This window comes from Podarcis pityusensis (assembly GCF_964106645.2).
Source record: "Podarcis pityusensis genome assembly, chromosome: 14".
NCBI classification, from domain to species: Eukaryota; Metazoa; Chordata; class Lepidosauria; order Squamata; family Lacertidae; genus Podarcis; species Podarcis pityusensis.
In genome coordinates, this window is record NC_138039.1 from 5,855,255 (window position 1) to 6,141,108 (window position 285,854).

General features: G+C 47.0%; 5 protein-coding genes and 1 long non-coding RNA gene across 13 annotated transcripts; 2 read left to right on the top strand and 4 right to left on the bottom strand.

Moving 5' to 3' along the window:
- The first annotated feature begins 4,250 nt into the window (after positions 1–4,250).
- MPRIP (myosin phosphatase Rho interacting protein) lies at positions 4,251–160,235 on the top strand. Of its 7 annotated transcripts, none has more exons than XM_080980897.1 (25): positions 4,251–5,667; positions 31,278–31,355; positions 33,383–33,448; positions 80,251–80,402; positions 87,204–87,288; positions 100,712–100,922; positions 103,659–104,178; positions 114,944–115,085; positions 116,110–116,223; positions 124,725–124,781; positions 126,886–126,954; positions 127,216–127,305; positions 128,445–128,554; positions 135,460–136,051; positions 137,514–137,630; positions 140,816–144,625; positions 147,066–147,213; positions 147,355–147,472; positions 147,927–148,086; positions 149,282–149,401; positions 149,564–149,650; positions 150,424–150,586; positions 151,162–151,247; positions 152,676–152,741; positions 155,322–160,235. In XM_080980897.1, exons 1-24 carry the CDS (start codon positions 5,548–5,550, stop codon positions 152,706–152,708), a joined length of 7,248 nt encoding a protein of 2,415 aa, XP_080837023.1. In that variant the 5' UTR covers positions 4,251–5,547; the 3' UTR covers positions 152,709–152,741; positions 155,322–160,235. The 7 variants fall into 7 exon arrangements, with proteins under 7 accessions (XP_080837023.1, XP_080837022.1, XP_080837025.1 ...); XM_080980899.1 differs by lacking the exon at positions 152,676–152,741 and adding an exon at positions 131,513–131,551 and having other exon boundaries at positions 4,252–5,667; positions 103,659–103,818; XM_080980896.1 differs by lacking the exon at positions 152,676–152,741.
- PLD6 (phospholipase D family member 6) lies at positions 156,244–166,812 on the bottom strand. Its single transcript, XM_080981278.1, has 2 exons — positions 165,659–166,812; positions 156,244–163,616 (listed from the first exon to the last, which is right to left on the bottom strand). The coding sequence occupies exons 1-2, from the start codon at positions 166,101–166,103 to the stop codon at positions 163,327–163,329; spliced, it is 735 nt and encodes a 244-aa protein (XP_080837404.1). The 5' UTR covers positions 166,104–166,812; the 3' UTR covers positions 156,244–163,326.
- A 1,225-nt stretch (positions 166,813–168,037) lies between these two features.
- FLCN (folliculin) lies at positions 168,038–191,706 on the bottom strand. The gene is made up of 12 exons (XM_080981077.1): positions 191,552–191,706; positions 190,049–190,319; positions 187,281–187,427; positions 185,102–185,323; positions 180,893–181,053; positions 180,223–180,314; positions 178,029–178,219; positions 175,902–176,015; positions 175,365–175,488; positions 172,249–172,380; positions 170,625–170,730; positions 168,038–170,021 (listed from the first exon to the last, which is right to left on the bottom strand). Exons 2-12 carry the CDS (start codon positions 190,295–190,297, stop codon positions 169,820–169,822), a joined length of 1,740 nt encoding a protein of 579 aa, XP_080837203.1. The 5' UTR covers positions 190,298–190,319; positions 191,552–191,706; the 3' UTR covers positions 168,038–169,819.
- Positions 191,707–198,322: 6,616 nt separating this feature from the next.
- On the bottom strand, positions 198,323–214,438 carry COPS3 (COP9 signalosome subunit 3). The gene is made up of 12 exons (XM_080981164.1): positions 214,281–214,438; positions 207,013–207,142; positions 206,636–206,748; positions 206,491–206,540; positions 205,329–205,421; positions 203,974–204,153; positions 202,691–202,831; positions 201,893–202,066; positions 201,515–201,601; positions 200,558–200,671; positions 199,334–199,414; positions 198,323–198,632 (listed from the first exon to the last, which is right to left on the bottom strand). Exons 1-12 carry the CDS (start codon positions 214,333–214,335, stop codon positions 198,579–198,581), a joined length of 1,272 nt encoding a protein of 423 aa, XP_080837290.1. The 5' UTR covers positions 214,336–214,438; the 3' UTR covers positions 198,323–198,578.
- A 3,760-nt stretch (positions 214,439–218,198) lies between these two features.
- Positions 218,199–226,323, top strand: NT5M (5',3'-nucleotidase, mitochondrial). Of its 2 annotated transcripts, XM_080981223.1 has the most exons (5): positions 218,209–219,248; positions 221,419–221,519; positions 222,269–222,329; positions 223,290–223,404; positions 224,572–224,847. In XM_080981223.1, the coding sequence occupies exons 1-5, from the start codon at positions 218,940–218,942 to the stop codon at positions 224,712–224,714; spliced, it is 729 nt and encodes a 242-aa protein (XP_080837349.1). In that variant the 5' UTR covers positions 218,209–218,939; the 3' UTR covers positions 224,715–224,847. The 2 variants fall into 2 exon arrangements, with proteins under 2 accessions (XP_080837348.1, XP_080837349.1); XM_080981222.1 differs by lacking the exon at positions 223,290–223,404 and having other exon boundaries at positions 218,199–219,248; positions 224,572–226,323.
- Positions 226,324–265,532: 39,209 nt separating this feature from the next.
- On the bottom strand, positions 265,533–282,803 carry LOC308463151. Its single transcript, XR_013979491.1, has 3 exons — positions 282,704–282,803; positions 269,207–269,393; positions 265,533–265,672 (listed from the first exon to the last, which is right to left on the bottom strand). It is a non-coding gene; the product is annotated as an uncharacterized lncRNA (long non-coding RNA).
- Between the last annotated feature and the right edge of the window lie 3,051 nt (positions 282,804–285,854).

Genomic DNA, 285,854 nt, shown 5'->3' on the forward strand with positions numbered 1-285,854 from the left:
TAAATTTAGCCAGGGAGGAATAGGAAAGAGAATAAGAAAAGCTGTCTGAGGGAGTGGGGGGGGGGGGAGATGTCTTTTACTTTCACCTGTGAAACGTTGGAAGGGTGTGGGAAATACCTCTGAGCATGTACAAAGTGTCTTCCCATTTCCCCACTGACTAATCACAACTCATGAACATGCACCTGGGCTGTGTAGGCAACATACATTTAAGCACACCCACCCCACACAAAAGAATCCTGGGAACGTTAATTTATTCCCTCCCAGAGCTACAATTCCCAGCACCCTTCACAAATTGTATTTCCCAGGATTCTTGGGCATGTGCTTTAAATGTATGGATGCACTCCTGGCTTTAGGGCAAATGCTTCCAGGAGAGCAGGTTTCATTTATTCTTCTTCCTCCTCCTCCTCCTCCTTCCTTCCATCCTCTCCGTCTCTCCGATTATATATACTTTCGAAATTAAGCCCTGGGTGGATCTTGGTGCTTTGCCACACGGTTAAAACAATCCACTAAACTAAAGCAAACAGGAGGTTCCAGGCTGAGGGTGTTTGTAATGTAGGAGGGAGTCATAATAGCGCAGAGCAAACTCAGGGCAGGGAGCGGCCGTCCCAGGAAGGAATTTTTGCAGAGCCCTCCTCTCAAGAAAGCACCTTGGACCTTAAGGCTGAAACGCTCTCGCGGGGTGGTTAATGAGCCAAGGGGCCAAGCGAGCACAAAGGGTGCCTTTCAAATTCGCAGCGTTGGCCCCCCGCCAGAGCCACCACCCTTGGGAGCAGGCAGAGGGAACTGGATGAAAGGGAGCTGAAAAAAAAAGACCAAAAAAACCACCCCTCCATGTTCTGCACCTGCTGTCCTGGCAGCAAAATGGGCCTCTCTCTTTGCACCATTATGAAAGGAATCTAGCAAGGCCTCCGCTAAGTCACCCTCCAAAATTTCACAGCAATTGTATAAGGAGAAGTCTAGTTTCAATGTACAGTGGTACCTCGGGTTACAGATGCTTCAGGTTACAGACTCTGCTAACCCAGAAATATTACCTCGGGTTAAGAACTTTGCTTCAGGTTGAAAACAGAAATCGTGCTCCAGCGGCGCGGCAGCAGCAGGAGGCCCCATTAGCTAAAGTGGTGCTTCAGGTTAAGAACAGTTTCAGGTTAAGAACGGACCTCCGGAACGAATTAAGTACTTAACCCAAGGTACCACTGTACTTTTTTGGAAAGCAGCTATGAGATTTTCTTTTTCATGAAAGAGTGGCATAGATTATACAGTGGTACCTCGGGTTACATACGCTTCAGGTTACGTACACTTCAGGTTACAGTCTCCGCTAACCCAGAAATACTACCTCAGATTAAGAACTTTGCTTCAGGATGAGAACAGAAATCATCCAGCAGCGGCGCGGCAGCAGCAGGAGGCCCCATTAGCTAAAGTGGTGCTTCAGGTTAAGAACAGTTTCAGGTTAAGAACGGACCTCCGGAACGAATTAAGTTCTTAACCCGAGGTACCACTCTATATATGTAAAGAAATAAAGGCTACGTACATGTTACGCCTTTAAAGCTCACTTGAATCACATTTCATCCCCTCAAAGAATTCTGGGTGCTATAGTTTGCTCAGGCTTGCTGGGAAGGGGAACTCTGTGAGGGGTAAACTACAGTTCCCAGAATTCTTTGAGGGAAAGAGTGTGCTTTAAAGCTATGGTATGCACATAGAGAGAAGAAAGGTGAGGGAAATGATAGCAATGAGTGCCTTGGCAGTTAAGCTTGGCTGAAGTGTATATAGCATATGCATCGATTTATGGGGTAGCTCAGCTGGCAGAGCATGAGATTCTTCATCTCAGGGTCTTGAGTTCGAGCCCCACGTTGGGCAAAGATTCTTGCATGGCAGAGGGTTGGACTAGATGGCCCTTGGGGTCCCTTCCAAGTCTATGATTATATGAAAGGGGGCCTGTAGCCCTCCAGAAGAGGCTGCACTCCAACTCCCATCAGCCCCAGGTAGCATGGCCAATGGGCAGGGGATGATGGGAGATGGAGTCAATCAATATCTGCATACTGCAGGCATGGCCAAACCCGGCCCTCCAGCTGTTTTGGGACTACAACTCCCATCATCCCTAGCTAACAGGACCAGTGGTCAGAGATGATGGGAACTGTAGTCCCAAAACAGCTGGAGGGCCAAGTTTGGCCATGCCTGGCATACTGTATATTAGTTGAATGTAGCCCTCCAGGCTTCTCTGCCCAGCGCTCAGACCTCTCCCCAGGCACACCCTCTTAATGGCACGCATTGCACACTCCTGGAGTATTTTGGTCTGGCTGGGATGTGCCCTTGGACTCAGACAAGGCTTCCTGCTTGCTTGCTTGGAGGATAGAAAGGGGAAATTTGCATTCTATTCATTGCTCCTCCCGCTCTTGCCTCTGGCCCCGCCTATCCCTGGAAGGCTGCCTAGCAGAGAATGTGGCCCTCAGGCTGGAAAAGGGGAACAGGGACGAGCGTTGTTTATAAATAGAAATTTCTAACTCTAATATATTTGTGCGTTTCAGAAACGGAAATGATAAGCAAAACGCAGCGGCTGAAATCTTGCATTTTTACAGTACAATCCAGGGCACATATACTAGGGAAGCAATCTGATGACGCCAAGGTTGCAGGTTCGATCCCCATATGGAACAGCTGCATATTCCTGCATTCCAGGGGGTTGGACTAGATGACCCTGAGGGTCCCTTCCAGCGCTGCGATTCTATGATTCCATTGTGCTCAGTGGGGCTCACACCCCTATTAAGCCTGCTTAGGATCACTGTAGGGCTACTGAACTGGATGGACTTGGTACAGAACGGCTCCCTAAAATGTTCAAGTCCATAAACGCTTTTCTTGGTGGCACTGACTTCTGCATAAACACGTATTGCAGATAACATCCAAGGGGAGAGAACACATTTTTTAATCAGCATTATTAGGACATTTGACAGTCTGTTGGTTAACACTGCGCTTGATAAATAACAACACAAACGTTTGAACACATCTTAATTAAAAAATAATAAATAATATTTTTCCATCTTGCAAAGCAGCCAACGCTTCCAATCATTTCTGGGTTTTTTGTTTGTTGTTTAAAAATCATTTATATGCACACCCCTTTGATTTAAGCAGCATGGAGTTTCTTCTTCCAGAGAAAACTCGGGATAATTTTATACAAAGCTGGAGCATCCATTTGCCTCTCTGACCAAGTGACACACCTTGGTCTTGTCAATGTAATAACTGTTTTTGTAAGTTTGAAATTGCTGTAGTATAACCGGACTGGGGGACCTGCTGGTGAAAAAAAGGTATTATTCTTATTTATTATTATTCAGCACGTGACACAAGCACAGGGAACTGTGATACTTCTGTTTCTCCTGCCTTTCTTCCAGGCATCTACCTGTACAGCGGGGATTATTTCCCCAAGGGCGCTTGGGGCGAAGCCGTGACGAAAGAGCCACCCTTCCCCGCAGATGCCGGGCGCGCTTCGTCCTCCGTGGCACTTTCCGACGTGCAAACCACATCCCGTGTTCCCTCGGGATGCGAGCGGCCTTGAACTCCAGCGGGCTTCCTGCCAAACAACTGCGCTGCTTTTTATTTGCTTTGAAGCAAGCAACCAAACAACGGGCGGTTCGGGCGAGACTGAGCCGGGAAACCAGGCAGCGTGGCGTTTGCGCAAAGGTGGGCGCCAGAAGCGCGCTTTGCAAACGCGGACGGCTTTCCCGATTTCACTGCAAAGGAAGAAACCGCCGTTTGCAAGACGAAAGGAACAATGAAGGAGGCCCTTTTCCTTTGCAAAAAGGGCTTTCAATCTCCAAATCATGCTGCTGCTTTTTCATGGGGGTGGGCGGGGGAAGGACCGGCGTCCGGGAAGCGCAAATCAATCCACCACCGGTGCCAAACGCACGCGTCCACCAAACCTGATTTAAAGGGGGGTGGGGAGGAAACAGCCCAGCCTCCAATCCCACCCTCACCTCCGCTTTTGGGTTGCATGCATTTTGAACATTGCGCACCAAACACCCCCCCCGTCCCTTTCCTCTCTCTGGATTGGGCAGCGTCTCCTTTTGTTAGCAACCACTCGCAGCCTGCCATTGGATATCCCTCCACGTCAATTAAATGGGAAGAGGAGGAGGAGTAGGAGTGCCCCCTCCCCCTAAACCCGGAGAGCGCGTGAGGATTCCCTCCCCCGCTCCCCGCCCCCCTTTAAATTCCTCCTTTTTTTTTTTTGCTTGCAAACATTTGGTGCAAAGAGGGGGAAAGGGGGAAAAAAAGCTGGGGGAAAGAGAGACGAGAGAGCGCGGGGGCTGGGTGGCTTTTGCATGCAAAATGCCCCCCTGCAAGCCATAAAGCAGCAGCAGCAGAAGAAGAATACAGGAGAAGAAAGGGGCGAGAGGAATCCAGGCGTTTCCTTCCCCCCTCCCCTCCCTCCCCCTTGGATGGGCAGCCCGAGAGCGGGAGGAAGCGGCGGCGGCTGGAGCGGCGAGAAGGCCTTTTGCAAGGCGCCGGGAGGACCGGGCTCCGTTCCGGATTGGTGCTGAGGCCCGGCAGGATTGCCCCCTCCCCCGTTGCTTCGCCGCCTCCCGGCGTTGGGGAGAAGTTGGATTATTTGGCGAGGGAGACGGGCGCCCTCCTCGTCTCGCTCTTTTTTCCTGGGCTCAGCTGCTGTTTCGGGGTTTGGTTTTTTTTTTTTTGCAAAGGCTAACTTAAAAGGGGGAGAAATCACATTACATTCTGGATTTATCCCTCTGGATTAATTCCTCCTCCGGGCGGTGGGGATGAAGCGGCGGCGGCAGCAGCAACATGGATCCCCTCTGGAAACGGCGGCCGGCCCTTTGCAAGCGCGCTTCGGGATCCTGCGCGGAAATTGCGCCTGAGGACGCCGACCAGGAAAGGAGCAAGTCTGCGCGCAAAGCTCTCAGCATCCCTCCTTCGAAAGCGCACCGCTGCTCCTCGCTCCTCTCCTCCGGGATCTGCCCACTTTCTGCTCCGTCGAAGGCCGACCTGCCCTGACAGCTGGGATTTTCTTTTTTTCTCCTCCATCCGCTTTTCTCTCTCGCTCCCTCTTTTTTCTGGCAACCTCCTGGAGCCTCAGAGATCCAGATTTGGGGAGCTGTTTGGTTTTCAAGCCCCGATCTGCTTTATCTTGCCTGCTCCGGGGCCACATAATTTTTTCCCCCTTCTTACCATTTCCTCCACGCCAGTTTTTGTTGTTGTTTCGTTTGCCTCGGGCGAAAAAATAAATAAAATCGGGATGTTCTTGCACGCCAGATTCTCTGTAGCTCCGGATTGCTCGCGAGGAGGTGTTTGTGGCCTAGCAGGCAGATGAAAGGGATTTGGCCCTGGTCAGTTTCCACTCTTGGTTTTTAAAAGGATCCTGCTTTTTTTATACATAGAGAAATATTTATACAAAGGAGAACGAAGCTTGCACATTGTGTGTTTTTGGGTCCCTCCCCTTTATTCCTCTTTTAAAATAGTGGACGAAAGTTGGGGAAAGGAGAAGCTCTGATTTCTGGCCTCGTTCTCGTCCTCCTGTTTTCCTTTCTTCCCTGGGTAGGCAACGCCATGTCTGCTAAAGATAATCCCTGCAGGAAATTTCAAGCTAACATTTTTAACAAGAGCAAATGCCAGAATTGTTTTAAGCCTCGCGAGTCGCACTTGCTCAACGATGAAGATCTGAACCAGGTGAGACGTGGGTTGAGAGAGGGCGTTTTGGTGTCAGGGGGTGGAGGATTCTAAGCGCAATATTTGCAGTTATTCCTGTACTTGAAGGTGGCTCCTACTGAGTGCTGCTGCTGCTGCTGCTGCACACATTGTTAAACGACAGCAGTGGAACAGGCCTTGCCTGCCTGCCTGCCTGTTTATAATACTGAAGTAGTGGAAGAGGGAGGATGTAATTTGAAAAGGCCACTGGCCACAGTTGCTTTATTCTTTTGCAAACAGGAAAAGAATGTATCTCTGTGTTCTTTCCTCCCCTTTTGACTTTGACCAGAAGTGTGACCTCATAACCGTGACACACGCACAACAGAACCACTTTGTGATGTCAACACTTTCTGAATCATTTATGGGGAAAAAAAAGAGATTATATTTTTTTATTTTCGGGGAGTGGAATCAAAACGGGTTTCTCTTCTCTTCCTAATCTATTAATCTTTCTGACTGGAATTGTTAGCCTGCAGAAGGGAATTTTAACATCTACGCGCCACCCATGCAAGGCCTCTGGATTGCTAACCAGGACACCAGCTCTTGCTGCAAACATTTCTCTCCCCCCCCCCCCCCCCGTCACCTTGAGGGTTAGAACCTTAAAATGTTTCCAAAAGCCTGTCTCCACCATATCAAAGGCAGGCAGAGCCGGGCGTCTGGGAGCGGCTATTTTTTAAAAAATTTTTTAGGTAAACCCTTTGTAAATTTGCCCTTGCAATTTATTTATTTTTAAAAGTCGTGTAGGTGTAAATGGCAGAATCTGGGACCATTGAATTCAAGTGCGGTGCAGAAGCATGTCTTTAAAACACACCCTCCTCCTGTTCAGGCTGCTGTTGATAAACACGATATTCTGTATATGCACCCCATAAGTAGTGGCGGGAGGGGTGTGGGGGAGGCATATCCCTCCCTGGGCTGATGATCAAACAATCGGTTGCTTCTGTTCCCACCCTCCCCCTCCTCATTCCACACTACTTCTGACATCCATGGTTACAATCCTATTATGGAAATGAGATCAGTCATATTGCAGAGCTGGGAGGGGGAGGGGGGCACAGAGAGAGAGAGAGAGAGAGATAATGTAATCTGGAAGCTAATATGGAAAAAATGTATTTCTCTGAGCAGCGTTGTACAAGTGCATAACTGATCAGAAGTGTTTGCACAAAGCCTGGAGGGGCTGAGGGTTTGGCCAGCGGTTCTTCAAGCAACAGCAGCTGCTTTCTGGTTCTTTGCAAGTTCTGCTTTTCTCTCCTTCTTGCTGTTTAGTGTGAATCATGGAGCAAATTTGTGATGTGGCTAATTTCTCTCTCTCCATCCATTAAAAAACAAACAAACAGAAGAAAGCCTGACAGATAAATAACTCTGCATTTGTTTGCTGAAAAGGGGTATAGTTTCACTCTCTTGTTCAAGGGAAGGAGTTTTACTTATATATTTATATCAAACTTATTTGTCACCTATTTTGTAAACAAAGTGTAACTCAAAAGCATTTCATGACAATAAACACATTAGATCCAGCATAAGACAGAGGGTGGGGAATCAAATGGGAACATTTTTTTAAAGGCAGGATTTAAACAACCTGCCTGCTTAAGTTCCTTGAGAGCCAGTGTGGTGTCGTGGTTAGACTAGACTAGGACCTGGGGGAGACCTGGGTTCGAATCCTCACCTGGTCATGAAGCTCCCTGGGTGACCTCAGAAGCCAGTCACTGGGGAAGAAGTTGGGCTATGGATGTGTTCAGTAAGTAAATACACACGTACCCTGACTACTTCTTAAGATTAGGGTGTTGCTTGGTAAGGTAGCAAGCCTGGCCTGGGCCGCTCAGGTGAGATGATGATGGTGACGACAATGAATTTACCGTATTTTTTGCACCATAACACTCACTTTTTTCCTCCTAGAAAGTAAGGGGAAATGTCTGTGCGTGTTATGGAGGGAATGCCTACGGGTGGCATGCCTACGGATTTTCCTCCTCTAAAAACTACGTGCGTGTTACGGTCGGGTGCGTGTTATAGAGCGAAAAATACGGTAATTTGCATGCTGCCTTGTACCTGCAGGTCTCAGGGCGGTTATGGTCACGCTGTTTCTGGAACTGCACCCCTTTGAATTTTGGGTTGGGGGCCTGCCACGTGGTTGAACGCATCTCTCTGCACCTCTCAATTGAAAAACCACCAAAGTAATGGACGTAGAATAAGAAGATCGTGTGTGTGTGTGTGTGTATGTGCACACGCACCAATCTGTTGGGTCCGGTGGGTGTGTTTGCACACCTGTCATGCCAGCCCTTCCCACACGCCAGCCATGCACACGTTCTGCTCTAGTGCGTTGACTACAATGGAATGCTTCTTTCCTGCCTCATTTCAGCAAGGCTGGGTGGGTGGCCCTGCGGGTGCCAAGAAAAAGCCTCCACGGGCAGCTGTGCACCCTGGGGGGGCGTGTTGGTGAGTGCCAAGTGCCCTTTAAACTGCTGCGTTTGGTGCAGGTTTATATATATGGGGGGGGAGCATTCAAGCGTGTGAACTGACCCCCCCCAGACAGCCGATTCTGAAGTGGTACAGCCCTGACATAAGCGAGCCACCTCAACATCATCTGTCAAGTGTGAAAAGTAGGCCGTTTATGTGTTTTTCTGGATGGTTTTTTAAAAAAACCAGTTTCTGCATTTTTGTGAATGCGCTTCGCTCAACTGAGAGCTCCTTAGGGACCCAGCTGGTTTGTTTCTGTTGCGTTCAGTGCCTGTTTCGTTTTGCTGATGATTACAGGACAAGGGTTTGGTTTGGGTTGGGGGAAAACACACCCACCTAACGCATCGTAATTTACCATGCTACCTTGTTTTGAATCAGGACAATGTTCATCCTGTAGTCTGATGCCACAGTTAGCTGCAATATCAGCAAGTCTAGGTGTCTCTGGGGAGCCCCACAAACAGGGTGTGAAAGCAGCCGCCCCCTTTCTTCCTGCGTGGGGAGTGGGACCCAGTGTCTTCCAGTTGCACTGGGGCTACCGACTTCCATCAGCCCCAGTCAGCATAGGCCCGATGGTCAGGCCTGGTGGAAGCTGGAGCTCTGCAGCTCTTGAAGACCACAGGTTTCCCAGCTTGGGGCTGAATAAGCAAAACAGAGCCTCCCATTTTCCCAGGAGGGTGTTATGTGTGAATGCCATGTGCTGGGAAGAAAGTTTTGCTGGCTGCGTTTCCATGGGGCATCTGGGTGGAAAAAGAAGGCTGGAACAGATGGGATAGCTCAGTTGGCAGAGCGTGATGCTCTTAATCTCAGGGATGTGGGTTCAAGCCCCTCGTTGTGCAAAAGATTCCTGCACTACATGGGGTCAGACTAGATGGCCCTCATGGTTCCTTCCAATTCTACAAGTCTGTGATTCTATCTTGGGTCTGTCTACTGAGGCGATTCCCTGTGAACCTGAATGCAGATTTGCTTTTAAAATTCCAAGTGGCCCACATAAAAGATCAGGAAATGATGGTTTGGGAGCAATTTAGTATAGAGTTCACGTTCTATTCTTTCCTGCCCTGATTTCAGCCCGTAAATCCACTTTTGTAAGTTGGCACTGACTGTGGGTGGCTGCTTCTGATGACCATGGGCCTCCTTGTTCCCCTTTGTCAATCTGCAGGGAGTGTTTCTCCTGGTATCAAATTGGGAGCTGATCTCTAGAAATACCTGGCTGTGTGACAGGGCAGGTTATCCCTTCCCTGGTCAGAGGCTACAGACAACGTGCTCCTCACTGGTTGTAAGCTCAACTCTACAGCAAGGAGCCGCTGCTTGCTTGCCTTCCTGCACTAAATGGGCTGAGAGTTCTCTTGCATATTCCATTGCATAATCTCTGTGTGGGTTGCAGAAGATGGGCAGGTGTTTCTGAACCTTGGTTGTTTAACCATAGCAACAGCTGAAAGGACCTTAACCTAGGGTTACCAGACGTCCCCGGTTCCCAGGGACAGTCCCCAGATTTTCAAATCTGTCCCTGGACAAATTCTATCCCCGGAATGTCCCCAGATTTGCAAATCTGTCCCCGGAGCCAGCCTGGTAGTGCAGTTGGCTCTGGCTGGCTCCGGGCTGTTGACTGCCACTGCCGCCGCCACTGCCAAGGGGGAACCGGGGACGTCCGGTGGTACAGATCTCCTGCCCCCTTTGTTTTGACTGATGGGGGAGGCTTGGGAGTTGTGGGCGGGTGGCCGTTGCCCAGGAGGGGTACAAGGTGCACTGTTTTTCTGTGGGCAAGGTGCAAAGCCCTTCTTTTGCACCCTGTGGAACATAAATGCACAGAGTTTTTTAAAAACTGGGCAACAGCGCGCCACCTGCCCATGATTCCTGAGCCTCCCCCGATCTCCTGCCCCCTTCCCCCTTTGGTTTGACAGATTGGGGGAGGCTTGGGAGTCGTGGGAGGGCAGCCATTGCCCAGTTTTTTAAAAACCGTGCATTTATGTTTCAGAGGGTGCGAAAGAAGGGCTTTGCACCTTTATACAATATGCATGTGTGCTTGGGCCCAGGGTCTTTTGCCTCACCATCCCCACTACTAACTCTCTGTTGCTACTCAGCTTCAAAAAAGGAAAAAAAAAGTGTCCCCGGATTCATTGAAAAAAACTGGTAACCATACCTTAACCTCTAAAGTTGAGCTGCTGAAATCAGTCTCATAGAGTTGGAAGGGGTTCCGAGGGTCATCTAGTCCAACCCCCTGCAATGCTTAGGAGAAAACTAGGAGCGAAAGCGGACACTCTCTTCCTCTGATCATGAGTCTTTCCACTAGTAGGAGGTTGAAGGAACCTTTTGGTCTAACCCTAGGTGTGTTTTTGATTGCATTTATATCGTGCCTTTTTCTCCAATAAGATCAGAGTGGTGCACATAGTTCTCCCCATGTTATCCTTACAACAACCCTGTGAGGTAGGTTAGGCTGAGAGACACAGGGATTGCCCCCCCCCCCAGGTCACCTAGCTAGCTTCGTGGCCAAGAAGGGATTTGAACCCTGGTCTCCCAACCCTCTGACGGCTGCAAAAGGCTTGCAGACCCAGTTCGGATCCTGCAGACAAATGCTTTGATTGAGCAGGTGGTTAATCTCAAAATTCTCCTCCTTAATCCGAAATTTGCGGCTCTCTACCCAGACTCCACCTGCACACCATGCATTTAAAAGCATGGCTCCCCTCCCTCCCCAAAAAAGAACCCTGCAGTTTACCTGCAAAGAGCTACAATTCCCAGCACCCTTAAGAAACTACAGTTCTCACAATACTTGGTGGGGAGTCATGTGCTTTAAATTTGTGATGTGGGTGTGTGACCAGAAATTCTCGTTTGCCCCGGGCTCTGGATGGTGGATGAAATAGGAAAAAAATATATATCTCAAAACGAAACATGTGGAGATTCTGCAAGTTTGAAGTATACTCATCTCTGGACTTGGCAAGTAGAGATTTTGTGACCTGCCAGGTCAAATGCAGTCTGCTCGTGGCATGATGGTAAACCGTCTGGGGGTTTTGCCTGATCGTCAAATGCTTTGCAGGCTGCTGTTCAGTTTGGTTTGGCTGCAAAGTTTTTTACATTTTGCTCCTTTGCTTCTTTGACTAAACCAGGGGTCAGCAACCTAAGGCCCATGGGCCGGAAGCAGCCCACGGAGGTCGTTTGACTGGCCCACGAGCCACCCCCAAACCAAGCCGCCCGCTGTGCTAAACCGGTGCAGCGCGGTGCGGGAACTCACTTCCGCAGTGCCAGAAATCGCGTCTGCGCAGACGCCAAAAATTGCAGGTGGGCACACTCAGGCACACGCGTAATCCGGCCCATGGAGGGATCTCTGCGGGACCAATCCTGCCCAGGCAAGATAAACCTTGCTGACCCCTGGACTAAGCCCTGCCTCTCACCTGCTTATTTGAAGAATTGAGCTACCAGTCGGACATCTATGTTGTCTGATGGAAGCAGGGGTGTTTGGAGGGGGTCAGATCACATGGTGACGGGAGCAAGTCAGCAGTAAATCACACAGAGCAAGATAGAGTTAACTCTTTGTTAGCAGAAAAAGGTTTGACATGAGGGTCAGGGCTAATGAGTGCAGCAACTCATCTCCAAAAGGCATTGCCCCCCCCCGAAGCAGTTGCTGAAAGTCTCTGCCTCCTCACAGCTGCCTAAGTCCCTTCCTCTTCAGGGTTTCCCCCAAGCAATCTGAGATTGCGCTTGCATGAAGCTAACTCCTCCGCAGCCCTTTTCATGCCTCTTCTGGTTCTGGGAGACAAGTGGGGAGGGGAGCTTGTTGCATGAAGGGGAGACACCCATACCTCTTCACCATCCAGACTCCTCTCTGCCTCTTGGCCTCCCTCCTCTCCGTCTTCAGCTTCTGCCTCTGAGTCTGGACTGCTCTCTGCCACAGACTCCTCCCGCTCACTAAGCCCTGTTCCCTCTTCAGCTTCCAACACCTCCTCTTCCCATTCTTCTCCCTCTGACCACTTGTTGTCATCCCACCACCAAATGCCTTGGTACTCAAACAACTTGGAACCCAAACACTGCAACCCCGGAAGTAAGTGTTCTGGTTTGTGAACATTTTTCGGAAGCCGAACGTGCTCCGTTTTGAGTGTTACGCTTCCGATTTGAGTGTTACCCTGAGGCCTGTCTGTTTTTGTATTCATTCTGCGTTTTCGTTACTGTGTGGAACCCAGTTCAGCTACTGATTGATTGATTGTGTGACTGCAGTACATTGTTTATCGCTTTCATTTTATGGATCAGTGGTCTCGTTAGATAGTAAAATTCATGTTAAATTGCTGTTTTGGGGGTTGCTTTTAAAAGTCTGGAACGGATTAATCCATTTTGCATTACTTTCTATGGGAAAGCGCACCTTGATTTTGGAACGCTTTGGTTTTGGAACAGATTAAGTTTGAGAACCAAGGTACCAATGTATAGGAGGTTTGTGAGTCCCGCCTTTAAGCAGAGGGGTGTGTGATTGGTGAGTTGCAAATTGCACTGTCATGACTTAATCGGCACTTTTATTTATTTACTAGGGTTTGCGTCCAGGCTTGCTCCACTCTCTAACCTCCCTGCCATTAACCCACATTAACCCACTTCCATGCCACAGCCATTGAGGTTTTGCATCGCACCAACCCCTATCCCGACTTCATGCAAATCCAGGATTGTGATGCAGTGCTGCTCATCCTCCAGTGGGGGCTGTGTGACGACAGCCTTCCATTTTTATGCATATAGGAAGATACATGTAATTTTATGTCCTTCGTTACAGGGCCCCTGGAGCACATTACTATAATTAAAAAGCATAAACCATTCAGAAGGATTAAAAACACAACACGCGGTTCAATAAAACCTTTCCCCCTTAAATACTTGTTTGTACAAAAAAAGGGGCTATTATACACTTCAAAGAAGTGTAAGCATTTACAAATACGAGTTTAAGCTCTAATGAAAGCCACAAATATAAAAATGTTTTGATATGGAAACAGAAATAAAAACCTAAATTAATGTCGCAGTGTAGGGAGAAAAACCTCAAGGTTTGATTTCATCTTGAAATTTGTTATCTGAAAAATTAATAAACAAAGACCATTTTCCCAGGCTATGTGTTCGTCTTCTTAAATGGCTTCCAGAAAAAATAAGCTGGTTTAATCAGCAATATAGTGTACCATGTTTTTCTTAACTGCTCTGCGATTGCAATGGTTTGTCCAGTTCCAGATTCTGTGATCTGTATAATCATTGCAGACAATTTCTATTTTTACATATCCCATAATAATTCCCCATCCCTGGCTGTTGACCGTATGGCCTGGCGCTGATGGAAGTTGGGAGCCCAAGGACATTGGGAGGCCCCATACATTGGCAACACAGGCATATCGCGGGCACCAGGTTGGGGAAAGGTGGCGTGTTCTTGCTGGGCCAGCGATCTGGCGAGCTCCATCCTTGGGTGCCAGGAGGAAAAGCGTTATGGGAGAGATTTGCTTGTGCTCCTCGAATTCTGGAGGAAGCACCAGCATGTGGCAAGCTTCCAGATGTGTATTGGTGCCCTTTCCTGCAAGGTCGGATCCTGCCAGAAAAGTAGTGCCACTGCAATGCGAGCTTCTTGTGTTTGGGTATTTTTTTGCAAAAGAGGATTGGCAGCATTTGCATACAATTTGAAACTCAACAGCTGACAGCCTTTGATGTGTTCAAAGAGTTAGCGGTAAGATCAGATTGAACCCCAAGGGTTGGGCTTTGCTAAATCACACACTCTGTATTTCCTGTAGCTTGAGACCACAGAACTTGATAAGGCTTTTTCTTCTCCGTTTCCTTAAAATATGCTTTTGCTGCAAGGAAAGGAAGCCCCGTAAGAAACCCGGGAGACCTGCCCCGGTTGCCAAGCTCAAGGTGTTATACAGTCATACCTGGGGTTACAGTCGCTTCAGGTTGCGTTTTTTCGAGTTGCGGACCACCGAAACCCGGAAGTACTGGAATGGGTTACAGTGGTACCTCGGGTTAAGTACTTAATTCGTTCCGGAGGTCTGTACTTAACCTGAAACTGTTCTTAACCTGAAGCACCACTTTAGCTAATGGGGCCTCCTGCTGCCGCTGCGCCGCCGGAGCACGATTTCTGTTCTCATCCTGAAGCAAAGTTCTTAACCTGAAGCACTATTTCTGGGTTAGCAGAGTCTGTAACCTGAAGCGTATGTAACCTGAAGCGTCTGTAACCCGAGGTACCACTGTACTTCCAGATTTTGGCGGTCGCGCATGTGCAGAAGCGCTAAATCGCACTTTGCACATGCGCAGAAGTGCCGAATCGCGACCCGTGCGTGCGCAGATGCACCACTGTGGGTTGCGAATGCTGCGGGTTGTGAACATGCATCCCACAGGGATCACGTTTGCAACCTGAGCATCCACTGTAAAGCTCTGAGCAGTTTACCTGCAAGATCACTTTGCCCCATATTTGTCTGCTTTGATCTGCAGAGGTGGCCCTGTGCCACTAAATACTTGTTCCGTGTTTGCAAGACATCAATCTTTTAGTGTGGCAGCAGCTACACTTTGGAACTCCCTGCCTGTTGACATCAGGTGCCTTCGCTGCACTCTCTTTGGTTCCAGCTGAAAACATTTTCGTTTAGGCAAGGCTCTGAATCTCAGGGTTGTGGGTTCGAATCCCGTGTTGGGCGAAATATTCCTGGGGGATTGGACTAGATGATCGCCGTGGTTCCTTTCAACTCTACAGTCCTATGATTCTAAGTCTCCCTTGAAATGTAGAATGTTGATGTATGTTTTAATGTTCTCAGTTCATCACTGATTTTGATTTTTCTCAGTGTTTTAAATACAGTGGTACCTCGGGTTACATACGCTTCAGGTTACAGACTCCTCTAACCCAGAAATAGTGCTTCAGGTTAAGAACTTTGCTTCAGGATGAGAACAAAAATCGTGTTCTGGTGGCGCGGCGGCAGCGGGAGGTCCCATTAGCTAAAGTGGTGCTTCAGGTTAAGAACAGTTTCAGGTTAAGAACAGACCCCCCAGAACGAATTAAGTACTTAACCTGAGGTACCACTGTAGTTGTTTTCAACTGTTTTTACTGATTTTTTTTTTCTAAACCACATTGAGGGTTTGGTGTGAGTTTTTTTTTATTTACAATCAAGTGGTGCACGAATCTTATGAAATAAAACAAATAAAAATAAATTGTAGAGTTGGGAGGGACCATGAGGGTCACGTAGTCTAGCCGCCTGCGATGCAGGAATTTTTTGCCCCCCAAAAAAGCACACAAAACACCAAATATTATTGCTGTTACCACTACTAAAATAAAACAATCACCAGCCTTTCTGCTCCAAAGTGTCATTATGTCATTTTACCCTTGCAAGCATCTTCTGAAGGATGTTAGGCAAGGAGAAAATGACCAGTTCAAAGCCACATTCCTGAGTGAGTCGGAACTTGAACTCAGATCTTCCCAGGCCAAGTCTGCCGCTCTGCGGGATGCTGTGTGTGTGTGTGTGTGTGTGTGTGTGTACACGCAAGAGAGTCTCAGTGGCTTTAGTCATTCCTGTATTTCAACTTTCCCCAAGTTGATGTCCTCCAGAAGTTGAATTTCCTTTCACGCCAGCCCCTGGCCAGCATGACTAGTGGTCAGGATTCAGGGGGTTGTAGCCCAGCAAAATTTGAAGGCCACAGGTTAACCTGGGCCCGAGATAAGCAAAAGCAAGCTCTGTTGGAAGAAACGGGTGTGTTTTGGTGTGCTAGCAACTTCATAATGCATAGGATTCTATAGTCCAGTTTTGTTTTGTTTTGGCGTTTTCCCCCATCTCAAAAGAGCCACACAACAGGTTTATTTTAATTATCGCTGGAATACTTGAACGTGCTTTTTTTTTTCTTTGATGTGTAATCTTGTGTTGGTGCAAGAGGCTGATAATGATTGATAGTAATTTTTACCCTGCTGTTTCTGTTCATAAACACTCGGAGGGAGCTTGAACAAGCAGCAGCAGGGCAGGTTAGAAATGCGGGGAGAAAATGGTAGCAGAACAATAAAATCCCAGTGTTTCACAACTCAAGGGCAGAGCAGGTTTTAAAAATAGCCGACCATCAAATGTTAAGAGTGTCGCCGGAATTTTTTTAAATGCATAAAAGCTGGCCCCCATGGAAAGAGTACTCAAAATCTTGCTGACACCACCGAAAAGACCAGAGATTTGAACCCGAGGCCTTCTGCACGTAAGGCGGGTGGATGTTGTGCCACTGAACTGCGGCCCTTTCTCCACAGGTGCTGGCCTGCCTTAGAGGGGTGGTTGCAAGCATTTGCACGCACACAAATAGTTTACGTGAAGCACGGAAGTGTTGCATGCATGCTAAGTTGTTGCTGTGTCCACTTCTGAGTTTTGCACTTGTGATGACATGGGAAAATCTGAGGGCAGTGAAGATGATCAGACTGGGTGGGCCGTGGGCCGTGGGCAGTGCCGGATTTACGTATATATAAGCTAAACAAGCTATAGCTTAGGGCCTGCCAACTCTCTTGGGCCTCCCCAAAAAATAAAGGGAAAAAACCCCCTGGATGTACATTTCCAAAATATAAGATAAAAAGCAAATAAAATAAAACCTACATACAGCAACAGTGTTTTGTGTTGTGTAGGCTTCTATGATGTAAGTCATGGGCCCGGCCTGCTCCCTCAAATATCACTGGTTTGCTCCTTTCTATATACAGTCATATCTCTTGTTACGTTTGCTTCATGATACGTTTTTTCATGTTGCATCCCGCGGCGACCCGGAAGTACCAGAAAGGGTTACTTCCGGGTTTCACCACTTGTGCATGCGTAGACGCACAAAATGACATCATGCGCAGAAGCGGTGAATTGCGACCCGCGCGTGCGCAGATGTGGGTTGCGTTCCTTTCAGGTTGCGAACAGGGCTCCGGAATGGATCCCGTTCGCAACCGGAGGTACCACTGTATAGGGTGCCTACAATCTTCATGGACTGGTTGCATGGCAACATGTGCAAATGGCTTTAGATACCTATTAGGTCCGATGCGGGTGGCGCTGTGGGTTAAACCACAGAGCCTAGGACTTGCTGATCAGAAGGTTGGCGGTTTGAATCCCCGCGACGGGGTAAGCTCCTTTTGTTCGGTCCCAGCTCCTGCCAACCTAGCAATTTGAAAGCACATCAAAGTGCAAGTAGATAAACAGGTACCGCTCCGGCGGGAAGGTAAACGGTGTTTCCGTGCGCTGCTCTGGTTCGCCAGAAGTGCTTAGTCATGCTGGCCACATGCCCTGGAAGCTGTACGCTGGCTCCCTCGGCCAATAAAGCGAGATGAGCGCCGCAACTCCAGTCATCCACAACTGGACCTAATGGTCAGGGGTCCCTTTACCTTTTTAGGTCCATAAATTACCATATAGCAGGCATGGCCAAACTTGGCCCTCTGGCTGTTTTGGGACTACAATTCCCATCATCCCTGACCACTGGCCCTGTTAGCTAGGGTTGATGGGAGTTGTAGTCCCAAAACAGCTGGAGGGCCAAGTTTGGCCATGCCTGCCATTTAGCATAAATTCAACACAAAAAACAGCGACAATTTGTTGTTGACAAAGGACAGCTAGACATATAAAGGGCCCCATTACCTTCAGTAGCTTAGGGCCACATCAAACCTCAGTCTGGCCCTGGCCATGGGCCTGATCCAGCAGGCTCTTCTTACGTGGTCAAATTCTCTTTCCGCAAAAGATGCTTTGTAGCAGAGTTGCGTCTCCGGTTGTGGAGTTTCCTTTGCATCCAGCGAACTGTCTCTTGAGATTCCTGCATTTCAGGGGGTTGGACTAGACGACCCTCAGGGGTCCCATTCGACTGCAATTCTATGAGTCTGTGAGCTGCAGAGGTTGGACATAGCTTGTTATATTTAGAAGAGAAGACTGGGGGACTGGACAAGTTAGAACAGACACCCCCTATGGCTTTAAGGTTCAAGGGCAAAGCTCGCTGGTTAATCAGACCCTTAGGAAATTTCAGGAAACAAGATCCAATTTCTTGCTCTCCCTCCTGAAACCTTCAGTACAATAAAAGATGTAGATGGTTGATAATTGTGATCCAAGCAGTCTGAGGCAGTGGATTTGGACCCCCCAAAATTCTGAATAATCCACACTGAAGTGTAGAACAGGCAGCCCCAAACTTGGCCCTCCAGATGTTTTGGGACTACAACTCCCATCACCCCTAGCTAACAGGACCAGTGGTCAGGGATGATGGGAATTGTAGTCCCAAAACAGCTGGAGGGCCGAGTTTGGGGATGCCTGGGTTAGAATTTTCCAAAATACCCAAAAGGTTATCACGCAGAAAATGCGAATTCTGTGCTTATGTATGGTCGGAGGCATCAGTGCTTTTGAATACCATTTGCTGGAAGCTACAGGAGGGGAGATTGCCGTTGCTAAAAACATTGTATTTCATCTATGTTTTTAATTTGTGTAAGCCGCCTTGATTCTCCCGTCTGGGACATAAATAAATTTAAGAAGAATAATACAATAAATTGAAAAACGTGTTCGTCATTGGGCTGTTGGCACCAATCCTGTCTGTGGCTTGTGAGCAGGCCTCTCCAACGGATAAGAGACTCCTTCTGTCCTCATGAGGACTACCACCACGGTTGAGGCTGTGTGTAACCCTCCCCCTTCCACGGAGTGGGGGTCACTGCACAGGATGTCAGTGTGGGAAGCAGTAGCTTGTGGGTCCTAAATTTAAATATTTTCCAAGAATCCCTCTTTGAGTTCACAGGGCATTTTTGATGATAATGGAAGAAGGAGATAAAAGTGAGTCACAGGATAAATAACGGCGGACTTCCAGACAAAGAGAGCTCGGCAGACAAAACTTTGACCGCACTGTAAATGGAGGATTATTCTGTGCAAACTGTAAACAGAGTTTCGCAATTCATAATGGAGTCCTTACAAAGGCGCTTTTGTTGGGAAAGGGTGTTTTTTATGGAATAATAGGTAATGCAATGGGTTTCCCAACAAAAGAGACATGTTGCCCAGGTCTGGAGTGACAGTTCAGAGCTGTGGCTTTGCAGAATCTGCCATTCTCCCCGGCCTCAACTTTCCCATCTGCGGGATGGGCGTAATAATGCTGGCCCACCTTACAGGGCTGCCGCAAATTCGGAGATATTGAGCATGGTAGGAGAGGCTGTTGCCTGGTGGTGGAAAGGATGTTTTGCAGGCGTAGGGTCTCTGGGTCACCCGCAGCATCACTGGGGAAAGACTCATATCTGATACCCTGGCGATAGGGCTGCCAGTCAGTGGAGGGGATGAATGGCCGAATGGTCTTCCTATGAGATGTCTGAGAGACATTTGCTAGGAAGGAACTATCATGTGACCTTGATCTTGGAACCTTTGCACAGATCTGATTCACACATGCTGTTGTCTGGTTACCTGGAGTCAGAGCTGGTGTAGGTTTCCTTTTGGTCAGCCTTGTGGGCGAGGTGGGAATGTTGACCCCAGAGGCAGGGGAACGAAGGGCGGCAGGGAGAGGCAAGCTGTTGGGAGCCCACCACTGTCCAAAACAGAGGTCTGCAAACTTTTTCAGCAGGGGGCTGGTCCACTGTCCCTCAGCTCTTGTGAGGGGCCGGACTATTTTTTTTTTTGGGGGGGGGGAGAACGAATTCCCATGCCCCCACAAGTAACCCAGAGGTGCATTTTAAATAAAAGGACACATTCTACTCATGTAAAAACACGCTGATTCCCGGACCATCTGCGGGCCGGATTTAGAAGGCGATTGGATCTGGCCCCTGGGCCTTAGTTTGCCTACCCATTGTCCATAACTTCAATCTCTTGGGGAACGATTTTCCAGTTCTGGCTGTGGACTCCACTCACCCAGAATGAGCATTGTATCCTCTTGAGGGAGGAGGGTTGAGTATAGAAGGGCATCCTTTTCCAGCTGAGCCTTCCTGGATCAGCAGTGTCTATCTGAGTTCTAGTACCTACGGGACTGTCTCTCCTGGTATGCCCCACGGAGGACCTTAAGGTCCACAAATGACAACACTTTGGAGGTCCCAAGTCGCAAAGTGGTTAGATTGGTCTCAACTAGGGCCAGGGCCTTTTCAGTACTGGCTCCGACTTGGTGGAACGCTCTGTCACAAGAGACTAAGGCCCTGCGGGACTTGACATCTTTCCGCAGGGCCTGCAAGACAGAGCTGTTCCGCCTGGCCTTTGGTTTGGACTCAGTCTGACCCTTATGTTTCCCTCCCCTTATGGTTTTGGTCTATGGTCTACTATTAAAATGAGGCTTCATTTTAAATTGTATTTTAACCCATATTTTAAATAGTTTCTTTTCCCCTCCCCTATTATGTTTTTACTGTGATTTTACTGGTGTTAGCCGCCCTGAGTCTGGCTCTGGCCAGGGAGGGCGGGGTATAAATAAAAATTCATTATTATTATTATTATTATTGCAGCATTTTTCACTTCTGGTCTGGTTCTGACTTCAGGCCTGGTCTTAGCTGCTCTTTCCAAGCTCACAACTCTCTCCAAACACCTTCCCATGACCCGGTTCCTGACACCCTTTTATATCTGGGTGCAGAATTCTAGGATCATAATTCTAGGCGAATAACGGTTATGCTCCCAGTTTCGTTTTAGATAAATATTTCCTGAAAAGAAGCCCTGGGTGACTGTCCTCACTCGCTCAAATTCTTCAGCTGGTGGCCAGTGGAAAAATCCAGCTGTGTTTGGGTAATTATTAGGATTAAACAGGGCAAAGACTTTCTGCAAAATGTCAAGCGAGCTTCTGCCGTAACCCTGTTCCACCAGGCCTACGCAGGCAGCCCAGAATACATCTTTCCACAATGCTTAATTGATGTAACTTTTCTGTATGGTTTTATGCAGTGCTGTTTTTCCAGGAAAAAAGAGGTCCCGGAACTCACCATGAAATTCTCCCTTGTCCTCTTAGAATGGCAACGGCGCTTGCCGGAGAGTTGCCAGAGCTGAGTTCTGGCTGGGGAAAAAATAAAGCCCTGGTTTTCTGCAGATTGTATAAAATGATGTGTGTTCTGGAGAAGGTGGAAAGCTGGAAGATTTGGGACACACAGAAGAAAGTCCCTCTTCCTGCAGTGCAGCGTTAAACTGTGGAACTCGCTGCCCCATGGCCGTCAACCTGGGCGGCTTTAAAAGAGGATTAGGCCAATTCATGGAGGGCTGTCCATGGCTACAGTCGAAGGCAGCGATGCTTCTGAATGGCAGATGCAGGAACCATAGGAGGAGAGAGGGCTCTTGGGTTCAAATCCTGCTTGGCGGCTTCCAAAGAGGCATCTGGTTGGCCACTGTGAGAACAAGGATGTGGCCCCCTTCTGTTCAGGACCCCCTTGTCCGTGGAAGTGGAAGGAACCCCGGGATACTCTGGAACACACTTAGAAACCCTCTTGAGTCTAAGGCCTCTCCTCCCACTCTTCTGCTCCTTCTTTGCCCCCCAGCCAGGAATTTTTCCTGGTGAGTAATGTGAACTTCTGCAGCATGTTTTGACGGGTCAGCCGCGCAGCTCCCGGCGAATTCCTCCTCCTCCTAAAAAACATTTTCTCATGATACCCTTGTTTCCTAATCCCTTTGGCATCGCGGTTAGGGACTGCGCCAGGTGTTGTTTTTTAAATTTTGGCTGCGTTTCGGGAAGGCAGCGAGACGGGGCTTAAATTGGATCAAGCCTCCGTCGGGAGGGATTCTGAGCGGGACGGGATGATGGAGTCCCAGAGTTTTCTGCTTCGTGATGAGCTGTTTATAAATAAGCGCTGACGTTTGGGTCATCTGTCAGGATGGTGGCACAGTTCCTGCAGGGGCTGACATTACCTCCCTGGCACGTCTGACAAGCCAGGCCTGTGAAATGTCGCTCGCCTAGGGTGAACCGGGAATGGCCTCCAAGTGAGCATAGAGACGTTTTCTTGGGGTAAACTAACCATGGGGTTTCTCTCTTTCCGTAAACAACTTAAAATGCCATTCATGGGTGGACGGACTCCTAAGACCTTTGGAGGCAAAATCACCAGTCTGGTGGCACCTTTTAAAAGTCAGGATTTTTGTGTGGCATAACCTTTTGAACATGTATAGCAGACTTGTACAAAGTTTGGGGCCATTATTGTCTCTTCCAGCGGGCCAGAGGCAGCTCCTTAAGGTCTTTCTGGCGGTGGGAGAGGAGAGATATTCCTTTCCTTAGCTACCTGATCTTTTTAGCTAGAGGTGCTAAGAACTGAACCCGCGGTTTTCTGCATCCGAAGCAGGGCTGGGTGATACCTGGTTTCCAACTTTGCGATACATCGTCAGCTAAACATCGCGATAGACCAATATATCCCAATGTCTGAAATAAGGATGGAGCTATTCTGGGATAAAATAATAATAATAATAATAATTTATTATTTATACCCCGCCCATCTGGCTGGGCCTCCCCAGCCACTCTGGGCGGCTTCCAAAAAAATATTAATATACCGTAATGCATCAAACATTAAAAGCTTCCCTAAACAGGGCTGCCTTCAGATGTCTTCTAAAAGTCTGGTAGTTGTTCTTCTCTTTGACATCTGGTGGAAGAGCATTCCACAGGGTGGGTGCCACCACCGAGAAGGCCCTCTGCCTGGTTCCCTGTAACTTGGCTTCTCGCAGGGAGGGAACCACCAGAAGGCCCTCAGAGCTGGACCTCAGTGTCCGGGCAGAACGATGGGGGTGGAGACGCTCCTTCAGGTATACTGGGCTGAGGCCGTTTAGGGCTTTAAAGGTCAGCACCAACACTTTGAATTGTGCTCGGAAATGTACTAGGAGCCATTGTAGGTCTTTCAAGACCGGTGTTATATGGTCTCGGCGGCCGCTCCCAGTCACCAGTCTAGCTACCGCGTTCTAGAAACAAAGTGTTTCTAGTTTTCAACACCAATCTAGGTTATTTCTTCCTTCCATGCTTTACTGAGACCTAGCCAGATACCTAACTATGAGCCAGTGTTGTATAGTTTAGGAGTTAGCAGGACTTGAGCCTTGTGGGCTCAAACTAAGTTTTCTTTTGTCCACTGATGGGATTTAGAAGCCAAATGGTGGCTCAGGAAGTGGAGCCAGTTACCTGCTGCCTTGCATGAGCAAAGACTGGGGTAAACGGCATATAAAAGGTAAAGGACCCCTGACAGTTAAGTCCAGTCGCAGACGACTCTGGGGTTGCGGTGCTCATCTCGCTTTATTGGCTGAGGGAGCCGGCGTACAGCTTCCGGGTCATGTGGCCAGCATGACTAAGCCGCTTCTGGCAAAACCAGAGCAGTGCACGGAAACACCGTTTACCTTCCGGCGAGAGCGGTATCTATTTATCTATTTGTACTTTTGATGTGCTTTCAAACTGCTAGGTTGGCAGGAGCTGGGACCGAACAACGGGAGCTCACCCCGTCGTGGGGATTCGAACCGCCGACCTTCCGATCGGCAAGTCCAAGGCTCAGTGGTTTAGACCACAGCACCACCCGTGTCCCATATGCATATGCAGGTGTACAAATCTACACCTGAGTTGCTTTGGGTGGCGGCTTCCGTCAGCCTTATTGGGGAACCAAATTGGGCCAATCATGCTCTCTCGGCCCAGCCTTCCTCACAGGGTCGTCGTGAAGATAAAGGAGGTGAGGGAGCCCCTTTCTAGCTCCTTGAGAGTTGTGATGGGGCACACATGTGAGGAATAAGCATTGTTTGCTTGTTTGGGTATCACCGCCAATGTGCAATAGGCTTTCTCACTATACAAGGAGACAGGTCTCTGCCCCAAGGATCCTTCAGTCTAAAAATAGACCCCCGAAAAGGAAAAGGAAGTGAATGCAAGGTTAAACCAGGGAAGGATAATGCACGTTCCTAAATAATAAGAGAGCAAATGATGAGGTTAAATTGTCCCCTTCTTCCTTGGCAGGGAGATGGCGGAGAGTCTCAGGTTTCACTGATTCCTTGGGTGGATGTGACCCATTTCTCGTAGATGCCTGGGATGTGTCAGGGCAGCTCTCTGACAGCCTCATGTAAACCCGACAGCCGGCTTCCTGCCCTGCCTGTTTCCTATCGTAACTGTTCCAGCCGGCTTTGAGGAGGCCAGACCCAAACAGCCAAGAGGAGTGAAGCTGCAGGAATGCGCAGAGCGGCAGGGAGTGGAGTTTCGTTAGTTGCTGGCTCAAAAACTCCAACTTGTGCTGCTGTTTGCATAGGCCTCTTGCTGCAGCAACCCTTCCTTCTAATAGCGAACTCAGGGAGTGGGCGCCAACAGCAGTGTTTGAAATTAGCCAGGCGCCAGGAGCATTTTGCACCTGGATTTCAACCATTTGTGACCAGGTGAAGTTGCCAGGGTGGCTCCTGACATCTCTCTCCACCATCTGGAGGTGCATGCCTGGGGATCCGTGGATCTGGACTGTTTTCACACACTAGTACCCTGTCCTGTAGAATTCTATCAGTTATGTTTTATCTGCAAAATCAGAACGAATTTCAGGAAACAAATTACTTTTTCTGTGCAGTCTAGGCAAGAGAAGTTAACAATGTTATACCACAGTACCTTGGAAGTAGAACGCCTTGCGAGTTGAACGTTTTGGCTCTCGAAAGCCGAAAACCCGGAAGTGAGTGATCTGGTATGCAAATGTTCTTTGGAACCCGAACGTCCGACGCGGGTTCCTATTGGTTGCAGGAGCTTCCTGCAGCCAATTGGAGCCACTCCTTGGTTTCTGAACGTTTTGGAAGTCGGAGGGACTTCCGGAACATATTCCGTTTGACTTCCGAGGTACGACTGTAGTGAATGATTGCCCTTATCTTCACTTTCCCCATCCCAGTTCCCTGCTCACAGTTGTGAAGAATGTTCTTATGTTATGAATGGTCCGTGTCACCATTAAGAAAAAGAGATCGGAATAGGCCCATATACACGTGGACTGTCCGTGGATCAAGTAACTTTTCGTTTTTAAGTTCTCAAGAGTTCTTCACTTAGCTCAATAACTAGCCAGGTGTTTAAATCAATCACAATCAGTCCATCATTTGAAAAATAAGACTTTAGAGTCATCTTGCCCCCAAAATGGCAGCTGGACGTTCTGTTTTGGTGACTGCACCCTGGTTTACGGAGCCATTTGGCCCCTAGCTTATATATCGGGGATGCGGGTGGCGTTGTGGGTCTAGGACTTGCCAGTCAGAAGGTCGGCGGTTCGAATCCCCACAACGCGGTGAGCTCCCGTTGCTCTGTCCCTGCTCCTGCCAACCTAGCAGTTCGAAAGCACGTCAAAGTGCAAGTAGATAAATAGGTACCGCTCCGTCGGGAAGGTAAACGGCGTTTCCGTGCGCTGCTCTGGTTTGCCAGAAGCGGCTTAGTCATGCTGGCCACATGACCCAGAAGCTGTACGCCGGCTCCCTCTACCAATAAAGCGAGATGAGCACCGCAACCCCAGAGTCGTCCCTGACTGGACCTAATGGTCAGGGGTCCCTTTACCTTTATATACCTGAGTTTCTAACCCTGCTTGGGAATTAACCCATGTGGTTTGGCGAGGGATGTTTTCCTAGCGTCACAGAATTGTAGAGTTGGCGGAGGAACCAGAAGGGCCATGCAGGAATCTTTCGCCCAAAGTGGAGCTTGAGGCCAAGAGTCTCGCGTTGCACCGACGGAGGAGCTGCCTGGTGTCGTTTTTGCAAAGGAGCTGAAGGATGTAGCCTCCTCTGAGCAGGCACGGAGGGAGTGACAGGTGCGTAAGTGTGCAGAGTTCAGGAGAGGGCGAGGCCGCTTTGAGCCACAGAGGAGGGAGATTGCAAGCAGGAGGGTGTGTGTGCATGGGGGAGTGGATCCCTGGGTGTGGATCCCAGGAGCCTCGCGGAGGAAGAAGGTGCATCATCAGCCGAGAGGGAAAGGAGAGAGGGCAGAGGATCCAAAGGAACTTGGAAGCGGAGAGCCATGAACCGAGGAAAAAGTGCCCGTGCCAGGAAGGCGTTTGAGGAGTTGGGAGCAGAAGGCAAGGTCCGTCTGAGCCTCGCAGGCCTGCCTGGGCAGGGGATGGGACGCCGGGGCTTAAATGGTTAACCTAGAGAGGTGTGGTTCAGTAATGTCTGGGGTGAAAGTTTTAGCCAGCATGGGTACATGGCCAGAAGCAAAGAGGGATCGGTTTGAGGGAGAGCCTTCATTAATTCCCATGCCCTCCTCGCTTTGGAGGGACTGCGCTGAGGAATAATAAATCATACGATGTTGGTCAGGGGGTTTCCGGGGTGCTTTGATCGTTTGCTGTGATCCAGTCTGACTCTGCACCCGTGTGTTGTTCTGCAATCTGGATTCCTTTCCGTAGGCCTGTTCGGAGTTGTTCCCTGTTGTTTTCTTGAAATCAGTACAGTTCGTTAGAGGGAAACATAGCTTTGGAACCAGGAGGCAAATTGCAGCCAGGGATCGGTTTAAAGCTGTAGCTGCAAGTTTTAGTTAGGTGGTAGGTTCACTCTACCCAAAGTGGCTTAATGGATTAGGAAGGTTTGTTGTTGTGAACTGTCCTGAGATCTACAAATGAAGGGCGCTATACAAATGTTAATATTATTAATAACAAAATAATAATCATAAATGAGTAATTAATAATAAATAGGTCCTCAGTCAGTTGGGCAGAGCTCAGTTGGTAGAGCATGAGATAATTGATCTTAGGGTTGTGAGTTCAAGCCCCATGTTGGGCAAAATAGATTCCTGCATTGCAGAGGGTTGGACTAGATGGATCCCTTCCAACTCTACAATTCTGTGACTTAAAAAAAATACGATATGTTCCTTTAGCAGGAGGGGAGGGTGCCTTTTTCAAAATGTTGTGGCGAGTTTTCTTCTCCCCCTTATTTCCTCCAGAGCGTCTCGTTTTATCATCAATTCGTATGTCTGTTCAGGTTTATTTGACTTGATTCTCCTGTTTCTCTTTTCTGCAAATCTGTTCTGATTAACCAGAGCTGCCTGCCGTCTGATCAAAGAGACTTGCGACTTCTAACTGCAGTTCTCAATTATTTTAATCAATCAAAACTCGTGTGGCCTACAAGTTTTCTTTAATTTGAAGATAGCCATGGGACCTGTGAGCACAACTGACTATCCTCTGGTTTTAGGACTGCAGTATTCTGAACTGTGTGTTTTCTTTGCATCAGAGTTAGTACCTTGGTGCTGAGGTTCAGGGGCCTGGGCTTGGGGAGAGGAGGGACTTGGGTTCGAATGTGAACCCAGCTGCTTTATGTGGGTGGCTTTTATCTTTCAGCCCCACTTCCCTGAAGGGAAAGAATAGGACGGAGTAGGCAACCTAAGGCCCATGGGCCACAGGCGACCCACAGGGGTCGTTTAACCGGCCCACGAGCCGCCCCCAGTCCCGGTGCGCTGCGCTAAACTGGCGCAGTGCAGGGACTTGCTTCTGCAGTGCCAGAAATCACGTCTGCGCATGCTCAGACACCAAAAATCACATCTGCGCAGATGCAGGCGCAGAAAATCGCGGCCGCGCACCCGCGATCCGGCCCAAGGAGGGATCTCCGCTGGAGTGAACTAGCCCAGGCGAGGTAAACCTTGCCGACCCCTGGAATAGGGTGACCCCCCCCCCACCCCACCCTATACCACCCCCCAGATTTTTTGTGAGGGCAGGATAAATATGGGGAAGATGAAGTTAAAAGCTTAAACTGGATTTTTAGCTTACATGGGTTTGAACCCTGCGACTTTGCACAGCAGACCAAACAATCCTGCAAATACCTTCACCCCGATTTGTACGCTTCTGTTTTCCTTCTGCCAGCCGTGAGGAGGGGCAGTTTGCTACGAAAGGAGGGGGATCGCTCTGGGCCCTTTATCCTTGGCTCTCTTCTCTTGGAGATTTCCCCCCAGGCCTTGCCCCATCCCCTTTCCCGCAATGCCCCTCACAGTGCATGAGGCCTAGCAACTTGCTTTCTTATAACACAATTGCTTGGGACTCTGGATGTTGCACACTCCTGCTGTTTGATGGCAACATTCTGGAAGCACAGTTCCTGTTAGACTGTAAAATAAATTAAATGTTGTGGAGTGAAGAGCTGCGGAACCAGATCTGCCTTGCAAATCTGAAGGAGAATTGCGAGTGAGAGGCAAAATATTTTTTTCTGCCAGTTGGTAGTGAATGACAGTTGCGTATTTGTATGTGTGTTGTGTGTGTGGACTCCCTTGGGATGTGGTGGGCTCTCCTTCCTTGGGAGGTTTTGAAGCAGAGATTGGATGGCCTTCTGTCATGAATGCTTCAGTCCAGTATATCTGAAGGAGCGTCTCCACTCCCATCGTTCTGCCCGGACACTGAGGTCCAGCTCCGAGGGCCTTCTGGTGGTTCCCTCACCGCGAGAATTGAGGTTACAGGGAACCAGGCAGAGGGCCTTCTTGGTGGTGGCACCCGCCCTGTGGAACGCCCTCCCATCAGATGTCAAGGAAATAAACAACTATCAGACTTTTAGAAGACATCTGAAGGCAGCCCTGTTTAGGGAAGCTTTTAATGTTTGATGGACTATTGTATTTTAATATTTTGTTGGAAGCCACCCAAGTGGTTGTGGAAACCCAGTCAGACGGGCAGGGTATAAATAAATTATTATTATTATTATTACTACTACTACTATTATTATTATATGAGATCCCTGCATGGCAGGGGGTTGGATGGATGACCCTCGAGGTCCCTTGTGATCTTGTGGTGTGAATGTGGCCTAGTGGTGAGGAACCTCTGATCCGTGGGCTGAATGTGGCCCTCCAGGACCCTCTGCCTGGCCCTCTCCAGGCCACACCTGCTTCTTGGCCGCACGCTCCTCACATATTTTTGCCATGCTGGACTGTGTCCTCGAACTTCTGATACTGCCTCTTCCTCACCTGGGTGGAGGTCAGAGGGGAAAGTTTGTGCGTGTGTGTGTGCACAAATGAGTCAACTGTACAAAGGTAGAATTTGCATTCATGGCTCCAACCACTCCTGCTGCTGTCATGTGCTTCCTGGAAGGAAATGTGTCCCTGGCACTGAAAAGGGTTCCTCATCCATGCGCATTTAAGGCCGATTCGCACATGCTTGCTCCATCCGTGTGTGTTTGGTGTACAGAGTGGGGCTTTGCAATCCCAGGGCCACAGGCAGATCTCTCCCTTCCCTTCACATCTCCTCAAGACACACCGGTCGTTCAATTTAGTCAGTCCACACATTCATTTAAGACAGGGGTGCCCAAGCTTTTTTCAAAGAGGGCCAGATTTGATGAAGTGAACATGTGTGAGGGCCGACCAAAGACCAAAGTTATTGAGCTTTTTTTAGGATTTTACCATAGGACATATATTGTCATGGGGATTAAATCAACCAGCAGGCCGGATTAGGCCCCCCCAAAACAGACTTTGGACATGCCTGATTTAAGAAATGCAGCGATGTCTGTGGATGTGTGAATCGGGCCCGGAGTGTGTTGGATCAGGGGAAAGGCAGGAACCAAGATGAGCATTGTATATTTCGAAAGAAAGATGGAGCAGGTTTTATTTACCAACATTTCTTTCAAGGCCCTCTTATGGCTGTCAAATGTGGCTTTACCCTATTTCCCACAAGTGAGACCCGCAACAAAATGTTGCAGCGTGGAGGATTTCTTTGCAAGGTGCCAGCCAGCCATGCTCTTTCAGGAGACTCCATTTCATTTGTGCGCTCCCATTTTCAGCACCGCCTCCCAGCAGTCGTTTTGGGTGTTCACTGAGCTTGAGCAATCCTTATCAGACTGTTTTTTGGAGGGAGGGCTCCCCCTTACATTTCCCTCCCCTGTCACAATATTTTTTTTGCCTTTTTTGGGGAAACTTCAGTGTTTCCTATCAGCCCTCAGCCAACCATGTGATGCTAGGAGAGTTAAGAAATATGTTTTTAAAATTGCCCGTGATTTTCTTGTTTTATACATTTAGGATGCAAACACTTTCTCCATGTATCTATATATGGAGAGACAGATTGTGTGCGTGTGCATTTTTTAAATGTTGTGAAATCTTCTACTTGCACAGCAGGTATGTTGAGGTGTTGCTAAATCCTCTCTGAAGTTCATGTTTGCTTTTAATAAATAAATAAAAATCCAGATTTTATTTTGATGGTTCACAGTTCCGAAAAGAGAGTATCCTGGTTATTTTTCTTCTTGGTTTCAGATTTCCAAATCTTAAAGACTGCAAGCGTTTATGACGTCTTCCTTGAGTTTCTGGTTTCTGTTTATTAATGTGGAATTATTTTAGGCTTCCTTTGCAGGCTCACTTTAGTATGGGGAGGAAAATTGCGTGCCATGGGGATTGTTGAAAGGGAAAAGGAGAGTGAACTTAGCTCTTGTACCTCGAGAACATAAGAACATAAAAAGAGGCTTCTGAATCAGGCCATCTAGTCCAGTATCCTGTTCTCACAGTGGCCAAGGGGAAACCTACAATCAGGATTTGAACACAAGAGCAACTCTCCTGTGGTTTCCAGCAACTGATATCCGGGAGAATTCCTCCCTCTGGCCACAGACACAGAGCATAGCCATGGATGGCCGTCTCCGCCATGAATTTGTCCAATCCTCTTTCAAAGCCATCTGAGTTAGTGGCCATCACTTCTTCCAGTGGCAGGGAGTTCCATAGTTTAGCTCTGCCCTGGGCGAAGGAGGACTTTATTGTACCTGTTCTGCATCTTCCAGTATTCAGCTTCATTAGACGTCCACAAGTTCTAGCGCAGTGTTTCCCAAACTTGGGTCCCCTGTTCTTTTCGACTACAATTTCCATCATCCCTGACCACTGGTCTTGCTCTCTAGGGATGATGGGAGTTGTAGTCCAGAAACAGCTGGAGACCAAAATTTGGGAAGCGCCGTAGACTGAACAATCTACACACTTCCTCTTGGCCATCTGTAATTTTATAAACTCCTCTCATTTTTCTAGACTAACTCCTTTTCTCTAAACTAACAAGTCCCAAATGTTGCGGCCTTTCCTCATGGGAGAGTCGTTCCACCCTCTCGATCATTTTGGTGTCACGTTATCTGAACCTTTTCCCAACTTTACAGTATCCCTTCTGGGGTGAGGCGACCAGAACCCCACATGGTATTCCAAAGGAGGCCCCACCTGATATCCCTTTAATGGGAGATTCCGCCAGCCATTGAACTTGGGGCCCTCTGCATGCAAATCCCATGCCCTGGCAATGAGCGATGGACCATATATAGAGTTTTGCGGTGGTTTCTTCTGTCCTGCAAATAGCCAGGGCTCTGTGCCAGCTGTCATTTGCGTCACTGAGTACAATGCCCCCCCAGTTGTACCTTTCTTAGAAAACAAACAAGGCTGATTATTTATTGTTGTTGTTTCCACTTCTTTTCCAGGCCAAGCCCATTTATGGTGGATGGCTTTTGCTGGCGCCAGAAGGCACTGATTTTGACAATCCCGTGCACCGCTCTCGGGTAAGGATGGGGGTCCCTCTGCTGAGTCGGGGGGGGCGTTTAAGGATAGTCACAGCCCAGGTGGCCTGGTGCCGGGTGAACTGAGTGCTGCAGGAGTGAAGGAGAAGCGTAGGATAGGACCTTAGCCACATAATTCAGTTCTCCCCTAGCAAAAGCAAAACCCACAGCCCCCAAGTTTCTAGTCCTTATGACTGCTCAGTTGTTTGAAAAACAAGAAATCTCAGAGGTAGCGGAATAAGATTTCCAGGAGTCACGGGCCACAATGTCAGGGTAGCGAAAACTGGAATATATTATGCAAAATGAGGAGGGAGGAGAGTATGCAAATCTGCTCGGTTTTGCCTAAATTAAACAGGGAATGTGGTGCAGTTTTGCTTGGGTGCAGAGTTATAGTGGCTTAAAGGTAAAGGGACCCCTGACAATTGGGTCCAGTCGTGGACGACTCTGGAGTTGCACGCTCATCTCGCTCTATAGGCCGAGGGAGCCGGTGTTTGTCTGCAGACAGCTTCCGGGTCATGTGGCCAGCATGACTAAGCCACTTCTGGCGAACCAGAGCAGCGCACGGAAACGCCGTTTACCTTCCCACTGGAGTGGTACCTATTTATCTACTTGCCCTTTGAGGTGCTTTCGAACTGCTAGGTTGGCAGGAGCTGGGACTGAGCAATGGGCGCTCACCCCGTCACGGGGATTCGAACTGCCAATCTTCTGACCGGCAAGCCCTAGACTCTGTGGTTTAACCCACAGCGCCACCCGCGTCCCTTAGGTGCGGTTAAAAAGAAAAGGGAAAAATTAAGAGCATTGACAACTTCCCTGTCTTGCATTTCCCAACAAAAGTCTTGGTTGTCCCTCACTTCCTCTGAGTTTTCAGAGCTGTCAGGGATGGCAAGGACCCTAGGTGGGAGGAATTCAAGCTGCCCTCTCGCCTGCGCAGGGAAGTGAACAGGGAGTGGGTGGCGAATCAGTCTCTTTCTTCGCACAAGGATTGGGAGACACTTAAGAAGCGGCGAAAGAGATTCTCACTGCATTTTGAGTGTTTGCAGAGTGCACCAGAGGTCTCGGGGAAGGACCAGGTCAGCGATCGCCACAAATAGCGGCTGACTCCTCCGGCCGACCCACATTTGTGAATCTGTGGGTGGAGGGCAGAGTGCCTCTCCTCCAAGCATCACTTCCCTCTCTGCTGGTAACCTAGACATCTGGATTAAGCCCTGACTAAGCCGGCATGAGCCTTTCTCTTTGCTCCTGGCTTCTAAGGCTATATCCGCACCACACATTTAAAGCAGTATGATGCCACTTTAAACAGTGATCATTCCCCCCTCCCCAAGAATCTGGTAGTTTGTGAAGGCTGCTGAAAGTTGACCCTCGTTCCCCTCGCTGCGCTACAGTTCCCAGAGGGGTTATCAGCTAGACTGGTCACCAGCTAGACTGGTGGCCGGGGGTGGCTGTCGAGACCACATAACACCGGTCTTGAAAGACCTACATTGGCTCCCAGTACGTTTCCGAGCACAATTCAAAGTTTTGGTGCTGACCTTGAAAGCCCTAAACGGCCTCGGTCCAGCATACTTGAAGGAGCGTCTCCGTTCCCATCGTTCTGCCCGGACGCTGAGGTCCAGCGCCGAGGGCCTTCTGCTGGTTCCCTCATTGTGAGAAGCAAAGCTACAGGGAACCTGGCAGAGGGCCTTCTCAGTAGTGGCACCCACCCCGTGGAACGCCCTCCCATCAGATGTCAAGGAGACAAACAACTACCTGACATTTAGAAGACATCTGAAGGCAGCCCTGTTCAGGGAATTTTTTAATGTGTGACATTTTGATGTATGTTTTGATCTTTGTTGGAAGCCTCCCAGAGTGGCTGGGGAAACCCTGCCAGATGGGCAGGGTACAAATAAATTATTATTATTACTATTTATTATTATTATCCTCTCTTCCTGTGGAACTCTGGGAATTGTGGCTCTGCGAGGGGAAGAGGGCAGGTATCCCTCTCAGTCCAAAGTTTCATGTGTTCCCTTGTCACACCTCCTTTTCCTCTCTCCTAGAAATGGCAGCGCCGGTTCTTCATCCTCTACGAGCACGGCCTCCTGCGTTACGCCCTGGACGAGATGGTGAGTGGCTGGTGTCCTTGGCGGGTAAAGTGAAAGCTGCCATGTTCTTGTGCCTCTCCTCCTTTAGTGCGTTTGCTGTGGGCCGGCACCCCGAGAGACTTAGGGAAGCGAATTTGAGTTGGCCGCAGGTGTTGCCGTTTTCCGTACAGCCATGGTGCGTTCTGGGTTGCGCGTGCTCCCAATTCTCCTTCGCTGAGGTGCCGCGCTTGGGATATGGGCAGGCCTCCCTGGCCGTCCTGCACTTTGTGAGCTGGATCCGTCCCCCCCCCCACTTGCTTCTTCCTTAACTGTTGTGGCCGGCTGTTCAGAGGAGAGCCTCTTGACTCTGGGCTCTGGGTGACACCTTCATATCCCAATGTGGCTTGACAGGTCTCGGTTCTTTTTTAGCTTTGTTTTCTTTAAGTAGTGGGTGCAGCCGGCCACATGTGGTGTTGGTGTTGTGTTTCCTGCTCTCCTTTAGGGATTTGGTGTTTATTCTGCCGTTCTGGGAGTGTCTGGGCAGCATGCTCTACTCTGCCTCGTAAGCCTGGGCTTAATTTAAATGGTTGAGTCACGCAGTGGTCACTGGGTCTTCTGCTACACCAGGTGGCTGCTTACAATTTACGCCTCCGCAAGTGGTTGTGTTTGGGGTCACAACCCCCACCAGCCCCAGCCAGTTGCTTATAACGTTATACAGTGGTACCTTGGTTCTCAAACGCCTTGGTACTCAAAACAACTTGGAACTCAAACCCTGCAAACCTGGAAGTAAGCATTCCAGTTTGCAAACTTTTTTTGGAAGCTGAACGTGCTCCGTTTTGAGTGCCACACTTCCGTTTTGAGCATTACGCTGAGGTCTGTCTGTTTCTGCTATTTATTTTGCGTTTTTGTTTTTGCGGCTCTTTTTCTTTTGCTTTTGTGACTGTGTGGAACCCAGTTCAGCTACTGATTGATTGTGTGACTGCAGTACATTGTTTATTGCTTTCATTTTATGGATCAATGGTCTCGTTAGATAGTAAAATTCATGTTGAATGGCTGTTTTAGGGGTTGTTTTTAAAAGTCTGGAACGGATTAATCCATTTTGCATTACTTTCTATGGGAAAGTGCACCTTGGTTTTAGAATGCTTTAGTTTTGGAACAGACTTCTGGAACGGATTAAGTTTGAGAACCAAGGTACCGCTGTATAGCAAAGCATAGATAACTCAGTGGGTTGGAGCGTGGTGCTGAAAAAGTCGGGGTTGCAGGTTTTTTTTTTTTTTAAATAATATTTATTGCTTTTAAACCTTACAAAAAGAAGAAAAGAAAAGAAAAAAAAAGAAAGAGAAAAGCAGAAGAGAAAACAATACAGTACAATATATAAACAATACACAACACAACATTAACATTAACACTTTAAACAAAACAAAAGCAAAAACAGTTCAAAAAACACACATCATACCATCTCAATATCCTCTCTTTCATTCCCTTGTTTCATCGACCTCCTCTCACCTTCCTTTTTGTATTCCATTTCTATTAATTGTTTCAGCAAATCCTTTCCATCTTTCTCTATTTTCTGTCAGGTAATTATCTTAACATATTTTAACCTTATTTTCCATTAATACTATAATACTTATTTATGCTTAATTCCTTAAAACATTTCTACTAAAGCCGTATAATTCCCTTCCAACATTTTTCTAACACTCATTAATTTTACAGTATTTCCATATATAAATTTTAAACTTTTTCCAATATTCTTCCACCGTCTCTTCTCCCTGGTCTCGGGTTCTGCCAGTCATTTCCGTCAATTCCATATAGCCCATCAACCTCGTGATCTTCTGTCGGAGGCTCTTAACTCTTTTCCAGGTCCCTTCTGCAAGTCTTCTTCATATTTCAGGGTTGCAGGTTTGATCCTGGTATGAGACAGCTGAATTTTCCTGCCTTGCAAGGGGCAGGACTGGATGATTCTCAGGGTTCCTTCCAACTATGATTCTGTGATCATATTTGCTCATCTGCATGCCCATGAAACGTGACGGCATCACATCACATGCCAATGGGAGTTGCAGCCCCAAACAGCTGAGCCGCCGTTTATTTTAAGCACTAGGAGGCCGCCAAGGCTTCCCCCAAAGCATTCTGGGAGCTGTAGTTTGTTAAGGTTACAGGGAAGCAGGGAGAGGGCCTTGTCGGTGGTGGCACCCATCCTTTGGAACTCCCTCCCCTAAGATGTCAAGGAGATAAGTAACTGTACAACCTTTAGAAGACCTCTGAAGGCAGGTCTGTAAAGGGAAGTTATGAATGCTTTTATTATGTTTCTGTATCTGCTAGAAGCCACCCTGAGTGGCTGTGGCAACCCAGTCAGATGGGTGGGCTACAAATAATAAAATAGGGCTACCATACATCCAGATTTTCCCGGACATTACCGGGATTTCAAAGGTGGAATTGATGTCTGGGGTAAATTCTAGTCAATTGAAAAATTGTGGGGGGTTTTGTCATTTTTGGGGGGGGAGGGAAGCTCAATAACTCAGGGGTTTGTATGTAAAAAAAAGCTTAGCTATTTGGGGGTCTTCCTAAAAAAAATGCTCAACAACTTTCAGGGTGTCCTGGCTTTTACTATCTGAAGTATGGCAATCTTAAATAAAATAATAATAATAATGATAATAATAATAATAATAATAATAATTGTTGTTGTTGTTGTCATTGGTGCTGAGAGTTTATAGGAGGCCTCTATTCACCTCCCAGAACAGCAACTCCCAGAGTTTCTTGTGAAAAGGGATTGATTGCTAAGCCACAGCTGCCAACATGCTACGTGCAAATGCACAACTTGTGGACATTACTGGGATCACACAGTTCCACCATTAAAAGAAAAAAAACCCCACCTGTTCATTTTGTTTGTTCGCTGGCAATCTGGAATCAGCCATTCTCTCTCTCCTGCCCCACTGAGAAGTAATAACATTAGTTTGGGGCCGGGGAACCACGTGCATTTTAGCCTCCCATTTTTTAAAAAATGGCATATTATTATTATGCTTTTATTTTACTATTCCTGGAACAGCTTGCTTGGCAGGCAGAAGTTCAACAGCACAGGAACATGGGTGGGGGAACTCCCTGTTATTTGACTTTCCAAGGAAAGCGACACCTGTTGGATTTCAGCCTGCTTAACAGACCAGGAGCCTTGCCAGGAAAGACAGGAGAATCTTGTTCTATGTTTGCAACGTAAACTTAATATCAGGTTCAGGGTGGGGTGGGGTTGTTGCTTTTGTTTCTTCCTATCCTATGTATTTTTGTGTTTCTGCATTGTAAACTGCCCTGTTATCTGTGGATGAAGGGCAGTATAGAAATACAGTGGTACCTCTGGATGTGAACGCGATCCGTTCCGGAGCCCCGTTCGCATCCTGAAGCGAACATAAGACACGACTGTGCGTGTCGCATTTCGCCGCTTCCGCGCATGCGTGTGACATCATTTTGAGTGTCTGCGCATGCGTGAGCGGCAAAACCCAGAAGTAACACGTTCTGTTACTTCCGGGTCGCCGTGGATCGCAACCCGAAAATATTTAAGCTGAAGCGTATTCATCCTGAGGTATGGCTGTAATCATAGTAATAGTAATAATAAAAATAATAATGGACCATGTGAGCAGCACCTAAAGCAAAGGATGATAAGGCTATACAGTGGTACCTCAGGTTACAGACGCTTCAGGTTACATACGCTTCAGGTTACAGACTCCGCTAACCCAGAAATAGTGCTTCAGGTTAAGAACTTTGCTTCAGGATAAGAACAGAAATCGTGCTTCAGCAGCGCGGCGGCAGCAGGAGGCCCCATTAGCTAAAGTGGTTAATAACAGTTTCAGGTTAAGAACAGACCTCCGGAACGAATTAAGTACTTAACCTGAGGTACCACTGTATCTGAAGAAGCACCTCCGTGTTTCTTGGATATGTTGTTTCTATAAATATAAAATAATTTAAAAGGGTTTCTAATAACTCAAGAAGAGAATGCACCAGGTTGGCATGTGCTGAGATTTGGTCCCCTTTTCCACGGATGCCCTATATTGGAAGTTTTATTGCCGTGTGGGATTGGGGACCACAAAGCTGTCAATTTGGATTACTTCCCTCAGCCGTTCCACCTGTGCTGTGCGGAAAATAACCTTGGCCGGCCCTGCAGGGCTGCTTGGAAGGATTGCTGAGCCGATGCCTGTGGAGTGAATATGCTAAACATTCTGAGCAATAATGATGCCATTGTTTTGTCTTAAAAAAATAACCACATCTGCTCTGCTGGGGTTGGGAGGACTCTGACCTAGGCAGGCAGAGACGCTTTGTTCTTTTGTCAGGCAATCTGTTGAGCCACAGGTAATTCTTGTTATTACCTTGCGGTAAGTCAGGCTAGTAACTTTTGGAGACTTATTTGCAAGGCTGCGGTAACGAAGGGATGCCACACCCTTTTGGCTGCTTTGGAGCAAGCGCAGGGATGTGCTGGGAGACAAGACCTTCCCTCCGTTTCCCTCACAAGTTCTCAGGTCTGTTTGTTTGTTTCCCTGCCTTTAAGGAGCCGCATTTTGGCTCCGTATGAAAAAGAACTCTCAGATCTGCAAATTGGGGCTCTGGAACTTCATCCAGATCCTTTTAATCATCCGGGTTTGAGCGCCGTACATTTCTCTCCCCTGTCTCCAGGCAACCTGGCTGCTTTCACTAGGATAATATTTCCTGAAATGACAATGGGGAGACAGCTGAGGATGGGGTCTGGGAGGAAGAAGGAGCGGGGCAGAAATCCCTTGGAAGGCCCAGGAGCCAAGAAAGCATGAAATCAGCAGGACAGGGGAAAAACAGGATCATTTCCATTTTGTTTGTTATCTTTCTGTGCCTCTTTTCACTAACTCAAGTCACAAAGCGGCTTGTATGCGGTAAATAACAACATAGCAGAACATCACAATTACGACATAAATTCTGTAAAATAGTTAACAAATCATCGGTAAAACAGTTACAAAGCAGCCACCTTCTGTTGATTGATGAAGCAACTTAAAAAATAGACTAAACAGCACAGAAAAGTCATATTATGACCCCACAAAAGGGTTGGTGGCGTCAGAGAATCTAATTTGGGACGGTCCAACTTTTCATACCAAGTGGGCCGCAAGAGAAATTTGAACCCAGAACCCAGGGGGCACACACTGAATTAACTTTCCACATTGTCATTTAAAATATTTGCAATTTACATTTAATATTTTTAATATACACAGTTAATGCAAATAATAGATTTAATGTATTCACACAAATAATAGATTTAATATATTCAATTATGAAACAAATTAAATAAACAGATACATGCGCTTTTGTTAACAACACACGACACCGAAAAAATACATTTTAAAGACTTTATGGTGTTTTTTTATTGAATGTAGCCGAGGGCCGACTGTGGGTTGGACCAGCCTGATGGAACTGATAATGTACTTTCTGTTTTCAAAGACAAAGGGCAGATCTACACTCTACATTTAAAGCACACCCAATGAACATTGAAAGCACATGGTCCTTGTGACCCCTACCATCTCTACAGTTCTGTGTCTTCTTCCAGAGAACCCTGGGAACTGTAGTTTTCTCCCACAGAGCTGCAGTTGCCAGCCCCCTTAACAATCTGCAGTTCCCGGAGTGGGGGGGGAGTCACCCGCTTTAAATGTGCATTGGATGACCTTTAAATGTAATATAATAAAAATAGGAATAATAGTAATAATTTATTATTTAGACCCTGCCCATCTGGCTGGGCTTCCAACAAAATACAGTGGTACCTCTGGTTGCGAACAGGATCCGTTCTGGATCCCCGTTCGCAACAAGAGCAGAACGCAACCTGCGTCTGTGCGCGCGCAGGTCACGATTCACCACTTCTGTACATGCGCGTGACATCATTTTGAGCGTCTGCGCATGCGCAAGCATCAAAACCCGGAAGTACCGGAAAGGGTTACCGTCGGATGCAGCCTGAAAAGATTTAACCTGAAGCAAACGTAACAAGAGGTATGACTGTATTAAAATACAGTAATGCATCAAACATTAAAAGCTTCCCTAAACAGGGCTGCCTTCAGATGTCTTCTAAAAGTCTGGTCGTCGTTTTTGTCTTTGGCATGTGGTGGGAGGGCGTTCCACAGGGCGGGTGCCACCACCAAGAAGGCCCTCTGCCTGGTTCCCTGTAACTTGGCTTCTTGCAGTGAGGGAACCGCCGGAAGGCCCTCAGCGCTGGACCTCAGTGTCCGGGCAGAAGGTGTGAATCTGCCCCACACGATGGGGGTTCAACCACGGAGTGAAGATGGCGCCTAAGGGGCCACGCCCACCGCCCCACCACTCCGCCTGGTTCAAGTTCTTACTGCTTATCCTTGTTTGCTGTCAACTCCTGCTTCGCATATGGAAAAAAGCTCCACTTTCGGAGCGGAATTGACTAGGAAAAGAACAGGGGGGAGGTGAATTTACTGGCACAAAGTTCTTGGTGGCCCAGGGGAGTAGGCTTGCCTCACCTTTGCAGTTCTGGAAAACAGCTTTGCGCGTAAGACGAAGGGCAGGGGAGGTCGAGCTGCAAACTTCCCCCCTACTTCCTGAGGTTGGACAGAATTCAAAGGAGGACAACCAGTGACTAGAATCAGGGCAGTGCAAATCAATTCCTGTGTCATTTTTTAAAATTATTATTAGTATTTCTGGGATTGTTGACTTTATTTATTTAGTGCATTTATATCATGGGACGTGGGTGGTGCTGTGGGTTAAACCACAGAGCCTAGGACTTACCAATCGGAAGGTCGGCGGTTCGAATCCCCACAACTGGGTGAGCTCCCGTTGCTCGGTCCCTGCTCCTGCCAACCTAGCAGTTTGAAAGCACGAAGTGCAAGTAGATAAATAGGTACCTCTCCGGCGGGAAGGTAAACGGCGTTTCCGTGCGCTGCTCTGGTTTGCCAGAAGCGGCTCAGTCCTGCTGGCCACATGACCCGGAAGCTGTACGCCGGCTCCCTCGGCCAATAAAGCGAGATGAGCGCCGCAACCCCAGAGTCGTCTGCGACTGGATCTAACGGTCAGGGGTCCCTTTACCTTTATCCTGCTTTTCTTCCAAGTTGAGATCTGTGGTGGCTTAACAACATTTAAAAGCATTGTTTAAAAATGCAAAGTCATAAAAAAGCAAACTGGCGAAAAGCAATAGTTAGAATACATTGAGACGGATTAAGAACTGGCATTAAGCAACACAGCTGCTCCTGCTCCTTAGATTCCAACAGCCTGAATAGGAAAGCAAAGAGGGAGCCCGTCTGACCTCACCTGGGAGGGAATCTCTCCTTCTGGGGGCAGCCACAGAAAAGGCCCACACCTACCTGCCCCCCTGTTCCCCAGAAACAGTATTTCTGTCTTTCCGGGAGTCAATCTCAATCCATTTGCTGCCATCCATGTCCCCAACCACAAAAAAAATCAATTTTTATTTTTTTAAAAAAAGACCTTTTGTGTTTAGGAAAATGTGCTGGAAAGTTTGTGATGAATGAAAGATGAACTGTTAGGCATACGCACCGCAAACAAATAGGGGTGAAAGCTATTTTCTTCCCCCCACCGCAAAGAAGTCGAAAGAGATGCTTAATAAATGCAGGATGCGGTCTGACTTCCCTGTAAGTTTTGTGGAATCAGATCGGGATGGTTTGCTCAATAAACAGGCCGCCTGGAAGAGCCCATCTTGGCTCAGTGCAGAGATTAGTCGATCTTAAGGCACGTGGAATAGCTTATCTGCGGGGCTGGGGTTGTGTATGTCAGGAGAAAGGTGCTTCTGAATGTGGTTCATTAGAAATTGGAGAGAGGGGTGGAATTAACTGGGAGGGAGGGGTGTTGACTGGGCGTTATCTCTACAGAAAGCATCTTTGGCTCGATGCAGAGGCAATTGGGTTTGCAGAACTGACAGTCCTGAACCAGCCCCCCCAAATCCGATTCCACACCTGCTCTGAAGAACAGAGAGACCTTCATTCCCCGCCTGGGGGGCCTAAATTTACTCATGCATGCTCCAAAAAAATGACATCACTCTGAACGTCGGCGCGGATGGTTCTGGAAAGAGATGGATGAGCCGCGGAGCCAAGCCCTGGGACGGGCTGATCTCTCCTCTCCTCCAACATTCCTGGGAGAGGAAGGGAGTTATGGCAGGGGCCAGATAATTCTTCGTGAGTTTATAAAGGGGGGGGGAGAGGTTAAAAAAAAATCACTGTAGAACTTAACACCCCCCTCCCCAGTTTACCCAATTCTGCACCGTTTCCACAAGATGTCGTGATGGACACCAACTTCAAAAGGGGGTTGGGGGGGGAATTCATGGAAAACAAAGCTTTAAATGGCCATTAGTTATGGCGGCTTTGATGCTACTCCTCTGACGGAGGCAGTATACCTTGGAATTCAGCTGCTGTGGATCACAGGTGGGGGGGGGAGCTGCTCTTGAACTCGGGACATGCTTGCAGGGGCATTTGGTTGGCCACGGTGATTACAGGATGCTGGGATTGGTGGGCTTTGGGCCTCATCCAGTAGGGCTCTTAGGTTCTTAGCGAAAACCGTTGCCTGAAAATGGTTCCCCACCCCTGCTGCAACAGGGCAGGAATCTTCTTGCTCTTGTTTTCTACCCATATGCAGAACCATGATGGCTAGCTGAGGAGTCTGGTAATTTTTCTTTAATTGGGCGATCGCTGTAATATGCATTACATTCGCTCACTCGTGCCCTTCCTGCGTACTGTTTCTCGTAGGTAGGAAAGGACACGTCTACGTTTATCCTCAGGCATGAATTCCTTGGCTGGTGGATAACTAGGTCGGAAGGTTCATCTGCGCTGCTAGTTAGCCATGATGTTTGCATTCTGTAGCTGTGTTGGGTTATCTCCACAAACAGAGGAAAGAGGCTTAAGAGGAAAAGAAGAAGAAGAAGAAGAAAACTTCCCTTGCCCTCTCCCCCAGGAAATGAGACCTTCGGCCTCGTTGGCAGAGGTGGGGGGGGGGAATTGTTTTGTTTTTCCTTGTGAACAAAATCTTGCCCTTCTGCCCCTGGGAGGCATTTATTCCCAGAGGAAGTAGGCTACAGTCAAAGCTCCAGCTTTGCTGTAAAAACAGGGAGGAGATGATTGTGGTAATTGGATCCCAAATGTAGTTAGTCTGGGCTAGGAAGAAATTAGCCCATTACCCATCCATGGTGCAGTTCAGGGCAAAGGCAAACAGTAGACAACACAGAAACCTGGGTGGTGGCTACTTGGTCTCTGGTTCTGGCTAGTCATTTTTTTCCTGTTTTATGAAGTAGGGTGGAGCGATGGAGCCCTGCCTTGGCAGATGTGTCTTGAGGCTGCGGATTGGGGTCACGTGCCAGCCGTTGGGGGGCCTGTAGGCAAAAGTGGGGAGCAGATCAACAGTTGTTCACCCAAGTTTATAAGAGGCATAGTTTTTGCTTGCCGGCTTAAGAAGAAGAGGATGGTCTGGGAAAAGCTCCGAGGGCCAGATGGAGAGATCTGGAGGGGCCGTATTTGGGTCCCTTTGCGTGAGGTTGTCTTCTTGAACACAAGAGGATTGTTGAGTCCCCCGATGGAGAAGGGATTGTTCCCGACTCAGACTGCAGCTGCTCGAGAAAGCAAAGTTGGTTTCAGTGCTGCAGGGCGGAAGATTTTCAGGAAATTAATCCAGCGCAAAAAAAAAATATTCCGCGCAGGAAACTTTCTGTTTCATAAGCTCGTTAGCAAACAATGAATGGGTGCCAGCTGCAAGCACAAGGTTCAGGTGAGCTTGGCAATTCTGAAGCTTTTCGCTTTGTTTGCTAAATACGAGCAAAATAAAGGCGCTAGGTTAGGTGACTTTTCAGGGCGGCCTCTGCCAGCCTAGGCCCTTCCCGAAGTTTGGGCCTTACAGATCCCATCAGCCCTGAAAATTTTCCAGTGCAGATGAGCCTATTTTGCATTGGGTAAATTTAATGGGAATTTCCCCCGGGAAAACTTTCCCAATTAAAAAATTTCCAGAAAACCCACAGCACGATTGGCTGATTTGTGTCAAGTGCTTCCCTGTTCGGTTTTGGCAACTTGCCCTCAACACCTCCTTTCTCTCTCCTTGTGCGTTCTGGGCGCACGGTGGAAATGCTCAGGCATCAAACTGTGTGCACAAGCTCATCACATTGGGCAGCCTCTGCACAGCTGCAGTTTTGAGAGACTTTGGTGCCACTGGGTTCATGTGCCTGTGAAGGCTTGGTCTTTTACAAGGCAGGTAGCTTCCTCCTCTCTTCACCACCCCCTGAAAGACATGAATGCAAAAGTGCTATTTGCAGTGGGTTTAGGGCTACATGCACAAATTGGAATGAGCCTGACTAAAGAAGCCTTTGGCTCGGGTGCTGTCGTGGCATGAGCCAGGAAAAAGGCTGCAAAAGTCCAGGCTTGGTGTTGGGTCCAAACCAGAGAGGATAGTTTAAGACAAACTCTGCTCAGATTCTTCTTCTTTTTTAATACTTAAAGCACTATTTATTTCTATCGTGCATTATAACTCAGGAAACTTTAAGCAAGCAAGGAAAGTACAGTCATACCTCGGGTTGAATGTGCTTCAGGTTGAGCGCTTTGGGGTTGCGCTCCGCGGCAACCCGGAAGTAACGGAGCTCGTTACTTCTGGGTTTTGCTGCTTGCGCATGCGCAGATGCTCGAAATGATATCACGCGCATGCGCGGAAGTGGCAAAACGCAACCCATAGACGCGCCGTCGTGTCTTACGTTCCATTCAGGATGCGAACGGGGCTCTGGAACGGATCCCGTTCACATCCCGAGGTACCACTGTATACCTAAATCAACCAATGCAAAGTAATTTCTAATCACTTAATGATTTCAAATGCCTTTCATGCTTGGATATTAGTGTTTGTTGTAAAGAAAAGTTCTCATATATCTGTTCGTTGAGTGTACATGGTTAGGATTGCTCTGTACATCCCTCTTTAATTTTTAATTTTATTATGACAAAGTAATAATCATAAATAAATAAGAATAAAAATGTGCACCCCATCACCAAACCAAGCCATTGTAACTATTCAACCTCCCAAAATTTCAGCGCCTCTTGTGATGGTTTGACTCCTTTCCTTTTTAACAGTACAAATTCTACAAACACCCTCAAAACCATTTCTCCTGCATATACCCCATCTTACCTTAACGGCACATGTTTCAGATTCTAACTAAGCCAGCTTTGAACCACGGGGAAGAAAGCCGGCTGGTTTAACTGACCAGGGTTTGCCGTTAAGCAACAGTCTCAAGTCAGTATTACCTGGAAAGGAAGCCAAAAGATGTGCAAGACCTGCTCCCAGCTGCACGGGGAGGGTGAGCTTGCTGTAAGTATGAGGCTTTCCTTGGAGTTGTGCAAAGGGTGAGAAACCAGGCATGGGGAAAACATCAGGCCTAGAGGGGCTGTGTTGTCGTTCCGGGGGCATTCTGCCCTATGGGATTTGAACTCAGATCTTTGTTAGCTGACTTCACGCCTCTTGGGCCTCGGTCACCATATGGGGTTTGTTTGTTTGTTTTCTTAAAGTTAAAGGGACCCCTGACCATTAGGTCCAGTCGTGGCCAACTCTGGGGTTGCGGCGCTCATCTCGCTTTATTGGCCAAGGGAGCCGGCGTACAGCTTCCGGGTCATGTGGCCAGCATGACTAAGCCGCTTCTGGCAAAACCAGAGCAGCGCACGGAAATGCTGTTTACCTTCCCGCTGGTGTGGTACCTATTTATCTACTTGGACTTTGTGCTTTCGAACTGCTAGATGGGCAGGAGCAGGGACGGAGCAACGGGAGCTGACCCTGTCGCGGGGATTCGAACCGCCGACCTTCTGATTGGCAAGCCCTAGGCTCTGTGGTTTAGACCACAGCGCCACCCGTGTCCCCGACCATATGGGGGTTTTGTGTGTGTCACGTAAAATCAACTTGCGTTGTCGTGTGTGAGATGTTGAGTTGCAAATAACTGGCAAAACGCGGGTGCAAGCACAGATTGTGAACTCCTGCACTCTAGAGATGCCCATCTCCTGGGCTCTTCCAGAATTGCATGCAATTGGCTCCCAGTACGTTTCCGAGCACAATTCAAAGTGTTGGTGCTGACCTTTAAAGCCCTAAATGGCCTCGGTCCAGTATACCTGAAGGAGCATCTCCACCCCCATCGTTCTGCCCGGACGCTGAGGTCCAGCTCCAAGGGCCTTCTGGTGGTTCCCTCACTGCGAGAAGCAAAGCTACAGGGAACCAGGCAGAGGGGCTTCTCGGTAGTGGCACCTGCCCTGTGGAACGCCCTCCCACCAGATATCAAAGAGAAAAACAACTACCAAACTTTTAGAAGACATCTGAAGGCAGCCGTTTTTAGGGAAGCTTTTAATGTTTGATGTATTACTGTATTTTAATATTTGGTTGGAAGCCGCCCAGAGTGGCTGGGGAAGCCCAGCCAGATGGGCAGGGTATACATAATAAATTATTATTATTATTATTATTATTATTATTATTATTATCATCATCTGGAGACAATAAGTGTTGCCTGCTAAGCATGAATTTCACGTGCGCCAAACGCTTAGGGAAGTGAGCAACTGCTGTAAAAACCCCATCCAGTTTGGTATTGATTTGGGACTTAAAAGGACCTTCGTGAGGGTTCTCGGCCTCCTTATAGCTTCTCTCCCCCTGCTTCCGTCTTCTTCCGTTAAATGAGACGCATTGATCTGAACGTGTTGTCTGGGGATGTCTTGAGCGCCGCTGACCTCCCGTGGCCGCCATCCTGCTGCCGAGGTCACATCTGCCACGGAGCTGGAGGCCAGCTGCTCAAGAAAGCGTTGGCCTCTGCCTGGACTGCGCAGGGTGTGGCCCAACCCACTCCTTTTCACAGCCACTGGATGTTCCCATCGTGCCAATTCCTGCTCCTGGCCCAGCTGCCCCTTCCCATTCCCCTTCCCCTTTCTTTCTTTTCATTTGCAGACCCCTGAAGGGTGCAAAGCCGCCTGGAAAAGGCCTTCTGGTAGAGCAGAGGCTTGAGTGGGCGCCGCAGCTCTTGGGAGTTGTAGTTTGAGACATCTGGAAGGGGGCATCAGGTGGGGGGGAAGGCTGGGCTGCAAAGCCGTCTTGCAGTTCCCCATCGATCTTACGAGAATCAGAGGCAGGAGCAGAGGGCGCACCCGGTGGCACTTCAGGATTTGAACTCGGGTCTCTCATGACTGATGCGCCGGGCCTCGGTTGGTCACCATGTGGGCTGTTTTGTCTATTTTTGGAAGCAGGGGGTGTTGATTTCATATAAAGTAAACCCTAATGTTTTCCCATTGCTGGGTCACATCCACACCATCTATATCTTTAAAGTGAATGGCTTCGCCACAAAGAATCCTGGGAACTGTAGTTTGTTACCGGTGCTGGGAATTGTAGTTTTCTGAGGGGTAAACTAGTTTCTTTTTAAAATAAATAAATAACCTTTTCACAATGCAGTAAGATAAAATAAACTAATCTAAATAAAAAAGGAAAGAAAAATAAAATAAAATACAGATTCAGAGGGGTAAACTACACTTTCCAGAATTCTTTGGTGGAAGCAATGGGCTTTAAATGTAGGTGCAGCTGTGACCTTGATTGTAAACGGAATCTGAAATATTTTCCTTTAAGCTTGAATTTGTTTTATTCTGGATTGTTTTAGTTGAAATTTTAATGTGTTGTAAACCGCTTTGAGATTTTTTATTAAGTACAGAAACTAAATTAATAATTTCATTGTAAAATAATGTCACCTAGACATTCTGTTGTGTTGACTGTGACCTAGGTTTAAAGTGCCATTTGGCGATTAGCTTATATATCTGAGTTTCTAACACTGGGACTCAGGCTCCTATTGTGGGGGGGTGAGTATTCTTTTGTTTTCCTTTGTTTTCCTTTATTATGTATTATCTGTTTTCCTTTTGTATTTTTATGTTGCGAACCACCCTGTGATCTTTGGATGAAGGGTGGCATGCAAGTTTAATAAATACATAGAAAACAAATGAAGCGCAATAGAATTGTCAAGAATTGTCACTAGAAAATTTTCTGATGCCCTGCAGAGTGATGTAATTTAGCATGTTTGTTTCCCCTGCTTTTAGTAAGCAAAGCTAAAAACCTAGACCAGGCATAGGCAAACTCGGCCCTCCAGATGTTTTGAGACTACAATTCCCATCACCCCTGACCACTGGCCCTGTTTGCTAGGGATCATGGGAGTTGTAGTCCCAAAACATCTGGAGGGCCGAGTTTCCCCAAGCCTGACCTAGACGTTGCCAAACTGGTCTAATATTGTATATTCCACTGTTGCTAATGGACTTGCCACATAGTTTTCCTTTTCCTTTTCTTTGTGTGTGGGAAAACAACGAGCTGGAAATCTTTTCCTGAAAATTTTTTTTCTTCTCTTTGCCAAACTCAGCGGCACGAACAGCAGTGTTTGCCTTACGTAGCTGCACATCCCTTTTGCAGCTTGCATCTTAATATATAAAGGTAAAGGGACCCCTGACCATTAGGTCCAGTCGTGACTGACTCTGGGGTTGCGGCGCTCATCTCGTTTACAGGCCGAGGGAGCTGGCGTACAGCTTCCGGGTCATGTGGCCAGCATGACTAAGCCGCTTCTGGCGAACCAGAGCAGCGCACAGAAACACCATTTACCTTCCCGCCGGAGTGGTACCTATTTATCTACTTGCACTTTGACGTGCTTTGGAACTGCTAGGTTGGCAGGAGCAGGGACCGGGCAACAGGAGCTCACCCCGTCAAGGGGATTCGAACCGCCGACTTCTGATTGGCAAGTCCTAGGCTCTGTGGTTTAACCCACAGCGCCTCCCATCTAAATAGATACCTAGTGGAAATTTTGCGCTTCTGGCTGGAGCCTCAGGTGAGCGAAGTTTGTTCAGGCAGGCATCTTGCTCTCTAGAAGGCAGATCTAGACGGAGCTGGTTATACAAAGGCTGTATTCTCTTACCCCGCCTCCAGTTTTCTGCAGCTGTGGTTGGAGGCAGGGGTGTGGGGGGGGGGGGAGAGATGGGGAATCTGTCGCCCAGCAGAGCATCCTGTTCCCATGGTAAGCAGCCAGGGAGATTTAGGCCTGCTCATTTTTCATTGCATTCTGCAAACCTGCATAAAAGACTCGGGATGATGTAAAGGAGGCTGCGATGATGAGACGGTTTTTTCCACATATGGCTAGAGAAGCAGCTGGGAATCGGCGCTTTCAGATTAATTCCTGGGAGAGAGGAGGGGGAGTAGAGAAAGATGGTGGATGATTTATCCCGGTCCCTCCCCCCTTTGCAAAAGAGGAAAGATATATATTGCCTGGGAAAGGATCTCTGCAGAAGATTGTGTGAGCACATGGTGTGTCGGTTCTTCCCTTTGTTTCCATTTTTCTCACCAAGATTGTGTTGCCGCTCTTGGTTCTGTTCTGTTCCCCCCCCCCCAACCCCCTTCCAAGGATTCAGTTGCTTCCCCCAACCTCAGATTCAGATGGTTCAGATGTCTCCCTGACCTCCCAGCTCTTAGTAGCACAGCTTGTAACGGCCATGGGGTTAAAGTAACACTTGCTCTTTATGCCTGTCTTCCTTGAGCGGCCGCCGGGACCACATAACACTGGTCCTTAGAGACCTACATTGGCTCCCAGTACGTTTCCAAGCACAATTCAAAGTGTTGGTGCTGACCTTTAAAGCCCTAAACGGCCTTGGTCCTGTGTACCTGAAGGAGCGTCTCCACCCCCATCATTCAGCCCGGACACTGAGGTCCTTCTCTGAGGGCCTTCTGGCAGTTCCCTCATTGCGAGAAGCCGAGTTACAGGGAACCAGGCAGAGGGCCTTCTCGGTGGTGGCACCCGCCCTGTGGAACGCCCTCCCTTCAGATGTGAAGGAAATAAGCAGCAATCTTCTCTTTAAAAGACGTCTGAAGGCAGCCCTGTTTAGGGAAGTTTTTAATATTTAATGCTGTATTGTTTTTAACACATGATTGGAAGCCGCCCAGAGTGACTGGGGAAACTCAGCCAAATGGGCGGGGTATAAATAATAAATTATTATTATTATTATTATTATTATTACTACTACTACTACTATTACTATTATTATTATTATTATTATTGAGGTCTAGAAACCTGCTGGCTTGTTTTTAAAGCACGGGATTCCCAAGGTGTCCAAAACAGTGCCTGGTCCCAGTTGACCGTCCATGTCCTGAGCCCGTATGGAATTGCAGGACCCCTGAGGCATCATTAAGGCTGCCAGAGCAACCAAACGCAGCATGTTGATAACAAGGAACCCAGTGTTTTGTTTTTTGATGATGTTCTGGGGGCTGCATGCCAGGGGCAAGCGCATCCAGATTCAAAAGCAAAGCAGATTTTTAGGGGTTGACTCTTCCCTTTGCACAGGAGGGGCTCCCCCAAATGGCCAACTTTATTTATAATTTGTTCTTATCTGCTCCCCCTAAGCTCGCACGGAGGTTAGACTGTCCCGTCTTCCTGGAAAATCTGTTCCAATGTCTTTGCAGGGATGTTGTGCAACAGCGAGCCTTCATCCTGATTTGCTTATGTGGTGTTTCTATTTTTTAAAAAATTGTTTAATCATTTTTTGATGCAAACAACCGCAAAAGACACATACAATAACAATAATAACACAATTTGACAATTCTGATTTGAATACACTGATATACCTACGACTACACCTTTTTAAACAATATTTTCCCACCTCTCTCTCCTCCCCCTACTTCCCACCACTATCCGCCTTATCGCTTAAATACTCGTTCCAGATTTCTTCATATTTATCCATTCTTATTTTGCATCAACATGCAATTCGTTTGTATGTAGTTAATTTGTCCATATTATCAATCCATGTGCTCAATGGAATCTTTTTGCGGCTCTTCCAATTCATCAAAACAAGTTTTTTTGCTTCTAATATAGCACGGTACATCCATTTCTTTTGACCTCTTGAAATCCCCCACGTTTTCAGAATATAATTTAGAATTAAATTCAATTCCCCTAAATAACAATTTCTTTTTATTACTCTTGCTATATCTTCTCTGTTAATTTTTCTTTCTTTTTTAATATTAATATTAATTTTTATTAGCTTTCAAATTTTAACAAATCCATCCAAATTATTTAAATTTAATACCTTTTTTTCCAAAGTAATTAGGTTTCCCACTCCTGTTGCAAACATATGTTCATTAAATTGCTGATGTTACCGCTTCATCCTTCTCCTTTGATCTCAACCTTCTACTAGTTTTCATCCATTTTCATAGCCGGCCGATTCTGTTACCTTGCAAACAGCACCATTTGTTCCAAAATTCCCCGTTAATTTTTCATCCCACGCTTCGTGAACCCCGTCCCTTTCCTAAGCGCAAAAAGTATGGGGGTGGTTTTGCCCTGGTGGGTCTGTCTGTCTTTTCCCCCCTTACACTGGCGACTTGCAACCAGAAGGGCCGGAGGGGAGCCTGGCTGGGGTGGAATGGAACTGGCTGGGGTTCTTTCTGGCAAGAGTTAAGAAAGCCGGTGTAACACTTGGGTTGAAATGTAAATAAGTAGGAGAGGCAGGCAGGGCAGAGGCCAGCTTCGAAGAGAGAGGCTTGGCAGTCGAAAAAAGAACCACATCTGGATTTGCACGGTTCTGTTTCTGTAGTTGTTCACGTTTAGCCTGGTCCAGAGGCAAACAGAGCTGCTCTGTTAAATATCTAAAAGCTTGAATCGGTTTAAGGCAGCCTTCCCCATCCCCAGATGTTTTGGAACACAACTCTGCTAGGGCAGATGGGAGTTGTAGTCCAAAACAGCTGGATGAGGCGCCAGCTGGACCTTTTGCAGACTGCTGGATCAGGGAGCTGCTGTTGTTGTTTTTTTTACTTTCCAGGGCTCAGAATTAAAGGCACGCCTCCTTATTCTTGAATCAAAGAATCGTGGAGGTGGAAGGGACCCTCAAGACTCATCTAGTCTAACCCCCTGCAAGGCCAGGGATCTTTTGCCCAACATTGGGCTCGAACCCACAACCATGAGATCAAGGAGTCCCATGCTCTCAAGAGTTCTGTGTAACACCAGTAATCTGCATATTGTCTGGTGAACCTTGACGGCAGTTTACTAACCTTGTGGATAGGTCCCAAAATGGCTTCCTGGTTTTTAAATTTTATGTTCGTTTGCTTTCTTTATGGTAGGGTGGGATATTTAAAGAGACACTGAAATGACTCCCATCATCCCACACTCTCTCTCAGTTATTTCATAGAGCATGTCGTCACAGCTATTTACGGAAAAATTGCCATTCACCCTTTATAGTTCTTTGCCATTAAGCTTCGGTGGCTCTCCCCCTTTTTTCTTTTTTTAAAGAAATCGTGATTTATTTTATTTTGCCAGCACCGCTTTTATATCAGAGCTGTTTACTTAATCCTGGAGCCGAAAATGAACCGTTTGGCAGGAACCGCGAACAGCTGTTTAACCCTTTCGGCTCATCCCAAGTGTCAGCCGAATTGTTCCCAAATTGTGTGTTTAAAAACTTTGAAAGAAAGGGAAAAAATACCCTGGGAAAAAAGTACCGGTAACCACAAGCAGATTTCCCCCTTGTGAGTTGAATCCTATTAACTGCTTCCAGATTTTGCTTCCTTTCGGTTTCTGATTAGCATAAAAACTTTGCCTCCGATCCAATATCCGCTTCCACCTCCCCCCCCCACACCACACCCCCATAGCTCATTGACATTTTAAAAAGGGAGCGAAACAGAAAGGCTTAATTTATAATGACTGTGAAAACGTGTGTTTGTGTGTACATACAGTAATTCCCATAACAGGCTGCCTGGAATGTAGAAGCCCCAGCCAGCTGCTGCTGAGTTCATGATTCAGAATTTAAATGTCCGGGACCTGTTTTTGTAGACTCCTTGGGGCTTGTCCAACTTGCTTGCTTGGATTATCCTTTCCTCTGGACCTCCTTCTGTATTCTGAGCATCACACACTAGTCTTTTCAGCAAGTTTTGGCCATGAGAGAGCTGACTTTGCATTTCCCAAACAGCTTTAGGATGAAAGTAGAAATCTGCTGCTGAATTTGCCTGTGTCCATTCACGGGATGGACTCCAAAAGGACAGGTCTTCTAGATCAGCCTTTCTCAACCTGTGGGTCCCTAGATGTTGTTGAACTACAACTCCCATCACCCTAGCTAGCAAGGCCAGAGCTCAGGGATGATGGGAGTTGTAGTCCAACAACATCTGGAGACCCACAGGTTGAGAACCGCTGTCTAGGGTCTTCCGCCTTGGTGATTTTGCTACCTCTGCTTCTCAGCCTCCCCTTGCTGTTTGGCATGCGAGTTCCTCTCTTCTTGCAGGTTTAACAGAATTGTGAGAGTCAGAAGGCACCTTTCCAGGTCATCTAGTCAAACCCCTTACTCAGCGTAGCAGCTGCAGTGTAGTACAGTGGTACCTTGGTTCTCAAACTTAATCCGTTCCGCAAGTTCGTTCCAAAACCAAAGCATTCCAAAACCAAGGTGCTCTTTCTCACAGAAAATGCAAAATGGATTAATCCGTTCCAGACTTTTGAAAGCAATCCCTAAAACAGCAATTTAACATGAATTTTACTATCTAATGAGACCATTGATCCATAAAATGAAAGCAGTAATCAATGTACTATACTATACTATAAAATAAAAAAGACAGATGATAAAAATAAAAATTATTATTTTTACTTGCCTGCACTGATGATAGTCATTGTTTGGATGGGGGGCTTTTATCCATTTTCACAGTCACACAATCAATCAATCAATCAATCAATCAGTAGTTGAACTGGGTTCCACACAGTCACAAAAAAACAGATTAACCTAAAAAGCCTCAAAAATAAAAACGCAAAATAAATAGCAAAAACAAAAGCGCCAAACTTAATCCCTTCCGGAAGTCCGTTTGACTTCCGAAATGTTTGAAAGCCAAGACGCAGCTTCTGATTGGTGAAGGTGCCCCAGAAACAATAGCCGACAGCCGCGTTGGACATTCGGCTTCTGAAAAACGTTCGGAAACTGGAACGCATTTGAGAACCAAGGTGTTTGAGAACCAAGGTACCACTGTACATGTCTGCAGCATCCCTGACATGTGACTGTCCAGCCTCTGCTTAAGCACCGCCAAAAAAGATGCCTAATTTGGTAAGTTGCATTTGAGGGGGGACAATGCGGCTTTGTATGCAGAGGGTTTCAGGTTTATTCCCAAGCACCTCCAGTTCAAAAGGGTCATGAAGCAGATGATGAGAAATGCCTTTCCCTTCCTGAGACCCCAATGAGCGGCTCCCAGTTAGAGGAAGAGTACTGGGCTAGATGAACAAATACTTTGACCTAATATAAATCAATTTCCTCTGTTCTAATCTGGACAGGTTGGACCCAGTGTTCGAAATTAGCCAGGCGCCAGGTGCATTTTGCACTTGGATTTCGGCTGCTTGCGACCAAGATTCCTCAATATTCTGGGACTGTCTCTCTCCACCATCTGGTGGTGCATGCCTGGGGATCCTTGCATCTGGACTGTTTTCACACACTAACACCCCGTCCTGTAGAATTGTATCAGTTATATTTTATCTGCACAATCAGAATGAATTTCAAGAACCAAAATGCCTTTTCTGTGCAGCCTGAGCAGGAGCGCTGAACAATGTCATAGTTAAATATTGTCACTTGTCTTCACTTACCCCATCCCAGTGCCCTGCTCACTGTGAATAATGTTCTTACGTTATGAATGGTCCATGTCACCATTAAGAAAAAGAGGTAGGAATAGGCCCATATATAGGCTAGTTCAGCCTCCTCCTATTGTTGTGAATCGCCCTAAGATCTGTGGATGAAGGGCAGCATACAATTAGAAAGAGAGAGAGAGAGAGAGAGAGAGAGAGAGAGAGAGAGAGAAAGAAAGAAAGAAAGAAAGAAAGAAAGAAAGAAAGAAAGAACTGTCCCTAGATCAAGTGACTTTTCTTCTTTATGTTCTCAGAGCTCTTAAACTAGCTCAGGGTTGTCATCTGAACTAGCCAAATGTTTAACTGAGAATCGATCACGGTCAGTCCATCATTTGAAAAAATAAGACTTCAGAGCCGACTTGCCCTGAAATGGCAACAAGGCATTCTGTTTTGGCAACCGTAAGCTTGGTTTATAAGGAGCCATTTGGCCCCTAGCTTATATCTGAGTTTCCAACACTGCCATCGTTCTTTTTCTACCCTGGAAATTTTGGAGCTGTCATTGCAGTGGGAGTTTGGCAGGTGACGTGGTGCTAGCAGTCTCTTAACTGATAATTCTTTGCACGCTCGTCAAAACTGCAGTTGACAGGATTCTTTTTAGGGAAAGTCAAGACTGTGAAATTTGCTGGCACCTGGTATAAGTTTGCAGCATACATTCCCCCCCCCCCCCCGATTTCTTGCTGCCTCTCCCCCACACCACATGTCACAAGCCTCCATGTACTGGTTTGGTGCAAAATTACCCTCGGTCACGTACGTTCCTTTTTTTGTCCTTGCAACAGGTAATTTGCCTTTTCTGTTTTCTGAACCACAGCATGCCATTTAGAGGCCTAGTCTGAAATTGCAGGCAATTGGTTCATTATACAGAAAAGGCTCCTTTGGTTAATAAAGATTGCAGTGGAGATGCAGGAACGCCATTTATCTAAGTTTTCCCCGCTTAAGAGAGTGGCTTTGATCTTTTTCTTTGGGCAGGGCTTCCAAACAATAGTCGTTTTGTGTATTGCCCTTTTCTGTGCTTCTGTGGTTGTTGTTCCCTTCAGCCTTCCCTTTCCCCTCTCCCTCTTTCCATGGCCAGTAACATCTTATTATCTTATTGCCGCAGTTCTTGGATATATGTTAGAACAGCACGCTTGAGGATGAGGCCTGGAGCTTGACTTCTTAGAACCTTGAAATCCACGCATTTGCCTTTGAGCATGTACAGAGTGCTTTCTCCTTAACCCAGTGGGGGTTTTTGGTTTTGCTTTTGGGGGTGCTTCTTCGCAACTGCTTTTCAGGGTAAATAAAATTTAAATTGGGAACTGGGGACCTAAGAGCCAAATAAGCTGGGGGAAAGAAAACGTCTTAGCCACAAAGCCACATTCCAGTGCCAGAGATAAAACTGGTGGAGAAACAGGAGAGACATTTACCTTTCGTACTGTACTCTGCATTCAGGCCACACTAAAGCGAGTGCCAAGTGTGCAACAGACCTTGTTGCAGTTCAGTGACACATTCCAGCCACAAAAAAGCGCTTTGGGTGATGGGAGTGGGATGCTGTTGCTTGGGAGAGTTTGGAGGGCCAGGTGTAAAAAGCTCAGAGGGCCACATTCAATTTCCATTCGGACCTGGCTTCCCCCACCAACCCTGGCCTGAATGGTGCTGGAGTTATTAGATTAGGCACGCTTATGCATTCGACATCGTGTATGGAAGCAAGTACAGTGGTACCTCAGGTTGCATACGCTTCAGGTTATGACTCCGCTAACCCAGAAATAGTGCTTCAGTTTAAGAACTTTGCTTCAGGATGAGAACAGAAATCGGGCTCCGGCGGCGTGGCAGCAGCAGGAGGCCCCATTAGCTAAAGTGGTGCTTCAGGTTAAGAACAGTTTCAGGTTAAGAACGGACCTCCGGAACAAATTAAGTACTTAACCCGAGGTACCACTGTAGCTGTTCCTCCTGCCTGTTTCCTGTTTTCGAAAGGAAGTGCGTAATTAATTAAAACGAAGGCATCCTCTTCGCTTGGATTCTCTCCGTGGCGCTTAATCAGCTCCTTTGCTGGCTCTTTTGTGTGTCTGTGACTCTTCCCAGCTCAGCTGCCCTGCACTAATCCCCTAAAAGCTTGGGCTAGGGTAATGAAAAGCGGAGTTACGTAAATAAAACTGTTCATAGTGGCGGATCAGATGGGAGGAGCGAAACAGGCTGGGCTCCGAGCACATTTTTAAAAGGAAGACGCACAGCCTGTGTCCTCCAATCCACTGGCCATTAAGGCAACAGAGAAGGCTACAAGGTTCGTCCTTTTAGACTGGGATTGTCTACTCCAGCGTTTCACAAACTTGGGTGGACTACAACTCCCATCATCCCTGAGCACTGGTCCTGCTAGCTAGGGATGATGGAAGTTGTAGTCCAACAACAGCTGGAGACCTTGGTTTGAGAAAGACTGGTCTGCTCTGACTTGCAGTGGCTCTTTGGCAGGTTTGGGGAAGTGGGGTCCTCCAGTTGTTGCTCCCACAGTCATCCTTGGCCGTTAGCCATGCTTGCTGAGGCTGCTGGGAACTGTAGTTCAACAACATCTGCATAGCCAAAGGTCCCCCACATCCAGGCACACCAACTCCTAGGGGCTGAGGCAGTCCCCCCCCCCCCATATTTTTTGGAGAGGGCCAAGACTCCTCTATATTCTGGCCTCTACCCCCTGGCTCCTTCTGGCATTGTGTGCATTGACGTGTGGTGTCACACACATGGCCTTGCCCCAAAATGGCAACTAGACATTTTGTTTTGGTGGCTGTAACATTTGGTTTGCAATGACAAACCTAGGCAGCATCTTAAAAAGCAGTGACATCACCTTACCGACAAAGGTCCGTATAGTCAAAGCTATGGTTTTCCCAGTAGTGATGTATGGAAGTGAGAGCTGGACCATAAAGAAGGCTGAGCGCTGAAGAATTGATGCTCTTGAATTATGGTGCTGGAGGAGACTCTTGAGAGTCCCATGGACTGCAAGAAGATCAAACCGATCCATTCTGAAGGAAATCAGCCCTGAGTGCTCACTGGAAGGACAGATCCTGAAGCTGAGGCTCCAATACTTTGGCCACCTCATGAGAAGAGAAGACTCCCCGGAAAAGACCCTGATGCTGGGAAAGATGGAGGGCACAAGGAAAAGGGGACGACAGAGGACGAGATGGTTGGACAGTGTTCTCGAAGCTACAAACATGAGTCTGACCAAACTGCGGGCAGCAGTGGAAGACAGGAGTGCCTGGCGTGCTCTGGCCCATGGGGTCATGAAGAGTCGGACACAACGACTAAACAACAACAACCTTGGTTTAAGGAGCCATTTGGCAGCTATCTTCTATATCTTAATTTCTAACACTGCCTTGCAGTTCAAACTCGGCATCCTATAGAACCAGTGAGATGGCCAGAGACAACTAGCACTTCTGGAAAAATAACAATTTATGTGGTCTAAAGCATGCCTATGACCTACACACACACAGCTCTGCCCTACCTAAACAGACTTGTCAATAATTCTGCCAAAGTTACTAGTCCACAAGGATTTTTTGCTACCCTTTCGTGGGCCTGAAAGAAACTTCTGAGTCTTTTTTTTTTTTTTTTTTTGCTTTGTTGCAAGAGTTGCTTCTTATTTTCCCACAGCTAACTCAAGTGGGTGGCAATTTCCAGATGGCATCTGCTTTGCTTCAGAGCTGCATTTGTGGCCTCCATTTTAACGGCGTCTATTTTTACTCCCAACTGCAGAAATAAACGGTCTCTTAGCAACTTCCTTTCCTGTCTCATCTCTTCCTCCACGCCTCCCCCCTCTACCCCTCCGGTCCCACCTCCCAAATTATTGTTCGTCTCAAGGATTCGTTTTTCCAACATCCTGCCTGTCCTTTTTGGAGAGGAGTGGGTGGGGTGTTGTGCATGCATCTGTTTGCTGGGGGGGGGGCGCGATAGAAAAAGGGGGTCTGGCCTCTCAAATTGTCCGTAGGCTCTGGGAAGGCCTTACGGGTCTCAGCTGTTCCAAAAGTTGGCGGTGGTGGCCGGGGGGGGGGGGTAGAGTGTGGTTTGGAGCTGGGAAAATAAGAAGTAAATATTCAATTAGGCAGGCATCCAGTGTTCCCAAACAAGATTGGAGGATGGACGGAAAGGAGGGGGGTGGGTGGAAAGGGACACAGAGAGAGCCTTGCTTGCAAACTCCTGAATGCCTGAGAAAAACAGCAGCGCCCCAAGGCAAGATCTGAGGTTGCTTGCTTCCCACAGACTCCCAAGGCCTCTGCTGACCAGGAAGGGCCAGAGGCCTCTGCGGAGCCCTGGATTCCCACATCAAATGCTAATAATGGGAAGCGAAGACTCCCTTTAGCATCCAGAGCATAAGGCGAGGAATGAAGAGAGCTCCCTCCTCATCTCCTTCTCCCGCCCTGAGCGTTCGTCATCTTCTCTGAAGGGAATACAGTGGTACCTCGGGTTAAGAACTTAATTCGTTCTGGAGGTCCGTTCTTAACCTGAAACTGTTCTTAACCTGAAGCACCACTTTAGCTAATGGGGCCTCTTGCTGCTGCCACGTGATTTCTGTTCTCATCCTGAAGCAAAGTTCTTAACCTGAGGTACTATTTCTGGGTTAGCAGAGTCTGTAATCTGAAGCGTCTGTAACCTGAAGCATCTGTAACCCGAGGTAATAATAATAAATAATAAATTTTATTTATACCCCGCCCTCCCCAGCCAAGACCGGGCTCAGGGTAGCTAACACCAAATATAAAAACAATTGATATAAATACAGCTTAAAAAACAAGATTAAAATACAACATAAAAACATTAAAGGTACCACTGTTACCTTTAATGGTACCACTGTACGTTTGTCAAGCAAGACAAAAAAACCAACACTACGCACCCACCCCCTTCCCCAAGTCTCTCTTTTTTTCTGGCGGTGCAGGAAAGATAAATCTCTGCTTTGCTTTCCTTTCTGCCCCAGTTTGGGAAGCAAAGGTTGACGCCGTTCTTCATCTTTTCCTCTTCCGATCTCCTTCCCTTCCACCTCTTGGCAATAGCAGAGGTACCCACAGGTTTAATTTAATTGCTGCAGAGCAGGGATTTTGGAAGGTTTTCTCATCTCCCTGGTTCCCGCCAAATAATAATAATAATAATAATAATAATAATAATAATAATAATTTATTTATACCCCGCCCATCTGGCTGGGCTTCCCCAGCCACTCTGGGCAGCTTCCAACAAAATATTAAAATACAGTAAGCAATCAAACATTAAAAACTTCCCTAAACAGGGCTGCCTTCAGATGTTTTGAATGGCCAGCTCCCAGGGCGGCCGCAGATTGAAACATCTGGAGTAGGGTTGCTAGGTGAGGAGCACTCCAGATCCTGAAATTTCAGGGGCCAAACCCGAGACCTAGGAGCGGGCCCTGGTGATGTCACAGGGAATGGCCCCTGATGATGTCATGGGGATGGCCCCTTGTGATTCTTCCTCTGTGTTCCCTCCCACCACCGATCCCTGGAGACGGAGGTTAATTGGGAGAGAAGTGGAGGACTGCGGCAGGAGGACCTTATCTCTGCTAAGTATATAAGCAGATGTGTTACATAACAATAGTTTTGAGGATCTGATCAAAGACTTTGAAATTACAGAAAGTAGGAGAAACATTTTCAAATATAAAGTGGAAGTAAACAATATTTTCCATCCTCCCGTAGGTTTTTCTTCATTTCGAAAAATAAAATTACAGCTTATCACTGTTTATATTTTGAATTAGATGTTTACGGGGGCACCAAAATCTTTAAAGTGCTTAAGGCCGCTAAAGGTCTTAATCCTACCCCGAGGGACCCCATCTCTTGAGAGTCTATGCAGTAATTTGCAGGTGGCTCGTGCTGAGCTGAAACTTGCAAACAGCACATAGAGTCATCTTGAGAACAGAAATGAAGATTTAAAGGAGCTCCTGCCTACCTGGAGGATCAAACCCTCCCCCTGCCACCTGGAAGGGGCAAGGCAAACCTGAGGACTTCAGGTCAACTCTGGAGGTCTGGCAACCCTAATCTGGAGGGCACCAGGTTGGCAAAGGCTGCTCTAGGGCAATGGTGTTAGGGACTCCCTAGAATAGAATCATAGAATCATAGAGTTGGAAGAGACCACAAGGGCCATCGAGTCCAACCCCCTGCCAAGCAGGAAACACCATCAGAGCACTCCTGACATATGGTTGTCAAGCCTCTGCTTAAAGACCTCCAAAGAAGGAGACTCCACCACACTCCTTGGCAGCAAATTCCACTGTCGAACAGCTCTTACTGTCCGGAAGTTCTTCCTAATGTTTAGGTGGAATCTTCTTTCTTGTAGTTTGGATCCATTGCTCCGTGTCCGCTTCTCTGGAGCAGCAGAAAACAACCGTTCTCCCTCCTCTATGTGACATCCTTTTATATATTTGAACATGGCTATCATATCACCCCTTAACCTCCTCTTCTCCAGGCTAAACATGCCCAGCTCCCTTAGCCGTTCCTCATAAGGCATCGTTTCCAGGCCTTTGACCATTTTGGTTGCCCTCCTCTGGACACGTTCCAGTTTGTCAGTGTCCTTCTTGAACTGTGGTCCCTGTTGTTGTACTCCTCTTCCATCAGCCCCAGCCATCATGACCAATGGTCAGAGACGATGAGAGCCAAAGCCCAACAACATCAGACTGAAGGGATAGCTCAGTAAGTAGAGCACGAGACTCTTAATCTCGGGGTCGTGGGTTTGAGCCCCACATTGGTAAAAGATTCCTGCACCGCAGGGGCTTGGACTAGATGACCCTTGCGGTCCCTTCCTCATGAAGGAAAAGGAGAATTTTAAAAAGCTGCACCTCATTTTTCAGCTTTTGGTGTTTTGCAGAAGAGAAAAGAAGAAGCAAAGCCCGAGTTCTGAGGGCAAGATATAATTAGTATGGTTTCCTTCCGTCCGTTGGCGGTGATTTGTGCGTGAAACAGATGTCTTTGAGGAAGCCCCATTTTTTTTAAAAAAAAGCTGTACTTGTGCAATAGTTGCTCATGTTAACTGTCAATGCTGTTGGGTTCTTAATAGTGGGCAGTACGGATGGGGGAGATATTCCGTCCGGTTTGCATTTACGAAAACAATATACAAAGCACATCCTTTGAAATTTGCACGTCTCTGGGTTTCGCGATGCAGCGCCCCTGCGAAAATGCATGCATTAGGTGGAAGTGTTTATAAAAATCCATACACCACTGGAAATATACATGGGAGCATTATATGAGGGGGAAATGATTTGTAAAAAAAGAAAAGAAAAGGCAAAATTGGAAGCAAAAATGTGTTTATTAGGGGAATGGTGAATTTTCTGGAGGACTAAAACACACACAGAGAAGCTGATAGAGAAATGTGATGACATGAAGATTGGAAAAATTAGAAACTGGAGAGAAGGCAAAATTAAGGGATCCATCTATCCTTCGTTGGCCTTCGGACTGGTTTTGCTTCTCCCCCATTAAGGGATCTGCCAAGGCCAGAGCGACTCAGTTCCTCCTCATCTGCCATCTCCACAGTATTTATCATTTATTTATTAAACTTGCTAGTCACTTTCCTTGCAAAAGCAACTCAAAATGCAGCTTACAGCAGCATACAAACATGTCAAAACCAGAATTTTTAAAAAGTTTTTGCTGATAATCTTATTGTTTTATCTTTTTTGTAAGCCGTTTTGAGGGTTTTGTGTGTGTGTGTGTGTGTGTGTGTGTGTGTATAAAACTAGTCAAGCAGTAAACAGATTTTATGAAATAAATAAGTATCTGAGACACAGCCATATTTTTTTAAAGGCAGCATTGAATCATCCCCCTCAAGGAGGCCATGGATGAGAGCCAAAGGCCTGGCGGAAAATATATTTTTTCTGCCTGGCACCAGATATGCAATGATGGTACCAGGCGGACCTCCCCGGAGAGGGCATTTCACAAGCCAACTCTGAAGCAGCCGTTCTCGTGCTGCCACCTTCCGGGCTTCCCATAGAGAGGGCACATGAAGAAGGGCCTCAGATGACAAATGCTAGGTTTGGTTCAGTTCCTATGGGGAGAGGCAGTCCTTGAGGGATTGGCAGGCAGCTGCCGAGGAAGGCAGGAGCAGCAGCAGGAGTGGCTTTCAAAATTCACCAAGCACATTTTGCACCTGGCTATCGGCAACTTGCGACCAAGTGAAGATGCCCAGGTGCCAGAACGGTGCCTGACGTCTCCACCATCTGGAGGTGCATGCCTGGGGATCCTTGGATCTGGACCGGTTTCACCCACTAATAGCAACACCTCCTGTAGAATTCTATCCGTTATATTTTATCTGCACAATCAGAATGAATTTCAAGAACCAAAACGTTGTCTTGAGAAATACAGCTTTCAAGCTCCCTGGCTGCAAGATGGCAACTAGACGCTCCATTATGGCGCCTGTTTTGGCAGCTATCTTCTATATCTGAGCTTATCTAACACTGAGCTGCGTGAGTAAGCAGATTTCTCCCCTTGCTCTCCTGCTTCTGGGCGCAGAGGTGTGGATTGGGGCTGGAACAAGAGAGTAAGTGTTTGGGCAGTTGCAATGGTGGCAGAGAAAGTGGAATATCACATGGTGTGGGGACCCATGTAGGGTTTCCTGGCTTGGCTGAGGCTGATGGAATTGTAGTCCAAAACATCTCCACTAGGTTGATGGAGACTGGCTTAGATGGTCCTCATTCCTGCTTTTCTTTTCGTCACATCTGTTTTATTACGTTGCGTTTGGCAACAGATTGCACATCGCAGTCAAGCAGAGCGTTAATTGTGTTGTCTGGGCATTCCTGTTGTCTGCCTCAGAGACAATTGCCTTGTGTGCTGTTCTGTTTGCTGGTTTGGTCTGTCTGTCTGTCTGTCTTTCTCTTTCTCTTTCTCTCTCTTTATCTCCTCATTGGCCAAGCTTGCCCAGGGAAGCGAAAATAGAGCTGTTGATTTGAGTGATAGGGAGAAGGGGTGGGTGGGAAATCTTATTCACAGTCACATTTGGCATATGATGGTTTGTTTCCAAAATGCACTTGGGGCATGCATGAAAAGTTTGCTGGCTGGGAGGAATCAGTCTCCCTAGCACCAGTTTGATTTTTACTTTTGCACTGAACTGGAAAACAGATGCTGGGCACCTGCAGAACTGCCTCAGGGTGGCAGGTGCGTTGTAGTAGATTTATTGTCATAGAATTGTAAAGTTGGAAGGGAGCTGAAAGTTCATCAAGTCCAACCCTTGCAGTTCTTCTTGTTAGGAATATAAGAAGCTGGCACTCCAATATATGATTAACTCCTATATATGATTACAGCAGCGAGATTGTTCCATGCACAAAGATGGAAAGATACTGCCTTACCCACTGTAGACGAATGGCGGATAAAACCTATTGGACTTATCTGAGATGGCAAAGTTAACGTGTTTAATTGGAAAAAAAATCACTACTGGCATTATTAAGGATTGGACTTTTTGCATATCAGGATTTGAAGACTGAAAAAATTGCTAGTTTACAGAAGACAGAATGGTTAATTCACTCACTTAATGAGTGAATACTATAGCTAGCTGCAAGACAGAGAAACACAAGTTTTTTTTAATCTTTTCTCTCTCTTTTGCTTTCTCTCTCTTTCTGTCTTTTTCTTTTCTTCTTTCTGCCTCTGTTCCGTTTTAGATTAAGTAGCTATTTTATTTCAGTGTATTATAAAAATATGCTTTTTAACTGATATGAGCTTTTATATATCGTTGAATAAATATCAATATATATTTACTGGTCTCATCAGGCTACTGGTCCATTTAGCAGCTGTTCTCCAGGGTTGAAGCTGGGGCTTATAGCATCCTAAGCATGGCCTCAGGTGGAGCTGTGGTCCAAACCAGAGAGCCTAGGGCTTGCCGATCAGAAGCTCGGCTGTTCGAATCCCTGCGATGGGGTGAGCTCCCGTTGTTTGGTTCCAGCTCCTGCCCACCTAGCAGTTCGAAAGCACGTCAAAGTGCAAGTAGATAAATAGGTACCACTCTGGCAGGAAGGTAAACGGCGTTTCCGTGCGCTGCTCTGGTTTCGCCAGAAGTGGCTTAGTTCTGCTGGCGATATGACCCAGAAAAACTGTCTGCGGACAAACGCCGGCTCCCTCGGCCAGTAAAGCGAGATGAGCACCACAACCCCGGAGTCGTCCACGACTGGACCTAACGGTCAGGGGTCCCTTTACCTTTAAGTATGGCCTCTGCCACTGAGTCTCTCAACCCCATCTCCCTTACATCCTTCTCTCTCCCCCACCCCTTCTCCCTTGAATAGTTAGCCTGTTTGGTATTTTTCTGTACCATGGTTATGTAAACCTTGCCTAAGGGCCTTGAAACGAAACATTTGTTGGGGGCACTAATCCCATTTGAAAACAGCTGCCTGGGACGTCTCCCTCTAAGGCTCGGAGGAGACACGGCGCTTCCTTTCCCCTATGGGAATATCCAGGCTTTTAATCCTCTTTTTAGAAGTTTGGGCCGTTCCCTTCCTCCCGGCACAATCCTTTCCTGAGCCAGTGGCATCCTTAAGTCAACATGGCTCTGCTGAACCCCAGCAACAGCTCCTAGGGACTGGGCTGAAAGCAGGAACCAGAACCCCTCTGCATTCGTCATATTACAAGAAGTGATGAGAAACCCCCTCGCTTCTCCCTGTGCCAGTCTCCAATTTTAAGCACCCAAGTTTTCCTTTCTGCACATGCATTGGTGGGCTTTAATCCTGACTGGCTCCTGCTGTTTGGAGTATGTAGTTCAGGGGTCAGCAAACTTTTTCCACAGGGGGCCAGTCCACTGTCCCTCATACCTTGTGGGGGGCCAGACTATATTTTGCAGAAAAAAATGAACAAATTCCTATGCCCCACAAATAACCTAGAGATGCATTTTAAATAAAAGGGCACATTCTACTCATGTAAAAACACGCCGATTCCCGGACCATCCATGGGCCGGATTTCGAAGGCGATTGGGCCGGATCCGGCCCCCAGGCCTTAGTTTGCCTACCCATGGTCCATAACTTTAATCTCTTGGGGAACAATTTTCCAGTTCTGGCTGTGGACTCCACTCACCCAGAATGAGTTTTGTATCCTCTTGAGGGATGGAGGGTTGAGTATCTTTTCTTTGAATTATGAAGATTGCAAGATTTCTGCCCATCGAAGGGAAGTTTTCCTCCCCGCCTCACATTGTGGGGACCAGGCACACTCTTGAGCAAAGCCCATCCCGAGTCTTCCAGAGCCAAATCTGACATCTGTCCCACATACCTTGAAGTAAGTCTGGGGTGGAGACCCAAGATCATAGGAGACTGTGGCTGTTATGACCGGCTCACCTATGTTATTATTAGCTGCACATCAGATACACCCTGGTTCTGGGTTTAAAACGACTGGTGCTAAGTTGGCAAGCAATTTCTGCAGAATTAATGAAAGTTTCCAGCTTGAAAGAATATAGGTTCCCCCCTCTCTCCTCCAGCAGCCTTTGGAACTGAGTGTGAGAAGATTTTATGGAATTCTTAAAAGTAGGCGAATGGGATGGGAGCCCTGCAGGAATACAAGGGAGCTGCATGGAGTAAGCATAGATTTTGGGAGTCCACAGCTGTGCCATCTGAGGGCAGAGGCTGGTGCTGGGCACCAGATGTGGCATTGTGAGAAATGATGCTTTTCCTCGTGTTTATTATTTTTGCAAACTGATTTGAGGCTTTTTGTTTTGTTCCCTACAATCAAATTTTAAGGAATCAATAAATTTCCCAGCAATTGCCGTTTGAATGTTCGTTGCGCAATGCATGCTCAAGGCCTCAGGTGCCTGGAGTCTAGAAGAACGGGAGAGTCCGCAGGATCAGGCCAGTGGCCCACCTAGTCCAGCGTCCTGTTCTCACAGTGACCAACTGGTGGGAAACTCGAGCCCAAGAGCCCTCCTGTGGTTTCCAGCAGCTGTTTTTCAAGCACAATTCAAAGTGTTGGTGCTGACCTTGAAAGCCCTAAACGGCCTCAGTCCAGTATATCTGAAGGAGTGTCTCCACCCCCATCTTTCAGCCCAGACACTGAGGTCCAGCGCCGAGGGCTTTCTGGTGGTTCCCTTGCTGAGAGAAGCAAGTTTACAGGGAACCAGGCAGAGGGTCTTCTCGGTGGTGGTGCCTGTCCTGTGGAACACCCTCCCATCAGATGTCAAGGAAATAAACAACTATTTTACTTTTAAAAGACAACTGAAGGCGGCCCTGTTTAGGGAAGTTTTTAATGTCTGATGCTGTATTGTTTTTAATATTTGGTTGGAAGCCGCCCAGAGTGGCTGGGGAAACCCAGCCAGATGGGCAGGGTATAAATAATAAATTATTATTATAATTATTATTTCAGAAGCATTGCTGCAAATGAGCATGGAGGCCAACTTCCATGGGTAATCTAATGCTCCACGAATCTGTCTAGTCCTCGTTTAGAGCCATCTGGGTTGTTGGCCACCACTGCCTCATGTTGCAAGGAGTTCCGTAGTTTAACTCTGTGCTGCCATCTTGCGTGGGCCCTGTTGCTCCTAGGAAAAGAAGAATGCTGCAATTTGTATGATTTAAACAGGCCATGCATTTGATGCGAAGTTTTTTGTTTTTTTAAAAAAATCTTTATTAGTTTAAAATACAAACATACAACAAAGATAGGTATAACAAAGTTAAATACAGAAATAAATAAAGGGGGGGGGGGAATCATGACGTAAAAACAAAATTGAAAAAAAAAACAAGAAAAAAAGAAAAGAAAACCAAAGATTTATACAACATCATATCTATCAAATAAAAGTTTTTTGCAAGTTTTATTTCATATTTTATTTTACTTTATTTCATAAAGCAGTCCACACACACCCCTGATTCATAGAAGGGACCCAAGGGTCATCTAGTCCAACCCCCTGCGATGCGGGAATCTCAGCTGAAGCACCCAAGACAGGTGACCTCATCCACCCTCTGCTTTAAAACCTCCAGGGAAGGAGAGTTCACAACCTCTGGGTTAGATAAGGTGGTGCTCTCTGGATAGTGTTGGACTCCAACACCCATCAGCCCTTGCCAGCGTGCCCATTGGCCAAGGACAATGGGAATTGTAGTCTATCTACATAATTGGCTTCCTTCATCTTGGCTTGTGCATATTGACTAAGCCACATCTTGGTTTTTGAGCTCTTACTTGACATCACCCACTTATTTCTAATAGGGCTGCTTTTATAACTTAAAGCATCTTTTGATGTATTTGTAACCAAGCCGCCTAACCTTTACACTGGGAGTAAAAACAATAGTTCGGAAGAAGGTTAATGTTAATAATAAGTACCACATTTCTGTTCTGATTTTTCCTTTTGAACTAGACATAAGCTGGCAGGCGAATGCGATAAAGGAGAACGAAATCACGACAAATTTTGAAAACTGAAAATCAAATGTCAATCCATAAAAACAGCACAAGTTAATAAAAAAGTGATAATTCATAATCAGATGGGACTTATGTGTAGTCTCAGAATTCCCTTCTGCATGCAAATGGAGAGGAAATAACTCTTCTTGGAACTGTGTATAAATTGTGTTGCTTCTAATAAAATTGATCTGCGGTCTTTAATCAAGACAGCAGATTTTAAATTAATCAGCTCATTAATTAATCAGTGCTTTTTAAATTAATCGAGCGATTTTAAAAAGAAAAAAATAGGGTTCAAATCTAACTTGTCCCCCCATACCAGATATTATAGAAATATAGCCTCTGAAAGGACATGTACCGTATGTTGTGTTGCTGCTGGCAACAAATTTGTGGCTGGCCGAAAAAAGCCAGCCACAACTCTTTTCGACTATTAACGTGGTGGATGCTCTAAGTAACGCAACCCTGTTTGTTTGTTTTTTTAAATTTCTTCTTTCCCACCACGATGTCTAGAACCTTAAAAATACAGTTTGAGAAGACTTTCAGGATATGAAATTCATTCTGTAGTGATCCCTCCTGGAATGTTCCTTGGTTCCCTTCTGTAGTTCATTTTTTTAAGCTCCTCTTTTTATTCCAGAATACCATTTAAATCAGGCTTCCTCAACCTCGGCCCTCCAGATGTTTTGAGACTACAATTCCCATCATCCCTGACTACTGGTCCTGCTAGCTAGGGATCATGGGAGTTGTAGGCCAAAAACATCTGGAGGGCTGAGTTTGAGGAAGCCTGGCTTAAAACGACGACAGACTTGTTCATCCAGCCTGATCCTTGTAGCTTGTTGCTACAGTCTTTGCAGCTGGTGGCTCATTCTGGAGCTCCCTTTGTCCTGAAGGACTCACACTAGAGTGTAATTACACAGGACTATGTGACTATTGGGTGTTTTGTTTTGTTTTTGTCACTCCTCCTTTCCACCCTTCCTTATTGGCATGTGATACAAAGAATAGCTTTTGGAGCCTCTTGTGAGTGTACCCAAAGCCATTCTTTGTCCGCCAGCCGGTCCTGGGGGCATTGAGCAAAACGCACAGCGACTTTAATTTTTGTTTTTTGTTTTTCTTCTTCTAATTGCCTCTGGGTTTTGGTCTTAATTCCATAAGCTGCTTGGTGAAATTAAATGCCCTTCCAGGAGAGTCTGTCTTTGCAGCTCCTGAGACTTGGCTTTTGGGGCTAATTTGACAAATTGGGACGGTTATGTAAGGCAGGGAACAAAAGCCGTACCTGATACCCTTTTGAAGTCATGGATACTTGTGTTTTTAATGTGGAATGAGAAAATTCCACAGGAATTGGATAGGAGTTCTTCACAGGGTTCTGTCTCTCTTGGCTGAGAACTAGTCATTAGGCTTCCCTATTTTTAATAGAAAACCAAACTACAAGAGGCGCATTATTAATATTTGCAGTAAAATTAGTGCACCAACAGTTCACAACTTGTAGTTGGTTAGACATTGAGGTCAAGCTCTGAGAGCCTTCTGGCGGTTCCCTCTCTGCGAGAAGTGGGGCTTCTCGGTGGTGGCGCCCGCCCTGTGGAATGCCCTCCCATCAGATGTCAAGGAGATAAACAACTATCTGACTTTTAGAAGACATCTGAAGGCAGCCCTGTTTAGGGAAGTTTTTAATGTGTGACATTTTGATGTATTTTTAATCTTTGTTGGAAGCCGCCCAGAGTGGCTGGGGAAACCCAGCTAGATGGGTGGGGTATAAATACTGTGGTACCTTGGGTTACAGACGCTTCAAGTTACAGACGCTTCAGGTTGCAGACTCCGCTAACCCAGAAATAGTACCTCGGGTTAAGAACTTTACTTCAGGATGAGAACAGAAATCGTGCGGCGGCAGCGGGAGGCCCCATTAGCTAAAGTGGTACCTCAGGTTAAGAACAGTTTCAGGTTAAGTACAGTGGTACCTCGCAAGACGAAAAACTCGCAAGACGAAAGAGTTTTTCGTTTTTTGAGTTGCTTCACAAGACGAATTTCCCTATGGGCTTGCTTCTCAAGACGAAAAACGAAAACGTCTTGCAGGTTTGTTTCCTTTTTTAAAAAACCGTTAATACCCAGGGTGCATTGCTTGAAGAGGTGCAGTTGCGACTTGACTTCGAGGAGCAACTCATAGCACGCGGTGTGGTAGCCTTTTTTGAGGTTTTTGAAGACTTTGGTGATTTGAAGACAGTGGTGCTTCGCAAGACGAAAAATTCGCAAGACGAAAAAACTTGCAGAACGAATTAATTTCGTCTTGCGAGGCACCACTGTACGGACCTCCGGAACAAATTAAATTCTTAACCCGAGGTACCACTGTTATAAATTATCATTATCATTATCACTAAGATGGAGGGTATTCTTGCCTCCAGCATTGACAAGTGGCCTTGGTGTCTAGGAGTCCCTATTTCCAGCTGTTTCTTAATCTCTGGGTCGTGGGTTCGAGCCTCACATAGGGCAAGAGGTTCTGGCATTGCAGGGGGTTGGACTAGAGAACCCCCCCCCAGGGCCCCCTTCCAGCTCTACAATTCTATCGTTCTTGGTGTGACATTTCTTAGCATTGGTGGGGATGTGAAAGATGGGATTGCACTTGTATCCTACTTTTCTTCCCCTCATTGAATCCCCACAACACCCTTTCAAGGTAGGTTGGGCCAAGAGGCAGGGACCAACATCTGAGGTCAGCCATTGAGCTTCACGGCTGGGTGGAGATTTGAACCCAGGTCTTCCATGTCCTAACTCCAAACACTCGCTGCACCACAGTGGCTCCAGGGTTCCTTTCAGAGGTTGACTGGAAGGGTATGTAATTGTGGCGTGTTCTGCGATGGGAAGAGAAGACTAAACAAGGCAACAGACCCATGCCCTCTGATGGTAAAGGTAAAGGGACCCCTGACCATTAGGTCCAGTCGCGGCTGACTCTGGGGTTGCGGCGCTCATCTCGCTTTACTGGCCGAGGGAGCCGGCGTACAGCTTCCGGGTCATGTGGCCAGCATGACTAAGCCGCTTCTGGCGAACCAGAGCAGCGCGTGGAAACGCCGTTTACCTTCCCGCCGGAGCGGTGCCTATTTATCTCCTTGCACTTTGACGTGCTTTTGAACTGCTAGGTGGGCAGGAGCAGGGACCGAAAAACGGGAGCTCACCCCGTTGCGGGGATTCGAACCGCTGACCTTCTGATCGGCAAGTCCTAGTGGTTTAACCCACAGCGCCACCCACGTCCCTCCTCTGATGATAGATGGCAGAAATAAGGCCACAGAAATTCTCGCTTCTCTCACACACTTTGGTTAGTCTTTGGTGCACGCCTGAGCCCTCGAAGGAAAACGGCAGCAACACACAGCTTGACACATGCAGATAAATATGTATATATATATATATATATATATATATATATATATATATTTTAAGAACGCCAACTTGTTTGTCTGGAAGCAGTTCTTACTTGCTCCCAGCCGAGTGTGTAATTTGCAAACCTGAAGTGCAAGTTTTGAGGGACAGGTAAGGCAGAGGAGTAGCATAGAGGCTCCCTCCAGGGTTAGAGGCAGGGGAGCCCTAATGGATGGGACAGGACTTGGGGGAGCATAAGGACTCCCCCAGGGGGAAATCCAGGGAGGGAGTAAAAATCTCAGGGCGTGGGGGACTGGCGCACTCTTGTTGCCTGATGTGACTATTATCTGACTTCTAAGCTGTAATAAAGGCTTGTCCTGCCTTAAGGAAGGGCCCATATCTCAGTCATAGAACATCTGGATAGCTCAGTTGGTTAGAGCGTAGTGATGATAACGCCAAGGTTGCAGGTTCAATACCTGCATGGGACAACTACATATTTCTGCATTGCAGGGCGTTGGAATAGATGATCGCCGGGGTCCCTTCCAACTCTACAATACTGTGATTCCCATTATCCGTCTCCCTCAATTGGCAGAAAATTCTGGATACAGTGGTGCCTCGCAAGACGAAATTAATTCGTTCCATGAGTTTTTTCGTCTTGCGATTTTTTTCGTCTTGCGAAGCACGGTGTCGGGAAAGTTTTGGAAAAGCTTCAAAAGTCTTCAAAAACCTCAAAAAAGGGGGGTGCTTGGGAGGGAGGGAGAGGCGGGCGCGGGGCGTGGGGGGAGGCAGGGCAGAGGTTGCTGCCTGAGCCCCCGGGATCAGTTCGGCTCGCCTTGCTCCGACCCTTTGCACTACAGTCGGCGCCGTCTTGCTGCTGCTGCTGCTGTCGCCGCGGTAGTCAAAACTCCTACTGGCCTAAAAGTTGTCTGGTGCAAAATCCCTTCTGCAGCAGCAGCCCGAAAGAAAGCGAGAGCGCCAGCCAGCCAGCCGCCCACCGCGGGCAGGAGGGAGGGAGGGAGCATCGGCGACGGTGGATGCCTATTGTCCCTGTTGCTGCTGCAGCCGGCCAGCCAGCCAGAAGCGCGCGAGCGGAGAGGGGTGCATCCAGCCCGTTGGAGAGGAGCGTGGGGGCGCGTCCCCGGTGGCTCCCGAGCTGACCTTGCCTGGCCCGGCGCCTTCCACGCTGCCAAAGGGCGACTCACCTGCTGCCTGCGCTGCGCCGGGACTAACTCGAGCGGGGCGAGGAGAACACACACTCGCACGCACACACACTGAGAGGCAAACTTGCCGCAGCCGTAGACGTCGCGGGGTTGGAAAGCGCCCGGGCAGGCGCTCTTGTCACCGCCAGGGCGCTGGGGGGGGGAGAAGGAAGGAGCCCCGTCCGAAGAGCCCCGGAGCCTGGCCTCCCTAACTGGGAGTTGTGGGGAGGGAAGTGTGCGCGCCTTGCTATTTTTCGCCGAAACAAAGCTCCCTCTCCCTCAGAACGTTCCCTTCACGCGTTCTTGCCCCTACGGAGACGCACACCACGTGCTTTGAGTTGCTCCTCGAAGTCAAGTCGCAACTGTATTAACGGTTTTAAAAAAAAGGAAACAAACTTGCAAGAGGTTTCCGTCTTGCGAAGCAAGCCCATAGGGAAAATCGTCTTGCGAAGCAACTCAAAAATGGAAAACCCTTTCGTCTTGCGAGTTTTCCGTCTTGCGAGGCATTCGTCTTGCGAGGCACCACTGTAGATAGAAAACGCAATAACTTTGATTCCTATGATCTCCTTTGAATACAGAAGGGCTCAGGTTCTCTCCAGGTAGAATCATAGACTTACTTGAACAATGGGAAGGGACCCCAGGGTCATCTAGTCCAACCCCCTGCAATGCAGGAATCTTTAACCCAACGTGGGGCTCAAACCCACGGCCCTGAGATGTAAGAGTCTCATGCTCTACCGACTGAGCTCTCCCGTAGGGAAGACCCCTTCCTGAAAGCCTGGACAGCTGCTGCCAGTCCGTGCAGACAGTATGGAGGCAGATGGGCCAGTAGGCAGACGAGGGTCCCTGTAAGCCAGTTGTCCTGAGTATCACATCTCTGTGCGTCGCCAGAAAGTTGGCACGTGGTGGTCAGCGCACAGGGCAGGTTGCTCTGTTTTTAGGATCAGATTTCGGACGTTCCTTTCACCGGAAGCTCTCTAGATCTCTGGTTCTTTTCCCCAGTCCTACTGCCAGGAAAACGCTTTACTGGGTGGTCTTGAAATTTGCTTGCAAAGATTTGCTGCGGCAAACGGGTGTTTCTTTCCCTTCATTGCAAAGGGATGGCTTTGATAAGAAAAGTCTGATTGTGGGCACTTTTCTGCTTTATCCAACTTTATGGATAAAATTTTATGGCTGCTTTATGCAACTGCAGCCTCTGCCTTAAGGTTGCTACAGAGAGAGGTTAAGCTCACCTCCCATCTCCCAAGGGATGGGGGAATATTTGGGAGAGGTCCCAGGATATCAGGTTCAGCTGAAAAATGCAGCGTTCTCTGTGGTGTGTAGGTAAATAGATGGATGTTACTGGGAACAGAAGGATCAGTCTTATTTCCAGTCTGCATCAGTTTTACGTGTGTTCACAAGTCTGTTATGTCCTATTTCCCATCAATCTGCAAATCTTTTTTTGAAAATCCTTGCAAACATATGCATTCAATCTCTTAATTTCTCAATATATGCATCTCTGGACACATCTGTCCCCAAATAGACAACTTTTCGCTCGTTTTGAGCAGAGAAGTGCATCGCAAAAATTCGGAGAAGTGCAAAATCCAAAGGGTGATTGCATTCTGATCCGTGTCCGTAACCCAGGAGAGGTGCAAATGGGGGCAGTTTGCTTAAAATGTTGGACTGAACAAAATTCCCCTCCTTCCCTCTCTAGTCACTCCTCTGTCGCTGCTGACGGCATTTGTCACTCTCCCTAGCAAGTGCTTAGACCTCCCTAGGAAGCCCCTCTTCTCATTCAGAGCATAAGAAGATCCATGCGGGATCAGATCAGAGTTCCACTAGATCTAGCATCCTACTTTCCACAGTGGTCAGTCATTTACTTCTGGAAAGTTTGCCAGCGGGGGCTGAAACAACCACCCGTCTTCTGCCAATATTTGCCTCTCCCCCCAGACGGCTCCTGGACGCCTCCATTTTGGAACATTTAAAACCCGGAAGTGAATGCTCCAGTTTTCAAATGTTTTTTGGAAGCTGAACAACTGACGCAGCCTCTGCTTGAGTGTAGGGAACTCCTGCAAACAGTCAGAAGCCATGTCTCAGCTGCCTAACATTTTGGAAGCTGGATGGGCTTCCGGAACGGATTACGTCTGACAGTCGAGGTTTGACTGTAATTACTATTGATAGCCTTGTCGTCTATGCATTTCCCTAATTTAGGACAACCAAGAGCAGGCCTTCACTATACATGTAAAGCACATGACCTCACAAAGAATTGGGACAGGCTGTGGTGGATTGAGCGGCCGAGAAAAATAGTGGGTCCAATGGTCAATGAGGCGGTTTCTGAGTATTCTGTAGAGAAGCGGTTCTCAACCTGTGGGTCCCCAGATGTTGTTGGACTACAGCTCCCATCATCCCTGAGCTCTGGCCTTGCTAGCTGGGGTTAAGGGAGTTGTAGTTCAACAACATCTGGGGACCCACAGGTTGAGAAAGGCTGCTGTAGAGGGAAGTAAGGGGCAGATGGGGCTCCGTCACCTGGGAAGGTAGCCCATCTAGGAGAGGAAGACCTGAACTGACACTGCCCTGTGGAATATCTCAGGGAGAAGAAAAGCTCAGGAATAAACCCTACACAAATCTGGAGTGAAGTTCCGAAGATGGTTGGATGGCACCCTGTACGCCTCCTCCTGCGGCCAAGCTGGTGCCAAACGTCTTGCTCTGCTTTCCTTTGGACCCCATCAGAGAGGCCGAGAAGGGGGTCTTGTTGTCTGGGCAGCCTAGGACCTCCAGACACACTGCCCAGGCTGGCACCCTGGGGCGGTCACTTCGGTGCTCGTAACGCAGCAAAAACAATGCAGGAAGCAGCAGTTATGAGCTACCGGTTTCTGCAGCCACAGCAGGCGCTGTGATTCTTCAGTGGTTTGACGACTTCACCCCTGGAGGAGCACTCCATTGTCTCTCAAGGCAGACAGATGCCAGCAATTGTAGTTTCTGGAATTAAAGTTGCTGGAAGTGGTGTTGCTCTATGAACGGGGGAAACTGCCGTCCTCCAGGATTCTTTGGGGGAAGCCATGTGCTTGAAATGTGTGTTGTCCATGCTTTAAATGCAGCGTGCAGATCTGCCCGGATCCGTGAAACTGCTTCCATCTTCCTTTGTGTTGATGATTTCCCCGAGGTTAATTATTTGTTAACCTTCTGGTAGCTGGACTTGTTTTTGTGTGTTGCAGCTGTATCTGGAAAGGAGTGGAGCAGGCCTGTGGCAGAGGTTTGCTGGGGGTGAATCGCGGCTGCGAAGCACGATTACAGCTGCATGCGAGAATTCCCCATATAAGGTCAAAACAGCCTCGGAAAAATAAAAGCTTGTTTGATTCCATCAGCCCAGGGGAAAGAGAGGGGCGGGGGCTGCTTCACACATGGCTCTTTTCTCCCTCACATTATTATCCTTCTGGCTGATTTCCCCACAGCCGAGAAGACAGAAGCCACCTGGAATAAAAGAGACCTGCCCCATCTCCCGGCTCCCCATATTTAAACTTACAAGCCTCCCCCCACACCCATTTGCAGTGTGGCTGTATGCAAATACTGCAAGCAGGAGTTTTAGGGGTTTTTTGTGGGGCAGGGGTGTTTTAAATATGGAGGATGACCAGACCCTTTATCCTAGGTGGCATCCATCTTTGGGGGCCAGAATGCCAATTCCCTGGTTTATTTATTTTGGGGGGCATTTTGCACCTGGCTATTGGCCACTTATGACCAAGTGAAGATGCCAGGGTGCCTTCTGACATCTGCACCATCTGGAGGTGAGTGCCTGGGGAACCTTGGATCTGGACCGTTTTCACACATTAGCAGCACATCCTGTAGAATTCCATCCCTTATATTTTATCTGTGCAATCAGAACGAATTTCAGGAACCCAAAATATGACTTTTGAGCCATCTGGCGCCAAAACGGCGACTAAACATTCCGTTTTGGCGACTGCAACCCCGGTTTAAGGAGCCATTTGGCACCTAGCTTATATATGTGAGTTTCCATCAGCGGCTGCAAGTAGTTAATGAAGTCAGAGCTTCTGGAAGCACCTGTGAAAGAGGTTCCCTGCTGCACCCCTGTGAGTCTGTGGCCTTTGTGATCGGATTGCTCAGTTATCCTGACTTTGTATTACCCTCACCTTGTGAGACGACTGCCCTGGTTGGCCAATGCTTGCACACTTCCTGGGGATGCGAGGTATCTGTTTCTGGTATGGAAAACCTCAGCTCAGAATGAGCTTGGAGATGCTCCTTTATTTAATTCTTAGTTGTAGCCACAGGGTGGCTGTGAGCATAAATGGGCAACTATGCAAACCCACCCCACACATTTAAAGCACCATTATACCCTTCAAACAGCGACAGCCTCCCGCAAAGGGTCTTGGGGACGCAGGTGGTGCTGTGGTCTAAACCACAGAGCCTAGGGCTTGCCGATCAGAAGGTCAGCGGTTTGAATCCCCATGATGAGGTGAGCTCCCGTTGCTTGGTCCCTGCTCCTGCCAACCTAGCAGTTCGAAAGCACAAAGTGCAAGTAGATAAATAGGTACCGCTCCGGCGGGAAGGTAAATGGCATTTCCATGCGCTGCTCTGGTTCGCCAGAAGCTGCTTAGTCTTGCTGGCCCCATGACCCGGAAGCTGTACGCTAGTTCCCTCAGCCAGTAAAGCAAGATGAGCGCAGCAACCCCAGAGTCGGCCATGACTGGACCTAATGGTCAGGGGTCCCTTTACCTTTACCTTTATTCCCTTCACAGAATGGTTTAACAATCGTTTCTTCTTCCCAGCGAACTCTGGGAACTGTAGCACTGTGAGGAGACACTTCTCTGCACCCTTAACAGACTGCAGTTCCCAGGATGCTTAGATGGGTGGAACCCACAAGTATTAAAAGTGGTTTGAGAGTGCTTTATATGGTGTAGATGTGGTGTAAACTGCCTCAAACTCTTCTGAGGGCAGGGTGAAAATATAAGGATGCTGAGCAAGTTTGGGCATCTGACAGGGTTAAGTCCTCCTGGCTCTCTTTAAGCTTGAGATCCGCCTGCTACTCAGTCTACCTCTTTGCTCCCGGCTGGTCCGATTGGCTGTTTAGACTTGCTGTCTGCCTTGAGTAAACTTTACGCCTCTTTAAAAAAATGTCCCCTGGCTGAACTTGCCATCCCTGTCCATGAAATGCTGGGAAGACAGACTCTCTCTCCCTCCCTGGCCAAAAAACCCTCCCCAGATTCTGCTGCTACTTCAGTTTCCACCCTGTTTCATGGCTGTGTGTTCAGGTGGTTGTTCCACTTTGCAAGGAGTTGTCTATTCCGTAGCTCCTGGGGAGACTGGTGTAATGGTCAGAGTGTTGGGCTAGGACTCGGGAGCGCAGGGTTCGAATCCTGCCACTCGGCTCACTGGGTGACCTGGGAAGCCAATTCTATATATCTCAGTATTGGACTGCATGCAATAATCCTATAAGGGAGACCATTATTGATCAGGGTTGGGAAAACTAGTTTATTCCTAGCTTACCATTTTCAAATGCATCCACCTTGAAGTTAGACCCATCCTGTTTCTGCATAGATTTGTGATTTTTCAGAAAAATCTGCATCCAAATGCTCATTCTAAGCCTATTTTGATATATTATTTGGTCTGTGAACTGTGTTCAGGCACCCCAGAAGCATGGGGAAAAGGTGGATAGCTTAAATTTCACTCTGCATGTTGATCTAGGAGGGTGAGGTTCAGGCGAGCTCATCCTCTTAATTTCCAAAGATCAAATTCCTCCGACATCACTGATACCATTATCCCCAAAATTCAGAAAGTTTGCCCTTGTAGATTTAGATGGTGGCATGTACCAGGGAACCTCTGCGTAGGTTTGCGGCCAAGGCAAAGTTTGAATTATCCCAGCTCACTTGGTAGAGCATGAGATTCTTAATCTCAGGGTCGTGGGTTCGAGTCTCGCTTTGGGCAAAAGATTCCCGCACTGCAAGGGGGTTGGACTAGATGACCCTCGGGTCCCTTCCAACTCTACAGTTCTAAGAATTAGCTGTCGCACACCATAGACCTTGAAGCAGCCCAGCTAGCTCGTGTTTAAAAAGCATAGCAAGCTCTCTGCAATTTTGGTTGCTCCAGGCGTGCCTTCTGCAGTGGTACCTGTCAAGAAACCATTAACCTCTTGCACCAGCAAGCGCCTGGCTGTGGGAGGCCCAGCTGTGTGGGGCGAGAGCAGCGTCGCTGCCACCATTTCCTCTCCTCCTCCTCCTTCACTTTCCTTCCTTAGCATCCTTTCCAAAGTCTTCTGAGAAGCTTACTGATGATTTATACTGGTAGAAAACGCTTGTATGTGCCTGCCTGGCTTGTCTGCCACGCTGCTTACCGAGGTTTTTCAACTTGGCAAGACAAGGCGGGCCGTTGGGGGCCGTTCTTTGCACATCTAAACACAAGTTGGCCATGTCCCAGGGTGGGGGCGGGGAATTCTGATGCAGGCTCCGTCTCCCTCCCACGATACTTCGCCAGTGCGCCTGTGCGGTTTCCTCCCGTGGTGCCTTTGCTGGCATGTTGTAAATCAGGGGTCCCCAAACTAAGGCCCACGGGCCGAATAAGGCCCAAGGGACTCGTTTATCCGGCCTGCGGCGATTCCCACTGCCACCGTCCGCGCTTACCAGCGCTGCGCTGCGCGGCTGTCCACTTCTGGGTCAGAGGAGCACCAGAAATTGCTTGTGCGCATGCGCAAGCGTTATTTCCAGTGCACATCCGGGTCGGAGGAGGCCCGTGCACATGCGCACAAGCTATTTCCGGTGCTCCTCTGACCCAGAAGTGCGCTGGAAATAGTGTGCGCGCACGCGGATGGGCACACGGTATCCGGCCTGCCATGTGATCGGTGCTGGAGACACCAGCCCGAGGCATGATAAGTTTGCTGACCCCTGTTGTAAATGAAGCAGGGCAGCCAGCAATTTATGACGGCCGTTCAAACTCTCCCTCTGTCTTTGAGATGAAGATTTTTTTGTTTATTTCCCCCCCCCCACCCCCGGGAGTCTTAAACAGATCTCCGTCCATCCTTTATCCTTACAATGACCTTTTGGGGTAGTGCGGGCTCAAAGACGCTGACTTGCCCAAGGCCCCCCGTCCTTCATGTAGCTTTAGGGCTGAGGAGGGATTTGAACCCGGGTCTCCCATGTCCCACTCCTGTGTTTCATTGCCAGCCTTGAGATGAGATTCTGCTGCCGGTCCCGTCTTGCGTGGGTGGCGGATGCAGAATCTTGTCCTTCGCCTCAGGCAGCAAAATACCTTGAGCCGCCCCTGAGATTGGCCTTTGGTTTAAAACATGGTGATTTCGGGTAGGGTGAGGGGGCGGCATTGGGAAGGAGCCAAGATCAACAGCGAGTGTGTTTTGGAAAGAAAAGGCAACCCAGAATAATTTGTTTGGCAGGTGTATATAGCAATGCACTGAGATGACTATGTTGGCTAATAATAAGCTATCGTGGTGACTATTATGTCCTAGGATAGCTCAGTTGGTAGAGCTAAAAAAAGAGAGAAAAAGACTTCTGATTCTTTGTCTGTCAGCTTCCTAGTCTTGGGCAAAATCCTTGCTCCCAAGTAGTATCCAGCTCTTCTACTTTCCACAGACTAACCTTTTTTTCAGACTTCAAACCCAGATATTTTCCTTTTTGCACAAAAAGTCCATAAGGGGTTTCCCGTTATTAATAAAGGGCAATGATGATTTTTCTGTAACATAAACACGCCAACTTCGCCATCTCAGCCAAATCCATTAATTTCAGTCACCATTCTTCTGTAGTAGTTAATGGCAAACCCTTCCATCTTTGTGCATTTAACAATCTTGCCGCTGTGATAATAAACAGTGGTACCTTGGTTTACGAACTTAATCCGTTCCGGAAGTCCATTCTTAAACCAAGGCGTCCTTTCCCATAGCAGCGGGGGACTGAATTTACAAATGGAACACACTCAACAGTAAGCGAAACATGTTCTGCTTCGAAGGCAAAGTTCACAAACCAAAACACCTACTTCCGGGTTTGTAGCGTTCTTAATCCAAGTTGTTCATAAACTAAGCTGCTCTTAAACCAAGGTACTGCTGTATTTCAATATACGATCCCAGGAACTGTGTAGTTCTTTAAGGGTGCTGGGGGGTTGTTCGGAGACACCTATTCAAATGCCCTTTTAAAATATGTTGGGGGGATTAATGGGTTGTTTCGGGGTTTTTTCTATTATGTATTTTAAGTTTATATATTGTGATTTTATCTTGGCAACTGCCCTGAGATCTGCGTTCCAAATTTAATATATATAAAAAAAGAGAAAACAGAAAATAAACTACAGCTCCCATCAGCTCCAACGGGCAGTGTTACACTGATGGCAGTTGTAGTCCAAAATGTCCAGGAGGACACCTGGGTGGCAAAGACTGCTGTACAGGAAAACACTGAACAATTTGAAACATGCTCTCGTCCTTCCTCCTTATAACTTCCCCACTTCCATTCTCCTTTCTAGCCAACCACCCTGCCCCAGGGCACCATCAACATGAACCAGTGTACGGATGTCGTGGACGGGGAAAGCCGGACCGGGCAGAAGTTCTCCCTCTGCATATTGACGCCTGAGAAGGAACACTTCATCCGGGCGGAGAACAAGGAGATCATCAGCGGGTGAGTTGGCAGCAGTGTGTTCTCGGAAGAGGGGCAGTGGCAGAGAAGGCAGGAATCGAGAGAGGCCACGGCACGCAGCAAAATTCTCATTTCACTGCTGGAGCAAGAGGGTCAGGAGGGGCCGTTTCTGCATCTCGTGATGCTAAGCGCCCTTTGTGGTGTGCTGGGGACCCCCACATTTTGACTTTCGCATCCTTGGTTTGTTCCAGGTGCCTTGTGGAATGTTTGGGCGATGTCGCCCTCTTCAGGCAAAGGAGGGGATAAGAATGTGCAACGCTGGCCTCTGCGATTGGCTGTCAGTCTGAAGCCTGTGGATTGGCTGGGCCTTGCGCAAATATTGGGAGCTTGGCCTCCTGCCCTTGCCTAGTCAACAGCTAACGCCCTAGTCACCCCTCCACCCCAAGTCTTTCCAAATGTCGTTGAACCCAGAAAATTATATATTTGTATCAGGGGATGGAATTGCACGCCAATTCCATACCGATATGGAACATTGTATGAACATATATTTTAAAGAATCATTGTTCCTATTGCAGCTCCAGCAGTTGGGTAGCCTTTTCCTGAACAAACATAGACGATTCCAGTAAATTATATGAGTTTTTGTTGTATGGGTCTTAGTCTAAGGTCCAGAGACACACTGGTTATAGAACTTAGCACAGTTTCCCATTTCTTGGTCAATATTGACTTAGGGTTGCCAAAGTCTGGGTGCTAACACTTGGAAGGCCCTGTTCCACACACACACACACTGGCTTGACCATGGCCTCCACCTGCTCTCAAAAGTCCCAGCAGTTCTGCAGGGAGTTGTTTGCTTCTGGGAATGTCACACACAAGCCGATCTTATTGCAGTTTCGGCACCCTCTCTCCTCGGCCTTTTCTGGTCTCTGTTCCCCTGCTGTCCCCTCTCCCTGTGTACACAGCTGCTCTTCCTCTCTTTCCCAAGGAGGACTGACCTTTGGAAGGAAATTAAAATGAAATATTCCTCCTCCTCCTCCGTTCCCTGCAGCCTACATCCCGGGGCCTCGCAATTTGGCAAACGCTGAATGGTTAGGCGTCTGAATAGGGAGATTGCCCTTCAAGGCGCAAAATCCACCCGTCTGCCTAGGCCAGACATAGGCAAACTCGGCCCTCCAGATGTTTTGAGACTACAGTTCCCATCATCCCTGACCACTGGTCCTGTTAGCTAGGGATGATGGGAGTTGTAGTCCCAAAACATCTAGAAGGCCGAGTTTGCCTGTGCCTGGCCTAGGCCTAAAATCTCAGCCTGTCTCCCTTCAGAGAGCCAGTGTGGTGTAGTGGTTAAGAGCGGTAGTCTTGTAATCTGGGGAACCGGGTTCGAGTCTCCGCTCCTCCACATGCAGCTGCTGGGTGACCTTGGGCCAGTCACACTTCTTTGAAGTCTCTCAGCCCCACTCACCTCACAGAGTGTTTGTTGTGGAGGAGGAAGGGAAAGGAGAATGTTAGCCGCTTTGAGACTCCTGAAAGGGAGTGAAAGGCGGGATATCAAATCCAAACTCCTCTTCTTCTTCAGAGCAGTTTCTTCACCCAAATTCTGAGCAGTGAAGCACACTTGCTTTTTCTGAGTTGGTAATGTGCTCCTGAAAGGATCTACTTTCAGAGGCAGTTAAATGTACGTTCCTTTGCAGATGTTCCCCACCCTAAAGGTTACGTTCTTACGAAGGCCCTGGGTTAGGCTGCTTTTAAAATCAAGGTGGGCGTGGATCACTGAGGACTAGGATCATTCTCAGTCCCAAGCCCACGGCAGGCTAGAATCCTTACGCAAAGACGTCTTGAGCTCAGCAGGTCTGCATGGAGCGGAAGTGGCAAACCTGAATTGCCCTGAGCTGCAGCCGGCTAGCCTCTTTCATTCTATTTTTTTGCCTCTTAAACCTGCAAATCCTGAAATAGGCATTAAAACAAAGGGGGGAGGAAGATTGCAATGAGCACAACAGACAGGGAGAGGCAGAATCCAGGCTGTGGAATTGGACCTGACCTGTTGAGCAGGATTTGCTTGTTTCCTCCGTCTCCCTGTCACAGCTGTCCTGCCCAAGTCGGGCTTGATCTGCGGGAATTAATTGTTCCCTGAATTTCTTGCCTGTCTCTGTTGCTGGGGCCAGAGTGCTCCAGCCGCCTGCAACCCCTTTGTTGGAGAAATGCTTCACGCCTAAAGAAATGTTCGGACTATGTACAACCAGTTGGGCTGGATGAATCCCAAGCCGGAATTAAGATCGCCGGAAGAAAAATCAACAACCTCAGATATGCAGATGACACAACCTTGATGGCAGAAAGTGAGGAGGAATTAAAGAACCTTTTAATGAGGGTGAAAGAGGAGAGCGCAAAATATGGTCTGAAGCTCAACATCAAAAAAACGAAGATCATGGCCACTGGTCCCATCACTTCCTGGCAAATAGAAGGGGAAGAAATGGAGGCAGTGAGAGATTTTACTTTCTTGGGCTCCATGATCACTGCAGATGGTGACAGCAGTCACAAAATTAAAAGACGCCTGCTCCTTGGGAGAAAGGCGATGGCAAACCTTGACAGCATCTTAAAAAGCAGAGACATCACTTTGCCAACAAAGGTCCGTATAGTTAAAGCCATGCTTTTCCCAGTAGTGATGTATGGAAGTGAGAGCTGGATCATAAAGAAGGCTGATCACAGAAGAATTGATGCTTTTGAATTCTGGTGCTGGAGGAGACTCTTGAGAGTCCCATGGACTGCAAGAAGATCAAATGCATCCATTCTTAAGGAAATTAGCCCTGAGTGCTCACTGGAAGGACAGATCCTGAAGCTGAGGCTCCAATACTTTGGCCACCTCATGAGAAGAGAAGACTCCCTGGAAAAGACCCTGATGTTGGGAAAGATGGAGGGCACAAGGAGAAGGGGACGACAGAGGACGAGATGGTTGGATAGTGTTCTCGAAGCTACAAACATGAGTCTGACCAAACTGCGGGAGGCAGTGGAAGACAGAAGTGCCTGGCGTGCTCTGGTCCATGGGGTCACGAAGAGTCGGACACAACTAAACGACTAAACAACAACAACAAATGTACAACGCACGGTGGGACGAACCTGTACGGTTTGGGGAGATCTGGTTCTGTCAAAACTGGGGTTAACAGGGGCAAATTGGCCGGCCACTTGACCTTAGAAACCGAATTGGCATCAGTTTTGTTCCTTTGAGGAGTTATCCGTCACAGAGCTCCCCGCACTGAGTCACGGCGAGATTTTTATGTGCTTTATGGTCTGCTTTTAAGCTATTTAAAGCTTGCTGGAATGCTGACAGAGCAGAGGGCAAATTGGCCACATCCACACAACACATTTAAAGCACTATATACCACTTTCGGCAGAATTCTGGGAGCTTCAGCCTGTTAAGGTGCTGAGAGTTCTTAAGAGGTTCCCTGCACAGAACTACAACTCCCAGCATTCCCTGGGAAGAAGGATTGATGATTAACACAGTCTGAAGCTCTGTGAGGGGAACAGGGGCCTCACAGCAGCCTCTCTGCATCTTTAACAAACTACAGTTCCCAGGATTCTTTGGGGGAAGCCAGGACTTGAATGCTTTGCATCTGGCCTCGCCGATTCTTGGAATTCTGCTGTTAAGAGAATGAGCCCAGAGCAAAGTCTGTGGTCCTAAACAGTGTTAGAAACTCAGATATATAAGCTCATCGTCAAAGGGCAGCTTAAGTCTGGGATATGTTTGCTACAATGGTACCTCTAGGCATGGATTGCCAGCTCAAATTGTCTGAAACTCAAATTGGTATCGCGATTTGAGCGCCGTGCTGGTTTCAGGCAATTTATCAATACAGTGGTGCCTCGCAAGACGAAAAGAATCCGTTCCGCGAGTCTCTTCGTCTTGCGGTTTTTTCGTCTTGCGAAGCAAGCCCATTAGCGGTTTAGCGGATTAGCGCTATTAGCGGCTTAGCGGGCTTAGCGGATCAGCTGATAAGCAGTTTAGCGGCTTAGCAGATCAGCTGATAAGCGGCTTAGTGGCTTAACGGATCAGCTGTTAAGCGGCTTAGCGATCAGCTGTTTAGCGGCTTAGCGGATCAGCTGATAAGCGGCTTAGCGGCTTGGGAAAAAGGGGTGGGGAAAGGAAAAAAACCCCGCAGGAACTCGCAAGACATTTTCGTCTTGCGAAGCAAGCCCATAGGAAATTCGTTTTGCGAAGCACCTCCGAAACGGAAAACCCTTTCGTCTAGCGGGTTTTCCGTCTTGCGAGGCATTCGTCTTGCGGGGCACCACTGTATATCGCCCATCTCTAGTGTCAGGATCAGACTCTGGCACCTCCATAAACCCTGGGGTCAGTGTTGACAAGACTGAGTTAGATGGACCCAGTGGTTTCACTCTGTCCAAGTCGACTTTTTGTTCACCCTGGGAAGGGAGGCAGAGAGCAGTTGCTCCCTCCTAAGTGAGCCATCTCAGGGGCTGTTGGCACCATTCAAAGTATCAGTGCTGACCATTAAAGCCCTAAATGGCTTCGGTCCACTATACCTGAAGGAGCGTCTCCACCCCCATCGTTCAGCCTGGACTCTGAGGTCCAGCTCCGAGGACCTTCTGGCAGTTCCCTCACTGCGAGAAGTGGTTACAGGGAACCAAGCAGAGGGCCTTCTCGGTAGTGGGGCCCGCCTAATGGAACGCCCTCCTATCAGATGTCAAGGAAATAAACAACTACCTGACTTTTACAAGACATCTGAAGGCAGCCCTGTTGAGGGAAGTTTTTAATGTTTAATGTTTTATCGTGGGAGCCACCTAGAGTGGCTGGAGAAACCCAGCTGGATGGGTGGCGAATTAATAATAATAATAATAATAATAATAATAAAAGGTAAAGGGGCCGACTCTGGGGTTGCGGCACTCATCTCGCTTTATTGGCCGAGGGAGCCGGCATACAGCTTCCGGGTCATGTGGCCAGCATGACTAAGCCGCTTCTGGCAAACCAGAGCAGCGCACGAAAACGCCATTTACCTTCCCGCCGGAGCGGTCCCTCTTTATCTACTTGCACTTTGATGTGCTTTCAAACTGCTAGGTTGTCAGGAGCTGGGACTGGGCAACGGGAGCTCACCCCGTTGCGGGGATTCGAACGCCGACATTCTGATCGGCAAGTCCTAGGCTCTGTGGTTTAACCCACAACGCCACCCGTGCCCCAATAATAATAATAATAATACGTTGTTGTAAAACCACTGGATTTCCAGCAGCTTGATTTCTGAGAGCAGGCTGATTCTGTCATGCTGCTCACGTGAAATCCCCCCCCCCCGCCCTCCATTGAGGTTGGGGTGGGTTCCTCTTTGGCAACACGACGTCCATCTGTCTTAGGTTTGCGGCTGCTGGCTTGGGGGTGGGGGTGGTGTGGGAATTCGGGGTGGTTATTACGATTATACGCTGTCTTCTGTGCCCTTGCTGCCTCTTGAGAAGCTTGTGCCTGGGAGCTTGTACAGTTCAGAGTCACTAGAGAGAGAGAGGCAGGCTTTTATTTTCACGGTGGCGTTGAAAAAACTCCTGAAAAGTAGAAGCTTAGCCCTGGAATACACGGACGCCACCCCAAGCACAAACAGTGCATCTTTGCTTGTGTGTGTGTGTTGGAACGGAGATTAGAAACCACCCCACCGTTTGGGAGGGGAAGAGAAGGCATTCGCACTGAGCAGGGGTTTGGGGTGGGGAAGGGGGCACAGTTACTGCTCTGCTTGCACCAGTGCCCACGTTGTTGCTGTTTGCACAGAGAAGATTTGAGGAGTAATGGGAAAAGTTGTAGCTCAGAGGTAGAGCATCCATTTAGCATGCAGAAGGTCGCAGGTTCAATCCCCAGTGTGGTGGTGGTGGTGGTGGTGTTATTAATATTATTATTATTAGGGTTTGCAATCGTAGAAGAGTTGGGAGGGACCATGAGAGTCATCTGTTCCAACTCTGTGCAATGCAGGAATCTTTTGCCCAACATGGAGCTTGAACCCCTGACCCTGAGATTAAGAGCCTCATTCTCTATTGTCTGAGCTATTGCTCTGCTGGAAAATGGTACCTGATTCATAGAGGGCAGTGGAACATATACAACCATCCTTTTCATAACCCACAAGCCCTCATAGTCTATTCAGATGAGCCATACCTTTCCAACGCCTCCCTTATTTTGAACTGCAGATGTTTGGAAATGGACTTGGGACAATTTGCATGCAAGTTGTGTACTCTGCCACCGCATTATATCCTGTCTACCAGAGCAATAGCTGCCTGGAAGTCTCCAACGTAAGGGGGACTGTGTGTGTGTGTGTGTGTGCGTGCGATTTGAACACAGAGCCATGGCAAGACTCTTATGTTGTTTTCCCTCAAGTCAGAATTCTTGGTGAGTCAATTGACTTAAAATTGCAAATGTTAAAAGCATTGGGAATACCGCTTCCACCCCTCCAAACCACCGTGCTGTTGCACTAGCCCAATACAGTGGTACCTTGGTTTACGAACTTAATCCGTTCCGAAAGTCCGTTCTTAAACCAAAACCGTTCTTAAACCGAGGCACGCTTTCCCTAATGAGGCCTCCCACTGCCGGTGCCCTTCCACCGTTCGGATTCCGTTCTTAGACCGAGATAAAGTTCTCAAACCAAGACACTATTCCCGGTTTTGCGGAGTTTGTAAACCAAATCATTCTCAAACCGGACTGTTCTTAAACCGAGGCACCACTGTAATCTACCTCTTTCTTTAATAGATGCTTGTAGCCAACCAGCCAACCTGCTCCATGAAAGGGGGAACCACTGCCAGTCTCACCTGGCTCTCGGAGCCTTTTCCGGATGCTTCCCGTGACACGATTCCTAACTCTCCTCTCTTTTCTCTTTCCTCCAGGTGGCTGGAGATGCTGGTTGTCTACCCAAGGACGAACAAGCAGAACCAGAAAAAGAAGAGGAAAGTGGAGCCCCCGACTCCGCAGGTAAATCGGTAGGAAGGGGGAAGTGATCCCCACCTGTTACGGTTAGCAAGATATGGGACTTCCTTTGAAAAACACGCCTCTGAAACGAAAGCAGCTTTTCACAGCTTGCTCATGGCTTTGCAGCACTCATCATTTCTTTTCTTTTTCTTTTACCAAATTATTTTTATTGATTTCCCAAATCTTATCAAATCAGCCACAAATTAAGACAGATTTAATACCGTTTTCCCCCAAAAAATGGGTTTCCCGCACTCCGTTCTTGATGCGTCTAAGATTTCCTCTTGTCGCTGCTTTATTTTCCCAGTTGCTTCTAGTTCACATTACGTTCCTTACAATTCACCTTATATCGTATTGGCCCAAATATAAGCCGTACCCGCAAATAAGCCTCACCTTTAAAATTGGGGGGGGGGGGAGAGAGAATACCTGAATATAAGCCGCTCCCTTAAAATTCTGCAGACACTCACACCCATAAATGGCAAATGTAGAAGAAAATCCTACAGTGATATCATAAAAGCCCATTTTTGTAAGGTCGCAAATTTAAGCTGCACTTTCTTTTCACCGTCAGAATTTGGGGGAGGGGAGTGTGACTTATATTCAGGCCTATACGTTATTGCAGTAGTTTTTTTGTTTGTTTGTTTTGTTATTTTAAATCTTATTTATCCTTATCCGTCAGCTATCCACTTGCCAATTCCTGCACGTATAATCTTTTAACATTTGCAATACCATCTTGCGCTCGTCTTTTCAAGCGAGAAAGAAAGTGGGGTCAGGAGGGAGCACCCAGAACCACATTCTGCGCTTTCTCTGTGGAAGTGTAGGACTTTGCCTTAGCCTGAGTCCTGCCTCTCGCTTGAGGAAGAAGTAGTGTTTTACTGCCAAGATCTTTGGAATTCAGAGCCATGCAAAACAGCGTTCAAAGGCTCAGCAGGAGCTGTGCATGGCTGAGCAAGCTAAGACATTGGTCCGGCAAGCAACACGCCCTCTCAAGTCCCGTTATGTGGGAATGGAAGCATGGAAAGTGAGGCTGTTCTTTGGACTGGGCAAGCAAACGGGAACTCCTCCTGCGAGGGGTGGACCTGGGCCATCTGCTCACAACCTGCGCTGGCATCCCTGTGACCCAGAAGATGGAGGACATGACAGCAGCATCTCCAAACCAAACCAAGCAGAACTTTCCTCCTGGGAGGCTGGGCTAGCGGTGGGTCCTGGAGATGGTGCCAGAATGAGAGGCAAGGCCAGCGCAGAAGCCGGGAAGATACAAGGAGCTTTAGTGATCATAGGATCATAGTAGAGTGCGAAGTCCAACCCTCTGGAATGCAGGAATCTCAGAAAGTTCTTGCTGATGTTGAGTTGGAATCTCATTCTGGTAACCAGAATCCATTGGTTCGGGTCCTAGCCTCCAGAGCAGGAAAACACAAGCTCGCTCCATCTTCCATGTGACAGCCCTTGAGATATTTAAAGATGGCAATAATAATAATAATAATAATAATAATTTATATCCCGCCCTCCCCAGCCGAAGCCGGGCTCAGAGCGGCTAACAACAGTAAAAATAACACAGTTTACATGAAATCATAATCATTTAATTGAAATACATTCTAAAATCAATAATTCTAAAATCAATTCAGAGTCAAATTAATGGTAACCATTAGGCTAGAGTTCTATCAGGATTACAGAAGGAGAGAGGGGGTCAGACTGTGCCTTGGCCAAAGGCCTGGTGGAACAGCTCCGTCTTGCAGGCCCTGCGGAAAGATATCAAGTCCCGCAGGGCCCTAGTCTCTTGTGACAGGTCGTTCCGCCAGATCGGGGCCGCGGCCGAAAAGGCCCTGGCTCTGGTTGAGACCAACCTAACCTCCCTGTGGCCTGGGACCTCCAAGATGTTTTTATTTGAAGACCGTAAGGTCCTCCGCGGGACATACCAGGAGAGGCGGTCCCGTAGGTACAAGGGTCCTAGGCTGTATATCTCCTCTCAGTCTCCTCTTTAACATACCCAGCCTTTTCAACCTTTCCTCATAAGGCTTAATTTCCAGACCTTTGATTATCTTGGTTGCCCTCCTCTGCACACGTTCCGACCTGACAGCATCCTTATTAAGTTGTGGTGCCAAGAATTGGACTATGGTATTCCAGGTGTGGTCTGACCAAGGCAGAATAATACTATGACTTCCCTTGATCTGGACACTGGACGTGTATTGATGCAGCCTAGAATAGCATTAGCTATTTTTGCTGCTGCATCACATTGTTGGCTCATGTTAAGTTTGTGACAAGGGGTGGAGTGGGGCACCAGAAGGGGAGCTCTCCTCTGGATCTGATTCCCCATCTGTGGCTCCCCACTACCCCACCCTGAGGTGGTTCACCCATCTCCTGACTCCCTGGCACAGCTCGTTCCAACCTGATGGGCGTGAAGAGAAGCCAACTTCCCATAACCCTCACCTTGGTCTGACCAGACCCTCCACGATGTGTCCTCAGGACACATGGCAGACTGCACTGGTCCCGTTAGCTCAGCGAGAGCCAGTGTGGTGTAGTGGTTAAGTGGTTAATCTGGTGAACCGGGTTCGCTTCCCCGCTCCTCCACATGGAGCTGCTGGGTGACCTTGGGCCAGTCACACTTCTCTGAAGTCCCTCAGCCTCACCTCACTCACAGAGTGTTTGTTGTGGGGAAGAAGGGAAAGGAGAATGTTAGCCACTTTGAGACTCCTTCGGGAAACCTTACAGTGTGGTGTGGTGATTAAGAGCAGTGGACTCGTAATCTGGTGAACCGGGTTCGCTTCCCCGCTCCTCCACATGCAGCTGCTGGGTGACCTTGGGCCAGTCACACTTCTCTGAAGTCTCTCAGCCCCACTCACCTCACAGAGTGTTTGTTGTGGGGGAGGAAGGGAAAGGAGATGGTTAGCCGCTTTGAGACTCCTTCGGGTAGTGATAAAGCAGGATATCAAATCCAAACCCTTCTCTTCTTCTTCTCTCTCCCTGGTTTATGTGGGAGCAGCACAGATTGAACGTGGGATATTTTTTTTCATATTTTTTTCATTCCAAGCAGGCGCACTGACCTTGAGGCACAGTCCTCTCCCTGCACAGAAACTTGTATACAAGGGACTTGCTGTATCTAGGTCCACATGGTGTATTGGGATATGTGTGGCGCTGTGGTCTACACCACTGAGCCTCTTGGGCTTGCCGATTGGAGGTTCGGCGGCCCGAATCTCCGCGACGGGGTGAGCTCCCGTTGCTCTGTCCCAGCTCCTGCCAACCTAGCAGTTCAAAAGCACGCCAGTGCAAGTAGATAAATAGGTACCGCTCCAGAGGGAAGGTCAACGGCGTTTCCGTGCACTCTGGTTTCCATCACGGTGTCCCTTTACACCAGAAGTGTTTTAGTCCTGCTGGCCACATGACCCAGAAGGCTGTCTGTGGACAAACGCCAGCTCCCTTGGCCGAAAGCGAGACGAGCGTCGCAACCCCATAGTTGCCTTTGACTGGACTTAGCCATCCAGAGGTCCTTTACCTTTTTTACCACATGGTGTTCATGTGCATACACAGAGTGACACCCTCCTGCAGCAAGGCAGACAAAGGCTACTTCCTGCTTGCTGCCTACAGGCTTTCGGCCCCCTTTTCACAGCTGGAAACGGGGAATATATTGTTGACTGTCCACAGGCCTCTCCAGTTGAATTGGATTACCCAGAGCTCTGGTTTCCCTACAGGGGAGAGGTTCCCTGGAGGTGACTCGGAGAGTAAGAGGCCACAGCTGAGGTTGAGGCCATTCCTAGATCTTTTGGGGGCTGGGACTGCGTTCTCTGGGGATCCAGTGACAGCATTGATCTCTTTTTTGACTATAAATGGTAAAAGAGAGAGAGAGACCCAAAACCCTGGTGTAGGACAATGACTCATTCTTTCCTGCCGGAGTCTGTGGGGGCTGAGAATTCAGCCCCTGATCCTGTCCGAATAGCCGCCTCCTCTTCTCTGGGACTAAGGCTGTGTTTAAGGCACACAGCTCCCCACAAAGACTGCTCAGGACTGTGGTTTATCCCTTTGAGAGCCTGAAGTTCCCAGCACCCTTAACAAACGCCAGCTACCAGGATTGGGGGGGGGGGGGAGTTGTGTACTGTGAAAGTACAGTTGTGTACACAGACTAAGGCTGAGATTTTGTTGCTGGGTTGGGTTAACCCAACGGGTCAATGGCATGGATTCGTGGGCCTGCCCAGGAAGATTCTGGCATTTGGGGTCAAGAGATGGCAGCCACATGAACATCTCCCCAGCTGCTGCTGCTGCTGCTGCTGCTGCTGCTGCTGCTTCTTCTTCTTCTTCTTCTTCTTCTTCTTCTTCTTCTTCTTCTTGTTAGAATTTGTATACCGCCCTATACCCGGGGGTCTCAGGGCAGTTCACAGAATAAAATCAAGATATAAAACCACAAAATACATAATAAAAGTAAAAACAACCAAAAAGCTCCCCCCCCCCAAAAAAAAAAAACATTTTGAAAGGGCATAGGATGTAAATCAAATTACCCAAAGTCTTGGTTAAAAAGGAATGGTTTTGCCTGGCGCCTAAAGGTATACAATGAAGGCGCCAGGCAAACTTCTCTGGGGAGAGCATTCCACAGACGGGGAGCCACTGCAGAGAAGCAGTGTTGAGTGGAGATGCTTGCAAAGCGAATTGTGCATGGTTTAATTGTCCGACTGTGAACCTTCTCCTTGGTTGTGACAAGGCTTAAGCCCAACTGGAGCGATTTCACAGAGCTATCGTAATGTTGTGACGTGCTGAGAGGCAGGTGTTGTCTACTTGTCTTCCTTCCCCTCATTTATTATTTTTATTTTTCATTTTATTATTCATTAAATTTTTATTATTTATTTGTATACCACCCTTCATCTATAGATCCCAGGGCATTTCATAACATAAAATTGCAATATAAAAAAGCACAAAATACATAATAGAATAAGAATGAAAACAAATCAATAATCTCCTTTCCCATAACTTATTTTTCCCCTGAAATAATTTTTATTGGTTTTACACATACAAAATATAAATGAACACAAACTGTAAAAACAAATCTATATAAAGAGATTCTCCAAATCTTGAGACTTTCCCCCATCTCCTCCATGGGGTCTCATTTTAAACATCTACAACTGCATATTCATCCGTACTCCAGTTTTTATATCAAAACATATTGTCCATAATAATTTTTACACGACAAGTGGGTCAAAATCCTGTTCTTGTTTCCATCTGCTTACGGTGGTCTCCCAAATAACTTATAAAATTTTCCCATTCTTTTTATAAAGTTTTTATCCTCTTGGTTTCTGAGTTTTCCAGTCAGCTTTTCCCATAGCACATTTAAAAGGACATCGGATGTCATGCCAAAGGCCTGGTTGAAGAGGAACATTTTCGCCTGGCGCTTAAAGGTGTATAAGGAAGTTGCCAAGCGAGCCTCCCTGGGGAGAGCATTCCACAAATGAGGAGCCACTGCATAAAAGGCCCCGTTCTCGTGTTGCCACCCTCCGGACCTCTCATGGAGGAGGTACATGGAAGAAGGGCCTCAGAGGATGATTTTAGGGTCCAGGTCGCTTCATGTGGAGAGAGACAGTCATCGCTTTGAATTAGGCCTGGAAACTAATTGACAGCCAGTGCAGTCGGGCCAGAATTGGCATAAGATGCTCAAACCACCTTGTCCCAGCTGAAATTTCTGAACCGTCTTCAGAGGCAGCCTAACGTATAACGTGTTGAAGTAATCCAACCTAGAAGTTACCAGAGCATAGACGACAGAAGTTAGGCTATCCCTTTCCAGATTGGGGCAGAGTTGGGCCGCCAGCCGAAGCTGATGGAAGGCACTCTGTGCCGCTGAGGCCACCTGAGCCTTGCGTGACCCCACTTCTCCCATCTTCTGAGCATCTTCTCCATCGCAGGCTGTCCTTCCAAGTTCTGTGTGGGACCCACGTGCCCTTGGAAAGCAGGAGAGGTCTGCTGCTTGTGGGCTGCCCTTTGCAACTGACTTAACCACCCCACCCCCCAAGGTGCCCACATGCCTTCCAGCTCCTTGAGGGTTTGTGAGGCAGAGTCAGATGCCATCTCCAGAAGGAAGCTAAGCTAACGCTTGCGCTGCGCTCCATTCTCCACCAAGGAGAGGGAAATGTTGCAAGTCGCGTTAGCGCAAACCAAGCAAGTTTGCAAGGGCCTGTTTTGCAGAGTTCTGCTTCTGCCAGTCAGGGAGGAGATGGTAGCCAGGCCCCAGAGCCCTTGAGATCGTACTTGGAAGGCGCACACCCTGTTTCCACTGCTCTGGACTGGTTCTTGCATAGCTATCAGACCAGAAGGACTACAGAACTGGGTTTTCCGTGTGTGCGTAGAAGATGAGATTATCCATCCAGCACAAAACTTTGCAACTCATTCTGAATGCTGGATGATTATTTTTTAGGAAATAAAACTTTATTCGCATTAGCCGATGGCCATAGCAACCTAGCAGTTCAAAAGCACGTCAAAGTGCAAGTAGATAAATAGGTATCACTCTGGCGGGATGGTAAACGGCGTTTCCATGCGCTGCTCTGGTTCGCCAGAAGCGGCTTAGTCCTGCTGGCCACATGACCCGGAAGCTGTACGTGGCTCCCTCGGCCAATAAAGCGAGCTGAGCGCCACAACCCCAGAGTCGGCCACGACTGGACCTAATGGTCAGGGGTCCCTTTACCTTTACCTTTATAGCAACAGTAAAACATTACATGCTGGATTGCATGCATCTCTGGGTTTGTTCCATCCATTCTCAGCCGATTTCTCCCACAATGGATTGTGGTGTAATGGTTGGTGCTATCCTCTCCTCGGAGCTCTACTTCTCTCCCAGAGCCCTCAGATGGTGCGTCTTTGTGTTCCAAAATAAACCAGGCAGGCAGCTGCTTTTTCCTGCCCTTTGACTCGAGACCTCAAGAGTATTCCGGGGGTTGCGGGTGCTTTGCTTGAGGCCGTCAAAGAGGAAGCCCCCACGCAGCGCCATCCTAGCGCCCCCTAAGCCGTTCCCCTTTTCTTCCTTTCTGTTTTTGGAAGAGGAACAAAAATTGGGAAGGGGCTAAAAAAAAAGCTGGCCAAATAATAATCATATTTTTGGATTGCACTTGGTTGCCGTGGCAACCTCTTGGAAACATGACAGGATCTGAGCTCCTGAGGACCAAATAAGGTAAGTAGGATTTTGGGGGAAGATGCGAGGCGAGTAGAAGCGCCTGCTGGTCTCTTCCCAACCAGGCCATCTCCGGAGATGATGCTGATTTTGGGGCAAAGCTTGTGCTGTCTGGGTGCTTCTGTTGAGTGGCAGCACAGATGATAGCAGGAATAATAATTTTCTTATTTATATCCTGCCCATCTGTCTGGGTTGCTATACAGGCTTGTTACATGCCTAGGAAAATTTTTGGGAGGGGGTTCTGCTTCCAGTAAAAGGAATTATCTGGATGGGGGTTTGAGATTGTTCTTTGTGATATTTTTTCACTTCATGATGCTCCAAGTCCTGCTTGCTTGCACACTCTGCTATTCCAGAGGGAGAAGCGATAACTACCCAGAATGCTTTGAGGACTGTAGTCAAAAGAGGGAGCCTGTCTACCGGGTTGGTTTGGGGCCTGTGGGAGAAGCATCCCTCCCCCTACTAAAACTGCAATGTGGGGCTTGGCCACCAATGAAGCAGTGGGGGGAATTTTACCTCAGGCTGAGTTGAGGCGTGTGTGGTCACCTTCAGCCTCTCAGAGAGCGGGGGATTGCTTGTAATCGGAGGCGATTGTAAGAATATCCGCCTCACTTAAAAATCCCCTCAAGAGACGTACAAACTCCACTGTGAGGCACTTCCTCGTTCGGGGTTGTATCCCGAGGGCATACAGTGGTACCTCGGGGTTTTTTTGTTGTTGTTTTTAAAATAATTTTTATTGAGATTTAAGATCACCCACCAACACCCACCAACACCAGTAAAACATCAAATCTTATTACATATATCCTACTTTATGCTCCGTAGAGCTGTTGACTTCCGTCCTTCCCTTCCATCAGTTTTCCTATTCTATTCTATAGTTCACAGTTTCTTTGATTAGATATTACAACATGACATAAGATTTACTTCAATCCTGCCAAAGTTTTCAAATTTGCACAGTTCTCACTTATATAGATCAAAAATTTACACCATTCTTTTTGGTACTTTGTCTCCTCCTGATTGCGAATTCTGTGTGTCAATTTAGCCATCTCAGCGTATTCAACCAGCTTTATCTGCCATTCTCCTATTGTCGGCATCTCCTGTTGCTTCCACTTTTGAGCTATCAGAACTCTAGCTGCTGTTGTTGCGTACAAATATAATCTTTGATCAGTCTTCTTAATATCTTCTCCTACCAAACCTAGCAAGAATTCTTCCGGCTTTTTGGGAAAGCTATACTTAAACATCTTTTTTAACTCGTTATAAATCGATTCCCAGAACTCTTTTAATTTATTACATGACCGCCACATATGAAAGAAGTCGCCATCCTTTTCCTTGCATTTCCAGCAAGTTTTACTACTAGTTCTGTACATTTTTGCCAATTTGGTGGGAGTAAGATACCAAAGATAGACCATCTTCATAACATTCTCGGTTTTTTAAAATCTCAGAAGTCGAACATTTTGGTTTTCGAACACCGAAAACCCGGAAGTAAATTTTTGAACACGCCTCAGAAGTCGAACGGCTTCTGCTGCATTTACTTGTTATTTTTCTTAGTTTTCTGCAGACCTCCCTTTGCGCCTCAGTTTTCAAACGTTTCGGAACTCGAATGGTCTTCCGGAACAGATTATGTTCGAAAACCAAGGTAGCACTGTATTTGAGGCATTCATTTCCTACTTGCGAGGGTTGCCTTTGAGGTTGGCACCAAGCAGTTTCTTTTGTGGCTTGGCAATACCAGGGGCAATGCTGGTGTGTGAGAGTCGCAGAGGCTTCTGCCATGGCGACATCCTCGCAATCTGCTCCAGAGGGGTTTCAGGGATGCAAGCAGTTGCGCGAAGCTCGTCGTCCATCTCTGGACTTGAAAGGCAACAGATCTGTTAGCGAAGGCCTCTAGGCCCCGTTTGTTCACCTGACTGAAGTGAGGTTTGTGTGCCTTTCCAAGTCAACGCAATGCCATACATTTCATAGGCAGGGGTCATCTATTCCTGCCCCCCGCAGTGCAGAAATCGTGTCCCTGGGTGGGCTCAAAACGCTGACCTTCTGGTTGACAGCCAGACACACACCTGACCCCTTGTGCCACTGGTTAAACCGCTATTTGTACCATTTTAACAACATCTTCTCATTCATGTGACTCTGCAAGTTCTCTCTAGAACTCATGCTCTCGTTGAGGCAATTTTCTAGTTTTTTTTTGGGGGGGGGCGGAATTGACTGAGGTTTATAGAGAAAAATACAATGCTTAATATCTCACCTCCTTTTTTATCCAAACTAAGACTTTGATTTAGATACAATAAAAACATAAAAGGGGGGGGGGAGAGAGAAGAGTAGAAAAGAGGTTAAAAGAAAAATATAGATATAAGATTCAGAAAATTAAAAACTTCCAATTCTTCCTCTATCCGCTATGTAAAAACAATATTCACTTTGTCCTGTGAGGCGAGTTTCAAGTTCTCATGGTCACAGAGAGAAAGATTTATCTTTGTTGCTTTAACTTCGTAGCTGTGACACACAAAGGTGTCTTGGGGGTGTAGGGGACCCCGAGAGAAGGGTGAGGTGGATTTGTGTTCTTCATCCTTGAGGAGCAACCCTGATGTGTTCGTGCGCCCAGGCGCACAGCTTCTGGAAAAGGTCCAAGTGGTGTATTTATAAAGCCACCTTTTGCTCTTCTCTTCCATTTTTGACTCCTGCCCCTTTCGGGAGAAGACTATTAAAAGCTCTCTCCTCTTTTTGAAACTCAGCGCTTAGCCCCCCGTTGCCTCTGGGAAGTCTTTCATTAACCATTCCCCGGTGAGGCTGCCTTTGCGTCTGGCAGCTTCACAAAATCTATAAATAAGATATTTGTGTGCACATGTTATTGTGGCCCTCAGCTGTTTGAAGACTGGGGTGGGAAGAGGTGTCTTGCTGGAAACCAGGATGCAGAAGGAATAAAGGAGCTATGAAGGGAGAATGTTCATGTTAGATATGCAGAAATAAAAAACTGCTACCCTTGCTAGCTCTGTTCACCAACCCCACTCCCATTTCTTCCACATTAATAACCCAGATTTTCCCCTTCCCACCTCAGGCAACTATACCAAGCTTGCTTTTCACCTTCCTGACCTGATTTCTTCATGCAAATGCAGGATTGTGATGAAGCACTACGAACCCTCCAATGGGGGCTGTGTGACAACAGCCTTGCATTTTTATGTATATAGGAGGGAAAGTGGAACCCGTCCTCCGACTCTTAATCCACCTCCTTCAGCAAGATAGGCTGTGACCCTTTCCCTCCAAACTATCTGCTCATGCTAATAGCTTACTTTATTTTGAAAATATCAGCGTGGTCTTTCCAGTGCAAAAAGCTTGAGGCAGTTTACAGTAGCAGAAACACTTAAAAACAATGAAACCAACATGAAGTTATAACCAGGAAGAGCATCAACAATGGGGAGAGGCTCAGAGTCCTTCTGGCCAAGAACACTTTCAAGTCTGTAAAAAGATTGAAAACCACAGATGCTAAAAAGCTAAATCTAGGCGGTGCGGCAGAAGGAGACAATTTTAACCCGGCATGTAAAAACTATCCAAGGAAGATGTTGGCGATTCCGCAGCAGTGGCTGTACCCCAGAATTTGTTCTGCTTTGTGAAGCCACGGTTTTATTTTCCCATCGGTATGGCTTTTGGAGCATGGCCTTATCAGGATTTTAAAGCACAGGTCCATTTCTGAGGCCCAGGGTTGCCTTAACTGCAACCAGCCTGCCGCCCATCGGGTAGGGCAGGTTGCAAATGCAACAGTACCAGTATCACGATGACATTTTTCTCCTGAGACAATTGCAAGACAAAGATGTCAGTGCAGGGGCAGCAGGTAAAGTGATGTGCTGTTCTACACACTTAAGATGCCAGGTCTGCACAACCCCCATAGCTCAGTGGTAGAGCATCTGTTTTGCATGCAGAAGGTTGCAAGTTCGATCCCCGGCATCTCCAGTTATTACTCCTGACGGTATTGTTACGATTAAACTTATTTATTGCTTCTTTGCCGCAGCAACTCAAAGCGATTTACAGAATTTTAAACAAAAATCTTACTCTGACATACATAAAAGCCAACATTTTAAAAACATGAAAAGACAAATCCATTAAATATATATATAGATTAAAACATCCCACTCAGGCAAAAAGGTAGTTGATAGTTGAAAACCTGATGAAGAAGGAATCTTTTCCTGGCGCCTATAGATACGTAATGGTGGTGCCAGGCGAGCCTCCCTGGGGAGAGTATTCCACAAGCAGGGAGCCACCACTGAAAAGGCCTGTTTTTGTGTTGCTGCCCCCTGGACCTCCTGTGGAAAGGACAGATAAAGATGGGCTTCAGATTATGATTGCAGGGTGCAGGTCGGTTAATATGGGCAGAGTTGGCCCTTGAGACACAGGGGCTCTGAGCCACAGAAGACTAATAATAAGCCAGATTGACCTATGGTCCGACTCTGTATATGGCTGCTGTCTGTGCATCCTTCTGGTTTTGGCACACTTACCCTGGTCATGAAATGATCAGGCTACATGTTGATGGGGAAACTCAGGGTTTGATGACATTACTACATGAGCCAGTGCAAGCCTAAACATAAGAGGGCTGCCATTTGTTTGTTTTTTAAAATAAGAATTTTATTAACAATTTCAACATAACAAATTATCAAAACAAATCATCTTCATTATTTCCCCCCCTTTCCCCCCTCTCACCTTCCCTCAGCTCCTGTTTTTGATTTCTCAACTCATGTTATTTTCTGCATATTGTAAAATTGCATACTTCCTTGTATTATCTATCTACTATATTAACCCTCACTAAATTTGTGTATGTTTATTCAAAACCTGCCAAGGAGTCCAGTTCATTTTGTTGTCTTTTTAAATAATTTGTAAAAAGTTCCCATTCTTCTTTAAAGTCACAGTTGTCCTTATCTTGCAATTTGTATGTCAATTTCTCCAGTTCTGCATAGTTCATCAATTTCTCTTGCCACTGTTCTTTTGTCGGGGTTTCCTCATTCTTCCATCCTTGTGCTATCAAGACTCTTGCTGCTGTTGTAGCATACATGAATAAGTGCAGGGCTGCCGTTTTTGACAGCAATGTGTGTCTCCTTCACTGAAATGCTGAGCTGCAACTCAGCTTGCATTAAAACCGGTGGGTCTGCACGGGAGAAAGTGTATAAAGAGAAGACCCTCCAGACTCCCTAGCCTGTCCTTTAAACCTGTGCTAAGTCCTAGTCCAGGGGTCTGCAACCTTTAAGACAAAAAGAGCCACTTGGACCCGTTTCCGAAGAAAAAAAAACTGGGAGCCGCAAAACTCGTCATTATAAAAATAACTTTTTTGTCACTTTTTATTATTTCTTTGTTTGACCCCTCAGAATTACTCCTCCTCATAGAAATAAACGTTAAATTAACAAGTTACCTTTTTGTGTGTGTGTGTTCTTCACTCCCCTTCAAAACAGTGACCAGCGTACATGCCCCCTTTCAATGCAGTGACCAGTGTACATGCCCCTTACAACGTAGCGGGCGGGAAGGTGACGTCGGGACAGTGCGTGACTAACGCACGCACTGCCCCCATGCGACGTCACAGCCAGTACAGCGCCCGCCACAGTGGGGAGTGTCGGGGTGCACAATGCGCCTCCTCCCCTCGCTAGTATCCGCCCCGGAGCCGCGACAAAGGTGTAAAAGAGCCACATGCGGCTCCGGAGCCGCGGGTTGCAGACCCCTGTCCTAGACCATGGGTCGGCAACCTAAGGCCCAGGGGCCAGATACGGCCCAATCGCCTTCTCAATCTGGCCCGTGGACAGTCCGGGAATCAGCATGTTTTTACATGAGTAGAATGTGTCCTTTTATTTAAAACGCATCTCTGGGTTATTTGTGGGACATAGGAATTCGTTCATATATTTTTTTTCAAAATATATTCCGGCCCACCACATGGTCTGAGGGACAGTGGACCGGCCTACGGCTGAAAAAGATTGCTGACCCCTGTGCTAGACTGATCCTCTGAAGGTTGCTTTCCTCATTTTTCACATGCTTCTCCTCCCTCCTCGCCTTGGGAGAGGAGACATCTTTGTGTGTGTCTCTTGCGGAGCACAAAGAGCAGCCATGGCTCTGTTACTAGTCTGGCAGAACTCAGGCCTTCCCTATCAAATATGTGTTTCTTATTTTCTTAAACTCGGAGTGATTATAACCAAGGGCGAGGTGTGTTCTTAATCCAGCAGGGATCCAGCACTCAGTTCAGCTTCCAAACTGCATGTTTACATTCCATGACATAAGTTGGTGTGAGAGAAAAAAATTGTCAGTGAAATTCACGTCGCCTGACGGTTCTGCCTTCTCTCCTAGGAACCCGGCCCGGCAAAGATGGCCGTCACCAGCAGCAACATCCCTGGTGCAGAGAAGGTCCCCACCACAAAGTCCACCCTTTGGCAGGAAGAAATGAGGAGCAAAGACCAGCCAGATGGCAACGGAGGACTCAGCCCAGCCCCAAGCCCTGTGCAAGGCCAGGCCCCCGCTGGATGCTCCTTGAAGGAGCCATCGCTGGACAGCAAGGAAGGTAAGGGTTGAACCCTGAACCCAGACAGAACAGAGAGGACAAGGCCGGCACAGAAGGTCTGGGGTCAACCATGTTTTTTGCACATGGGACGTGCTGTGTTAGCACACCTGATATCCCACACCTCCGCGTTTCGGAAGATAACTGCGTAAAGCACGGAGGCCTTGCGAAATTTAAGCACAGAGACCCTGTCCCTCCACTTATCTTTGCTGCTGCGAAGGATTGTGTAACATCCAAAGAGAAGAAGTCAAGTCTCTCCTGTTTTGAAGGAACGTGTTGACTTCCCAGTGACCCTGTCCGAATATGTTATGGCTCTGGCCTGCTGGAGCTGGGATTGTATCTGAGAATAGCAAAGATAAATCCAAGGCTAACACGCCGTAAAGAGAATGGTTTGGCAGAGCTGCAGGGGCTGATTTGGGTGGCTTCAGGCGCGTCCCAAGAACAGCATGTTCATCGTGAGAGTCAGCGAGGTTTTAGTGGTTAGGTTCCCGGACGACGTTCCCGGCTGTGAAATTCTCACTGGGTGACCTTGGAGTCTGGTCGCTGCCTCTAGGCCTAACCTACCTCACAGGGGTGTTGGGTGGATTAGATGGGGGGGGGGAGAACCTTGCACTCCACCTTGAGCTCCTCAGAGGAAATCGTGGCATGAAATTCAACAATAAACAAAAACCTTGCGTGAGGCCTGGGTGAGGTGTACAGAGGAGGGAGTCTGAGAATTGGGAAGGGGCTGCAAGGGAGCTTTGCAAGCCCTGCCCAGCTGATGGGAGACCACCGTTCTTGTCGGCGGAGTCTGCATCAAACTCTGTGGATTGCATTGTTGGGCTGGCAGGGCTGTTGTTAATAATAAGAATAATAAGAATGATGATGTTTTATTTATACTCCGCCCTCCCCAGCTAAGACCTGGCTCAGGGCGGCTAACACCAGGTATAAAACAATTGATTAAAATACAACTTGAAAACAAGATTAGAATGGAACATTAAAATGCAGCCTCATTTCAGTAGAAACTCAAATCATAAACTTTTTGGGGATGAAAACGTCAAATCTTCACCCAAGTTGCCCAAGTGCAGCAAATCATTTTTCTTTTTCGCATGCAAGGAAGCAAAAGGCTGTGTGCTTGTGATTGGGGACACGAGGGGGGAGCTAAACTCTGCCTCCAGGTGGCTCCCTGTGTCTCGTGTGTTGGGCTTCGACACCCTCTCGACTGTCTCCCAAACCTCCTTCCCCACTGCGAGCATCCTGACCTCACTCTTAAGTTCCGTTTCTTGACGGACCCTCTTTACCTCGCACTTTCCCAAAACATTGCAGAGTTTGGGAACTGGCGACGTTTACACAATTTAAATAATGCGAAGAGGTGTCTGGATCTTGAATGTGTTTGCTAACGCGCCCCCCATACCACCTCTAGATAGGGGGCAATAGGACTTTTGCCTCCAACTGATAATAAACTGCGGAATGCCTTGATTTTATTTTGCATCTCTCGGCTCACCACCTGAACTACCCGGCATTTCTTGTCAAACAGTGATTTCCTCTCTCATTCTCCCATCCCCAGTGGTTTGCCTCATCCCACTGCCCCCCATCTCCTCTGATTAGTCTGCCAGCAGCTCTGCTGCATTGTTCTCCACGAAACAATAAGGGCTAGAGATCTCCTTCCTGTTCAGGATGATGAGTTTTCCCCTTGGCTACCTAGGAAGAGGCAGTGTTTCCCTCCTCCTTTATCTGTGTTTCAAGGCTGGCTATCAAAAGAGCTTGTTTTCTTCCTTGCCTTCCTCTCAGGAGGTTCACCATTCTCGCATGAGCAATGCTTGGGATAAACCAAGATGGGCTTTTTATTTATTTTTTGCCCCTGGTACCAGAAATGTTCGACTTCCCACCCCATTTTCCATGCCCAATATCTTCTCTCTCTTATCACATCACATCCATACTATATTCTCTTAATTCCTTCTGTTGCTCCTATTTCAAATCCTGCTTGCGAGTTCATCATACTACTACATTTTCTTGAAAGGGCTTTCATTCTTCCACAAAGCAATTGTCATTAGAATCTCTTACTCTGGCAATTAATTTTGCCAATTCTGCATAGTCCCTCACCTTACTTACCCATTCCTTGGTGGGAACGTCTTCTTCCTTTCATTTTTGTGTGTGGGGAATCCTAGCCGACGTTGTTACATACACAAACAACTTTAATGCTGGTTTTAAATGGTGTTTTGATGTCCTTTCAACTTGCTCTTTTTAGCCAGTTTGCTTTGTATTTTATAACTTTCAGTAGTGCTGTAAGCTGCCTTGAATCCCAATAATGATGATGATAATATGAATATAATATACTATAATGGAATAATATTTATACATTCATACATATATGCCTTGTCCATCTGGTTGAGTTTCCCCAGCCACTCTGGGCAGCTCCCAACAGAATATTAAAAACACGATAAAACATCAAACATTAAAAACTTCCCTAAACAGGGCTGCCTTCAGATGTCTTCTGAAAGCCAGATAGTTGTTTATTTCCTTGGCATCTAATGGGAGGGTGCCACTGCCAAGAAGGCCCTCTGCCTGGTTCCCTGTAACCTCACTTCTCGCAGTGGGGGAACCGCCAGAAGGCCCTCAGGAGAAAGGTGGGTGGTGTTTATAATATTATATAAGCAAGTCCCACCCCACCGATCTACAAAGCCCTTAGTTCCCTGCGAGGAGGGAGGGGGCACCCAAAGGCAGCCCAGTCACCTCCAGCTTCTCCTTGCCTCCTCACAGACGACAGCAGCATGCACGGCGACCGAAGCGACAGTGGGCGGAAAACCCGGGTGGAGAGCGGCTACTTCTCCTTGGAGAAGACGAAACAGGATGGGAAGCCGGATGAGCAGCAGCTGCCGACCCCGCCATCCCCTCCCAGCCCCAGCACCCCCAACAACAGGTACAGTGACTCCCAGTCGCCCTCCCCGGAGCAGAGCTGCCCCTTTCCTTCCCCAGGTGGCCCCCCAGGCAGCCGAATGGTGTACAGCTTCTCCCTCAACTGCCTGGACTTGACGAGCGACTCCATGTCCGGCTGCGAGGACTCGGCAGTGAGAGACGGGGCGAGGGGAGCCGAGAGGCCGGGCCGCCCCCTTTCCTTTAGAGCAAGCCGGCAGTACGCCACCCTGGCGGATGTCCCCAAGGCTGTCAGGATTAGTAACCGGGAGGCTTTCCAAGCGGAGAGGAAGAGGCTGGAGCGGCGTTCCCGAGCTCGCAGCCCCGGAAGGGAAGAGGTGGCTCGGCTCTTTGGCAGCGAAAGGAGGTAAGGAACGGGCGGCAGCGCCGCCGACGGGTTTCTCGTTCAGAGGAAGCCGGTTGGCTCCTGGCAGATGAAGTTCACGGCGCCTCTCGCGGCGTTTCTCCAATTTGGGTCTCCTGTTGTCGGACTACAAATCCCATCATCCCTGGCCACCGGATGATGGGCCTTGTAGTCCATCAACAGCTGGAGGCCCGAGATGGAGAGATGCGGCAACGTTTGAGTGGGGTTTTGAGCTGGCCTGCTGGGCACAAATAGGGCAACCTCCGCAAGTCCATTTTTGCTGGGTGGGTGGCGTTAAGTGTGGCCCGACCAAGTGGCATTTCAAGAGATCACTCGGTTGTGCAGAAGAAGGGATACTGGGATCCGGATTCGCAAATGGCAAGGCAGCCAGGAAGCTGAAAGCAGGTGCAGGCAACTCCCTACTTGTGCGTGACCCCCAAAAGTTATTGGTTTAGCTGCCTCCCAGAGCACCGCACCCAAGCCCTGAAACTATATATCACTGCATCCAGGATGCAAAGGAACTCCTTTTCCTTGGACATGGCTTTAATGCAGGGCTTTTGTGGGTATCGCACAGCATGGGCAAGGAGTCTGGTATCTGGTTCGGGGCTTGGAAAATGTTAGCTTTCTTCGGAAAGAAAGGCGGAGCAAGTTGCTGGACCTCGTGCTTTTGAAGCAAAGCGCAGAGAAAGCCTCCAAAATTAAAGAGTGGGTCGGCACCAGGTTTTAACTCAGTTGGCGGTTGAGTTTAAAGCTTTGCACAACTGTCTCTCTCCCCGCCCCACATATTTCCCTAGGCAATGCATGTGTGGGAAGTCTGGCATGTATGCTGGCCTAGCTTAATGAGCTGTGATGGAGACTCAAGGAGACGTCGTTTAGTGGAGCTGAATAAGCTGTAAAATACCTTGGTATGGGCACAATAGCTGGATTGGTGCAATAGCTCTGCTGATGTGCAAGGCCCATATTTGCAGCTGCAAAGGTGTATTGCAGACATACAACCGTGTGTGTGTGTGTGTGTGTGTGAGTGACATTCCAGACCCCTCACATATAATAGTTGAAACTTGCCTTTCCAAATCAACTCTCTCTCTCTCGTTTTCTCGGCATGACGAGGCCTGCAGATAAAACGACAAGAGAGCAGGAGGCACAGGACCAGAGGGGAGAAAGCTGTCTTCTCTCTTTTGCTCGCTCTTGATTCCCGACAGGCATGTTCACTCGAGCAGGTTTCTGACGAGTGGCTGCGGGGTCTTTTTGCATTTGTCTCCAGTATTCACAGAATCACAGCAGTTGGAAGGAGACCTGAGGGTCTTCTAGTTCAACCCTCTGCAACGCAAGGATCTTTTGTCCAACGTGGGACTTGAACCCGCGACCCTGAGGTTAAGAGTCTACCCCAGACAGATTATGCTGTGGTGTTGACCCTCGCACCAAGAAGCAAAAGTACAAGGGGTGGCAAGAATATTGGGGGATTCTTGGGCCACATTGGTTAGGCTGCCTTACATTTAAAGCACTTTTGTACAACTTTCAACAGCCCCAAAGAATTCTGGGAGATGTAGTTTGTTAAGGGTGCTGAGAGTCGTTTGGAGACCCCTATTCCTCCCGCAGAGCTACGATTCCCAGAGTGGCTTAGCAGTCAGTCCCTCTTACCAGGGAAATCTGGGAACTGTGGGTCTGGGAGGGAAATAGGGAGTCTCCTAATAACTTTCAGCACCCTTAACTAATTACAATTTCTGGGATGCATTAGGGGGAGAAATTATTTCTCCAGAGGTATAAATAGTGCTTTAAATGTAGGGGATGGTATTGTGTTAGATTTTACTAAGAGAATAATTGGCCTCATTTAGTTGTCTTCATTACTTCCAGTGGGTCTCCTCTGAGTAGCCCACAGTGTGGATGTGGTCTTAGTGTAGAAACAACCAGGACATTCTGCAGGTCATTCAAGATAAATCACAGGCACCTAGAAGTTCTCACCAGGGACCCCGCTCAGGCCTCGGTTCCTGCAGTGATCCTAAGCTGCTGCTCGCATGAGATCTAGGAACTGTTTGCAATGGGAAAGTTACATTTTTCGGGATGACCCTTTTTGCGCCGGGTACCAGTCTCCATGCACGCATGGGTGGGGAATTCCCTCGCAGGTGAGACCCTCCTCATGGTTCTTTCCTGACATGTGCCCAGAAGGTACAGGCTTCATGTAACTTCGAAGGCCTGGCAGGTGGCTGGGCCCCCTCTCCCAGAGCCGCTTAGCTGAGTGTGTGACACACCTTGTCGTGTCTTTTGAAAAATGGAGGGAGAATGTACATGCCCCAAGAAGTGGTCCCCTTTCCAGGTTCCTGGATTGCAGGATTCATTAGTGTTGCTGTGAAACTGGGGAAAATAATAATAATAATAATAATAATAATAATAATAATAAATACCTTGCGCATGTGGCTGGGTTTCCCAACAGAATTAATGATAATAATAATAATAATAATAAAGAGATAAAACATCAGACATTAAAAACTTCCCTAAACAGGGCTGCCTTCAGATGTCTTCTAAAAGTCAGATAGTTGTTTATTTCCTTAACATCTGATGGGAGGGTGTTCCACAGGGCAGGTGCCACTACCGAGAAGGCCCTCTGCCTGGTTCCCTGTAGCTTCACTTCTCGCAGTGAGGGAACCGCCAGAAGGCCCTTGGAGCTGGACCTCAGTGTCCGGGCTGAACGATCAGGGTGGAGAAGCTCCTTCAGGTATACTGGGCCGAGGCCGTTTAGGGCTTTAAAGGTCAGCACCAACACTTCGAATTGTGCTCAGAAATGTCCTGGGAGCCCAAAGGAAACTAGGCAGCTTGTTGAGCAGGGCAGGCCAACTTCTCAGACCAAGTGGGCCGCAAGAATCCTCGGAACAATGCCTTGCTCAAGGTCCCCCAGTGAGAGCTTCATGACCGAGCAGAGATTTGAACCCTGGTCTCCCAGGGTCCAACACTCTAACCACTGCTCTGTGCTGGTTTAGCCTTACGTGCAAACCAGCTTGGCGTGACTCCACTCCCGTCGTGAGCTTTTCCTGCCCTGCTAGCAGCTGCCAGTGATTGCACAAGTGTAACATCTGAATGAAGTCCCAGAATGCAAAGAAGCATGGATTTTTTTTTGGGGGGGTGTCATTAGCAAAATATCCAACAGGAGATGAATGGGGCTGCTGTGTACAGCCTCTCTGGTTACCCTCCAGCCATCCTGGTGTCTGAAACTCTCCTAAGAGGCGTGCAACCCTTAAGAACAGCTGGATCCAGCCGGCATCTGGCTTCCAGAAATGTCTGGGGAAACTCTTTAGCAGGGTGTGGACACTGCAGCCTTCTTGTTGCTCGTCCCTTAGCGTCTGCTCTTGGGATTTGCCATGTTCCCTCTGGCCATGGAGGTCCTCCTGAGCTGTCGCGGTTAATAGCTGTCAATCAGCTCTCTCCTCCGCAAAGGCGTCTTCTGTATCCAGGTGGGCTGGCGCAGGACGGTTTTCGGAGCCCTGCCTGCGGCCACCTGCAACGGCGAATTAACATTGCCCTGCAACCCCCCCCCCTTCCCCTTCTGCTTGGCTCCTGGCTGCTTCTCTGCTTTCCCCACTTTGCTTGTTGCTTATTAACATTCTTCTCCCACCTGTGAGTCGGTTCTGTTGCCGTTTGTGGAGCTGAGCAAACTTGTTCCAAGCATCTGGTGTCTGTTTTTGCACCTGGACTTTCCTCCTCCTCTATTTGTGCCTGATCTCCGTTTGTGCATGGGAGTCCACTCCCCACTTACCACTCCCACCCCTGTCACAAACACATACTGCACATGCCAGGGTCCCAAGGAACAGACCAAGCGCTTTAAAAACAGCCAGCAAAATCCCAAACTCACATACTGCCTCCTGCCTTAGTCCCTCTGGGTCTTGGATTTCTTGTGCCAATTCTAATGTTCTCTGAGGGGCTGCGGGGTTATTCTAGCAACAGCCCAGAGCAAACAGTCCTTAGAACTAGTTACAGGTAGGTAGCTGGGTTGCTCTGCCATGTTGTTGTTGTTTAGTCATTTAGTCGTGTCCGACTCTTTGTGACCCCCTGGACCAGAGCACGCCAGGCACTCCTGTCTTCCACTGCCTCCCGCAGTTTGGTCAAACTCATGTTAGTAGCTTCGCGAACACTGTCCAACCATCTCGTCCTCTGTTGTCCCCTTCTCCTTGTGCCCTCCATCTTTCCCAGCATCAGGGTCTTTTCCAGGGAGTCTTCTCTTCTCATGAGGTGGCCAAAGTATTGGAGCCTCAGCTTCAGGATCTGTCCTTCCAGTGAGCACTCAGGGCAGATTTCCTTCAGAATGGAGAGGTTTGATCTTCTTGCAGTCCATGGGACTCTCAAGAGTCTCCTCCAGCACCAGAATTCAAAAGCATCAATTCTATAGTTGAAACAAATTAAATTAAATTAAATTAAAAAATTCCTCCCAGTAGCATCTTAGAGACCACCTAAGTTAGTTATTGGTATGAGCTTTCGTGTGCATGCATGTATCTGAAGAAGTGTGCATGCACATGAAAGCTCATACTGATAACTAACTTAGTTGGTCTCTAAGGAGCTACTGGAAGGAATTTTTTATTTTATTTTATTAGTCCTTAGAGGAGCAGTTTTCATACTCCTTTCTACCCACCACCCCAGGCTTCCTTGGAAGCATATCAGGGATTCAAAACCAAGGAGATCATTAACAGTACACAAGTTTGTCTGCCAGATCCACCTTCCCCTGGTTTGTTCTTTCTCACGGGGAGATTCAGTTGCTAAACAGAGTGCAAGAGGCATTGTCTGTGACCAGAAAAGGCAGTGTTTGAAATTAGCCAGGAGCCAGGCGCATTTTGCTCCTAGGTATCGCCCAAGTGAGGATGCCTGGACACAAGAATGGTGCCTGACATCTCCACCATCTGAAGGTGCATGCCTGGAGATCATTGGATCTGAACTGTTTTCACACACTAATAGTCCATCCTGTAGAATTCTATCTTTTATATTTTAACCTCATAGTCAGAACCAAATTTCAGGAACCAAATTGCTTTTTCTGTGCAGCCTGAACAGGAGCAGGGAATGACATGACGGTTAATTGTTGTCTCTTGCTTTCTCTTTAACCACCCCAGTGCCCTGCTCACAGTTGGGAAGAATGTTGTTTGTTGTTTGTTGTTTGTTGGGACTCTCACTCCTGCCAGGCCATCCAACATGGCCAAAGATCAGGATTGATGGGACGCGGGTGGCGCTGTGGTCTAAACCACTGAGCCTAGGGCTTGCTGATCAGAAGGTTGGCGGTTCGAATCCCCGCAATGGGGTGAGCTCCTGTTGCTTGGTCCCTGCTCCTGCCAACCTAGCGGTTCAACAGCACATCAAAGTGCAAGTAGATAAGTAGGTACTGCTCCGGCGGGAAGGTAAACGGCGTTTCCATGCGCTGCTCTGGTTCGCCAGAAGCGGCTTAGTCATGCTGGCCACTTGACCCGGAAGCTGTACGCCGGCTCCCTCAGCCAGTAAAGCAAGATGAGCGCTGCAACCCCAGAGTCGGCCACGACTGGCCCTAACGGTCAGGGGTCCCTTTACCTTTACTTTACAGCCCAGCATCAACTTGCGGGTTTGCTTTTTTAGGGCTTCCTCTCCATCCATTTTCAAACTTTTCTCTATACCATCATGAGGGCTAGAAGCATGTTTTTAAAATGCAGTATTTGGCTGAGAAAACTGCCCCCCCCCCCGGTAACATGTTCACCGGCAGAGCTGAGATTCAGTGGTTGGCTACAATTCAGTTTTCACAATCCTCTTTTTTTAAAAGGAATGGATCAGGAATTCAGCACTACAAAACGGAGCACGGTTTAGTCCAGCTGAAACACAGATTAGCGGCACATTTGCAAGCTGGTATAAACGTCTGTACTTAAGCCAGCTTCAGATGGGTTTGAAATTGCTGTAGTTGTTGCAGAGAATTGGGAATTGTAATGTTAGGGTGGTGCCCCCTTAACCGCTTTAAAGAAATCATGACTACTAGGTGGTCTTGAGAGCAAAGGGTGGCTCCTAAACTGGTTTGAAACCGGTTTAAATTTGTAGTGTAAATGTGCCCTAGGATGAGAGAAAATGTTTATTGAATAGGTTGGAGGATATGTGACCCATCCTGGTTTATGCCAACCTTGCCAATTTACAAGGGCCTTCAAGTGGCATGGGATTCATCTCTGGAAAGGCGTGCCTCACAGTTCATTGGTGTCCACACTCCCCCTGCTGGTAGCATAGATTCATAGGATTGTAGAGTTGGAAGGGAGCTTGAGGGTCATCTAGTCCAACCCCACCCCCACCCCCAAAATGAAGGAATCTCAACTCAAGCATCTGTGACAGATGGACATCCAACCTCTGCTTTAAAACCTTCAAGGAAGGAGGGTCCACCACCTCCCAAGGGAGACGGTTCCACTGTCAAGCAGCTCTTACTGTCAGAAACTTCTTCCTGGTGTTTAGTCGGAAACTCCTTTCTTGGAACTTGAATCCATTGGTTTTTCCTCTGGAGCAGGAGAAAACAAGCTTGCTCCCTATTCCATGGGACGGCCCTTTAGATATTTGAAAATGGCTATCCTATCTCCTCTTAGTCTCCTCTTTTCCAGGCTAAACATACCCAGCTCCTTCAACCATTCCTCATCAGGCTTAGTCTCCAGACCCTTGATCATCTTGGGTCACCCTCTTCTGCGCATGTTCCAGCTTGTCAACATCCTTCTTAAATTGTGGTGCCCAGAGCTGGACACAGAATTCCAGGTGTCGTCTGACCAAGGCAGAACAGAGCGGTTCTATGACTTCCACAACTTTTTTTGCCAACTCATTTTGTTGTACAATGGAAATGGAAACTGAACTGTTCTGTCTAAATTTTACTTCCCAATAGGTGCATGTTGTGTTTCTGAATGAGGTTTTTGGTTTCATAGGGAAGGCTAAGACTGCACAGCAACACATTTTCAGAATCTCTTATCTTTTTGTCCCCAAAGCTGCAGGTGGAGGGGACGCAGTCCTCCCAGCTTGGCATTGTTTGATTACAACCGCCTTTGTCTCTAAAGTGGTAGCTGTCTTTCCAGATAAAGACCACTCCTCACTTAGCGACTGAGCCCTTGCCTTCTACATACTCTGATCTAAGTTGCAGGTTCTACTTCTGTCGAGAGATGCTTGAAAGGGTTTTGGCACAGCTTGCTAAAATCTCAAAAGCCAGGAATGCCCAATCAGATTCGGCATTCTGGAAGTTGGGCTTCCAAGTGCCTCGTATAACTCCTCGGTCCCTTTCTGCAACCAGGAGAACCAGAACAAGTTATGTAAATTTGCTCGAAGGTTGCACAATAGATTCAGCTTACAGAATGTAGCAGCAGCCCTTTTCTCGGAATTGGCATGGAGTTGCGTGCAACCGCGACGGTTTCTCATTTTTGCTCCTTGAGAAACTAAAGCCCAGCATAATGGATGCACGCTCTTGACTGTCTCTTTCTGTTTTAGATCAATGAGCCCTCTCTATCTGGGCTTTAAACATTTCCTGGTAGATTTCCACCCTCTTCCCATTCTCCCTACACACAGGTACACAGAATGTGCTCCTTCTCTGGGTACATCTCTTTTGTCCCCTCTGGCTGTTCCTGACTCCTCACCTCACTTCCTGCAGAATAATAAAAAAAATCAACCCAATGAAACTGCTTTCAATCAAAAGCAAATCATTCTTATCCCATTGACTCCCTGCCACATGGAAACCCTTCTAACCTTGGAGCGTGGCTGCCTGCCACAAACTAACATGCATGGGGCTCCCTTCTCTTTTCCTCCCTACCTTTTTAACCCCCCCTCCCCCAACGAGAGCATGGCACCCCACGCCCCAAAGTCTTTAAATAACTCTTCTTTTTGTTTTACATTCCTCAGCAGACCCATTGGCCAGACCAGGCGTTCAGCAGCGGCAGATGCAGGTTTTAGGGATCCCGCTGCTCCCCTCCCTACAAAGAGGGTTACGAAGGTGTGGCTTTTGCAGGGGAGAAGCGGTGGCAGGAGGAGCTCTCATGCGCTCCCCGCCCAGCCGGTTCCAGACTTGCCTTTAAGTTGCCCTCAAAAAGCAGCTGGAGAGCAGCAGATTGCTGAGAAACAGCTGCGCAAAACAACAACAAACCTCTGGTTACGTGAAACATATTCAATGAACACACAAGACATAACCGGCTGTACGTTTGAAAAAATAATATATTCTATTTGTTGTACTGAATTGTAGATTTCAACAGAAGTAGCTGATAAAGTTCAACGAGAAAAGTAGCAGACCCAGTGGATCAGTTCTGGGGATATTTTTGAACCGTTTAACCGCTGGGTCAATATATAAAAAGGTAAAGGGACCCCTGACCATTAGGTCCAGTCATGGCTGACTGGGAATGCGGCGCTCATCTCGCTTTATTGGCCGAGGGAGCCAGTGTACAGCTTCCGGGTCATGTGGCCAGCATGACTAAGCCACTTCTGGCGAACCAGAGCAGTGCACAGAAACGCCGTTTACCTTCCCGCCGGAGCGGTACCTATTTATCTACTTGCACTTTGAGGTTCTTTCAAACTGCTAGGTTGGCAGGAGCAGGGACCAAGCAATGGGAGCTCACCCTTTCACGGGGATTCGAACCACCGACCTTCTGATGGGCAAGCCCTAGGCTCTGTGGTTTAACCCACAGCGCCACCCGCGTCCCTTTGGGTCAATATATAGCATATGTTATTTTTTCAAACTCACAGCCGGTTACGTCTTGAGAAATATCTGCGGGCAAAGCAGGAGGCAAACCACCCCATCTCACCGGCCACTTCTCCACTGCAAACCGGTCTCTCTCCCCCGGCCACTTTTGAAGCCGGGTGTCGTCTGAACGCCTTCGCTGTGCCCTTTCCAGGCATCTGAGTTCTCCAAGTGCCTGCATGTTCCTTTTTGGCAAGCTCTCGCAGGGGCTGCCTGGGCAAACTTAGATTCCACTGGGGAACAGGGATTCCTTCTCCTGCACCTCTCCCCGAAACTACTCACCCGGCCCCTTTCCTTAATGATCAGAATAACCACTCACAGCGGGGATGTGATTTTGGGGGTTTGCAATGATTATAATTTCATTTTGCTGATGATTTGTATTTTTTTGTTTTGTTTCTTTCTTTTTTTTAGAAATCTTGGAATGATTTTAATTTTTATTTGTGGGTTGGGGAGGAGGAAATATAATTTTGTCTGTTCATTCATTTTCCAGCTTTCTTTTCTTCCAGGTCTTGTTGCTCTCCACCTTCTGCTGTGTGACGTGTCCGCCCTTTTTACTCCGCCTGCTTCGCTACCATCTCATCTCCAAAAAAAAAATATTTAAAAATTCGAGCTGTAGACAACCTGGTGGTGCAACCCCCCTTTCCATAAGAAATCAGCCTGCTTTGTTTTGTTGGGTTTTTTTGTTCCGTTTCCTTTTTCATAAAGAAAATGAGCCCCTTTGCCATTTGGCCGAGACAAATGTCAATTTGATGATCCTTCGCTTTTCATCCCTTTTTGCAAAACTGAGATGGAGGGAGTGGGGGAAAGTGGGGTTTCCTTTCTTTTTTAACGAAAAGGCTGCTGTCAATTAAAAAAAACACATTGCAGAGTGTTAAAATATGTGCAGCGCGGCTTATGAAGAAAGGTGTTTTGCGGGGTCTTTGCCTTCCCTGGGAGTATCCGGCAGGCCTCTTCTTCAGGCCTCTTGGTGTTGGGAAAGCTTTGGGTGGCTCTCTGTCCCTGCATGTGGCATGGCGTGGTCTTGACTGTGGAGGCTAACCTGGAAGGGGTTCCTTGGTGGGAAAGATCCTGCCTCAAACGTTGGGACTCTGGGTTTTGTGATCATCTGGTCCCTTCCAGCCCAATGTTCCTCCCTTATTAGCAGTTAGTCTTTTTTATTTTGTTTTATATTCTTTATTGGGGGAGGAAGTACAAAATTACAAGTGCACAGCATAAGACACACACACAAAAGGAACAAGAAATAGTACCCATGTAGAAAACAAAACAGGATAATGTATTGTGCACATTACAAAAAAAGGGGTATTGTTATTGTAGTTAACCCTGAATTATAGCATGGCTGGGGTCCGTTCGTGTGGGAGGCAGTCATTTCCCACAGCAAGAGACCAGAAGTCCCTCTTATTGTAGTTAACCAGACCTTAATCTCATATGGTATTTACTCTTATAAAACAGACTTCTGGAAGTTAGTCTTATAAAAGATCCATCAGATCCAAGCCTTCTTCAACTGACACAGCTACAGTGGTACCTTGGTTGCTGAACTTAATCCGTTCCGGGAGTCCATTTGACTCCCGGAACCGTTCGAAAACAAGGCACAGCTTCCAATTGGCTGCAGGAGCTTCTTGCGTCATTCGGGAGCCAATTTGTTTGGGAGCCAAGCTGTTCGAGTACCAAGGTACCACTGTACAGTGGGACATCAGATTCCAGTCTCCAGAGAAAACGCTACTTTTCATTTTGAGAGTAAAGCCAGGCATTTATTCATGTCGTCTCTTTCTAGTTAGATGATAATGCCTTCAAAGTGATAAGTGCTTGCAAGCAAACACACAGATACATGTGTATTTATGTCTTGCAGGCGGGCTGAATCCCAATAAGTTTATTTCCGGTCATATTCCTTCTCCCCTCCCACCCCACCCCCCCGGCAATAAATCCAAACAGGGCAGAGTGAGCTGTTTTGAAAGGGTTGCCATTCCAATACCTTAGGAACGCTCTTGTTGAATTGGGGTGAGGGGGATGGAGCTGCTGTGATTTACTGAGGATTGTTGCAGGCTCCTGTCTTTTGGAAAAAAACAGCCCTGGTTTCCCCTCTTATCTGTCTTGCAGGCGGTCCCAGGTAATTGAGAAATTTGAGGCATTAGATATTGAGAATGCTGAGCACATGGAGACCAACGCCCCCTCTGGAACTGCCCTCTCCAGTGAGACCCGGCAGGGCAGGAGCGAGAAGAGGGTTTTCCCCAGGAAACGGGTAAGACCATGGGTAGGCAAACTAAGGCCTGGGGGGGCCGGATCCAGCCCAGTCGCCTTCTAAATCCGGCCCATGGATGGTCCAGGAATCAGCATGTATTTACATGAGTAGAATGTGTCCTTTTATTTAAAATGCCTCTCCGGGTTATTTGTGGGGCCTGCCTGGTGTTTTTACATGAGTAGAATGTGTGCTTTTATTTTAAATGCATCTCTGGGATACTTGTGGGGCATAGGAATTCGTTCTTTTTTTCCCCTTCAAAATATTGTCCGGCCCACCACAAGGTCTGGGGGACAGTGGACCGGCCCCCTGCTGAAAAAGTTTGCTGACCCCTGGGTAAGACAGTGGAACAATATTTTTCTGCATCGCCTTGTCTTTTTCCCCAGGGTGTCCAGAAGCCCCGTAGGGCCTGTCAGGGGGCATTTTCCACATTGCATAGTCCTGCATTGCAGGGGGATGCACTAAATGACCCTCAGGGTTGTGTTCAACTTTTTTTTCTTCCGTTTTATCCCTCACAACTTATATCGTTCCCAGGCCCATTGTTAGCAGAAAAAAATACAGTGGTACCTCGTTTTGAGTCCAGGATCTGTTACAGAGCCCTGAGCGCTTGACATAAAGAATGCACGACAAAGTGCCGCTCTGCACATGTGCGTGGAGCGGTTTGTGTTTCTGCACATGCGTGAAGCGTGATTTAGCGCTTCTGCACATGTGCGAGCGGCAAACCCGGAAGTAACTCGTTCCGGTACTTCCGGGTTTGCCGCGGACATTCGACGAAATGGACGCTCGATGAGGCGGACTCAAAATGAAGTGCCACTGTAATTAAATCCAGGAAGATCTTTGTACACGTGGAATTTTTGCTTCTCTTGGGGAAAAGTACACCATTCTCAGGGTTCAGATTCATTTCGACTTGCTTTTGACTCCTGCTTTGCAGGCTTTCAGTGGAAAGAGTTCTTTGGTGTTGAATTTTGATGTTTAGAGCCGAGCTCTGCAGATTTTCCCCCAGCCTTGACCTCCGTGTTTGTTGCAGGACTTTGCTGCCGAATCTGCAACTAGCCCCATCCTGGACGTCTCGACTTCTCCCTTGTCCCCGCACCGCAGAGCCAAATCGCTGGACAGAAGGTCGACTGAGTCCTCCATGACGGTGAGCCCCGAGGCGTTTGCTGTTTTCCTCCATGCATGGAAACTGGCACGGTGCCCCAAAGGAATGAATGGCGACGCTCTCCTTTGCAGGTGTCCTCTGCAGGAGAAGGGAGCGCTCAGGGAAAAGGCAGGTGCTTGACGGGGCAAAATAGGAGACCTGGCATGACATTAGCGTGCTAATTGCTCGGCTGGGAATTTGAGCCAAAAGTTGCAGCGCCCATTAAGGCTGGATAAGGATCTCAGAATTTGCCAAGCCGGGGCTTGCTCTGCAGGTATTCCTATCCACTTCTGCAGACAGCTTTGTTATTTGTTTGCTCCATTTATATTCCTTTCCGCCAGTTCCTCCAAAGAGCTCAGGGGTGCATACATAGTGATCCTCCTGCCCATTTTATCTTCACAGCAACCTTGCAAGGTAGGCTGGGTCACAGGCGCAAGGTCACCCAGCGAGCTTGGTGGCTGAGTGGGGGCTTGAACCCTGGTCTGGGCTTGAACCCGGTCGCCTACATCCTCAGTCGCTACATCACACAGGCCGTCATTGCACTTGCAATGCACAGGGCCCTGAACTGTGCCGCTTGGTGTCTTTGGGAAAAGTGGGGCTATTGCAGGGCCTTTTCTGTAGTGGCTCCCCGCTTGTGGAATGCTCTCCCCAGGGAGATGCCTTCCTGATGTCAGTAGGCAGGAAGTTATGGCCCTCCCCTTACTGGTTTTCCTGAGTGCATGCAGTTTGTGCCATTCTTAGGAGGTGCCCAGTCCTATTTAGAGATGGGTTGTGTTGTCTCTTGTTGAAGAAGCCAGTTCCGTGATGTAAGTGCCACTTGAATTGTGTCAGCTGAAGGTGATAAAACCCAGGTTTTGCCCCCACTTACGTGCCCCTCCATTCCCACCCAAACTCTCCCTCGGCTTCAGGTTCTTTTGCTCAAACTTCAGATGGAACAACCCCTTCCCCACTGTCCCCAAATTCACTGATGGAGCATACTAGCCTTGTGAGTTCGGTGGTAAACCTTTAACCAACATTTGTTCTGTGTGAATACTAATCACTTCACCGTTGCAAGAAGTTACATGGTGCGTGATCAGCAAGGAAGCCTCCTATATCTTGCTTCATCTGAATGGTTTTTCTTCAGCTGCAGTGAAATGCTTTTGTGGCAGCAGCTCACCAGCTTCTTTCTCCCTCTCTCTGCACCTCTCTCTTCCATCTCAAGGCTTCCTTGAAGACTGAGTTGACCTTATCAGAGGGGAACATTTATCAGCAGGCAAGTCTGCCCGTGCCTGTTCAACAAGATGAGATAATAATGCGGCTTTCTCCACAGTGAACCACGTGCATGACTTTTCACAAAGAAACATAACACTCTCTGTGTGTGTGTGGCTTGCCTGTCACGTTGTCCCCCTCTTCCTTTGTTAGCCTGGGCACCGCTTCACAGGGTGGTTTTTGGGAACACACTCTTATCCCTGAAGCAGGTAATTTTAAGGAATGAGGCAGGAACTCAAAATAGGAAGTGGCCGTTTCCACTACAAAGGACTGTAGTGAAGGACCACAACTCAGTGGCAGAACACCTTTGTGTGCAAAACATCCCGGGTTCAGTCCCCAGCATCTCCAGGCAGGGCTTTCAAGGACTCCTCTCTGAACCTCTGGAGAGCTGTTGCCAGTTGGTGGAGACCATGGGTCTTCAAACACTGGGTTGGCACCCACTGGTGGGTCGTAGCGAAGTCATTGCTGCCATGTTGGATTCCAGCCAAGGCTGGCCAGACCAAAGGAGGACTGCAAACCATGTCTGGTCTGGGACACGTTATCCGACGAGACCCTCTGTTTTTCTGTTTCCATGAGTGCTGCAATACGGCAGGAGAAAAGCGTGAGCTGTTTTTTAAAATAAGTTGCGTATTTCTGGCCAATCACATGCCCCACCTCCCTATATCTATGCCTCCATTGTGGGTCCTCCACAGTGCTTTTTTTTTCCTTTAAAAAAAGTGTTTAGGGGTACTCTCATTTTCCTACTCATATTGAAATACTGTCCCTCAATGAGGCCAAACTTAGATTCACAAAATGTTTAGGGCTATGCGTCCCCCCCCCAGAAAAAAAGCACTGGTCCTCCATATTGAGCACATGTCGACCTTCTGGTCCATTTCCAGGCTCCTCCCCAGAGTGCAAAATTGCTGGTTTTCAAAAGCTGCTCAGCCTTTAAGCTAAGATCAAGTGTTAAAAATAAAAATCCCACTGCTTTTCAATTGGTGACAATGCTAAGGTATACTGCTCTGTGAATTGCCATTTTGGGATTAATAATGTGCATTGTTAAGTAGAAATCCAAAGTGAAAATGCCACAACGGTTGCCATGTTGTGGGTTGCAAGTCAGAGGTGTGGACCAGTGTGGGAAACCGCAGGGGCAGACAGTATTGAGCCAGGGGGACTAACAGTTTGGCTCTGACTTTACGGCATTATGTCTTTATGACATTCCTGGAATGTGTTCAGTTCAAAGGACTTGGATGAAACATACGCTTAATGTATTCACCAGCAGTTCAGTATGGACCACTCCTTCCTGGGGCAGCTGTCACTCGCTATGTCTTTTGCAGCATCCCCAAAATAATGGAAGGGATGCAGACTGTGTGTGCGCGCGTGTGTAGCTTCGTCATTCTACCAGTGTGACGGGCGCATTGGCACTTTTCCCTCTCATGCCGTTGGGCCCACTCTCACTTTGATAAATTGCCCCTACCTCACTGAACAACCCTTTACCCAAAGGTTTCTTTTCCTTTCCTCTTAAAATTCTAGCCCAGAGTATCCTATGGGGGACCTTTGTGAGGGGGTAACTAGTAAATTGGAGTCTCAGACAGGTTTTCTTTAAATAAACAATAAAGATTTATTCAAGGCAAGACAGCATATAACACAACTGGATTAAACTTAGGTTACTTCAAGAATGCAGTGCAATTTCACTTTGATTCATCCTCAGTTGTTTTTGTGTTATAGGTTTGTTTCCTTTATACAGTGATACTTTCTTTCAGTTCTCCACCCCTTTTAACAATCCTGCTCCTGAGGTACTTTAAGTAATAGACCAAAGGGTCCTACACACACACACACACACGCACCCTTCACTGGGTCTGGGAGTTTCTTCTTTTCCTCAGAAGAATCTCTCCCCTCCAGACTAGATTTGAGTCCCAAGGAGGCTGTTCCTTTCCAGCTCCTACTTCTCCTGGCTCAACCTCTGCCTCCCAGTAAAATTCCCGTTTATTCCTCCTACAGGACACCACACTCTGTCCTTCACAATACGCTCAGAGCAGAATTTGTTTCCCCCCAAAACCAACTCTTTCTCCCATTCACTCTTTCTACCTCATCCTGTCTCCTAATCTGTATCCCTACCTATCTCCTAACCTCTCCAACCTCAATTCCAACCCTCTCAACTAACTGCCTCCCTCACATCCTCTCCTTTTGAACTCTCCCTCCTGGAACCACAGCCAGTTAGAGGCTTCCGTTCATTAACCATTTGCTGGCAGGGAAAGAAAAAAGAAACCTGTCCAGCAAAACCAATTTTCTCGTCACAACCAGCTTCTGAGGACAAGTGCTTCTCCATGGGGCAGCTTGGGGGCAGCCCCTGGGCCTCACCTTGTCCAAAAATGGTGGGAGGTTGTGGGTGGCTTGACACACAAATATGCATGTCGCTCGTGTTCTGCTTGGCCACCTGGCACAATGTGTGAATGCGCTCCACTGACGAGCACTGTGACTCGCATCCCTTAATGTTGCTCCCACCAGGTGATCCAGAGTTGTCTCCTTCAATCCAGGTGTATCTGGTTTCTGTCCCCCAGTGAGGCAGACTTGGGCAAGCAGGGAATCTAAAACCGCTGGATGTGGCAGGTTGTCCTTCCTTGTCCCTCATCGTCTCTTTCTCTTGCTGAATACACTTCCAAAGTGTGCAAGGGAGGCCATTTCGAAGCCTGGGACCTCATCCTCACCATGGGGCAGATCTTCTGTACAGGAGAGCCAGCAAGATTGTCCTGCGGCCTAAAACTCATTTCAAAAATGGCACCGGCAGCAAGGGCTTGTTGACGGCCTAAATCCTTTGAAATCCAGAGGCTGCTTTCTTAACATCCGGAGTGGGTTTATCCCAGAGGGTCGTGTTACTACTGGCAGCACCTCGCTTTCTATTTCAGAGACGCTATCGGCTTCTCCCTGATTGCATGGCATTCTGAAAACGGCATTCAGGGATCATTGCTCTGGCTGTGTGTGATTTAAGGTTTCCTTAAGGGAGGCTTCAGCTCAAAGGAGGAAGCAGCTCCCCCATTCTCCCCCTGCAGCTGTGTTGAGTGGCTCAGCGGGGCCACTTTCTCCTAAATCTGCCCCCCAAATCTGCAATTTGCTCCACTGGCTAGATCCTGCAGCGAGTTTCGGAAACCTGAACTCCTGGCGCAAGCGGTTTCTTGGCACCAGGTTGGGGCCTCCTTACGAAAGGCTGGTAGGACGGATATTGCTGATCTGGGAAAGGTGTAAAAAAGAGCAGTCGAAGTAATCGATGGCCGGGGCACCTTCACTATCTGGAAAGAGTAAAACGGGGCATTCCTTTGTGGGAGGGAAGGGATTGTTTTAGAAAAGGTAGTGGTTAACTTGAATGCATGGGTGAAGAGATACCCACTCCCTTTTACCTAATGCATAACTGGGGGCAGTTTATGAAAACAGTTAGGCTGCAGATCCAGTCAAAAGAGGGGACAATCTTCACATATGACACGCTTTGTACGGAATTTGCAATCTTCGCCAGCTTAGATGGGTCTGAAAGGGGTTTAGCTAAATTCATGGGAAAGAAGGAGAGGTTGTGGACTCTCCTTCCTTGGAGGTTTTTAAGTAGAGGTTAGGTGGCCATCTGTCAGGGATGCTTTAGCAGAGATTCCTGCATCGCCAGGGAGTTGGGCTAGATGACCTTCGGGGGTACCTTTCAACTCAATAATTCTACGAGATAATATTTCAGGCAGCTAAGTGGACACTTGCTGGGGACAAGCTGTTGCTTTCACGCGTCGCCTCTTGGGCTTCTTGAGAAACTGGGTGCTGGGCTAAATGAGAGTCAGTGGTAGTGTCGTGGTTAGAGCGCTAGGCCAGAACCTGGCAGACGAGGGTTCAAATCTCTACCCCGCCATGAAGCTCTCGATGGGTGACCAGTCCCTGCTTCTCAGCAGGATTGTGGGGTTAAACAAGGTCCTTAAAATGCACCGACCCCCTTCCAAAGGCCTGCGTAAATATAATAGATTGACACTCCTCTTGAATGGCAGGAAAAGGGGTTGCCTGATCCCCCCCCCCCCAGCAGGAGGGAATTCCAGAGATGGGGGGCATCTACCTCTATGGAGAATATGGAGAGTGGCACATGCGGAGAATGGCAGAACCTCCTCGGACTGTTCTCGGGAGTGCAAGGTGGCATCTCCCTGGGTGCAGATAAGAACATCGGCCCATCATCCTGTTCTCACAGTGGCCAACCAGATGCCTGTGGGCAAACCCACAAGCGGGACCCCTACCCAAGTGCGCTCTCCCCTTCTGTGATTTCTGGTATTCAGGAGGATTGCTGTCCCTGGCTGTGGAGGCAGAGCATAACCATTGTGGCTCATAGCCACTGATAATAACCCTCTCCTCCGCGGATTTGCCTCGTCCTCTTTTAAAGCCATCTAGCTTGGTTGCCCATCAGCGCATTCCTGGGGCAGTGAGTTCCACAGTTTAGCATCGTGCTGCTGTCCTTCCTTTTCCCCCTATCCTGAATAATAATAATAATAATAATAATAATAATAATAATAATAATAATTTATTTATGCCCTGTCCACTCTGGGCGGCTTCCAACAGAACACTAAAATACAATAACCTATTAAAAATTAAAAGCTTCCCTAAACAGGGCTGCCTTCAGATGTCTTCTGAAAGTTTGGTAGTTATTTTTCTCTTTGACATCTGGTGGGAGGGTGTTCCACAGGGCAGGTGCCACCACCAAGAAGGCCCTCTGCCTGGTTCCCTGTAACTTGGCTTCTGGCAATGAGGGAACCGCCAGAAGGCCTTCAGAGCTGGACCTCAGTGTCCGGGCAGAACAATGGGGGTGGAGACGCTCCTTCAGGTATACTGGACTGAGGCCGTTTAGGGCTTTAAATGTCAGCACCAACACTTTGAATTGTGCTCGGAAACGTACCGGGAGCCAGTGTAGGTCTTTCAAGACCGGTGTTATATGGTCTCGGCGGCTGCTCCCAGTCACCAGTCTAGCTGCTGCATTCTGGATTAGTTGTAGTTTCTGGGTCACCTTCAAAGGTAGCCCCACGTAGAGCGCACTGCAGTAGTCCAAGTGGGAGATAATCAGAGCATGCACCACTCTGGCGAGACAGTCCTCGGGCAGGTAGGGTCTCAGCCTCCGTACCAGATGGAGCTGGTAGACAGCTGCCCTGGACCCAGAATTGACCTGCACCTCCATGGACTGCTTTGAGTCCAAAATGACTCCCAGGCTGCGCACCTGGTCCTTCAGGGGCACAGTTATCTCCGTTGCTTCTGTTCTCTCACACCCCTGAGAGGCTAGAGGGTCTACTGCAACGTGAGGGGGCTTATTTTGTCTCCAAAGTAGGCAGCTTTTCTTTAAGGCAGGTTGTCCCTTAGGATCTGCTTCGGGGGGAGAAGAAACAGCAACAGCAACCCTGACGGGTCAGAGCAGAAAGGCCAGTCCCTCTTCCGCCGCCCCACCTGCCAAATTTCCAGTGTATTTTGAGGCCTCGTAAATAGGAACCCCTGGGAGTAGCTTGAATCCCGTCGCACGTGACGGCCACCTGCCAGCCCTGCAGAGTTTATAAATAAAAGGCAGGGAATTGTGGAGCAAGACCTTGAAGACTCTTTGAGTTGGCAGATGAGCAGGGAACTGCATGGATAAGGTAGGCAGCCCGTGTGTGTAGGCGTATGTATTTCTATATTGGTCTGCTGGCTGCAATGGGCAGCACTGAGCCGTTTTGCCTCCTCCAGAAAACATTCCCTGCATCAGATTTCCCTGCTGGCGGGATCCTTGCCTTGCTGGAGAGGGAGTGGCTCCTGTTTTTAAGACGCTCCCTGCTGGCCAGTATGTGCAACGGCAGCGGCTCACAGCTTCAGCCCCAGAGCAATCAATTGGTGCCTTCTCTGCTTATATGGAGAAGGATTCTTGTTTATCTGTGCAAGGGCAGGCTGCAAAGCCATTCATTTAAGGTTTAGTGGCTGGGACATCCAGGGAGCTTCCCGGCTGAGTGAGGATTTGAACTCGGGTCCTTCAGACACCCAAGTCCACATCGTCATACTGGTGCACTCCCTCCCTCTCCCTTTTGCTTTGTATTTCCATCTTCCATTTCATTATGTTGTTCAAAAATCCTTGGGCCTGATCCTGTCTGCACCTTGTATGTGCAGAGTCCTCTGAGTTTGGGACTTGAGCTGGTGGGAGTGCCCCAGAAATATTGACTTACCTGCTTCTCTTTGCCCCCAATACCTCAAGGACTGCCTCTTTCCATATGAATAGACCTGGACCGTGCGATCATCATCTGAGGCCCTTCTTTGTGTGCCTATTCTGCGAGAGGTCCAGAGGGCAGCAACACGAGTACGGGGCCTTTTCTGTGGTGGCTCCCCATCTGTGGAATGCTCTCCCCAGGGAAGCTCGCCTGGCACCTTCATTAAATATCATTAGGCAAAAATATTCCTCTTCATCCAGGCCTTTGGCTAATTAAAAAATCTATGGTCTTTTAAACTATTTGTAGCTATAGTACACATTTTTGTGAAAAATGCTGTCTTGAAGACCACTGTAGCTTTCATTTCTAAATATAGGGGATGGATTTCATTTCTAAATATAGGGGATGGAGGGAGAAAGGTTGTTTTCTGCTGCTCCAGAGAAGCGGACACGGAGCAATGGATCCAAACTACAAGAAAGAAGATTCCACCTAAACATTAGGAAGAACTTCCTGACAGTAAGAGCTGTTCGACGGTGGAATTTGCTGCCAAGGAGTGTGGTGGAGTCTCCTTCTTTGGAGGTCTTTAAGCAGAGGCTTGACAACCATATGTCAGGAGTGCTCTGATGGTGTTTCCTGCTTGGCAGGGGGTTGGACTCAATGGCCCTTGTGGTCTTTTCCAACTCTATGATTCTATGATTTACTCAAAGACTGCAGTCTAATGAATTCACAGCATGGCTGCTGGCTGCAAGAACAATATCCGTAGCATAAAAGTGGAAGGATTTGCAGATACTTCTGTGATATATAAATTTATGGAACCTGGCGATGGCACAAAAGCTTCCTTGGATCCCAGCACACATACAATGCTGTTCCTTGCCGGGGATGGTTTTGAAAACAACATACATAGTTTTAAGTAACGGAAGTAGCTTGTTCTCCTGTGGCATCCTTGTTCAGTGCAGACTGAGTCTCCCCTCGTTTCCTTTTGGCCTTGTGGAACTGCAGGCACCTTCCTTGGATGAAGATAGCGTGTTTTCCCTCTCTTGGAAGCTGAACGTGGCCCCGGTCCTGTCTGAGTTTTGCAAAGGACTCATTATCTCCTTTTCCTCTCTGCAGCCTGACTTGCTGAACTTCAAGAAGGGATGGCTGACCAAGCAGTACGAGGATGGACAGGTAAAATCTCGGATGAAATTCTGATTTAAGGACCTCTCCTCCAAGTAAAGGGACGCGGGTGGCGCTGTGGGTTAAACCACAGAGCCTAGGACTTGCTGATCAGAAGGTCGGTGGTTTGAATCCCCGTGATGGGGTGAGCTCCCATTGCTCGGTCCCAGCTCCTGCCAACCTAGCAGTTCGAAAGCACGTCAAGTGCAAGTAGATAAATAGGTACCGCTCCGGTGGGAAGGTAAATGGCGTTTCCGTGTGCTGCTCTGGTTCGCCAGAAGCGGCTTAGTCATGCTGGCCACATGACCCGGAAGCTGTACGCTGGCTCCCTCGGCCAATAAAGCAAGATGAGCGCCACAACCCCAGAGTCAGCCACGACTGGACCTAACGGTCGGGGTCCCTTTACCTGTACCTCCAAGTAAAGAGCTGGCTTTTGTTACGATCTGGTTACAGTTTGTTGTACTTTTATCTGATTTATAGCCCACCTTTTTCCTCCAATAAGCTCCATTTGGCATACATGGTTCTCTTCCTCCCCGTTTTAATCTCACAACAGCCCTATGAAGTACCATATTTTTCGCACCATAGGACGCACCGGACAATAGGACACACTTTGTTTTAGAGGGGGGAGAACAAGAAAAAAAAATTCTCCCCCTCTCTGCCCAGCGCCCCTTCAGCGAAGTGGCAGGAGGCGCTGTGCAGAGAGGGGGAGAACTTTCCCCCTCTTGTTTTCCCACTCTAAAACAAGGTGCCGTTTAAGGTGCGTTCAGGCGGCTACCTTGGAAGCCTGGAGAGCGAGAGGGGTCGGTGTGCACTGACCCCTCTCGCTCTCCAGGCTTCAGGTTCCTTTCGACCTGCTCTTTGGGGCTGGCGGGGGGAAGCCCACCACCAGCCCCAAAGAGCAGTTCAGGGAGCAGCGGAGAGGCTCCTGCCATAGCCGTCCGTCACCTCTCCAACCGGGAGAGGGTCGCGGGGCTATGGCGTCTTCGCTCCATAGGACGCACACACATTTTCCCTTCATTTTTGAAGGGAAAAAAGTGCGTCCTATGGAGCGAAAAATACGGTAGGTTAGACTAAGAGACTGTGACTGACTCCAAGGTCACCCCAGGAGCTTCATGGTCGAGTGGGGATCCGAACCCTGGTCTCCCAGGTCCTCCTTGCCGTATGCTGTTCCCTGAGTATCCAGGCAGCCTTGGTTGATAAGCAGAAGCCGAGGCTGCCAGTTTCCGCTGCAAGATTCACAGGCTGCAGCTACAGCAGCAGCCTCTGAATACTGAAAAGGGCATCTTGAAATACAGTAAGGAGGAAGAGGTTGGATTAAAGCAGAATGCCTTGGAGAGGGTGTCCTTAATGGAAGAGCCAGCTGCTCTGTTTCCCTAAGGCAACGTGGTTGAATGTTCCCTTCCTAGACCCAGCAAGGCTGCCAAAGTTATTGATTGGAGAGCGTGTCCTGTCGAAAAACCCCTCCCCACTCTCTCCTGTTGCTCAGGCTTTCCATTCCAACTTCTTCACTTGTTTATGAAATGCATGTATTATTACTTGGCTTGCATTTTTTCTCCTGGTCAAAAATCCCCTACGCGGTTGTCAGAAATCACAGATCCAAAATTCAAATTGAAACACGATAAATACTTTTGAAGCCCGTCATTTAGAAGAGCACGTCAGGCAACTCAACAGGGTTAACACTCTCAAACATCCCCAATAGGCCCGGGTGAACAACTGAGTTTTTAGGAGGCGTTGGACATCCGAGAGACGGAGGTTCTGAAATCTCCTTTGTGGGAGTGTGTTCCAGAGGCTTGTTGTTAAAATTGAAACAGCCTGCTCTCTTGGAAACATTTCCAGATTGCAATCTCTGGCCACCATACGACCAGTTGCGTCTCCTCTGATCGCAGAGGACAAGGTTCACTATCATAAGGGAGGCAGGCTGTTGCATCAGGAGTTGTTACTTGCTCCCGTATACAGAAGTTTATGTGTGCTTGCACAGAGGCACACATCGCAAGATCTAGTGTCTAGAGTCACAGTATGCTAGTGAGGCATTGCACAATAAGGATTGGGGGGAATGGCAAGAGCACACAGATCATCTGAGCAGTTTGTAAAACAGCTTGTCTTGTTTGTTCCCTAGTGGAAGAAACACTGGTTTGTGCTGACGGATCAGAGCCTGAGATACTACCGGGATTCTGTGGCAGAGGAGGTAAGCTACAATCGCCAATGATAGTCAAAGCTCCATTTCCCCCCTCTGATGTTCAACTCCTCGCATTCTCCTGCTTTCCCTGCTTCCATTTCCCAACCCTGCTGAATTTTAGACTGTAAGCTGCTCTGGGCAGGGACCTATCTTCCTGTATTTTGTAAAACACTGCACACATGCTGCTTGAATAAGCAAATGATCTACTTTGTCTTGTTGGAGATGAGAAAAACAAGCCTCACACATTTCTTCTTTGCGATGTTTTGCCAGGCTGCTGATTTGGATGGGGAAATTGATTTGTCAACATGTTTTGATGTCACGGAATACCCCGTCCAGCGGAACTATGGCTTCCAAATCCATGTAAGAGAAACTTGTGGGGAGCAGGATGGGTCATGCAGTGAATTTAGGAGGTGGCTGCGGTTGGAAAATAATAGTAATTGCTTCTGTAGCTTTCATCCAGTTTCAAATGGAATTTCACTTATTCTTCAGAGGATGAGGTCCATAGCTTGGGAGATTTCCTAGGTCGAGGTTTGTTTAAGACCGCTCCAGTATCTCCTGCAGCACAAAGTTGTTACTCTTCATCCTGGCCACAGCTCCCCATGCTTTGGTTAACCTCCAGGCTTGACTACTGCAATACGTTGCACATGGGGCTGCCCTCAGAAAACATTTGAAAACATTATCTGATTCAAAAGACTCCTGACTGAGGCTTGCTGGAGTGGCCACAACATATATCATAAATGTAATAAACTTATTTATAAATTTTAATAATCATAATATCATAATGACAATTTACAATAAAATCGTAAATAAAAAATATCCTCCCAGTTCCCCAACTTCCTCTGAAGTTAGGCAGGCAGTTACTGGGGAAGAGAGTCTTGGTTATGCCACCCCAGTTTTTAAACTCCCAGTTTGCCTGGCGCCTTTTCTTAATGTCCTTGAGGTGACAGACAAAGACCATATTTTACTGACATTATAGCTTTAGTGTCTTTTTCTTTTCATTTTTGCTGTTAGCTTTTATTTTCTGACGTTTCAGCCTTAATACAGCTAATTTGAGATTTTGCAGTCTTGTTGTTTTTTAAAAAAACTAGATTGTTTTTTGTGTGCTGCAAAATTGTACACACACAAATCATAAAACATAACATGACTGAGAAAAATTGGTGACGGGCGGGGTGTGTGTAAAATACAAAACATATGATTGTACAGTAAATAATCACAAGGTGATTACAGTTAAGCAGTTCAACGAATTCTTCAATAAATCAACTTGAAGACAACTTTAGAAGACATCTGAAGGCAGCCCTGTTTAGGGAAGATTTAAATATTTGATGAATTATTGTATTTTAATATTTTGCTGGAAGCTGCCCAGAGTGGCTGGGGTATAAATAATAAATTATCATAATATTATTAATAGAAGGGGATGCAAAGGATGCTTTCTTCTAAATGAACTGGTGCTCAGCATCACCTCTTCCCCTTGTATTTCTCTTCCTTTTCTTTTGGCGTAGACTAAAGAAGGCGAGTTCACTCTCTCTGCCATGACCTCGGGGATCCGCAGGAACTGGATCCAGACGATTATGAAGCACGTTCGCCCCACCACTGCTCCAGATGTGACCAGGTAAGAAGAAAGGGGCGTTTCAGGGCAGTCTCCTATTCACTGGGCCTCCACACCTTCCAGCCTTTCTCTGTCTCTCTCTATGCCTCTGTTCTCTCTCTCTCTCTTTCTCCATTCTCCTTTACTGACCCCCTCCTTTTGATCCTCACACGGCTCGGAAGCTGCTGTTTGGTGCCTCGCTGCCAAATTTCTCGGCTGCGGCTTGTTCCGATTCTACGCCGGCGTGCGGCGCAACGGCTGGAAGTGTTGGGTGGGCCTGGAGCCAGGGAGACAGAGACTTAAAAGTCTGCTGGGTTACAAAGCGCTCTGGTGGACCCAAGACCGGTTGGTCGCTCTCCCTCCCTCACAACCTTCCTTCAAGGAAGGGCAGGATCCGAGGCTCACACACCTGTTTTAATCTGTAAGACACTGAGGGCATCTTACCGAGGATTTCTCATCCGTTTAGGAAGACTTGTGAGGAAATATGTGATCAAAAGTCGCAGAATAGTTCAGAAGCAAAAGTTTACTCCCAATAAATTGAAAAGCATAAAGAGCCCAGAGTTGATTGATGAGATCCCTCAGCCTTGGGCAATTTAAAGAGTCCTCATCTCTCCTTTGGAATCCACACTGCATTGCACGGTGGGTGTTTTTCTCCTTGGGAAAGATGTCACTTCAGAACTGACTCTTAGAATTATCTGTCAGACTTCGTTGATTGCAGGTGTTTAGGAAAACCTCGAAGTCCCACTTGTTTCTGCCAGCTTTTTCTTGAGCCACGTTTGTTGTGTGTTGTATTTTAGTATGGGGGGGGGGCTTTTTTCCAAAACTGGCTTTTAATTGTTTTGTTGTACTGTATTTTAATTGTACACCACATTGGGAGGAGTCTCCTGACCTTAAAGGCCACATAAAACTATTTTAAATAAAGCCTTGATTCTCAGCTTTGCTGAGGCTCAGGGCAGCTGCCTGAATTGCAAATATTCCATTATATCTCTAGTGTTTTTCAGTGTACAAAGTGATTAGCAGAAGAAATACATACAGTCGCGGGGAAAAGAAAGCGCACCCTCTTTGAATTCTGTGGTTTTACATATGAAGACATAATAACAATCATCTGTTCCTATAGCAGGTCTTAAAAATTAGGTAAATGCAGCCTCAGATGAACAGCAACACATAGCATATTCCACTGTGTCATGATTTATTTAACACAAATAAAGCCAAAACGGAAGTCGTGTGTGAAAAACTAAGTACACCTTATGATTCAATAGCTTGTAGAACCACCTTTAGCAGCAATAACATGAAGCAGTTGTTTTCTGTAGGATTTTATCTGTCTCTCACATCATTGTGGAGGAATTTTGGCTCATTCTTCTTTACAACTTTGCTTCAGTTCATTGAGGTTTGCTGGCATTTGTTTGTGTACAGTTCTCTTAAGGTCCCACACAGTATTTCAATTGGGTTGAGGTCTGGATTTTGACTGGGCCATTGCAACCCCTTGATTCTGTTCTTTTTCAGCCATTCTGTTGTAGATGTGCTGGTGTGCTTGGGATCCTTGTCCCTATTGCATGACCCAATTTCAGCCAAGTTTCAGCTGTTGGGCAGACGGCCACACATTTGACTGTAGAATACTTTGGTATACAGAGGAGTTTGTGGTCAACTCAATGACTGCAAGGTTCCCAGGTCCTGTGGCTGCAAAACAAACCCAAACCAATCACCCTTCCACCACCATGCTTGACAGTTGAGATGAGGCTCTTATTCTGACATGCTGTGTTTAATTTTTGCTAAACGTGGCGCTGTGCGTTATGGCCAAACATCTCCACTTTGGTCTCCTCTGTCCAAAGGACATTGTTCCAGAAATCTTGTGATTTGTTCAGATGCAACTTTGCAAACCAAAGCTGTGCTGCCATGTTCTTTTTAGAAAAACGAGGCTTTCTCCTGGAAACCCTTCCAAACAAACTGTACTTGTTCAGTCTTTTTCTAATTGTCATGAACTTTAACATTTAACATGCTAACTGAGGCCTGTAGAGGCTGAGATGTAACTCTTGGGCTTTGTTTTGTTTTTTTGCCATGTCTCTGAACATTGTATGGTCTGACTTTGGGATGAATTTGCTGGGACGTCCACTCCTGAGAAGACTGGCAACTGTCTTGAATGTTTTCCACTTTTGAATAATCTTTCTCCCTGTAGAATGATGGACTTAAAACTGGTTGGAGATGGTCTTGGAACCCTTCCCAGTTTCATGGGCGGCAGCACTTGCTTCTCGAAGAGCATTGTGTTCTCTTTCCTCTTTGGCATTGTGTTAAAACACACCTGAATGCTCCAGACCAGCAAACTGCTAAAACTTCAGCTTTTACAGAGGTGAACATGCTGATGATCAGTTAAGCAGGAGCATTTGATTAGCAGCCTCTGTCAGCTACTTAGCTTCTTAATTCCTATGGAAGCAGTAAGGGTGTACTTAGTTTTTCATACATGATTTCTCCATCTTGGCTTTATTTCTGATAAATAAATTATGCCACGGTGTAATATGTCCTATGTTGTTGTTCATCTGAGGTTCTATTTAGCTAATTTTAAGACCTGCTAAGGAACAGATGATTGCTATTATCTCCTAATATGTAAAACCACAGAATTCAAAGAGGGTGCACTTTCTTTTTCCCATGATGCATGTAACCCCCCTCTTAAGAGTCAATGGAAGCACCGCCTGGGTGTGTTTTTAGGGGGTCTTCTTTCAGTTTGCTGCCTCTTTCTTTCCTCTTCTACCACTTGCATTCTTCCATTCTCTGCCCTGTTCTGACCCCTCCCTAGCAACCGCTTGAGGACGCTCTTGCTTTCCTTCTTTTGAGAGCTGTGATTGGAAAAACGCAGCCCACAGTTTCAACCCGGAACGACCCATTCCCCTTTCTGCTCCGCACATCACCCCATTTCTCTCTGGGTGCTTCTGAACCCTCTTTTCTCTCTCTCCTCACTCCTTCGTGTGTTTAATTTCCATGCGTTCCCAGGAAAAGCTTCTCTTTGAAACTATCCGTGCTGAAGCCCAGGTTGGAAAACTGTGTTCTCTCCTGTATTAACGTTTTGTGGTTTGTATATATCTCGTGATTCACTGCATGCCTCCCTTATCTTTTTTGCACTCTGGAGGGGGTAAAAAGTCCTGCTTTTCTGCTTTGGGAACAAACAGTGGGATAGAGGAGAACGGGGGAAAGAGGCAGCTCCTCGTTTCGCTGCTGATTTATCCTCCTTTGGCTCAGTGATGCTTTCCCCGTTTACATCTTGACAACGGAGGCGCACTCCTGCAGCTGAGTCCTGTGTTCAAAAATGTCACATGGGAAAAGCAATACAAGCTGCCACCTCTGCGAAGGACACAGAAATGACCCCATGTGTATGACCTTATCTGTGTCTGCTGGTCACCTTTCCCATGTGACGTTTTCACACATTCCTGGAAATGCCTCAGGGGCGTTTGGAAGCATTGGAAATGTTTCCCTGGAAAAGACTCCTGGTCTGATCAGGTCTGTGCCTTGGAAGGGGGCAACAGCCGAAGATGCAGAAAGTCTCTATAGTACAGCAGATTAGCGTTGAAACTTCCCGTTAAGAGATTGTGGGATCTCTTGCAGGTACTGTTTGTCTTCAGAAGTGTAGGAAAATGCCTCTCTGCCATCATTTTGCTAAGCGACTGGTATCCATGCTTCAGTTCCAGGTTGGGCAGTGCTTGGACCTGCCATGTTACCAGGGTAGCTGGTACCTGTAGCTAGTACAGTGGTGCCCCGCAAGACGAATGCCTCGCAAGACGGGAAACCTGCTAGACGAAAGGGTTTTCCGTTTTTCGATGCGCTTCGCAGGACGAATTTGCCTATGGGCTTGCTTCGCAAGATGAAAATGTCTTGCGAGTCTTGAGATTTCTTTTCGCTCCCCCCCCCTTTTTCTAAGCCGCTAAGCCGCTAATAGCCTTTTAGCAGCTAAGCCACTAAGCCGCTAAGCCTTTAATAGCCACTAAACCGCTAATAGTGCTAAGCCGCTAATAGGGTTGCTTCGCAAGACGAAAAACCGCTAGACGAAGAGACTCACGGAACGGATTAATTTCATCTTGTGAGGCACCACTGTACTGGTATCCAAGGCAGCGAGGGCCTGGGCATCTGATGGTGGCACCTGCAAATTAGATGCTGTGTTGAAATCCTCAGGCCCCTGGGACGTCTCTCCAGTTCTGGGCACTACAATTTGAGCAGGATATTGACAAGCAGGAACATGTGCAGAGGAGAGTGACCAAGATGATCAGGGGCCTGGAAACTAAGCCTTATGAGGAATGGTTGAAAGAGCTGGGTATGTTTAGCCTGGAAAAGAGGAGATATGAGAGCCATCTTCAAATATATCAAGGGCCGTCACGTGGAGGATGTAGCAAGCTTGTTTTCTCCTGCTCTGGAGGATAGGACCTGAACCAGTGGATTCAAGCTTAGTCGGAGATTCCGACTAAACATCAGGAAGAACTCCTCTCCTCTTTTTTAAACCCAGTCTGCCACTTTGCATGCTGAAGGCTGGCATGTGTAATGTTTTGTCCATAGGCCTTGTCTGGCAGCTCCTTTTAGGTTCTCCTCCGATGTCTGAAACTCTCTTCCTCCACCTTGCTTGTCTGCTGCTGCCTGTGTTGTCTGCCTCTTTTTCTGTTCCTCTCTCACTACTGGCATTGAGGGCTGCCGCTTTCCTTCTTTGGTGTCGGCAGTAGCTTGCGTTAGGCCCTGCGCTGATGCCTGTCGTGTAGAAGTAGCAAAGCAGTGTGCTGTCTCCAAACGCCAGGACTGTTGACTGCAAGCCAAGGCCCTCTTCGCACATGACACTTTCCCCGCAACATGGGTGTAGTCAAATGTCCGCCTTGCCCGTTGCAAAAAGTTGCCAAAGTGTCTGTCCTGCCACAGTCGCATGGGTTTAGAAGTTGCTGCGTCTGCTGCCGTTTCTGGACGCACACACACAATGGTGGCAAAAAGTAGACATTTGTACGCTTTTACAGCTTGTATGCTTGTTTTTGTTTTATACAGACGACAACTCTGAAAGGCTTTGGACCTGAAAATCCCACGCAGGCAGGTCCACTTGCTTCCTGATTTCTGTCTGCCAGGTGGAAGTTGTGCTGCCTGTGTGGGATTGCTTGATCTGAAGCCACCCACTTGAGTGGGGAAAACACTAAGAAAACCTGAGTGTTCAGTACAGAGAAGAGCTTGGAGATGTTTCATGGAGAACCTTTTCCAAGGAATCCATTTAAGCACGTCTACCAAATTTCCCTGCAAACCGATGTTTACTTTTGTGCGATCAGACTTCCCCCTCCATTGTTAAATTGAAGCCTGACAGCCAATGTGCCCGACTAAGGCCACGTCCTCTCCTCTTTGGGAACTGAACTGAGTGCAGTGGTTTAAAATAAAAAGAAAGAAAGATAAGTGATCAGGGATGCCTGTATCTCAATGGGCAAACAAGCCCAGTGTTCATCTTTTATTATCATTTAGGCTTTATTCTGGGGTAACGTTTTCCTTCCCTGAAGATGGGTCCCATTGAGGAACCTGTTAAAATAAAAGCACAGGAATGTACAATCAGTGTACCATTTTTGTGTGTGTATGTATGGTAGGGAAAATCTCATCTTGTATTCAGCCCTGAATTCTGTAACTTAGGAGGGTTTCTGTGAGGCTACTCATAGGAATTATTTCACCTTGCCTTGTAATCACCAGCAACAAAGCTAGTTTTCTTTTGAGGACACACTAGATCAAACTGTTGAGAGGAATCCTTTTGTCTTTGTGAGGTTTAATGAGAATTGGGGAAAACCCTGGCAGAATGTGGCCAAAATCAGGCCAGTTTGGGAGAACAGTTACACTTCCCACTTAGTAGAAAGCAGATTTTTAAAAAGGACCTTCCCTGGTCGTTCTGATTGCCATACTTCATAACTGTTTGGTTCAGAGCATGTCTGTATGTAGCCCATAATGCTCAGGTGTGTTCTGAACCACCTTGAAGTCCTCCTCTAGCTTGGAATGCAAAAATGAATTTGCAAAGCTTCTAAGCTGCTTCAGACTTCAGATGAAGGGGCGCTTCACCACTCACTAGTTTTGATAGGCATCAAATGCTAAATCTTGCAAGAGGGAGATAATTTCACAGGCAGATAATAATAATAATAATAATAATAATAATAATAATAAATTTTATTTATATCCCGCCCTCCCCAGCTGAAGCCGGGCTCAGAGCGGCTAACAACAATCAAATAATCCAACATTCTAAAAATATTTCATTATAAAAATTAATAAAAATCAAATTGATGGCAACCGTTAAGCAAAATTCTGTGCAGATTGCAGAGGAGGGAGTCAGGCTGCGCCCTGACCAAAGGCCTGGTGGAACAGCTCTGTCTTGCAGGCCCTGCGGAAAGATGTCAGGTCCCGCAGGGCCCTAGTCTCTTGTGACAGAGCGTTCCACCAGATTGGAGCCGCAGCCAAGAAAGCCCTGGCTCTAGTTGAGGCCAGCCTAACCTCTCTGTGGCCTGGGACCTTCAGGGTGTTTTTATTTGCAGACCGTAAGTTCCTCTGTGGGACATACCAGGAGAGGCGGTCCCGTAGGTACGAGGGTCCTAGGCCGTATAGGGCTTTAAAGGTTAAAACCAGCACCTTAAACCTGATCCTGTACTCCACCGGGAGCCAGTGCAGCTGGTATAGTACCGGATGAATGTGATCTCGCAGCGAAGACCCCATAAGGAGTCTCGCTGCGGCATTCTGCACCCGCTGGAGTTTCTGGGTCAGTCTCAAGGGCAGCCCCAGAGATAGCATGGCCCTGGACATTTCAACGGGCTTCGATTCTTCCCTCCCTGCCCCCACTACCTTCTGCCCTACAGTGGTACCTTTACATAGCAAAACTGAAAGGGGGTATACAGATAGGAAACCAACACCAGCGCTGATGGTTTTTCGCTCTCTTGTCCACTTTCCTCCCTTTCCAGCTCTTTGCCCGAGGAGAAAAGCAAAACCAGCTCCTCCTTCGACGCCTGCCCCAAGCCGAGCGAGAAACAGGACGCCGAGCAAGCGGAAATTGACCCCGAGCACAAGCGCAGCCGCGCCCGGGAGCGCCGGCGTGAAGGCCGCTCCAAAACGTTCGACTGGGCCGAGTTCCGCCCCATCCAGCAAGCCCTGGCTCAGGAGAGAGCCAGCGTGGCGGACACTTCCAAAGGCAGCGGCACCCCTTTGGCCAAGGAGCCCGGCTCCACGGATGCAGACCCCGGGGAGCTGGAGAGGGAGCGTGCACGGAGGAGGGAGGAGAGGCGCAAGCGGTTTGAGAGCCTGGATGCCCCTGACGGGGGAGGCCCGGAAGACTTTTCCCGCATGGAGGTGGACAGGCTCCCGGGGCTGCCCAGCCCTTCGGAGACCAAGCCGCAGAACGTCCACGTGGAGATCGAGCAGAGGTGGCACCAGGTAGAGACGACCCCTCTGCGCGAGGAGAAGCAGGTCCCCATAGCCCCTCTACACCTCGCCCATCCGGACGACAGCAGCGAGGCTCTCCACAAACAGCACCTCACCACACTCCTGGAGAAGGAGGTAAAATGGAGGGAGGGAAGAGGGCAGGTGGGTGGGACGGGCTCCTCCAGGCAGGCTGGCTTAGGACTGATGGGAGTTCAAGAAGCCTAGCAGTGAGCCATGGAAGAAACAGGGGGATATGAGGTTAAAGCAGGGGGCTTCAGTTCTCTTGCTCACACTAATCTCTTCCCGCCCTCTCTCCATTTGCAATTTGCTTACGGTCACTTTAAATATGGACGAGGCACGTTAAACTGGCTTACCTTTCCTCTTTAACTCCCGATAGGGCAGGGCTAGGGAACTGGATCTGTTTCTGTCCCACCCTTTCACTGCCTGCCTGTCAGATCACCTGGCACCCCATCCAGCGATGGGGCGTTCGTGAAGTCCCCACCATGGTTGAGACTTCAAAGTGCCACACTGGGTTTGCAAAGAGCCCTGTTACCACTTTGGAGTGGCAATAGTCAGCAGGTCATTGGTACTTCAGAGCAGCAAGCAGGGCTCTGTGCAAGCAGCAGGGAGCTTGCACATAGCTCTGCTCGGTGCTTTGAAGGCCCTTTCAAGGACTGGTTTGCCACGTGCAGCCGAAGCGATGGATCCCACAGAACTTGAAGTCCAAGCTCCGCTCTCTTCTGGGATCAGCCATCCTGCGGAGTTCCCTCGGCAGTGACCGCCAAACTCTTTGGCCAGGATACAATCGGGAGCACCTGTGACATCATGCGTGGGGCTTGCATGTGGGCGTGGCTTGTGGGAAACAGCCTTGCAGGGCGAATTGGAATTCATGCTGGGTCACATTGTTGATTTTGCAAAGCATTGCTCTCATTGTTGTAATCCTCTCTGAGTATAATCTGGGAAGGCAGCATGCAGTCAAAGGGGTGGTGCTGAAATTTGGCCCATGGACCAGAGGTTCCCCATAACCTGTGATATTACTGGTCCTCCTTAATTATCCGGAGATGGATCTAAATTGGCAAGCCTCCCCACTCTTGTGGGATATAAGAAACCATTCCCTCTCTTCCCTCTACACGGGAGAGAAGTGTCCAAGTGTGTAGACCTCCATGGCTTCATTTACTTGGAGAAGCTCACCTCACCTTGGCACTTCTGCATCTTCAGCAAGTGAATTATGTTTAGTTTATCTGACCTCTTCTGCTGTCCTTGTAGCATCTGCTGTTAATGAGCCAGTCCTGGGGAGGGGGAAGAAAAATGCAAGCCAAGCCTCACCCATCATCTAAGCCCATGCCTTTGGGGAGAAACTGGAGATGGAATGGCTTCCTAGAGCACGATGGTTCCTGGAGAAGTTCTTCGCTTAGTTCCTACCCCAAAGCTTGGTATAGAGAAGGAGGAGAAGCTCCTGTTAGGAGGTTGCAGGAGAAATCCATCCAATTCACCCAACCAGTTTGTATAGGGCAGCCGGTCACCGTGCCGGTTTGGAGTTGTGGATGTTTTTGAATGACGTCTTTGTGGTCTTCTCCCTTTCCTCTTGTGCTTGCAGCTGGAGCAGAGCCAGAAGGCAGCCTCTGAACTCCTGGAGCAGAACCGCGCTCTGCAGGACCAGCTGAAAGTAGCTTTGGGCCGTGAGCAGAGTGCCCGGGAAGGTTACGTCCTGCAGGTAGGAGAGCAAGGCCAACGTCCTACTTGGTTGCCGTCGCTCGAATTTAATCTGTGGGACTTCAGTCCAGGGTACTTGTGGGGACGCACCTGGGTGGGAGACACAGTTTGCAAAACCTTCAGTCCTCCACGTCGTAGGGGTGAGAGAGAAGCTTTTTGTATTACCCTCTTTTCTGTAGGTACAGAGCAAGCTCCTCTTTTCAGTACTGCACTAAGCAGCCTTGTTGCTTGGGAATTCTGAGAAATCATCCCAGTTTTGAAAGCAATGGTTTAAATCAGAAGAGTTTCGGAAGGTTCGGTCCACCATCTCCATTGATAACCACGTCTGGTTGTATCCAAACGTAGACTAAAACCTGCCTCTTGATCTTAGGAAACTTCGTGGAAAATTGGGTTGCAGTATCTTAAGAGGTGTCAAAATTGATAGCAAACAAGCCACTTTCCAAAGTATATAGTTGACAATGTAATTTGCTTCTAGGGCTGTGTGCGCCCCCTCTCCTACTAACTGATCCAGGGATGCAACCCAGGGAACACCCAATCTGCATCTGATCCTGACTCATTTTGGTCAGTGGGGTTAAATGTTTAATTGGGGTTTTTAAAGCCTATATGGGCAAGAGAGAAGGAGACATGGCGTCTCCTCCATCACCCCGCTGACTACACTGCTGAGAGCGGGAGGGTTCAATCCTGCTGGGTCCTACTCTTCTACCATGTTCCCTAGCTGATGAAGCAGACTTCTTGCAGGGGAGTAAACATAGCTCCCAAGCTGGTGTGTGCCATTGTCAGTTTGCATACATTTCAATTAACAATAATTTAAAATTTTAAAGCATTAGTTGCTTGATTAAGTGAGGGTGCCTTTGGGATTATTAAAATGTATTTCAATTTAATGCCCACTCTTCAGAGCTGCAAGCCTAATATTTTTATTTTGTAAGTAGCTTTGATAAAGAGCGACACCATGCTACAGAGGCATCCTTCCCTTTTCATAATGTGTTCAACCTTCTGGAACAGTTGGCCTTCTGTCCAAGACTACCCAAGTCTCCTGATGGAGAGAGATCATCTTTTGGAACAGAATCTCTTGCATACTGACAAAAGAGAGCAGATGCTGCCCATTTGCTAGGTTATCTGTTGTGCCTTCAGCCTGATACCCTGCACCTATGGCTCCTTGCTATTTTGCCATTTGTGTAGGTGACAGAGGTGGCATTGTGTGGGGTGAACCTCCTTTCCCTGGGGGACACTGGCAGATTAAGATCACTGTACAGATTGCCTGGCTCAGAATAATGGGACGAATTCCATCAGGTCGCACCAGATAAGCTAAATGCTTCCTCTCCTTTTAACTGGGCCCAATAGGAGTACCTTTGCTTGTAGGACTAAGAAGCTAACGATGTGATCCTATGTCTCTCTACTCGGATGTAAGTCCAATTAAGTTCAGTGGGACTTGCTCCTGGGTCAGCGTGCATAAGATGGCGCTTTAAGAGACCTTGAAGAATTGGTGAAAGACTGATAAAGCAGGCATGCTGGTCACCCCAGCGGGGAAGCAAATGACCCTTGTGAAAAGCAGATGGTTGCAGCTTCTGGGGAGCGTTTTTGCCAGACTCCTCCCAAAACGGCAGAGCCCGGGTGAGCTCCTAATCCTTTGCCTCCTTCCCATCCCCGGTCCATAGCGCTGATGTTGCAGAATGTTCTGCCCAACAAGACACTGCATATCTATCTACAGGACTCGATCCGCGTGCATGTTGAACTGAGCCCCTCTTTGAGCTCTTGCAACGTAACCTTTCCTGCGTGTGTCCTGCCTTGAGCTCGATGGCAAGTGGAGCTTCTCCAGCCCATTCAGTGCTAACAGAAGTTGAGCATGACTGTTTTTCCTCTCTCCCCCCCCCCCAAGACACCAGTTGTGTCTTCTGCCTCCTTTGGGGCGAGGGTGGAGAGGGTCACTCTACTAATCTCTCTTGGGTGTGGATAATATTGCATGGGTTGTTTTTTAGGGGTTTGGTTTTTTGTTTTTGGGTGTGGAAGCATGTAATCTGACTTATTGTACCTGAGTGTCACATCTATGGGCTGTCCCTGCCAGCGATTACGGTACAGCAAGACAGGCCAAATTATCAGGCTTAGCGCTGTGCTCCTCTTGCCTCTTTCTGTTTGTGTATTCTTCAAGCCACATGATTTCTGTCCGACTCTTGCATGATTCTCTGTGTGTTTATTCCCCTGCCCCCTTGCATGCAACATGGCTTTGGTTTTGAATCTCTCCGAGGGTTTCCTTGTTCTGACTTTTATGTTCTCATCATACTCCTCCTTTCCTCTCCGCTCGTCTTGATTTACAGCAAAACACGGGTAGCAGACAGATCTAGAACTTCCGCATTTTAAACTTCATTCACATATTACACACACAAATATATTTTCCACGAGAAGGAAAGCTATAAGACGTTCGCGGCAGGGATCAGTTCGCAGCTGCCATCTCTTCAGGTGAGGGGAGAGCAATTGTGTCTTCTCAGTGGCCTTCATTCCTCCAGGACTTTATTTACCTGAAGCTCTGAATCTTTTGCTAGGCAAAAACATTATGCTCTAACTGTACACCTGCACACACACAATCCAGCAGTTAGACTCACAGGTCAACCCACCCCAAAAAGTCAGGGTGGGTAACACAAAAGTGAAAATAAAACCCCAGCAAAACAAGATAAATATTGATTTAAACCCATCCCTTCCAAACTTAGCCTCAAGCTGCAAAAGATAGTTCCTAGCAGGTAGGTCTCCCAATGCTTCAAAGAGTTGCTTGTTTTATCTTAGTATATTCGAATTGCCCGCCCCCTCACAATTTTCACTCCTTTCCAAACCTTTTTTCTACTTGTCCCAAGTCATCATTTCTCCTGTGGTGTTCTCTTCTCCATCATTTTGTTTTCTTTTGTTTTAATTTGTTTTGTTCCTCTTAGGCTCGTTTGCGTTCAAGCTGTTTCAATGTTTTATCATCCGTGTTGTCTGTTAAACTTGAAGAAGTGTTTCCTTGTTTCCCTGAGCAAAAGGGATTTAAAAAAAAAAAGAAAGCAGACAAAACTGAAACCATCCAAAATTGGAGCAGATGGGTAGTGATCAAACCTATGCAAGGAATTGTTCTGTGGCCCAACTTGACCAGAGGTGTGACACTCAGAACTGGGAACCGAGAGTGCTACTAATCTCCTATTTAATCAATTTTTTTTAAAGACCGAGGTGGCCACCCCCCCATCGGGGGCCTGGCAGAGGCTCCATAAAGTCAATCGAGACCTCCAGAGTGAGCTCGAAGCCCAGTGTCAGCGGCAGGAACTGATCAACCAGCAGATCCAGTCGCTTAAGCGTAGCTATGGGGAGGCCAAGGATGTGATCCGGCACCACGAGGCAGAGATCCAGAGCCTACAAGCGAGGCTCAGCAATGCCGCCGCAGAGCTCTCCATCAAAGAGCAGACTCTGGCAAAGCTGAAGAGCGACCTGAAGGCTGAGCGGAAGAAAGCTCAGGAGCAGATGGAGGAGTGGCAGCACAGCGAGGAGGCGCTGAGCTCGCAGCTGAAAGCCAGCGAGCAGAAGCTCAAGAACGCGGAAGCACTCCTGCTGGAGAAGACCCAGGAGCTGCGAGATCTGGAGACACAGCAGGCTCTGCAGAGGGACTACCAGAAGGAAGTGCAGCGGCTCCAGGATCGGATCGCTGGCCTCAGCCAGCAGCTGAGTGCCAGCGAGCAGTCCCAGATGCTGATGGAGGAGAAGCTGCAGAGGAATTACGAGGCTTTGCTGGAGAGCTGTGAGAGGGAGAAGCAGGTCCTCATCCAGAGCTTGAAGGAAGCGGAGGACAAAGCCAGCGAGTACGAGAACCAGCTTCAGAACAACGAGCAGCAGATGGAGGTCTTGCAGAAGGAGAAGCTGTCCGTCAAATTTGAAAGCAGCGAAATTGTCCACCAGCTGGAAGAGCAGCTCGAAATGAAAGAAGCCAGCATCCAAAAGCTCGCCGAACACATCAAGAGCCTTGAGGAGGAAAGGGATCAGATCAAATGCCGGTTCCAAGAGCTGATGAACCAGGTTGCCGAGTCTGATAACGAGGTCGCCAAGCTGCAAGCCAAGCTGCAGCTGGAGGAGAGCAACTACCATGCCCTGGAGCACTCCTACGAGGTGGTGTCAGGGCAGTTCCAGAACTTGCAGGCGGTGCTGAAAGAAAAGGAGGAGGAGCTAAGAGTGGTGAGGGAAGCCCACTCGAGAATTGTGGAAAATAAGGACCCGGAGCTTGCAGAACCTTTCTTAAAAATAACTGCCGTAAGTAGCAGTCCAGAAAACGTGGAAGATCAGCAGACGCAAGACGATGAGTTGAAAACATCAGCTGGTGAGAGCTTAGCGCCGTGTGTTGTGACGGAAACAGGTGGTCAAGTTGTGGAGCCAGCACAACATTCACAGCTTCAAAGACTTCCAGTCTCAGAGTGCATGCTCACTGAGGATCAGGGCCCCAATATCAGTCACAGGCAGATCTGTGAGCACCCAGCAGTGAACCCAGAAGAGTGTAGGTCTACCTCTAAGTCTACAGACCTTCAAGAGAGAGAGATTTGCCAGAAGGAGTCTGCAAAATTGGACACAGAAACCCCGGGAGCCAAAAGGCAAAGGATACGTTTCTCCAGCATCCAGTGCCAAAAATATATCCACCCTGATGGATCTGAGAAGATGTGGACCAGCAGCACTTCATCAGACACCAGCCAAGACAGGTCACTTTCAGAGGACAGCATGTCATCAGAACCAGCTCCGAGTTACCCAGGCACAGGCGATTCGGAGACTTACCTGTCTATCATCCACGCCCTGGAAACCAAACTTTTCATCACAGAAGAAAAGCTCAAAGATGTGACCATGAAACTCGAAAGCCAGCAGGGCCACAATCAAGACACCCTCATCACGCTTCACCACCAGTGGGCCAGCACAGAAGCACAGCTGAGGGAGCAGCTTCAGGAGAGCTTGGCTCAAGTCAGCAGGCTGGTCTCACAGCTGGAGGGCGAGAAGCAAGAAAAACACAAGCTGCTTGAGAATCACATCCATGAGCTGGGAAGGTTCCATGGGAGAAACAACCAAGCCTTGGTGTGCTTAGAGCAATGCAGAGAACAGCTAAGAACTTTGTCCAGATGTGACACGGAGCAAGAGAGAGAGGTGCTTTTGGGTGTCCTGTCGAATACAGAAACTTCTTTAACGGATGCAGTCCTCGTGTTGCAACAGGCACTTTCTTCGCCTGGTCATCTGGCAGAAGAATTGTCTGCAGCCCAAGCACTGCATGCAGAAGGCAGCAGCTTGGGGGAGGAGGAGAAAACTGCCCTCCAGCAGCAACAAGTGGGGTTTTCTGAACAAGACCAGCTGCAGATGCTTTCCAGGAGGGTAGCTTTTGAAGCCAGCTTGATCAACCAGATAGCAGAGTCCCTAACAGATGCAACCTCCAAGATTTCCTTAGCCCTGAGAGAGATTCATGGTTCGGTGGATGCAGTCTTGCTGGAGCCTTCAAATATTTCACATATTGCAGTGGCCTTGGCTGATGTCTTATCTAAAAAGCTAGTGTTGGAAGATGAGTTTTGGAGCCAGGTGGAGGAGCTAAGGAAGAATTTGAGTGCCAAGGAAGAAGAGGGGAAGGGAAAGGTGGAGGCCCAGTGTTTAAACATTCCTCAGTGCCTCATTCATTCAGTGGCAGACAGCACGCTGATTAAAGCAGAGCTCAGTTTTGTTGCCCAGAAAATGAGAGAGTCCTTTCATCAGAGATTAAAGGCCATCGAAGAAGACCTCCACAACACCAGAACAGCCCTTCAGCAGCACAAGTGCATGCTGGAGGAAATCATTAAAGCATACCAGACTCCTGAATTTGACGGCGTTATGCATCAGATTTCCAAAGCCCTTGAAATCCAAGAGGGAACTTCAGCTTGGGATGCCAGCCTTTCTGGCTTCATGCCAGAAGCCCACACTTTGCAGGATCTTGGCAGTCAAGCTCTAGCCGCCGTTCAGGGCGATCTTGCTCAGCAGCTCAAAGACAGAGCAAATGTCCTGAAAGAAATATCTGCTGCTCTCCTGTCTCTGTCCCCTGACGAGGCCCTGAAAGACTGCCGCAAGCTGCTAAGGATTTCTTCCAGTCCTCCCTACGATATGTGTCTGGGGGATCTTGAGCGCTACTCGTCTCTGCTTGTTCAAGATGCGATTATCCAGGCCCAGGTCTGTTACGGGGCTTACAGGGCAAGGCTGGAGTATGCCAAGGAGGCACGGCTGTACAAAGAGTCCCTGCACAATGTGGATGCTCTGTGTCAGGAACGCATCAGGGCAGTTGCCACCCTCCGGGAGGAATATGAAGAGCTGCTCCGAAAGCAACAGGGCAAGTATGCTGAGATGATTGCTGTGCTTGAAAGGGAGAATTCGGAGCTCAAGGCCAAAGTGGAGCAGCTTGATAATCAGCGGAAACTCCTGGAAGAAGAAGAACATAAACAGAGCAAGAAAATACTGGAGCTTCAGGACACGTATGAAGAGGAGATCCGGAACGTGGTTGAGCAGCTTCACAAGACCGAGGATGCTCTGAAATCAGAACAGACTGAAGGGCTGCAGCGACTAGATTCTCTTGCGCGGGATAAGCTGAACTTGGAGACTTTCCACCTTGAGCAGATCCAAACTCTAGAGGACAAGTTTCAAGTCAAGATGAAGGAACTGCAGGTCTTCCACAACGAAGAGCTGCTGGCCTTGCAGAAGCGCTACGAGCAAGAGCTGCAGTGCTTGCAAGCATCTCTGGAACAGTACCAGAATCAGCACTCAGAAGCACTGCCTGCTGTGGCATTGGATGCGGGAGAAGCATGGGCTGCTGATGACCCCGCTGGCGGGGTGCAGGGCTCAGAGAGTGAGCTGAACGCCATGCACGGCTTGAGAGAGCGCATTCAAGAGCTGGAAGCCCAAATGAACATCATGAGAGATGAGCTGGAGAACAAGCACCTCGAAGGCAATGCGTCCACTCTGAGGGAGAAATACCAGAAGGACTTTGAGAACCTTAAGGTTTTTTCTTCTTCACTGCACTTAATTTCAATAAGTCATGTGTGTAAATCTCTCCCCGCCCCCTACCCATGGCAATGCAACAATCATCTTTTTATTTAAAGCAAATAGAATTATATAACTTGATGGTCAGAGGATAGATAGAGCTAAAAAGAGGGACGGAAACACTTCCTTCCCATGACAGTGAAAAAGGTAAAAAATAATAATATTCTGTCACAGGATGGGATGCATTTCAAACGGAATGTTTACAGTCCACAAGACTGCCCCCTAAGAACACTAAATCAAAACTTTGCATTGCAACATAGGAACAAATTGTCCATCTTGGAAGCCCAATATAATGTCCTTGAGGTGATACAGCCAGAGCCCTAGGGGTGTATGTCATCTTCTGCAAACCTTCACAAGATCTTTTTCACCTTTAGATATCAGATTTCCTATAACTGTCCTTCAAAACACCTCTCCTTCTATCGAGCCTACATCCTTACAACCTAAAACCAATGAAACGGTAGTATCAAAGCACAGAAAAACAAAGAAAACAGGAGCACAAGCACATAAAATAGGGTCTGGCCGGGAAAAGCCTGCGCAAAAAGATAGGTCTCTACAAGTCTTCCTTTTAATCACATTTTATACCCCCACCCCCTTTCCTAAAAGAAGCTCAGAGTGTAAATGGGATTGCATCACCTTATCCTTGGACGAGCCCTGCAGGCTAGGCAAGGCTGAGAGAAAAAGACTTGCTTCAGCTGAAATTCACAGCTGAGCCATGATTCAAACATGGGTCCCTCCAGTCTAAGGCCAACATTCTGCCCACGGACACCCTCCAGTATTAATTGCTGTAGCATATGGCCATATAAAGGGGCTAATGGGAGGTAAATGGTATGTTACATCATGAAATGATGATAGTAATGTGAGAAGCAGTCAACAGTTCTAGGAGAATACTCTGTTCCAGGCATGGCTGAAGCCTGCCTTCTTCTTTCTTTTGCCTTTCACAAACCTTTGTAGCATTCCCACAAGAACATTCTCCACCCTTCAGCAACAGAGCCTTTTCACAGCTCACAAGGTTTGCCGTACAGGCCAATTGCACCTGCTGGCATGCTTGCACTAAATGTCCCTTGCAGAACACTGATCTCCCCCTGGACTAACTTTCTGCCATCCTAAAAAGTATTGCCTTGGCTGACAGATCTGCAGCAACCACTTCTGCAGCCCACAGCTGGTTCAAGGGGCAGTTCTGTGCTTACCAAGGAACAGAGAGCAAAGCGGCATAAATAAATCCCAGCCCACCTGCTAAGATTCTGGCCTCAGTGTAAAGAGCTGGGAACTGAAGCTGTACATGCCTCCACAGATGTGTTTCAGGAGGGCATGGGCAACTTATATAACCACAGCTTTGCAACGTGTTGTTATTTACCATATTTATATAGGCTGGCCAGTAACCTATATCCTCGCAGCCAGCTGCAGAAATACCGTTTTTAAGCATTCATGCAGAAAAGACCCATCTTTCATTTTTAAAGAGCCCAGTTTTTGCCCTTTGTAATCGCCAATAAAAATTCTGAAGATATTTAAAGATTTTATTTAAAGACTTAGGCTAGGATCCTAGAGGTACCTTAGGTAGATTTTAAAGAGAGAAAACACACACACACACACACACACACACACACACGAGAGAGAGAGAGAGAGAATGTTTTCCTCCTTAAGACTCAGCAGACACCCTGTGTGTGTACTACATGGGTACAAAAAATTGCACGAGAAGCAGCTGTTTCCTGGCAGCTATGAATTAGGGTGCATGCTTCACATTTTACACCAGAGAAAGAAGTTGTACAGTGCAGAAGTGGGACAGACAGTACCTCCCAAGGAATAGCCTAGATTGGTGCAGGTGAATATAGTACATCCAGGCCACTCCAAATGATTTTGTGGTTAAAAGTGTGCCTTTAAGCTTCATACTTCCTTCAAACAACTCTGTGTAGCAATACAATGACGCTGGGTTGTGTTGTCTCTTCTTAGTCTTATCTAAATGGCATCCCAAGTTAAGCCTAGATCAGGAACAAGGAACCTGCATTCCTCCAGATGTTGTCGAGTGGTTGATGGGAACAGGCATTCAGCAACACCTGGAGATCTACAGTTTCCCCATCCCAAGTACCAGTGACAAGGGCTGCTTCCTAAGGCTTTTTGGAAGTCCCCATTTAAGTGGGTTTTGAACTAACCCTCTTCCTAGTCAGTCAGATTTCACGTAGTTTTTCTATCAGGTTAAGATTGAAGAGGCATGTTAGAGCTCTAGTCTAGACCTTCCATGCATGCTTGTCCATCAGCTCCATGGCTTTCTCCTCCTCTCTTTGTTTGCCTGCCTGCCTGCCCATACAACCTAACACAATCCTAACATTCAACCTAACACCATCCCTGTAGGTTCTGAGGCCGAGAAATACAAATTCAGTTCCCCCGCCCCATCTTTTCCCAGGCAACTTGCGAGCGAGGGTTTGCAGCTATGGAAGAGACCCATCAGAAGAAGATAGAGGACTTGCAGAGGCAGCACCAGCGAGAACTGGAGAAGCTAAGGGAGGAGAAAGACCGCTTGCTAGCTGAGGAGACAGCAGCCACTATCTCAGGTAAGAGGAAAGAGAAGACCATAAGCGGTCATCAGTAGCAACATCAGAAGGTGGTTTTGTTCCTGAGGTGAGATCAGAAGACGGGAGTGTTTCTTAGAGGAAGACAGCTTATCTGCAGCCCTTGCCTCTTTTCCTACACAGCCATAGAAGCCATGAAGAACGCCCACCGGGAAGAGCTGGAGCGGGAGCTGGAGAAGACTCACCGCTCGCAGATCAGCAGCATCAACTCTGACATCGAAGCGCTCCAGAGGCAATACTTGTAGGTGCTCCTCTGTATTTTCTAGATCTGTTGAAGTATGAAATGTGGAGCAGCTCTTGGCACCTGGGTGGCGTTGGGTGGAACAATTTGTCATTCTACACCACCCACGCTAAACAGCCCTGCTGGATCAGGCCAGAGACCCATCTAGTTCAGTATCCTGTTCCCACACTGGCTGACCCTAATGGGGATCCCATCTATAGACAACACAAATGTTTAGTCTAGTCAGTGCAATCAAACCGCATGCCTAAGTTTGCTTTCCTGGGAAAGCAAAACTGAACGTGTGGGATGCACTTGAATGCCCATCTTGTCTGTCCACAGCCAGAAGGTTGTGCAATGCCTCCTTCTCCTCTGTGCATCCTAGTCTCTGATAGTTGATTTGATCTGTTTTGGGGGTTGCAGTGGCCTTGCAATCTTTATTTTTTGTTTTTACCCCCACCCCCCTATGCCCAATCAGGGAGGAGCTGCAGTCTGTCCAGCGTGAACTTGAAGTTCTCTCCGAGCAGTATTCTCAGAAGTGTTTGGAAAACGCTCACTTGGCCCAGGCCCTGGAAGCAGAGAGGCAGGCCCTCCGTCAGTGCCAGCGGGAGAACCAGGAGCTCAATGCACACAACCAGGTAAAGCAACACCTGTCCAGCCTTATTCAGCTGCCTAAGAGAAAAGGGTCATTTTGGGGCTTTTTCAGAACGGCTTTCAGCCAGGATTTGACTTGCAGGGCAGGGGAGTCAGTTGGTCAAGAGGCCTGATAAGCAGTTTCAGCAGGACCAAAATCATAGCGATTCTGCAGGGCAGGATTAAGACCTTCAAAGGCCCTAAGCACTGAAGAGAATTGTGGTGGAGCCCGCATATATGTTTTTAAAAATAAAAACAGTACTAAACTGTAAAATATATATTTTTAAAAACCATAAATTTATTGCAACACCTGGCAGATCTGATTTCTGCACATGTTTTCAACCTAAGTTGGTAGGAAGCCCCCTGGTTTAGGTAAGGAAAATGAATTAAAAAGATGGTACCCCAGATGGTGTTACTGACTTAACCAGGCTTGTAAACTGCCTTTTGCTTGGTGGTCTCTGAAACTTAGGATCTTCTTTTTACGAAATCCACCACAGCTCCAATTGTCTTGAAATACCAGGTCAGGGGTGTCTCAAGGTGTCTCCTCAATGGCGTTTTGTTTCCTGGGAAAATATGCAAGATGGAAACTGCTGTGTTAAAGATGACATTGTGCAAATATGCAAGCTCCATAGTTTTAGATGGTTGCATGTGCGGTTTTGGAAATCTTGTGGTTTGGTTTTAAATCCTTTTGTGTGCTTATTTTCATCACCAGGCCTTGTGACACATCTTCTTTAATGAAGCATTGATAAAATACATGCTTTCTAAAATCTTTTTTCTTTGTCACAATCACTTCAGAAGAATCAGGCTTTCACGACTAGGAATAGATTTTTTTAAAAGTCATTATTTCAGGCTATTGGTATATTATGACCAGCACAGATGTACATGGGTTACTAAAAATGTTTTAAAACTCTGTGAACTTAAGAAATGTCCATCTTTAGAGGAGGGAAACAGATGTGCTGGTTGGGCCACGTTTGCGGAAGTACTGAGCTCAATCCCTTCGTCTGATCTGCAGAAGTACAGATAGCAGCAAGGAAGGCCCAAAGAACCACAAATGCTGTTTTGTGCTGTTTGGTGAAAACTGAAGGCATTTATATCCTTGAGGTCGCCATCCAAAAGCAAAATAGGGATGTTCAGTTGCTAGGATTGGGGAGAGCTTTATTCATAACTGCTGCTCATAGCCATCTTGTGGTCTTCTTACAGGAGCTGAACAACCGCCTGGCTGCAGAGATCACACGGTTACGGACCCTGGTGACTGGGGAGGGTGGGATTGAGATGGCTGGCTCACCTCTCACCCAAGGCAAGGATGCCTACGAGTTGGAGGTGAGTGTGCCCTGCCTTGATTCCAGATGTTGGAGTTCCAGGGGCATGTGAAATGGACTTTCCTTCTTGCTCAGTGGCTTAACTCCTCCCCCCCCCCTTTTCATTTGTGCATAGTTGCCTAACCTAAAAAGCATCTGCCTGGGTTTCTCTTCCCCTTTGCAGGTCTTGCTGCGAGTCAAGGAATCAGAAATACAGTACTTGAAGCAGGAGATCAGCTCCTTGAAGGATGAACTGCAAACAGCATTGAGGGTAATAGTTCTGGAGGAGGCCTGCCTTTGCAACATACAAGCAGACAGCAAGTGCCTTTAAACGCATATGTATTCAGCTGACTCGTGTATATACATACCGCTTGTAATTATGATACAAGGTAGTTCGCAACATAAAACGATTCAGTAAAATTCAACAAAAATGTATTTCTGTAGCATCCACAAAGCAGTGAAACCAGTATTGAAACATGCCTGAGCAGATAAAAAAAAAGTCTTTAGTTCTGTCATGGAACTCAGAGCAGCGTACATTTGGTTTTCGGACCATCTCCCAACCAGACCCACACAGGCCTCAGGAAGATAGCTAAGTTTTGAGCCTTCAGTCTGTATAGCTGCTAATTGTTTCCAATGTAGAAGGGTCTGTATCAGTGGCAAATGCAAGCTGTACATTGGTTCCCCCATGGGAGTGCGTGATCTCCCTCCCCTTGAAATACGTACTGCCTTACTTTGAGTGGATGGTTGTCAAGAGTACTGGTAGTTCACAGATTTGAAAGATGCCATATACAACTATTTGGTCAAAACCAAATTGTTCTGCTTTTTAAGAATGGAGCCTGTCTCAGTGGGTTGCAGTGTCCTTTTTTTAACCAAAGCCCAAACCAAGAAAGATAAAAGAGAGTACATATGGCATTGATTGCTACAATATGTGTTGTTGGGTTGAAATCTGTCTAGCCCTTTGGCAATATTTGCTGCTGCCGATCTCCAAGGCCGAAGGGGACTGAAAGCATTTCCTCTGCTGAAACGCTGTTGTCTTTTCTAAAGGACAAGAAATACGCCAGTGATAAGTATAAAGACATTTACACGGAGCTCAGCATTGTGAAGGCCAAGGCGGACTGCGACATTAGCAGGTTGAAAGAGCAGCTCAAGGCGGCCACCGAAGCCCTTGGCGAGAAGTCCCCAGAGAACACCACTGTGTCTGGATACGGTCAGTCTTCTGTTAGCTGGTTTGGCTTTTTCATAGGTGCTGCTGAGGATTCCGGATGAAAGCAAGGCCAAGTTTCTGGCTTTCGCTTTGGGTATACTTACGTGGGCCATACCAGTTTAGGGAGCCAGCTCTGTAACTGGTAGCAAATGGGGGGTCCCTTTGGAGACTGTGTTCTGGGGTAAGGGTGGTCCTTGAATGAGGTTAAGAGAAGCCATTGCCTCTGGCAGCAGATCCACACCCTCCCTCCCTCCCTGTGCTCGCAGTTATGCTGCTGCCAGCCCCACTGTGGTTTTGCCCGCACCATCAACACAGGACCGTTGATCTCACCAGTCGCAGTGATGGGGCTGGCGGCAGCGTGGGCACAATGACTGGGCCAGGGAGAGGGGGGGCAGAGCTTCAAAGGGGGTGTTGGAGCATTTTGCCTACAGTGGCAAAATGTCTCGGCCCAGGGTTGTTCCTTGTGTCCATTTGACAACCATTTGTTTTCCTTTTTTCCACGGCGAGGGAGGAAATGTTGCGCTTGTAGTGCTTTCAACGGTAAGGTAAACTGGCTCTGTTTCTCCTCATCCACCTAGATATTATGAAATCCAAAAGCAACCCTGATTTCTTGAAGAAAGACAGGACCAGCGTTGGCCGGCAACTGAGAAATATCAGGTCAAAGGTGAGTTTATGGTGACTTCACCCAGCTTTCCAAACGAGCTTATGCTACGTCGGATGCCGTAACAAGTCTATGTTCTGTGTTCTGTCTGGGTTATTAGCATGTGCAGTTTTTTTTCCAGCCGGAACTCACTGGAACTCAGTTCTGGCACCTCTCAGGCAGGTGCCATTGCTGTTCTAAGAGAACAAGAGAGGTGTTCATGGTGAGTTCTGGCACCTTTTTTCCTAGAAAAATAGCACTGAGCAGCTTTCTAGATTCTACTCCACCCCTGGGTCTCTGGTTTTGGGACTGTTGGTGGTTTCAGTTTTCCCATTTTTCAGTGCAGGGCATGAGAGCTTTACTAGGGCAGTTCAAGGTGTGACCTTGAGGCCTTCTTGGGTGGCCCTCAACAACATTTGACGCCCCACACAAACCCTCGCACTGCCTTTCCAAAGCTAGGTAAGCAAGGCCCTGGGCTTTGGGAAAAAGGCATGAAGGCTCTGACAGGATCCGAGAGTCCTCGTGCCTCCTTCCCAAAACCTAGTTTGAACTTTCCCAACCGTAGGAAGAGGAGGGAGGGCTCTAGGATCCTGCCAGAGCCCTGTGCCTCCTTCCCAAAGCCAGGCACTTTGCTTAGCCGGCTCTGGGGAGGCAGTGCAAGTGTGTGTGGTGGTGGTGGTGGTGGTTGTGAAATTTTCCCTCAACTCTCCCCCCCCCCGCACGCATACAAAGCAGTGTGTCACCCACAGGTTCCATGTTGGAAGTGCTGTTGCAGCCCCCTTGGTCTGAGAGGTTGGATCACCCTGGCTTAGAGGGATATGCTTTCAGCTAGGCCACAAGGGCAGTACTGTTGGGTGTTTAACAGGCTTGGCCTGTGTCAATGAACCACCCTCCTGCCCCATGTTTGAGCACCTGTGCTGGTGTGCAGTTCCAGGATCAGTAGCCTGGTAGAACTGGAAGGAGGGAAAGTTACACACAACTCTCCTCACCCTGAGAGCAGGTTTCCCTGAGCTGGTATGGTAGGAAGACTGCCGCAGCAAAAATCACACACACACACACACACACACACACACACAGTTACACAAATGTTGTGATAATCGTGCAGTTCAGTCCTGGTGTCATTTGTGATTTGCCAGTTTTGTGTGTATGTGTGCACTTCGTTTTGGAGCACCCCAATTTTTCACTGTGGCGTAGCTCCTCTTTATTACAAAGTGTTGTGCTTTTTATTTATAGTTTCCCTTCTGTGGCTGATTTTATGTACTGAATTTAAAAAGCAAACTTCTGACCTTGCAGGCCATGAAGACCCCCAAGCTGCAGTTTGCCTTTTTTTCTCCTTGCTAGGGTGGGAGGGAGTATGTTGGCACTTGGGAATTTCTGGAGCAATCAGGATTCATGTATTTCTCCTATTTCTGTTTTCTGTGTTGTTGTTTTTGTCTTTGCTTCCAACAACAGTCCGTTATTGAGCAGGTCTCATGGGATAACTGAAATGCACCAGATTCCAGGTTCCCTGTCACATAGGTAATCCAAACAGCACCTTCCAAAGAACACTGCACCTCTTGAGGGGCAGCCCACTTAATGCATGCCCGGCTCACATCTCCATGGCTAATGAGAATCTATCTCCCCTTGCCTTTGAATTACATAGAGGTTAAGTGGGAGGAGCAAGAGGCAGAATTTCAAAACTTAAGATCATGCCAGATTGAATGGCTGTTTCTGTGCCTCTTCCATCCTTTTGCTTCTCCCTGCCCTCACTGACATCCATCACTGGAAGGATTTCTGCACCTCCTAAGACAAACAACGGGGTGCTGCGTTGAAGGCATGGGACAAAAGAGTGTGCATGCTGGATGAAAATGCATGCTTTGGACTTAACTCTCCCAAATGGCAGTGTGTACAGGCAGAAGGGTACTTTTTGATTCACTAATTATGTCCTCTGGAATGGATGAATTTTTTCCAACCTGCTCCTAACGAAGGGCAGACAGATGTTATGTGAAAAGCCAGTTGTGCTGTCCACAGATCAGGTTTCTGATCTCTACCTTTCCCCCTTTTGAAATCCTTTTTACCCATTTCTTAAATATTCTGGTACTAAATCAGCTGATCTACCCAACCCATACAGGTTTATTTTCCCAACCGTCTTAGTTGTTAGGTTAGTTGTCCCCCACAAAAAAAGATGACCCGATGGGAGAAAGCAGTTGATTTTCTGCAGATTGTCAGCAACAACTGAAAAAAATAGGTCACTACTGTATAAAAGTAGTGACCTTCTCAAAACATGGTTTTATTCCTGAATGAGGTTTAATTTTCAGAAATTAAGTGTATTGCCCATCAAGATAAGTACCGCACCTGACCAAGAAGATATCTACATTTTGACACAGAAAAAGCAATGTTCTATATCATAGGCAGCTTGGTTTGGATGTACTGTAAGCATTTTCCTCTATAGCCATCTAATTTGGAATATAGGGAGGCAATTTTAATCCAAAGAACAAACAACTGTGGATTTTTTACCAGCATTAAGAGCAGTTTAAATGTCTGATACTAGACTAACTGTAGTTAGCTTTAATCTACAGTGTCCCTAGAGCTCTCTTACAAATACCACAGAATTGCATGGTGCTGCTTTTGTTGGGACTCTTTGTCACTTGAGTTTTTGTATTGAGGAAATGGTTCGCATGTTTCAACACACACACCACACACACACACACACACAAAGAAACCCTTTCACACAGAGCAAAGCACGTTAGAGCAAAGGGTTCTAGGCTAGCCTTCTCCCTGTCGTCCTTGAGTGCAGGGAATTTTTGTCATGGATAAGTATAAAAACAGATTCGATCCTGAAGTGATACAGTCCACCTGCAACTGCATCCCTTGATTCAGTTGCCTGTAAATCAGCTGATGCTGCCATTCCTCTCCATCAACTTGCCCCAGTTTGTAAGGTTTTGTAATTAGATTTGATGGGTGGAGAGAAAGGCTTCTTTCAAATGGCAGAAAATGGACATTGGCACAAGATGATCAGAAACTGTGCATCTCCTTGTCTCATTGATTTGTGGTTGGATCTCACTGTAAGAAATGTATGTTCCAGTGAAAAATAGCCAGTGTCTGACACGGAGATTCTTCTTTCAAAATAACTGCTAAAAAGGCAGAAGAGTGATTTCATAAGGTCCAGACAGAGATCTCCGGACCTTATCAACAATCTCCCCTCTGGAATCCTGGGTTTAAATAAGGGGTGGTGAACCGGCTGCCTTCCAGATGTTTTAGACTCCCAGTTCCCATCATCCCTGTCCGTTGGCCATTCTGCTGGGCTGGTGGGAGTTGAGAGTCCAAGCGTACCTGGAGGCCACCTGGTTCCCATTCTTGATGGACCCTTAACTTGGGGGGAAGTTTTAACTTAGAAATTAACGTATTTCTCCGATTAGCAAAAAACAAACAGAAACGTATGGCACCCTGGTCTATCAAGACCGGCTGCTTTATATCAGGATCAAGATAGGACTTTGAATCATAGAATTGTACAGTTGGAAGGGACCCTGAGGATCATCTAGTTAACTCTCTGCAATGCAAGAAGATGCAGCTGTCCCATACAGGGACCGAACCTGCAACCTTGACATATCAGCACCATGCTGCAACCAACTGGGCTATCCTTTCTCTCCAGAAGCATTTAGCTTTCACCAGGATTAACCATTGTAGGGGCATAACTGCTTGTTGAAAGAATCACTCTGGGCAGCTGTGCTGATGAACTGTTGGTGTACAGCCCTGGACTTGAGTGCTCAAACAAAATGGTTATGCGAAAAGTGCAGTTTTGAGGCGCTGATGAGCTAGCAAAGGCTTTTGCAGTTGCCTCAAACATCCAAGCAATTACTCTCCCAACTAAGTTAGCTGTGCCTGCAGTCATCCAGTTCATTTCCCGTCTTTCTTCACCGCGGACTGATTCACCAATAACACCACTCCATAATGGTGCATTTTCTTTGAAGCATGTCTTTCTAATCTTCCCATTGAGGATGCCATCTTTTGCCTTTCCTTTGCCTGAGCATCTGTGTCATCTCTCTCTATTGGACTTTTGCTTTCCCCACCAGAATGGCATTTAACGGTTTGCTCTTCCTTCTCTCCTCCCATGTACAGAGTCTGAAGGAAGGCCTGACCGTGCAGGAGCGCCTCAAGCTCTTTGAATCCAAGGACTTGAAGAAAGACTAGTTCTCTCCTTCCTATTTGGCTTGACCACGCACACCTCCCTGCTTGCGGCATCACAGCACAAGCACCCTTCTGTTTTTTGTTCTCTAGGATCCTCACTGCTGTTGCTTGTGTGTGGGGTTTTTTCTGTTGTTGTATGGATGCTCCAGAAGACTGGAAAATGCTGGGAGTTCTTCTGCCCACCATCAAATGAACTTCCCAACTTCTTAGTCCTGACTTACAAAGTTTTTAACCTTGGCAAGAGGGCTGGGAGAGATTGGGGATACGCTCCCCACCCCCCTTGGCTCTCTACAAAAACATCCTTCCTACTGTATATCCATTACACTAAGTGTCAGTATTAAGGCTCAACAGCCTGTTGATAAGCTAGCTCTGTTTTACCAAATTCTTTGGTGTAGTGACAGGGCCGTGGGATGGGGGGAGGGAGGCAACACACTGTGCTTAGCTTTGCCACTGTTGAGAGGAATCCAGCACTTAAGTGCATGCTCTGGATCAAATTTTGAACCACTGAAACAAGACATGCAGACCTGTTTTTGGCATAATCAGTGCCCTTAGTGAAAGCTTGTTTGTTGCAACAAGATAATTGGCTTAGAAAAAGACATTTGTGGCAGCCCTGATTTGTAGCTTAGTGTTTAACTATGTGGTCAGTTTGGAATTTATTCCCTTAACGCCACTTAGATCTTCTTGAAAAGCTTTTAAGTTGCTTTGCATACAGACAGTTGCAGGCATTGATGTGCAATCAGCTTGTGATGAAATTAATCAGTGCAACTTAACTATTTCTTGTGGAGAAATAGGGTGGTGTCCTTCCACACACTCCTCCTGGCAAGGCCATGCTAGAATTTGCACTGTTTCTTAGAGTTTCAGTGGGATGTACCTGCCTCTGTGTCTGTCATATAATGTGACCCAGACTTTTCTCCCACCTAATTTGTTGCAAAACAAACAAAATTCTTCTGCCCAGAAGCTCAGAGTTTTTCTTCAAGATGCCTTTTAAAGAACAAATCTTTTGCAATCCTTGCTCTGGTCCTCTGGAGGCAGTAAGAGCGCTTCTGCCATGTAATCGGTAGGAATGGTTCAGAATTCTAAATGAGCAGGGCTCTTTTACAAAGCAGGAAGGGTGTGGCTTGCTGATAAGCAAGAGGTATTTGGAACAGTACAGCTGAAGTCAGACCAGTCCTCCAAGCAGGTCAAGGCAGAAATTGGGGCTGGCTTGCCTTTGGATTGACTTAATGGGTCTCAAAACAGTTGAAGAGAGTCTTCTGTATGTTCATGTAAGCTGGTAGCATCTGCATGTGGAAATACAGTTGCAAGATGTCAGTGGAGAGAGAAGTCTAACCAGGGGAATGGCAAGTCACAAATAACCTTGCTAAAAGGGAGCATTTGAAAAGTGGAAGTCCAAATTTTTTAAAACATCTTAGTGCCATTGTTTATCTGAAACAAAGCAGTTGTCTGGGCCCATTTGTCCTCCTTACCTATGAGGCCCAATAACAGAGGCATTGAATATTTGATCTGTTGGGTTCCAGGGCCAAAAGGCCTTTCCCAAGCAGTATAATGTATATAGAGCAGCTTTGAACAATGCATGCAATTTTTTTATTCCAAAAGCAGGTGAACATTGCTGTTTTGAAAAACGTATAGGAAGTGTTGGGAAGTTAATTCTACAAGGTTTGTGGGCAAGGTGCCTTTTGGTATTTTAAAAGTCTTTTTATCTGCCTTGCTCAGGTGGGGTGAATTTGAGGTGGCGTTTTGCTTTTCAGTCTATTCAGACTAAAATTGTTGATCTTTTGAGCAGACAAATCTGTAAAGCAAAGTTTTGCTGTTAGAGGCTAGGGAGAGCACCCTGTCCCTTTTAGTTTCATCCTGTTCTTAATTGGACACACATTGATTCTGTTCTGTGGGCCCTTGCTGCTGATCCATGCGGAAGCAAAACAGCTCTTAGCATCTTTCTTTGTGTTATATGCAAAGCAATGTTCCTTCAAAAGCTGTTGCTATTTTGGAGCAGGGGGGTCTTCACAGCAGAAAATTTGCTGTCTTCTTGCTGTGTGTCTGGCAGTTTCTTTTTAAATCAGGTATGAAAGGGATAGGGTTTGGCTGTCTTGCATTGGTGCCTCTAGCAGTCTGTCCACACCGTCTGACTGCAGAGAGTGATTAGCACATAATGGAAAAGCCTGCATATTTTATCCCCTAGGGTGGCTAAGGAAGGATGGTTGTGCTTCAGGCCTAGATTATTTTCTTTCTCCTTTAAAATCATTAACTAGGCTTGTAGCTTGGCAGAAGAATCTTATTTTTCCTTAAGTACCTGCAACTTGAGAGAAACCTTGCCACTGGAATGAATTATCTTTGGATTATGTTTATGTTTAATCCATACACTTCTTTAATAAAACAAACAAATGTCCTATGTCCTCTAAGATTAGAATAGCCAGTATTTCACAAACATTAAAATTGGTGTAAAAAAAAAAAAAAAAAGCAACCAAGCATCTTTTTGCTCAAGAAAGTCTGTACTGCTGTGACCAAGTTGCTCTTCATACACAGCAAAGCAAGTTGGCTTTCTAGTTGTATTTCTTGAATGGCTTTTAAAAGGCACAGTATAAACATTATGTGAATAAATAGGTATGTTCTATTGCAAGCTGCTGCATTTTACACAAACCTACACTACAAAATAACTGTGGTCTCAGTGAAGTTCAACACTAATGGATGTACAGTATAAATATACTTGCATAACAGCTTCTTTAATCTTGCCTGTTGCAGATTTCTTTATTCGTCTCTCCTTTTGAAACAGAATTGAGTGTTCTGTTAATGAAACTCATTTTCCTTTATCCCATTAAAATATGGAAAAGGGGGATTGCCGAAGTGCATATCCCAAGCAGGCTGTTTTTCCTGTGGCAGAGGCTGCCTGCAAGTAGCCCTACGCGTTGTTTCTTAATAAGTGTCACTTTTTGTAATGACAACATACTTGATTAGAATCCCACTGGATTTTTTGCATTTTGGTGGCTCATATGCAGTACTTAGTTTGTTGTGAACACTTTTAAGCACATGCACGCTCAGTGTAGCTTATACTTCCTTTGTAATTTCTTTCTTTTTTAAAAAAGCTTTGTTATTCTCTTTAAAAATAATTTAAAACCTGTATAGTATTCAAAGCACGCAATGTAAATATTTATTACTCAAAAAAAAATAGTGGAGGGGTTTTGGGGGTGAATTTTTTTAAAATCTTGTTCTAATACAATGTCCTTTTGACTTGGAAAAGGAAATTAGTGTAACCCGATAAACCCACTCTATGTTCCCTTAAAGAATGTCTGTTGGTTTGTTTGAACATTATAAATATATTTTTAAATTTCTCTGATACCTTTTTAGTTTTGGAAATGCCTGTCCAAAGAAGATGTACAGTGTTTCAAAACTTCAAGCCTACTTACCTATACATTAATTTTCTTACCCTTTTCAGTTCAATAATCTTAGAGCTGACAGTGGCATAAACTCCTCTTGGGTGTGCATATATATGATTACAGAGAGTAGTATATCTGTATATTAATGGTGGTAGTTATTCTGTCACTAAGCGTACATCAGTATTCTTGCATGGTAACTTGGCGCTGTTGCGGAGTAAACCAAGGATTTCAATAAGGGAATGGAGTAGATTTTTATTCCTGCAACCCACCCATCTTTTTCAGGTTACGTGGCATGGTGGTGTAACAGCATGACAGAATACAGTTAACATAGGATGATTATTCAATTTACTGTAACACTAGATTTCATTGCGATGTAGTTTCAACAGTGTTACAGTGCCGGGGTCATCTTTACCACTAGACCATGGAAAGTAGATGGGAGTCCATTACTGACTGCATGCCTTGGAGAACAGTTATATGGCACATTAGAAAATGTCTTGCTTTTTCAAGCAGTGCTCAGCAGCCTCACGCCATGCACTGAAGTCCACTAAGGAGTAAATGAAACTGGGAGTTGACAGCAGAACCCCTCTAGTGCCAAGTGAATTAACCCCTCTAGTCATTGAGATTGATGTAGGGTTCTCATTTCAGTCTGCCAGTAGAAGAACACAGCTTCTAATTGTGTATTAAAACAGTCACCTCTAAGAGAAATCAAAGCACTTGAGAAGCTATCAGCTAAGTGTTCTTGAGTAACAAAAGCCTGCATTAGTACACTCCTCCAATGTGGTACTTGTCTGGACAAAATGTGTATATGGCTAAGAAGGTGAGGCAAGCACTGTACACACACAGGTATCCCTACTTGAGCTCTTCCTCATGCCCACTCAACACCAGCTTCCTTTTAAAAGATACTGAAATCAGTCTATATTATAAACCTGCTTGATCGACAAGCAAGCCTACAGAAGCATCAACTCCTAATTGACCACGACCAAATTGAATCCTAAAGTGGTCATCCAAGCATCAAGCATGAGGAGAATGATCAATTACTCCAGCCCTGCAAGATTCAGAGCCAGAGCAGCCGTGGGATTCGGCAGGAAAGCTGCTAACCCCAAAAACTGGAACTCGCATGCAAGAGCAGAATCAAATAAAACCAATTCACTGGGAGAACATATTCTCTAATTTGCCTGGTGAACAAACATGTCCAATCTGACTTTTTTTTTTGCAAAGATGAATGGTTTGAGCCGCCTCCTAGGAGTCTGAAAGGTATCTTTCTCCTCTTGTTTTGTTTTCATGCTTTTAAGAGCTATTTCCTCCTTCAGCTGTTCACTGTAATAGAAGTATCATTTATGTCACAGTATTTATTCCTTACAAACCTTGTGTGACATGCTAGGGTTCCCATGGATGTAGCTGATGATTATTTTGTAAATATTAATTACTTAACTATACATAAAACTGTATCGTAATAAACTATTTTTGCACCACCCTTGGCATGCTGTGGAGAAGATTTTTGTTAACACTAGATACAGAGAAGTTCTTGAAATAGCATTCCAATGTTTTTGCATCCTTCAATTAGTAATAGAAGACAACAGTCAAGGATGCTATGCTTACTAATAAAAGGATCTATGCAATACAATTGTGGAAAGCCTCCGAGTACGTCCATCTGCTCTGGAGAGGCATTTCAGGGCAGATACACAGCAAAAATAGCACACGTGAAATTATTAAATGTCCAAAGAATTTAATAGTACATAAGGATGATTGTAGCAGCTATCCCACCTGCAGTTACCCTTCAATATAAGTTAAGTATTAAGAAACATTTTATGAACTATCATTGGAAGGCCACGACGATTACAGTACACCAATTACTAAACGGCTTCAAGAAAGGCTGAGCATTCTGAACTAGTGATAAATTACTATTAATTACCACATATTGTTTCTGTAGGGACGCGGGTGGCGCTGTGGGTAAAACCTCAGCGCCTAGGACTTGCTGATCGCATGGTCGGCGGTTCGAATCCCCGCGGCGGGGTGAGCTCCCGTCCTTCGGTCCCAGCTCCTGCCCACCTAGCAGTTCGAAAGCACCCTTAAGTGCAAGTAGATAAATAGGTACCGCTTTATAGCGGGAAGGTAAATGGCGTTCCGTGTGCTGCTCTGGTGCCGGTTCGCCAGAGCAGCTTCGTCACGCTGGCCACGTGACCCGGAAGTGTCTGCGGACAGCGCTGGCTCCCGGCCTCTAGAGTGAGATGAGCGCACAACCCTAGAGTCTGTCAAGACTGGCCCGTATGGGCAGGGGTACCTTTACCTTTATTGTTTCTGTATGTGTTTTGCTGACAGTTTTCAAAAACTAAAAGCTATATGAATATAGCTGCTTTAAAACAGCATATGACCCTGAAGAAAGTTTTATGACTGTGATCCACTATCTTCCTCCCTCCTCCTCTTTAAGGAGTACACAACATATTTATTTAAGTCACTACAGTGTACCCACCTCATGGGTACAATGGAGTTTCTACTGTATCAAGAGCACTGTGATAACCACACATACACTCTATTTGGAACAGCTTCAATACTTTTGGAAACTCAACCACTGACAGACTGATTCAAAGCCCTTTAAAACGCTGGTGTCCATAGAATCATAGAGTTCTAAGTCCAACCCTATACAATGCAGGAATCTCTAGTATCCATTGACAGATCGCCATCTAACCTCTGCTTTAAAACCTACAATGAAGGAGAGTCCACATCTTCCAAAGAGAGTCTGTTCCACTGTTTTAACAGCTCTTACTTTCAGAAAGTTCTTCCAGATGTTGAATATTCCTACCTCAACAGTTCCCTCCCCAAACTGGCACCACAAAATACGCTTACACCAGAGTTGCATTTCTACACTTGGGATATTGGTTATGGCTACAACTTACATGCCAACATAAGGTACCTCTCAGCCTTATTCTGCACCCACCCATTTATTAGGACAGGCGGGTGTTTTTAGTATACCCTCTTCAAATTCCAGCTGATGTTGACTGCCCAATGGCCATCAGTCCCACCCAGGATGGCCAGTGGTCAGGAATGACAGTGGATAAAGTCTTAACACCTGTAGACATGCAGCTTCCCCACCCACTGCTATACCAAGTTCCAGTTCTGTTTGAGATTCCTCCATTACTGGGAGTTGACCCTTAAGGTCCTTTCCAACTCTACAATTCTGTGATTCTAGGGCTGAATTCTACACATGTACAGTCATCGAATCACAGCTGTAGAGTTGGAAGGGACCTTCAGGATCATCTAGCCCAATCCCCTGCAATGCAGAAATCTCAACTAAAGCATCCATGACAGATGGCCTAAAAAACCCCAAGGAAGGAGAGAGCATCACAACCTTCCAAGGGAGTCCATTCCACTCTCTAACATCTCTTACTGTCAGAAAGTTATTCCTGATGTTTAGTTGTAATCTCCTTTCTGGTAACTTGAATCTATTAGTTCAGGTCCTACCTTCTGGAGCAGGAGGAAACAAGGTTGCTCCATCTTTCATGTGACCTTTAGATTTTTAAGATGGCTAACCTATCTCCTCAGTCTCCCCAATTCCATGCTAAACATACCCAACTCCCTCAAACCGTAAGGCTTGATTTCCAGACCCTTGATCATCTTGGTTGCCCTCCTCTGCACATGTTCCAGCTTGTCAATATCCTTCTTAAACTGTGGTGCCCATAACTGGAAACTATTCCAGGTGTGGTAAGACCAAGGCAGAATAAAACAGCAATACTACTTCCCCTTCCACACATGAAAGAGCAGCATATGAATTATCTGTGAGTTAAGCACACACATTCATTCCCATTCACACACTGGGCATTTATTTTCAAGTAGGTCTGCTTTATGCTGCTCACCTACAAAGGCAAATTGTTCTATTCTAATTATTTTTATGTTATTTATACCCCACCCTTACGGCTGGGCTTCTGGATGGCTTACAGCATATCTAAAAACGTAATAAAAACATCAAACCTTAAAAACCAAAGGGGACAAAGCTGTTCAGGCAGCAACCATTTTAGGTGCATCCGATATGTGCGCAATCACGCACACAAGCATTGCACTGAACTTGAAAGTGAGCCGAAAACATCACAAAAGGGGGCGGAACAGGGTATTTGCAGGCTTTTTCAATCGTATTTCAAATATATGTGATTTAACTTAAACATGCAGTGCCTTGGAATGTAAGCATCACATCAATTTGGGAGTTGGCTGTATGTTAAAAAGGTCCCCGCCCCCCAGTAACATCCTGCAGGTGGATGCTAGGGTTGCCAAGAGAATGGCAGAATAAACACTCTTCTTGAAATGCTATCTACATGTGGGGACAGTTGTTTTTATAACAGAAACATATGTATTAGAATTTTAAAAGCACGCTTTATTGAGAACAGGTATAATAGCACATAAGTACAGGCCATCTATTTCTCAAAGAATAATTCAAACACACAATATGTTGCTTGTACAATTTTTTAAAGGAGCATAAATTTGCATTTAGTTACTCCTAAAGCAATTTATGCCATTCTCAAACACATAACTTAGGAACTAGTCTTTAGACTAAAAAATTTACTGCTTCAAAATAGTCATTTAAGCTGCAATTTTGTTTGAGGAATAGTTTTATCCTTTTTCTGTACCTGCTGTTCTTCGAGGAAAAATGTGTAATGAGCTGGATTGTAGTCCTCCCAAATCCTTTCAAATTCTGCCAGGAAAAGATTCACACAGTCCCTGTCTTCAACTACCAGCAGGTTCTCTCTGTTGTTTTGAATGGCTTGAGTAGTCCAGTTCAGGGAGCCAGTGAGCAGCATTTTTTTGTCAATGATGGCAAACTTATGGTGCATGTACCCACTATCCTGATCATGACGTACCTGAATTCCTGAAAAACCAGCATACCCTATTCAGTGCCACAAAATCACTTTTCCATCTTTCCACGAAACTGACTTAGCTCCCAGCACTATACGTAGTGTACTGAGAGCTACATACAGAAATTCAGTGGCTGAAATTTCTTAAGTTTATGAGAACACAGGGCAACTTGTGGAATTATACCCTGAAATGACTTTAAAAAGTTAAATGACGTTAAACAGACATGACCGCCGTACACGCTGCCCAGGCTTGCATCCTGGAGAAGTGCCGTATTTTTCGCACCATAACACTCACTTTTTTCCTCCTAGAAAGTAAGGGGAAATGTCTGTGCGTGTTATGGAGGGAATGCCTACGGGTGACAGGGGGGATCTGCTGCAGTCGTGAGCAGAGGATCCATGGTTCCCCTTCCTTCCCTCCTCCGTGGCTCGCTTTGAAACAGCAAAGCGGGAGAAGAGCCGCTGAGTGGGGAGGAGAGAGGGACAGAGAGCCTGCTTCTTTAAAGGAGCAAAGCGGGAGAGGAGAGCAGCCTGTTCAGTTGGTTCCTTTAAAGCAAGCAGGCTCTCTGTCGCTCTCTCCTCCCCACTCAGCTCGCTAAACAGCAGCAAAGTTTTTCAGCTCGCTAAGCCGGGGATGAGCGGGGAGGAGGGAGAAAAGCAGAGCCTGCTTGCTTTAAAGGAGCAAAGCGGGAGAGGAGAGGAGCCTTCTCCCCTTATACCCCTCTTCTTCATTATTAGCAGCATCCTTCTCCACCCACCCCACACATGCTCCTTGTCCCTTGAGTGCTTTTCCTTCCCTCCCCACTTAAAACGTGGTTACAAAGCACGGATCCACATGGATCCTCAGGATTTTTGCACTGGGTCACCCCAAATTCACCATCAGATCACATAGCATGTCCATGGCTACATCTTGCACCAAAAAAATTACGCACCCACTGTTGCCTGGGGCCGCAGTGGTGCAAAAACGTGGTTACAAAGAATGGATCCAAATGGATCCTCAGGATTTTTGCATTGGGCTACTCCAAACTCACTGTCAGATCACATGTCTGTGGCCACAGCATGAATCACAAAAATCATAACTCACTGTTTCGTTTAGAATATTTTTTTTTGTTTGTTTTCCTCCTCTAAAAACTACGTGCGCGTTATGGTCGGGTGCGTGTTATAGAGCGAAAAATACGGTAAATTCAGTGCTGTTAATGCAACAAAAACAACACTGGAGGCAGCAGTTAATGAGTTACCAATCTCTGCAGCCACAATTGACTTCACCCTGGAAGTCACACTCCGTTTCTCTAGAGATAGATGGAGGCCAACAACCAAGTGGTTCTGCTGGGGTTGGGTGGGACTGCTGAACGTTGACTGTTGTATAAATAAGTGAAAACAACAAAATACTTGCAGGGTGGGGTATGTAAATGACAACTCCGCTACCAAATTCAGCGTAATTATTATTAAATGTAGTTTATACCCCACTTTTCTCCCAAGCTGGGACCTCTTTACAAATTATGAACAACATTCATACAAGAACTTTAGGAGAGTTCCACAGTGGAACCAAAGGTGGCAGACTCTCTTTCATTTGAGGATTTTAATCAGAGCCGTGGGGTTTGTTTGTTTCTAAAAAGAAAATGCATCGCAGAGATTTGCAACGATATAAAAACAGACAATAAAACATAAAACCAGACTGTGGCTCCCCTTCTTGCAGATTGCTCTCCCCAGGGAAGTTCATCTTTTACCGGCCTTTTAAATGCGTTTGTGGGAGGGGGGGTGGGGACGGGGTCATTGTTTTGTCTTGCTCTTCTTTTTACTCTTCTTGACTTTATTGTGTCGTTTCTGGGGTATGTCTTTATTTAAAAAAAAAAAAAATCTTGGATTTTTATGTTGTGAGCAGCCCTCAGATGAAGGACGGTGTGCAAATTTAATAAGTAAACAACGGGTTAAAATCCCCCCCCCCGTCAGGTGTTTTCTGGTTTGTTGCGCCCGCCTTGCAGGGGGTTGGGCTAGACGACCCCTGGGGTTCCCCTTCCGCCTCACACCTCCCTCCCTCCTTCCCCCCCGGGCGACTCACCGGCTCTCCGGAGTTCGCCGATCCGCGACCCCTTGAGGGCCATGTAGTCGGTGTCGGTGACGACGCGCACCTGGACGCCCCTCTGGTGCAGGAGGCAGACGGCGCGGCCCAGCTGCGGGTTGGAGAAGGCGAAGACGCACAGGTCCAGCGAGCGCCGCGCCGACAGCACGCGCGCCAGGAGCCGCCCGAGCGCGCTCTCGCCGTGGGGCAGCAGGCACGCGCACGGGGTCGCCGCCGCCTCCTCCCCCGCCAGCAGCGACTCCACGCACGTCACGCGCGACGGGAAGAAAAGCACCTCGCGTACCGGGGAAGGCGGCGGCCGCTGCCACTGCCACCACCACCACGACGACGACCGACCCAGCCGCCCTATTAGCCAGCAGGCCAGCGCCTCGAGAGCCATGCCGAGCCCCACCGCTAGCAGGGCCCGCGCCTTGCCGCGCCACATCGTCGCCTCAGGGCGCCACGACGGCCCGCGTCCCCGCGCGCTCCTCCAACCGCCTTTTTTCCCCCTCCCCCACCGCGCATGCGCCCCTGCGCGCGCGCGCTATCCTCTCAGCTGCCTTGTCTGTTAAATTGCCACAAGCGCGTGCGCTCCGTCCCGCTCAAACGTGCCTTCCCACGCCACGGCGCATGCGTCCGTCCGCCCGCGTGCGCCCTTTTCCTCTCAGCCGCTTTTTCTTTTCAACTGCCGTAGCGCATGCGCATTCTTCACTTCATCAACCTTTTTACTTGCCGACTCGCACGCGCCCTCCAGCTCAAGGACTTTGGGGTTTCTTGCCCTCGGAGCGCTGCGTCCACTACAGCGCATGCGCTGGTATTAAGGCTGTGTAGAGAACATAGAACGGCAGGCGGGACAGGTGGCGCATGCGCACACGCCATAGTTTCCAAGCGTCTCGTTATGTCGTTTCCAGCTGAGCTTCGTGTTTCGTTTAAAAGAAATGAAGTTAATTTTATCCATTTATAACCCTCTGCTATCAAAACAGCATCCGTCCAAGGCAGTTTAGGATACAGTCATTGCAACCGCTAACAAACAAGTGAAAAAAGAAAGTTAACCATAAAGTTAAAAATAAATAAATTATATAGTGTTTAATTCTATCAATATACTTTTATAATTATTTTTTTCCATGTTGTAAGTGGTTCTTTTTTCTTTATCCATAAGCCGCCTTGAGCCCCTGCCAGGGAAAAAGGTGTATAAATAAATATAATAATAAATTTCACTTGTGCTATATATGGAATAAAACAGGCTCCGATATTATTATTATTATTATTTATTATTATTATTATTTATACCACCCATCTGGATGGGTTTTTCCAGCCACTCTGGGCAGCTTACAGCAAATTGTAAAATTTTCAACCTTCAAATTTTCAGCCTTCAACCTTTTCATTCATTGAGGGACCAGTTCCTTAATTGTTTTCCACGTGGGCATGACTGCTGATGCAACCCTGTTTCTTCATTCCTTGCACTTTTATGCCAAGGCGGTTTACCATTTTAAAGGACTAAAACAATATAACATATAAGGCAGGGCACAAAGGTGATAGCCCCCACTGGAGCAGGCCTTGATGTTCCCTGTACCTGCCTCCCGCGCCCTCTTATTATTTTATTTCTTTTAAAAAATATTTATATACCGCTATGCCATATATATATATATATGTCACAGCCTTTAACTTTACATTTTTTATCAATGCTTCATACTTTCAAGTAAATAAGGAACTGGGAACTAAGAAACAAGCAGTGTCCCTTTACATATGTTTAAAGCCATGGCAACCTGATTTTTTAAATCAAAAGTTAGAAACGTCGCTTCAAAACTGCAAGACACAGCAGGTGTGTCTTGCAGAACCGAGACATGCTGCATGTTCTATTTAGACGCTCAAGGTCGGTTGATTCAGTGGAGTGAAAAAGGCCCCTTGTCCTTTTTTTTTTTATTCTAGTCAAGATACAAAGCCGGCTTATGCCCTGTGTGGATGCTGCAACTATCTAGGGCAGGGACGTCCAACTCCCAAACAGACTGCGATCTACTCACACTATTAAAAACTGGCAGTGATCTACCCATTGTTGTTGGATGGACCAACGAAATTTTTTTGGAAAGCAAAAGTTGCTGAGCCTTCCCCCCCCCACCCCCCGCCAACAAGAAATCCTGGCTAAGCCCATGACTAAGAGTCCAGCCCCCTTTCATTTTAGAGTAAGGAGGGATCAAATTCTTAACCAGCTTCCCACATATTAAGCAATTCGACAAGCAGATAGCTGATTTGAGGGTATGTTACTTCAAATGGGCAGTGACTTGCCCATTAGGCACCGTTTTACTGGGCTGAACAGCAAAAACCACACTCTTGGAAAAGCCCCCCTTTTCCCAAAACATTAAATCCACATTTTCCTCATAGGGGGAAAAAATACAGCATTTTTTTTTAATGATTCACATTTTTTCATACGCTTTGAAATAATTAACAAAAAATCAATAAGGACCTGCTAACATCTCCAAAATGGAAATAATAGCTAGTTTTGTTAGAGGAATCTTCCTGTAGAGTAGATTAGTATAAATATGTTAACCGCATATGCCAAGATAAAAAATGTTAAAATCAGACACCGCAAACCCAGGCTCACCTATTATTTTTTTCACGGGGAGGTTTTAAAATAAAACATTAAATATTTTAAGTTTAGGTTTTCTTTCCCAGCAAAGGAGATTTGTGGAGTTTGCCCACCATCACCTTAGTTATGCAATTAGAAATAAAAACTTCATGGGGAAAGGGAGGGGGGAACTAACTAATGTTTATGTTCTTGAACACGTATCAAAAGAAATTATTTCCATTTCTGCAAATTCCATTTCACCAGAAATAGGTTGTGCAGTAGCAAAAGCTACTACCTCCTAGGCTGGGTACAATTGGGTACAATCCATTCAAAATTAATCCTTCAAGTCCCACTGAAACCAACAGGAGAGAGTTAATGGCACCCTTGAAATATTCTCCCATTTTGCAACCGAATGCATGAGCTCTTGCACATGGAAGTAGTTTAGGAAGAGGATCTGGGTATGTAACCATGCAGGATATAAAGCTGCAATGCACTTGCAAAACAATTCTTTTGCTTCCTTTCCATTTGCTACTGGCAAATAAATCCTAGTAAGTAGGCAAGAGTCAGATCTTGCTAAAAGTGCAAGGCAGCAACATAACTCTGGATAACAGGGATGCAAGTTCACGTTGCCTTCCTCCAGAATACAGTACAGGACCTTTTGATGCAAGATTTCATTTATTTTTAAGTGTAAGCTTCTGTTTTGCTGCAAGAAAGAGGGCATCCTGGAATAGGGTTGTCCCCTCCCCACTTGCTCCGCTAGGCAGGTCAATATGCAAATTGGATAGCACCACCTCACTTGGGAGCGTGGTCTTCCTTCCCAGTTCTCTCCAGCAGGGCGGGTGACAGGGCTTCCTGTCCTCCCACTGCCTGAGAAGAAGAGGTCTCCACAAATTCGTTCAAATTAGAGCAGCCAAATATGTCTTTTTCAGCGTCTCAGCCTGCTGGACGGCTTTTCTTGGATGATTCTTGAGATGGGGAGTTTGGGGAATCAAAGGTCACTTCCCACAATACAGGCTTGCTTACTGGAGGAAGAACTTCCAAATATGGGGGGAACAGGATGGTTGCAAACTGGTTCCTAAATGCAGACGTTGCGACAGGTGCCCCCTCAGGAATAGTCCTGTCTGTGAGTTTGGAGGGGCATCAAATAGCAGCCACTTAATTTTGCTTAGATGCTGCAGGGCATTTGAGATACCAGTTCAACCCATCCCTAGACTAATTCAAATTCTCAGGCTGCCATGTGTGGTCACCAGATTATGAAAGGTGTCGATGAAGCCTGCCTCACCAGGTAATAAAACACGTCACCCCTCTAGCCTGGTGTCACAGAGGAGAAAGTCCAGAAGCCCTCTCAGTCCTCAAATTTCAAGAGGTAACAGCTTTCTTGCCAAAGAAGCTTCACCATCAGGAGGAAGAATAAGGCGCTCCAAACCTATTGCAAACCAGCACACAGAAGCACGCTCTGATCTGTGGAAGATACGCCATGAGATTCTGTGTCCCCTTGCATCCTGAAACAGCCGGGCTGCTCTGCTGCACGTAAAAACATCCAGGCTGAAGGCTCAAGCGAGGGTTTCCTCCAGCAGAGCCGAAAGAGTTCTAGTTTCCTAGTTTCGAGACTCCGAAGAAGTCGGGCTGCGGACCGTCGACATCAGGTGAGACTTGTAGGTCTTGCTCAGGCCGGTCATCCAGAATTTCAGCAGCTTCACGTTGTCCTCTTCGGCCGCTCCCAAGATACTCAGCAGCTTCTGGGTGTCTTCTTTCGGCCTGCTGTCCACTTTCGTGAATTTGAAGAGGACCTTCACTTTGCTGCAGAGGGGAAAAGGAAAGAAAATTCATACGCAGCCAACACTTCGCGTAGTGGAATGCCGTACAGTCATACCTCATGTTACGTCCTTTTAGGTTACGTGCTGCGACGACCCGGAGGTACTGGAAAGGGTTACTTCCGGGTTTCGCCACTCGTGAATGCGCAGAAGCGGCAAATCGCAACCCGCGCTCTTTTCATGTTGCAAACGGGCCTCTGGAATGGCTCCCATTTGCAACCAGAGGTAGCACTGTATAATATTCTGTCTCTAAACATCTGAAGGCAGCTCCGTACTTGGAAGATTTTTAATGTTTAATTGTTTTTATATAAGTTGGAAGCTGCCCAGAGTGGCTGGGGAAACCCAGCCAAATGGGCAGGGTATAAATAATATTTATTATTATTATTATTATTAAGATGAGGGTTTGATAAAGCCTCTGAACAGTCATTGCCATGAATCAGAAGCAGGGGAAAATGCTGTTGCATTCAAGTTGTTGCTTGCAGGCTTCCCAAAGGCCTTTGACTGGCCACTGAGAAAACAAGGTGCTGGGCTTAAGACAGGGCTCTGGCCTCATCCAGCAAGCTTTTTCTCAAGGCCCCTGGACACTTACTTCATCCACTCCTCCTTAAGGCAGACAAGACATTGGTCCACCACGTCCACAGAGAGGTTCTGGTTTGTCAGGGCCGCTTCAATCTTGTTCAAGATGGTGGGACCAACTGGAACCGAAAAGAAAAATACTTGGCTGTGCTCTGGAAGCAGGCAGTGCAGTATTGGGCAAAAATATGTACTTACAAAATTTCTATCACACGCAGGTACCTCCTCAAAATCCACCTTGTCCTTTGGCACAACCCCATAGCTTGCATTGTCTTACTGTAAGGGTCATTAATCCAACCTCTGCAATACAGTGGTGCCTCGCAAGACGAAATTAATCCGTTCCGCGAGTGTCTTCGTCTAGCGGTTTTTTCGTCTTGCGAAGCAACCCTATTAGCGGCTTAACAGATTAGCGCTATTAGCGGTTTAGCGGCTATTAAAGGCTTATCAGCTTAGCGGATTAGCTGCTAAAAGGCTATTAAAGGCTTAGCGGCTTAGAAAAAGGGGGGGGGGCGAAAAAAAAATCTCAAGACTCGCAAGACATTTTCGTCTTGCGAAGCAAGCCCATAGGGAAATTCGTCCTGCGAAGCAACTCAAAAACGGAAAACGCTTTCGTCTAGCGGGTTTTCCGTCTTGCGAGGCATTCGTCTTGCGGGGCACCACTGTACAGGAATCTCAACATGCGGTCCCCCATCCCATCTGAAACCATACCGGACCCTACTTAGCTTTGCAAATGTGCTAGCAGTTTTCCTGCTGCCCCAAACTTCCATGCAGGTACCATATTTTCCCGTGTTTAAGACTAGGTTATTTTATTCAAATATTATGCTAAAAACTTGGGGTCATCTTATACACGGATAGTGGAGAAGTGCGATTGGTGGCTGCCGCGAGCAGGATATTGTCCATGCCGTTTTTGCGGGTGATTGGTGGGTGCTGCAAGGTCTGCTGGCTATTGGCTTCTGCAGCAATTGGGCAGGCGATTGGTGCTTGCTTTCAGCAAGCGTGCCGACGATTGGTGGCATCGCCAATATGTATGCGATTGGCTTCTGTGTTCCTGCGGGCGAGCGATTTTCGGCAAACCCCCCCCCCCCAATAAAGCTCAACAACTCTGGGCAATCTCCCCCCTCCCATTTTCTCTATTTGGAGTCTTATACATGGGGGCATCTTATACACGGAAAAGTACAGTATTTCACGCCACAAACTTGACATCTTTCCGCAGGGCCTGCAAGACAGAGCTATTTCACCAGGCCTTTAGCCAAGGCACAGTCTGACCCCCTCCTTTGGTAATCCTCATAGAACTCTGGCCCAATGGTTGCCATTAATTTGATTCTGAATTGATTTTAGAATGAAGTGATTTTAGAATGTATTTCAATTAATTGATCGTGATTTTATGTAAACTGTGTTACTTTTACTGTTGTTAGCCGCTCTGAGCCCGGCTTCAGCTGGGGAGGGCGGGATATAAATAAATTATTATTATTATAATTATTAAACACGACTTCTCTTTTTGCATACCTAATTCCTCTCCTCCTCCCTCCCTCCCCTAAAACAAACAACAACATGGTAGGCGTCTCTGATTTAGCGTGGTGACAGTTGTTTCAACATGCCTACCACAAAGGACTCTGTTCTGGTTATGGCACGCTACTTACCTCTGTCTGCTGCCACGGGGCTCCCGCTTGTGACCACAAATTCGTATTTGCTGAGAGGCTGCTCATCGTCAAACAAGACAGGATAGAGGCTCGACCGTGTGGCCGTGCGGACTTCCACAAGGACGGTGAACTCTAAAAGGGAAAGAAAGACCACACCAGAGTTTTGCAAACAGTAACTCACCACAGTGCAGCCTTTGAGACACGTCCCTAAATTAGTCACCGGATAATTAGTTACCACACCAAGAGACAGTGCAGTAGAATGGTTAGAGCAGGCATGGGTAACCAGGGGCCTTCCAGATTCTGGACTGCTACTCTCATCAGCATGTCGTGTCCAACATTAGTCACAAGAGTAGACCCACTGAAATCAATGGACAGGAATGCTAATGACTAACGCTGGATTCAGCCCAGAGACTGTGCAGGAAAATAAAGTAAAATAAAATCTACCATTGTAAGCTTTATCCTGATGGGGTAGCGAGCAAACGTATTGATGTATACATTTTTGGACAGCCTACACAGGAAGAGATGTGGGAATAGTGTGTGGAAGGGTATTGTTAGGAGACTCTGTTTATTGTCAAGAGCGTTTGTGCAGGAAAAAACTCCGCCTTGACCGGCCTGACAAAAGCAGACGCTGAATTCTTCCTGCTGAATCAGGGATCTGATCACGCACGCATGCTTTTCCTCGGAGAACATGGCTTAATTTCTACGCATGGGTAAAGCTAAGACAAGGGGGTGCCTTTATATACTTGTGTATCTTACAGGCTTGTGGACTCCACCTTTGTCGGTTCCTAAGCTGCTACTGTTGTCGGGACCAAAAAAAGCTGTCTTAAACAAAACAACTGGAGTGATTCATTGAAGAAAATCTAATACAATGGGAGTTTTTTGGGGGGGGAATCCCACATGAAAAACATGCAAATTCAAGAGGATCTGTTTTAAGTCTACCAGATCACGTTTTACCCAGATCCTTTGGAAAAGCAAAGAAGCAACTGAAGAAGAATAGTGCCCATGGCGGTCTCTCAACATTGCAAGTGTACCATAAGCAAGACCGGATTTAAGTTTGATGAGGCCCTAAGCTGGGACGCAGGTGGCGCTGTGGGTTAAACCACAGAGCCTAGGGCTTGCCGATCAGAAGGTTGGCGGTTTGGAACCCCGTGACGGGGTGAGCTCCCGTTGCTCGGTCCCTGCTGTTGGGAAACTGTGTATGTGCAGCTACTCAAACAGAGTCAATTAAGGTTTGGCAGACAGCCAGAAGGCAATCTAAAGGAGTAAGTCTGCCTGGTGATAACAGAGACATGGAGACAACTCCCTGATTGGTCAAGCTCTCTCAAGGGAGTGATAATTAATGGCCTACTAACTGGAATGTGTTAGTTCAGTGTTCAGAGTTCTGTGTCAGTGTAGGAGTTGTGAGTCGTGTCAGAGAGAGCTAGCAAAAGATCTGTGTTCTGTTCTTGTAAATAGTCCACTGTATATAATAAACACCTAACTACAAGTTCCTGGTTCCTGCTTCGTCTATCCTGTCTGCAGCCAAGTCGCCAATTGCTTCCGTGGATTCTGCGTGTACTCTGCTACGTCTGGCTAAGGTCCTGCAACTAGTCAGAAAGTTGTGAAACACCAAATAGGTTTTACCAATACCTGCTCCTGCCCACCTAGCAGTTTGAAAGCATGTCAAAGTGCAAGTAGATAAATAGGTACCGCTCTGGCGGGAAGATAAATGGCGTTTCTGTGCACTGCTCTGGTTCGCCAGAAGCGGCTTAGTCATGCTGGCCACATGACCCAGAAGCTGTACGCCGGCTCCCTGGCCAATAAAGCAAGATGAGCTCCACAACCCCACAGTCAGTCACAACTGGACCTAATGGTCAGGGGTACCTTTACCTTTATCTTTAAGCTACTGAAGGTAATGGGGCCCTTTATATGTCCAGCTGTCCTTTGTCAACAACAAATTGTTGTGGTTTTTTGTGTTGAATATATGCTATATGGTAATTTATGGACCTAATAGGTATCTAAAGCCATTTGCGCATAACAGGAGCCTACACAACACAAAACACTGTTGCTGTATGTAGGTTTTATTTTATTTGTTTTTTTATCTTATATTTTGGAAATGTACATCCAGTCCCCACTCTTTAAATTTTTTTGTAGCCCCTAAGAGAGTGGGGCCCTAAGCTATAGCTTGTTTGGCTTATACGTAAATCCGGAACTGACCACAAGCCCCAAAATGTGCCCTCCCCCCTTGGCTGGTACTTTTGACTGGAGACACCAGGATCTGACACTCTCCACCTTCTGCCTACAAGGAATGTGTTCTACCACTGAACTACAACCTGAGCTTTATTCTTTCTTGTTGGCTCAACTGTCCTTCACCCACATTAACCTCCAAGGCAGCTTGCGAACAAATCAGTAAAACACAGATGAAACTGATACGTATTTTCGGCGGCCACTCCATCTCTAGTTCCAGTCAAACACCCCCAATTCCCAATTAGTCTGATGAGAGTTTTAGTCGAGCTGCGATAATGATAAAGCGCGGGGCCAAGGAAGTTTTTTATATAGATATTTTTAAAAAGCTGAGCAAAGTTGAAATGATCTGCAAGAGGGTGAGGATCTGCCACATACGATTCAGAAAGGCAGTGTGATGTAGTGGTTAGCGTGTCCAACTAGGACCTGGGAGACCTGGGTTCAAATCACCCACTCCACCATGAAACTCATGGGGCCTTCTAGGCAGTGGAACGCCCTCCCATCAGGTGTCAAGGAGATAAATAACTACAGTCATACCTTGGGTTACGGACACTTCAGGTTGCGTTTTTCGGGTTACGGATGCGCCGAAACCCAGAAGTACCAGAACGGGTTACGTCCTGGTTTCGGCGGTTGCGCAGGCGCAGAAGCACTAAATCGCTCTTTGCGCATGCGCAGAAGCGCCGAATCGCAACCCGCGCGTGCACAGACGCGCTGCTGCGGGTTGCGTACGTGCATCTCGCACGGATCACGTTCGCAACCCAAGGCGTCCACTGTATACAACTTTTAGAAGCCACCTGAAGGCAGCCCAGTATTGGGAAGTTTTTGATGTTTGACGTTTCTGTATGTGCTGGAAGCCGACCCAATAAAAAGGGAAGAGGTTAAGGTGCTCTTACCAGATGACAGAATGTGGGGCGGGATTTGCACGTGGGGGGCGAGGCCCAGAAAGTTGCACCGATAAGCCTCCTCGTATTTGTCGCTGTAGGGGATGATCCGAACACAGCCAATGGGCAGCATGGTCTGGCAACGGAAAGGCAGCAGGGTGAGAACTCGCCCCAGGCACAGGTTTTGCTCTCGCGACCCGCAGCTCTGCCCAGGGCAAGTCGGCAGCAGGCTGGAAGGGGACAAGAGCTCTCTGCCTGCCCCGCCCCCTCCTGTGACATCAGGGCAGCCCTGCCAATCACCGCCAGACACCTCTCCGCCCCCAAGATGCATGGGCCCGGGTGACTGAGAGCAGACACGGCTCTGGCGAAAGGGCGGTAGCTCAGTCGCAGAGCACCTGCTCTGCATTCGGAAGGTCCCGGGTTCAAATCCTGACATCTCCCTGCAGGACTGGGAATTTCTGAAGTCCCACAGAGCCCCTGCCTTTCAGTGCAGGCAATATTGATCCAGGTGGACTGAGGGTTTGATAAGGCAGATTCTTAGGTTCCTACCCGAAGGACGTCGAAGGCGGACTGGACAAGGTCTGCGTCCCGCGCTTTCCAAATGACCTGGTTCCCCATGAGCACATGCCATGCCAACATGCGGAAAGCGGAGGGCCCCAGCACCTAAAATTAAAGCGGGGGAAATGATGATGATGATAATAATAATAATAATAATAATAATAATAATAATAATAAATTTTTATTTATATCCCGCCTTCCCCAGCCGAAGCCGGGCTCAGGGTGGCTAACAACAATAAAATAGTACAACATTCTAAAATCATTTCATTATAAAATTAATTCAACTCAAATTGATGGCATCCATTAGCCTAAAGTTCTGTGAAGATTGCCAAAGGAGGGAGTCAGGCTGCGCCCTGGCCAAAGGCCTGTCTTGCAGGCCCTGTGGAAAGATGTCAAGTCCCTCAGGGCCCTAGTCTCTTGTGACAGAGCGTTCCACCAGATTGGAGCCACAGCCGAAAAAGCTCTGGCTCTAGTTGAGGCCAGCCTATCCTCTCTGTGGCCTGGGACCTTCAGGATGTAATGATGTAAATATTACCATCCATTCTTTTAACGCACCCTCTCAAGCTTCATACAGGGGTCAGTAAACTTTTTCAGCAGGGGGCCGGTCCATTTCCCTCAGACCTTATGGGGGGCCGGACTATATTGGGGGGGGGGATGAATGAATTCCTATGCCCCACAAGTCACCCAGAGATGCATTTTAAATAAAAGCACACATTCAACTCATGGAAAAACACGCAGATTCCTGGAACATCTGCGGACCAGATTTAGAGGGTGATTGGGCCGGATCCAGCCCCCGGGCCTTACTTTGCCTACCCATGCTTCAACCAGTCATCTTTCCACTGCGGTTTTCAAACTCAGCCACCTATGTTCTGAAAACACTGTCCCTTTGGCTTACCGTTGTTATGAATTTAGAATATAGGCAGAATCTTTAAACGCCCTGCATTTATAGGGGCGGGGGCGGGGAATGGCAAAAGTGGGCGGAGCTACATTGCCTGATGAGGAGCGGTTGAAGGAGCTGGGTATGTTTAGCCTGGAAAAGAGGAGACTGAGAGGAGATAGGATAGCCATCTTCAAATATGTTAAGAGCTGTCACATGGAAGAGGGAGCAACCTTGTTTCTGCCTGCTCTGGAGGGCAGGACTCGAACCAGTGGCTTGAGGTTACAAGGAAGGAGATTCCGGCTAAACATCTGAAAGAATGACGGTAGGAACTGTTTGGCAGGGGAATGGACTTCCTCGAGAGGTGGATTCTCCTTCCTTGGAGGTGTTTAAGAAGAGTTTGAATGGCCATCTGCTATGGATTCTTTAGTTGAGATTCCTGAATTGCAGCGGGTTGGACTAGATGACACTTTTTTATATATAAAATTAATTTTTGCATTTTCAATTTGACATACAATAAGAAAAAGGAAAGTAAACAAACACAATAAAAACATGAAATCCCCTTTGACTTTCCTCCCCACCCCCTTTGTGGGGATCCTCATATAACGATTTCCCCTCTGCTTCTCTTCCGTGACTCAATTACGATAAATCCTTCGCCAATCCATGGTTCCAATCTTCTGCCGAACCTACCAATGAATGTCATTGTTTACAATAATTTTTCAAATAGATCATAAACTTTCCCCGTTCTTTATTAAAATTTGCCTCTTCCTGGTTTTCTAATTCTTCCTGTTAAGTTTTGCCATCATACCTTGGGTTACAGACACTTCAGGTTGTGTTTTTTTGGGTTACGGACCCGTCAAAACGCAGAAGTACCGGAATGGGTTACTTTCGGGTTTCGGCGGTCACGCATGCGCAGAAGCGCGAAACCGTACTTTGCGCATGCGCAGGAGCGCCGAATCGCAACCCGTGCATGCGCAGACGTGCCACTGGGGGTTGCGAACCTGCATCGCGCATGGATCACATTCACAACCCAAGCGTCCACTGTAGTTCATCAGTTTTATCTGCCACTCTTCCTTGGACGGAATTATTCCTTCTTTCCATCTCTGGCCTAGCAGAATCCGGGCATAAACAGTTCCATCTGATCAGATGGACTGGACTCTTGGGGTCCCTTCCAACCTCATAATTCTATGAATTTTTTTTAAAAAGCTCCTGCTGGCCCCAGGTCAGCACCCCACCTGTACCTGTCTCAGGTGCCGGAGGGACCGGAAGCCCTGGTTCCGGGGCGCCATATTCCAGTTGCTGCAGTCCAAGGTGAGGGAGGAGTCTGTGGGGCTTTTGACAAGCTCTCGGGATTCCTGAGCGTCCCCCTGGCTTGGAGCTTTCCCTTCCTCCTCCTCAGAGTTGTCCCAGCCTTCTGATTCTTCCTCAAGATCTCCAGGAGAAAGGAGAAAGAGAGAAAGGCCTTAAGGAAGGAAATCCCATTTCCATGCTCCTTCTGAAGAGAATATGAGCTGTTTGCATACATGCATTAAGCAGCGAGTGTGGTACTAAGCTGGTGCTAAGAAAACACAACAAAAGTCGTGTGAGGGTGTTTGGGGAAGGAAGAGAGACACGGGTGAGAGAAAGAGATGGGGGTCTAGTGGGGTAGGAGAACTGGAGTGGGGGAGGAAATCACATTTGGTAACCAGTGTGTCTCTTTGGTATTAGATAGTACATGGGTAAAAAGGTAAAGGGACCCCTGACCATTAGGTCCAGTCGTGACCGACTCTAGGGTTGCGGCGCTCATCTCGCTTTATTGGCCGAGGGAGCCGGCGTACAGCTTCCGGGTCATGTGGCCAGTATGACTAAGCCACTTCTGGAAAAACCAGAGCAGCGCACGGAAACGCCGTTTAACTTCCCGCCGGAGCAGTACCTTGCACTTTGACGTGCTTTCAAACTGCTAGGTTGGCAGGAGCAGGGACCGAGCAACGAGAGCTCACCCCGTCATGGGGATTCGAACCACTGACCTTCTGATCGGCAAGCCCAAGAGGCTCAGTGGTTTAGACCACAGCGCCACCCATGTTCCTAGTACATGGGTAGGCAAGTCCAAAAAGCTTGGGATACAAATTTTCCCGGCCCTCTAGCAGCTATGGCTGCTCATTTCCCAGAAGTCATGTATTTAGCGTTCATTCTAGAAGCGTATACACTCGATTCTGATCAAACTAAGCCTCCTAGAGCAAAATATACGTCAGGGGGCCTAGTTTCGTGAAAATCGAGTTAATGCTAAAAACATTACTTCTGACAGATGAGCCTCGTAACCGCTAGAGGACCGTGAAAATGTGTCTCTCGGGCTTTTTAGACTCGTCTCCCCATCTACTGTCTGAAACCCAAGGGTGCATTGATTACCAAATGCGAAATATATCGGCATTATTTTCAGCTCACCTACTGCACTAGTGAGAGTGCGTGTGTGTGTGTGTGTGTGTGTGTGTGTGAATGATCAGAGTGAGAGACAAGAGAAGGAAAGGTGAGATATACCATATTTTTCCGTGTATAAGACATCCCCATGTATAAGACGCCCCCTATTTTGGGGGACTCCAAATTAAGAAAACACCCCACAGCACCACCCGTGCATAAGACAAGCCACAATTTCTAACCTATTTTTTTGGTAAAAAAAAACCTAGTCTTATACACGGAAAAATACGGTACATCCAATATATACGTAAAATCAATATATAAACCCCGCAAGGTAAGAGGTAAAGAGCCAACACAGTTGTGCAGAGAGACTTGAGGCCGGAGTTTCCTAGTCCAAGCTCAGCACTCGTTCCTCCCCCCAAAAATTTTTGGGGGGTGGATGGGGGTGTCAATTTGCATTTCTTAAGAGTATTGATCTGATGTGTCGAGATCTTTCCTATTCTGATTAATTCAAGAGGGTTCTGGAAGCTTTTCTGTGTGAAAGAAACAAGCAAAAGGTTCATGATGTTTGGGTTATTCCTTCAGAGAAGCTGAGTACAGCCAGCTTAAATTGGTTATCTCTTTCTGTCAAGGTCATGCTGACTATAAAAGGCCTGAAGGAGCCTGCGTTTCACGCTTTCTGTCTCTCTTCCTTCTGATGTGGTGTTCTGTATATAGTGTTAAGTAAGGTTTAGACTTATTATAAGTTATTGTAAGTTCAAGTTAAGTCTGCTGCAACTGGACTTCTTATGGACAGTGCCAGTCTTGATTGTATTGGATTTGTGACCATTACTGCTCAGGTGTCTTCAGTACCAAGCAAAAGCTCTGCTGGATGAAATACAATTGCCTCTGGTCTATTTTGGGGGAATCCTGCAATGTGTTTTAAGTTTTTACTCCGCTAACTGTACGTTGAGGTTCTGTTCTGGATCAATGTTGAGTAGAACTGCATGACAAACCACTACTCCACCCAACACTTTTTCCAACTCAAGCAGCCGCAAGCCTTACCAGCCAATTTCTCCATCTGAACAAGAGTATCCTCTGTGGGTGCACCTTCCAGAAGCTTCTCTGTCAGTCTGCTGCCGCATGCCTTCAGGAGCCTGAGGAAGCGAGAAAGGACCCCGGATTTAAGTAAAGATGGCACAGCAAAAATGGCACCTCTATGTATCAGCTGCGGGCGGGCAACGGTTTCAAGTCCTTCCGACAAATGTCTAGTTGGTGTTGATGTTGGTGCTGACCTTTAAAGCCCTAACCGGCCTCGGCCCAGTATACCTGAAGGAGCGTCTCCATCCCATCGTTCAGCCCGGACACTGAGGTCCAGCGCCGAGGGCCTTCTGGCTGTTCCCTCCCTGCAAGAAATGAGGTTACAGGGAACCAGGCAGAGGGTCTTCTCGGTGGTGGCTTAGAAAGGAGCAAACCAGTGATATTTGAGGGAGCAAGCTAGCAGGTGGGGCCCATGACTTACATCATAGGAGCCTACACAACACAAAACACTGTTGCTGTATGTAGGTCTTTTTATCTTATCTTATATTTTTATCTTATATTTTGGAAATGCACATCCAGTTTTTTTTCCTTTAAATGTTTTGGGGGCCCCAAGAAAGTGGGGCCCTAAGCTATAGTTTGTTTAGCTTATACGTAAATCCGTCACTGTACTTGAGAGACACACAAAGTGGGTTACCAAGCAAAGGACGTGTGGAGGCAGGCCCACAGGTTCTCGTCGTTCGTCAGAGAGGTGAGGGAACGAGCGGCGTTTCCGTTCCGCTGGTGCAGGAAAGGCGTAAAGGCCGTGTTCATGCGCTGCGCCCGCTGGGGGCATCCGTACTGCTCAGCTTCAAAGACCTGCAGGACAGACGAGCGAGAATGAAGATGCACTGCCTGTGAGGAGGAAATTATGGCTTGCTGTAAAACTGGACAACAACTTAGTAATGGAGGGAATGGAAATTAAAGAAGAGAAGATGTGGCAATAGGAGGAAGAAACGGGCATATGTTTGCAACAGAGTGGGAAACCTGATTTGAATAAATTATATTAAATTATATTAAAGTAATTTGGACGGATTTGTAATAATTTGGAAAACTAATAAAAAAATATATTTAAAAATAGAGAATGAAAATGCACTGAACCCTTTTGTTTTGTTTTTTTATAAATTTTATTAGTCTTTTCCACACAACAACACGAAAAATATCAAAAAATAACAATACACAAAGCACAAAAACCGACATTCAAACAAACAAAAGGAACCCAAATCCATATCTTACAAGTTAATAATATAAACCCTAAAAAGAAAAACAAACATTGACTTCCACCAATCCCACAGCACCTCCTTTACCTCTCATTGTGTCTTCCTGTTTTCCTTATCATCTCTATCCTAGCATCCAGATATAAATCCCTCTTTCTTATCCTTTCACTTCACAAGGTTATTCCAGACTCAGCCAGATTTCTGTCCTCGAACCTTGGCTTTTAAGGTAGCACTGAACCCTTTTGTAATTCCAGACAACGCATCCTTTCCCTCTTGGTCTCTTTTATTATTGACTCAACCTGAGTATGATTGTTTTAATTTTTAAAATTTATTTATACCCCACTTTTTTCCCTGCTGGGAACCTGAGGCGGCTTTTAGGAACACCTAAATGCATAGGGGAGGGGGGAAGACCACCATAATTAACAAAAAAAATTAAACATTAACAAAATGAAAACTACAGTGGTGCCTCACAAGACGAAAAGAATCCGTTCCGCAAGTCTCTTCGTCTTGCGGGTTTTTTCGTCTTGCGAAGCAAGCCCATTAGCGGATTAGTGCTACAGTATTAGCGGCTTAGCGGGCTTAGTGGATCAGCTGATAAGTGGCTTAACGATCAGCTGATAAGCGGCTTAGCATCAGCTGTTAAGCGGCTTAAAGATCAGTTGATAAGCGGCTTAGCATCAGCTGTTAAGCGGCTTAGCCATCAGCTGATAAGCGGTTTAGCGGCTTGGGAAAAAGGGGGGGAAAGGAAAAAACCCCGCAGGAACTCGCAAGACATTTTCGTCTTGCGAAGCAAGCACATAGGAAATTCGTTTTGCGAAGCACCTCCAAAACGGAAAACCCTTTCGTCTAGCGGGTTTTCCGTCTTGCGAGGCATTCGTCTTGCGGGGCACCACTGTACATATAAAAGTAGAGTATGAGTCTCAGGGTTGTGGGTTTGAGCCTCACGCTGGGCGAAAGATTCCTACATTGCAGGGGGTTGGACTGGATGACTCTTGTGGCCCCTTCAAACTCTACAATTCTATGAATACCTGTTGGATGCATAGAGATAACTGCAATGAAAACAGAATGGCACCAGCCAGCCCTTTCACTAAAAGCAGTCAGTTCCCCAAAGCCCGTTGAAATGAGAAAGTCTTCGAAGGACAAATAATAATAATAATAATAATAATAATAATTTATTATTTGTACCCCACCCATCTGGCTGGGTCTCCCCAGCCACTCTGGGCGGCTTCCAAAAAGATTAAAAATACATTAAAATGTCACACATTAAAAACTTCCCTGAACAGGGCTGCCTTCAGATGTCTTCTAAATGTCAGGTAGTTTATCTCTTTGATATCTGATGGGAGGGCGTTCCATAGGGCGGGCGCCACCACCGAGAAGGCCCTCTGCCTGGTTCCCTGTAACTTGGCTTCTTGCAGTGAGGGAACCGCCAGAAGGCCCTGAGCTGGACCTCATTGTCCTGGCTGAACAATGGGGGTGGAGACTTCAGGTCTACTGGGCTGAGGCCGTTTAGGGCTTTAAAGGTCAGCACCAACACTTTGAACTGAGCTTGGAAACATAGTCAAATCTCTTTAGGGAGGGAGTTCCAAAGTCTGGGAGCCAGCACCAAAAAGGCCCTCAGTATCGCTATATGCTATACCTAGCCTTATGAGGAACAGTTGAAGGAGCTGGGTCTGTTTAGCCTGGAAAATAGGAGACCGAGAGCAGATAGGACAGCCATCTTCAAATATCTCAAGGGCTGTCACACGAAAGAGGGAACAAGCTTGTTTTCTCCTACTCTGGAGGGCAGGACTCGAATCAGTGGCTTCAAGTTACAAGAAAGGAGAGTCCAGCTAAACATCAGGAATAACCTTCTGACAGTAATAGCTGTTCAACAGTGGAACTGTCTCCCTCAGGAAGTGGTGGACTCTCCTTCCTTGGAGGTTTTAAGGCAGAGGTTGGATGGTCATCTGTCCTGGATGCTTTAGCTGAGATTCCTGCATTGCAGGGGGTTGGACTAGATGACCATTGGGCTCTACTGTAGATAATTCTACAATTCCATGATGCTATGACTCCCTTTTTCGGCAATCATGACAACTTTTTTGAAACTAATTTTTCTTCCATTTCTCTCTTCAGCAACCTGCTTCTCCTTATTAATATTCAATTGATGGAGCCTATTGATGGATTACCTCTCAAAGTATCACCCATACATGAAGTTGCGGGCAAGATTTAAAATATTAACAGTGAGGCACATACCTCCACATGCAGTGGAAGTGCCCCAAAATCCAACTATTCTGGACAACAACCATACAAGAAATAAGTAAAATAACCAAGCAAGTACAGTGGTGCCTCGCAAGACGAAATCAATCTGTTCCGCGAGTCTCTTCGTCTTGCGGTTTTTTCGTCTTGCGAAGCACGGCTATTAGCGGCTTAGCGGCTTAGCGGCTATTAACGGCTTAGCGGCTTTAAGAAAAAGGAAACAAACTTGCAAGAACTCGCAAGACGTTTCGTCTTGTGAAGCAAGCCCATAGGGAAATTCGTCTTGCGGAACGACTAAAAAAATGCAAAACCCTTTCGTCTAGCGAGTTTTTCATCTTGCGAGGCATTCGTCTTGCGGGGCACCACTGTATTAGAAACCACCCCAGAATTGGCCTTACTAAACATCTTCCAAGACAATAATGCCCACTTACACCACAAAGAACTCATAACCCACCTACTCCCAGCAACCAAAAACATCATAGCCAGACACTGGAGAGACCTGTCAGGAGTAAGCATGGACCAAAGGTACCAAATAGTATGGGAACCAGCCTTACTAGAAAAATTAACCAATAAACTGAAACTGGCACAGGGACAAATAGAAGAAGACACCTTCACCCCCCCGTATGGCTCCCCTTTATCACACACAAAGCCCAACAAGATAATGACAAAAGCCCACCAACAGCATACAAATCAATATGGGCTAACCTGATCCAAAACACCCACCCACCCCACTCACACACGAAAACAAAGACCACCACAGCCACACCCTAGGCCAACCCCAACCTCTCTCACCACCAAAGGAGCACAAGTGAACAGCAAAGAACCTGCGCAAGAAATGCTGACACCAAACCCTACATATAGTAAGTAAAATAGAAACATCGCCACCCACCCCCACCCATCTTCTCCCCTCCACCTCTTTCCCCCTTTTCTTCCTAATGTCTCAACACATGAAAATGATTTGTAAAAATGTTAAATGGAAAAAAAAATATGAGAGAGAGAGACAGACATTGCACACACTTTTGTAAATAAGGAAAATCTTAAATAAATAATATTAGCAGTGGATTACAGAAAGAACCATTGATAGTGAAGTTTAGATAATAAAAACACGTGCATTGTAAAACAGCTAATAAAAATGATGTTTGCATATATGATGTAAGCCGCCCAGAGTGGCTGGGGAAACCCAGCCAGATGGGCAGGGTATAAAAAAATCAAATTATTATTATTATTATTATTATTAAAACAAACACCAGGAATGTAGGGGTGGGAAGACAAGGAAGTGATGTTGGGGGGAAAGGGTTTTGTATATGACGATAAATGTTTTGGAACCTTTTTTCAGATTTAAAAAAAATGGTATTTTAAAAGTTCAATGAAAAATATTTGGGAGAAACAGCAGCGACCCCCAAGCTTGCTCCCACCTTGAGCGCTTTGCCCTGAAGCTCGTCGATGATGCCTCTGACTTTGCCCAGCAGGAAAGGCCAGGAGTTTATGAGGTAGATGCGGTCCATCATGATGGCAATGACGCTATACCAGCGCTGGAAGCCGCGCGCCAAGCTGTCTTTGATGAAGAAGGTGTGGCTGAAGACGAAGCCGTGCTGCTCGTCGCCAAAGAAGATGGGGCCTTCGCGTCCCGGGCAGACCTGGCAACGAGAGCAAACTAACACTAGAACCCGCCGACATGCAATGGAGCTGAGCGGTGGAAGGTTCTGGATACATACGAGGAAGTACCGTTTTGACCCGAATATAAGCCGCACTTTCCCCCCAAATTCCTTTTTAAAAAAAAAAAAATAATTATTGATTTTAACATATAAATTATAAAATGTACCACAAAACTTATCACTTATACAATCTTTTTAGACTTCCATCAGCACCTCTGATGATCCACCGTTTTAACCACTTCTTATGCATTTCTTAACTTTATATTGCCTTTACATCTCTTAACAAATCATCCTTCCCCTTCTCCATTTTTGCAATACTTCCAATAATACTCCTCACAAAACTTCTTGCTAACCTACAAACGTCGTCTGATCTTCACAAATACTTTTCAAATAGTCCGTAAATTTACTCCAGTCTTCCGTGAATTTCTGGTCCCTCCGGTTTCAAATCCTTCCAGTTAGTTTATCTAATTCTGCATAGTCCATTAACTTCATCCTCCATTCTTCAATCGTCGGTAATTCTTCTTGCTTCCATTTTTGGGCCAGTAATATTCTTGCTGCTGTTATTGCATATAAAAAGAGCTTATATTCCTTTCTATTTCTTTCCCCCCAAATTCCTATCGTGAAAAGTTAAAGTGTGGCAGCTTCCGCCCCCCCCCCCCCGAGAACAGCCCGGGAGTGTGGGACAACGGCGCCCATCCCGTCCATGGCTCCCAAGCCTCCCCCAAGCTGCCGAATTTTAAAGGTGCGGCTTACTTGCGGGTGCGGCTTATATTTGGGCCAATACGGTACTTGTTTATGCGGTGCGGTTCATCTGTGGAACTACCTGCCACAGGAGACAGTGATGGCTACCAACCAGTGCAAGAGGACCAGGCAAGTTCGTGGGGGAGAGAGCTTGCAGCGTTTGGGACTTTTCAGTTCAGAGAAAAGGCAAATAAGAGGCGACATGATAAAAGTTTTTAAAATTATACATGGCAAGGAGAAACTAGATGCATAATTTTTTCCCTCCCTCCCTCCTAACACTAGCACTTGAGAACACCCAAAGAAGGCTTAGGACAGATAAAATAAGATATTTATTCATGAAGCATGCAGGTGATCAACCACCAATCACTTCCCCAAATAGTCAGCGAGGGAGATTTGATTTGATTCATCGTATTTCTAGGCCACTTTCATTCAAATGAATCCCAAAGCGGTTTGCAAACAATAAATAACAACATGGTAAACCAGAATAAAAAAAGTTAAAGGGACCCCTGACCACTGGGTCCAGTCGTGACCAACTCTGGGGTTGCGGCGCTCATCTCGCTTTATTGGCTGAGGGAGCCGGCGTACAGCTTCTGGGTCATGTGGCCAGCATGACTAAGCCGCTTCTGGCGAACCAGAGCAGCGCACGGAAACACCGTTTATCTTCCTGCCAGAGTGGTACCTATTTATCTACTTGCACTTTGACGAGCTTTCGAACTGCTAGGTTGGCAGGAGCAGGGACCGAGCAACGGGAGTTCACCCCATCACGGGGATTCAAACCACCGACCTTCTGATCGGCAAATCCTAGGCTCAGTGGCTTAACCCACAGCGCCACCCACGTCCAAACCAGAATAGAACATCACAAATACAGCATAAATCATATAAAATAATGAACAAATCACCAATCCGACAATTACCATCTATAAAACAGCAACTGAAAAATAAAATATGTTTACACCATTACAACAAAAGTCGTATTATACGATTAACAAATCAATACGGCATTTATAATCTGTAAAACAATATTAACAACTTAACAAAATAGCAACTTTTTTTAAAAAAAGCTAAACACTCTTCAAGTTCATAAACACTCTCATAACTCAGAATCTTCCATTCTGTTTGGTTCATTAAAATACACATAATGCACGAATGTTAAGCCAGAGGATGCTTCTGGCAATTATTTGCATGGTATGTGGCTCACCTCACAGCTGAGGCTGCGGACGCAGGCCTGGCGCACGATGCTGAAGAGCTGCGGGTGGTTTGGGTGCTGGTGGCTGACGTATTTGATGGAGGTCTCTTTGTCATGGCTGACGTAGCCCGGGTGCCCTGCAGGCAGAGAGCGGCACCCCTGGTGGCGGAAAGAAGCCGGAGTTAGTGTATGTCAGGGATCATGCTGAGAAGGGATGCACTGAGGAGGAATGGTGGGCGCCTTCCCCTCCCCCTGCTCCGGATCCAGATCCTGAGTATTCCCAGGATCATGAGGACAGTATAGATTTGGAACAGCGGCTTGCAGAGGGACACAGATCAGAAGGCAGTAGCTGGGATATACTGGATGGGAAACAGCTAGGAGAAGAGACACTGGAAGAGAAAGGGTTAACAGATTCAGTGTCTCTGGGCAGCATTCACACCCCCTTCTCCAAAGTCACGGAGAACTCAGAAAGTGGTAAAACAGAAAGCACAGAGGGTACGAGCTCAGATTACAAGATGTAGGAGTGACGTAGATTAAGGGGGTGTGATCCTTAATTGGGAGCACCGCCATTCTAGGAGATGTGTTCTTTGTTCTCTCGCTGTGATTATTAAAGTTTCTAACTGGTAAGAAGACTCCTTTTCCTTTGTTCTGCTTATCTACTGCCACGGGGGAGGAGGCCCTGAAGACTGACACTGTAGGAACACCACGGGGAAATGTACTTCCTTCTTTGGATAAGGGGTGGTGAGGAGCCTCTTGGATGGTTTCCCATAATAGCTGCAGCCCATTAAAGGAGCCCAAGAACCTTGAGCTGTGATAATAGGTCTTGCTTGCCTGGTTAGAGGGACGTGGGTGGCACTGTGGTCTAAACCCTAGGGCTTGCTGATCAGAAGGTCGTGGTTCGAATCCCCGCGGCGGGGTGAGCTCCCGTTGCTCGGTCCCAGCTCTTGCCAACTTAGCAGTTTGAAAGCACGTCAAAGTGCAAGTAAATCAATAGGTACTGCTCCAGTGGGAAGGTAAACGGCATTTCCGTGCGCTGCCCTGGTTCGCCAGAAGCGGCTTAGTCATGCTGGCCACCTGACCCAGAAGCTGTCTGTGGCCAAACTCCGGCTCCCTCGGCCAATAAAGCGAGATGAGCGCCGCAACCCCAGAGTCATCCGCGACTGGACCTTACAGTCAGAGGTCCCTTTAGCTTTACCTTTGCCTGGTTAGAGAAGTGGAGGAAGAAACCTCTCAACTTTTACGTGGCTGGAATATAGCACACCATTCATAAGGCAAGAGTCAAGGACAAAGCTCCATCCACTTTTGCCTTGCAAGTGGCCCCCAGAAAGTCATTTGTGAGAGAATGCGGCCCTTCACCTGAGGAAGGTCCCCACTCCTAATCTAGACACGATAAGGACATGAGAAATCCGTTTGTGTCACAAAGGATTTATCATGGGGTGCAAATTAGTTTCCGGGTCCAATTCAAAGTGTTGCTTTTTCACCTATAAAGCCTTATGCGGCTCAGGACCCCAATACTGCAAGGACCATCTCTCCTCATATGAACCGACCCAGACCCTGCAATCATCATCTGAGGCCCTTTTCCACGTGCCCCCTTCTTAGGAGGTCTGGAGGGTAAAAACACGAGAACAGGCCTTTTTGGTGGTGGCTCCCTGCTTGTGGAATGCTCTCCCCAGGGAGGCTCTCCTGGCACCATCACTGCATATCTTTAGGCATCAAGCAGAAACATTTATTTTCCACCAGGCCTTTAGCTTTCAATTATCTATGGTGGGTGGGATGTTATAATCTAGGGCTGCCATACATCCGGAATTTCTCAGACACAGCCAGGATTCATCCGTCGAAAATGGCGTCCTGGTGGAATTTTCAGAAAATGGCAAAAATATCCGGGCATATGGCAGCCCATATCGGAAGTGTTGATTTTTTGGTGATTTTCCTAAAAAATAGGTAAAAAAAACTTGGGGGGGGCAGATTTTGCAAAATAAAAGCTATTATTATGACAACCCTATTATAATCCAGCTTTTTAAAAGCAGAATTGTCTTTTGCTTTTGTTTTTCAATGCTGGTTTCAAAATATGAGTTTGCTTGTTTCTCCATTCTGAGTCACTTTTGAGTTACTATGGTTAAAGAATGACCAATAAATTTAATAAATAATAGCAACAAATCCTCCAAGGATTTGCACAAAGGTCCGTATATTAAAAGCTATGGTTTTCCCAGTAGTGATGTATGGAAGTGAGAGCTGGACTATAAAGAAGGCTGATCGCCGAAGAATGGATGCTTTTGAATTATGGTGCTGGAGGAGACTCTTGAGAGTCCCATGGACTGCAAGAAGATCAAACCTCTCCATTCTGAAGGAAATCAGCCCTGAGTGCTCACTGGAAAGACAGATCCTGAAGCTGAGGCTCCAAGACTTTGGCCACCTCATGAGAAGAGAAGACTCCCTGGAAAAGACCCTGATGATGGGAAAGATGGAGGGCACAAGGAGAAGGGGACGACAGAGGACAAGATGGCTGGATAGTGTTCTCGAAGCTACCAGCATGAGTTTGACCAAACTGCGGGAGGCAGTGGAAGACAGGAGTGCCTGGCATGCTCTGGTCCATGGGGTCACGAAGAGTCGGACACAACTAAACGACTAAACAACAACAAAGCAACAAATCCTCCAAGTATTTGCACGGGAGTAATTTCCACAGTGCTTGAAGGTGAAGACACAGAGTCTTCCACTGACAGGCAAGATATTGACACTTCCATTCTGGTGCAAGAGCAGCTCACGGTCTCAAATCTACTCGCCTCGCACATGTCAGACTTCTTGGGTCCTGGGCTGCTGGAGTCTGCGCTGGCACCTTCCGCCGGGCTGTGGGACCGGATCCTGCTGCTCATCTGAATGCCTCCTTCCTCCTCTTCTGCCTGCTCGCTCTGCCCGGGACTGTCTCCGCTGCCCGCCCCTTGCGGAAGAGGCGAGTGCAAGACCTCCGTGCAAAAGAGGGTGCGAGGCCCGTGCAACTCGCAAAAGTGACAAAGCACAACGATGGCGTTCATTGCGGCTCCCCGGCAGGAGTCCCTGGAGAATCAAGAGAGAGGCGCAGGTCTCGAACACAGCCTTTCCAGAACCTGTGCCTCAAAAAAGAACCCACTCGCATTTCTGGAGGAGCAAAGAGCAGCATTTTTCGCACTCTGTTCCCTGAAAAACTGGCAAACCCTCCCCTAGTATGCCCTATATTTAATATATTATTTCTAATATTTATATTCCACCTTTCTACAAGGAATAAGGCAGCTGCCAACATGAAAACATGACAGACAAAGCTCCTTGATAGTGGAGTGGGGTGAACTCACATAAATTTATATCAAGATGGTATACAGTGGTACCTCGGGTTAAGTACTTAATTCGTTCCGGAGGTCCGTTCTTAACCTGAAACTGTTCTTAACCTGAAGCACCACTTTAGCTAATGGGGCCTCCTGCTGCTGCTGCGCTGCCAAAGCCCGATTTCTGTTCTTATCCTCAAGCAAAGTTCTTAACCTGAAGCACTATTTCTGGCTTAGTGGAGTGTGTAACCTGAAGCGTATGTAACCTAAAGCGTATGTAACCGAAGGCACCACTGTACATGATTCCCCCACCTCCATTTCCTCTTCACAACAACCCTGTGAAGTAGGCTGGAACACCGGAGCTGGTCCTAAGGTCAGCTGTAAGTTACTTGAACCCTCATCTCCCCAGTCCTTGCCCAACCCTGCAACTCCTACGCAACACTGCCTCCCAGTACAAAATGAAACCGCCTTGCTTAAATAGGTAATCTAAAAACTGCAGTCAAAGAGCATTATAGCTAGCTAGCTATAGCACCAGGCACCTCTTAGCTGACAATCCAGCAAGTCTTCCCCCAAGACTTGCCCTTCCCTGTCTGGGGTCTGTAAAAGCTCCTCCATCTTCTCACCCATTAGCTCTTCCCAACCCTCCTTCGTGTGTTTCCTCCCCTTGGGCAGCTAGGCAGGAGCAGATCTGTTTGAATATTTTGAGTTTGAGCTGCGACCTGTTTGAATATCATTTCTGGTTGCTTGTTAGCTTCTACCAGCATAATAAGCCAATGCAAGCGAGTCTAGTCAAAAGTGCAGGACAGGGAAGTTTTTAAAATGCATAGATTCTGGAGTGGGGACTCCCCATGCTGCTTGCCTTGAGTTCTAAACATGCTCGCTCCTTCTCTCTGCAGGAAACTTGAGCTCAACACGCATCCAAAGAAACACCCCCAACCCACCATCCCTAGCCATGCTCTGGCATTCCCAAGCATTCCCCCAAGCCCTTACCCCTTTGTTCCCTCCGCAAGTGCAAAACCAAGCTCCTAGTCCTGAGTGAGGTCGGCTCCTATCGCGGGTCTAGGGACAACATTCTAAACCTTGCTTCCGCCAACCTTCTATGCGCATGCGCAGCTGTCCAGACTTCTGGTCCTGCCCGAAACGCCTGACACTGACTGGGCGGGACGTACCATTAGGCCCACTCTCTAAGGGGGAGGCAAGCGAGCTCTAGTCACCTTCAAGGTCCCGCGGAGAACAAGGGTAACAGAGGGGAGAGTCGAAAGAACAGCTACAAAAAAACTCAGTTCCAGAACCTCGCATGTTAGCCTCCAGGCATTCTCCTCCTAATCGTCACTGATACCCCCTAGAATAGGAAAATGATCTCGCCCTCGCCTACTCCAGCCTGGAGAGAATGGGCGGGTCTATCTATGAAAGGGGGGGGTTTGCGCAGTAATATTTCCGCAATACAAATCTGGGATTCGTACCGTCTCAGGAAGAGAATGGAGGCAGGAAGGTTGAAAATCTACTGGGAATAGGGAAGGCGATCAGAGCAAGTGCCTCTCAGTCACGGGCTCTTCTTTCTGCTCCCCCCCATGCCCTTAGGGAGATGTTGCGAGCCAGAGAGTCCTGTGACAGTCATGTGACAGAAGCAACGCAGAACAACAGAGTCACCTGAAAAGGCCAGATGTTTTCTGAAAGCAGATTGGAAAAAGTGCTGTGCCTTTAGTGCAATTGTTTTATTTATGTTTTATTGATTTAATATGCTGTAAACCGCTTTGAGATTTTTCTTTAAAATATGAAGCGGCATAGAAATTAAAAAAATAAAATAGATAAAATAAATTGAGCTCCATGCCTTGGTGACTTCCAGGCTGGATTACTGCAGTGCTCTCCTCGTGGGGCTGCCCTTGAAGACAGTTGGTCCACAATTCAGCTGCCTGGGGTTCCCTTAGACCTCACAGAATCCCGTGTTTTCCAGATAGACAAAATCACCCGGGCTGCGAAACGGGGATGCAGCCTGCAGAAGGGTTCTGGGGGCCAGGTGGAGAGATTTGGAGGCCACATTTGACCTCTGCAATTGAGGCTCCCCAACCCTGGTATCCTACTATTACAGGGAAGGAACAAAGGGAAGTGGCCCAAGCTGCTCCCAGATCTCGTACCTTGTTTCTCCTAAGCAAACAGTGACTGGGAGCCTGAGAGCAAATGTTGGCTTTTGAGAAACAAAAGCATCAGGTTAATATCAGATACAGGTAAGCTGACAGGTCTCAAACCCTCACATGTCCTGCATGCAAAGACAGGCTCTGGTAGATTGAGTGTACAAGAGCAACATTGGGTCCAACGGTCAAGAAGGCGGTTTTTACGTAAGACGTAGAGGGAAGTGAGGGGCAGGTGGGGCTCATCCACCTGGGAAGGTAGCCCATCTGGGAGATGGCAAACTCTGGTCCAGGGCTGTCTTAAGCATATGCGGCGCTGGGGTGCAAAGATGCACTCAGCACCCCCTCCCCGGTTGCCCAGTCCCAGGCATGCAGGAGGGCAGAACCAGCCGGCCGCCTCAGCATCTCGCTGGCTTAGTCGCCCCTGAACTCATGGCGCAGAGCCGCCCGCAGCAGAAGAGCCCACCGCGGTGCTCCGACCGACGGGACTCAACTCTCGGGCCCCAGACTCTCAGCCTGGCGCGCCTGAGAGCCCGGTGCCCCGCACCCCTAGCGCTTATGGGTAAGACGGCCCTGCTTTGGTCCTAAACCTCCAGTGCCTTATGGCTACACTCATTTGTGAGAAAGGCTTTGGGAGTAAACCGCAAGGAAGAATCTGTACCCGCTGCCTTGTGGGACATCTTTAGGGAAAAACGGGGCTAAGGAGTAAACCCAGAGCGGGTGTGTGTGCCATTACTTGGCCTAGGATCTGATACAGCTACATATATAAGAACAAAAAAGCCTGCTGGATCATACCATATCCAAAAAGGAATTCCATGCAGATCAATAAGGTGGTTGATGAAGGAAGGATGCAGGGTTCCATTGCTCTTCTGCACCCTTTTCTCTGAACTAAGGTAAAGGTAAAGGGACCCCTGACCATTAGGTCCATTCGCGGACGACTCTGGGGTTGTGCGTTCATCTTGCTTTACTGGCCAAGGAGCCGGCGTTTGTCCGCAGACAGATTCCAGGTCATGTGGCCAGCATGACTAAGCTGCTTCTGGTGAACCAGAGCAGCGCACGGAAACGCCATTTACCTTCCCACCGGAGCGGTACCTATTTATCTACTTGCACTCTGACGTGCTTTTGAACTGTTAGGTGGGCAGGAGCAGGGACCGAGCAACAGGAGCTCACCCCATCGCAGGGATTCGAACCGCCGACCTTCTGATTGGCAAGCCCTAGGCTCTGTGGTTTAGACCACAGCGCCACCCGCGTTCTCTGAACTAACAAGTCCCAAATGCTGCAATCTTTCCTCATAGCAGAGTTGCTCCATCCCTTATGTAGCATATTGAAAAAAAACTTGGAAGCCTTGTGTGTGATCTTTTTTATTCATCACTAAATAATACAGGGGTTTTTTTTTTTTTTTGGTTTTTTAAAAAAGCTCCTCAGTACTGACCTGTCGCAGCCATGCAAAACAAACCCCACATCTCTCCATATTATACAGAGTAATCCTGTGACAGCACACATAAGACAGCTCACAACGGCACTGAGTAATAAAGGAAAGCTTCTGCAACAGAATGGTTTTTTTTAAAAAACAACAACACTAGGATGGAAATGGGAAGAAATTTAATGTAAACTGAAGGTGAAACTGTTGTGCAAGGTGCACACTGCAACATTTCTTTATATGGCATAGTACAGATTGTTAAAACAGCTGCAGATTTTAGCTTCATCCTTTATGAGTCTCTGCAGGTCAGAGGGCAGCTGCGTTTGAGGCAAGCAATCTTCCACTTGATTAAGGATCACAGAACCAAAAGGATTTTCAGATTAAGCTATAGATCACACAGGCCTTTCCTTCCAGTCATTAAAGAAGAGTCCAAGGTTGCTTAAAGCAGCCTTTTCCCAACCTTCCAGATGTTTTAGATCACAAATCCCATCAGCCCCAGGCAGCGCAGGTTGTCTAAAACATCTGGAGAGCTCCTAGTTGGAAAAGGCTGTTCTATAGATAGTAAGGGGAACTTGGTCCCCTCCAGGTGTGGCAGGACTGCATCTCCCATAATCTTAGCCGTTCTCGGCTGGGGCTGATGGGAACTAGTCTAACATCTGGATAGCCTAAAGAGAACTTAGAAATACACCTCAGCCTCTGTTATTGTTCTGTGGGATATCAAGTACGATGACGACTGCCATAGCACAGGAGCAACAGTCGCGAACTATGAAACAATTATGGATGGAAATAAACTTGGAAAGATTTCTTTGGAAAGACAAGCAAATCAATCAACCCACAATTGTAAGGGCTAAAAAAAAAAGGCAGTGTTTTAGATCTAATAAGAATTTCATGCTAATTGCGAATACTGAATTTCATGTTGTGAATCAAGTTGCAAGCCTCTTTGAATCTTACTTTCGCCATGAGCTCAATAGGTAGGCTAAGGAAAATTACCAAATCTCTGCCTCATCCCATCCCAGTCTGCAATGCCAGAATGAGTCTGGCCTACTGTTGTGAGGTTTACAACATAGTGCACGTGGAACACTTTGAACATTTTAATAGCGCCATACAAATATTAGTGAAGCATTTTCCACTGAAAGGAAGTCTTTGCTAGTTTGACTACAAACCATGGCTTACGCAGTACGGTTTCTGCAAACCATTGTTTGCAAATCGGGAGCCGCCCTTGGGGACCTGCACTCCTTCCCCCCTCGCCAACACTAAATTAATGAGCATGCATGTTATAATCATGCTTCCTTTGCAAGCAACTTTTTAGGAGCATGAATCTGCTTTAGACAGAGGGATCCTGTATCTTGCTGCTGTCTGCTCGGACTGGCAGCAGCTCTCCCAGGCTTGAGACGGGGAGTCTTTTCCTAGCCATACCTGGAGATGCCAATGAATGAACCTGGGACAAAAGCTCACCACAACTTACAAACCAGTGGTAACGTTGGGGAACCTAGTGATCAATCCTGCATGTGTAATTATAAGTCACGGTTGAAGCTGAAAAGTGGACGGCAAAACTTGCTCCAGCATGAGGTGTGTATACACAACAGGAGTCATAGAATCGTAGAGTTCTATGAGAGAATGCAGGAATCTTTTGAAAGAAGACATCACCAAAGCTGGCTTCCGCTTAGAAAGCCATCGTTTACACAGGGAACCAGAGCTACAGCTTTCTCAAGCTGACTTTGCACATGCAAACTGCATGCAAGTGTCCAATAACTAGAGATTGTTCCCCCAACTCGCAGGCAGACTTCAGGGGCTGCAAGCAAACGATTCAAAGTAATGCTTGAAGCTGAGCCTCAACATCAGAGCAGAGGCTGCATTGAAGATTTGACCTATCCTGCAAGATGGAAGGGTCACACTATGTCGGGCTCAGTAGCCAAGTATCTACAATTCACGCAGTGGCTTATAGGAACTGAAATTTATTTCCAGCATTGGCAACACAGCACATGCACCAAGGGTGGGCAGATCTACGTGGTCTACTCCAACTGTAGAATCCCTGCCACAGCAAAGTGTTCAAAGGTTAGGAAGGGTCCGTAGTTAAGGTCAATTAGATCTTGCCCGACATGAGATCCTGTGTGTGGCGCTTCAGTTTAACACACCTCCTCTAGACCGCCTAACAGATAAGGACGAAGTTAGCATTCATTAAATCTAGGGTTCCCAGATGTTGTTGGACCACAACTCCCATCATGCCCCCAGGCAGATCAGCCAGTATCGTCATCATCATTTAAATTCCTTACCCACCCCTTCGCCAGTAAGTCCCAGGGCAGGTTACAGCCATCTGAAATCAAAATTAAATATTGCTAAAACAGATTGCAATCACAGGAAAGCACGCATCTCAGGTGTCAAAGGCCAGGATAAGGAGGAATTCCCAGGAATGATGGGAGTTGTAGTTCAACAGCTGGGGATCCCAGGTTGAAAAACCCTGATCAAGGTGACCTGTTTTAAGTGATCCTGAGAATGCCCTGTTGCATCAGCATGTGAGCTTGCAGGATCGGATCAGGTTTCACCTAGAGCAGAATTCTTCCAGCGCCTTAGCACCCGGTAGCCACTAACAAACATGTCTTCCCATCCCTGATGTAACTCATCTGTTGGGGCACTAGGCTGCTCCCATATCAGTACTGTGATAACCCCACATCTCCAGTTCAAATTGCTGCAAGTGTTGGTACATGCTTATGACGCTAAAGGTTAAAATTCTAAATCTCCACTCGTGACACGTGACACTGTGCAAGCCGTCTTGTTTAGGTTTTCAAGCTTGTTCTGTCTTTAGCCCCCAACCCTGATAAAACACCTGCACATCACCAATCTTCAAAATGCTCTGAATTTATCTTTCAAGTTTCTTCGAGTGGGGGGGTCTATACCTATCATTTGAGAACCACCGGCCCACACACTAGGCAGGTGTTAAATTTAAACCAATAGGTACTTTACAGAAGTTACAAAACGATGCGGTTTTTAAAAGCCCCAAAGCAAGTATTAACCACAGCTTCCTTCCAGAGTCCTTGAATTAAATCCCCCACCACATTAAAAAACAGAACTGTGCAAGAGAACTTCAGAGCAAGCAAAACTTTAAAAATACATATATGCTACAACCTGTATTTTTCATACACATTAAAAACCGCTTGTGAATATAAAATGCCATGCCTGTTTCCTAGCTCTGGTATATAAAGTGCCACAAGAGCTTCTCAAGAGTGCAAAAACAAATAAAAACCAGTGTTTTATATGTTCTACTTTCCAAAACTCATCTACATCCCATTTCAGGTTTTGCAAAAGTATCTAAAGACACATGCACAAACCCCTTTTGAAGAGGACTTCAAGAATACTAACTCCCACCCCGTGGTCACAAATCCCTTTCCAGAGCTCACATATGCTCTCAATGCGACAGAAATAAATTAGGATACAGTGGAGCCACACCAGCCATGGAAACGATTCACTCGGACCTTCCATGCCAGAGCGGATCGCAGTGATCAATTCTGAACCACACATGGGTGACTAAATTCCATTGGCTGGACTGATTTCGAATGTGTGGCTTTAAGACAGATCCTTGTTCTTAAGGATGGCGGGATTATTTTGCACTCCTGTACAGTACGTCATTTAAGAGAGATGCCCTAGAATGTACTGGGTGCTGCAGGACCTCTTCTCTACCTTTTGATCAAGCCAGGTAGGGCTGGAATAAGCAAGTGGTCGTGATGGGAGAAGCCCAGCTGAGAGGCTGAGAAGGGGAAGCAGCAGGTGGAGCCAGTGGCTGCTAGCCAGGCAGAAGTTTTTGTTCATGGCGGGCAGTTCACAGGCTCCCTTACCAAAAGGTCTAGCACAAGGTCAGCTTCTCTGCTTTAGAAATGGGAGAGGCAGGTACAATCTGGGAGAATATTCTCCATTCATCCCTTGCCAGTCAGATTTGAGGAGTCTTTAATCTAGTAATAGCTACCACCAAGTAAAGGTATGTACCAGTTTAATTAGGCGCGTGGGGGGGGGAATAAACCATTCCCCCTCCCTTAATAATAAGCTATCCTGCTTATATACAAAGTTCATTCAGAAAGGTTGTATTTCAAACAAGTGAGGCAAAAAAAAAAAAAATGCTTTTAGACCAACTAGCCCTGTCTTGTTCCCTGAAGAAGCAACATAAAACTTCTTGAATGTCTCATGGAGGAAAAGAAGGGCCATTATGAAAACAAAGCCATGTAAAACAAAAAGTAAATTATTTAATGCAATAACGATGTTAACCTCAAGATAAATCCACAACAGAATGAGATTTTTCCTTTCCTTGCAGAGAATATTTGGGGAATCACACAGTACTGAGAAGACATCATTTTAATTTTGCTCAATGTCCAGGCGAAACAGTTCTTTTTTTTTAACACTCTGATCCTAAAGGTGGTTCTCTTTAGTTTTTTTCTGTTTTTTGTTGCTCTATGACAGAGTAGCAAGTAAAATGTGATTTTCAAGAATAACTGGATGGTTTGCTTCCTGATTCGTCTTCCTGGGAGCCCATACTCTGTCAAGGAAAGGGAAAAGTTGTTAGTACCTACTTCCAAAACACAGGCAATAAGAAAAAGTACAGGCCACATTCGCACCATACATTTAAAGCACTATGATAAAACATTAAACAGTCATAGCTTCCCCCAAAGATCCTGAGTGCTGTAGCAGTTTGTGAAAGATGCTGAGAATTGTTAGGAGACTCCTGTTCCCCTCAGAGAGCTACAATTCCCAGAGTAGTTTAACAATCAACGCCTCTTCCCCATGTGATTTTTCTAAACGTTGGAAATTACTCTGAAGCCATTTCTTGGCTTATATTTCAGTCAGGTAAAAAAGAGCTGTAATTTGGGGGTGACAAAGAGAAACGTGTCCTTGTGAATCCAGCAAAATAGGAAACAGCACCGCTGGGACTAATCTGTAAGGTGATGAGAGGAGGGGTGTGTGGAAATGGCGCAACCCACTGGATAAGCAGCAATGCACTGTGCTTTCTGTTCAAAAAAGGGTGCTTGCTTCCATGCATGCTTAACGTTTGACTTCCACGCACATAGCTCAGTTGGTTAGAGCGTGGTGCTCATATTGCCAAGGTTGCAGGTTCAATCCCCATATGGGGCAACTGCATATTCCCGCATTGCAGAGGGCTGGACTAGTTGGTCCTCAGCGTCTCTTCCAAGTTTACAATTCTATGAAAAAGGCCAAACAGAGCTGAGTCCTGCCACTTACCTTCTGCACAAACTGAGGGTTCACAGTGATCTCCTGATCCATGGCTTTCAGTCTCTCATCAAGCTCTATACATTTCAGCATCTGGGGAGAGTCAGATTATACAGGACAGTCACAGTTTGTTAGCTTCAGCATCCACATTGAAGCCCTATGGTCAGACGTGTGTCAGAATTCCCAGGCACCACATATATAACCTGCTTGCCAGAATCTTGGAATCCATCCCAGTAACCACTTTGAACTCTTTATCCTCTCCCTTGCCATTCGCTTCAAGACTGCTGCTTTACAGATTTGGGTATCGTTACAAATACGCGTTTGTTGCTAAGAACCCAGGCATCCGGGGCAGGGCAGCAAGGAAGAAGAGAACATTGAATGCATTTTCACTGGGCCAGTCAAGGTAACCATCAGGAAGTTACTGCTGCCCAAAGCCACAATCAATTCTGAAATGCAGCGACCAAGGGCAAGGAAGGAATTTGGCCCATCCCCTCTGATGTTTCTATGGCAGGAACAGACAGAAGGTGGAAGAGGATCTGTTGAAAGGTGTCTGGGTGGTATGCAGGAGGCTGGCAGGAGGCTTCCTTGATGCCCAATTGTTTAACTGCAGCAATCTGCACCAGGACCCCAGCCACATTTTGCGCTTGGCTCAATGATGGATTCCCAGCTTAGAGGACTGCCATCTTATGAGCACACACCTGGAATCAAGGCCTATGAAACTCAGGGCAACTTATCGGAGAGTAAACACCCAGAGATTTTTCAGCAGTGCTGTTTAAATCAGCTCTCACTCTCTCTTATATCCAGAATCTTGTCTTTCAACTTCATAAGCAGCATCAGTTTAAGTGCTTGCTTTCCATAAATTCACTGCCTGAATTCATCCCAAGGGCTTTAATTGTGAGGCTGGAAGATTCTGGGGGTGGGCTCTGTCCATACAGGAGAAAGAGGAAGGTGGGGACAGAATGAACTATGCTGCTTCAGACTTCCTGGCAGGAGGGCGGGCGGGAATGATTTTCAATTATCTCCTGTGAGTTAAATCAGAACACCTCCCTGAAAATTTGAAAGCTGGCACAGCAGTGACTAGAACCAGCTCTGGGTTGTGCTAGGTATTTGAATGCTTGGGTTTTTTTTTAAAGAATTAATAGGGAATGCATAATGTGCCACAGAGCTTGCTGTTCTACTGACTCGTTCTGCTGCTCATGGCAACCATAACCGAGGTGAAAATGAAGGGTTATTTACCTCCTGATCGATATTGTGAAGCATAGCTGGATTGTTGTACTTTTCAGGGTTGTCATGGAAACATACCATACCATCCTTCTGGTTAATACTTGCAAAGATTTCGCCATCTTCTATCTGAAATAACAAGATTTTAGTGTTTTATTATTTGGGCGCTGTTCCTGTTTCATCTTGCCTCTGCCATCCCTCCCAGAAGACCCTCCAACTGCCTGTATTTCCCGCATCTTAACTGACAGCAAAACCTCCAAGAAAGGCAGTGCTCCCCATCTCATAACCAGAAATGTGTGGTCTCCTAATAATAATAATAATAATAATAATAATAATTTAAAATTTAAAAAACACCCTTGTTTTGACATGAAGATCAATACGTTTTGATTTGTGCTATCATAATAATATCATAATAACTTTGCCTATCCTGGTAAATTAAGTTGTTAGGAATATTCATTATCATCCTATTGTACTGGTTAATGTTGAGTACTTGCAATGACCTCTAGTTTCTTTTTCCCCCTATAATTTTTTTTAATTTTCTGTTTCACATTTTAGAATATTCATTTAAACAATCTTAAAATATCAGTGACTTCCCTTCTTCTCTTTCCATGGTTCATTTTGCATAACATAAATCGCTGCATAATTTAGATAAAACTAAAACATTCAGTATTCCATTATTACATCCCTCAAAACTTATTTACACTGTTGAATTTATCTTAATGCTGCCCACGTTTTCAAATAAGCACAATTCTCCTCCATATATTCAATAAACATTTTCCAATCTTCTTTAAACATATGTTCTTCTTGTTCTCTTATTCTATATGTTAGGTCCGCAAGTTGCGCACATTCCATATGATCTCTAGTTTCAATTGTTTGCAATTAACCTGATCGCTACTGAAAGCAATATATGCAGAAAAGGGACGTTCAAATAAATCCAACTTGACATTTCGTTCAAAAAGCAACATTCCTTACCATATGAAGGACATATTTTTCTGCTTCCTGAGGCCCCGATAGCTGCACTCTACTTGCCATGTCTTGTAACGACAGCGTTAAAAATGTCTGAAATCCAGAAGCAGAGCAGATTCATTAGAGATTTCTGCAAACTCTGACCAACTCCCATGGGGAACTAGCACACCCAGGACCACCCCTGAAAGCCTGCAAAAGGGCAGAAGCCAGGATAATCAGAAGCCAGGTGTGTGATGCTGTCGGCAGGTAACATTTTAGACTTTACGAAAGCACCCATGAGAACCAGACAAGCAATTTTGCCAGGTGGCAAAAGACCCTCAGCTAAGACACACCTGCATAACGTTCCCAAGGACTCATAGGAATACAGCAGAGCGGATGCCTCACCTTAGTTAGCCTCTGAATGTTCTTTTTATAGAGAGATGACAAGCACTGCTTCACCAAACCCATATTATTATCCCTGGTGAAGGTCTCGCTGTGCTTATTCACCAGATTCCGTAGCTCCGAGGGCTTATTGGTTGCATACACTTGCGCTAATTCATGGTAGGCGTTGCTAAGTGGCTGTGATGAGAAAGCAAAATAAGACTTTTTCAAATGCAGAGAAGGGCAACTCAAAACACCAATGACGACCCCCATCGGGAGCTAGTGATCTCAACAGCTGTCTTATCCCAACACAAAGCATTGGTCTATTTAGTCCAGTACTGCCTGCTCTGGCTGGAAGCAGCTCTCCAAGGCCCCAAGATTTCCCCACCTCTGCTACCCAAAATCATTGTTAGCTGGGGATGCCAGGGATTGAATAGAGGACGTGGACTGCAAAGGTTATGCACCACCACTGAGCAACACCTCTTCTCCTTATAACCTGGAATGAGTCTGCTATTCCCCAAAATCTCCTGTTCTTTTGTTTTTTCCTAAAAGCAGGAGAGAAAACAGACAACTCCGACTGCACAGCTTTGCCCATTCATTTCATTAATTCCAATTATTACTTTTACTAATGCTCAATTTTAAATAGCAAGTTTTGATTTTGATGATTGTTCCTGTAAATTCCGTTTTCTGCTTTAATTTTTTCCACTTTTTTGCACTGCTATGGCCCAAGAACTACTGTAATTAAAGTTCTCCTCCTCCTCCATCACAGTTTTGCCTTAAAAAAATAAATAATGCACCAGTACAGGATTTCTGGAGTCTTACCTTAACGAACCTACCCACTATCTGGGAGGTATACTTCGGCAGTTGCTGCACTTTGCCAAGTAGTATCAATGAAACTAGGATATACTTTTTATAGGATTCCAACATAATATGACTGACTGCCATGGCAGGAGTTGTTATAGCCTGTAAAAGAAAAAAAATTAAGGGAGCAAATGAAAATCACCAGAAACAAACAAATACACAGAGAGAGGCTGCATTTGCAGTCCTAATCCGTGAGCCATGGTCAAGCAGATTATCCTGTGCACATGCAGCAAAAGCTCTCCCCTGTTGCTCCTTGTGTGCTCCAGTAGAGAAACGAACTTCTGTTTCCTTCCAAACAAACCACAATCCTAAATCAATGCTTGCTCTTGGGTTCCCAGTCATTATTTTCTAGGAATAAACAAGGAATGGTATATATGGGAACGGCTTGGTGACTTCCCTTTGTTCCTTCTCTTTTATAGCTGTATACCAGGGGTGGGGAACCTCAGCTGCAGGGGACAAATGCAGCCCCCAAGCCTCTCCATCTGGCCTTTGGCACTCTCCCCTGGACCACGTCCCTGTTTTGCACCCTGGGCGATTTTGCCCAGCTGGGATACGTTCCCTGAACTCTGATCAGGCCTCTTGCTTGACTGGATGGAGGAGAGAGGGGTGTGTGTATGCGCACAGAAACAAGCCTATTGTACCCAAGGTAACATTTACATCCATTCTTCCGCCCACTTATGCCTCTGCCTCCACCCACCACTGACCTGTGGCCCTCGCAAGGTCACTCAGAAGGGGATATGCCCTCAGACTGAAATAGGTTCCCCCCCCCCCCAATACTGTGTATCAATCCATTTGTTAGGCAGAAGCGTCAGTTAAAGGCAACACTGTTAGGATATAGTTTCATTCCACCTTAAAAGGGTCAGGCATGACTGTTGTGTATCACATGCCTGTTTATGTCCAGCACAGTCTGCTGGGAACTTCCGTTGTATGTTGCTTTTGCTGGACACGAAGGAAGCAGACATGTTTATTCCTTTGTTCCTGAACTATGCTGAATCACAGCACAGATTTGCTAATGGCCTATACTGTTATGGGTGCTAAGAATTGTCATCAGGTGAGGATAGGTTTTGTAAGTGGAGGAAGTCTTCTTTTTCATTATTTGTAGGCTTTTGCTGCAACCAGAAATGACTGGGGAAATCTAGTAGCTTCTGATGCGCCTATCAACAGAGCTGTTACAGCCTGAAGTTTACACCTCCTGAGGCACAGAGAGCTCTCCTTCAACACACAGGTGAGGCGGGGGAAGTTACCTGCTCATAGAAGTACAGTGCTCTTTCAAAGTTCTTCAGCCCAGTGTATATCATTCCACCATAGTAGTAGTAACATAGAAAGTGCTTTGCATCGTAAGCCCCATTCTCCTTACAAATATCCATCATGTCCACATCTAGATACGGAAGGGCAGGTTTAAAGCATTTTGCTAACAAACAGAGCTGAAACAAAACAGACCAGAGTTACCAAAAAAGCAAACCAACCAGCCACTTTCACACGCTGCCTTTGTTCAAATCCAATCTTTCCTGCTTTAAGAACAGAGCTTTAATCACAAGTCATGGCAAAATGCTAACAGAATTACATTATGAAACCTCATGAGAGAACGAGATGCTGGGAGTCTCAGCCCCGTTGAGTGAAATAACCCTAATAATTTGGACTCCTGAGAAATATGGACCATTACATTGGCAGTCAGGAGAGAGTGAGATTAGGGCAGTGATGGCCAAACTTGGCCCTCCAGCTGTTTGGGGACTACAATTCCCATCATCCCTGACCACTGGTCCTGTTAGCTAGGGATGATGGGAGTTGTAGTCCCAAAACAGCTGGGGGGCCAAGTTTGGCCATGACTGGATTAGGGGGTGGTCACAACTGCATTTACAAAACATGCAAATGGCTTCATCAGGATGCTTGAATAACTCTTTCAAAAAACTGGGTTAATGTAGGTGTAGCAGAACTTTTGACTGCCTTCCCACTTTATAAGCCTGCGAGTCCCACTATTATTCATGCTAAAACATGTTAACTGTTGCACACTGAACCATTGAAGGTTATGCATGTTATACAAAGGTGCGTTAAGCGTCGTTTGTTTCTATTTGGTACTTTTCTGGTTAGGCTTTATGTTTGTTTAAAGCATGGCATTACAGATCCTCTTACTACAGCTTGTCTCATCTCTGGAGCCAGACTGAAAGAGAAACGGAATAAGCTTCTCCGTCTATTGAAGTGACTTGATGCCAATTCACACAGCTACCTGGAGTCGCAAGGCTACTGTCGGCACAAGGTATCTGGAATACTTTATTGCTATAAGCAACTTCATCTATTCCCGGGGTTGAGTCGAAAGCTAAACTGGGAGATGCCATGTCACTGTTGACCAACTGCCCACTGTGAACAACTAGCTTTGTAAGGAACTCTGCAGTGCTGCAGGAAAGGTCGCCGTGACTCAGAAGTTCTGCAGCAGCACAACAAGCAGCAGACATACTTGATGAGCCTTTACTTTTGTTTCAAGCTATTCACTGGAATATACATGGCTGGAAGGGATCGCGAGGATGTTTTGATGAAGCTTCCTGCACTGTGAGCACCCTTGAAGCAAAAGCACTCAGCCTGTTAGCCTTCCGGATTCCCTTACCTGGCAAAGATCTGCATGTATTGAGGTCAGCTGGTTGGTGTTCATCTGCATCTTGTCTATGGCTTGCCTGAGAATGCCAATTCCTCGCAGGGGCTGTCGGAAAGGTAACAGGTCTCTGTTAGGGAAGCCTCCGCAAGGGACCCCAGCGGCAGCACTTATAAACGAAAAGCCACCGACGACTGACTTTCATCTAATAAATAACATTTCTCTACCGCTTACATTAAAAAGAAATCTTGCAGCAAATCACAAAAGGAAAACAAAAGTTCAAATCATTTAAAACAGAGAAACAAGCATCACTGATAAAAGAGCAGAAGGAAACAGTGTGAATTATCAGGGAGGGCCCGAGAATGAGTCTTTTCCGTGGTGGCCCCACTTTTATGAAACACTCTTCCCAGGGAGGCACACCTGGCGCCATCACTAGCAGTTTTTAGGTGGCAGGCAAAAACACTCTCATTCACCCAAGTATTGAATGTTAATTTTAGCAGGGTAGGATGTGTGCGTGTATGTATTCTAGGCTGTTCGATCCTTGGTCGTCGTCCCCGAAATAATTTGTATTGGTTTTCCAATATTACCCCAATTATACAATTTATACAAATACCAATTAATTCTGTTTTAATGTTCATTTTTTGTAAGAGACGTTATTTTCATTTTTGAAAAAAAGCAGCGATAAATAAATAAAATAAAGTTCTTACTAAATGGCAGAGGCACCAAATCATCAGTGTCTCCCCCCCCCCAAAAAAAACCAAGGAGCAGGGCACCCCAGAGGCTAGGCACTACCATGAAGAAGGCCCCTCCCTCTACTGGTGCCAGATGACACTCAACAGGTTGGAATGTGATCTGCAAGGCCTCCTTTGATGATGCCAGTGATCCACCAGGCCCAGTGATCTAACATGGCAAGGTGGTTCTGCTGTATCCCAGGCACTGGAAGGGCTGGGAAACATACTGCCGGTCCCAGGGTCAGCATAAAAATACCTCCTCTAGTATAAAAATAGCAAAGTTATATTGTGCAACATACTCCAAAGAAGTGAACAGAGACATACCAACTGAAAAGAGAAAAGGTTCAGAATTAGTGCATGAGGAAAGGCAAAATTTTAGTTGGCCAGAAGACATGTACTATCCCAGCACCCGAAAGAGAATCTGGAGCATGTTTGGGCTTGTTTACCTGCTTCCGCTCCACAAGGGCATTGGTTAACTGGTGACACAGGCCAGCAACTAGAGACAACGAAACAAGAAAAAGAAAGAGTGAGCAGCCCCACAAAGGGAACACGTCAAACGTGGCAAGATGCAAGGCTGCCGAAGTAACTCACAAGTGTCTGTTGCGTATCGAATGTGTTCCCCGTTACAAGTGCTGATAAAAAGCTGGACCTGCGAGAATAACGTTTCGAAGTCAGGGACGCTGGGCATGGAAAACTTCACGAACCTGAAAACGAAGACAGAACCCACGTTTTAACAGGAGCTCTCACGTGAAAATGGGCACGGCTCTTAAAAGCTGCCAGAATGCAGAATAGGACTGCTCCAAAGGCAATGAACCTTGCTTCAATCTGCACATTCTAACATTTCTTGCAATGGAAACAGAGTAATCTGCAACCTTCATGAATAAAAATGTAAAAATTCGCATACAGCAAATCCGTACACCCTTTCAAACCTTCAATTCAAAAATTTCAAATGAAGGAAAGTAACTTACAAGACTGCAAGAACCCCTAAGGAGTGTTCTTGAACATCCAGGGCACCGAGCACTGTATCCAGGTGAGAGAGGTTTTTTGCTAGCAGTTCTCCACTTTTGTTGATCAGTTCACAAAGCTGAGTCATTTGCCCTGGAACAAGAAAAAGGGGCTGTTACATTTCAGCTCAATAAAAGTATATAAAGCAAAGGCTCCCTGTCGCACCTTTATGTACCCCCTGAGTTTGCACCAAGTGCAAGGACATAGGAGGCTCCCTTGCACCAAGTCAGACCTTTGGCTCACCTTGGTCAGTACTTCTGACACTGACTGGCAGCATCTCTCCAAGATTTCAGAGAGAAGCCCTGCCCAGTCCTACCTGGGGAAGTCAGGGACCTTCTGCATGAAAAGCATGTGCCATGGAAATATGATCAGCACCATTATCTTGGCCAATGAGTGAGAAGACAATGCTTCACATATATCCTTTCTCCTCTGTGAGCTATACTAGAGGGGAAGGACACACCTATCTTTGAAGCACTGCTGTTACGGTCTAGGAAGAAATGAAAAAAGGGGCAGAGAAGAGAAGGGCATGTGTGTGCTGCAAATGAACCTTAGCTATATTTTGAGCTGAACCTGTTTGCACCAATTGGCTCTTCATAAGTATATTCGGAGTGGTGAAAAGCCTCTTACGGAAGAAGAGAGATACATTCCAACTCTACAATTCTATGATGTAATACAATGGAATAATGGAAGGCAATGGGTGCTTTCTACAGAGAGGGGTGTTTTAACAGGTGCTGCAGATAAAACTGATCGCCTCCTCTGCTATTATACTGCAGACACCAGGTGAACCCCTCTACCACTGCCCCCAGCCGAAACTAAATTAGTGCCCCTCCTACTCAACACCATCGACAACAACCCATCACGACACCATACAGAACTTGAGCTCAGAGCTCCGGGTGAGAAAGTGCAAGAGAACGGTGTGCTACAGTCCATCTCCCCACCTCCAGTTCACATGATGCTTGAGAATCCACTGTCATAAGGTGTGGCAATCACCACTAGCTGGAAGACAGCTTGGGAAACAAGGATTAGAGTCCAGTGGTTCTCAGCCTTGGGTCCCCAGATGTTTTTGGCCTACAACTCCCATGATCCCTTGCTCACAGGACCAGTGGTCAGGGATGATGGGAGTTGTAGGCCAAAAACATCTGGGGACCCAAGGTTGAGAAAGGCTGGATTAGACGAATCCACAGAGATGTGGAGGTTCATCAATCGCTACTGGCTACAACAGCTGATGGGAGCATCCATGTTCAGAAATTGTCTACCACAGAATATCAGAAGAGAGCTGTGGTTGGGCGCTGTGGGAAAGAGGTCAATCAAACTGGCCTGTTCTTACATCCAGCCATTTCCATGAAGGGTCTGTTGCTAACGAACTTCGGCAAACTGTATTTTTAAATTGTCCAGCAAGTTGGAAGCACCCAAAGTTAAGCACAGGATGAGAATGCAACAGGGACAGCCAACCTGGTGCCTTCCAGATGTTGTGCTGGCTGGGACTGATGGGGTTTGGAGTCCAACAAGATCTGGAGAGCATCATATTAGCTATCCCTAGTCTCCAAGCTTTAAATAAGCAAGAACATCAGTTTGTGGGAGTTTAAGTAGATTCTAATATAATATGAATTATGCTTCACTTTTGTAGAGGGTTTAATTTTCAGATTAAAACAGCTGGAATGTGAGGTAAGAGTGTGAAAATCCCGAGACACATGAAATACCATGGACAGCACCACAGCTGAAATCCTAGGACAGCTATTGAAAAAATAGTACAAGTCTTTCCTCAAACCTTAGATGAAGCATTTATATAGAGCAGGCTGGGCAAATGCAGATTTAGATTTAGCATTAGATATCTGCGTGATGTGCAGCAGCCCAGCAAGGGTTTCTGACTGCCAGCCATTTTAACAATGACAACAAGTGAAAGCCTCTGTCACTGGCTTCTGAAATGAAGGAAAGTTGAAATGGGGGATGAGAAGGGGATTTTTATGTGACAAAGTTGACAGCTGGTAACAAAAACAAATTATTGGGGTATGCATGTATTCAAGTGGAGCTCTGTGCACTCAGCTACAGTACTATGCCAAAATCTGGCTCTAGTTAGTGGATCTCAGGGATCTAGGGGGGAAAAATAGATCCCTCAAGCCTGACATTTGCCCCTCCACAATGCAAAAAAAAAATGTACTGTACAATGTTGTTTATTTATTTAAATGAAGAAACTATGAATCCTCCAAGAAAACTGAGCTTTAAAAAAAAAAAGGCATGCAAATGCTTTCACACCTGGATTCCTAGGAGTACGAAAATTTTTTACAGCTCTGAGCTCATCTATTGTAGGTACACAAAGCTGTGCTCCAAATTCAAAACTAATGACCACAAATACGAAATATTACTTTGGCTCAGTCAAAAGTGACTAGGAGCAAAATTAGAAAGCATCAGTGCTAGTTATTTTTTAAAGAACATAAGACAACCTTAAAGCTTCCCTTTGCTCCAATTAACAGTCCCAAACAAGATATATGTTACTGCATGCAGAATCTTTAAGTGGTAGCTGGCGTGGGGTTGGGGGTCCTGCAAGACATATAGCTGTGCTAAAGATTAAGAAACGTACATTAGGTTCTACAGAACACTGTGAAGCTATTCTAATGCTTTCAACCACATGCTAAGTCATGAATTCAAACAGGTCTGACACCCCCCCCGCAAAATTACCATCTCTTCACTAGGATGCATATTTCAGAGACTGGCAAGATTTTTAAAAATTATGTGCATGCAGAGTATAACCTGAGTTTAAACAATATTGGGCAGATTCAGCTGATCTCCTACAGTATGCATAAGACACTCAGTGTTTCTCATTCACACATAAGCTTTACCAGTTAGATCAACACTACAAAGCCCTCATCAGCAGAACACAAGAGTCACATGCACAAGATGCCCCATAACCTCTGAATGCAAGGTTTGGGTACGAATCAGAGAACAGAATGGCAGCATAAATGGTATCTTTTTTGTAAGACATATACTCCTTCCTCTCTGAAAGATGAACCATTATTTAGACGAGTGATGGCTAATTTCTGGCCTTCCAAATGCTTCTGGCTACAATTCCCACCATCCCTGACCACTGGGCATGCTGGGAAGGGGCTGATGTGAGTTGAGAGTCCACCAACATCTGGAGGGCTGCAGGTTCCCTGCTCTGCACTGCTGTTTAAAAACAACCACACCAGTAAAACATAGCACACAAAACGTTTGAAAGACGTGCTCCCCAACACTTCTCACCCCTCCTCATTGTCCTCCCCAACATGCTGGCACCCCTTTTCCAATTGCCACAAAGTTCAATGCGAAGTGTCAGGCTGTGTCTGAAAAGAACTTGCAAGATTATTCACTTCTGTTCCCTGATTAACCCTGAAAATCCCCTGTAGACATTGAGCCTTTGTTCCTATGCATTTAGCACTGCCCATCTTATCTCTGGAAAACCCTGGCTTAACAAATGCTGAGCAGATGCAGCAATATGTTTTGAAGAGTGAGCAAGAACAGAGCTGTGCTGAGTTAGGGCTGGTTTGTTTTGGTAGCATCTATTCCCTTCCTTCCTTCATTTTATTTGTACGCTGCTTTGCTACAAAAAATATGCTCAAAGTGGCTTAACAACACAGAAAACAGGAATACATTTCAAACAAACTATACAAAAATAATTTTATAATAACATAGCAAAACAATAGCAGTAAAAAAAAAAAGATAGTGAAAATAGCAAGGGAGTGTCACAGTTTCACCATAGTGCTAGAAATTTCCTTGTCTGAAGACATAAACCTTCAAATAAAACTTAAAGGATCTCCTTGTGCTGGTAGGGTTTTCCTAATGTTCTGTCAACATGGTATAACTCTGGCAAGATGGCCATTCACGTCTTGCCCCCATTCATTCTTCCCCTTGTGCCTTGAAGCCTTGCTCTGAATGGGTAGATGGGTCCATCTCTCCCCTCCCCCCAACAACTTCAAAGCCTTCCTCAAAAGCCATCACCTCAAGGCTTGTGGCTCAAAATCAAACCTAAGGATTAGTAACTACTCGCACTTGCTACCCTCATCTCTCTAAGATTCCTTTTCTACTGTCAAAAAGTAGACTAAACTCCTTGTTGGTTAGGAATCTGTCCTTTTTAATGTTATTCTTCAAAGCCCCAATAACAATGGTAGTTATTTATTTGAATCCATTTATTGACACCCCCCTCCCCCCCCGGCAGGGACTCAAGGTGAAAATATGAATAGCTAAAAATATAGGGGGGAAAACAATAAGTAGTAGTAGTAGTAGTAATTACTGTTAGTAGTAATAGTAGTAGCTGTCACAGCCACCTGGTGCAAGGCACTAAAAGGAAACTTCTCCATGTTTAGGGAAGCTTTTAATGTTTAACAGACTATTGTATTTTAATATTTTGTTGGAAGCCACCCAGAGTGGCTGGGGAAACACAGCCAGGTTGGTGGGGTATAAATGATAAATTATTATTATTATTACTATTATTATTATTTACCTAGTTTTAGCATTTATATCCCTCTTAACCTTCAAAGAGCTCAGGGCTGCACACATTATCACAGTCTTGTATTTAGCATTAGCTTGATAACCATATCCAAAAAGGAATTCCATGCAGATGAATAAGGTGGTTGATGAAGGAAGGATGCAGGGTTCCACTGCTCTTCTGCACCTAAGATATACACCAAGCACCCGGCACAGAAACACAGCAGGCTGCTGCAGAACAGACAGTGCACTACATCCTTTTTCAGTGATTCCAGCAAGCTGGTAGAAATGTTTTGCAGACAGTAACATTGGTAGGCTTGTTTCAAGGCTGCATTATCATCATGAGGCTTATTGACGCAGTAGCATCATAAGAACACAACATCAAGCAGATTGGAGCAAAGGCGCATCTAGCCCAGCATCCCACAGCGGCCAGCAACACGGGTTGGCGAGCCTCCGCAAAACCCACAAGCAGGACATGAGAAGAACAGAAGGCGAACCGGGTGGATCAGGCCAATGGCCCATCTAGTCCAGCATCTTGCTCTCACAGTGGCTGACCTGATGTCCGAGGGCAGCCTGCAAGATGGACATGAATGCAATAGCACTCTCCCAAGCTGCAATTCTCAGCAACTGGTATTCGGAAGTATGACATGTTACAGTGGTGGTACAACACAGCCATTGTGGCTAGTAGCCACTGATAGCCTTGTCCTCAATGAATGTGTTTCATCCTCTTTTAAAGTCATCCAAGCTGGGGGCCATCACTGCCTCCGGCAGAAGCCAATTCCAGTTTAGCTGCACTGTGTGAAGGAGGACCTTTATCCGTCCTGAATCTTCCAACATTCAGCTTCGTTAGATGTTCACAAGTTCTTCTTTTTTTTTAACATACATTTTATTAATCTAGATGTTCACAAGTTCCAGCATTGAGTGAGGGAGAAAAACCTCTCTTCCCGCTTTCTTGATAAACTACTATGCCACCTCTTGTCACCTCTTTGATCTGAACTAGAAAGTCCGAAATGCTGCAACCTTTTCGCATAGGAGAGTGGGTGGCCACCACGGCCTCCTGCGGGAACCGATTTCCATAGTTTTAACTAAGCGCTGCGTAAGAAGTCCTTGCTTTTATCTGTTGTGAGGAACAATGGAGGGAGTTGGGTGTGTTTAGCCTGGGTAAGAGGAGACTGAGAGGAGATATGAAAGGCAGCTTCCAATATCTAAAGGACTGGGACATGGAAGATAATAATAATAATTTATTATTTGTACCCCGCCCATCTGGCTGGGTTTCCCCAGCCACTCTAGGTGGCTTCCAACAAAGATTAAAAATACATTAAAATGTCACACATTAAAAATTTCCCTGAACAGAGCTACCTTCAGGTGTCTTCTAAATGTCAGGTAGTTGTTTATCTCTTTGACATCTGATGGGAGGGCGTTCGACAGGGCGGGCGCCACTACCGAGAAGGCCCTCTGCCTGGTTCCCTGTAACCTCACTTCTTGCAGTGAGGAAACCGCTAGAAGGCCCTCGGAGCTGGACCTCAGTGTCTGGGCAGAACGATGGGGGTGGAGACGCTCCTTCAGGTCTACTGGGCCGAGGCCATTTAGGGCTTTAAAGGTCAACACAAACATTTTGAATTGTGCTCGGAAATGTACTGGGAGCCAATGTAGGTCTTTCAAGACTGGTGTTATGTGGTCTTGGCGGCCACATAACAAGATGGAGCAAGCTTGTTTTCTCTTGCTCCAGAGCATAAAACCTGAACAAGTGGCTTGAAGATACAAGAAAGGAGATTCTGCCTAAAAATCAGAAAGAACATTCTGACACTAAGAGCTGTTTGGAAGTGGAACAGACTCCTGCGAGAGGTGGTGGGCCCTTCTTCCTTGGGGGTTTTTAAACAGAGGCTGGATGGCCATCTGTCATGGATGCTTTTGTTAAGATTACTGCATTGCAGGGGGTTGGACTGGATGACCCACAGGGTCCCTCCCAACTCTGCATTTCTATAATTCCACCATTCACCAATGTTGGAAGATTTATGTCGGATAAAGATCGTCAAGCAGCGTATAGTTGAACCGTAACTCTCCCACATTGGCTATGATGACCACCAACCTGCATGGCTTTGAAAGACAAATACCTGTATACAAATTCACGGAGGACAAGGCTACTCGTCTTGGTGGCTAATCTTTGCCTCCACAGTTGGAGGCAGCAATGCTTCTGAATATCCGTTGCTGGAAAATGCTCTTGTGCTCAGGTCCTGCGTGTTGGTTTCCCCGCAGGCAAATGTTCATTGACTGTGAAAGTAAGATGCGGGGCGAGATGGACCACTGGCCTGATCCACAAGGGCTCTTCTCATCTTCTTAGGCTCACTGCTTGTCCACTAGTTCCAGCGCTAACCATCCCTAAACCTCTTCCCCCACCGCCTTTACAACATGCGTCGGATCTGTACCCCCCCCAAAAAAAAATCCCTTGCACGAGGCAAACGTTAAAGGGGTTAATTCTAAAACGCCCCGCGGGGGACACGCGAAAAGGGGGAGCCGCGCCTGTTTCCCTCCCGAGATGGCAGCCAGGGGGCTTCTTCCCCCGACACCCACCACCACCCAGGGGCGGGATTCGAACCCACGTCCCCCTCCACGGCCACCGCCGCCTCCGCCTCCCACCAGGCCGCTTTCGCTCTGGCCATTCACGTGCGCGGCTGGAGGCCGAGGAGAGCCGGAGCCGCCCGGCGGGTCCCCCCGCTTGACACCCCGCCAGCCCCCCGGCCTCGCCCCCTCAGCCCGGGTCCCCGGCGGTCACCTTGGGCCGAGAGCTGCCTGACGCTGTTGACGAACTGCTCCAAGGCGGACGCCATCTTGGCGGCTCGCGGGAGGCCGCGGCGGGAGAGCAGCGAGGCGGGGGAGACGGAGCGGGCCCCGCGCCGGGGAAGGAGGGGGAGGGGGCGGGAGGAGGAGAGGAAGTCGCCTCTTCTCCCTCCTGAGGCAGCGTCTCCTCCCGCGCAGGGCCAATCAGACGCCGCTTCGGAGGGCCGCGGGGGCGGAGCTCCCCGGGCGTCATTGCCGGCGCCGGCGCGCGCGCGCGGGCCTAAGCAAGGGCGTTGCCATGGGAACCGCCGCTCCAGGCCCTCAACCCGGAAGCGGCCTTCCCCGGTGTAAACAGAGGCAGCCGCCAACTGTCACTCGCGCTGTCGACTCGGTAGCTGCGCGTTTTGGACCGGGGAAGGGTGGCTTCTTTAGCCTGGCGCCGCAACCCCCCTTGTCTGCTTTCAAATTGTCGTCATGGAGAAACACCCAGCCCGTAGTAAACTGCCTTATCTCCCTCCCAGATAAGACATTTAGGTGGCCGCAATGCCCTTTGCAGCTTTCTACCCTGTCTGGCAGACAAAAACATAGTAAGAGTGCAGCGACAACCCAGTCTGGTTGCTAAGGGTCAGAGTGACGTCAGACGCGGTGTGATGTCACACAGAGTACTTCACGCCACTCAGAAGCACATAGCATCTTCCGGTTATGGCTGCTTATCACTTCCCTGCTTATCACTTCACTATCACATCATCGTATCATCATCATTGTTTTGTTGCTGTTTGGGGGAGTGTAGCACAGTTACATAAGCAAAAAGAACAAAAGATCCTTGTGGTACTTTAAAGATCAACACATTTTAATTTATTTATTTAGGTGCATTTGTACCCTACTCTTGGGCCAAAAAAAGCACAGCCAATTGCATAAAATCAGTTATAAACAAGACAGTCCCTGCCTGCAGCCTTACAATCTAAATAATAATAATAATAATCCACATTACCAAAGGGAAAATGGATAGAGAGGGAAGAGGAAGAAAGCAAACTCGGGCAACCTTTATTAAATAGTAGTTCTCATAATGACTAACTTGCAGAGAAACAGCTCAGGGGCAGGAGGTGCCTAATGGCATAAATTTCCATGGACTGGAGAATCCACTTCATCAGATACTTTAGATCAGGCTTCCACAACCTCGGCCCTCCAGAAGTTTTTTTAGACTACAATTCCCATCATCCCTGACCACTGGTCCTGCTAGCTAGGGATCATGAGAGTTGTAGGCCAAAAACATCTGGAGGGCCAAGGTTGAGGAAGCCTGCTTTAGATAAAGCAGACTCAAATCCACAAAGAGTACACAGAGTTCCTGTTTTCTGCTGAGCATGGCACTTTTGTGTGCCAACTTTCTACTGAGGATTCTAATTTCCTTGCCAATAGGGCAGTAATTATTTGGGAGACACAAAGCAACCCACCTCAGCTCAGAACCAGCTCTTTCAATGCTGCTTCTGGAACCTTCTAAAAATGACATTTGTTTTTGAGAAATGCATTTCAGGCGCCAATGTTAAGAGATCCCATTTGAGAGAGAGAAATCAGTTGTTGTGCTGTGAGCAGCACAATACCAGGAAATCCTAAGAAGAGATGAGCTCATCCTTCACTTGATATTCCCAGTGTGGACATCAGGGGCCGATGTATATCCAGTCTGTACCTAATAATGGAACAGCACTTCAGGGTGGTTTTTTTTGGCAAAGCTGTATCTCTTTTGCCAGTGACCTCTTCTCACCATCATCTCATGTCTTATGCTCCAGAAAACCATATATGTTCATATGGCGAATAGCTGTTCTGAGTAAACAAAAATAGTGTATTGTAACCCACATATTATAAACAGGTGATGTAAATGAGGCCTACTTCAATCTGCAGTCTGTTATGCTTCCAGAAACGTTGAGGAGGAAATGGGATTCGCTCAAGAAGCAGTAAGGATCGAGTTCTGGGCTACAGTACAGAATAAGTGTGATAATTATGATCTAGATGTTTTGTGAAAAAATGGCTTTCACCAGTGCTTTCATCTTTCTTGAAAAAGAGGTGCTGGTGTAGGAGGGCAAAGCCTCATAAGGCTACACTGGAACTCACCATGAAAGCTTCCCTTGTTCTCTTATACAGTGGTACCTTGGGTTAAGAACTTAATTCGTTCTGGAGGTCTGTTCTTAACCTGAAACTGTTATTAACCTGAAGCACCACTTTAGCTAATGGGGCTTCCTGCTGCCGCTGCACGATTTCTGTTCTCATCCTGAAGCAAAGTTCTTAACCCAAGGTAATATTTCTGGGTTAGCGGAGTCTGTAACCTGAAGCGTATGTAACCTGAAGCGTATGTAACCCAAGGTACCACTGTAATGGCAATGGCATCCACCTAAGGGGTATCGGAACTGAATTCCAGTAAGTTCCTGCTGAAAAATACAGTAACCCCTGGCTTTCACTACTACTACTACTACTACTACTACTACTACTACTATTATTTTAAAGATATGGCTAGTTCTGCCTGTAGTTCCTATTGCACAATAAAATACGGCAGTCTCTGCAAAGTATAACAATAACAAAAGATTGTTTTATGCTTCCAGGAGTTTCCACTGAGTTTCAACAAAGCTGGAGCAGGGGCAACCAAGGAATATGAGCACCTTTAGTTAGGTTGCTTGGACTTTCACCCTGGCACCTTAGGGTGATTAATAATTTTTAAATAATAATAAGGGCTTTTTTTCACCCAGAGCTCACAGGAGTTCAGCTCCGACACCTCAATGTTGGAACTGCTTGTGCGCTCATCAACCTTTGCTTGAAAGGCATTCTGCACACGCTCAGAGGCCCACTTCTTCTAATTGTATACACCATGTTGAACCTTGGCGTCAGAACCTGATTATTCCAGAGCTGAACCTGCCCGTAGTCCTCATGCACCCTGAAAGCCCCGCTGAACAAAACGAAACTTCCTTCCACGTAAACACACGCAGGATCACATGCCCTCCAAATGTCCCTACTTTCTGCGGACAGTCCCAGATTTACAGAAGCCATCCCAGTTTCTGATTTGATCCCAGAATGTCCCACTTTTCCTTAGGACGTCCCTATTTTCATCGGAGTGATGTTGGAGGGGATGGAGTTATGCAACTCCTGAGCCAAGGAGATAGGTAGCTATAAAGTACTACCTTTAGAAGACATCTGAAGACAGCCCTGTATTGGGAAGTTTTAAAATGTTTAATGCTTTATTATGTTTTTATTCATGTTGGAATCCGCCCAGAGTGGCTGGGGCAACCCAGTCAGATGGGTGGGATACTAATACTAATACTAATACTACAGAATGGATGTCCCTATTTTCATTGGATAAATGTTGGAGGGTATGGGATCAGGCTGCGCTGCGCAGCTGACCTTGCTCGGCTGTCTTTTTTGCAGTGGGCGAAGCGGCCCAATTGAGGAGGTGTTTCCTACCCCTGGGTTTACTTCCAGCGCAAGGAGGGAGGTGGTGGGGCAGGGCCAGATTTAGGTTGTTTGCTATTGACACTGTCTTTAAAGGTATTTATCCTTGCCAGGACCGGATTTAGGTTTGATGAGGCCCTAAACTACTGAAGGTAATGGGGCCCATTATATGTCCAGCTGTCCTTTGTCAACAACAAATTGTCGCTGTTTTTTGTGTTGAATATATGCTCTATGGTAATTTGTGAACCTAATAGCTATCCAAAGCCATTTGCACATAACAAAGTATGTATTTTATCAAAGTATTTGTTGAACTGAAATACAATTAAGAAGTATATTTTTTGGAGCCCCCAAGAGAGGGGGGCCCTAAGCTATAGCTTGTTTAGCTTATACGTAAATCCGGCACTGCTGGGGAGAGACCCCGGGGGGGGGGGGGGGGACACAGGCGATCCCATGCGAGGAGCTGGTGGCGCGCGCTTCCCGGCCGGCGCTGGAAACATGCCGCTGCTGCGAGGCGGCGCTTGGAGCTGCCGGGAGCGCAAGTACCAACCCCCTCCCCACCCGCAGCTCCTCCCGCGGGCGATGGGAAGGAGAACCGGAGCACTGCCGGGTTGGGCTGCTCTGCCGGCGCCTCGGGAGGAGGGCGAGAGAGCGGCTCCCGCGGCTCGGCTGCAACCCAGAGGCGCGCGCACCGGAGCGCCAAGCCGCGCCCGGCCACCCCCTGCGCTGCGGAAGCACCTCGAGGACGCGGCGGCGCCCCACGAAGCGCCCTTGTCCGTCGCAAAGGGGAAGAGGAGAAGGAAGCCCGTGCGGATCTTGCGCGGGACGAGCGTAACGCACGCGGACCCGCGCCCACCTTCGTTTCCTAAGCGCCACCCTGCCGCTGCTTTTGCGCAGCCGGCCCGGGAGCCCTCGCCTCGCCTCGCCGCCCTCTCCATCTCCTCTCCCGGGGCTCCTCTTTGGCTGCAAATCGGGGCGAGGAAGCAAGAAGGGAGCGGCAGGACTCCGTGCTGCAGCGGCAATAATTGCACCAATAATAGCAATTATCTGCGGGTTTGGCGGACCTCGTGGGGTCCCCAAATCCGTGCGCCGCAGAGAGACAGAAAACCTGGCGTGATGCAGCAGTTGCAGAAAAGGAGGCTGGGGATTTGGGAGCACAGCGACGAGGAAACCGTGATCCGGCGCCCTTCCCCGGTTTTTTAAGAGAGAGATCCCGCCCTTCTCCATGCTAGCCATGAGCAGCTTCTTCTTGCACCCGCGGCCAGCCCTGCGCGGCTGCTGCGCTCCTTTCCTGGCCTCGGGCGCCGGCTGTTTTGCGCACTGCAGCAGACGCAGCGCTTCTTCGCGCTGCGCCCCCGGCCGCCGCCGGCGCCTGCGGGTCTTGGTGGACATGGACGGGGTGCTGGCGGATTTCGAGGGGGGCTTCCTGAAGAAGTTCAGAGCCAAGTATCCGGAGAAGCCCTACATCTCCTTGGAGGACCGCAGGGGGTTCTGGGTCTCGGAGCAGTATGGGCAGCTGGAATCGGAGCTGAGTGTGAGTCAGTGGCCTTGTTGTTGTTGTTGTTGTTGTTGTTGTTGTTGTTGTTGTCATCAGCATAATGTCAGTAAAGGCAGCTTGCAGATTACAAGAGGACAGATCTCTGCCCCGAGGGGCTTACCATATATAACTAGACGCAAGGAACGGAAAGGGAATTGCAGCTGGAGTAAAATGAAGGAAATTAGCATCAACACTAGCCATGGTGCCTTGCAAAGTACAAAAATACAAATCTCCACCCCAAGGGGCTTGCAGTATATAATTAAACAGAAGGGAGACCAGAGAGAAGCAGAAAGGGAAATGCAGCTGGAATAAAACAAATGAAATTTGATGTTGTTGTTTGTTGGATTTGTTATCTACCATTCACAGTAAGGTTCCAGGGCAGGTTACCACTATTTTATATTGAAACAAATTACAGTGGTACCTCAGGTTACAGACGCTTCAGGTTACAGACTCCGCTAACCCAGAACTAGTACCTCGCGTTAAGAACTTTGCTTCAGGATGAGAACAGAAATCGGGCAGCGGGAGGCCCCATTAGCTAAAGTGGTACCTCAGGTTAAGAACAGTTTCAGGAACGAATTAAGTTCTTAACCAGAGGTACCACTGTATAGTGGTAGGAATACTGTTGTGGTTTTGAAACTTATTAATCACTTGTTACCTAAAAGGTCTCCGAGCAACTTACATGTAAAACATACCGGGGTAATGCCATTAAAAACATGATGCCTTAAGGAGGAGGGAGGAAGAAACACAAAACATTAACATTTTGTACAACATTTCCAAAAAGAAAAAAAAAGGATGGATCCTGAAAATATCGCTATGTACACATTACAGGCTTACCACACAGCTAGGTTGTTCTTTTTGTCAGTTTGGATTGAAGCTGGTTTGCTGGGGAAATTCATCAAAACACAGTATTTCACAAATAAATGACAGGATGGGTACGGATTGTGGCCGTGTCGTGTGTACTGGCAGCTCACTGGGTACAGAATAGCCTGGAATGTGTACAGATATTTATCTCGTGTGTCAAAGCCTAGGTTAGGTCAATTGTGTCTTCAGCACACCAAGGAAACGATACAATGAAGGTGCCAGGCACATCTCTGTGGACAGGGAATTCCACATCCCAAAAGCTGCCACAAAGCAGCATGCCCTCTTCTGGGCCGCTGCTGCCATCCTGAGTTTCTACAGGCGATGGATAGAACTACCAAGATCCTAATACCCAGGAGAGTCTGTGGGGAAGGAGGCCACCTTGAGATATTTGGGGCCCAAGTCATTTAGAGCTTTGAACCCTAAAATGTGAGGCGGTTTTAGTGTAGTGTGACTGGTTTGACAGCGCTGTGTGCCAGCACTTCAACAATGATGTGTGAGAGGCAAGGGGGGGCGCCAAATTTTAGTGCCACACAGAGCACTGCTGAAATTTGGGAATCCAAATTCTGCCACTGGCTCCTTGAACTGGGCCTGAAAACCAACTTGAACACAGTTTTGAAACAGGGGTTATATGAATAGGAACCCAGGGCAAAAATCTGGCTGTTGCATTTTGGACCAGTTGAAATTTCGAAGTCTTCTTCGAAATAGAAATAAATAAATACCCATTTGTTTACAGTAGTAGATAATAACAAGCACTTTTAAATAGGCAAAGTCACCTCCAAGGCTTTTTTATTATTATTAATGCTTACAACAGCCCTATAAGGTAGGCTACTGTTATCCACCTGTTGCATAGAGTGGAAATGAGGCTGGCAGGTAAGTAAGTGCCTTGGAATTGAACCCAAGTTTCAGGCCTGTTCTCCATCTACTGCACAATCCCGTCTCTGTGTTTTTATTAATGACAAAAGTCTGAGCGTGTTCAAAGTCCACAAGGTTGCAAACTCCATCGAGTAGCTAACTCTGACCTGGGCCTGGGCAGAGCGATTCTATTCCCTCTTGCTGCTATTGGTTTAACTGATCGGATAAGCGGGGAGGACTGGGCAGGCTGGCGAGGGGGTAAACTACAACCCCCAGAATTCTTTGAGGAAAGTCAGGTGTTGAAAATGTGCTCCGTATGCAGCCCTTATTCAAATGTTGCTGCTCAAGCTGTTCTCGTGGATTCTGTTGTGCAGGAGAGCAGCCAAGAGGGCAGCAGACTTAACAGGCTAATGTTCTCCCCTCCCCAACCTTCTCGCTCCAAACCTCTTTGCAGGAAAAGGCAATTGGCATTTGGGAGTCAAAGAACTTCTTCCTGGAACTGGATCCACTCCCAGGGGCCGTGGAAGCCGTCAAGCAGATGGCCGAGTTAAAAGAGTGAGTATGTTTGGCGGAATTTGCAAGGGAGAAGCTTCCCCACTGCAGACACACCCCTGCTCTTCCACCAGCCGGGCTTCTTCCTTTCTTTTCATTACAGTCATACCTCGGGTTGAAGTAGCTTCAAGTTAAGTATTTTCGGGTTGCTGAAGCCCCGCAATGCGCCCGTCACGATGCCCATGGCGCAGCCCAGACCCGTCACTCGCCCGCCGGCCTCTCCGTCCATGGCCGTGCCATGGATGTTTACCTCAGCTGTGGGCAGCGCAGCTTCAGACTGGCTGCAGGAACTTCCTGCAGCCAATCTGAAGCTGCGCCAGTGTCGCCTCCTGCCCAGATCCGTCCACAGCTTCGGGTTGGCTACAGGAGCTTCCTGCAGCCAATCTGAAGCTGCGCCAGCATCGCTGCCCTCCCAGAAGCCGTGCCAGCATCGCGAAAGTCAGTCCCTGCATGGCGAGGCGTCCGCAGTGTGTGGGGACTGACCAGGCGGGCGGCAGGGTCCGCGGACCGGATTTATGAGCCTGGGGGGCCGCATCTGGGCCTTACTTTTCCGACCCCTGGTCTAAGTGGTCCGACTCCATCTGAGGCAGCCTTTGCTTATATCTATGCAGATCACACCTGAGATATTATTTTTTTTGCAGGAAGGCCAGAATCCATACAGGATGAATAAATGCAAATGTGGATTATTTTTTCTTCTTCTCCACTGTCTCTTTCCTTCCCTCCTTCACCTTCTCTCTTTTCTGTCATGGTAGGACCGATGTGTTCATATGCACCAGTCCCATCAAGAAGTATCGGTATTGCCCGTACGAAAAGGTAACGGGTATATTATTTTTATTACTATTTCTTCATTTAGACATTTCGTAGCCAGCCTTTCAATTGAAAGGATTCCCAGAGCAGAGGACAGTGACGAAATTCAGAATCTTTCCAACGGGAACACCCTCCTACGTGCAGTCTGGAGAGGCAGGAACTAAGCCGTGTGTTTTGACCGCCTTCTGAAAACCCATCTGTTTAGCCAGGCTTTCCCTGGCTGGAAATTGCCAATACATTTCCTGGGTTTTCCTGGCATTAAATGTTCATTAAAACTAGTGGTAAAAGCAGACTTTGAAAAACAGGAGGCATAAGAGAATGATCAAAATATAGGCAACATCAACAGTTTTAAAAGCAACAATTAATTTTATGTCTGGAGGTGCTCACAGAACAAAAAACGGTTTCTAGCCGGTGTCAAAAACAACACAACGAAGACCCCTGCCTAATATTAATGGCTGCAATTTTATAGTACGTTTTATATAAACTGCTTAGAGAGGGTCCGTATTTTAAGCGGTATATAATTATTGCTGAGAAGTAAGTGAAATTAAGAACGAAAATAAAGTGATCAAATTTGCAGTGAAACTCCGGGGAGACAGCATGGGGCCAGGAGAGGGCATTAAAGTGAAGAATAAAGCAGAACTCTCCACAAAAAGACTGATATGAAAAGCCAATTTAAAGGCACGGACTCCTGGATCAGCCTCAAAGCAGTGGGGAGCTGGTTCCATAATTGCACCAAGTGCAAGACTGCAGTCAAATTTTGTGCAGACACCCAGCCCATCTGGAGTCTTCCAAGTCTTGGCTCAAAGTTAAGCTCCACTTCCCTCTCCCTGCTTCCCCATAATGGGGTTTATTTTGGGGTTTTTTTTGTCATTGTGGTTTGCTGGTCATGCCGGTGCCAGTTCCATCCTCCTCACACCCTCTGCCCACAAACTCTTTTCTTCCGCTGTTTCCTTTTCCACTTTCCAGTACGCCTGGGTGGAGAAGCACTTGGGCCAAGAGTTTCTGGAGCAGATCGTCCTCACCCGAGATAAGACGGTGGTCTCTGGCGACCTGCTGATCGACGACAGGCCTGATATAATAGGTGAAGGGGTTGTCCCAAGGGAAAGGGCATCAGGGGCTGGTGGGTGGGTGGAAGTGCAAGGCAGTGAAGGCCCCAACAGCCCTTCAACATTGGCACATACTGTGCTTATTTATTAGAATTTGTATACCAGAGCTTGGACAACAGTAGTTAGGCTATCCCTGTCCAGATAAGGGCACAGCTGGATGACCAGCCCAAGCTGATGGAAGGCACTCTGTGCCACCGAGGCCACCTCAGCCTCAAGCAACAGCAGTGGACCCAGAGGTCTCCCCAAGCTACGTACTCACTCCTTCAGAGGGAGTGTAACTCCACCAAGAGCAGGCAACCTCCCATCCATCCGGTCTAGGGAACCACCCACTAACAGTGTCTCAGCCTTATCTGGATTGAGCTTCAGTTTGTATCTTCCTATAGACATAAAAAGTAAGGCTGTCATCACGCAACTCCCATTTTAGGACTGCATCGCAATCCTGGATTCGCATGAAGTCAGGGCAAGGGTGGAGGGGGAGTGAAAAAGAAGCAGGATTTCAAATGATGGTTTTAAACAACAGCAGGAGTTTAAATGGAGCAGGGATTGTTGGCAGGCAGGGACGTGAAGGAGCTGTGAGAATATCAGTTTTTTGCTTTTAGGCAATTCTTCTGTTTGTCACAACAAACATAATCCAGCCACTCCTGAGGCTACAGCCACTTACCTGGGATTAAGCCCCATTAAACGCAATGGGACTTACATCCAAGTAGGCATGTTTAGATCACATTGCTCCCAGCTGCAGGTATCTGTTGGCTAGTACACTATATGGCTCCCTGCCCGTTGCTACCGTAGTAAATAAGCAAAGTCGCTTACTACAGACTTTGGGGTTTACAGGCATAAAGCACACACAGGGCTATGTCTACCCTGCAGAAATTCAAAATTCTGCTTCGAGGACAGAAACAAAACCTGAAACCTATACAAGCCCTGCAGACTGGAGCGCAGACCTCTGTTAGTGGTTTTTGAGACTTCGCCAGCCAATCTTTACACCCATGAGGGCTATAAACTTCTCTTCCCTTTATGTTCCCCACTATTAGATTCCATAGAGCAGTGAGGTGACAGATTTTTTTCAAAAAAACCCAAACCCACAGACAGGCATTATTCAGTTTAAAAAGGTCCTGAGTTGCCTTCTTCTCTTTGCCTTCCAGGAGCTGAGAAGAGTCCAAACTGGGAGCACATCCTCTTCACGGCCTGCCACAACAAGCACCTCCAGCTGCCTCCTCTTCGTCGGAGGCTGCACTCGTGGACCGACGACTGGAAGGCCATCTTGGATAGCAAGCGGGCATTGTAGAGCTCGTTGGGAGAGTCTCCTCGACGTGCCCGGCGAGGGGCCAGAATCCGTGGTGCAGGCCCGAAAACCACATCTTGGCCCCGTGGGGAGAAGCAGGAAAAAACATGTCTTTGGTTTCAGCTATGGAGCCAGAGACGAGGGCAGGCTTCCCAAGAAAAAGGAGCTTGGCCATGCTGCTAGAGCCATCACAAAGCTGGGCCACCAAAGGACCTTTGACAAGCACCCTTCCTGGGTCTGGCTTGGCCTAGTCCAAAGGACGTCTTATCCCAAAGGAAGGCCCAGCCAGGGGTGTTCACCACCCACCAAGCACTGTTTAGATTTATATCTGGTTTCCGTAAAGATGGCCGCCATCTTCAACGTCCTCTCCCAATCTTGGACACGCCTCTGTTTCCAGGACTGAAATTTCGTCTGCTTCGGCAGGACGTTGAAATGAGCTGAGGGGCAGGCCGGTCTGGGAGCCACTTCAAAATCCAACATGTGTGTGTGTGTGTGTGTGAACTGTGGTAGCTCACTTGCAAGGGGGAAAGCTTGGGTTGGGGAACCAGTCACCGGCCCAAACATTGTTGGACTCCATTTCCCATCATCCTTGGTCGTGCTAGCTGGGGATGATGAGAGTTGGAGTCCGTCAACATCTGGAGGGCCACAGTTTCCCTACCCTTACTCCCAGAAACATCCTCTCTGTCGTAGCGTTTGATGGTTCAAGATGGCGGCTGGTCGACAAACTCAGGTTTCTGAGTTGAGACCTGGTTCCATCCAAGTTCTCCTTTGGGCTCTTGGTGTAAGCCAAAGCGACTGCCCTTCTAACGTAAGAAGGCCTGTGGAATCTCAGGTTGGGCGAGGAGGCCTCAGTTCTCACAAATGGCAAGAGAGGAGGTCAACCACGTTATTTTTCGCAGATAGACTCACAAGACTGAATGGACTTCATACCCCACCAAATATCCCTCCAGGTAGAAGAATAGTATGCCAGGGAGAAATATTCTAGCCTGCTGGCTTTCTATACAGAGGAATTTTTATTTTATTTTTTGGGCAGGAGAACACTGCAATGTGAGGTCCATATCCTGAAACAGATATGGCAGCCCATGAGCAGGTGTACCATTTCGCACTCGCTGCCCATAGGAGCAAGGTCTGAGTTTCGCCTTGGAAGGAACTTTCTGGAACGTTTGCAGTATATGTAGCTCTTTGGCTAGTGTCTCAGTCAAGTGACACTGGACAGAGGTCTTCCGTCATGAGACGCTCTCATTCCCTCCCGACACACGGCAGCTAAAAAGCTTGTGACAGCACACAAGGAAGAAAGCTTTATTGTTCCCGGAAGACGAAAGCCAAAAGGATTCCCCCTCAAGCTGAAATTGGGCAAATGGTCAGAATTCATTTGGCTTCATGAATCTGCAATATTTTGCAATTTCTGTTTTTGAAATCTGTTTGAGTCTTTTACAAAACAAGAAAGGAAGGAAAGATTCGCTGGTCAATGTATTTTAAAGGCAGCCCTTTCAAGTTTTCAATTCCGTGCTTCGACGCTGTCCTCTTGTTTCCATTCTCCCGGTTCAAAACCCCCAAATTCAGCAGCTTTCCTAAACAGTCATGTTGAGAAATAAAACTGACAGAATTAGAATCGGTTTGGATTTCTGCAGTGCTGATTCAAGCTAGGAAAATGTGCTCTTCTGGGCGTCTTTTGGGGAACAGGTGGAGGCAAATCATAGAATCATATAGTTGTAGAGTTGGAAGGGACCCCGAGGGTCATCTAGTCCAACCCCATGCAATGCAGAAATCTTCTGCCCAGTGTGGGGCTCAAACCCACGATTCTGAAATTAAGAGACTCATGCGCAACCAACTGAGCTACCCCAACAGTTGTCAGCTGGCAAATGAATGGAAATCTACCCTTTCTACAGTAGGCTAATTTCTACAAAACACACACTCCTCTGTTTTCCATCCAGACGATCCAAGAGTCCTGTATTGTTTTCCATCTTTCCTCTCAGGCGGGGATGGGGAACCGTTTTCTGGCTGAGGGCCACATTCCCTTCTGACCACCCTTTCAAGGGCCACATGCTAGCGGTGGCAGAGCAATAAATATGAACGTTACCCTTGTATGGTAAGCCGGTTCCTGCCTATCCTCACACAACTCTGTACACCCAGGTGGCTAAGAGCCATCATCTGAGTCAAGGACACATTCCAGCCAGGCAGAAACTCTCAATGAGGGTGTGGGGCGGAGCTGGGGAGGATGTGACCTGCAGAGAGGGGGGTATGGTTTGGGGAGAGTCCCACGGGATAGATAGAGAAGTCCAGAGGGCCATGTTTGCCCCTTCCCCCCGGTTTTAGAGTCTCCATCCCTGATAGATCTTCACGAAGGGACAGTCAAACTAGTAGGGCAGCAGAATTCCAGGGCTCCCAGTCCAATCTGGATAATCCTTTAAGGGTTAGGAGGACAGGACCCGCTTCCCAATTCTCACACCCCGTTTTTCTAATTTTCACCATTTTTTTCCCCTAGGGACGTTGGGGAATTCTGGCGGTTAATAGAAACGGGAGCAGAAATTGCCAACGTTCACTTATTAGCCTCTTATCCGCAACAGAAATCGATCCAGCAAATATGCTGCGGCTGTCGCTTTCGGTTTGCAGATGCTATGTAATTGGTCACATACACACACGTTTGCATTGTGTTTCCTTTGCACTGAAATGAATGTGGTGGAGTTATTATTTCATTATTTATTAAATTTGTATGTCACCCTTCCATCTGTAGATTTCAACACAGTGGAACCTTGGTTTTCGAACTTAATCCATTCCGGAAGACTGTTCGGCTTCCGAAAAGTTTGAAAACCGAGGATCAATGGGATAGCTGCAAAGTCAACAGGGGGAAATGAAAAATGTGGCTCGGAAGCTGTTCGGCTTCCGAAAATCGTTTGAAAACTGGAGCAGTTACTTCCAGGTTTTCAGGAGCCGAAACGTTCCAAAATGGAGGAGTTCAGGAACCAAAGTTTGACTGTACACAATATAAAACAGACAAAATAATGCAGCAAGAAAGGAATTTGCAGAATTGATGATGTAATGATGACATTGTTTAAGGCGCAATGTAATTTCAGCACAGCAGACATCGAGACGACTGTTTCTTTGGGCAGAAGGTGAATTGCAGCAGAACAGAAAGAGTACTGCATGTGACACGAATACAGGGTGGAGCAGAAAGCAACGCCTTCTTACACCCCTACTTTCTGTTAGCCGCTACTCTCTCTCCACATATATGAATGAACAAACGTGACCATTCACTTCTATGGAGCTAGGGTGAAGGGGCTCCCCTTAGACTCTGGAGAAGAGGCAGCATGATAGAAGTTTATAGAATTTTGCATGGCATGGAGAAAGCAGAAACAGAAATGCATTTCTCATAAGACTAGGAGTCGTGGGCATCCAAGTGAGCTGAATAATAATAATAATAATAATAATATTATAATAATAATAATAATAATAATAATAATAATAATAAATTTTATTTATATCCCGCCCTCCCCAGCCGAAGCCGGGCTCAGGGCAGCTAACAACAATAAAACAGTACAAAAGTACAGCATAAACAACAGTCTAAAATCATTCGTTATAAAATTAATTAATTCAAGCCACTGGCAACTATTGGGCCAGAGCTCCGCGAAGATTGCCGAGGGAGGGAGTCAGGCTGTGCCCTGGCCAAAGGCCTGGTGGAACAGCTCTGTCTTGCAGGCCCTGCGGAAAGATGTCAAGTCCCGCAGGGCCCTGGTCTCTTGTGACAGAGTGTTCCACCAGATCGGAGCCACAGCCGAAAAAGCCCTGGCTCTAGTTGAGGCCAGCCTAACTTCTCTGTGGCCTGGGACCTTCAAGATGTTTTTATTCGAAGACCGTAAGTTTCTCTGTGGGGCATACCAGGAGAGGCGGTCCCGTAGGTAATTTATTACTTATACCCCGCCCATCTGGCTGGGTTTCCCCAGCCACTCTGGGCAGCTTCCAACAAAATATTAAAATACAGTCATGCCTCAAACATTAAAAGCTTCCTTAAACGGCTGCCTTCAGATGTCTAAAAGTCTGGTAGTTGTTCTCTTTGACATCTGGTGGGAGGGCGTTCCACAGGGTGGGTGCCACTACCGAGAAGGCCCTCTGCCTGGTTCCCTTTAACTTGGCTTCTCGGAGTGAGGGCAGCTGTCTACCAGCTCCATCAGGCACGCAGGCTGAGACCCTACGTGCCCGCAGACTGTCTCGCCAGAGTGGCACTGCCAGAAGGCCCTTAGAGCTGGACCTCACTGTCTGGGCAGAATGATGGGGGTGGAGACGCTCCTTCAGGTATACTGGACCGAGGCCGTTTAGGGCTTTAAAGGTCAGCACCAACACTTTGAATTGTGTTCGGAAACGTACTGGGAGCCAATATAGGTCTTTCAAGACCAGTGTTATGTGGTCTCGGCGGCCGCTCCCAGTCACCAGTTTAGCTGCCGCACGCTGAATTAGTCACCTTCAAAGGTAGCCACACGTAGAGCGCATGGCAGTAGTCCAAGCAGGAGATAACCAGAGCATACACCACTCTGGCGAGACAGTCCATGAGCAGGTAGGGTCTCAGCCTGCATACCAGATGGAGCTGCCCTGGACACAGAATTGACCTGTGCCTCAATGGACAGCTGTGAGTCCAGAATGACTCCCAGGCTGCGCACCTGGTCCTTCAGGGGCACAGTTACCCCATTCAGGACCAGGGAGTTCTCCACACCTGCCCGCCTCCTGTCCCCCAAGAACAGTACTTCTGTCTTGTCAGGATTCAACCTCAATCTGTTAGCCACCATCCATCCTCCAACCGCCTCCAGACACTCACACAGGACCTTCACCACCTTCACTGGTTCTGATTTGAAAAGAGGTAGAGCTGGGTATCATCCGCATATTGATGGAACATGAATGTTGGGAAATTCAGGACAGATTGAAAAAAATACTTCATACAGGTCAAAGTCCCTGTGTGGCTTTTCCCCGATCCCAAAGTCAGCCACCAGAGGGCAATATGTGCAAAGACATCATTTACTTTCTCACCCTGTTTGCATGAGCATTTTTCTGATAAGTCTTCCAGCTTCCATGGATTTTTTTAAAAGGCACAAATCCCCAAAGTACTTGTTGTTTTCCTAGTTACACACTGTCAGGCAAACAGTACATTGCTTCCAAGATCGTTTTACTATAGAAAGTACAGCTTAAGGGAGGGGAAAGGTTGAATAAGGGCCCTTGTTGGTATAACGGCAGCAGCTCATGTTTGTTGGCAAAGGACCATGCTGAACTGCTAAAGGGACCCGGGTGGCGCTGTAGTCTAAACCACTGAGTCTCTTGGGTTTGCCGATTGGAAGGTCGGCGGTTCGAATCTCTGCCATGGGGTGAGCACCCGTTGCTCTGCCCCAGCTCCTGCCAACCTAGCAGTTTGAAAGCACACCAGTGTGAGTAGATAAATAGGTATCACTACGGCAGGAAGGTAAGCAGTATTTCTGTGCTTTCTGGTTTCCGTCATGGTGTTCCATTGCACCAGAAGTGGTTTAGTCATGCTGGCTACATGACCCAGAAAGCTGTCTGTGGACAAACGCCGGCTCCCTCGGCCTGAAGCGAGATGAGCGCTGCAACCCCATAGTTGCCTTTGGCTGGACTTAACTGTCCAGGGGTCCTTTACCTTTCTTTTACCTAAGTTGAACTGCTACCTGGTCCATTTGTAAGAATCCAATGAGTGGCTGCTGTACTCAAGTTGTTTTCTCAGAGCTAGTACCATTTGCTGGAAGCGTGAGGAGGGGAGAGACCTGTGGTGTTCAGACCTTGCTTTTGGGCACCCCCCATGGGCCTCTGATTGGCCACTGTGAGACCAGGATCGCGAAGCAGATGGGCCCATGGGCCTGATCCAAAAGGCTCTTCTTCAGTTCTTCTGTTGGTGATGCAGTTCCTCTGCTGACAGTGCATAAACGCATCATGCGGATCGCCAAGTCGACGCTTGTTGACTCACAGCTGAATGTATAACCCGATTATATCCACCGTGATGATCTTTGATAGGTGATGACTCAGTCACACGCAAAGAGTCAAAAAGATTCACCGAGCAATGACTGGGTATGTATGAACTGGTACAGTGGTACCTCAGGTTAAGTACTTAATTCGTTCTGGAGGTCCATTCTTAACCTGAAACTGTTCTTAACCTGAAGCACCACTTTAGCTAATGGCGCTTCCTGCTGCTGCCACGCTGCCGGAGCCCAATTTCTGTTCTTATCCTGAAGCAAAGTTCTTAACCTGAAGCACTAATTCTAGGTTAGGGGAGTGTGTAACCTGAAGCGTATGTAACCTGAAGCGTATGTAACCTGAAGCGTATGTAACCTGAGGTACCACTGTATGCTCAATCCTCGTGACAGAGAATTCAAGGGGTGAGTGCCAACAGTGAATGTTTGGAGGATGGGTGAGTATATGCCTGCGCTGCCCAGGGCGGGCGCGCTCCCGAGGAGGGTGTGGCGCGGAGGGTGCCCTCCCAGGCACGGGATAGCCGCTCGGGTGCTCGGAGTGGTGCGCATGCCCTGCAGCCAGGGGCGGAGTGAGCCACCCATGCCGGACATTCAGCTCGCCACCCACCCACGACTCCCAAGTCTCCCCCAAGCTGCCAAAACAAAGGGGGGAGGGGGGAATGCTGCCGGCAAAGCGGCGTAGCTCCCCCCTTACTCTGTCGGCTTGGGGTAGGCTTGGGAGTTGCAGACGAGCTACGCGCCCAATGTCACCCGCCTCCGTCAGGGCACCAGGGGCAGTCCGCCTCCACCCCCCTTCCTACGCCCCTGGGTTGAATCCTGACAAGACAGAAGTACTGTTTTGGGGGGACACGGTGTGGGCGGGTTTCGGGACTCCCTGGTCCTGAATGGGGTAACTGTGCCCCTGAAAGACCAGGTGCACAGCCTGGAAGTCATTCTGGACTCAGAGCTGTCCATGGAGGTGCAGGTCAATTCTGTGTCCAGGGCAGCTGTCTACCAGCTCCATCTGGTACGCAGGCTGAGACCCTACCTGCCCGAGGACTGTCTCGCCAGAGTGGTGCATGCTCTAGTTATCTCCCGCTTGGGCTACTGCAATGCGCTCTACGTGGGGCTGCCTTTGAAGGTGACCCGGAAACTGCAACTAATTCAGCATGTGGCAAGTAGACTGGTGACTGAGGTTCGCAGAAGTACAAAACTTAACGAAACAAAACCTCCTTAAAGCCCCCAAAACAGTCCAATGAGGGCTAAGGATGCTCAGTAACCATCACTCTATTGATAAAGAAAAATAGAAAATGTGGTGGAGGAGGAATGGAATGGAGTATCCTGGAGATGGGTATGACTGGATGGAGGGAGCTCTTCCAACAAACCCTTTTAAGTGGAGATCTTTCCCAGTCTGCATCTGTACTGGAATTGTTTGTAAGATGGTTTTATTTTTACTGTTTCATCGAATGTCGTTTGCTGCCCTGGGCTCCATTGGGAAGAAAGGTCAGATTTTCATAACAGTACTATAACTCTGAACAGGAGCACTCCTGCTAGGAGGTGAGGGTGTGCTGCAACATTTAGTTGCAGGTCTCGCTTGCTTCCACCTATTCATTAGCTTGCAAGAACAAAGAAAAAAGGCCTTGCATCCTCTTCGTGCCTGAAAGGAATCCCATATCCCTCCGGTAGGTGGTGCTACATGTATATATAGTGTCACCATGTAGTCAAGTCCTGCAGAACAAAAGTTCTGGAGCAGAAAGTGGTTGTCATCCTTTCTAACCCACATGGGGGCGGTAGCATTCCAGCAATTGGAGGCCTAAAGATCTGGTTCTCTAAGGGGATCAGAGTAGCATCCAAGGGCCAACGAGAGAGACCAAAGCAAATAAGAAGTAGGGAAGGGGGACAAATTTGGTTTCAGTTCAAATTTTAGTGAGAAGTTACCTATTTTGCACTTTCCAATACAATGCAAGAATGGAAATACAGCCCTCCTTCAAAATTTTTCACTTCTCTGAATTTCGAGGTGCAGTTCTACGTTGAAATCATGTGTGCACAAATGCATATTTTAAGAGAGAGTGCACCTAATGCACAGATTAGGTGAAAACAAGGCACGAGCATGCATTCTATTAAGGAAATTTGCTTGTATGTGTGTGTGTTAGGCAAAACTGCATGCAAGCATTGTGCATGAAGAGAAATGCTGACAAATTTTCACGAGGACTTCTTTTAATTGCAGATTGATGCATAAATGTGGAGAACTGAATTTAAAATTAAAAACCAAAATTGACAAATTCATCTGTTCCAGGTGAGGGGGACTTTGAGTTCTCATAGAGACCCTCTGGCAAGAAAGCTACTTTCGGATCTAACACAGCCTTCAGCCACCCACCTATGATTTGCTGTTGCCCTTTAATCTTCCCTAACTTTCTAGTTAGCCTAGGGCTTGCCGATTGGAAGGTCAGTGGTTCAAATTCCCATGACGGGATGAGCTCCCGTTGCTCTGTCCCTACTCCTGCCAGCCTAGCAGTTCGAAAGCATGTCAAGTGCAAGTAGATAAATAGGTACCGCTCCGGCGGGAAGGTAAATGGCATTTCCGTGCGCTGCTCTGGTTCGCCAGAAGCGGCTTAGTCATGCTGGCCACATGACCCGGAAGCTGTACGCCGGCTCCCTCTGCCAATAAAGCGAGATGAGCGCCGCAACCCCAGAATTGTCCGTGACTGGACTTAACTGTCAGGGGTCCTTTACCGTTACCTTTTAAAACTTTCTAGTGCCCTCCTCCTTTTTGTGGATGCCCTTCTAGCAGGGGCGTAGCGTGGGGGCTGCCGGAGGGGCCGTGGCCCAGGGCAGGGATTTTTCAGGGCGTGAAGCAGGCACCCCCCACGCAGGCATCCAATGCATACCCCAGTCCAGAGATCCTCTCCTGGCATTGGAGGAACCAACATTTGTGGAGAGGAGTACCCTGATGGGTTGAACTGGGGGAACTGGCGTGGGGGTGCCTGGTTTGCACCTGACAAGTGCCACGTTGGGTGGCCGAGATCCCTATGGGGCTGGGCAGGTGGTGCATCACATCCCTGCTTGTCTCCAGTGCAGTGCAGGGTCACTCAGGCAGTGTGGCAAGGGCTGGGGTTCCGTGGTGGGCTCCTTCACCCTCCGCGCTCCACGCCCTGGCATGTGTGCACACCTCCAGCACTGACCCGTCCTGCTGCAGCCTCGCCACTTGCCCTTATGCTCAGTTTATTGATGTGTTTGCTGGGCCGGGGGGTAACCTGTGAAACGCAGTCCAGAATCTGAAAGTTCCACTGGGATTCAGTCCGACAGGGCCAAGGCAGGGCACGAGACAGGAAACCAGGCAAGGACAGGTACAGGATCTCAGGCAGGATCTAGCATACAGCAACCTGGGGCGGGGTCCGACAACCTTTTATCTTTGTTGGGGTAACGGCCAGTCCTGATCCCCCGATGACTCACTTCCCTGTTTCGCCCGAAGGCGAGCCCTCCTCCTGCGAGTACTTAGGTCTCTTCTTCTCTCAGACCTGAGTCTCTGCAGCTCGGGAGACATCGGTGGGTTACTAGACCCAGGGGCTGCCTCAGCCTCCCCTGTCCCAGGGGAGCAGCTGTAAGTGATGGCCCAGCTGAAGGCAAAGAGGTCATCCCCACCTCTGGAGCCAGGGCAGGCTCAGGCCCCTGACTCGGCGCAGCTGGTGTTTGTTGCAGGGGAACCTGTGCAGACTGGGACTCTTCAGGATTAGGCCTCAGACTTGGTTCAGATGATGCCTGAGGCAAAGGATCTGGTGCAGACTGAGTCTCCTCTGGTTCTGAGTCCAAGCCCTAGTCCCAGGCCATCACAATGTACACAATAATCCTCAAACACAGGATTAGCTGCTTTGGTTTTAAACCCACAAATCTCCCTTCTACGGCAGAGATATCAAAAGCACAGGGGCCCATCTTTCTTTCCATGTGGTCACACCATTCCCAGCATACAAAAAACCCGAAAACCTAGAGGGTGATTGCTTGAATCTGTGCTTCATTCGTGATTCTGTTGCTGTGTCTAAAATCACAATGGCTGCAATCTTACGCATAAAACTTATGCAACTGCTACTGAACTCAATGGGACTTCCTTCTGAAGAGGTGAGCATAGGCTTACTCTATAAATGACACCTGTATTGCAGACATCTCTTGGGGGAAAAGAAGACTCTTACGAAGCACGTCTGTGCAAAGGAAATTCGCAAAGGCTCCTGTGATTTATGGCCCTGGTATTTTCCCTTTCCTTGCTCCAGACAGTAGATGCACCCAGAGGTTTGTAAGCCCTCTTGTCCTTCCTTACCCCCAAAGACACACACAAACTCCTTTTATTTTTATTTTTTCCACGCATCCGCAGCCTGCAGCCAGCCAAATTTCAAGTAGGGAAACTTTGGAGTGGTTTGACGTCAAGGAGAGTTTGGTCAGCTTTGTCCCTTTGCTGGGGAAACAGTGCCCTTGGATTTTCAAATCCTCGGCTGCTGAATTAAATTGGCAGAGTTCTAGGGCTGTCTGAAAGAAGGGGTTGTTTTCGCCCTTCAGCCAGAGCCAGGGAGCTGGACGGACATTTAATTGAGCTTGGTTATGTCTCAGTGGCATTTTGTTCTTATAAACACCAGCACCGATGGGGTGGATAAGGGGAAACTATCAAAATGCAGCTAAGAGCCTCCATTTTATTTATTTATGCACTATTCCCTAATGCTCTCACCTTAAGTTTTGGATGCGATGTGTCCTGATGTTTTGGACACCGTGTCCAGTTCTTGTTGCCTCACTTCAAACAACGTATTGCGAAGTTGGAAAAGGTTCAGAAAATAAGGCAACCATAAACATAAAGGGGATGAAGCGACTCCCATCTGAGAAGAGGTCGTAGTGTTCAGGACTTTTGAGTTCAGAGAAAAGGCAAGGAAGAAACGACATGTGAAGAGTTTATAAAATTATGCATGGCATAGAGAAAGTTTTGACTCCCTCACTAGAACTCATAGACATTCAATGAAGCTGAATGTTGGGAGAGACTATAAGACACCGGTCCTGAAAGGCCTACATTGGCTCCCAGTATGTTTCCAAGCAGAAGAGTTTGGATTTGATATCCCGCTTTATCACTACCCTAAAAGCGGCTAACACTCTCCTTTCCCTTCCTCCCCCACAACAAACACTGTGAGGTGAGTGGGGCTGAGAGACTTCAGAGAAGTGTGACTAGCCCAAGGTCACCCAGCAGCTGCATGTGGAGGAGCGGAGACGCGAACCTGGTTCACCAGATTACGAGTCCACTGCTCTTAACCACTATACCATGCTGGCTCTCTTCAAAGTGCTGGTGCTGACCTTTAAAGCCCTAAACGGCCTTGGCCCAGTATACCTGAAGGAGCGTCTCCACCCCCATCATCCAGCCCAGACACTGAGGTCCACCTCCAAGGGCCTTCTGGCAGTTCCCTTAAAGGGAGATGGAAAAGGTTTCTCTCAATATTTTCTGTGCTTAGAACTCTGTACCTAAGAAAGGTTGCTCTCAAATATTATCTGCAGTAAATTCCTGTGCTAATCCTGTGCTAATCTTACTTCTGCAAATTTTGGCCAGACAGTTAGCACACCGCCAGTGACTGCTTGCAAAATTTGGCTGACAGGTCAAAAGTTCGTTTCCTGCCTAGCCAGCTAGCAAGAAACCGCTGCTGTTAGCAATAACTAACCAGACCTGCTAAATTTGGCTGGCGGGTCAAAAGTGCAGATTTAACCAGGCCTGCTAAAGAGGCCCCTTTTCCTGTCTTATGCTTACTAATGCAAAGATGAGAAAAGACACGTGTACAAAGGAGAGGGGAGGAATGTTTAGCAAGCAATAAAATGTGTTTAGCAAGCAAAATAGAAAGACAGGAATGTTTAGCAAGCAATAAAATGTGTTTAGCAAGCAATATAGATGTGCCATGTAAGGGAATAATTTGAGAAGGTATGGGAGGGGGGAAGAGTGCTCAGAGAGTATAAGAAAGTTTGCTGAAGTGTCTTGCTTTACAGCCAGTATATTTTCAGGAGCTATCCAGCTGGTTGTCTCTGTGTACAGATATTGTCTCTGTGCACAGATTTCAATAAACTTTTTCTCCAAAGAAGATTTTGCTTTCCTGGTACTTTTGTTCCCTCCAAGGTCCGGGGATGGCGTGGCTGATGGATCCCTAGGTAAATAAGGCTTCATTTCTTTGGGGGCTCGTCCGGGATTAGCCCTCTCCCCAATACGGACCGGAGGGCCAGGCTCAACCAAGGTGAACAGCTCAGCAGCGTTTGCAGGCTCCCGTGCGCACCCCACCTGTTTCGTGGGGGGAGCCAGCCACACTGTCCTGCAGTGGAGACATCTTGTTGAGGGAGAAAAACAAAGAGGACGGCGCCGAGGGGACAGGTCCGCAGCGGAAAAAGGTAAGCCCAAGGGAAAGGGCGTGGGCCCCCAAGGAAAAGGGGGGCGAGGTCTGATCAGCCTCACCTGGTTGGGCAGTAGAGTGCCAGCCACCAGGAATAAGGGGATTGGTTGCGCAGTAGAGTGCCAGCCACCAGGAATAAGGGGATTGGTTGTGCAGGAGAGTGCCACCAGCAAAAATTTGGAACAGAAGAAGGAGGGAAAATTATTTTGGTGTGTTTTGTGTATTGCATGCTGAAATTATTTTGGTGTGTTTAGTGTGTTACATGTTGAAATTATATTGGTGTGTTTTGTATGTTGTATGTTGCATGTCAAGATACTCTAGTGGCTGAATTGTCAAGTGTGGGCCAGGGCTTAGTGTCCCCTTGGCCGAGCGATTGTAGGTCTGTTGTGTGTGAAGTATCTGGAAGAAATGGGTTCTGGCCAAAGTAAAAGTACCCCTTTGAAATGCTTTTGGGGATTCAAGCTGATGAGAGGGGAGGATGAGGACATTGTGTAAATTAGATTGGCCCACCCCAAAATAACAAATTGGCCGTCCATCAGGACCCTTGATTTGCAACTCATTAATCCATTATATCAGAACATTTTGAATGTCCACCCTGATCAAATCCCCTACATTTCCACATGGAAGACCAATGTGGAACAGAACCCCCCCCCCCTCCTGGCTGAAGTCATGCTGCCAAAAAGTCTCAGGCAGCCGTATCTGCTCAGTCAGGAAGACAGGAGGACAACCCCCCAGTCCTCCAGGATTCAGAGAGGGAAGAAGATAAAAGTTTTGATGCCCCACCACCTCATGCCCCAGCAACAGCCCTGGCACCACCCCCGCCACAGGGAACAGATGGCCCAGCCCCCAATCCCGTGGACAATGCATTGGTAGACCTGGGCGAGGATGGAGAAAGGGAGGAACGAGAAGAGGATGGTGAGGATGAGGAATTTGTAAAAAGATTAGTTAAGTTGATAGGTGATAATAAGAACAGGCAGAACGTTTGAGAAAGTATGTGGAACCTTATGCAGGAGAAGTGGACGTCAGTCCCCATATGTTAAAAACAGCGGGATGTGTAGGGGAACAGAGAAGAAAGTGGCAGAAAGAGTGGGGAAGGCAGTGAAAAGAGTGACCCTCCATAGGGCACATGAAGCACAGGAAAAGGGCGCGGCCAGAGTGATGCCTCTCCATAGAGTGTATGACCCTCCGGCCCCCGCGGGACCTAACGGGGTGGTGCCCAATAGAACTTATACAGTTCAACATGTCCCCTTCTCTAGTGCAGATGTTTGTAATTGGAGGAACCAAAACCCTTCATTTGAAGAAAACCCTGCCAAAATCATTAAGCTGTTTGAGGGAATTTTTTTTAAAAACATACAACCCCACTTTTTATGATGTGCAATATTTGATGGATGCCCTGCTAGCTACAGAGGAGGATAGGCGAATTCATGCTGAAGCCCGAGCACACATGAGAGCGCAGGGGGCAGGAGATCAAGCTGTTGCAACAGGATATCCTGAAACTACACTGAATTGGGATTATCAGACCATTGAAGGGCAAAATACCCTCACCACTTATCGCCAGAATGTCTTAAATGGCATGAGGAGGGCAGCCAGAAAACTCACCAACTTTGTGGAGGCCAGAGAAATAGTGCAAGGAACAGAGGAGGCCCCTGGAGCCTACTTAAAGAAGCTGAAGGAAGCCTACCGCCAGTATATCCATGCCCCTATCATAAAAACTGCCTTTGTAGCCCAAGCAGCGCCCGATACTTGCCGAAAAATCCAGATGGGCCACACCCTGAAATGGATGTTAGAAAATAGCCCAAACCACTTATAATCAGAGAGAGGAAGAGGCCCAGAAGAAAAAAGGAGAAGTACCAGGCAAAGAAGTTGATGGCCCTGAAGACGGGAGGTCCACCGTTAGAAGAAGAAGAGGAGGGCGAGGCCGCTTAGGAAAGAGTCAGCGTGCCATCTGCCGAAAGGCACCTATTTCCTCTCCCAGGCTAAAATGAGGAAATGTCAGATGCTACTACATCCGCGTTAGAAATTCCAAGTCACCACAACCCTCAACCCAGCTGCCCTATTACCGGTAGGAGTAGGTGAGGAGCCCACGCATGACTGCATTGAAGTAATGGATGAGGTGTATTCTAGCAGGCCTGACCTTAAAGATGAAGCAGACCCCCAGTGGCCATCATGGTTTATGGATGGAAGCAGCTTCATTGAGGCTGGACACCGGAAGGCAGGTTATGCAGTGGTAGCCCTGGAAGACCAGGTGATCGAAGCAAAGTCACTCCCGCCTGGAACATCGGCCCAGCTGGCAGAGCTAACTGCGCTTACCAGAGCCCTGAGCCTGGCAAAGGGACAGAAGATAAACATTTATACAGATTCTAAGTATGCATTCCTGACTTTACATGCCCATGGAGCCTTATGGAAAGAAAGAGGTTTGCTTACCTCCAGAGGAAGCCAGGTGGCCCACCCACAAGCCTTGTTGAACCTTCTGGATGCTGTATGGGAGCCCGAGGCAGTGGCAGTTATCCATTGTTATGGACACAAGACTGGACCAGGAGAAGTGGCCAGAGGAAACCGATTGGCAGACAGAGTGGCCAAGGAAGCAGCCCAAGAACTGGCCCCCGCCTCGGTTATTGGAGCACTGGTCCCGGAAGAAATTTTAAGCACCACTGACAAGCCAGCTTATACGAAGCAGGAAAGGGACACTGCAGACGCTCAGGAACTGACATTGTCCAAAGAAGGATGGTACCTTACCCCTGATGACAGGATATGGATTCCAGAGTCCCTTTCCCGGCAGGTTACTCAGAGATACCATGATTCAACCCACATAGGACCAGATGCTACAACCAAGCAGCTGGAGAAATGCTTCTATATAGCCCACCTCTACCAACTGGCAGCCCAGATTTCCAGGAAATGCCTGCTGTGTCAAAAGAATAATCCCAGAGCCGGACCACTGGCTCCCCCAGGGATTCAGCATAGTGGAACTGCACCTATGGAAGATCTTGTCGTGGACTTTACTGAATTACCCCGTTGTGGACTACACCGCTACCTGCTGGTGGCAGTGTGCACCTACACCGGATGGGCCGAAGCATGGCCAACAAAGACTGAAAAGGCATTTGAAGTAACCAGGTGCCTGCTTAGGGAAATCATCCCTCGCTATGGATTGCCAAGGTCCATAGGATCTGACAATGGACCAGCATTTGTTCATGCAGTCCTACAGGGACTGGCAAAAGCGCTCCAGATCAACTGGAAGCTGCATACTGCTTATAGACCCCAGAGTTCTGGAAAGGTAGAGAGAATGAACAGGACTCTAAAGAATCAGCTGTCCAAGCTGACACAGGAAACCGGGTCTAATTGGGTGACCATGTTGCCCTTGGCATTACTCAGGGTCCGCAGTCTCCCGTCAAAGCGAACCCACCTGTCACCCTTTGAAATTGTGCTTGGGAGACCGGTCCCATATGTCAGAATGTTGTCCCCACATGCTGGTCAGGATATGCAATTGAATAATTAAGTCCAGATATTCTTCCGAGTTTTCTTTTGTCTCGACAGGTGGACCCAGGCTCGCAACCCCTGTGTGTTGGCTGCATCAGTTCGAGCCAGGTGATGAAGTGTGGGTAAACGATTGGGCACGGACGCAGCTACAACCGTGCTGGAACCTTATACCGTCCTGCTCTCCACACCCACCGCCGTGAAACTCGCCGGCATCACCCCTTGGGTCCACCACACCAGAGTGACCACTATAGATTGAACTGTGCAGTTAAATCCTGATTAACCCCTTCGGCTGACCATCTCCAGACCCTCCGCTGATGACCGCTCTGCTGATATCACACCGGAAGCTGATATCTCAACGCACAGCTGAAGAAATGGATGGGAGGGACGCCCGCGGGCAGCGTCCCCAACGTGAAAACCCGTGCCGGGACTGATCCAGGAAGTCCACCAGGACATTTAATACTTTCATAAGGACTTTCTCTTTTCCTTTTTTTTCTGTTATATTCTGTATTGATTTGCTCTATGCCCCACAGCCCTGACCCTACCGAGCCATACCGCCCTTACTGGCCTGCTGGCCTCTGCTACGACTGGTTCGTCTTGCCGGTGGTAAGAGATGGCGTGCTCATTGACTACTGGAAACAGGGGTTTGATGAGGTTACTATACCAACCTCATCTGATGGACCAGGTTCTAATCTTAATCCAGGCGTTAGATGGGACGGAACTTATCTTAATGCAAGTATTGCAGGGGTGGGAGCCTTAACCAGGTGTGCATTGAAATTGCTAAACAAGTGCCAGTAAGAATTGCCACCCCAAGATTTCAGCTTCCATATGCTCTGGTCAGTAGGGAGGCAGCACGAGAGTTCAATCCACCCAACAGGGTTAGTATGGTGATAGGCCCAATAATGCTTCTATTGCTTTTTTGCTTTTGTATTCCCTGCTTGATGCAATGCTTGCAGAATATGATGGGAAAGATCATGTCTCGCATGATGGGACCTCGCGTGATTGCTGTAATGAGAGAATATAGACCCCTACCCCAGAACGAATCTAAGTAATAGATTGTTCAAAAGAAGAGGAGGGAGTAAAGGGAGATGGAAAAGGTTTCTCTCAATATTTTCTGTGCTTAGAACTCTGTACCTAAGAAAGGTTGCTCTCAAATATTATCTGCAGTAAATTCCTGTGCTAATCCTGTGCTAATCTTACTTCTGCAAATTTTGGCCAGACAGTTAGCACACCGCCAGTGACTGCTTGCAAAATTTGGCTGACAGGTCAAAAGTTCGTTTCCTGCCTAGCCAGCTAGCAAGAAACCGCTGCTGTTAGCAATAACTAACCAGACCTGCTAAATTTGGCTGGCGGGTCAAAAGTGCAGATTTAACCAGGCCTGCTAAAGAGGCCCCTTTTCCTGTCTTATGCTTACTAATGCAAAGATGAGAAAAGACACGTGTACAAAGGAGAGGGGAGGAATGTTTAGCAAGCAATAAAATGTGTTTAGCAAGCAAAATAGAAAGACAGGAATGTTTAGCAAGCAATAAAATGTGTTTAGCAAGCAATATAGATGTGCCATGTAAGGGAATAATTTGAGAAGGTATGGGAGGGGGGAAGAGTGCTCAGAGAGTATAAGAAAGTTTGCTGAAGTGTCTTGCTTTACAGCCAGTATATTTTCAGGAGCTATCCAGCTGGTTGTCTCTGTGTACAGATATTGTCTCTGTGCACAGATTTCAATAAACTTTTTCTCCAAAGAAGATTTTGCTTTCCTGGTACTTTTGTTCCCTCCAAGGTCCGGGGATGGCGTGGCTGATGGATCCCTAGGTAAATAAGGCTTCACCCTCACTGTGAGAAGTGAAGCTAGAGGGAACCAGGCAGAGGGCTTTCTCGGTAGTGGCGCCCGCCCTGTGGAACGCCCTCCCATCAGATGTCAAGGCAATAAGCAACTATCTGAATTTTAGAAGATATCTGAAGGCAGCCCTGTTTATGGAAGTTTTTAAAGTCTGATGTTTTATTGTGCTTTTAGTTCTGTTGGGAGGCACCCAGAGTGGCTGGGGGAACCCAGCCAGATAGGTGGGGTATTGAAATATACTCAGAGTCGCAAAGTGATTTCATGCTCTTTATTCAGCTCATAGTGGTGAGGAGGAATGAATGAATGTCCCCTCACAGTATCTGCTTCATATACATTATTTACACAATGGGCTGCACATGATTGGCTAATTCTGGAATTCTACTGTAAGCCAATCAGGTTGTTGATTCACTTCTATCTGGAGCAGGATTGGGTGGTTCCTGCCAACCAATCATACTGCTGCATTGTTCTAGGACCAATCAGACTGCTGCATTCTGAATCCTATTGTTCTAGGACCAATCAGACTGCTGCCTTTTGGATCCTATTGTTCTAGGACCAATCTGACTGCTGCCTTTTGGATCCTATTGTTCTAGGACCAATCAGACTGCTGCAGTTGGATCCTATTCAACTCAGTACATAACAGGTATAAATAATTTCTTCTTCTTCTTCTTCTTCTTCTTCTTCTTCTTCTTCTTCTTCTTCTTCTTCTTCTTCTTCTCGGATAAAAGAAAGGACATTTCCACACAGCACATAGTTAAGCTATGGAACTCACTCCCACAAGACACAGTGAAGGCCGCTAGATCTTGAAAAGAGGAGTGGACAGACTCATAATGGCTATGCTTTGTCTCCATGGTTCAAGACAATAAATGCTTCTCAATACCAGTTGCTGGAAACCGCAGGAGGGAAGGCTTCCTCTTGTGCTCAGATTCTGCTTGCTGATTTCCCACAGGCATCTGCTTGGCCACTGTGAGGACAGAATGCAGCCCTAGACGGGCCACTGGCCTGCATGTTCTTATGATGGCATTGCCAACTGTATTTTGGCAGGCTAAAGCATTGGGGTTTTTCTAAGTTTAGGGAGGGGTGGTGCATAAGGATGGCAGATTGAGATGGGCAAATCTTTCAGTTTTGATTTCTCAGTTTTCTACTTGTTAAGTTCAGATCCCCACATTTCTAAATCCTTTTGAGAATTTATTAAAAACAAGTCGTCGTGAGTATCCTGCAGCCTTTTCATGCAAACATTGTCCAGTATACAAACCCTTTCATGCAAGTTTGCCTAATATGTTCCCAAAGCAATATTCTTTAATATAATGCATTCTTGTACGTTATCTTCACTATTGTCTTCGTTTTATTGCAAACCTTTCCTTAATATATGCATTTTCGTACACATTCCTTGGCTGGAGAACTGCAGTTTCAGAGAAGTGCGGATTCTGAAGGCTAGCTTTAGTTTGCATGCTGCTCCAGCTAGTGCAAATTAGAAAGAGGTTTGCCTATCAATGTGAACAGAAATGAATTTCTTCCCAATTTCTGGTGGGGACCAGCAGTCTCCAGGCTGTGGGAAACTTGGTATAGCTAGATCCAATTTTGCAACTCCCAAGAGAGCTTTTACATTTGAGTTGTGCTTTGCGAGAGAGATAGTTTGCAAAATGAAATTTATTCACAGACTTTTACAAATCGAATAATGTACACTCTTAACACTGCCTTCCCCAAATCAGGTACCTTTCAGATGTCGTTAGACTCCAACTCCCATCAGCCCCAGCTCACATAGCCAACAGTCAGCAATAATGGGAGCTGGAGTCCAATGACATCTGAAGCAAAGATCTTCTCACAGTGCTGCGCATGTGAGCCAAGCTCCTTCATTTAAAAGCTAGAGAGGAACAATAGATCCCCGTTTCAGATTTAGCTATGTTTTGTATATATAAATATACACTCATAAAATGAAAGAACAGTAAACAATAATGATATAAAGCCACAGAAGCTTTACTTACAAGCCAACTTTGTGCTTGAACCTTTATTTCTGATGTTTTGCAAATATCTCTTATGCAACTTGGTTTATATGCTTTCGTTTCTACTTCCGTCCAAAAAGGAGCTTGTGAATTTGGTGGCTGATCCATCAGATGCATACTCAATAAACAGGAACTATAATAATAAATATAATAATATTTTTTTATTTATACCCCGCCCTTCCCGGTTTAGGAAACAGGGCTCAGGGCGGCTGACAACAAATTTAAAACACTTAATTGATGCAACAAAAAAACAGCATAAAATATAGTATAAAACATGAATAACAATAAATTCAGAATTCAAAAATCAATTTAGGGGGGAAATCCATCCAATAAACATTAGATGATCACCAGGGCTAGTTGGCTAAATTAGTCCTATTTGGGCCAGTGAGGAGACCAGGGGAGAAGTAGCTGTGAGATCCCAGAGCGGGTAATCTTCATAAAAAGGGGAGGGGAGGGAAGGAAGGGGAATAAAAGACCAGGCTAAGTTCAAATTGAAAGCTAGGCGGAATAGCTCTGTCTTACAGGCCCTGCAGAAGGAAGTTAAATCCTGCAGGGCCCTGCTCTCATGGGACAGAGCATTCCACCAGGTCGGAGCCATCACTGAGAAGGCCCTGGCCCTGGTGGAGGATAATCTGATAATGTAGATCAGGCTTCCTCAACCTCGGCCCTCCAGATGTTTTTGGCCTACAACTCCCATGTTCCCTAGCTAGCAGGACCAGTGGTCAGGGATGATGGGAATTGTAGTCTCAAAACATCTGGAGGGCTGAGGTTGAGGAATCCTGATAGATGGCTTCTCTTAGTTAACCCTCTCTGATCAAACAACTCTACAGTGAGGTTTGCCCCCCGCAGCTAACATAATCTGCCAAACTTTGCTGATACGACCATTTGTCATGCAGCCAAATTCTGGCTTCTGTTTTTTTGACTGTCCTTATCCTTGGCAAGCATGGGTTTGATTGTTTCTTTACGCAATGCATGGTTCTGGTTGTTTTAAAAGATGTCTGCATGTATGCGTGCTGCAGACAATATGCACCATGAGATACACCTACTCAACTTCAACTTCAAGAGACATTGAAGAGCTGAGGCTGCGTGTCTCAGGTACAGAGGCATGCAAAGCGCCATCTTCTTTGTAGACCTCAAGGACATCAGAGAGCATCCCTAGAAGTAAAGCCTCAGGTTTTGGGGGAATGAACAATTTTAACATCACCATCTTCGTTTCAATATATATCATTTCCCAAAATTCCTTAGCTTTTTCCCATGTCCAACCCACCCAACCAGTCTCAATGGGTATTGGCCTCCACTGGTTGGGACAATTGGAGCATATGGGGCAACAGCTGACTATTGAGTGTGACTCCATCCCTGTTGGCAACCCATTCCCTGATGCACACAGAGATCCACCGATAAGAACACGCTCAGTAAAGGCACTGAAGTAATCGGTCCGAAAAGGACTTTCCACGTCATCCGTCCTCTTCAGTTAATCATTGAATCCCCAAGCAAAGCAATACAAAGAAGATGCCATGTTCCAAGAATTAACCTTTCACTTTGCTGGCTTCTGGTTCCTGAGGTCTCTGGGTTCAAATCTCCTGAAGGTACAGTTAGGCTGAAAAAATCTGGGGCAGGCTGCCAGCGCAACCTCCTTGGGCCCTAAACCCACAATGACTCCCTATTGGGGGTTTTTAAAACAAAAAGCCTTTTGAATTGTGCTTTCATTCTCGTCAGAGTGTATTTATTTCATCATTAATTTTCGCTAAGCAAATGTATTGCCCGCAGCAATTAAGATAAGGCAGATAACCTTTGCAAGAGCTGAGCTGTAAAGGAAATAAATCTACACCGAAGGAGCTCCTTCACGTCAATTAAGATAAGCCTGGGGAAAATGAGATGAGATCAGGAGAACCTGTGAGCAGGCTATGCTTTAGGGAGAAGATGCCACCTGCAAGACAGGTAACCAGATTTTTCTCTGGGAAAGGCACTCGTGTTTATTTGGAGTTTGGGCGTCACAAGGCAGGACAGTGTGTCAGACAATGATGTGTTCACCCAAGCCCTCATTCCCAACACGCTCGCACTCCTGTCTCTGTGACGACTACTCTGGCTCGGTCATATCCAGAGAATGGAAGATGGCAGAGTCCCCAAATGACATGCTCTATGGGGAGTTGGCTTCAGGCATCAGGCCCTGCTGCCAGATCAACTCTGCATTACAAAGATGCCTGGAAATGTGATATGAAGGCTGGCGACATCAACCCTGCCATCTGGGAATTCCTTGCAGGCGATTGCAGTGCCTGGAGACATACAGTCAGGCTGTGCATCCACAGCAGTGACCCGAGGAGAAATGACCACTGGGAGGACTGCAGACAGAAGAAACGCCATGGTGCAGCAGCGCAAATGGATGTCTTCATCTGCCCCAGCTGCAACAAAACATGTCTCTCCTGTTACGTACAGTGGTACCTCGGGTTAAGAACTTAATTTGTTCTGGAGGTTCATTCTTAACCTGAAACCGTTCTTAACCTGAGGTACCACTTGAGCTAATGGGGCCTCCTGCTGCCTCTGGCGCGCGATTTCTGTTCTCATCCTGAAGCAAAGTTCTTAACCCGAGGTACTATTTTTGTGTTAGCGGAGTCTGTAACCTGAAGCGTCTGTAACCAGAGGTACCACTGTATTCAGTAGTCTGTGTTTGCCTGAGCTTGAGTCTGGACTAAGGCTTCTGAGCCCCTGTGTTCTGATTCCATATATGAGATCCAATCATAGAACATTTCAGGATTTGGGCCTCTGCCATTGGCCCTTAAACTCTGAGTCATGATTCGCAGCTTGGAAGTTTAGACAGCCAATCGCGTTGGGAGTGGGAGTGGCCCAGGCCTTTAGAAATGTATACAGTGGTACCTCGGGTTAAGTACTTAATTCATTCCGGAGGTCCGTTCTTAACCTGAAACTGTTCTTAACCTGAAGCACCACTTTAGCTAATGGAGCCTCCTGCTGCTGCCGCGCCACCGGAGCATGATTTCTGTTCTTATCTGAAGCAAAGTTCTTAACCCGAGGTACTATTCCTGGGTTAGTGGAGTCTGTAACCTGAAGCGTATGTAACCTGAAGCGTATGTAGCCCTAGGTACCACTGTATATGCAGTTGCTTTGCCCCTGTTGTCCACTTCTGTTAGTTCAATAAAGGCTCCTGCTGTTATCACCGTGTCTTTACAGGGAACCAGACAGAGGGCCTTCTTGGTAGTGGCACCCACCCTGTGGAACGCCCTCCCTTCAGATGTGAAGGAAATAAGTAGCTATCTTCTTTTTAAAAGACATCTGAAGGCAGCCCTGTTTAGGGAAGTTTTTAATATTTAATGCTGTATTGTTTTTAACACTTGATTGGAAGCCGCCCAGAGTGGCTGGGGAAACTCAGCCAGACGGGCGGGGTATAAATAATAAATTATTATTATTATTATTATTATTATTATTATTATTATTATTATTACCTCGTGGGAACCCACTACACTGCATCTCCCATATCAGTCTCTACAGCCACAGCAGGTGCTGTAACTCTCCAGCAGTTTGACTTCATCCCCAGAAATGCACTCTTCCATTGTCTGCGAAGACAGATGGATGCTATGGTGCTTATAACAGCTGGGTTATAACAAGGTATTTAGCAAGTGGATTTGTCTGCCTAAGAATCACCACTGGGATTTCTACAGGCTTAAGAAGTGCTTAAGATCAAAGGCCTGGTGTATTAAACAAACTCAACAACCCTAAGTTTAGATCAAGAATGGGGAACCTGTAGGCCAACTTCCATCAGCCCCTCCCCTCATGCGTTTTGAAAGACCAGGGATGGTGGGACTTGAAGTCCAACAGTATCTAGAGGGCTACAGGCTCTCCATCTCTGGCTTTGAGTTTATAAAGACATCTCCTCCAACATCCTAGAGATTCGCTAGGGCCTTGTCCCCCGTCCACACCATGCAGATTCTTCCCGCTTGCATTTTTTGACCCTGGAAAAAAATCTCTGCTGTTTCACAGGTTTCTAAACATGGTGTATTGGTGATGACAAATGAAGCTGGGAATAGAACTTTTCGTCTCACAAAAAAAAATCACTTTTACTTATCTTTTAGGGTAGCTGCAACTGGAATGATCTTCATTTGCTACCTGGATAAGAATTAGGGATGTTCACACGGAAAGCCATCTGACCAAATTTCTCTCTCCCATCCCAACAGACAAACATGGAAGTTACATACACCCCATGTATTGGAACCACATTTAAAACCCATAGCTCCCCCCCTCAAAAAAACCCCCTGGGAATGGTAGCTTACCCCCCTCAGAGTTACAATTCTCCAGCAGCCGTAACAAACTAGAGTTCCCAGGATTCTTTGGAGTAAGCCACGTGCTTTAAACATGCGTTAAATCTGGTTTGAACGTATGGTGTGCCTGGGACCATAATGTATGTTTCAGTTGCTAGACCAGAGTGCGATTTGTGGGAAACTTTTGCAACCCCTGTTTGAGAGTCTCTTTGGGTCATCAAGTTGGCTATAATTCTTTTAAACAAATGTGTAGATGATGCAACCTAGACTGCCAGGTCTGCCAGGAATCAGGTCTGGGGCCTGGAGAGATGCCATGCCTCGTTTTCGAAATTAAGCGCCAGATTGCTTTGTAAACAAAGACCATGTAAACTCAACCAGATTTACTGTTGGGTGAACACCAAGTATTTTGACATTTGCTTACATCCCTGTCAACTGCCCCGGAAAAACTGGGACATCCAATTTTGCCCCACGATTGTACAGTGAAAATTTGGGGTGCCTTCCTCTCACACGATTTTGGGCCAAGATCTTGCCTCCCCAGCTTTGGGGGGGGCGGGGTAGCCACGATCTTGCACAGCACCCTGAAACACACATTTTGGGTGCTGTGCCCGAAAAAGCTTTTTTTCCCTGGGTCTGTAATCTTGTGTAGTGATGTCAGAGACCAGACTGAGGATTACAGTGGAACCTTGGTTCTCAAACGCCTTGGTTCTCAAACTCCTTGGAACCCAAACACTGCAAAACCCAGAAGTGTGTGTTCTGGTTTGTGAACTTTTTTTGGAAGCTGAACATGCTCCATTTTGAGTGTTACGCTTCCAGTTTGAGTGCCACACTTCTGTTTTGAGTGTTACGCTGAGGTCTGTCTGTTTTTGCTATTTATTTTGCATTTTTGTTTTTGCATCTCTTTTTGGGGGGTTTTGTGACTGTGTGGAACCCAGTTCAGCTACTGGTTGATTGATTGTGTGACTGTAGTACATTGTTTATTGCTTTCATTTATGGATCAATAGTTTCGTTAGATAGCAAAATTCATGTTATATTGCTGTTTTAGGGGTTGTTTTTAAAAGACTGGAATGGATTGATCCATTTTGCATTACTTTCTATGGGAAATTGTGCCTTGGTTTTGGAACGCTTTGGAACGGACTTCGGAACGGATTAAGTTTGAGAACCAAGGTACCACTATACAGGGAAAATTACTTTTTCTGGGTCCACAATCTTGCACTGGTCACATGACTTGCATGGGATTTCAGACGCAGAAGGTGATGTCCCGGATTTGGGCCACATCTTGTTGGAAGGTATGCGTTTTTGACTGAGATCTGCCCCATATGATCATCTGTCCTAGTCCCCATCTGTCCCCATACATTTACAGCAGTACCATTATCGCTTAAAAAAACATCATGGCTTTACTCAAATATTTTATATTATTCTATTTTAAATGCTTTTAGGCTGCTTTTCTATGCAAAATGCCTGCCCAAAGCAGCTTGCCATAAAACTTGAAGTGTATACAAAATTGTAAAACTTAAAACTAGGATTTAGCAACACACCACTTTTAAAAATAATAATAAACGGAGCCAGAAAGAGTAATTCAGTCAGACAGTCCCATGTCTGGCAGGTCAGTTGTGGGATGGGGAGTCTTTGGGGTCTTCTGAAAAGCCTTCGGTGTAGAAATCTGACATGAGTATAATGAATAATAATAATAATAATAATAATAATAATAATAACAATAATTTATTTATACCCTGCCCAACTGGCTGGGCTTCCCCAGCCACTCTGGGCGGCTTCCAGAAAAATATTAAAATACTGTAATACAGCAAACATTAAAAGCTTCCCTAAACAGGGCTCCCTTCAGAAAATGAAAGGGCACAACCGTGAAACCACCTAAAGAAGCTGCTCTCGAATACACTTTCTGTGTAGGATAGCCCCAAGTGAGTTATTGTGCAACAACAAGATCACAGCACATGACGGTGGCTTCCGCGTTTAGCAGTGGGGACAGTGAGGGGACTTTCCGGATTTTCGGCTTTTCCAAGAGAGGAGAAATCCTACCTCTTGATTTACCAGAATACCTGATGCAGGGGGAGAGAATGTGACGGAAAGGTTTGCATACTTTTAACCCCCCCCCCCTGGAGCTCTGAACTGGAAGCTGGTAGCCCGAAGGCGTTGTTGACTTTTTCTGCAAAACTTCCCAACCTCTGATTTATTGCTGTTTGCTCTGGGGGAAAGGTAACCAATGCATCCTTGTAAATATTTTGCTCAAGTAGCAACCCCAGAGGGAAAAGGGAATTTATTGCTCTGATGGCAACATGGTCAAAACCAGCTTTTGTATGCTCCAACAGTCCCTATTTAGGGAAAGGCCCACTTTTCTGGTCTCTGTTCCAGACCTTGATTTTGCCTTTTAGGGGTGCCCAGTTAAAAATATCCCATTGCATGGTGGACCTGTAAAAGGGTAAAAAGAGTGCTGGGAAATAATCTGTAATGAATTGAAAAAAAATGTTTAAATGTGTTGCGTACAGTGGTGCCCCGCAAGACGAATGCCTCGCAAGACGGAAAACCCGCTAGACGAAAGGGTTTTCCGTTTTTGAGTTGCTTCGCAGGACGAATTTCCCTATGGGCTTGCTTCGCAAGACGAAAATGTCTTGCAAGTCTTGAGATTTTTTTTTCGCTTTTCGCCCCCTTTATCTAATCTGCTAAGCCTTTAATAGCCTTTAATAGCCTTTTAGCAGCTAATCCGCTAAGCCTTTAAGCCTTTAATAGCCGCTAAACCGCTAATAGCGCTAATCCGTTAAGCCGCTAATAGGGTTGCTTCGCAAGACGAAAAAACCGCTAGACGAAGACTCTCGCGGAACGGATTAATTTCGTCTTGCGAGGCACCACTGTATTTAGCAGATTAATTGCACTGCAGAAAGTGTGCTGGGGAGACCACACGTTCAGGAAACAATGAAGAAACGCAAAAATATATTTTGCTTGGCTTTAATTACAAAAACAAAAACTCATTGTTATGTACTGAAGCTCTCACCCTGGGCCAGCAGGGGGATACTGTAGATAGTTATGCAAATGAAGGATCGAAAGTGACGTTCAGTGATTGGATAGTTTTAGAAAGTTGTTACAGTAACGTGGTACTGGAGCTCTATATAAGCAGGCTGACTGAGCCCTTCAGTTTCAAATTCTGTCCTGGCCTGTGAATAAACAAGAGCTGTTTGAAGAATCGCTGTGTCATCTGATATGTTCACCCACAACTTAACACTCCTCTTACATTAAATCTGTAATCAAAATAAAAAAAATCCTTCCAGTAGCACCTTTAAGACCAACTAAGTTAGTTCTTGGTATGAGCTTTCGTGTGCAAGCACACTTCTTCAGATACACTGAAACAGAAGTTGCCAGATCCTTCTATATAGTGAGAAGGTGGGGAGGGGTATTACTCAGAAGGGTGGTGGGAATGGGAGATTGGCAGATAGCTGAGATGAGCCTGCTGACGACTCTTAACGACTGTAATAGGTCTTACAGGAAAAGGCAAGGGGTGAGAAGGTGAGAAATGGCTTAGTCATGTATAATGGGATAAGAATCCAATGTCTTTGTTCAAACCAGGTCTCTCCATGGTTTTAAGTTTGGTAATGAGTTGCAATTCAGCAGCTTCTCTTTCCAGTCTATTTCTGAAATTCCTTTGTAGTAAAACAGCTACTTTGAGATCTTGTATAGAATGTCCTGGGAGATTAAAGTGTTCTCCTACTGGTTTCTCTGTTTTGTGATTCTTGATGTCAGATTTATGTCCATTTATTCTGTTTCAGTGTATCTGAAGAAGTGTGCTTGCACACGAAAGCTCATACCAAGAACTAACTTAGTTGGTCTTAAAGGTGCTACTGGAAGGATTTTTTTTATTTTGACTATGGCAGACCAACACGGCTACCTATCTGTAATTAAATCTGTAAGTATGACCCGACCCATTCACCAGGGTACTGAGAGACTTACATGCTGCTCTTTATATACTTTACCCAATTGCTGACACAGCTTAATTAACACAACTTAACAGCACCTGCTGTACTGCTTCACAGCTGTAAAATTAGGTCATGATATTTACTCTGGCCTTTAAAGAGATACACATCTTGTGAAACAACAATGAACCTTAATATTTAAAGAAACCATTCAACAAAAAGTACTTCCCCTACTCCCCCAAAATGGGGTCATTTTTGTTGGGGATAATTCAGACAGAAATTCCCTGGTGTCAACAAAGTTTATTTATGTATGCCACTACTGTGGCCTGTGTTTTGTTGGCCCAAAAATGGAAAACTAACTAAAGAAGAATGGCAACTTAAGCTGATGGAATATGCGCAGCTTTGCAGACTTAACATATAGAATAAGAGAACAAGAAGAACATACATTTAAAGAAGATTGGAAAATGTTTATTGAATATATGGGGGGGGGGAATTGTGTACACTTGAAAATGTTGGCAGCATTGAGATAAATTTAACAGTGTAAATAAGTTATGATGGATACAATAATGGAATACTGAATGGTTTAGTTTATGTAAAACATGCAGGGATTTATGATATGCAAAATGAAGCATGGAAAGAGAAGAAGGGAAGTCATTGATAATGCAAGTATGTTTAAATGAGTATTCTAAATTGTAAAACAGAAAATTTAATATATAACAATGTCCCACTGTGCACGCTCTAGTAGGGGAAGGCATAATGGCATTATAAAATGTGCAACCTCTAAAATGTGTCAAACTGCCATGAAAGAAAACGTAGAAAATCCCAGTTCAATTCACAGCCTTTCCAGGAGACACTCCTGTCTAAAACCCAGGAGTGTGGCAGGTCGTCTGTGTACACATTGAGGAGCCGGATAAACGAATGGTCTCACTCAAAGAATGGCAGCTTCTCCATGGTCTTCCCTTAATAAATGTTATTATTAGAGTGATCTAATTTCACAGCTCTTCCCTTGGAAAACGGAGGCAAGGCCAGAGCCTGCTCAGCAAAGTCCACAGCTCAGCTCCTTCTCCCTCAGCATTGTGTTGTTGTGGTGTAATTTCTCACGCATGTTTTGAATGCAGCAGAAACAAAGATAAGGACTCGGCTGGGGAGAGCGATAACAGTGCGCAGAAGCTTTCTGCTCAGACACGGACTCCCCGAGCAGGTATTTTTACGGGCCAAAGGGGAACCTGCAGTGTTTGAAGAGGAGGAAAGGTGAGAGCAATCTGTTCTCTTAGGGGAAGAGTATGTCAAAGGCCACAACAGGAGGGATATCACCTGCCAAGGGGGAAGCTGGAAGCAGAACCCTCCCTGGACCAGCGCCACATTGGAGGAGCTGCTGAACCTCAGCCTGCAAGGGGAGAAGGAGACCTTGGTATGGGAAGGGACTGTCTCTGCCCCTGGGATACAGCCCTTATCGACCGCATAGACACCTGAAGGCCAACGGAGACTGAACCATCCACCCACATTTTTATGTCAGTGAACCATCTTTCCCAAATGCTGCAGCTTCTGGGAATAAGGCTTCACCATGTTTGACTGGGCATCAACAAAACGTAACATCTCCAAGGGTTCGAGAGCAACAAAGCAGAGATCTCCTTCACTGCAGCAATGGACTTCAACCTCTGCAGACCGAGGCCCTGACTCCAGCTGTGACTTGCAAAAACCAAGTCTGTCAGGAGATTTGTGTTATTACAGTACTTTTTAAGATATCCTCTGAGCATTGTCCAATCTTTACCAAATTTCTGGTTAGCATTTCCTCTTATTCTCCCAGTCATCCTTGCAAGTTCTGAATATTCTATCATCTTTGCTTGCCAGTCAGTTTTTGTGGGGATGACATCACCTTTCCAGTTTTTTGCTATTAAAATCCTCACCGCTGTGGTTGTGTACATAAAGAGGGTTCTGTGTTTTTTTGTTTTTGTTTTGGTATATCAATGGACATAATGCCTAACAAAAAGGCGTCAGGTTTTTTTTGAAACGATAATCCTTTTGAGTTCATTGTATAATATATCCCAGAATTCTCTTAACTTTGCACAGTCCCACCACATGTGCATAAAGGTACCAACTCCTAGTTTCTTCTTATGTTCTTATATTGTATTATGTTCCTTAATTCTTTATATACGTCCACCCAGTTCAGCCACTTTTTTTCACGTGGCCCTGGACAGTGGGTCTTAGGGTTCCGGTAAAAAACAAAGTTGAACCCACAAGCCTGAAATCTTCCCACTGCTAAGCAAGGGTGTAAAGTAGGGATGTTTCTGACAGCTCCATTGAAATCAGCCCAATAGGAAGCGTACATGCATGTACCACCATCCAGCCTCTTGCTATGTGAAAATTCACTTATCCAAAGGTAAGAATTATGCCCAAACTTCACTATACACTCCACAGATTCAGATATCCAAACAGCCAGAGTTTGCCCACTTCCTTACTTCCTTTCTGGTTAGCGGCAGCTATTTTCAGGCAGAAACCATGCAGGGAAGGAGCAAAATTGGACAAATCAGAGAGCAGGAGAGATGGGACAAGTTAGTTTTTCCTTTGTGTCTCTTTTGCTGGTTGGCTGCAGCCGTCTCAGGAAGACTCCATTAGAAAAAAAAGGAGGCGGGGCGAGATGGGACAAACCCCAGATTAGAAATGTTCCCATAGGAACTGATGGAAATCATGCATTCGCTATGGGAACACTTGCCTAAGAAATGATTTTCAGGGAAGGCATTGCATTTGGTAAGTGGGAGCTGCACACACTTGAATAGGTAAGGTAAAGGCAAAAAGTTAAAGGACCCCTGTATGGTTAAGTCCAGTCAAAGGCGACTATGGGGTTGCGGTGCTCATCTCGCTTTCAGGCCGAGGGAGCCAGTGTTTGTCTGCAGACAGTTCATCCGGGTCATGTGGCCAGGAGGACTAAACCACTTCTGGCGGAACGGAACACCATAACGGAAACCAGAGCGCATGGAAATGCTGTTTACCTTCCTGCCACATTGGTACCTATTTATCTACTTGCACTGGCATGCTTTCGAACTGCTAGGTTGGCAGGAGCTGGGACAGAGCAATGGGAGCTCACCCTGTTGTGGGGATTCGAACCACCGACCTTCTGATTGGCGAGCCCAAGAGGCTCAGTGGTTTAGACCACAGCGCCACCCGCGTTGAATACGGCTCCCTCAGCATAACGGGCAATTCATCAGTGGCAATTCTCAGTTCCTATAGCTCTTGTGAAACGCACACAATGCCTGATAAGCAGAGAATGATAACACTATGTCCTGGACACTCGATTGGGGTTATCAATCAGAGCGAACGGGAACAGCAAACCTTCTAAGCCAACATGTGTACAAGGCTGCCATTCCATCTGTGGGGTGTCTGGAGAGAGATAACTGCTGTTGGGTCTGCACTCTGTCAAAACTGAAAAAAGAATTGGCCTGTAAACCTTCCACTTACGACACGTCCCCCCTCCCCCTTAAGTCCTTTTTGTGAATCTCCCTATTTTAATTGTGAGTGATATTATGCTTCGGCAGAAAAGAACCACACGCTGCCATATCTCTCAGCTGTGCCAGTGAAATTCTGAAGGCGAATGAGAAACATTTCCTAAGATACACATTTCTGCAAAGCCGTTTCCCTTAATATAATGCATCTTTGTATGTTCTTTTCACCAGTATATGTCTCTACAGTATATACATTTTTGGACACAGTTGGAGAACCGGAGTGCAAAATACGGAGAAGTGCAAATTTCAACAGGTGCCTGTGTTTCATTTCTTGTATTGTCCTGGAAAAGGAGAATTAGGTCAAGTTGCCTGAATCGAATTTCTCCCCTTCCCCTAACCGGGAGGTGGATAAACAAACACCCAGTTTCCAAATCTGGAGCTAAGGGTCTTTCCAAAGCTAAGGGACATGCAGGTTGTGTAACGGTGAGATATAAATCTAGGGCAGGTATAAATGTAATCCCGTGATCACCTGCCCCGCAGGGCCAAAGATCACTCCCCGTTCAGCTGTGGTCCGTGGCAAGAGACTGTAAAATCCCAGGCTGATAAAAAATGGCCAGAGTCCATCACAATCGGTGCCAACAACCAAGATACATAAGGGAAGCAGGAGGAAAGGGGAATCCCTATCAAAGACCTCCCTCTGGCATTATACATGGCCCTAGTCACTATTTCAAAAATTATGCAATGGTGCCTGGTGCCTGGTGCCCATTGGAGCTGCTAGGGCAGAAGGAGCCCAACAGTAGGTGGCGCTAGAGAGCCAACGCCAGGCAGAGGCAATTGGTTCTAGTTTCCTCTCCCATAAGGGGCAAAGCTGAGACCAGCCTCCACTGTGACCCAGGCATTGCTCAGTGTGCTGTCCAGCTGATAACTCCAAGGGCTTTGCAGAGGTGCCCACCTACAGAAGGCAACTGAATCTTATATAACTTGGGACAGCATCTTCTGCTGTGCCTGAGGGAAGGAGGGGATGCAGGACAGACCACATGGCCCACGCAGCTACAGGGGTACCATCCTGAACAAAATATTGCTGCGCGGGTAGGCAAACCCCACCCTGCATAATCGATCAAATGGCACGGCACAAACACACCATCAGAATGGCAATGCCCATCGAATTGGAGGCCACTCAAAGATTTTATTGGGGGAGCTGAAGACCTCTCAGCCCCTAGGAGTTGGCTCCTATGTGCAGCTATGTTCTCCCACACTTCCTACTACTCCTGGCCTCTGTCCCCCAGCAACTGCTGCCTGAGGCCACTGCCTCATTCTGTTTAATGGTAGGGCCGGCGCTGGTCAGGACAGTTGGAGCATGCAATATCTCAAGTCAATGGTAAATGTTGAGGCTGGGCCCTGAGCTGCAGCTGCCGGGATCCTGGGCCACATTCAGGCCATGATGGTGATGGTGATGAAGATGATGATGATATTTACTATACCCCACCCATCTGACTGGGTTGCCCCTGCCACTTTGGACAGCTTCCCACCTAATATAAAAACACAACTAAACACCAGGCATTAAAAACTTCCCAATACAGGGCTGCCTTCAGATGACTTCAAAAAGTCATGTCAAAAGAGGGATGATGATGATACCACTTTAAACAATCATGGCTTCCACCAAAGGATCCTGGCAGCTGTTCAGGGTGCTGAGAGTTTAACAGCAAGCCTCTCTTCCCCTCCCAGAGCCACAATTCACAGAGTGATGCAACCATACCTCTTCACAGAGAACTCTGGGAATTGCCGCTTCCCCACGGAATTCTGGGAGCTGTAGTTTGTTAAGGGTGCAGAGAGTTGTTAGGAGACCCCTGTCCCCCTCCCAGAGTTACCTGGGAAAGACTGATTGGTTGTTAAGCCACCCTGAGAACTGTAGCTCTGTGAGGGGAACACGGGCCTCCTCGCAACTCTCAGCACCTTTAACAAACTACAGATCCCAGGATTCTTTAGGGAGGAAGCCATGACTGTCAAAAGCGGTACGATACTGCTTTAGTGGTGTGGTGCAGATGGGGATTAAGTGAGACCCTGCTGCCTCAGCATTGCCTTCACCTGGGAGGGGGGGACTAGCTGTTGTTGGTCTCCAACTTTCATCAGTGACAACCAGCATGACCAGTGGCCAGGGACAATGGGCCAAAGGTTATGCCACCCCTGAAGTGGAGCAGCTTTTGAGATGACTCATTTATATTACGAGGCAGCATGTCTGTGTTGGTTAAAGGATTGGATAATGCTGAAGAACACTCAGTTATTAGACTTGGAGGGGTATGGTATCAAATTTGGCTGGCATGCATGTTTGTGGTATGGTAAAGCTAAAATACATAAAAAGTTTTTGAACCGTGTAATTAGGAAAAACTTATATAGAGTTTGAGAGAAATATAAAAACCTGCTGGAAAGGAAAACACCCTTATGGCTTTCAACTATAGTAGAGTTGCCATACACCTGGATTTTTCTGGGCATCACCGGGATTTCAACGGCGGAATTGACATCGGGGGGAAATTTCCAAAAGGCGGCACTTTGTCCTGGATCTTGGGCTAGTAAACTGAAAAATCACTTTTTTTTTTGGCTCAACAACTTTTGAGGTGTTCTGGTTTTTATTTTTTGAAATATGGCAACCCTAACCTATAGAAGCAATTTCGCTGAAAAAACTGAATATGGAAAAAACAACAGAACTATATTACTCAGAGTGCTTTAATAACCCATCCCTTTTACCAGGGAACTCTGCGAGGAGAATAGGGGTCTCCAAACAATTCTCAGCACTCTTAACAAGATACAGCTCTCCTAATTCTTTGGGGAAAGCCATGGCTATTGTAATGCTTTAAATGCACAGTGCGATTGTCGCCCTGATCCCAAACCGCTTCCTTTGGAAAGCCTGCAATATGACATTCACCTTCCCTCTACACATAACCCCCTTTATCTTTCCCTCTTCACTTTTCAAAAAGCCATTAGAAAGCTGTTTTTGTTCTCTGGTTGTTTTGCAGAGGATCCACCTCGCGTTCCCTCTTTAATGTCCTTACCCTTCATGCCTTCTCTCTCCCATTATAAACACTCACAATGGCTTTGGTTCAGGGTTTATATGATTTTATTGTACTACACAAAAAGCCCAGGACACCTGCAGGCCGAGGCAGCAGGGAGCGCTTTGTGGAAAATAATAAGAATAATAAATATTCGCTATTCTTTTCTGGAGAAATCTGGAGCAGCCTTTTTGGAACGAAAACACGGCCTTCTCTTTTCATTCTCCTCCAGGAGTCTCACGCGTGAGAAAAACTATTTAATTTTGCTTTTACCTGGACAAAAAGCACACTCTCCCACCTGCTGCAATTTTCTTTGGGGATGCTTCAGCCATGTCCTTTCTGCCCAAGCACTGACAGGCTTCAGTTAAAGCGGTGAAACCTGTCAATCTGTAAAGCGAGGAGGCTAAATTGAAGATGCAACTGCTTTTCCCTCCTCCTTCAGAAGGCCAAAGGGGTGGAGGGAAGCTGAAAACTCCTATATATTTTTTTGCTCATCACATTAAGAGCTTGAGTCAGCTGTGCCTTTTTTAAAAAACAAACAAACAGCAAATGCCCTATTTAAAATCACATCATTTTCGTCCATTTAAGCTGAAATTGATAGAAAATTGGGTGGTAGCGAGGAGGATGAAGTCGCATCTCTGGATTTGGCGCGGATCGATGGAGAGGGGAGAAGCTCTCATCGTTGATTGGGCTGAGTTTTCTCGGCCCGACAGAGTCGCTGTCATCGTAACGCTGTGTCACCACTATGCTTCTTGCAGAAGTAGGTCACTGTGTGAATGTATGAAATAACACCCTGACGCACCGTCGTTTCCAGAGAAGAGGAGAGGAAAATATTTGCCCTTAATTGGGGTGGCCTGAGTGCCTTGGAGACCAAATCTAGGGCAGAAGGGAAGAGAGAAGACCCTCCGCAAGTCCTTTCTGCGCCTCTTGGTCAGGCTTGGGTGTCCTTCTTCACCCCTTCGAGAGAGTTCTCTAGCCAGGCAGATTTCGGAACCAAGACACAAAGGCTGCTTGTATGTAAGAAATGGCTAGCTAGAACCTTCTGGGAAAACCCACAAGCAGGCTGTGAATGCAGCGATGCCGCCCCTTCTCGTTCGTTCCCAGCACCCGGTATTCAGAGGTAGACTGCCACTTAACATGGAAGCTCCATTCAGCTGTTAAGCAGACAGAGAAAAGTCCCCATTTCCCTTGTGTAATAACACCAAAACTCATCCAACAAAGCTGAGCGTTGGGCGATTCCAGACAGGCAGAAGGAAGTCCTTAATCACATGGCGCATGGTTAACCTGTGGAACTCTCTCCCACTTGAGGAAGTGATGGCCACCAACCTGGATAGCTTTGAAAGAGGATTAGGCAAATCCATGGTGATGCTTCTGAATACCAGTTGGTGAAGACCACAGGAGAAGAGAGAGCTCTTGCCCTCGAATGTTGCTTGCTGATTTCCCATAGTTTGGCCACTGTGAGAGCAGGCTGCTGGACCAGATGGGCCCCTGGCCTGATGCAGCCATCTCTTCTCATGCTTTGAAGTCCATGAGATCTAGCTCCTGCCGCTTTCTGTGCTCCAGCCTTCCTATCCGAGCCGTGCCTCTTGGGTTTCCTGCTTTCTTCTCCATTCAAAGTCCAAGCAGAGCATTTGTTGAAATAAGGAAGGATCCGTATCTCAGCGGTTGAGCATGCAGAAGGTCTGAGGTTCAGTTCCTGGCATTTCCAGGTCAACAAGGGTTTAAGTTAGCAGGTTGTAAATACCTGGAGCCCTGGAGAGCTGCAATCAATCAGAGCAAGTGATCCCAGGCAAGATGTGCTCCAATGGACTCTGCATAAATCAACTCCTTGTTTCCCCAGTCTTTGTGGCTTTTTGTTAAGGATATTCCAGGAAGGCTACTTCTGCATTGTCAAAAAAGAGGACACAGATTTGGCATGACATTTGCACGTGCTGATTTAAATGTCTCTATGCAAAATTAGAAAGAATGGCTCTGTTGTTTTAGAAACTCACCATACATTTCCTGTAGTACATAGGAATGTAAAAATAATGGAATCATAGAATTGTCACGTTGGAAGGGGTCCCAAGTGTGGGAATGTTCAGGGAGGCAGGAGAGGATATATTGCTTATTAATATCCTTCCTAGGGGACGTGGGTGGCGCTGTGGGTTAAACCACAGAGCCTAGGACTTGCCGATCAGAAGGTCGGCGGTTCAAATCCCCGTGATGGGGTGAGCTCCCGTCGCTCGGTCCCTGCTCCTGCCAACCTAGCAGTTCAAAGGTACGTCAAAGTGCAAGTAGATAAATAGGTACCACTCTGGTGGGAAGGTAAACGGCGTTTCCGTGCGTTGCTCTGGTTCGCCAGAAGCGGCTTAGTCATGCTGGCCACATGACCCGGAAGCTGTACGCCGGCTCCCTCGGCCAATAAAGTGAGATGAGCGCCACAACCCCAGAGTCATCCACGACTGGACCTAACAGTCATTTTGCCATCTCTGCACAGTCCATCAGTTTGGCCTGTCGTTCTTCTCTGGTAGGGACTTTATCATCGTTCCATCTCTGGGCTAAAAGCATTATGGCAGCTGCCGTTGTGTACATAAGCAGTCTTTTCTGCTCCACAAGGTGCCTTCCCAATCCTTTGCCCAGGTGCTCAATGGCGATGGCTCACTGCTGAGAGTCAGTGTGGTGCAGTGGTTAGAGCATCGGACTAGAACCTCGGAGGCCAGAGTTCAAATCCCCCCTCAGTTGCAGGGCTGCTCTGAGGATACAATGGAGAGGGACAGAACTGTGTTTGCCACTATGAGCTCCTTGGAGAAAATATGATAAGAAGAAGAAGATGATGCTGATGCTGATGCTGATGATGATGATGATAGCATCAGGGCTTTTCTCTCTTTTTTTTGGAATGGAATAATCCCAAAGATTTAGAATTTAACAATAACAAAGGGAAGAAAACCACAGTAGTTGCTGCATCAATTCATTACAATTAACCAATTTTAACAATATATAAATCTTAATAGAAAAATTACACAAAAACGCTTTTAACTTACTGAAGTTTTCATATTACACTTTTATCTCTTTAACTCTTTCTTAACATATCAAAAAGAGAAAGACCAAGAAAGGAGACACACAAAAAAGGAAAAAGGAAAAGGAAAATGAAGGGGGGGGGGGGAATGAGGGGAAGGGGGAAAAGGAAAAAAAGGAAAAGGAAGACTAAGCAAAACAAACACATTTGGCTTCCGATTATTTCTACAATTTTTTCACACACAGTTCCAAGTTATTGTATTTCTTTCTTTGTTTTCGTCAGATATCAAAAAAACATTATATTTGTTGTTTTACAAGGATCATTCTATTTCTGCCAGGAGATATTTGTTATTGTAATGCTTTTCCAAATACTCTTTAAAGATTTTCCATTCTTTCTGTAATTTCTGTTTTGGATACCCTCTAATTCTCCCTGTCATCATGGCCGTCTGTAGATATTCTATCATTTGGACCTGCCACTCATTTATCGTAGGTGTTTTGTCACTTTTCCAGTTTCTTGCAATTAAGATCCTGGCTGCTACTGTTCTGTACATAAAAAGTTGTCTATTTTCTAGCATCAGGGCTTTTCTCAGGGTTCCTTTACACTGGACGTACGCCCTTAAACAGGAGGACAGCCAGCCAATTTCAAACAGCAACCCAGTCAGATGGGCAGGGTACAAATAATGAAATTATTATTATTGCCACCTTAGGATACTCCCTGAGGCCCAGCTGCTACCCATATTGGATCTGCAAGCTCAAACAGAGAAGCTTCTCAAAGACGAGTTTTGCCAGATGTGATGACGAGGGATCAAAACAAGGATGTGTCGTCTCAGCTTCTTGGGCACTCAGCAAACACCAGCCCTCCTGCCCCAGCTCACCAGAACCAGTCCAGGCAAGACTCCTCCAGCTGGGTGCTGGATCTTGCCTCATCACAGGCTGGATTAATCTTGATCTTTCTCTCTTACTCCTGCAAAAGAAGTGAAAAACCACTATTGGGGAAAACACACACACACACACACACACACCTCCTGGAAGAAAAGCTGCCTCCTTAATTAACGAGTCGGCAATTGGCATTTTCTTCCTATCGCCCAAAGGAAGAGTGCGGGAAAACACTTAATGAAAGCTGGGCAAAACCAGAGAGAGTTAGACTTAAGAGGTCCTGCCAATTAACCTGCATTTGCATTCTCTTTCTTTCCCAGAAGGAAGGAACATGGGTTATGCAAACTGGTTCCAGGACCGGCTGGTTTCCATGGAGGAAAACATCAAATTGGCCCAGGTCTGTTACAACTAAATCTGCAGGGTTCCAACTGTTGTGCAGGACCAATAGACACAAATTTGTCAATTTCAGTTTCTCTCTGTTTTTCATTTCTCCGTTCTCAGCCTCCTTCTCGTCCATGTTGGTTTCCCCATCACATCCACCTGCGTTTCAACTCCCCAGCCTGGCATAGCAGGGCAGCCTGAGACTGACAAGGGACTCACTTTGTCTCTAAGCTTCAGCCAGCCCCCTGGACCAACAACATCTCGTTACAGAAAAATTCGGGGTTGGCTTTTACAGCCCAACTTTCCATCCAGGGATTCCGTCCCCCTAAATTCATGATCAGTCAGAGAAAATGGAATGCAGGCAGGATCCGGTGAAAGGAAGGAAGATATTTATTTTTCTGTTGCAACAGAGCCCCACCACCACCACCACTTGCAAGGAGGTGAGGACCCAGAACGAAGGTATGCAAGAACCTTTAAAGCATGGGTAGGCAAACTAAGGCCCGGGGGCCGGATCCGGCCCAATCGCTTTCTAAATCCAGCCCGTGGACAGTCCAGGAATCAGCGTTTTTTACATGAGTAGAATGTGTCCTTTTATTTAAAATACATCTCTGGGTTATTTGTGGGGCCTGCCTGGTGTTTTTTACATGAGTAGAATGTTTGCTTTTATTTAAAATGCATCTGGGTTATTTGTGGGGCATAGGAATTCGTTCACCCCCCCCCCCATATATTCCGGCCCCCCACATGGGTTGAGGGACAGTGGACCGGCCCCCCGCTGAAAAAGTTTGCTGACCCCAGCTTAAAGACTTCCGAAACTGCCCAACCCCTTAGCCAAAGGCCAGCCAAAAGGCATCATACACGTGTCACAGAAAGAGGCCGTCTACAACAGAAATTTGAGAGAGTGGCTTCTCTCCTGTCTGCCAAGGTATATGATAATGGTCACTGATTGCATTATCTGGTGAGTCTGGGCCAGTCTTTTGAGATAGTAAATACTTTAGTTCTTGAATCCAGCTCGCAGGCCTTCCCGATTCATACACAAAAGGCAGGATTTGTAGGATTTGTAAGTGAAAGAACTACATTGGGAAAGGTTTCCCCAAAATATTTCCTTGGGCAGAGGAAACATCTATAGTCTTTAGAGAGCCAAGATATTTTCAGGATTGCTCTCCTGTACTATTTCAGACATGTGGTTTATATACTTATGTATCTGTGTTTACCTTGTGCACTTAGGAACATTCATTTTATATTTGAGACCTTAGAATTCTTTTAACAATCCAAAACATCCTGACCCCCAGAAGATAAAATAAAAACAGGTGGACTGATCCTGGGTTTACATCAATGGAAGCAGCTTGGCCCCAAGTCAAATAATAAATGCTAGGGTTTTTTATCCTCTTACAGAGAAAAATGGACTAAATTGCTTCCTGCCTGAGGTGCAAGAAACTCCAAAAGTTGAACGCCTCAGGCTAATCTCTCTTCTCTTCTTTTCCTTTGCCTTCAGCTGATGAAAATTCATCAGCTGGGACAAACTTTTATGTTCAGGAAAACACCATGCATGCGCACACCCCAAACAAAAGAAGAAGAATTATATGTTTTCTGCTTATTATTGATTATTCATTGGTCCCCAACCAGACAGCCAGCAGCTTCCAAAGAATTTATAGCCTGGATAAGAGAAGACTGAGAAGTCATATAACAGCCACCTTCCAATATCTGAAGGGCTGTTGCATGGAAAATGGAGCGAGCTTTTTTTCCTGCTGCTCTGTGGTCGGACTCGAACCAATGGCTTCATTTTTTTTTTTTTAAAAGCAATTTATTAGGTTTTACAATAAAAATAAACATAATAAGCAATATGACATTGATCTTAACATATTTTCACATTTTCTTTGGACTTCCTCACATCTCCCGCTCCCACTTTCATCGTTGTAACGTTTTGTCAGCAATTTATCATCTTATTTAAATTCTTATATCCCTTCTATATTTCATAATCTTATACTTCTCAGAAGGAGCTAAATTTCACAGTCTTACTTATTTTCTTAAAAGCTTCTAAATTTAGTGGTGCTCAGTTATTTTGATCTAGCATCTTATTTAGCATTCACTCAAATTACAATACTTTTGTAAATAGTTCTTAAATTTCTTCCAGTCCTCCTCCGAACCAATGGCTTCAAATGACAAGAAATGAGTTTCTGACCCAACTTCAGGAAGAACTTTCTGGAAGTAATAGAGTTGCCCTATTTCAAGAAGTGAAAATCTGAATGCAAAACAAGGAAATTCTTTTTCTGAAACTTTAATAAATATCATTTAAAAAAAAAAAAAAGCAAAACAAGGAAATTCTTGACATGGATACATCTCACCGATTCCCACACGGACACCGTTTCCAACTGCTGTATTCCGCCTATGTCTAGAAAATTCTGCAAAGAAGAAGAAGAAGAAGAAGAAGAAGAAGAAGAAGAAGAAGAAGTTGTTTTATTTATACCCCACCCTCCCTGGGCAGAGCCAGGCTCAGGGCGGCTAACAACAGTAAAAATTACAGTAAAAACATAATGGGGAGGGACCAATTTAAAATACAGGTTAAAATGCAGTTTAAAATGCAGCCTCATTTTAAAAGTAGCCCATAGATCAAAACCATTAGGGAAGGGAAACATAAGGGTCAGACTGAGTCCAAACCAAAGGCCAGGTGGAACAGCTCTGTCTTGCAGGCCCTGCGGAAAGATGTCAAGTCCTGCAGGGCCCTGGTCTCTTGTGACAGAGCGTTCCACCAAGTTGGGGCCAGTACAGCGGTACCTCGGGTTACATACGCTTCAGGTTACAGACTCCGCTAACCCAGAAATAGTGCTTCAGGTTAAGAACTTTGCTTCAGGATGAGAATAGAAATTGTGCTCCGGCGGCGCGGCAGCAGCAGGAGGCCCCATTAGCTAAAGTGGTGCTTCAGGTTAAGAACAGTTTCAGGTTAAGTATGGACCTCCGGAACGAATTAAGTCCTTAACCCAAGGTACCACTGTACTGAAAAGGCCCTGGCCCTAGTTGAGACCAATCTAACCACCTTGTGACTTGTGACCTCCAAAATATTGTCATTTGTGGACCTTAAGGTCCTCCACGGGGCATACCAGGAGCAGCCCTAGACAGTAAGAGCTGTTCAACAATGGGAAAGGTGGTTCCTTGGAGGTTTTTAAGCAGAAGTGGGTTGGCCACTTGCCATGGATGCTTCAGTTGCAAGGGGTTGGACTGGATGACCCTCGGGGTCCCTGCCAACTCTACGATTCTATGATAAAGGCTAGGAAGGAAGCTCTGATTCTTGACCAGCACAAGGTGATCTCCAGCTGACAAAGGCCCCATTCACAGTGCTGGGTTATAGTCACAGCTTCCCCCAAAGAATCCTGCCGTTTGTTAAGGTAGTTTGAGAGGTATTAGGAGACCGCCTGATTCCCCTCCCGGGACTACAATTTCTCGACTGGCTTAACAACCAACCCCCCTTCCTGGGGAACTCTGGGAATTGTAGTTCTCTGAGGGCAATAGGGGCGTCCTGGCAACTCCCAACTTCCACAATGAACTCCAGCCCCTGGCCGCCACAAGACTGCCCCACCCAGGTGACCACAATATAATAATGTTAGGGAAGCATCCCAGAATAACTGGTAAAGTGGAATGACGTGTGGATGGTCCAGTATGAACACATCACCAAAGCACTGTTATTGGGTCAATGCAAAATCTGTGTCCATACAGTGGTACCTTGGTTCTCAAACGCCTTGGTACTCAAACAACTTGGAACCCAAACAGTGCAAACCCGGAAGTATGTGTTCTGGTTTGCGAACTTTTTTTGGAAGCCAAAAGTGCTCCATTTTGAGTGTCACGCTTCTGTTTTGAGTGCCACACTGAGGTCTGTCTGTTTTTGCTATTTATTTTGCAATTTTGTTTCTGCGGCTCTTTTTGTTTCGTTTTTGTGACTGTGTGGAACCCACTTCAGCTACCGATTGTGTGACTGCAGTACATTGTTCACTGCTTTCGTTTTATGGATCAGTGGTCTCGTTAGATAGTAAAATTCATGTTAAATTCCTGTTTTGGGGGTTGTTTTTAAAAGTCTGGAACGGATTACAGCGGTACCTCGGATTACATACGTTTCAGGTTACAGACTCTGTTAACCCAGAAATAGTGCTTCAGGTTAAGCACTTTACTTCAGGATGAGAACAGAAATCGTGTTCCGGCGGCGCGGCAGCAGCAGGAGGCCCCATTAGCTAAAGTGGTGCTTCAGGTTAAGAACAGTTTCAGGTTAAGAACAGACCTCTGGAACGAATTAAATACTTAACCTGAGGTACCATTGTAATCTGTTTTACAATACAGTGGACGCTCGGGTTGCAAACGTGATCTGTGCGGGAGCAGCGCGTCTGTGCACGCACGGTTTGCGTTTCAGTGCTTCTGCACATGCACAAAGCGCAATTTAGCGCTTCTGCGCATGCGCGACCGCCGAAAGTCTTGGTTGACCACAAACTTGACATGAGCCAACAGTGTGACGCGGCAGCTAAAAAAGCCAATGCAATTCTGGGCTGCATCAATAGGAGTATAGCATCTAGATCAAGGGAAGTAATAGTGCCACTGTATTCTGCTCTGGTCAGACCTCACCTGGAGTACTGTGTCCAGTTCTGGGCATCACAGTTCAAGAAGGACACTGACAAACTGGAACGTGTCCAGAGGAGGGCAACCAAAATGGTCAAAGGCCTGGAAACGATGCCTTATGAGGAACGGCTAAGGGAGCTGGGCATGTTTAGCCTGGAGAAGAGTAGGTTAAGGGGTGATATGATAGCCATGTTCAAATATATAAAAGGATGTCACATAGAGGAGGGAGAAAGGTTGTTTTCTGCTGCTCCAGAGAAGCGGACACGGAGCAATGGATCCAAACTACAAGAAAGAAGATTCCACCTAAACATTAGGAAGAACTTCCTGACAGTAAGAGCTGTTCGACAGTGGAATTTGCTGCCAAGGAGTGTGGTGGAGTCTCCTTCTTTGGAGGTCTTTAAGCAGAGGCTTGACAACCATTTGTCAGGAGTGCTCTGATGGTGTTTCCTGCTTGGCAGGGGGTTGGACTCGATGGCCCTTGTGGTCTCTTCCAGCTCTATGATTCTATGAAACCCGGAAGTAACCCATTCCGGTACTTCCGGGTTTCGGTACGTCCGTAACCCGAAAAAACGCAGCCTGAAGCGTCTGTAACCCGAGGTATGACTGTACTTTCTTTGGGAAAGCGCACCTTGAGTTTTGGAACGCTTTGGTTTTGGAACGGACTTCTGGAACGGATTAAGTTTGAGAACCAAGGTACCGCTGTATGTTGGAGAGGATGGTCATCTATCATGGATCCTTTAGCTGAGATTCCTGCCTTGCTTCTATGCAATCATATGAACACAGGAAGATGCCTGATACTGGTTCAGACCACTGGGTCCATTTAGTTCAGTATTACCTGTGCAGGCTGGCAGCAGCTTTCCAGGCTTTTAGGCAGGGGTCTATCTCAGCCCTACCAAGAGATGCCAGGGACTGATCCTGGCACCTTCTGCATGAAAAAGCAGGTGTTCTACCACTAAGCTAAATCCTTTCCGCGAATATAATAATTCAGGGGCGTAACATTCTGTTCTCCCCCCTTGGCATCTCCAAAAGGGAAACTCAGGAGATGCCATCAATGAGACACAGTAATTTTGGGTCAGTCTGAACCGGATTCAAGCTTTGTCAGGTGTGAAGTTTTACCTGTTCTGAAAATGTTTTGTTTTGTGACCTGTTAGAACGTCCTGGGCTTCAGGGCAGGATTAATGTGCTCAGGGAAGAAGCCAGCAGTACGCCAAAAACTTTTTTTCAAACCATCCCTCTCCCTCTGCAGGTAAAAAGTGGAGCCCAGAGGCAGTGTGGCCCAAAGGTTAGAGCAAAACAATGGCAGCAATTGCTTCTGAGTGCTAAGCAAATTTACCCACTGCAATTACATTTAATCTCCCGTTTCTTAAACACGCAGACAGCTAACTTCATGTTCTGTTCCTTCTCTTGTGCTGCAGATTCCACAATCTCTGAAACGACAAGGGGTCATGGGCAATCGATGTTCGGTCTCTTTTCAGGGTTGCAAAACACAGCGGCCGATAAGGAGAGGATGGAGTCATATTGCCCCTGAGAAGCAGATGGGAAGACACGAGGGAGAGACTGCCGGAAGAAGAGGCAGAAAGTAGCCAGTGGGGAGACAAGGCAGTGCGGTGTAGTGGTTAGAGTGCTGGGGAGATCCGGGTTCAGATTCCCACATCGCCACAAAGCTTGCTGCATGACCCAGGGTGCAGTTGCTGCCTGGCAGACTAACCTACCTCACATGTTTGGGGGGTTTAATTGAGGAAGGAGAGAAGAATGCATGTTGCTTTGAGTGGCATTGTTGTTGCTGGCATCTGTCTGTTTTGACAGACAATGGAGTGCACCTCTGGGGGTAAAGTCAAACTGCTGGATTTGCAGCACCCCGGGGCACAAGTCTGGGCAGGGGGTATGGAGGTCCTGGGCTGCCCAAAGACAAGACCCTCCTCTCTGCCTCGCTGATGGGGTCCAAAGGAAAGCAGAGCAAGACATTTGGCACCAGCTGGGCTGCGGATGTTGCCGGAAGGAGGAGTACAAGTCACCATCCAACTGTTTTAGGGACTGCAGTCCAGGTTGTAGGGCAGGCATGTCCAAAGTTCGTTTTGGGGGCCTAATCCAGCCCACCGGTTGATTTAATCTGGCCCCCGCGGCAGGATATGTCCTGGGGTAAAATCCGGGAAAATGCTCAGCAACTTCAATCCTAATAATATTAATAATAATAATAATAATAATAATAATACAGTGGTATCTCTGGATGCGAACGGGGTCCAGCAATTTCCCCTGACATAATGCATTTTGCATGCCCTTTTCACCAATATATGCATTTGTATGCTGATTTTACACACGACATGCATTTTTGCAGACTTCCTTGGCTGGAGAACTGCGCTGCAGAATTCAGAGAAGTATGAATTTCAAAGGATGGCTGAGTTTCGGTCCACATGTTGATTTGGAAAGTGAAACTTGCATAGTTATGCCTTTAAAGGCAAACAAAAACAAATTGCTCCCCCTCTTTCTCTATAACCTTGATTTTTTTATTTTTATTTTTTAAAAACTTGTCTGGTGGCTCTAAAACCAGGTTCCACAAGCTTGAATGTGGCCCTCCAGACTTCTCAGTCCGGCCCTCAAAACTCTCCGCGAACCACACCCTTTGCCACTTCTGCTCCGAATCTTCCTCAGTTGCCTGGCTGGAATTCTGTACGTGGTTCTTCCCCTCCTCATTTAATCCCTACAACAACCTTGTGAGGTAGGTGAGGGGCAGTGATCAGCTTCCAAGGAAAGCCAGTGCACTGGCTGTGTGGGGATTCAAAGCTGGGTCTCCCAGAACCTAGTCCGACACTCTAACCACTACACCACACTTCCTCTCCTCTAGCTACTTTCTCATTCTGCGTCAAGCTCTGCCTCCTGCTTGGCCCTAGCCCCCTAAACTTGCTATTGACACTGTCCTTAAATGGTATTTATCCTTGCCAGGGCCGGATTGAGGTTTGATGAGGCCCTAAGCTACTGAAGGTATTGGGGCCCTTTATATGTCCAGCTGTCCTTTGTCAACAACAAATTGTCGCTGTTTTTTCTGTTGAATATATGGTAATTTATGGACCTAATAGGTATCGAAAGCCATTTGCACATAACAAAATATGTATTTTATCAAAGTAATGGTCTTTTTATCTTATATTTTGGAAATGTACATCCAGTTTTTTTCCTTTAATTTTTTTGGGCGCCCCCAAAAGAATGGGGCCCTAAGCTATTGCTTATTTATTTATATGTAAATCCGGCACTGATCCTGCTCCTGTAGCCTAGTCCTGGATCTTTCCCTTTAATTGCCCCTTCCCTTGTTTGCGCTTAGAGAACCACATCTGGCCGGCCCTGAGCTGATTTTGCAATGGGCTGCAATCTCCCCAAAGTCATTTTGACCGGCACATAATGGTCACAACTCGTCTCTATCAGCTCCGTCCGATGAGAGCAGCAGCTGGCCTGGTCAGCCAAGAAAACAGGCCAGATAAGCTCCGGGAAAACAGATCACTCCTTTGGCCAGATCCTCCCACCAGACGATTCTGAGCCCCATAAAGCAAAATTCTTCCATACGAGCTCCAGCCTTGGCTAGACGAAATGAGCCCCACTCAAGGACGTTCATTGTCTCGAGTCTCGTGGCTTGCACAGGTGGGCCCACATAACAAATCCAATATTTCTCCAATGGAAATAGGGACATCCTATTCCATAATAATAATCAGTAATACCCCACTCATCTGGCTGGGTTGCCCCAGCTACTCTGGGCAGCTTCAAATTTATATAAAACCTTTTTTTTTTAATGGAGCAAACCTCTGTCTGGTCAATTTTATTATATATAGCCAAAGGCCTTTACAATGGACAACAGAGAATAAAAGGAAAACTTTCCTCTAAGATCATACAACGTAGCCTGTTTATGACATAAAAAGAAATGTGCAACATTAAATTTTTAAATTGGAATGCATTCACAAACCTGAAATGGAGCTTCTTGGCTGCCAGCGCAAATCTGGCTCCCTGGTGGGTAATATATAGATGTTTATCTGCTAGGAGTTCAACTATTGCTTCTGTGCAGATCGACCTGGAAGCCAATTAAGAATTGGCGATATAAATTTTCCTCTGGGCATTGTATTGTCATTTAGTCGTGTCCGACTCTTCGTGACCCCATGGACCAGAACATGCCAGGCACTCCTGTCTTCCATTGCCTCCTGCAGTTTGGTCAAACTCATGCTGGTAGCTTCAAGAACACTATCCAGCCATCTCGTCCTCTGTCGTCCCCTTCTGCTTGTGCCCTCCATCTTTCCCAGCATCAGGGTCTTTTCCAGGGAGTCTTCTCTTCCCATGAGGTGGCCAAAGTATTGGAGCCTCAGCTTCAGGATCTGTCCTTCCAGTGAGCATTCAGGGCTGATTTCCTTCAGAATGGATAGGTTTGATCTTCTTGCAGTCCATGGGACTCTCAAGAGTCTCCTCCAGCACCAGAAGTCAAAAGCATCAATTTTTTGGCGATCAGCCTTCTTTATGGTCCAGCTCTCACTTCCATACATCACTACTGGGAAAACCATAGCTTTAACTATACAGACCTTTGTTGCCAAGGTGATGTCTCTGCTTTTTAAGATGCTGTCTAGGTTTGTCATCACTTTTCTCCCAAGAAGCAGGCGTCTTTTAATTTCGTGACTGCTGTCACTATTTGCAGTGATCATGGAACCCAAGAAAGTAAAATCTCTCACTGCCTCCATTTCTTCCCCTTCTATTTGCCAGGAGGTGACCACTGGCCACGATCTTATTTTTTTTATCACCAGATACTATGTGATGTCCTCTACCTGATTGCATCCATATATGTATTTGCGAGCCATATGGGGGAATTCCCCGATATCTCCCCTCTAAATATGCCGAGGGCATCTGTTGGAATCTTAGTTCCGCAAAGGCCCTGCGTAGTTGTGGGAAGGTCAGAGTCTCAAGGTAATGGGGCCTTGAGTGAGTGGTCTTAATTTGGGGGTACCAAGTACAGTAACGGGCAACAATGATGGAGGCTCTGTCTTGGTTGGCACCCTGATCAAAAATCCAGTTTCTAAGGTCACATGGGCTAAGGGCTAAGTAGTTCTCCATTTGAAGATTATAAGCCCTAAGCTTATTTTGGCACTTTTGTGCCCAGCCCTAAAAACATAATAAAATATGAAACGTGTAAAAACTTCCCTAGGCAGGGCTGCCTTCAGGTGTGTTCTAAAGGTTGTATCACCTTGGCTCTGAGCCTTTTTCCCTTGGGGGTTCCCCAGCTGGTTTTTCCCACCGGTCCTCTGTGTCCAACCAGTCCAGGACAAGCAGGGTGTTTTGATTTTGGGCATCGCATGGCAGAATAGAGTCTCAAACAAAGATGTGCTCCCCCAAGTCCACCTTCCCAGCATGTTCACAGTCCTGTCTAGTGTTGTGCAGCAGTTGAGCAAGGAAGAAGGGTGTGAAAGAAGTTCTCCTGAACATCCCCCTTCTCCACAGAAGACTTTATCTTTTCTTCTGCTCTCTGTGTTCTTAAGTAAATTAGGATTCTAACTCACTTTTCCTGATTTCGCGCCTGCTGTTATTTGTGTTACTGGTGACTGTTATAAGAAAAACGGCTCCCTTTCCCTTATGGGGTATTCTGGAGCCTGAATAGAGTCCTTAAGTGGGTTCCCTATTAGTAGAAGAAAACAGGCCAGCCAGAGTATATTGAAAAGCAAAGTGGCTAGTAAGCCTGATCTTTATTAAAAGACCTGTTGCAACAGGGTCCCCACTCACCGCATGCAGGAGGGAGGAGAACCCTGAACAATGGTGCACAAGTCCTTATATAGTCTTTTGAAATTGCCCACAGTGTAGCCCAAGACCCCCCCCCCCCAAAAAGCACACATCATGCATACATCAAAGAAGGAGGCAGTCTACAGCAGAAATCCTATCTGCCAGGATACCTAATAATGGTCACTGATTGCTCTACCTGGGCAGCCTGACCATTCTTTTGTGATGGTTAATACTTTAGTTCTTGAGTCCAGGTCACAGGCTCACCCTATTCATACACAAATACACCCTTAAAACAGGATTTGCAAGCAAAAGGACAATGGGAAGGAAGGTTTTCCTTATTTTCCTCCTTTACTGCAGAGGAATATTTGAGGTCATTGGGAGAGTCAAAAAGGCTTCAGGATTGCTCTCCCATACTGTTTCAGACACATGGTTCATATATTTAGATATGAATATTTATTCTATATTTGAGACCTTAAAATTCTTATAACACTGTGTTATGTGGATTGGTTATTTTCTGTTGCGGATTTTACGGTTGCAAACTGCCTTGGGCCTTTTTTCAATGGAACGGTGGTGCATACAGGTAACGAACAAAGGAAATCTAAATATATACAAGCCACCTTTCTACTCTTCTCTGTTTCTCTCGAAAAGCACCTGACTGGCTCTGTGGAGAAACAAAGGCTTTTGACCTTGCTCTGATACGGCAAGGCTTTTCTCACGTTGAGTTCCGATATCTCTGAATTGTTCGAACACAAATAAACTGAGAACCGCTTCCTTCCTTTTATTTGGTTATGTAATATCTCCTCCTCAGCCTTTCATATGCCCAAATATTTGCAAACCCTTATCAGCTGGTGGATGACTGTAATTTCTTCAGCATGTAATTAATGCTTAACTCACCATTCATTGTTGTGAACCCCCTGCTAGGACTTCCTGGGAAACTTTTGTCGCTCGCTTCCAAAAGCCACAAGGGCAGGTGTGAGGGAGAGATAGTGTACAATGTCTGGTAAATTTCCTACACTCTTGTCCAAAATTACCGTATTTTTTGCTCTACAAGACTCACTTTTTCCCTCCTAAAAAGTAAGGGGAAATGTGTGTGCGTCTTATGGAGCAAATGCAGGCTGCGCAGCTATCCCAGAAGCCAGAACAGCAAGAGGGATCGCTGCTTTCCCTGCGCAGCGATCCCTCTTGTTGTTCTGGCTTCTGAGATTCAGAATATTTTTTTCTTGTTTTCCTCCTCCAGAAACTAGGTGCGTCTTATGGTCTGGTGCGTCTTATAGGGCAAAAAATACGGTACTATGAAAAACTCTGTCTTGCCTTCACCTTCTCTTGGCTGGCGACACCTGTTGGTGCGACGAGCCACTGGTTTGAATTGCTTAGAGTAGACCTACTGAAATCAAAGGTACTTACTCGTCCCACAGATTTCAATGGCTGATGGGGATACTGGTGGTCCCCAGTTGTTGTTGAACTCCAAGTCTCATCAGCCCCAGCCAGCACAACCCAAAGTCAGGGATGATGGGATCTGTAGTCCAGAAACACCTGCAAGGCCACAACTTCCTCATCCCTGGTCCACATTCACACCATGCAATTAAAGCACCATGATAGCACTTTAAGCAGTCATGGCTTCCCATAAAGAATCATGGGAGCTGAGACTTTTGGGGAGGTCCCTAGTCCCCTCCCTGGACTACAGTTCCCAGAGTTCCCTAAGAAGTGGGACTGATGGTTAAACGGCTCTGGGAATTGTAGTTCTGGGAGGGAAAGGGGGGGCCTTGTAACTACTCTCAGCACCCTTAACCAACTACAGTTCCCAGGATTTTTTTGGGGGGGGGGGGAGCTGTGACTGTTTAAAGTGGCATCATAATGCTTTAAATGGATCTAAGCATAGAATCGCGGGACGCAGGTGGTGCTATGGTCTAAACCACTGAGCCTCTTGGGCTTGCTGATCAGAAGGTTGGTGGTTCGAAGGTTGGTGAGCTCCTGTTGTTCGGTCCCAGCTCCTGCCCACCTAGCAGTTCGAAAGCACGCCAAAAAGTGCAAGTAGATAAATAGGTACCACTCCAGCGGGAAGGTAAATGGCGTTTCTGTGTGCTGCTCTGGTTTTGCCAGAAGCGGCTTAGTCATGCTGGCCACATGACCCGGAAAAACCGTCTGCGGACAAACGTTGGCTCCCTCGGCCAGTAAAGCGAGATGAGCGCCGCAACCCCAGAGTCGTCCGCAACTGGACCTAACAGTCAGGGGTCGCTTTACCTTTACCTTTAAGCATAGAATTATAGAATGGTGAAGTTGGAAAGGACCGTAAGGATCAACCCCCTGCAGTGCAGGAATCTCACCTAAAGCATCCTTGAGAGGTGACCATCCAGCCTCTGCTTAAAAACCTCAAAGGAAGGAGAGTCCAACACCTCTCATAGGAGTTTGTTCCACTGTTGAACAGTTCTTACTGTCAGAAAATTCTTCCTCATGTTTAGTTGGGAATTCCTCCCTTGTGACTTGAAGCTGTTGTTTCATGTCCTACTCTCCAGAGCAGGAGAAAACAAGCTTGCTCCATCTTCTATGTGACAGCTCTTGAGATACAGCGGTACCTTGGTTCTCAAACTTAATCCGTTCCGGAAGTCCGTTCCAAAACCAAAGCGTTCCAAAACCAAGGCACGCTTTCCCATGGAAAGTAATGCAAAACGGATTAATCCGTTCCAGACTTTTAAAAACAACCCCTAAAACAGCAATATAACATGAATTTTGCTATCTAACAAGACTATTGATCCATAAAATGAAAGCAATAAACAATGTACTACAGTCACACAATCAATCAGTCAATAGCTGAACTGGTTCCACACAGTCACAAAACAAAAAGAGCTGCAAAAACAAAAGCACAAAATAAATAGCAAAAACAGACAGACCTCAGCATAACACTCAAAATGGAACTGTGGAACTCAAATTGGAAGCGTAACACTCAAAATGGAGCACGTTCAGCTTCTGAAAAAAGTTCGCAGACCGGAACACTTAGTTCTGGGTTTGCAGTGTTTGGGTTCCAAGTTGTTTGAATACCAAGGCGTCTGAGACCCAAGGTACCACTGTATTTGAGTGTTTGGAGAGATGGAGGAAAACTGTTTCCTATTCACTTCTTCCGTGGCCATGCCCAATTTCACAAAGCAGGGTTTGTTTCTTGCACTAAAATTTCCAGTAACATTTTAAAGGGAGATGCTTTCACTAATACATATAGCTGAAGTCAGCTTAGACTCACATGCTCTTGTCCTAGTTCATACAGACAGGGCTTTCTTTCTATAAAAAATGTTTAGGGGTACTCTCGCTTCCGTCTGAGACTCAGGAAATAAGGGGAAAGAAAAGGAAGCCGCCATCAGGGGTAGCAACCAAACTGACAATTCACCATGCTAGAGAAGAAACTAAATTTTTAAAGATTTTTAATTTCTTCTCCCGTTAGATTCACAAAATGTTTAGGGGTATGCGTACCCCTGCGTCCCCCCCACAGAAAAAAGCACTGCATACAGATGTCATTTCCAGTTCTCCTATTGCAGGTGTGAAAAGGATTTGTTGGAGAACAAGATTACCGGTAAATGTTCCCTGCCGGTCACATGCCTGAAAATAACACACACACACACACTCCCGTTCAAAAAGGCCACCACAGCCGTTCCAGTTTATCAGCTAGCGGGCGGAAGGTTTACCCACAAATGTTTGAAAACAAGAGCGCATCCGTGGCCTTTATTTAGACAGCGGTTTTCTTTCAGCATAGCTTCGCCCTTGCTCCTGTAATTTCTCATCACCGCCAGGGCTCCGCAGTCTCTAATACGGGAACAATTGAGATATTCTCTGTGTATTTACAAAGCCGGCCAAGATTGATAATGAAGAATTGGCCGGGCTGAAATGAGAGCCACGTGAACGGGCTCCGCAAGGTGGGGTGTTGCTGGAGGAGGGAACGAGACAGCTTGAAAACCCTTTTTATAGAGGAGTGTTTGTCCAAAAGGCACGGGAAATCATATTGGCTTGTATTGTTATTTGGCTTCCTGGTGCTCAGATCCCTCGCTGTGACGGTCTCTTTGGGAAAATCTACTTAAAGGTGTGCAAGCATGGGAGACGTGGGAACAATTGGGCCCAAATTGGAAAGGATAAACTTCGACACATTGTGTGTGTAGAGAGAGAAAGAGAGAGGTTTCCTAGCTCCAGGTCACAGCTTGCAGGATTAGGTCAGCTCCAGCTATTTTGATGCCCCGGGCGAAAATCAATCGCGGGGTGTCGGGTCGCGTGGAGAGAATTCCTGCATGTGTAAGGCTCCCACATGGGTAGGCTTGAAACGCACACACACCTACGGCCAATCAACACATGGAAGTGGAGGGCGGGGCATGCAAACACGGCCATAGTGCCCCCTCTAACACTGTCCAACGGTAGGGCCGGCCCAAGGCAATTTGCGGCCTGCAAGATGGTACCCGAACCCACCTTCCTCCCATTCCCCATACAGAAGATGACTTCGGCATTGGCAATAGAATAGTGCCCTCCAGCCCTCCAGGCTAGTTTGGCAGGTGCAGGACGGACCATGTGTTCACACAGTTCTTTTCTTCCCACAGAGTGCTCTTGTGTTCGAATTCTGTTTGCGGGTTTCTCACAGGCATCTGGTTGGCCACTGCGAGAACAGGATGCTGGACTAGGTGAGCCCTTGGCCTGATCCAGCGGGCATTTCTTATGTTGGACTCATGTTCCACTTGTGGGATTCTTACAGGCTGAGAAACTGCTATATTCCGGAGGTCACGGCAGGTATCTAAACACGGACAAAGCATACGTCTTGATCTCAGGAGCCGTTGTGACAAATTTGATGAAAGAAACTGAAGAGGCTTCTAAATCAGTTCATTTGTGGAAGGCCGAGTCCGCCATTTTGCCCCTCAAACCTCGACAAAAGCCTGCCCAATTTGTGCCAAATCTGGTGAAGGTATCTTAAGCGGTGTCTGGATGTATACAGAAAAATGATTTTTCTAAAATATATAGCAAGTAAGGATAACAACAACAACAGCAACTTATTATTTATACCCCACCCATCTGGTTGGGTTTCCCCAGCCACTCTGGGTGGCTTCCAACAAAATATTAAAATACAATAGTCCGTCAAACATTAAATACTTCCCTAAACAGGGCTGCCTTTAGATCTCTTCTAAAAGTCTGGTACTTGTTTTTCTCTTTGACATCTGGTGGGAGGGCGTTCCACAGGGCAGGTGCCACTACCGAGAAGGCCCTCTGCCTGGTTCCCTGTAACTTGGCTTCTTGCAGCGAGGGAACCGCCAGAAGGCCCTGGGCGCTGGACCTCAGTGTCCAGGCTGAACGATGGGGGTGGAGACGCTCCTTCAGGTATTCTGGGACAAGGCCATTTAGGGCTTTAAATGTCAGCACCAACACTTTGAATTGTGCTCGGAAATGTACTGGGAGCCAATGAAGGTCTTTCAGGACCGGTGTTACGTAGTCTCGGCAGCTGCTCCCAGTCACCAGTCTAGCTGCCACATTCTGGATTACTTGTAGTTTCCGGGTCACCTTCAAAGGTAGCCCCACATAGAGCGCATTGCAGTAGTCCAAGTGGGAGATAACTAGAGCATGCACCACTCTGGTGAGATAGTCTGTGGGCAGATAGGGTCTCAGCCTGCGTACCAGATGGAGCTGGTAAATAAATGAATTTCTTAATTCAATGTTAAGAAAAAACAAACACAAAAGCATTCCGCACCTCCTTGAAAACCTGTGGTTACATTTGGCAGGAGTTGGATGTTCTTGCAAAAAGTGTCCTGGGTCCCAGAGTTCATTGGGGTGAAGCAGGGATAAGCGCCAGGGACCGTTTTAAGGGTGCTCCTGACTTGCGCTACCAAGGCCTGCCTCGCTCTCAACCTTTGCACGGTCTCTCGCGGTCCATTGCCTTGTGTCTCAGGGCGGAAAGCCCAGTCCTGAGACGACTCTGGTCCCGTGTTCATCCAACAACCTCATTCACCCCATCTACAGTAAACAGTAATCAACCGTTATGGTAATAAATAAACCTTGAATTATTAAGCTCAGGCAACGTGTGATGGCGCAAGTGCGGTCATCCCCACAGCAGACAAACACCTGGCAATCTCTTTCCATCTCTCTCTCTCTGTTTAACCTTTCTGGCAGCTGCCCAGTGACAGCACCGCACTCAGAGTTTCACTGCCTTTCCCGCTAGCGGCTGCCAATCAAGCAGGCTGCTGGGGATTGGGCAATGCTGAGCATGCTGATGACATCATATCAACAGTGAAAGGGCTGTAGCTGAGTGGCAGTGCAGCTGCCTTGCATGGAAAAGGTCCTCCAACATCTCCAGGTAGGTGTGGGGAAGACTCCTGGCTGCCAGTCAGTGTACCAGGCATGGCCAAAGTTGGCCCTCCAGCTGTTTTGGGACTACAGTTCCCATCATCCCTGACCACTGGTCCTGATAGCTAGGGATGATGGGAGTTGTAGTCCCAAAACAGCTGAAAGGCCAACTTTGGCCATGCCTGGTAGGCAGTACTGAGCTAGAATGGAGCACTGGTCTGACTTGGAAAAAGGCAGCTCCATTTGCTTGGGGAAGGGCCATAGCCCATTGCTAGAGCAGCTGCCCTGCATGTAGAAGTTTCTGTCGACATGCAGAGGGCCGGGAGGCCAGCTGGCTAGCCCTGGCTGGGTCGTCTCCTTCCAGCTGCCCAATGCAAAGACCATCACCTCTGCTCTGACGGAAATCAGCGACCAGGGCTTACTCAGCCAGGGCACACTATCAGCAGATCAAACTGCGCACACAGAATAGGCGTGAGGATTGTGGAAGCATACGACAACTATAGATTTATTAATCATAAATCAGGACAAAGAAACATGTCGTCTCTCTCCCTCCTCGTCTCAGAGGGAACAGCTAAAAGCAAAAGCTATACACACCACGGAAGTTCCTAGCATACTGTGCTGGAATGTAAACAGACATGTGACACGTAACAATCCCATGCCTGTTCCTTTAGGTGGAAGGGAATTCTCAACAGTTTCCAGGGTCAGTCGGACACAGAATGCAACATTGGGCCAAAGATTCCTGCATTGTAGGGGTTGGACAAGATGACCCTTGCGGTCCCTCTACAATTCTATGATTCTAAAGACATCAGCCTCCATTGAGCTTCATGCCAACACCAGGAACCCCTGGAGTCTCCCGCCTCACGGAGATTAGGGTAGCATGTAACAATATGTTTACTGGCCAAACTCCCAGTGTCAAAAAGTCACATTTTGTTCTGTTTTGGCCAGGGAACTGGAAGCTCCTCCAGCACACCTTGTCCCCATTCTGCTATCCAAACACACAGCAGGTGAGGGTGGCGTTTCGTGGGCTCTGGCCAACCTGGTCTGCCTGCAATGACTTCATCTGGGTGGCATGGAGTACCTAGGGGCTGCTTCGGCTGCTCTTGTTGGCTGTTAGTAAGCCCTTGAAGCGCAGAAAAGAAGAATAGTTCCAGCTCTGTCTTTGTGGGGCACCCTGGATATTGCTTGAATATCTGAAAGCTTCCTGCAGGCCTTAACAAACAAGTGCAGTTTTAATTGTTCTGAGCCAGTGCACCCAGCACTCCTAGGTCCGACCTGCACACAAATTTCTGGGGAAAGCTAGGCTAGATTCCAGCTGCCTTTCCATTGTCCAAGATCAAAGCAGACTGATTTTTTCCCTAGCAGACCCCCTAAACTTCCCAAGACTCAGAAACTCTAATACAAAAGCACCCTCTGTTTCCCAGACAGTTCCTATCATCATCATCATCATCTTATGAGTAAGGCAAAGGTAAAGGGACCCTGACCATTAGGTCCAGTCGCGGACGACTCTGGGGTTGTGGCGCTCATCTTGCTTTATTGGCCGAGGGAGCCGGCGTGCAGCTTCCGGATCATGTTGCCAGCATGACTAAGCCGCTTCTGCGAACCAGAGCAGCACACGGAAACGCCATTTACCTTCCCGCCGGAGCGGTACCTATTTATCTACTTGCACTTTGATGTGCTTTCGAACTGTTAGGTTGGCAGGAGCAATGACCGAGCAACGGGAGCTCACCCCATCGCGGGGATTTGAACCTCCGACCTTCTGATCGGCAAGCCCTAGGCTCTGTGGTTTAACCCACAGCGCCACCCACATCCCCTCTTCTTCTTAGGTTCTTATATTTCCTGTGCTCCACAAACTATGGGAAGTCCAGGGATATCTTGAGAGGGTCAGTTTCATAAAGGGATGTGGCAGTCTTGTACAACAGGTTAAGAGGCAAGCAGGCAGCTTGGCAGACAGGATCAATTCGTCAACAAAGAAGACTGGAGATTTGTCTCATACTTATTCGAGTGACTTTACATGTGGGAAGCCTGATCCATATCTGAGTTTTTAAAAGAAGCAGCTTGTTCTCCACAGTAGGAACCTGTGTTTAAGAAGCTATACCAGGGGTCAGCAAACTTTTTCAGCAGAGGGCCAGTCCACTGTCCCTCAGACCTTGTGGGGGGCCGGACTATACTTTTTTTGGGGGGAATGAACGAATCCCTATACCCCACAAATATCCCATTTTAAATAAAAAGACACATTCTACCCATGTAAAAACACCAGGCAGGCCCCACAAATAACCCAGAAATGCATTTTAAATAAAAGGACATATTCTACTCATGTAAAAACACGTTGATTCCCAGACTATCCACGGGCCAGATTTAGAAGGCGATTGGGCCGGATCCAGCCCCCGGGCCGTAGTTTGCCTACCCATGAGCTAAACTCTCTGCCTCTGAAAGCAGCTCGCAATTGATGAACCTGGCAGCAGTCATATAGCCCGCAGGAAAAGGCCCGCTGCACATTCTCAGAGGCACTCTTTACTAATAAGTCCATGAAGCGCTGGGGGAATTCCACGCTCAAAAAGCAGTTTTTGGCTCGACGGGTTAAATCCTGCCTTGGCAGGCATGGAAACCTTTCGTATCACGGGACTGCCAAAACCAAAATTGGAAGCATCCCTGGGGATGACCTGCTGCTATTTTGAGCAACAAAGTGTGGGGAGGACAGATAAGCCCCTTTCTTCTTTCCGTCTTACATAACCTTTTCCCTTAAAAGCTGACGCCAGAAACGAACTCATTAAGAAGTGTGCCCCAGTGTCCGACTGACTCACCTGTCGGAAACACTTTGCTAATGGCCGGGGTGAAGTTTTCCTCCCAGCAAATCCACCTTTTGGAGAGTGCCAGCTGCCCAGCTCGTGGTACCCGTTTGGCCGGCAGATTGGAAAATGATGTACGTGTTAAGTGCTAAGAATGCCGGGAAGGAGGCGAACGCAGGCTGTGCCACCCTCCATGCTTAATGGGAAGTTCTGTCAGATATTTTTACTCTTGAGTGCCCTTCACATGAGCAGAGTCTAGGGCCACATTTGCACCATACAGTCATACCTCATGTTATGTTTGCTTCAGGTTCAGCGTTTTTAGGTTGTGTCCTGCAGTAGCGCATGGGCTGAATCCCCATACGGGATAGACCCACACTCTCTTCTGTAGCTACAAGCTTAAGCCTGACTTCAGGATCATACTGTGAACTGAGTGCGAGTAAACTTATTACAGTGGTACCTCGGGTTAAATATTTAATTCATTCTGGAGGTCCGTTCTTAACCTGAAACTATTCTTAACCTGAAGCACCACTTTAGCTAATGGGGGCTCCTGCTGCCGCTGCGCCGCCGGAACACGATTTCTGTTCTCATCCTGAAGCAAAGTTCTTAACCTGGGGTACTATTTCTGGGTTAGCGGAGTCTGTACCCTGAAGCGTATGTAACTCGAGGTACCACTGTACTTCCGGGTCACCACGGAGCGCAACTTGAAAACACTCAACCTGAAGCAACTTTAACCCAAAGTATGACTGTATCAGAAAGCCACCAAATGCAGGGCTCTATATTTTCTTCTTTTTAAATGGGACTATTTAAATAAAAAAATAATTTACGCTAGTACAGTCATACCTCATGTTACATCTGCTTCATGTTACGTTCTTTCAGGTTACGTCCCGCAGCAACCTGGAAGTACTGGAAAGGGTTACTTCCGGGTTTTGCCGCTCGTGCGTGCACAGACGCGCAAACTGATGTCATGCGCAGAAGCGGCGAATCGTGACCCGCACACGCGCAGATGCGGGTTGTGTTCCTTTGAGGTTGTGAACAGGCCTCTGGAACGGATCCCATTCACAAGCAGAGGTACCACTGTGCAGTCATACCTCGGGTTGAAGTAGCTTCGGGATAAGTATTTTCGGGTTGCGCGCTGCGGCGACCCGGAAGTAACAGAGCGTGTTACTTCTGGGTTTCGCCACTCGCGCATGCACAGACAGTCAAAATGACGTCAGGCGCATGCACGGAAGCGTCAAATTGTGACCCACGGATGCAGGTTGCGTTCGCTTCTGGATGCGAACAGGGCTCCGGAAAGGATCCTGTTTGCAACCAGAGGTACCACTGTACACTTAAAGCACAGCTATATCACTTTAAACAGGTGTGGCTTCCCCCACAGAATTCTGGGAAATGTAGTTTAAGGGAGTTGTTAGGAGCCCCCCCTTCTCCTCACAGAGCTCTGGTTCCCAGAATTCCCTGGGAAGAGGGATTGACTGTGAAGCCACTCTGGGAACTGTAGCTCTGTGAGGGGGATGGGGGACACTTTCAGCACCGTGGACAAAACTACACTTCCCATGATTCTTTGGGGGGAAACCATGATGGCTTCAACTGGTATTGTAGTGATTTCAATGTATGGTGAGGGTCGGTAGGAACTCAGGACACCAAGCCAAGTAATCACATTTTTAGATGTGGTTTTGCCTGATCCATGCAATGCCATTTTTGCAATGCCATTTTACCTAATATAAAGTACTTTTGAATGTTATTTTCATATGTGTGTGTGTAATGCACATTTTCAATGCATTTCTATGCACAGCTATGCATATATATATATATATATATATATATATATGCATTTCTTAGCACATTTTCCTATGGTATATATAATTTTGTGCACATTTCCTTGACTGAAGTAGAGAATTGGAGAATTCCGAGATGTGCAAATTTCAAAGGATGGTTGTGTTTCAGTTCTTATTTTGTCTATGACCAATGTGAATTAAGTAGGTTCACCTTTAAAGGCAAACTGAGTCGAATCTAGAGGGAGGGAGGCAGCCCAGGGATGAGTTTCCAGGCAGCTGAATAGATATTCTGGACAGAAGAGAGAGTTTTAATGATAAGGGTAACGATAGGAGATGGACCGTAAAGCCGGGATTAAGTTATTTTCTTAGTGGAGCCAAGAAAATGCGGAAAGAAGGGGGGTGAAGGCAGTTCAGTAGATTATGGGATCTCTTGCTAACGAGGCAGAGCCTGTGTCATGGGTAGGCAAACTAAGGCCCAGGGGCCGGATCTGGCCCAATTGCATTCTCAATCCAGCCTGCGGACAGTCCCGGAATCAGTGTGTTTTTACATGAGTAGAATGTGTCCTTTTATTTAAAATGCATTTCTGGGTTATTTGTGGGGCATAGGAATTCTTTCTCCCCCCTCCCCAAAATATAGTTTGGTCCCCCTCAAGGTCTGAGGGACAGTGGACCGGCCCCCTGCTGAAAAAGTTTGCTGACCACTGCTATGTGGACCAACCAAAGCTGGTTGGCTGCGTTATTCTTATTGTTTATTTTATTCCTTTTATTTGCACCCCCACCTTTTTCTCCAATGAGCTCGAGGTGGTGCTCATGGTTCTCCTTCTCCTTCTCTTCCTCACAACAGCCCTGTGAGGAAGGTTAGACCAAGAGGCAGCAACCGGCTTTTGAGATAACACCCAGTGAGAGCCAGTGTGGTGTAGTGGTTAAGAGCGGTAGTCTCGTAATCTGGTGAACCAGGTTTGCGTCTCCGCTCCTCCACATGCAGCTGCTGGGCTAGTCACACTTCTCTGAAGTCTCTCAGCCCCACTCACCTCACAGAATGTTTGTTGTGGGGGAGGAAGGGAAAGGAGATTGTTGGCCACTTTGAGACTCCTTAGGGAAGTGATAAAGCAGGATATCAAATCCAAACTCTCTCACCCAATGAACTTCATAGCCGAGAGCTCAAGGGTCTGGGATGCACTTGAAGCGGCAGCCGTACCTGACAGTTGGCACCACTGTAAACGACTCTCGCCTTTGGGAACCTGGCTGCTTTTAAACATGCAAATGCAGTTCTTTCTCCCCTCCCGGCCCCTGGTTCATAAAGGCACCCCACCCCCACTCCTCGTCTCCATGCCGCCTTTGAAAACCACCAAGCCACATCGAAATAAACCATTTTGCGTTTTGTTTCATCACCC

Bases quoted from the DNA above. Each gene is read 5' to 3' on its own strand.
- MPRIP (XM_080980896.1), top strand. From the start codon at position 5,548: ATGTCTGCTAAAGATAATCCCTGCAGGAAATTTCAAGCTAACATTTTT. The intron at 31,356-33,382 runs GTAAGGATGGGG...CCTCTCTCCTAG, and splicing joins ATCCCGTGCACCGCTCTCGG to AAATGGCAGCGCCGGTTCTT. The intron at 151,248-155,321 runs GTGAGTTTATGG...TCCCATGTACAG, and splicing joins TGAGAAATATCAGGTCAAAG to AGTCTGAAGGAAGGCCTGAC.
- PLD6 (XM_080981278.1), bottom strand. From the start codon at position 166,103: ATGTGGCGCGGCAAGGCGCGGGCCCTGCTAGCGGTGGGGCTCGGCATG. The intron at 163,617-165,658 runs GTGAGTCGCCCG...CTGGTTTTTCAG, and splicing joins CGGCGAACTCCGGAGAGCCG to GAATTCAGGTACGTCATGAT.
- FLCN (XM_080981077.1), bottom strand. From the start codon at position 190,297: ATGAACGCCATCGTTGTGCTTTGTCACTTTTGCGAGTTGCACGGGCCT. The intron at 187,428-190,048 runs GCGAGTAGATTT...TTCCGCCACCAG, and splicing joins AGAAGTCTGACATGTGCGAG to GGGTGCCGCTCTCTGCCTGC. The intron at 185,324-187,280 runs GTGAGCCACATA...TCTCGTTGCCAG, and splicing joins TCCGCAGCCTCAGCTGTGAG to GTCTGCCCGGGACGCGAAGG.
- COPS3 (XM_080981164.1), bottom strand. From the start codon at position 214,335: ATGGCGTCCGCCTTGGAGCAGTTCGTCAACAGCGTCAGGCAGCTCTCG. The intron at 205,422-206,490 runs GTAAACAAGCCC...CCTTTCCGACAG, and splicing joins CCCTTGTGGAGCGGAAGCAG to CCCCTGCGAGGAATTGGCAT. The intron at 204,154-205,328 runs GTAAGGGAATCC...GTTTTGTTTCAG, and splicing joins TACATGCAGATCTTTGCCAG to CTCTGTTTGTTAGCAAAATG.
- NT5M (XM_080981222.1), top strand. From the start codon at position 218,940: ATGCTAGCCATGAGCAGCTTCTTCTTGCACCCGCGGCCAGCCCTGCGC. The intron at 219,249-221,418 runs GTGAGTCAGTGG...ACCTCTTTGCAG, and splicing joins AGCTGGAATCGGAGCTGAGT to GAAAAGGCAATTGGCATTTG. The intron at 221,520-222,268 runs GTGAGTATGTTT...CTGTCATGGTAG, and splicing joins CAGATGGCCGAGTTAAAAGA to GACCGATGTGTTCATATGCA.